The sequence below is a fragment of the Calonectris borealis genome, chromosome 13 (assembly GCF_964195595.1).
Source record: "Calonectris borealis chromosome 13, bCalBor7.hap1.2, whole genome shotgun sequence".
Classification (NCBI taxonomy): domain Eukaryota; kingdom Metazoa; phylum Chordata; class Aves; order Procellariiformes; family Procellariidae; genus Calonectris; species Calonectris borealis.
Genome location: NC_134324.1, coordinates 22374947 through 22649590, shown reverse-complemented (window position 1 = coordinate 22649590; position 274644 = coordinate 22374947). Strand labels below are relative to the sequence as shown.

General features: G+C 41.2%; 3 protein-coding genes across 4 annotated transcripts; all 3 read left to right on the top strand.

Annotated features, from left to right (window-relative positions):
* Positions 1-34392: 34392 nt before the first annotated feature.
* On the top strand, positions 34393-177232 carry LOC142087829 (vascular endothelial growth factor receptor kdr-like). 2 transcript variants are annotated; one of them, XM_075162511.1, is made up of 30 exons: positions 34393-35237; positions 72213-72309; positions 76252-76463; positions 90202-90329; positions 94604-94763; positions 96211-96347; positions 97847-98006; positions 98617-98734; positions 100589-100764; positions 114194-114344; positions 117317-117422; positions 126606-126714; positions 133759-134052; positions 136147-136293; positions 137981-138106; positions 138218-138324; positions 139564-139699; positions 141035-141139; positions 143553-143666; positions 147097-147185; positions 148462-148627; positions 149181-149278; positions 150250-150372; positions 150479-150590; positions 156005-156104; positions 156685-156790; positions 158532-158656; positions 158910-158988; positions 162243-162337; positions 171579-177232. In XM_075162511.1, exons 1-30 carry the CDS (start codon positions 35174-35176, stop codon positions 171787-171789), a joined length of 3951 nt encoding a protein of 1316 aa, XP_075018612.1. In that variant the 5' UTR covers positions 34393-35173; the 3' UTR covers positions 171790-177232. The 2 variants fall into 2 exon arrangements, with proteins under 2 accessions (XP_075018612.1, XP_075018611.1); XM_075162510.1 differs by having other exon boundaries at positions 143550-143666.
* A 57963-nt stretch (positions 177233-235195) lies between these two features.
* LOC142087526 (homeobox protein CDX-1-like) lies at positions 235196-249851 on the top strand. Its single transcript, XM_075161827.1, has 3 exons — positions 235196-235628; positions 245665-245810; positions 249597-249851. Exons 1-3 carry the CDS (start codon positions 235196-235198, stop codon positions 249849-249851), a joined length of 834 nt encoding a protein of 277 aa, XP_075017928.1.
* Positions 249852-259144: 9293 nt separating this feature from the next.
* On the top strand, positions 259145-267794 carry LOC142087525 (homeobox protein CDX-4-like). The gene is made up of 3 exons (XM_075161826.1): positions 259145-259577; positions 264611-264756; positions 267361-267794. The coding sequence occupies exons 1-3, from the start codon at positions 259145-259147 to the stop codon at positions 267565-267567; spliced, it is 786 nt and encodes a 261-aa protein (XP_075017927.1). The 3' UTR covers positions 267568-267794.
* Positions 267795-274644: the final 6850 nt, after the last annotated feature.

Sequence of the window (274644 nt, the reverse complement as noted above, 5' to 3'; positions counted from 1 at the left end):
CAGATTTTGGATGCAGCTTGCAGCGTATGCAGTCACGGGCTCACATATACAGCTCTTACTATCACAGAAGTCTAGGCCTTCTGCAATCAGGCCAGCTTATGGCTTTAGGCTTCCCACTTGAAATTAAGTTAAAAATAGTTGGCCTTTGTTTTACTGAAAGCTTGGGCAGTGGTGACCTTTTGCATCTGTTAAGCATCTCCTGCGACGTGCCCCTTAACATTTAGAAGATGCGGCTCTCGACTCCAACGAGCTGCTCTCACTCTGCTCTCTAGACTCTGACGGTTTTAGCTTGCGGTACTTGTCTTTAGGACCAACCCTGCTGTGAAGCACCAAGTAGTTCGTCCAGACTTTGGCGAGATCAAGCCGTGCAGTCAGTGGGGAAACCCTCCTCCGGCATTTCCAGCACATGCAGGTCTGGGTACGGCACCTGTGCTGCCCCTGCGCTACGATCCACAGCAGAAGCTGAGTTTTGCTCCCACTGCTTTCTTCGTAGAGACTTGGCTTTCCATCTTCTCCTGCAATGCAGAGTTCCCATGCATCCTTGTAGATCCGTTAGGGATAAGCTGAGGCTCACACTATGTGTTTCTTTCCATGCTTTGTACTCAGCAGAGGTGGGTAGCGTACGGCTACCCCCAGGACAGGCACCTAAATAAAGAGCTATAGACTCACTCCCTGCTGTAGGGTTCACCCTGTCCACCCAATACTCATCCCTCAGCAAACCAAAGACCTCCCTAATGGGAATTTTCAGGTCTTTCATTTACTCTCATCTTCAAGAGGTGAGCTGCCATGCAGAGAATATTCCTTATACGGGCTGTTAGTATTTAAAGTTTGGCCAAAGACTGGTGCTAAACTTCCTTTTAAAAGAGCATTGCAGCACATCAGATTTCACTAACAATGTACATACTTTTCTGGCAGCACTGAAACCAGATGAACTATCCCATGGAGGCAGGCAGGAAAAGTTTGTGGTCTCAGACTTTGCAGGGAGCCATTGAGGGAGCCAGCTGGAGAACACAGATATGAACAGGAAGAAGTTGAACCAAAACATAACAATCCTCTATTTTTGTTGACCACAGTAAGTGAAATGCAAAATACAAAGGCACAGCATAGAAAGCGCAGACTAACACCAGCCACAACAGTAGCAGATGCCTTAATTTTGTCACTTTAAAACATCTGTCCGTAAGAAACGTTTTCTCAAAGAATCCAAGTCAGAGCAGCATTTATGAAAGCAAAAAATGCAAGTCAACTTCAACACGTCCACCTACAGTGAAAATTTCCCACCGGCTTGCATCTACTCAAAATAGTAGTCAGCAGTGGAGACTAAGACACGCAGAGGCTTCATGTCCCAGAGCAAGCCAATCTACGGCTAAAGTTGGTCCTGCTTTGAACAGCAGGATAGAAGAGACAAGCTTCAGAGGTCCCTTCCAACCTGACAACACCCAGTTAAAGATCTGGTGAGGCTATTAGAAACTGGGTTTTTTGCTATTTCAAAATGTTGTGCTTGCCCCATGTTTTTCTCTTTCTTCTGTCTCTGCCCTACTGATAAGACCAAGGAGTCTGGAATGCTGTTTCCAAGCGGTTTAGCTCCTTATTCTCCCATTTGCGGGAGGAGGTGTCCCAGCCATCAGAGAGGTGGAAGCGCTGCGTCACTGTCCTCCAGAGATGTTTTAACTGAGTGTCCCAGGACACATGGAAAATGAACGATGCAACCCCCATAGCCAGGCTGCCGAAGGAGGAGCTGAAGCAACCTGCCCCCTGCAGCCCCCGCTGCAGCAGCACCGGCGGTGTCCCCACGCCCCAGGCGGGTCTCAGCTGGGGGTCTGGGACAGAAATAAAAACAGACTCTGGCCTTCAGGAAAGGATCCCCTGAGCACTGCAGCGGAGGGCTGGGAGGGAGCCTTCTCATCCTGAGCCCATGCAATATTCGCCGCTGCAGTACTTGTGAGTCAAAGTAAAGCAGTGAACTGGGAATGACTGGGAGAAGGATTATGGGTGGCTGCAAATGAGCTAAGTTTGCTGAAGATTGTTTAGCTTCTCCGAGCTATCTTATTTGTAATCAAATGCACTACAGAATAGTTCACACAATTTTTACAGCAGGTCAAATCCAAATGATTCTGTATTTTTAAATTGTGTAAAAAAAAAATCACATCCTGTCCTTGAATGTGGTCCTGACAACAACAGTGGTGGAAATATATCAACAATTTAAGATAATTCCTTTCAAAGAAACAAGAGTCATTTCAGTTTCTGGAACAAGCACAGAAATAATTTTCTGAGGAAGAAAACGGACACCAATATTTACCGTCATTAAGACAGAAGAACTTCCTCAGTTACTCATAGTGCTCATCAGGCGTGAGACAGCAAACGGCGTGGATCACAAAAGTATTTCTAGCATAACTTCTCTGAAGAAAGATCTTCAATTTTTTCACTCTTAAGTACTGAGAAAATCTAAAAAATGACAATGTATCTACTAGAGAAAATAAGTGGAACATAATACAAGCGAAAGACACTCAATTGTGAAAACAAAAGATACTCGATTAATTTTGTAATGTACTAGCGCTATTTTCCAAGAATCAGTGACAACTGAAGTGATACGTATTATTAGGACGGTGCTGGTTTTGGCTGGGATAGGGTTAATTTTCTTCATAGTAGCTAGGTTGGGGCTATGGTTTGGATTTGTGCTGAAAACAGTGTTGATAACACAGGGATGCTTTCTGCTGAGCAGAAAAAAGGTGGTGTTCTGACCTTTACTGAGAGGTTGGACCTTGCTTGAAGACTGGTCTGAGGAAAGCTGCACTGACTTCCGAAAAACCAGAAGGGCCGAGAGGTACACAAGCTGCCAGAATGGTCACCTAGTAGCTAGTAGGATTTATCACAGCAAGCTGGACCTGGGGACAACTGAATTTGAGGGCCAAAGCATGAAGAAATGATGTGCAAAGTTGTGTAAAAACACATGGCAATGCCTGCAAAGGGCAATCCCTGGTAGGTCCCATACATGCACCACAGTCTTCGTGGGCCCTCCCTGGGCATTACCTGCTGCTTGCAGCAGAAAGCGGTGGCCCCCAAGACCGAGGGGCCACCCACTCCTGTCCCTCCAAGGGACACATTTTCCTAGGGAGATGAATGTAAAGCCAGGTTTTGGTCTCCAGCCCTTCACGCACATTTGAGGCACACAGCTTCTCTTCAAGCATCAACTACAAAGCACGGAGCCCTTCAGCTCATTGCCCTGTTAGTGAAGATCTCGTTCTCTTTTTTTTAAGCCAACATCATGATTTTTGGAGAGGAGCAAGCAGTGAAACAGCTGGTCTGGGAAAGCTTGGGGTGGACAATACCGCATTAAAAACAAATGCTGATAAAAACCTCAGCGCCCTGACGTGCATCACAAATCTGCCACTGTCCATTAAAATAGCAAGCACTATTAACTATTTTCTTCATCCTTGGTTGCCTACCATAACAGCTAGATTACACAAATCAGTCACTGAAACAATGAATCTCCTGTAGCAAATATATACATAGGACTCAAAAGAAGTGGGGGAAAAAAAATCTCTTTATGCACATCCTCTGAAAAATGTTAAGTTCAGTTTGCCCTACAGTTCCTTAAAGACATAGCACAAAAGATAAATATTTAATTGTGCTCCTAACAAAACCCCTTCTTTCCACCTAATCCTTTTTGTTCTATCCACATCTATTTGCAGTTTACAATGGTTTACTTATCTTATTGCAATACCTGCCTTTCTATAAGCATATATTGCCTATTGCCTTGGGAATTCTCGAGCTCTCAGCACACTTTATTTTCCAGAACAGGACATGAGGATTTTTTCAAACTCATTCACAGACTGGTAAACAGATGATTTTTTCTTTCTTTTATTTCCAAAGGTGACTGGTAAACACCTGCTGTCTTTTGGCGGGATTTGGAAGAATTTCTTAATTCAGAAAAGATCAGAAAATCTTAAACCATTGCTGGCTGAAAGAAATTCTCAGACTTTTTATTCCTGCTGGTTATTTTGCAGGAATAAAAGCTGCGCTCCCTCCTACTCCTGCATGAAATTCTGTGCTGAGCTAACCATGTGAAGAGCAACCACCATGCTGCGGTCAGCGAGGTCGTTTCTGATTCACAGTGTTTTAATCATGAGCTGAAACTGGTCAATTTAAAATGGTAATACTGCATTCTTCTAGGAAGACCTAAGTTCCTAGAAGAATGTCATGCAATCTCTACTAATAGAGACTTTTTTTGGTTGCATGCTGCCTACGTATGTTTATACACAGTCCACTCTGCAGTTTATCTAGTGTAGCAACAGATGGAAACTTTTTTTACTATTGGACACATTCTTTTCTTGGAATATGGCCCTCTTATGTGGATTAACTTAAAATAGAACTTAGAATGATGGCAGGTCTTTTCATTTTTATCATGCCCTCACCTTCCCTCTTCCATGTTCTCAGCAAAGCACGCTAGGAACAAAGCTTTACCAAAAGCTATGCTAAAGGATGGTTTGTTTTGCTCCAAGTGGGTATGCCAGTCATTCAGTTTGTCATTAATAAAGGTGGTTTTACACATCTCACTGCACTTCTTTTCAAAGAGGGGTAGCTATGGTTACAGTTGTATGCTAATAGTCATTTCAGGTTATGACTGCTAGCTGCAATTCCCCTTCCTCCAGAACATCACAGCTTTTTCATTTCAACCGCACCTCTCTCGACTTCGCTGTTTAATGACAGACACAGCAAAGAAAACCGCTTTCTTCTCTTTGGCCTTTGCTGTGATCCACCACTGACAAACGGCATCGCGTTCTGTGCCACTGCATTTTTTCATCATCAACTGTTCTTTTCTAAAAAGCTTGGAAAACAAAGATGGACCAAGCTCTGGATTTGAATCTGAATTGAGCAGAAGCACCTGAAAGCAAGGTTCAGTTCTCCTGTTGAGATCAGGAGCGTTCACGAGATCACGATAGGGATTCTAACGTTTCTGCATTCAACAGCGTGGTTCAGAGGTCAGATCTGGTTATCAGGGTTCTTGAGGTTGCACATCTTGGATTTAGAAATACTCTTGAACAGCAGGCCTGGCCAGTGAGTCGTGACCACTAATTCTCCCACTCATCCTTCAAACCCATCTATTAATCTCAGAGCTGTTAGTTCTTCTTTGAACTCACCTCACCCCTTTTTTACTAAAGGAGATTACTTAGAAAGATTCTTAAGCATATGACCGTGGTCTGTTCTGCTGGTTTCCAGCATCTAAGCATGATAAAAGTAGATGGTCCAGACCAGTTCAACCTACTGATTACCAACAGATTTTGTGATATGCTCTGATATTTGTTCCCATTTCCATGTCTTTTTCTAGTAAGGGCCCAAGAAACTTCCTTGAAAACAGTGACCAACTGAAAACCCAATGACAAATGTCGCAGCCAGGCAGTCCATCAAGCTAAAAACGCTGTTTTGCAGGAACATCCACACAGGTTTTCTGACACAGCCACTGAACAGCACAGCCAGGTTTTTCATAAATCTCTGATTTGGCCTACTAGAGGAAACTACATGAAGGAGTCAAAAATACAAGGAAAGACTAACAGCGTGCCAATGAGCACAGTGTCGACAAATAGCTCTCCAGTGAGCTGGAAACAACCTCCATTTGGATTTTGAGCACATTTCATGAGCACACAGGTAGCAATGAGTCTCAACCCTTTAAGTTGCGTGGCAGAAGCCAGATGAAAATCCACGCTGCAAACTACTAAAACAGCCATCTAAATTATGAATGTAGGTACCCTCCACCCCCACGCTGCCAGTGAAGAGAAGAACCTCAGGAAACAGAACTTCAGTCCATCAAATATCTGAATCCCCTTTGCAGTGCCTGTCTCTCTCAGGTGCTTCAGTTAAGTATCTAAACTTAGGTAGGAGGAACCTGGACCTTAGTAAAACAACCAGCTGCCAACAGTTAAAAAAAGATGTCTGCTCAAAACCATCTTGCAGAAAAAATAGCCATAGGTCATGAAAGTCATTCCTGCAGGAATTACAGCATTACTATACCGGCCTGGCCTATTGCAGCAGAGAGACAACTACCAACCCTGGAGCGAGTTGGATTAAACCCAGCGGACATTTGTCTACATTCCCCTGCTCACACACATCACCACGTACCAAAATGCCTCACCCCTTCAGTGTACACCACCTCCCTACACCCTCCAAGGTAGGGTCCGCCACGTAGCTCTGTTTCGGAGGTGAGGAAACAAGGCTCAGAAGGAAAACCCTCAAGTCACACAGGACAGGAGGTCCTCTCGTGGACCTCCAAACCTCAAGCCAATGTCCACTGGCCCACACACCTCCTTCGTGGTGTCTGTGATGTCTGGGTTTCTGACCCCCCCCAGTAAAGTGACCTGGGGCAGCCTCCAATGGAGCAGAAGCAGGAGCGGACCTCAGCCCTTCTCCTTGCCTAGGCAGATGCCACAGCACCACATCAGCCTGGCTCCTTCTCCAAAAACTTCCTTCAGGTGGAGAATTCAAGGTAAAATTGTAGAATACTTTGTTTTTCACAGCTCAAAGGAGATTTTCTTTTCTAATGCAATGTAGAACTGTACCCTTAGTGCTCGTTATTTGTTGAATTTTGAATCAAACACTTAAGACTTCAATGTTCAGCATCTAAATGGGGTAACAGAAAGTGTATATTCAGAGAAACCCCTGTGGAGACATACAGCAATTGCACGCAGCACCTGACATTTCCAGTGCAGCGGTTGGCGATGTGAATGGATCTGGAATTCCACATGGACCCCTGAATAATATCAGGAAACCTCCTGAGCAGTAATGTCTCCATTTCAAATGATGCATCCCCTAACAGTTTATAGCAAAAAATGGCTTTAAATGGTAGGGGGTAGCAGCATGGAGATACAGCAGTGTTCCTCTTCAGTAGCCTACAGAAAGGAGATGATGCACTGAGGGTCTAATTTGGGTTCATCAGAATATAAACAGATATTTGTGCCTATCAGTCTGACCCATGCTGAAAGAGGAGGAATTGTAGCAAATCTTCTAAGCAAAATTGTAGATTTGAGTGCAGATAAAATATAGAGGGTCGGCATGCATTTGCGGCTATACAAAAGTAGGTACCAGTGATTGATGTGTGTCTGCTAAAATATTTTTTTCTGATAGGAAGCTGTTTCTTCAACAAAATGCTGTCTGAGATTTTTGGGGTACTTTTACTTCAAACAGGATTCAATTCATGTAGATTTGGATATCTAAAAATGAGGTTTTCGATCTATGCTGGCCATCTAAGCTTGCTCTCTAGAGAGGGCAATGGCAAAGAAAAGTCCTAGGTTGACAGGCAGTTTCCAACCACCTCTACGAAATGTTGCTTCAAGTTTTTGTATTCGGTGTTTTTAAAATTAGAACTGGGAAAGTAGTGCATCAAGTATCTGCCACAGCACCTCAAAATGGTGCTGAGGTCAATTAATATTTGTATACTTTCCTTTCAAATTCATTTCTGACCAGTGCTGGGGAGGATGAGTATATTAGCAGAAATTAGAGGACGTTTGAAGTTAAGTCTGGTGCTCAGAACCATATGTATTTGCACTCAGTCAGAGAATAGAAATAGTAATGGGTGACCTAAGCCTCCACTCAATATTAGCCACCGCAGCAGAAAGTCTAAATATAGAACCGAGCAAGGAAAGACGGAGAATTACTCATAAAACTTATCTGATTAATAACTAGTACCTCCCAGAAAAGAATGGGTGTATTTGAGAAAACTGCAAGCTGTTCACAAAACATTTGTAAGCAGAAATAAGGAGGCAAAGTCACTCAGCAAGTTATTCACTCAACTCTGATTGCATTGTTTGAACTGATGCAAAACTGTATCCACGTTTTAAGTAAATGTTAATTGTGTCCCATTTTCTAGCTTCATTTTATATTTTGCTAAGAAATTAAATGTCAGAATGTCCCTGAATGTGCTCTCTGAGAAATGAAGCTCTCTTGTAGTCTTTTAAATTCCTAATCTTATTGCGCTTAAATGTTATTCCTTCAGCTGAAGGAATAGTTTAATGAAATACAGTATATTTCAGGGTGGCACATCAAAAATGCCTATTTCGCCAATCTCTTCTTTCATCACATCAATTTTCTATTCCGCTTTATCTTATTGGAACACTGAAAGTTCATCCCACTAAGCCTCTTGTAACTGTTGTCAGAAATCAGTCCTAAAGTTTCTCAGCTTCTGGTTTACTTGATTTTTTTTCAATCAAGCAACAGCATCTGAAACATTTCTCCCCCGCAAAAACCATTGAGTGCAGAGAAAAAAATGGTTTCTCTTTTTTGCCAGTGTCCATGGATACCATCAAAACGTATTTATCTTCAGGGTGCATGTGCCAAAGGACTGGTACCCGAATCAGATGCACGCTGAGTGTCTGTATGGGGTGTCACACTTATGAACAACACCCCAATTTATTGAAGGGTGGGAAACTGTTGCTCCTACATTAATTGTAGCCATCAACCTGGCTTCAAAGCCCCCAAGTCAGGCTTGCATTTCCATGAACCCTGGAAAAACACAATGTCTGCTTGTTCCGCTGGTGGGACTAGCGGTCCTGTGGTTGATCTCTCTTTCTATATAGATATATATATATGCATTCCCCAGTAAAACCCCTATTAAATTTAAAACGTTCACTGTAAACTGCCCACCTGGAATTACTGGGAATATAATTTCTGTGTCATTCATTCAGTGCCATGTGGCTTATGATCAAGCCTGATTTGATTAACGCTACGAGTATTTAAAATTAAAAAAAAAAGAATAGAGGAAAAAACCATTTTCGCTATCTATCTCATTTTTTACATCTGTTTATTTAAGTTGGAAAAATTAACCAAAGCAGAATGCCAGGGACCTGCCTCCAGCAACTCATTTTTGCACTGCAATTTTTCTTCCCCCTCTCCTCTCTGCTCCTCAGGAAAGATCATTAACATGAAATGCTAGGGGACAGGCCAGCAATCCCACATTACTCACATGGAGAGAGCAATTATTTCCAGTCTGATTTGCTCCTCTCGAGCAGGGCTTGGTTCGCAGGCGGGACCAGATGGTTCAAGGAACCACACGGCACAGGAAGGTGCTGGGATTTATTCACCAGCTGCTCAGCTCCACCCCAGAGTGCTGCGTCCTGCTGGTGGGTGAAGACATTTTTAGTTGGTGCTCAGCAAACCTTAGCTTCCCTGCAGCATTTCCCGTGCCAGGGTACTTCACGGTGTTCCACCCCCACGGGTGAGGCACAGAAGGCTTAAATCATGCAGGGTCTCGCAGCTGCTCAGGCTGTGCTTTCCATGCGCCATGTCCTACTGTCTGGATCTCTTTTGAGGCAACGTGATGGATTATCAATTACCAACATCAGTTAGGAGAAAGCAGGGCAGATGCCGAGGAGTAAAAGATGAGCTAAAAGCAGTTTCCTAATGATCTGTGTCCTCCGTCGCACAGAATATCTGTGTAAGACCGAGATGCAAGTACAGCGAAGTGATCAATTCTGCTACTGCCTGCCATGCTGCAGTCCCAGCTTCTGCAGCAAATTAATGGAGGCAATCTCAGCCAGCGCGTGCAAGTGCATGGGAATCACTTGGAATGGAAAGCACTCTGTCTAGGGAGCTCAGCGTGACTAATAGATTATTACTTATAATTACTTATTATTGCTATTTTACTCAAGTTCCCACGTTATTGTCGTCATCATCTGGGTGAAAATTCACACCACTCTTCAGTCAGAAGAAAACTATTAATAAATGTGATGAAAAAGCACAAAACTGCATTGAAGCCTCTGGTTCTACCTAAGTGCATGATCAGTGGAAACATGATCACGTTGCAACTCCTGTAACCCTCAGGATTTCCACGGGATAAGGGGAACAGACCTGCCCTTTAGCTCCTTTTGCCTGTTCTGGCTGTGGGAAGAGGTGCTGTTTCTTTCGGAAGATGCCAGACCCCAGCAGCTCACCGCAGGCACGGGGTGAGTTACAGCAGTCCCAACTCAGGGGGGAGGCGGCGATGACCTTTCTGTTCCTATTTAAGAGCTCAAGAACTGCATAGCAGGAGTGTTAAAGGCCACAGGAAACTTGGCCTTTCAGAGCTAAGCGCTACACAACCACATCCCTGCCCAGTTATCCCTGCATTTACCCTTCCCCAGGAATGCCAAACACCCCGTAGTGTCAGCCAGGACTGTAGCCTGCTGTCTGCGTGCAGCAGACTCCCCTTCCCGCCCTGCCCTGCCCTTGCTTCCCTCCGCCTTCTCCATAGTTCATCTGTAAAATATTTCATGCGTTTTTTGGGCGAGTCTCCACCCCGTCCTCGTTTCCTTCAGAGCCGCGACGGAGCCGTCCGCGCAGCCCTTGGAAGGAAACTGGCAGCCTCACAATGCAGCTTTATCGGACCCGGACACGTAAATATTTCTCATACAATGTGACCTGCTCTCAGTTCCCAGACCACGCCGCTTGGGACCACACTGCCTCGCTCTCCTTCTCCAAGTCAATCCAGAGGCGATTTTGGGTCCGTCAGCCACCCGAAGGAGCACTTTTCCCTAACAAGCCAAAACTGAGTGTAAGGCACAAGACTGACAAAGCACCCCTGCCTAGTTACTTTCTCCAGCCATGAAGAAACAGGGAGAATGTTGGTTGGTGAAACAAAGATGAGCTAGATCTTAAATTCATACCCAGAGCCTGTGCACAAGCGGATGGGAAGTTTTCTGCTGGCAGCTGTTGGCCGTAGCTTAGCCACCATCACATCCCCCAGCATGTAACGCCAGGTCCATGTGGGACGGAGCCCGTATTGCTGCTGTGAAAAGGAGCAGTGAGGGACTCCAAAGCCGGAGGAGGCTCACGCCAGGCTCCTGCTTCTACCCCTACCTCTCCTCTCTCACAACAGGAGCTGAACCTCAGCACAGATTCAGGTCCCCCCTCCGAAAGCAGCATAGACATTGCCACGTATTCCCATCTCTGATGGCGCTTCACATCATTTCCTCATCTGTTAAATGAAACCCATGGTCCTTAAGCACGCAATTCACTCGGACGAGGCTGTCCCTGGATGTTTCTTCCCGGTAGCGGACAGGGATGCACTAGTTAATGGCAGCACAGTGATGGAAATTGCCAGCCAAATGGGAACGGTTCTCATCATTTTAATAATCTAGCACTACTAACAGCACAGGTATACATATTTTTAAAATATGATTTTATCATGATGGCAACAGTATCAGAGAATGTGTTTTTCCTGAGGCTAGACAGTAGAGAAGGGAAGATACTGGGTTTCCTTGACTACCTTTCATCTGCCTTAAAAATTATGATTTTCTTTTATTAGCTGTTTTCATCGGTTATTGCAAGTAAAATAACACATCCTCAACCCCGTTAATAACTTGTATGTTGGTGGCCTCCCCACCTTCACTCTCTTGTTTCCACAGATGGGGAGAATATTTCCTGCCCTCCATGCTCCTGGTTTCCTCCTCCTCCCCATGCTCCTCTCCCCCAACTACTCCACATTTTGAACCAGGAAATATTTCTTGTTCGTTTACAAAAAGGAGGGAGAAAATATTTTTAAAGCAAACAAACAAACAAACAAACCAAGCCCAACCAGATAGTGCTCGGGTGATGTGCAGCAGAACAGATTTCAGCTAGCTGCCGGAAGAGGACTCGTCAAATTTCCTATTAGAGAAATGATTGCATTTCAGATGGAGCTGGCCTGGCCCTGAGAGGGGGCTGAACCAGACGACCTCCAGCCTAAATTACGCTGTGACGCAATGACCGGTCCCACCCCGTAAAGCCCCTCTGTCTCCGAGGGGCAGACATCACCTGCCGCGGCGCTGGCTGCATCCTGCCTAGCTCCGCTCATCGCCTCCGTCGTGCTCAAGCATCACAGGGTGCTTGGCTGTAACACTTGCCATCATTTTAAAAGCTTTTGGGACAATTTGTTATGATTTTGACATTTCAGGGCTCTCTCAGTTGCATGTGTCAACAGGGACATACATAATTTCAGGCTCTGTCTTACTTCCCATGACTTCCACCTCCCCCAAAGCGAATGATTATTTTGCATTCGGTCTCTCAATACCCAGGATCCTAAAGCACCCGACAAGCCCTGCTTGACTCCTGAAATCTGGTTGCTTTTGACATGAAAAATCATCAACAGCTTAAAAGCAACACTGCTTAAGGATTTGCCTCAAGAAGCAAAGGCAAAGTGTCCTCTGTCATCACTGGTGGGGCTGATAACAGGAAAATAAGGGGAAGATGCAACGAGCTATGTTGACACATATTGAGCTAATTCAACAATATTATTGTCCATATTGGAATATAAAGGTATAATCTATTTTTTGCTGCTATTTTAGTTGCAATAATTTTAAATAAACATTGTTATAGTCCTTAAATAAGCATTATCTCCTTTTTTATGTCTGGTACAAAATAAAGCTACAGAACAGTGCAGGGGCCATTTGGGGATTGAACACAGAGAGCACTGCATTCACCCCTAGCTGCTGGCCAGGCACTTATCTATCCGCTGGCCAGGCCCAGCCAGCTCAGACTTGCTGTGCTCACGGGCCAAAACGGCAGGTAGACCGCAGCTAACTGTCACGTGGGAAAGAATACTTATTTTTGTCCTTCAGCCTGCAGGAAGAGAATCTGAAAATTCTGATTCACTGAAAATTTTTTTTCAGAGGATCAGGTCCTTCGCTGCCAAAATTCTTGATGTTTTGTCCATTTGGAGGGGTGGAAGCAAACATCGGGTTTTGTACGTGCTCTGCTAATGCCAATGCACTCTTTTTCCCTACTGGCAATCCTGTGAAAATCAATTTCTCTCTAAAAAGATCATTCCTGCAGTTTCTATCAGCTCCTGCCGTATTTCAAGTGAATGAGAAGGGACTGTTGTTGCTTTCCACTGGTCGTGCTGGCTCTTCTAGCCCCTGTACACCTCATGGTCCCTCTTCAAGCGTGAATGTTCCAGTTTGTTTCTCTAAATAACTCCTTGGTCCCTCATCCGTTTGGCTCCAGGGACTCCCACACCCTCTTTATTTCTGTAGATAACTAAAAAAAGGTGCTGGTTTTCACACAAAGTCACCAGATTGTCCAGGATCACATCAGTGATTCCCAGCATAATCTTACTCTTGACATGGCATTTAAAAATATGATTATTTATAAACAACACACAAATGTAGCCATTTTTTAAATATTTGTTCCACAACAGTTACTGATGAATCAACGTTTCCATCCTTCCCCTTCCAGTAAGTGTCTTAGATAAGAACATGCTGCCCTTCCTGCTGGAAATCCTGTCGTGTCTTTGGAGACCTCGTCTTCTCCCTTCCTCTCCAAGGATCCACCAAGAAGGAAGGAAAAGTTGTTAGGATAATGAAATCAGGTTTTCATTCATGTGGGGGCTATACTTTAAAATTCAGACAACAGCCTTGAGCCAGATCTGTTGAGGTTTCTGTGCCATGATAATATGCAAAGACAGTGAGATGGATGTTTCCCACCAAAATGAACAGTGGTACCACTTTGAGGAGCGCACATAACCCAGCTGGGCTGCATCACGATGCGCAGATGCACTCGGAGCAGGGGACATCCCCTCGCTGTAGGTCACATCTGGTAACAAGATGAAGCTTGGCTACCATCTAGGGAAACTTTGGGGTCCCCAGGGCCAGCAGTGCTGACTAAAACAACTGCTCCTGCCCATGTATCCCTCGCTTTGCACAACTCGCTTGACAAGATCACGTCACCACACCAGGTACTTTGGCAGTGTTTATGCATGCAAGGAGGAAAACTGCAGAAACACAATCAGTATATTTGGGGGTGGATTTGCTCATCTTCAGTCTAAGAGTGCTTTAGCTGTCAGAGGGCTCTCCTCAAAGGCCTATATGCCACGTTCTATATTGCAGTCAAAAGCACTTCATGCTGATTGCAGTAGCACTGAGATGGTCCCACAGGAATCACAAGATTGAGAAACTTTCCTTCATAAGTCAAAACCTGGTTATTAAAAGCAAATGTGATACAGACACAATTGGAAGTAAATATAAGCGGATTTCAAGCCAAAGGTGAAGGTCGCTGAAGGAACTGCCATGGAGTTATTTTTAGTAAGCAACTTTTCCACTCGGGAAGTCCTCAGGTACTTTGTGACTGAAAATAGGGGTTGCAAAGTGCATCACGGTTTGCGTGGGACTGCATCATCCTTGGATAGGAGGCGGGTATAAATGCAGATTGTTTTTTTTGTAATTCTAAGATGGTGTAGCACAACCATGCATTTGGTTTTCTCTTTTTAAGCTTCCTGAGATACTTTGTTGAGACTTTATTGAAATGCTATTCGGTTTCATTTGACCTACTGTCACTGTATTGTCACATAAATTGGGAATAAATCTGATATACTTAAAATGCTTCAGAACAGCTTCTGCTTTCTAAGCCCGCAATTTCTCTGCAAGGTGATAAAACAACACACCGAAATCCGTGTTAATTTTCTGTCAGGGTGATTTGATGTATATGGCCTGGCATCCAACATTTCAGGCTTGTGTATTCTTTGAGCTGTCACCTAGGCTTTTCTCTGCAACTATGATGGCTGGAAATTTCATTTTACCATTAAATGAAAACTGAGACTCTCATGCAACCTCATCTCTGCAGAAACTGTCACTACCAGAAAAACACAAATTATCATGAGGCCCTACAATAAAAGAGATCATCAAGCGCAATGTACTTTCCAGGGAATTCCACGTTCAGGGTTTGATTAGCAATGAAAGCAAACAGAAACGGAGAGAAGAAATCCTTATTACGTCTCTTGGCTAGCCAGGTTTATTCACGGGTGCTCTGCAGTTTCTTAGCAGTACGTTCACCCATCGGTTGAACACACATGAGCCAGGCCCATTCTCTTCTAAAAGCTCCCTCTAAATCACCCTTCCAGGTTGTTGGAGAGAGAGAAAGCTTAGCTTTGGGCGGCTGATCTTCTTTGGGCTCTCTTTAATTATAATTTTCTAGCTGGCAGCCTCACTGTCAATGATCACAGAGGAAGTAATTTTCACAGAAGGAGGAAATTCATTCCTGTGGTAAGTACAGAGGTAACGGAGCCAAGAGTTTTAGGTACTCTTCTGAATTGCACTATACATACATTTCCTTTTTGCAGGGCAAATCATTTAACCTCTCTACCTGTTTGTCCTCCTCTCTAGAATGAGGAAGGCAGAACTGACCCAGTTCTTATTTCAATGTTGGATGGTTTCAAAGCATTTTGAAGTCATTAAATAAAAGGCATTACAAAAGGACAAGGCGTTGTTCCTGCCACACTGCTATGTAACACATAACAAGAGGTAAAATATGAAGTCAAAGGAAAGCTTAAATCCCTCCTGAAGCTTATAAAGGTTAACGCTCTGCCTTCAGATTCAGATGCGAGAACTGTCCTGAACATGCTACGCATATTTAGGATGAAGAAGCGATCGAGCTGACAAAAAAGCAGTTGCCTGTCTCTTTGCTTGTAGAAGTTTTAACACTGTGATAACAGCTTTTGCCTTAGTGATAAACAGACACACACACACTGGGATACATGCAGGTTCGGTTCCTTTTATGAAGGCTACGTCAGGTGAGGATCTGGCTCGAGTCCTTATTCTACTTTTCCTTTTTCCTTCTCCTGTTACAACTGAAACTATTTCACCATAAAGCTATTAATACTTCAAGAGGGAAGGATGGTGACGAAAAAGCAGTCTCGAGGCACAGAGGATGTAATTCAGCTCTTGGACATCAGAGCAGAGTTCACATGCATTTCCTTTAGAGGGCGAGGAGGCTGCTCCATCATGCAGGCACCACAGCCATGCCGAGAAAAGGGGCACCGAATGCTCTCCTTCAGGTTCAGCCACATCTGCCTCCATCTATCTTAGAATGAGGCATTACCGTTGCCGCTAGAAATTAATTTAGGCATGCATGAGTGCTTCTAAGATCAGGGTCTGGGTGTGACACCAGATCATTGCCTTGTGTGCATGAAACTCCCTTGGAAGAGCTGGTAGGAATTCGTAACTGGAGGAAGATGAGAGAAGCGACCACAAGAGCCAGATTTTAACCTGAGAATGAAATGAAATCTTGTGTGTTCAAATAAAGACCCTGAAATTCAGGATCAGATGCCACACAGAGATTTACCGCAAGCCCTGAAAAGAAATGTAATGCGCAGAGACTTGGTGAAGCTGCTCTGGAAGCATTTCACAGGGGAAAAAAGCCAATCCTAAGATATGGAGTTTGTTCCTGTAGACATCAGTGGGGATTTTGCTGTTATTGCACATAGGAACTATAGCTCTGACACGCAGGTCAGACTTGTAGCTCAGAGTCCAATCCATCAGCATGGAGAGAAATGCCAACCAGAGGAAAGTTTACAGGACTTTTTTTTGTTGACTCTTTAAATACACCTAATATTCAATCCTGATTGTCCTGGTACCACACCTTGCATCTGGCACGAACCAACCTGCTTGGCAAACTCAACCATTGACCCGCTGTTTCAGCTCCCCAGACACAGCACGGTGGGTCAGGGAAGGCTCCCTCACGCCAGGCGGCAGGTTTCGGATGTGTCCTTGCACATGTTCCTACACCAGCCCTGACTGTTCCTGGGGGTCTCTCCCAGTAGGTGGTGCGGGGCTCCTGGCAGTGGTACGCTCACCCTCTTTTGTAACAGAGCAGAGTAATATGAGAACGGGCTTTTATTTGGGGTCTCTCTTCTCACTGCTCCCCTCTCTGCACAACCTCTCCACACTTCCCACCAAATCCCCTGCTTGTTTCTTAAGCCGGGATGGATTCAGGACAAAGAGATTTTTACCTATTTTTGTAGGCTGACTTGAACCAAGTGGCCAGAGAAAGAGACCCAAGACAAGCCTGGGTGCATGAGGATGACATGAAAATTTGGGACGTATGATGGAATGCAGCGGGATCAAGGATACCTCTCTTCAGGGCTCAGAGTTGGCCAAGCTCTGCTCGGCATGGGGCCTGAATGGAGAAGCAAAAGGACCAAACCTCCTCTTCTGAATGCCCCAGAGATAACCTGTAGCCTGAGCACAACTTCCACATGGACACGGGCCCCGCATCTTCAACCTCTGGCCTCTCTAGAGCTGAATTGGTGTTTCTAGGTGGATTTAGTTCAGTGGGATTTACATTTTTCGTTCTGTTCATTGTTCTCCTGCCAGAGTGGGATTTCTAGCAGCTAAAGTGTTCATTGACCCCCAGGAAAACAACTGTCCAGAACAGAGGAAAGAAAATTAAATGCAACGTTGATGTTGCTCATCTACATTTTTCCTGGAGAAATTGTGCCTATTTATTCTGTGAGCATGGGGTGTGTTTTGCATTAATGTCCTAGATTCGAGCCTAGGATTTCATTCTTTCACAAGGTGCTCCCTCCTCTCCCACTTTCCCTCTCCCACTCTCATTTATCAGACAATGTCTTGGGTAGTAAAATACGTTCTGTAGGATTCTGGTTTTTCTTTATGGGAGAGGAAGACAAGACAATTATGGCTGTCTATCCAAGATTAAAAGCTTTTCCTGTGTATCCCTGTATTTAGCTCACAGGAGGCTGTTTTGTTTAGGCTTTTTTCTTTTTTCCAGGATGTTCTGTCTGCCACCAGGGAATCTTGCAGACTGTGGATCTCGCAGTTTGGGTGCTCTGAAAGTTGAGCTGGAGTCACTTGGTTCAAACCAGGGGAGTTGCTTTATCCGTTGCTGAAAGGATGCGGCATGTATTTATAATCGCTCAGTGCAACAGCGATCCCCACCCTGTTCCCATCAGTAAACACAGAACACAGGGCAGTTTACCAGACAGGACCTGCCAAAAAATAACCACAGGGATGAGTAACCTCAAAACATGTTTTTCATGGGAATTTTGCACAGGACTGTTCGTGGTCTGGTGCTACCTCTCCATCACAAGTGCTGGTTAGCCAGGACAGAGAGAGGGCAGGGCCATGTTTGGAGAAGAATGGAGAATAGCTAAGGTGCTTGGATGAGGGTATTTGCAGACTCTGCAGCAAGTAATAGACTCCGTGTCAGGCTGTAGCTAATTAGAGGAGTTCCCTGGACAATTTTAACTTATGTTCAAAATCACTTTGATGGACAACACGTTGGGGCTTTTTCAGCCCAAATGATTATTAAATTGTTGACACAAGGTGAGCCAAGAATCTCAGATTACATTACTGGGAGCTGGGCATCCTATCGGCAGCTGGAAATTTGGCTTCTTCCAGTTAGTGTCAAAGCCTAATATTTATTTAAAGCTAGGCTTTATAGTGCTCTTTATTGTATTCAGAATATTTTCTTTCAGTCTCAGGGAAGCTGCCAACTCATCTTAGCCAAACATGACTCCTGCAACCTAAAATTATTGCCTCGTCACATTAAGCCCATTTCTGGGGGACCGAATTAGGAACATATCAACTGATTTATACATTGCAGATCTATCAGCCAAGGCTGATAAGCTGCTCCATCCAGCGAGCACTAACAGAATCATCTATGCTGAAGCCAAAATTAGGACAGAGCTCTACCAAGGAAACAGAAGTAGTTTCATTACACCCAGGGGAGCTGAAGCCTGAGGCTGGCTGAGACACACAGGATGCCCACCCACAGCTGTGAACCGGAGAGCTTGTCCTATTAACCCCCACCCCATGGGAAAATGTAAGGAGGCGCAGTGAGAAATACAAGTCCCACAGTTCTGCGGAGGAGCTGGATTATTACTGCTCTGCTCACACTGCCTGAACAGCCTTCTCATAGTTTAGTGCATCTGAGTCATCGTTAATTCCAGGAATTGATCTACTGTCAATAAGCAATAGCCAACAACAGGGATGGTGATCATTTGCTCTTGGTGGCTACTGAGGAAAAGACAGAAGACATTAGCTGAGAGGACAATGCCGGATGGACAGTAGAAAACAGATCTCTGTGTGTGGTCAAACAGCAGAGAGGTTGGTGGGTGAGATGTGAGTGATGTCAAAGAACAGATCATTCCTGACAGCTGTCAATCAAATCGCAAACCCTGCCCTAGAACCAGCAACCGAGCTTGATGATTATCTGGATAATTACTTGATCACCAACATTGCATGTTTGTGATTAATGTGGAACGTCATGAAAAAAATCTGTGGGGCAGGAAGGGGAGGATGGAACACATAAGTGGAAATGAATCCTGTCTTATTTTTTGCTCAATACAGGCGTTGGAAATCACATGTGCATGGAGTGAGCATTACAGAAATGTTCCATGTCTACATACAAACAGAAAAAACAAAATACTATAGAAGTATAATAGAAACATAATATAGAAATATAGAGAAATACTAAATAATAAATAAAGTACCACCATACAGTCTCGAGAGCTGTGTCGTAGTTCTGCAGGACCAATCCTATGGCTGTACGGTACTGAAGGGTCTTTCTGTCCACCTTTAGTAACAAAGACACAGCTCAGGGGCATACTTTGAAGCAGTCTCTCTTGCAGCTAGGAGACAGAGTATCACGTGCAACAGATCAAAATCTCATTGTAAGGAAGGCCACAAAGTCTGTGGTTGATATCACAGCCTGAAGAATTAAGTGTTTATTCCTTCTCCTTCTTCCATGTCAGTGATAAAGTTCTAGTATGGTTTTGAAAGAAAAGGAATCACATTCCCCAGATCTCCTTACTTGCCTTCTGGTTTTGCACTCTGTAGTCCCACACAGACATACAGACACACACATACATACACAGGCTAGACTCTACCTTGGAAAAAAACCCAAAAGCCTGGCATCAGCATCTGGCACATCCACTGGACTTTAAGGGAAACGCACTATAGTTGCCAGAGTCACTAACCCCTGAACTTCAGCTCTCACACACCAGTGTGAGTTGCCCAGACAAATCTAGGATACTCGAGGTCTCATAACACAAACGCATCCATCCCTGTTCTTTCCCTCACGCTGGTGTGAAGCCTCACAGCAGCTTCTGTCACGCAATGCATTTTTTCCAGCTGCTTCTAATGCTGTAGGGAGAGAGCGCAATGTGAAAGTTTGAGTTGCAGCCGCTTGCCACCGCTATGCAAAGGAAAGAAATATCTTTACGCCCAGCTAATCTGCAGAATGTCACCCAAGTCAAGAGCTTAGCAGTGCTGTATGCACGCGGGGAGGACCCACGGTTGACCAGAACTATGTAAAAACCTGTAGCGATAAGGGAATGTTATGCTGTGAGGTGTCCACCAATTAGCATTTGGCTCAGGAAGCAAATTGGCTCAGAGAGCAAAGCCCGTTACAGGCAGATGGCTCCACAATTTTTACTTAATGGAGTTGTCCTTTTCCTCCAAAGTATACAATGTAGCGACAGAGGCAGAAAGCTGGATTTTATATTGATCTCAGCCATTACAGAAATTCCTTTGTTTCTGTGTCTCAACAAGAATGGCTGTGTATGTCATTTGAAGGATATCTATTTTATATATTTCCCATCGCCTCGTCCCCGTTCTCCATCTTCATAGATCTATTGGCATAGAAGTCGGATGCTTCAGCAAATGAGGTTAACCTCTGACCATAAATTACTGCTCCCTCAGGAGGAAGTGGTAATAAAAAAGGAAAACTGCCACAACTACGGAGGACAGCAAAGGCAGACAGACCAAGCATTGTACAAATTACAAAACCACCAGCCCCTGAAATCCATACCAGGGCTAGCCATGCAAATAATAAAGTGTAACATAAACACACACAAAACTGGACTCCGTTTGGCCAGAACAATCATTCGTACGCCAAGAAAAATAAGCAGCTTTCCCATTTTCCCTGGAGTTTGCCATATAATGGCTCTCAGGGCCTCTGTCACATCAGAGACAACACGTGGCAGTAGACCACAGGCAGCTGAAAAGAGAAATGATCAAATAATCTGTCGCATTGCTTTTAACTATCATATCATGCAAGAATAGAGGGCAAGATGTCCATCGTGATCTCCCTATCAAGATTGTGGTCTCATCCCAGCCTGTGGCTGGGATTTACCTGTGTGAATTTACATGCTCATCTTGCGACTTTTTAAAAGAATGAGAAAGAGATCAACATCTTCTTTATGATTAACTCCCCTCTAAGGCGTCTCGGGTTGAGCTTCTTAGCATGGAGGGACCCTAAAATCACTGCCATTTGGGGAAAGTTACACAGGTCAGTTGTAAGAAGGGAAAGGAAAGAGAGAATGAAATCTGCAGGGCTGTGGTTAGGGGAGATGGTGTTTCTGAATCAGGGGTTTACGGTCTTCGTTTGGGGGTGTCATGCACAGGAGGCTTCTTAAAGCATTCTGGTGAGAACCCAGCACAAAGTGTGAGCATGGGTGAAACCAAAACCTGAACTAAGCACAGAAATAAACAGACTCAGACACTTCACTTGGGAAATTTGTCTCAGAAAGACTCCCTACGTTTCCCAAATAGTTTCAAGAGTGCTTTCTGCTTTGCTTCTCTTTTTGCTTGGCTGACAGGAAACTCTCTACAGTTCTCCTAGAATATATTATGGGTTTACGGGGGTAAAAACCTTCCCCATCTCAACTGACTCCCATTTCTGCAGACTTGGCCTGCTACATTACTCCTTGGGGCTTTTTGTTCCATAGGTGCAGGGGAAGTTATTGCTTCTTTTATTAGTATCAAGTTAGAGACTGATCTCCATTGGAAAAGGTTAAAAAAAATAAGGTGATACAGAACAACTTCAATGCCAGGGCTGGTTAAACAAACCGGGAGTTTCCAGTCTGAAAAATAGGTAACTGAGGGAGGGAGGGAATGATGTTGGTCTATAAAATGATGGGAGTGGCACAAGGAGGGTGAAGAAGCAACAAAAGCTGCACTGAGAAACTTGGGGAGCAGTAAATGAAACTAGCAGGTGGCATGCTGAAAAGAAGCCAGAGATGTTTCTGCATGCACCTTGCAGACAGGCTGTGGAAAACCTTGCTGTGGATACTAAAAGCCCTCAAGAAGAGAGTTGTTAAGGTCGTAGAAGACAAAGCCACCAAGAGTCATTAAGCAAAAAGTCACCACCTCTCAGTCAGCATGTGCCCAGATGGTTGCAGGCTGGGAAACTAATCCTGGAAAAGACTATTTCCTCGCTGCCTTCTTAAATGCCTCCAATTCGAGGCACGGTCAGACAGGACAATGGAGTAGATGAATCTTTGATACAATGTACTATGGATGGTCTTATGTTCTTAAATGTTTTTGTGCTAAATGGAGAACATTACAGGAAGCTGCTTCTCCCTCACCTATTCCTTCGTGCTGTTCCCAACTGAGTCTTATTTCTTACTAGCACCCTTAGATGTGCACTGCCTCTCTGCAAGCAGCTGCAGGCAAGCATCCCGCAGGTCTTAAACCTGCCTCTCCTCCCCCTCCTGTGCAAAAGCAGAAGGAATGTCAGGGGCCAAAGAAAAGATTTGCTGCCTTGCCGCTCGCAGCAGCACAGTCTCTGCAGCCATGGCAGCAGCCCCACGCTATGGTGTGCGGGCCAGCTGCTGGAGGCGCACAGGGGCTGGCTGCTCCCATGCCGTTGGCTCTCCTCCTGCCTTCCAGCTGGTAAACTGCATTAAAAGAAGCTAGGAGTGTAACTGAATAACATGACTTTTCAGTGTAAGCAACTACCATAGTTGCCAGAGGGATGTGGCCCGTGGAAAGGAGGAAGCCAAGATACTCACCCAGGGGAAGGGTTCAGTGGACACTCACTATTAAAATGAGATCCATGCTTTCTCTCCTTTTCTAGACCATTTTCCCTCTCTTGCTTTTTATTTGGAGGGGGTGGAGGAGTGACATCAACATTGCTATGAGATTGAAGCAGTAAATAATTCTTTATCACCATAACATTGCAAACCATTGCAAAATCTCTATTGCTGTCCAGGCCAACACTTGTAATAAGCTACTGCCAAACAGGATGGCAAAAAGCAAGTATTAGCAGCTGACCCTGGAACATTTTCCTTGTCATTCAGGGGCATTGCTTTCTTGACTCAAGGAAGAGGACAAAGAACAGTCAAATCACACAGAACTGAGTTAATATCAGAGCTGTATGAATGTCATGACATTACTTGTCAAAGGGACATCTAAACTTCAGCTCGGGTTTCCGGGGCTAGGAGAAGGGATTTGAAGAATGCTATTATTCAGCCATCAAGCTGTAGCATTATTTTGATGTTCATGGGACTAAAGGAAAAACTCTTCTAGAAGAATGCTATATGCTTTAACACAGGCTAATAATTTCAGTCTACAGTTCATGACCATACTCCAACAATCTATGGCAGACAACTCATTTGTTACTCAATTATATGGCACCGAAAGACAGATGGTGTGTATTACCATAGCTCTACTGATTTTGCCAATATACACTGACAGAAGATGCAGCTTATATATTTTTAAACAATTTATATAAAAGTGTTAGATTTCTACAGAACCTTGGTGGTTTCATGCCTATTAAATTTTAATACAGTGCATAAAATTGGCAGAAAGTACCTTCTGAAACGCTCTTTGTTACATCTCTGTATCAGTTTCCATCTGCTACCTTTATGCATTTTGAATAGTCCCTTACTCCTGAAATAGATCCACTGAAAGTGATGGGTTTTCTGAAACCGCTGTAATGTACTTCCAATAGAGTAACAAAAAAACACTGAAATGGAGTAATAGAGCCAACGTAGCTGGGGAATAGAAAGATGTGCTGAATCCTACCCCCACAGGTACACCTCCAATACAATCACATGTCTCCTTGGAAAGAGACACGTTGCAATTTTCAAATCCTGCACCTTGCCTCTTTCCACACGAACTATCATCACTACTTCATCAAGGAAAGTGGGAGAGATAGTGTTACCAAAAGAAGTACGTTCCCTCCAGTTGCCCCGGGTCAAACCTGCTACTCCCTGGAGCAGGGTGTTGCAGTACGTCAAACACAGAATAGCGCAGCGGCTTTAGCTTGCTTGTGATGAAATCGAGGAGCACAGAGCGATAGTGGCACTGTGCGGGGACACACAGTGTCTGGGACAGCACAGTGGCTAGGCATGGACGTGGCATAACTGTTCAAACAAGCAAGGAGGGTGAAAGTACAGCACTACTGGTAACACCACGAGAAAGGCTGACGGGGTAGGACAGGCTGTGAAGACAGATTAGGACCATGCTGAAGCAGGAAAGCAGCAGAGGAGCTGGTGGGGTGGGGGATGCACAGGCTGGTGACAAAGGGGGAGCAGAAGGGTCGCTGTGAGAGGCCAGAGTGACTCAGAAAGAGCTGGGAGGACATGAAGGCCTTCATCATGCAAAAGCGGATGAAGGAAGACAAAACGGTATGGCTGAATGAGATGCAGGAGAGCTGAGGGAAGGTCTGAAAACATGTGATGGAGCCATGGGGAGCTGCGGGAGAAACGAGGGTTAGAAAGTCTTTTTGCCTTTGGCTGATGTGAAAGCAACAGTCAAATCTTTCTAAAGAGGCTCCGCTGTCGGTGTTGGTGTTCATGCCTGTTGGCTCCAGCAAGCAGCATTCAGCAGGTGGAAATAGGAAGCTTGGTTATGAATCCTGAAGGAAAGACTGAAAGGACAACTGCTTTCCTTAGGGCTCTGCGATAATGCTGGGAAGGAAGAGGCAGCTCTTGGCCTTGCAACACCCCCATCAACCCATTGGTGCTGGCAGGATATCTCCATGGCTCATTTCCCAAAGCTGCCGCTTCCTTCAAAGAAGCTGCTAGTTTAATCCTTCTGCAGGCTAAAGATGTCACCAGTAAAATCCCCATTTCACCTGCACAGTGCTAGTTTATGGACTGTGAGTAAGTCAGTGAAGTTTGCTCCTTTAAAAGTCATTTATGATCCCGTAGGAATGTTATATGAGTGCACAACGACATGGAGTAAGGGTGACACACTGTGTGGACAGAGAGAAGTGCAATTCCTCCCCTCCTTTCCAACTTTTTTTGAGAAATTTGGTCCTTTTTTTTTAAATCTTGAGTCTGGACTGAGGCAAACCCAAAGCAGTCCCAGTGGCACTCTCCTTTGGTCCTTTCCTGCGGAATGGCCGAAGCCTCCCAGGCCAGCTCCTCTGCGCAGCATTGGTGCGGCTGCAGCAGCACAACCTGCCTCCACGCCAAGCACTCCCATCTTGGATTAAGCCAGTAGCAAGGGGCGATAGATCTGAGGATGTCCCTGGACTCTGGAGAAGAAGAGAAAGTTTTCTACTAACTGTTGCCACAAACCTATGAGTAACAAGAGACACACGGCTTCGGAGCAAATGTGCAGTTAGCTGCAGGTGGCAATTTCTCCAGCAGTCAGTGTGGGCTCTATGCTGCATGGAGAAATGGAAGTCTGGCTCAAGGAGCTTAAAGCTAAGAGAAAAAAGGTTAAGCAGCAGTTCCATGTTTTGGTTGCATTTTTAAAACAGACTGTGAGTTTAACCCTCATCTGAAGAAAGTACTATCTTACACACAACTAAAAAGGTTGCTGTGATTAGAGATCTCAATCCTAATTGCCAAACACACCAGCCAAGAGACTAAGACAAATACTTGTACAAAGAAATGATAAGAGAGAGAAGGAGGGATAAGAAATCCACAAGTTAGTCTTCAGAGCCCACCTTGCTGATTTTTTAAGTCCTTGTTTTTCCTATTGAAAGCCCTTGCTATTCCCACCTCTGTTGTTTAGTGTACGAAATCCCTGCAGTATTTTTCATTCTTCCTGATGCCCAGAAGACAAAGAACCTCTGTACAAAAGAGCCTTGTGGCATTGCTAGGTATATTAAGGCTTTTAAAAAATAACTGCTTTGTTCTTTAAATATTAGTAAACAGGCTGTGAGGTGGCAGGTGCTTGGCCTCCAGAAAACACAAAGTTTTGTTTTATTTAAAAAGGAGGAGCAGCATTTTTTTTTCACTTGTGAGCTTCACCCGTTACTGAACATTACGGGCAGAAGCAAGCAGAAATCACCTGCCATGGGATACAGGCTTTACTGTACCACAGTTTCTGTTCAGCTTGCCAGGACCAGTCAGTCTCATCGCCATGCCATGGTACCACGGGAGGCTCTAGTGACATCCTTCTCCCATTTAACCCTGAAGCACATTCTCACCTTGCTAGTAAATCTGGTACCTTGCCAGGCTGAGACTCCTTATTCAGGATAACTACGGTACTCGATAGCTGGTGTTGCTGCAGAGTCTGAAGCACAACTTTTATGAGACCCCTGTGTCTTTGGGATATATACTTGACCCAGCTTTACGGATGAGGAGCGGAAGGACGGAGAGATCAAGTGACTTTTCCAGGAACATACAGGTGAGCTTTGGTGGAGGAGCAGTTTGAATCACGCTATTGAACCGGAGGCTAATGCCCTGACAACTAGATCATTCCTCCCATCAGATGTCTGACATCCCACTGGGTTTAAGAGACCGCTAATGGAGAAACTTGGAGCAGGAAGAGCACCAAACAGGAAGAACATATCTGACTTCATTTACAGGCAAAATAGCAGAATGCAGCCGCTGGGAACAGCAAGGTCTGGCTTGCTTTTTTTTTTTACAGGAAACGGCATCCAAGAAGTGTATACTTTATCTCTGAAATTCATGGCACGGACTGTGCTGAAACAAGGGCCTGAGCAGGGCTCCCTGGCCGGGGCGGTGACTCCCGGGAGACAAAGGAGCGCCTGTTGTCTCCAGCTCCACACAGCCGCTCAGACGTGCTGGTCCTGAGCGCTATTCCTGGCCTTGCGCTGACTCACTCGGTGACTTTGCTGAGAAAGACTCTTACATCCAAGTCTGCCTGCCTGTAAAAGCCATCATGGTCTCCTAAGGTTGGATTCTATTCGAAGCATAGACGATGAACAAATATGAAATATTCCTTCTGCTTCCCTTCACCACCCACCCCCTGGGGTGAGCAGGAACTGGACAGATAGATGAAACTGTCCTGCTACCCTCCTATAAGCTCTCTCTGCACCTCCTTCCTTGATTTTACAATTAACTGCCAATGAGTCTTGCTTGTGCAGTGCCCCAGGGCTGCACCAAGCCCTTCTATCATAAGAAGGACACACCGCAGCCTTGAGGCAGGTGCTTATTTTCTTGAAGCGCTTTCTGTTTATATTCATGGCTGTTCACAGTTGCCCTCTGTCCTCTTCAGTGTGACACCTCGTCCTTTCCAGGTAGCAGCAGCTGGCCTTGGTGAGAGGACGCCGAAGCTGCTAGCGTGCTGGCTGGTGGAAGGGAGGCTTTCTGCTAGAGGAGCCAGGACAGGTCTGGGTTGTCTGCTTTGAGATTCCAGCCTGACGGCTGCTGCTGCTGACCTATGCAAGGACAACGCGTGAAGCTTGGATTTTTTATTCAATGTGGGACATAGCCACCTTTTGAAAAAAACTGCATCGTAAACAGATTCCCTTTGGTGGTTATTATTTTACTAATACCACTGTGTTCTGTTAAGGGTGAAAGGATTTTTAGAATCTAGTTTATTCATTGCTAGCTACGTTTCTTCATCTAGGTTCAGAGCCAAAACTCATTAAAGGCAGTGGGAATCTTCCCATTCACTTCTGTTGGCTTTAGCTCAAGCTTTTATTCAGTCCCTCTTGGCTTGGACAATGAAGATCAGTGATGGCAGCTTCACTATCAGTGTCTTTGTGCCACCATGTCTCGTTTCTAAAACCTTCAGCACAATGTCCATTTGTCTTTAGCAACTGCTTCCTTTCAGATTTCAAAAATAAGTAAGTCCATGGAAGAAACATTTCTTTTGGCTCTGCATGGGCTGAAAGCTCATTTGCAGACATTTTAATTTTGGTAGACAGTGTCTCTTTGATTCTCTCCATCATCTCAGCACACCAGCCTGCTATTTTTGCCTCACAGGCTTGGCTGCACTGAGTCATGTAGCGCTCTCTGGTTTACTTTGGAGCTAGTGTAACCGGCGATAACCTCAATGCTCGTCCTATGGAGACAAGAAGCAGTTACTTGTGAAATCTAACAGAAAGATGGCAGCTCAATGAAAGGGGTGCTGAGCATATTCTTTTAGCCTATGCAACAGGAAGAAAAAATAGCGTCATGATTGATGACACCCGCATCACTGCAAGATTATCACACGCTCTCCAGCTGACGGCTGGACTGTGTAGCTTTGCTGGACGGCCTTCCTGGCGAGTGGGACGTCTGGGGCTGTCCTGGCCTCTCCCCACCGGCCTTCCAGGTCAGGGCTGAAGGGAACATCTTACATTGCTCCAGATGCTGCTCTGTGGTTACTGCAATCACTAAAAGGTAGCAAACGGGGTGAGAAAATAGGCCAGTACAGGCTGATCCAAAACGCCCACCGCTAGGCAGCACGAGGAGGGGAAGGGTGGAGTGGGGTGGAGCATTTATAACATAGCTTTTAAAAATCTTTGGACTAAGCATCGGTACATGTTAAGACCTGTGACAAATTGGGGCACAGTGCTCCTCTGGTACCAAGTTAAAAAGCTCACAATGTAGGATTCCAGCCTTGTGCTATCGGTTGAATTAACCCTAACACTTCCGCAGTCGATGTGGATAGCGTCTTGATCAATGTGAGTGCTCTGGAATCGCTAGTGTTTTTCTGTCTTGCCACTGTCAAGGTCTATCTGTGCTTTTTCTTCCCCTAAGGCTTCTCTCCCTCCACTCCAGTTACTTGAATCAGACAGTTCTAATTGGTGATCGTGCTTTGGAGACGTGAGCAGAAACCTTCAGCGTAAAGGGAACGTCTGCATAGTACTATGGATGTGAACCATGTTTCTCATTCTCAGTCTTAGTGGTAAGAAAATCCTGCTTTATCCCCAAAGAGAGAGAAAGAGTAAGAGGGAATTAGAATCCAAAGAAAAATAAATAAAACGAGCATTCTTGGTCGCTCACTCCGAGACGTACAGCTGGATGAAACCCATTTTTCTCACACTTTGATGTTCGTATTCTGGCGAAGGAAAACCTTTCACATGAAATCTGGCCTCTGATTGAGGAAGGTCATTGCAGGGAGAAGATCTGGATGAAGGTACCTCAAAGGGATGGAATATTTTTCTTACCTCAAACGCTGCGTACGGATGAAACCTGGCTCATGAATTTCTTCCTCGTTAGGTGGATATCTTTGTCTTTCTGCCACAGACTCTAGCAGAACAAAATAGTGATCAAACCCCATGCCTCTCTCCTTTTGTTGATGGCTATTTATTTTCCTTAACATTTCTCTTGTTTTGTACTCTTGGCTCAGAAGTTTGTCTACTGCTCCAAACCAGTTAATTTTTCCTAAGAGCTGTACGGGCCCAAGGCTTAGATTATATTTATAAGCTGTAAGGATCTCCCCAGGCAGCTTCAGTTATAAAGGATTCGAGTCAAACAGCTACAAGGAGATGCTCAAAAACAACCTCAGAGGGGAAACACAAAGAGATGGAACATCACACATTTCCCCCATGTTGAAGTTTAAAAAAACAGACTAAAGTTCAAAGCACGGCATAATGGGAGGTAAGTAATCTTTATCCTTTAATCTCCCCTGTTTCCAGCAAAAGGATGAAATGTTCTGCTTTCCTCTGGTGTCCGAACACATGTGTTTAAGAAGTTTTTCGGGCAGGTCCCCACGTTTTTGCACCAGTGCAAGTGCAAGAAAGATTGTGCGAGGGAAGGCGGCAGGGCAGGCGGGGACCGGGGCCTGGACGGCAGCGGATGCAAGCAGTGAGCAGCCTCAACGGACAGCGAGGGAAGAGCCTGCCGGGATGCTAGGCAGGGACGGATAAAAGGTCACACCAGAGGAAAACTACTCATTCTTGACAGTTTTAAACAAAAATAAAACTGCTTGCAGTATATTACTTTACTTATACTTTTGCTTTGTTGTTGTTAAAAGTGACGGACAGGCCTCTTCCAGCTTTGCTTTGTGGCTTCAGATGATTCATTAAACCCTTCTTTGTCTTGTCTTCCCTCCTCTATAAAGAAGAAAGTTGCACCGAGACTCTGTTAATGAGTGTGTGCGTCCTGTCCTCCCGTCTGAAGCTGCCATCCCACAGCGGAGCAGCCAGCCATCAGAAACGTGCCCATGGCTCTGCTGGCCCCACATCTCTGGCTATTAAGCTTCTAATCGCCTGTGTACTACTGTGCATTTGAACAAAGCTGTGCAGGAAATGTTTTTCCCAGCTAGAGAAACATTTTGTTCCCATTCTGTGTTTGAGCCAAATGGGGTTTTCTTGAGGCCTTTTTTTCTGTTTTTTTCAAAACAGAGGAATAAGTAAGCAAACATGTCTGCGAGAAGCTGAATGAAACAGCCAAAGGACAGCCAATGCACTTGCTGAACAGAGGACTCCTGCAAGATGTGAGAGCACAGTTTTCTGACCTAATTCAGGCTAGCGTCTTGAAACCAGACCTTGCACACGCAGGAGATCACCAAGTTGCATGCAAGGCTGGGATGGCGCTTTCTCTCCCTAGAAACTGCATCCCTAGCAGAAGTTATTCCCAACTGAGACTTCCCACAGAAGGTTTCTGGTTTGATAACACGCCATTTTCCAATGAAAAATATTTTCATCAGAAAGTTCCCCACCCAGTTTGCTCACAGACTGCCAATGTTAACTTCTGTTTTGATCCCCAAGGGACTACAGGATGTGTGTGCATAAAAGACAGCCTGACCAGATTGTGGAGAGAGGCACGCCCAGCGACGGCCTTGCGGCTCTCCGCAGGATTAAGGCAGCTACCGTCGGCAATGCTACTGTCTGTGTGAGGGAACATGGGACGGGGGATGGACTACGTACCTTAGGAAGTGATGGCTTTACTTCTGTTTACTGGCTTAGGGACCCATACGCAGCCAGCACCTTGCCTGTCTTGGAGGTCAGCATATGCCTCCAAGGCACCCTATACATCAAATAAATAATAACTGAATTCATGGGACATGCACTGTTTTATCCCAGAACAACACAGTAAAGTGCAAGGCACATTTGCAATGTTCTGCCTGTTTCCACCACCTCTTCTTGAATTTACAGGGCATGGAAAGCTGTCCATCCAAAAAGTGCTCTAGGTCCTCTCAGGAAAATGACAAAGAACTCCTTGATACAGCACACCGCAATGGAAATCTGTGGGGCTGCCAACTCGCTGTTCTTAAAGGTAGTCACTACCCTTCTCCTCCCCTACCAAAGATCACTGACAGAAAAATGTCTTTCAATCCATTGTCATGTTCTGCTTGCTTCTTTTTCTGCAGGCAAAGCTCAGCTCTGGAAGCCCAAGCCAGCACTCACTAGCATAGCACCCAGCTGTGAGTATCAGCTCTCCCCTACTGAAGGGGCAAGAGCTGCTTTGCAGAATAACTCCATTTTGCAGAACAGGCCTCTGGTCAGGACTATCTCTGTCAAGCTGATAGAAAAAGCTGCCTTTGCATCGAAGTGCCTCTACCTGAAGACACAGGGCAGAATTAGCCATCTAAAATTTAGGCTTACAGGCTAAACATGTCTCTTCCCTCTGCTATTGTTGAGGGAGGCAAACAGGCACCTGCCAAAGAAGGTTTGTAAAAGAGAGGTTTGCATAGATGGGATGAGTCAGAAGAGCCTGTCTCTGCAGTCACTAAGCAGGGCAGCCTAGATAACTAGCCAGATTACACACCTAACATTGAGACAGCTGTGTTTAGGTTAGATACATTTTACCATAAACACAGCACGCAGCGGAGGATGCAATTCCAGGCCCTGCTCTGATCAACAGCCATTCCCTCTGCCACACTTCCCAGATACATGCTTACTTACGATGAGCACCAACAGAGGAGCAAGACAAAGCAAAGGAGTTCCCAGCTCTGGTATTGTCCCCTGCCAAGTTGATAAAAGGGAATAATTCATGTAATCCTCTATGTCAGGCTAATGCCGTAAAGGACGGGAGATACTCCAAGGGATGGCCAGGCAAGGTGCATGGTCAGTCTCTAGCTAGTGCAGGTCTCATAGGCTACCTTGCCTTGGTCCTGCAAAACTGCCCTGCTTGGTCCTAGCGCTTCATGGTGCACGAGGCCGTAGCCCTGATATTCTTAAGGTTATTGCTTTCCATCGCAGTTGTCCAGTATTTCCACCAGACACAGCAATCTTTACTTCCTTGTTAATATTATTTTATTTAGCTATGGTCATGCTGATAAAACTGCCAGGTGCCTTTGCAAAGCTAAAAGCATTTCATTAGGAAGTGAAATGACCTTTTCTAGCCCTACTTCAATTCCCATGAGTACTCTGAGACTAAGATATTTGTTAATATCAGTAAGGAGCTTTGAGTTCCTCAGATGGAATAATTGTCACGGCAAAACAAGTTGTACTATTATGAAGAGGTTCTAGTCCAGTTAGCAAATCGCTTTTCCCATCTGTACGAACAGAACATGCTGTTGTGTTAGGGAAGTCTGCTATGCTTTGGAAAAGCTCTAGGTTGCTACAGGCATATGAAGATGCTCGAGAGCAAGACTTGCCATTCTTACAACTGTATTTTTGATTTTGCATATTTTGAGGGAGAAAATAAAGAATTAAAAATAATTCCCAGGGCCATTTGGCCAGGTTCTCACACCGAATTCCTTGTGAAACGACACACTGTAGGCATTTGATCTCATTTAAAAGAACAATTAATTTTATCAACAGATAAAAGATTATCTGGGGCACCACACAAATACAACACAATTTGCTAGCAGCTGGTCAGTAACCTCCAATGAATTCTTAAACACCTCCCTGTAAATCAAAAATAAACTACAGTTCTATAATTAAGCTAGAATTTTCATTCTTCAGTTAAGCTTCCTGTAAAATTGGTCTTTGATGTTATCAATAACTATTTAGAAGTCCATTACTGCAACACAGATCTGGGGGGAAGTTGTATGTTCTAAAAATTAATTTTAGTCATAGAAAATGCATTTGCCATCTTAAGAATGATCTGGGCATTGATATGAAAATTAGCATTGACTGGTGGCATCACGTGATGTTGAGAAAAGCATTTCTGATTTAACACTGTGCATGACAAATGACGCTTCTTGTTCATAAAACTGGAAATGTCTGGGACTATTCTGTGTTCAATTTATTGTTTGAATTTGGGACATTTCTACACCAGGTATCAGTTCTGATTTTCTGAAGTGCCCATTTTCGTTGCAGGATAACATATGGATTTGTAACTCACAGAACCCTACCTACGTCTCACTTTGCCCTAGTACATTTTAATGTAGCATACATACTTGTTACGTGTATTAAGAATGTAGAAGCATACTAAAAAGAGGCATGAAAAACTTCATAATACCCTGATCACAATTCAGTTTCACTAGAACCCTTGATATACATACAGTATTAGGTCTAACGCACCTGCTATCTTTCTCTTCTCCTTTTGAACTGAGCAAGAGTAACAAAAATCCAAACAAGCCCCGTCATTCAGCCATGGGGACTAACAGTGCTTTACTGTAAGGCTGTAATAGGTCATTTAACCCCAGTGTCTCATTTGTGGCACTTTTGGGAATGACAATCTGTGTGGGCAGCTGTAGAACTTCCACCACTCCCTCATTATCAGTATAGTGTAGTCGTTTGTGTGCGTTAAAAGCCATATAACTGCTACATGCATTGCAATAGCACAAAACAGCTCCCTCCCCATCACCTGAGTGCTGGCTGCATTTCCAGAAGTGCCCCTTACGTGCACTGGGACACCTCCCAGGACGCCTGGCACTAGCTAAGCACAGTTTCTGACCCTTGCAGCTGAGGCTGCACTGGCCCAGGAGGCACCTGTGGCTGAAGGAGCAGCCCCGAACCAGGAAAAGACTGTGCTCTCCCGGGACGGAGGCGAAAGGGGAAGCATCTGAGTGTCCCCCACCAAAACCACGCTGTCCCCCACCATCACAGAAGCATTCACCCCTGCTGGAATCCTACCTGCCATGGCAAGAGCAAAGGCACACAGACAGGCTGGAAGCCTCGACACGGGGGTGGATCTGTCTACACCCAAGTGCCTGGAGATAATGCTCAGGTGTCACAGAAGCAGCTGCTATGAGAAACCCATGAGCAATCAGGGAGGCAGCTGTGCTATATAAATAATAACACCATTAGGGTTACCCAAAATATCCTATTCAAACAAGAAACTCTGTGCCCCAGGAGCAAGGGATGCACAGCGGTGGCTGCCGCAAGAAGGGAGGCAGCAGGGCGGGGAGGACGGAGGTGGCATTCCAGCAGGATACACTGAGAGGCACAAAGAGAACCTCAAACTGCTAAATAACCAGGGGAAGGGGGGGCAAAGACGGCGCTCCTGCAAGACAGCCTGCTTCTCAGGTGGTGTCCCTCTGCGCTCCCCTTCCCCGTGCCTGAGAGCCCCGGAGCCGGGAGGGGGATGCCGGCACCCCCGGCCACCTTTCTGCCTTTGGGGGAAGCGGGGACAGGTCTGGGGGAAGATGTTGCCACCTGATGCTCACGCAGCTCTGGCTTTGCAGGGACAGGCGATGCTGGGCGGCAGCGGGGGACGACTCGGTTCATTTCTTTGCCCCATCTCAGGCAGCAGCAGTAACAGGAAATCCAGGAGCTCTGTGAAATGACAGGGAGGGAGAGAGAGAGTGAAGTCCCCTTGCCTCGGCTGGTGACGTCTCTCCTTCCTCCTTTTTTTTTTTTTTTTCCTGTCCCTATAAAGAATCTCGGGCTCGCATCAAACTTCCCAGCGAAAGCAAACCAAACCCAGAGAGGTGGGGGAAAAGGGAGAGAGGAACACCTAAAGCGGGATCTGGCCATGCCCAAGCCCCGCTGCCTGCCGGCTGCCTGCCCCGGGCGCTGCGGGGTGCCCCCCGGCAGGTAGCCAGGCTGGGGGACGTGGAAGCTCCCTCTTGTCCTGCCTTGCAAAACTGGCTGAAGTTGAGAGGTTTGTTCTTCCTCCTGATCTCTGCGGCACCTGCACCTCCCTGGATAAATACATCTAAGAGGAGGCTTTTCAGTTCAGCCACCTTATCCCAAACTCCAGGCAAAGGACTGCTCGGAGCAGCGACTCACTGACTGGAGGAAACTTTTTGCCAAACTTTTCTGATGCTTTGCTCTGCTTTTTAACCCCTTGAGTTACTTTGCACCACCCTTCTTTTCTCAGGCAGAGCACCACGCCCCCCCAGGCACCCCATGAATTAGAAAAGCAGGGGGAAATAAGGAATAAAGTTATTGCAAAAAGGCGGGGGAGGAGGCGGGAAGGAAAAGCCTAAAAACTTGCACCTCGAGAAGAAAGGAAGGAAAACAAAATCTGCAGCCCAAGGATGAAGCAGTGAATGGAAAGAACAATTTAACTGGAATCAACAAGTGGGAACTTCTGCACGCCTTGCTCTTCCCCTCCCTTCCCGCTGCAGCCCGCAGGCTTTCAGAAACTTGTTGCTGGAAAGAAAACTTGTCCCCGTCTGCGGACCTCTCCTCCTGCGCCTCACAAGGGATATAGCAGTCACCCGCACCGGTACCGGCGATGGTCCCCAGGCCGACCGCCGCCCTGGCCGTCTATGCCCTTCAGGGGCTGCTCCTGATGCACGGTAAGACCCGTTCACACGTGGGTTCACGTGGCGGTGAAGGGGTGCGGGCGGGCCGCCTGCCGCTGCCCCGAACTGCCGGCGGTACCGGCGGGGCCGTCCCCCGCCGTGCCTCTGGCGCGGCCGCTAGGTGGCGCCCAAGGGCGGCGGGGGCGCGCGGCTGCCTCCCGCAGGCGCGGGGCGACGCCCGGGCCCCCCCCGGTGCAGCCCCGGGAGCGCTGCGGGGCCGCTCGGGACGGGCGGCTCTCCCCGGGCCCCCTCGGCTCTCCGCGCCCCCCCCCCGCCGTCCCGAGCGGCCCCGTGGGGTGCAACCCACCTCTGCCCCCGGTTCCCGGTGGGCAGGTGCCGGTTTTCTGTCTCTAAACCCACCGGCGGTGCGGGCAACTCGGGTTTTACTCCTCAAAAGGGGTCAGGGCTTCATTAAAAGAGATTTGGAAATAATGGATGCCGTATCTCCGGGGGGGGGAAAAAAGAAAAATCGCCTTGAAGTGTGTTGCACTTAAAGGACATTATTTTTTTTTTCCACTCCTGATCCCCTTGAGGTTTCGGCACTTGGTTAAAAATAGCAACTCGCGGGCTCTCGCATCTCTGTGCCTCTCTCAACCCACTTTTGATCATTTGAAGCAGACCTGAGGAAGAAAAGGCTTCAAAAGCAGAGGCTGTGGCGTGTTTGGGAGCGCTCCACGCGGCGCGGGGAGGGCGCGTGGGCTACCTTGCTTTCTTCGGGAGGGATCAGCATTAATGTCGGAGCTGTGTGGGTACAGACATCGCAGGCAAACGCCTACCTTCTCTTTGATATTTCAATTCTTATTCATGTGGTGTTTCTCCACTGCGTTCCCCTTCCCAGTGCAGATGCTAGGTCAGGTTCCCTGTTCCCCAGCACTCATTTTACCCTGCTGCAAACACTCTCCCCCCCTGGAGTTACTCCTGATTTTCACCGATACCAGAAAAGCCAAGAGGCAGGTTAACGAGATTTAGAAGAGCTTTTCCATCTGCCGTATGACTTTTCATTATCTCATTAAGCATAAGGATTTTGCCGGATTACCATGCTATTCATTCATGACACTGCAAATTGCGTAAGGGAGACGGTTTGTTATTTACTGGGGAATTCCTTCTGACAGTAATGATGATTTTTTGTTTTTTTGATAGTGAATGTATTTCATAGCACAAGACTGTTGCTTCTTTAGCATATTATCATCTTTTCATAGTTCAGTATCAAAAGGATAGCTTCTGGAAACACTGTGAGGCATCACTGTCCTTGATTTTCTTGGATTCATTCAGGGATTTAATGTATTCCTTCTGCAGAAAGGAATTGATTGGCAAGCACTAGCCCCAGTGAATTTCACATATCCCCTACAGTACCTTCCCCACAGTTACCTACAGAATAAATACCGAAGCCTGAGATCACGCTCGAAAGGGCTTGTCCAGCTTTTCCCGAAAAAAACTGAAGCAGCAAACCTTTCCACCACAGAAACCCCAGCGACCTGCGGTAACAGTGCCCGAGTTAACCCCAGAGAAGGCAGCCCCGCACCACGCCGGACACCAGTACCCACACCTTGAGCTGCACCTGGCGCGGCATAGGAAGCTCGCGCAGCCCTCAGAGAATTCCCATAATGTGCTCCATCTGGCTGACACGTGCACGAGCAGCCAGCTGCATGCTACGTTAGTTTTAACGTCTGAATAGCCTGGAAAAGTTGCCCATAGAAGGCATATTACCAGAAATCCAGTGTAATTTTCACAAAGGCATAAATCACCACAGACTTTCACGGATCAGAGAGAGCTAATAACAAGTATTTGGCAGAAGGGAGAAAGTGTGTCTTGCCACAAGTGTTCTTGAGGCTCCAGGATGAAGTGGAGCACAGTGCAATTGTTAGTGAGGAGGTGGGTGAAAAGCCTAGCTAGAGATGCTACCCACATTTCAGGGCTGACTTGGGTGCTTACTTTCAAGGTTACTTTCCTAATAATTTTGGTCCTAATAACTCTGGAATTTGGTCCAGATTCATTTTCCCATCAGTGCCAGGCAGAGAGAAGGCAATGTCCGCATCCTGTGGCAAAGAAAGGAAGGCAGGCACATCGCTAACTGTCCCTATAGGCAAAGGCTGATGATGGATTTGGGAGCAGCATTATGGATGTCAGACCTTTGTCCATCATTAGGAAAAGATAATATGTTAGCATAGTCTCTGTGTGCCCTAATTAGGCTGGAAGCCAAACTGAATCAGGGCCAGGAAGTCAGAGCATTCTGGATAGCACTGATGTTATTGAGGTATTAACTCCTCAGTCACCTTTCCCTCAAAGTTCATCTCCAGCAATGAATTCAATGAAACTTTGTCTGACCTCCCAAGGCACAGGAGGCACAGATCCATTCTGCAGGCTGTAGGTTAAACCTTCTCTGGGATCTTTGTGATCAAAATTAGGCAGAGTTGCGCTGAGGAGGCTGACCCTGATTCGAATCCAAACAATTTCATCTGCAATGCAGATAGAAGATTTTACAACTGTGAAAGACATTCAGTACCGGAGGTGCTGAGTGAGGGCAGTGCAGCTGCCCAGCCGAGGGTTCCTCCCCGGTCAGGACTTCGCGGGTGCTCAAGCGCAAGCAGCTCTCCCAGCCTGTACCAAACCTTAGCAGAGGGGTCTGAGTGCCCTCTCCTTCTGTATTAGCAGCTGATGGCAACCGCTGCATCATTACCTTCCGCACGCTGCTCAGCAGTTTGCCAAGGCTGCCTAGGTGTGCCGCGGATGGCAGAGGACAGAAGTTAACCAGAGCCATTAAATTCATCCAGACCAAAGGATGGTCTCCTTTAGAGAACTCCTAACTTGTTTGGCGCTTTCAGTCCTGGCATTTTGGGAGTTTAGCAGGGGGAAGAGACCATGCAAACATCATCCCAATAATTTCTTACCTTATTATAAAACACAGCTTCAAAATATTTTATGCGTCTTTAAATTTCCTAAGACAGTTCTACAAGTATCATTAAATTTCCACTTTCTTTTTGCTTATTACACAGCTTATGTTCAACTCCTTAGAGTACTAGTTAGGGTCTTTCTGCTCAAAACTTTTGATGTAGCAATTATTGTGCAGATGCCAACAGCTGGCACATGTTTTAGGTATGGAGTGGGTTGGTTAAAAACCAGCCCTTTAAAAAACAATTTGCAAAGAATTTTTTACACTAGCAACACCTTGTATCTCGCATGAAAACTTTAGTATCTTTTACCTCCTGACATTACCATCAAAAAGTTTTTAACATATGAGCAATCCAAATAACTTTACAGGTAATGGAATAAATTCAGTAATTTCAGTGATTTGATACTGGAAAACTAACAAGGTTCAAAACAAAACTTAGGTCCTGCCTGATCCCTTTGAAATCAAAGCAAGTTTGGGATTGAAAATTTTTTTGTTTCATCTTGCAACCTCTTCTACAAATAGAATATGCTAGGATGGGCAATTTAGCTTGCTAACATACACATTTCAAATATGCCACCTATCAGTAGCTAAGTCAAAAGCTTCAGGAGCTCAGACTCCTCCTGGTTTGCCGACTAGGATGCTCACTGCGTATAGCCGGGAAGGCTGCGGGCTCAGCGGTGCTCTGTTGCAAAATCAGAGGCATTAAGGGTATGCTTTTGCCTTTCTCTGAGGCAGTCCGTGCTGGAAAGTTGAGGATTGGATAGCTGACAATATGGGCTGTTGATCGGTTCTAGTAAACCAAAAATGTGTCTCTTAATTGGTGTTATTCCTAAACATTTGCTTTACTGTGGGAAAATGTTATAAAAAGCAGAGAACACTTTTTTTAAGATTGTGATATATGAGCCTCCTGCCTGAAGCTGCCACATTCAAAACCAAATCTCTTTACATGAATTCATCTATTTAAGGCAAGGAAAAAAATGTAAAGTATTTCTGAAGACTCCCTGAACTTCTAAAAAACAGCATCGTACCCAAAAGAATACTGAGAATACAAACCAGATTGTTTGTTGAAGGTTTCTGTTACAAGAACTTACCATATTCTCTTTAAGAAATTTGAAAAAATCCTTATCTGCACGCATTTCCCCATTGGTGTGCTAATACATATCAATCCAAGTAAGAGCAACAAGGTACATTTGAGTTATCTCTGTCCTTTCATACATTCTCTGAATTGTTCATTTTATGATGAAGTATTTGTATGAAGCAATAGCTCAGTCATTACTTCAGTTTGAAGTAATGTATCAAGTTGGGCTGAATATATAATATTTATGCTGCTAGTAGGTTTATGCACAAGGGCAAAAAGTTTCCAACCACCACAAGAGATTTCTTAGGTACACTCAGTGGTAGTGATCTGTGTTTTTCGTAAGTTTGTCTTCCAAATTGCCAGCACAGTTTGAAGGAGGGTGAAAACCTGCCCTATGCGGCATACATTCAGCGATGAACCTCGTCTTTTGCTTCCAAAGACATTTGCAAAGTATATGCAGCAAGGGTCACTTGATCATCAGCAAAGGACAGGATGAACAAAGAAGCCGCTTTCAGTTTACATTGCAAAACAGTTTTTGGGGCAGCAACAGCAACCTGCATTTTTTAAAACTACACAGGAAATTTCCAGGAGGCAGCGTTTGACTTTCAAAGTGAGTACGAGAAGGACGCTGAAGCTTCGCCCTACCAAACTTCACTTGCTTGGTTTGATATTTCCTCTGATCAGCCTCGCTCCATCTTTCCTTTTTTCTCTAAACCAGCCTGATGTCACGGGAGTGGGAATTAAGAGTGGAAGTAATTAAAAGATGTTTGGAATACCTAAACAACAGCTAGGAACAAAATAGATCTGTCCCTAGTGTTTTCCTTCAGAAACCAGCTCAGATGACTGACAGGACATGAAGGCTTCTGAGTGCCAATCAAGACATTCCTGTTCCTCCAGTCCTCACCTTCGGGCAGAGCATCTAACTATACTCAGTCACAACGACTAAAAAAATTGGCTACCTAAATAAGCTGGCATAAAATGTGTGTCACAGAGAACTGATCTCCTCACCAAGTTAGGCACTTCTTCAATTTTTCTTTTTAAGGCCACAGAGAAAATAGTAGAAGCTGCCAAAATCAACCAGCCAAGGTTATTATCTGGAAATGGCATTTAATATAAGCGCATGCTTGAAGCTTGCCCCAGGGAGCAGAACTTTAGCAGCAGAGAGCTTGCAATCACCAGAAGCAAGGCAAGATTAGAACAAATCATGTGAAGCAAGGTTTTCTGTATGAGAGGTGTGACCTTAGAGACTTGTCCATGAGCCTTGTCCATGAGCCACTTCCTCAGGTGGGGAAGGAGGATCAGAGAAGGTAGGGAGCCTGATCTCACCAGGCTGTGATGAGCAGAACTGATGGCTGCCCATTTTGTGCAAATTCCTCGCTGCCCGAGTGCTGAACACACTTGTGTGGGGAACCCCAGCTCACCTGAAACCAGGTATTAACATAAATTCGGAACTGAACTAGGCAAATCTTATGACTGCTTTTACAAGCTGATCGTATCTCCTGCATTTGCCAATAACTAGAATACAAACCAGGAAAGAAACTCTTGGATCAAGCCCAGCCCCCACTTCACAGAGCTGAATCTGGTGTGATGGTGCTTTTCTTTGCCGTAGCTGAGACAGGGCTTGCAGCACGTGCAGCCATCGCTGGCATTACACTGTATGTACTGAGGGACTGTCTCAGCTCTATGATTTCAAAGGCTTTGGAAATGTAAGCAGTGAATTCACATACTAAGGGCAGCTGAGCTACTGCCCTGTGCAAATGTTGTTAACTTTTGTATTAGGCTGCTACTAACGGTAACAAAGCTGTTACTAATACAGCTATGCACTCGGATAGTGAGTAAGTCTGTGGACTGCTTTATGAGGCAGTCCAATACCCTCATCTCCGAGTCCTTGGATTAGCCTGTCTTTACAGCACATACTTTTTGTCCTCACTACATCCTACATCCCTCTCCTGCTCTCCCTCCCTTTCCTGGATGTCTCCTAAACACCCCTCAGGGCTCAGGATTCCTTGAATTTTTACATTGGAAAAAGCCAAGAGGAATTTCTCAGCCTTTCCATAACAGGAGTCTGCACAGTCTCTCTTCCCTGTACCAAAATGAATTTTGCCTTTAAAATTGTGCCTGGTGCAGAGATTTTGGCAAGCCAAAGTGGGATTGCCCGAGACCTGCAGCTGAACCTCTTGCTTTCTGCAAGCAGATGCACTAAATCTTCCTGCTGTACTGAATTTTACAAGAAACAATTTTTGCAAGCCTTCCTCCCCAAAGTCTAGAAATGCAGAAGGAGTCACAGCTATTGTGTGCTGTGTGTGTAACCAGTGTTCAGGGCTTTTGTTGTGGCTCTGAGCAGTAAAGCTTTTAGCACTGAGGGGTCCTTGACATTACCGAGCAAGAAGGAACGAACCTCGTCTAACCCTTCGGATGATGAAAGGCTGAACAAGCCAGTTTTCCTTTGTGCCCTGCAGGGAATGGCAAAAGCATATGGTCCCCAAGATTTCAAAATTCAGCCAAAAACTAAACTCAGGCCCAGAATGTAAAGGAAATATAGGGACCAGCCTTCTATTTTCAGATCACTTGCCTTTGTCTTCTGCATTTCCACATAGGTTTCCTTAGATCTTCCTGTGTTTTTCTGAACTGTGGGAACGTGATTGCCAAGGAAGTAGAGAGGGGAGTTTGCAGCCCTGCTGGGATTGTTCTTGATTTGAGGGTCAAGGAAGCTTGACCTAGTCATTACCTGTTCCATTTTTCACAAAATCTCCACAAATCTAAAACACCTCAGCCAAAATGTTTGCTTCCTTAGAGCCCGCAGCTCAGAAGTTGCACACCTTAGATTCTTCCTTACAGATACACTAAGGTCAGTTTGCAGGAAAAGCACCAACCACCATGGGGCTACTTTGCCTGTTCCTCTATAGCTGTGGGTAAATTGGGACTGCTCATAGGGATACTCCACACAAATACACAGAAGCAGCTATTCTGTAAGATATTCATCCTGTTTGCCATTAACTCACATCTCATTAACTGAAATCAGTGCTGAATACAATAATTTAGGAGTTAAAGCAATTTCCTCCCTGTCCCTAGAAGCCTGCAGCGGCTGATGTCAGCACGGGGCCTCCCAGAATCCCTGTTCTCGATTCCCCCCCAGCTACTGAGAAGGGCTCACTTTGGCCCTTTGTAGCCATAGGGATCATCCCTGAAAGCTGATACTGAGCCTGGACTTCCCCAGCTTTTGGGTTGGGTTGCGCAGGGGTCAGTGTTTCAGACCTTTAACGTACAGATGCCTACTACGGCGTGTCCTCCAGGAGTTATAAAACGTGTTTTCCCCCTCTGCTTCTTCACTTGTTCTTCCAGCTGCCTGAAGCCGGCTCCCCGAGGGGCCGTAACACATGCCCACACAGTAGCATTTGGAAACCCTTCTTGTGGGCAATCCTAATTACAATACGCCTTCATACAGGAAATGGCTGTTGGAAGAGATTGCCCAGAACCCTGAACAGGAAGACGTATGCAACTGTGTTTGAAAGGAGGGAAGTAAAACACTGTGGATTATCAGTTGCACACCTCAAGGTCTCTGTCTTTCCTCGCAGAAAAATAAATCCCACAGGTGCTGCGTTGTCCAGTGCTGGGTCACTAGCTACATCCCCCTCTCCACTTAGGGGAGGGTACCCACTCCATTCACTGCTGCTTCGCTCCTGAATTAATACTATCATTGCTAATTTGCAAAGATAAGGGAAAGGACTTCATGAGCATCCACTACTTAAAGCACAAGTATTACTTTGCTCCTTAACCCATGAGGAATATCAGAAGAAGAAATAATGCAGCGCCCAGGTGTGGGGAGAAATGCTTTTCCCAGATCTCTTTCTGGATGTACATGAGGCAAGGAAGTTATATCAGCTCTCGCTGCATGATACAGCAGGGCAGAGCTAAACAGCAAATTTGGCTAGTTAAAAGGGTTTTGTACTGTTACAATTAAAGGATGATTCAAGTGAATTTAAACAATGATGTCACCCTGAGAACCTTTTAAACACAATTTAAGCTATTACATGGTGTGAAGCAGAGAGAATCGGGTAACCTTTTGGCCTGCCACATTCTTTTCTCTACAAATGGATGATGTCTGGATTATTCTCATTTCATGTTCATGCACTTGGGACAAGCTTTGCTCTCAGTTACACAGGTTTAAAGCTGTAGCGTGGCTGAAGACAATAGCCTGTCTTTGAATTTGCCTTTGCGTGACCGAGAACATCTATTTTATTATGGTTGTTTATACATTTTGTGGTAGAATCTGAGTGAGAAAAGAACGGACTGAAAGCTGCTCTCTCACTGCATGTTTTATAAAGGTAGAGATTTTACTGATCTTGCTGGAAAATCCTGATTTGTTTTGGATGTGAAAATTCACTGTGAGAAAGGTAAGTAACCTGCTTACTTTCCTATGATGAAGGAAAGCCAGTGTGTGGCCCCTGCACCGAGACTGCAGCAACATCCAGTTGTGTGAGGCAGCGCAACGCCCCTACTGCTATTCCTGAGCGCTCCGGTGTACGCTCTCACTTCACATTTATTTTGGCTTTAAAGATCCCATTCTGCTAAGCCTCCTGGAGGTTCTCATGCTTAAAACAACTTTCCTTCACTCTTGGCAAATTTTCTATTGAGTAAGGACGGAGCAATAGCTAAGGCAAGAGAACAGGGTTTGGCCCAATAGGAGTTACCAGAGAGAGTAATTAATCCCCAGAATCCTATGTCAGCATGATCCGAGCGGAGCATGCAGTGGGGAGGGATTCCCTGGGGCAGAGCCTCCTCTGGCTGTGATCTCAATGCAGTTGGCCCATCTCACTTTGAAAGAGCGGTGTGTTTCCCACAGCTCATCATCCCACTCAGTAATGACTTTTCCAAATATAATGGTACCATGGGTCTCTGGGAAAGTAAGGCCCAGTTGTTACCGTGAAGCTGCTAATGATCCCGTTAACAGTTTTATTACTTAATCCACTGATACATCAGGTTCTGACTTCCTCCAGAAAGGAGATAAACCAAGTCTTCAGTGTGATGTATTTATAGGTTTGGAATTGCTGCAGGGTTTCCAGGCTGTGCTCACATTTGGACTGTTTTCCCATGGCTTTCCCACCAAGTCAAATAAACATGGGTAGCTTCGTTCTCTGGCCAATTTGGGCAATATCACCCTGCCCTGATAAAAGAGAAGTGCAGGTCAAAACAAAAGGCCCAGTATGACACGGCTCCTGGGATGAAGGAGCTGTCTGGGCAAGGGGAACTCAGGAAGACAGCAGGCTGCTGAGCTGGGTGTGTCGAAGGTTCCCCCCATCTGGCTCCAGACAGTACTGTACACTGCAATCCCCATCAGGAAATTTTGTCATTACATTTGAAGGAGGGTGTATACAAGGCTGATTTCTTCTTCTTAGTATTATGGAGACATGGGATTATTTGGGGATACTGTCTGATCTACAGACTCTTCAACCAGAAAGACCAGTAGAGTTGGTTTATATGCTATGGCTTATATCAGAAGAGCATTGTGAGACTAGAAAGAGGAGCTAGAAAGACCCCTAAAAGAAATTTGGGGTTCCACAATATATTAACTGGACTGTGATCTTTATGCCAAGGATAAAAATATTTGGTATAAATTAACCATGTACTTTGCCTTTTTTATTGTTGTCTACTTTGCATTTGAAATGTAATGTTCAAATCTACATGGTGAAATGCCATTATTAATTTAATTTAATAAATCACGAAGTAGTGTGCCTTCTCCTAATTACTGAAGTTGGTCTTTATTGAATTTTGTGCATAACTGCGGTTGTTATATTGTTATTAACCTTAAATTACTAACCTGCTTTTCCTAATGTACTATCCCACATGTCAGAGCTGGTACACAGAATCATCTAGGGCAGGCAGCCACAACAGGCACTACGACATGACACAAGTCTACAAGCACAGACTAATGCTCCCAAGAGAAAGGCTCTCCTTTTCCCATCCCAAGAATATGTGCACAATTTGTTTTAACATTCTTCATGACAGTATCTTCAGCTTTCTGGAGAGTTTCTGGCAGAAGGACAAAAGAAGAGGAAAGGAGACAGTTTTGTCTGGGTATAAATCTCAGTTTTCATTTGCCAAACCTGTCCTGCAGTTTTGAGAAAATCAGGGCAGTAAAGCTGAAAATTCTGTGCTCAAAGTGGGATTAGTGGAAAAGCTAAAACTGAGCTAGTTTTGATTACCATGGAGTAGAGTTTGCATAGCTGCCAGTCAAGGCCATTTGCTCTTCCACTGTACAATACCACAGTATCACTGTACTTTAAAACATTAATGTAGACTTTTAAATGCTACAGGGATTTGTGTCTGGCATTGAGCAATGCAACTTTGACATTCTGCCTTTCTGTCTACCTATGCTTGGGATGTCCCTCAATCTGACCACTTGACCTAAAAATTTCGGTCTCAATATCTTCCTGATTTAACTGAAATTTTTATATAAAATCTTGCTCTCAAGATAGTTTACATTAAAAAGATAAAGGTGTCTTTCAGAAACAGGCATCTATTGCTTGGGAAAACAGGAATAATCACTGTAAGATAAATGACGGGTAGAATCAGTTTGGCCAGAAGTATGAGACATAAAGCTGACAGCATGAATCTCTTACTAGCATAAATCAGATCCGTTAGTAAACACAACTCGTTGGTCCAGGGTCTGCAAGTGCCTTGGGTAGCTCGCGTTGCCTGTGCAGTACTGCAGAATATCCTTTAGGGGCTGGTTTGCTGCATTAAAAAAGCCACTAAAGATTTTCTTCCTTGTGCAGAGAGGGGATAGAGGGATGCGCATTCAAATAGCAACGGTGCTGTCTCTACCCCTTCTCCTCAGGTGGCTGCTGCTTCTTTCCTGGGTCACACCTAGTGCGACCACACTTTCTAATTGATAAGGTGGAAATCACCTTATCGATGAACTAGCCCTTTTCCTGACAAAAGGCCAAGTGTAATCTTTAGTCCAGAGTCCAGTGCTTGACAACTTGTATGAGGGAAATACTGAAGGCTCTATTCTACGGCTCTGGGATTGCTATTACAGGTTCTGGACATTTCTGATATAGTGCTTAAACTCTTTCTATGCATTTCTTTTGCATCCCTGGAGCAGCAATGTTAGTTAATATTGACATCATTAAAGCCATCACCATTATTCAGGTGTGTTCAGGATAAACACTTCACCTTGGTGAATCAGGTAGTTAATGCTTTGCAGGGCCATTGTTTTGGGCTGCTGGTTCTTTCGTTCTCAGACTGACCAATATATCTGGTCTGGTCTGGTGTCGCCATACACAGTCTCCTTAAATTTAGAGCTAGGCTAACCAGACTTAAAAAGAGAGAGTAAAAGGGGTTAAAGAGCATCATTAGAAGAGCCCAGAACAGCCTAATTCCTTTAGTCATCTTTCCTGTTTTAAAATCTTTCTGCTTATCTTGGTTCTGGTCTTGACATCTGCTCGTAGTGAAAGCAAAGTAGTGACACTTGGGCATGGTGGGATGTAAGGAGCGTGTCTCATACGCTGATCTTCTTGCAGTGTATGCGGTAACGGAATTGAGAGGAATTCTGAGCGTACGTAGGGCAAAGGTCTCTCTCTTGTGCTCTTTCATTTAATGGTCGAAGTGATGTCCTTTAGTGTGTATTGTACTGCTAGCCTTTGAAAGGCTGCCTTTTTGTTTTGATTCTATATTGTTCTAAGTTAAATAGTAGGAAAAGAGAAATCTCTGCCACCACAACATTCTCTTATAGGTCTATTCATTATAGATCCCGAGAGGAAACTGAGAGTTCCCCTGGACAATGGTCTGATATACAAACGAGCATACATTAACTTTCTGTGGTTGTATAGTTCATTTTGGCTGCATTTCCTTCACATTCTTAGGAACATGGATTCAGGCATAATTTGGTTTGATGTCTTCCTCTGCCTTGAACTGCTGTCTTGTTAGACATACTGCACGTCAAGCAGCCTCTCTGCAGCAAGGCCTGAAGTGGAAATGCTCAGGCAGACATGGTGGTGCATTGAAGGGTGCTTTTGGAGTGAGTGGGAGGGCCAGGAGCAGAGGAGACCAGGCCAGGTCTGCGGGGTTTCGGCTCAACTGGGTGGGGGATGCTGGGACGGCTGTTGACCAGATGCCATCTCCAAACCAACAAGGATGTCAGGTGGGTTGGACATAAGCCATGATGTTTAAGTCATGGCTTTGGTCGCCTGTCCTTTAGTCCCCTGTCCTCCACCTTAGGGGAGCTCACTTGGGGAACATCTGCAATGGCTTTGGCAGCACTAGCTCCAGAAGAGGGGCTGCAGCAGGGTATGATACAGGAACAGCCAGAATCTCTGGATGGGAAAAGGCTGGTGCAATTACAGCTGTGTTCACTGCACTAATTAGCGTGGACACTTTGCTCAGGGCCACAGCTCAGTTGCTGCCTGAACTGCACTCTTCAGTTTGTAAGTACCCACTCAGACCTCTAGAGCTTTGGGCACTTTGGCATTGCGTTCCTCTCTGCAGCACAGGTATGTTTTCTGCTTTTGTGCCCCTGCTCTTCTGTAAATCAGGGAGATTAGCACTTCCCTTCCTCCCTGGAGGGCTGGGGCGATACATGCTTTGAAGAGAAAAAGCAGCTCAGGAACTGCAATAGATTTACTTCATCTTTCACTTCCATCACCAGAGGAAAAGCCATTTGAAGCTACAAAGATACTGAGGCATTCAAGGTTGTAAGGATTAGGACTGGGATACCACGATAGGCTTGGCCTGAACTGTCAGAAATGAATCTCTCCCCTGTTCTCCAGACAGACTCCTATAGAAGTTGGGTTTGGCTGTTGCTCTTTTGCACTGACATGCGATGTTCTCACTTACTTTGCATGGGAACAGAGCCAAGCAGATGAAAAAGATTAGAGACTAGATCAGTCATTGTTACCCTGCCTGCTGTAAACAGCTCCGCACAGTCTGAAGAGTGTGACGCCTGCTTCTGAAATGCTGGCTGTCCCGTCCAAAAGGTGTGCCTGACATACCATGCCCTGCTAATGCTGGCTTGCAGAGCCTGCTTACATCTCCTGGGTACCACCAGCTGCATGGCAGTGATGCACAGGGCCTGCAAGGTTACAGTTTTTCTTGAATTTCGTCTAACGTGGTACCTCCCTCCGCCTCTTGGCCCACACATACGGGGTAGGTTGGTAGTTTCCTCGGAGAATTAATGAAGCGCAAACACACACACACACAAATGCATAGGTGCAAATGGATGCAGTGTCACTCCAATTGCAACTATATTCCAAAAAGCCTCTTGGTTTTCATTCTGACTCTGTCTTCTGGCACAGAGAAATTTGCAAAGCTAATTTTCAGCTCCCGTCTAATGGATTCCCCTGCTGAGTGTCTGTTACAGTTAAAGGATTCCAGATTGAGAGTTTGTTCTCATCTCCCCTGTGCACATCTGTGTTGGAGGTGCTTCGTGGAGAGCTGGTTAATGAGCCTGGAGTGCGACTGAGTGTTTGTGCTGACGTTCAGGAGGAGTTTCCCCTCCTCCTTGGAGGAAGGTAGCCCTCGCACCCTTATAGCCCATTTGTTTTCTTACTGCTTTCACCCCAGTAGAAATAAGGTAATTATAGGTATCAGGCTGCGCAAGAGAATATTTATCAAAGTTGAGAAGCAAAAGGAGGAATCCCCCTTGCTAGGAGCTCACTTGTTCTGGAACTTGCACACTTTTTGGGAGGAGGAAAGAGCTGTAGTTAAGCAGCATGCGCAAGGGGCCCTCTATTTCCTCCTTGTCCCGTGTGCTTGCCCCGCTGGCCACCCTCAGAGGAGAGGACACTGCTGTCCACACCAGATATTCACTAGTGCCAGCTCCTTCCAGCTCCTGTGAAAACCGAAGAGAGCCTTTCCCTGGATGATCCTGCAACTCAGCACAGAACTGGGAGCCAATTTACTTGAGCTCTAATTCCTGCCGTGCCGCAGGCTTCCTGTATGACCTTAAATAAGATACTTATCTGTCTTCAGTTTCCAGCAGTATATAATAGCAATTACTTACCAATCTCACAAACATGTTGCAAGGTTAAATCCCTTTGTAAGCCATCTCGCAACTAATCTTAGAAATGCAGACTGTTATGATTATTATTATTATTGTTGCCATTTTGGCACGGTCCTTTCTCAGCCATGGATTTTTTGCTATGACAGCTGCACCTACCCAAACCTCCAACTAAGGATTAAGTATCAGTTTCCAGAAAAGATTTTCTCATTTTTGCACACAGTATATTGGATCTTCACCCCCAAAAGCCCTTAGAAGGTGGGCATAGCCATGCAGAAACCAAAAGATGAATGGGACACACGCATACAAACAAGACAACCCATTTCACGCATCTTCTCTTCTCATACCTGGATACCAAACCTCTAATGCTTATTTTAATATTTGTTAAGATTTTGTCTTGAGGAAGGGTGGGAAGAAGAACAAAAAGAGACATTGTGCCTCTTTGGAAAGCAGCAGACCAGGCGGATCTTTAAGTATTTACTTTAAGTACACATTTCTGTCTCCAGCAGGTACAAAGACATCTCTGCTGGGGCGTCTTGGTAGGAGAGAAGCCAACAGGAGAAAAGGAGCCCGGGTGGGGTTAGCGTTGGGCCTGGGCACTGTGTAGGGTTAGGATTAGGGTCAGGCTTGGGGTTAGGATCAGGGTTAGGAGAGAGAAGCGCGCAGCCTGAGCGTGAGCAGGGTTGCGAAGGGACTGCCAAAGGAAGGAGGGGGCTGCAAGTCTCTGGGAATGAAGTGAGCAGGAGACAGCGGAGACAGAAGCCTACAGTGCAGAAAGATGCCCCAGGAACCAAAACGTCTCACTGAAGCTCTGTGTGGTGGTTTCTGGAGGGTGAGGGAGGTATGAAGGTACGCTGGCCATGCCTAGCTGGTGAGGGAGAACCTGCCTCACAGAATGACTGTCACAGACACAGTGCCGAAAGACTGGGGACCGGATGGGTTTATGAATGATGGTTGTCATGAATTCCTCACTTACCCTGGAACAAAGTGCATTTGTGAAGCCAGCCTGGAAAGGCTACTAAACACTTAGCACTAATTCAGCTACTGCTTTGGATATACATGACCAATAATCTGGCTCTCTTCACGTGTAGTTAAACCATCTAAAAAAGATCAAATTATTGAAGAGGTAGAAAGTTGATCTTTACCTCCAGGCTAAGCTAGAATTACAATAGCTTAATCTCTTACTGAGTGGTTTCTCTCACTTGAAAGGGAACAGCATAAATGAGTTTTCACAGGAATATGCTATCCTGGCATTTTAATTAAGATGAAAATATATAGGTAAAACAAAAAACCTGTGCATTATCAGTTTTCATGGCTATTATTCTATTTGTCAGCTGGGGCAATCCATTTGCTGTGTGAACTGCAGCACTAAGGGTACGGTATCTTTGTGCTCAAGAGCAACATATTCCCAAGCATGTTGTCTTTGGCATGGCCAGTATTTTATCTGCCAGAGCCAATGTTAATGAAAAATTCCTGAAAAATTCCACATTTCAACACAGCAACATTGTGATGGTAATAACAATCTCTTCTGGCCTCGTTCAAAAGCAGATATCGGGCAGGATACAAAATAGGGAGGTATTCCTGAACCCCCCTACCCAGGTCTTTGGGTACTCTGGTGCTAAGTTTGCGATGCTTGCCTGCCTTTATAAGCAATATCAACCCTGCCAGGTTGTGTACTCCCCATAGTACCTGCATCCAAAATCAGCATTTCTTGGAATAGACATGCATGCAGTCAGAAACACTGGGTTGGTGAAACTAAGAACTGCCTTCCAGTTTTGTTGCACAACAGTCTCATCTCTTTGAAACTGTCAGAGTGATGCAGCAACTTTATAATGAGAATATGTCTGTATAGAAGTGGGTTTCCCCTTCTGGGACAATGCTGGTGAAGTCATGAGTCTTTTTGGCATAGGGGGTAGGAATATTTGTCATCCATTACAGTCAACATTAGCCTAGATGATTTGTAATATAGCGGCTCATCTCCTCATTGCATCGGACAGTCTGGAAAACTAAGGCCAAGCAAATAAAGCTATGAAATAAAAGCCCGGCCAAGAGTAAGGTGGCCTTAAATCACTGCCACTGACTGCAAAGTGACAGTGCAAGGAAAGGAAGGGACTAGTTTACTTTGATTTGCATGAATTGAATTCACACAGCTAGTCGATTCCCGTAGGAGTTCAGAGTATCACGTACTTTTGTTGTAAGCAGGATAGTATTAGAGGTTAACTGGCATATGGGCTGTGCCACAATGAAATCACTGACTTGAACAAGAGAAGAGCCACCCTGAATTTCCCCTTCCGTCCCTTCACTTGAGCCTTGCACAGCCAGACCAACCTTCCTGCTCTGAAAAGGCTTCTTGTCAAGGCAGTCCCTGTGGTGTGGGCAGGACAGGCAAGCCGGAGCTGTGGGAATTGTGGAAGATCCCAACATAGGAGAGAGAGGCCATTCTCAGGAGATCTTGCAACAAAGCTCAGAGCAGCGTGCTGGATTTATTCACGTAGTGTAGGTCATTCAGTAAGAGGAGAAATAAGTGAGCTTGTCAACCAGCAAGGAAAAACCCATGTATACAGCCTCTCCACACACTGCCCTACAACTGAAACCTTTGTGTTATATCCACACTTTGTGGACCAGAACACAGAGGGCAAAGGAAAATCAAGACTTACAACTAACAGGTATCCAAAGTCAGCTTATTTCACACACATGCACACCTGACAAAAGGCAGGGCAAGCAGCGTAATTTATTCCCCCCCTGTTGTCAGAGTCCATGATAGCATCTACTATCAACAACTGTGTGTCATGCCCTAGAGACAGGAGAAAGCCTGACAGTACGCAGATAAGAGCAGGTGCTAATTTGATGCTGTGCTCTAGCACATAGACACAATGCTGTGTAAATGCTCCGGTTTCAGCCCCTGGAAGGTCCTCTCTTGCCAAGTTCTCCCCTTCTTTGGAGACTTTTTAAATGGCAGTTGCTCAGTGAGAGCACACTGCGTTCCTCCCGTGCAGACAAGATCTTTGATGTGCTCACGCTCTGAGCTGCTACCTTTATTTCAGTTTTAAAGGGGATGCAAAGGGAGGGACAGGTTCTTGCCAATCACAGACTTGCCTAAATATTTATCTTTGATAAAACCAGTTTAGTTTCTGGATTTAGCCCAGGGTTGATTCTGATGAGAGACATCAAACACAATATATATGAATCAGGGACAGCACATCTGGCATTGCCTGTGTGCTGTAGGAATATAAATAAAAGAGCCAGTAAACTCCAGCTGGTGAGTTATTTGTACTGCAACAAGGCTGTCAGCTTTCTAATATCACCACCCAGTGAGAAGAGGGTGCCATGAATCCCTTGGGGCTGCTCTGTGGTCCCCCGTTGGCATGTGTCTTTCTTTTTGCGTGGAAGACTTAAAAGCGAAGTATCATAAACGCTTTTCTGAAAATTATTTGCAAGAGTGCTGAAAAGAGTAGTGGGCCAAGCCAGCAGTGCAGCCAATATTTAGAACACGATGATATTTTATTTTTGGAAGTATCTGATACAAATGTTCTTTTCCTGGAAAGATTCCTTCTCCTGCCTGCCTCCCCCGCCTCCCTCAGACTGCTGGTGCCAATATTTCTGTTGCAACTTCCTTGCTCTCAGCCGTTTCCTACTATAGATTTCCCTCCCCTCTCTCCTGGAGCTGATGGTCCAGGTTGCACCCTGCATTGTTCTGCTGGCCTGGAAGGAGGCAAATGTCAGCGCCTGATTCAGCTGCCTACGCAGAGGCACCCAGTGCTGCTCGGGATGTCGGCGGGTAACCCTGTAAGCTTCTAGCTCATGCTCTGGAAGGGCACAAGCATTGCAGAGATGCCCTGTATCTGCCAGCCCTGGCAGGATGTCTCAGACAGAGACGTGAGCCCCTGGTCGTCGTCTTTATAGCAGAACACGTTACAGCGCTGCAAGGCCTGGCGGGTGCAGGAAACGGCCAGAGCTCTGGACCCATGTGCATGGGGACACTTAAGTACATGCCGCGCCTCACTCCTCTCCACCCTCTCATCCCTCAGAACTGATAGTGTCCATTAGTGCCTTTTAGTCCATCACTCTACAAACTGATAAGTATGACTATTAGTTGGGCAAAATTTGGCATGGAAACATGAACAGAAGCCTTGGAGCTGAAGGTCAAAAAAATTGCAATGCCCAAAGAGTCATGTTGATCACTTTAAACAAAATCATCATGCAGAGCAGCCATGGAGAAAGACCTATCACGTTACTTCCCTGATTAGCCCAGGGCACCAATTTTAGGTACTGTTAAAACAGTAGAGGTCAAATTTACTATGGAGGGCAAAGACCAGTGATTCATTTTTCCTTATTCTTTATAGTCACTTTTCACCTTGAAGAACAAAAGGGTCTAAAGTCAGAGAACGTTTGTTCTTGAATCTTGCCAAAGCCTTTTTTTTTTTTTTTTTTAATAAACCATCATTAAAATCTGGGCCCATTGCCTTGACAAAAGAATATATTTGTGTATACTTAAGAGACGGGAAAGAGACTGTGTGCCAGGGCTAGTCACAGATAAAGGAATTCCGGACATTATTCCTTGTGCTCCTAGGGGTTGTGACATGGGATTTCCTTTCAAAGTGGTAAATAGCCCTACAGTTGTTGTACGACAGGGTGGGGTGGTCACTGGTTTCTTTAAAACGGGGACAGATGAAAGCACATTATGAGAAGAAAGACAGGCTGGATACATGTGCACAATGAACCCCTGTGAATGGGGGCGAGGGGTGCAAATTCATCCCCACCCAAAGGACCAGCTCAAAGCGTTGCCCTTATAAGCTTCCCATGGTTTAGAGGTGCTGCCAGCTGATCTCTGCTTTGGGAAGAATAGCTCATGTTACAGCAAAATAGGTTTAACTCTTAAGAGGGAGCCAAGATCTCGGGGCTTGTCAGCACCTTACGTGTTCCTCCTAGATCTGCGGGAGATAGATGGAATTTGTGGGGAAATGGGTTTATCTGGGGGTGACTCCTGATGTTTCCTGCCTTCTCTCAAAGCCAGACAGCCTCTCACTGCACACTGTGGGACACTGATTGCCCGTCCTGGCCTGGTATGGAAACAGAGAGGGTGGCGAGGGTGGGATACCATAGCTGTGAGCTTCAGGAGGAGCCTCACCATGTTTTGGAACAAGAATCAGACAGTCGAGGTCTTTTGTAACTGAAAGCACCTTTCTCTCTTCTGCTGAATCCTGCAGGATTGGGGTGAGCAGTCTTTTCTTTTAAGAAAACAGAAGAGCTAAAGCTGCAGATTTTATCCTGTTTGCATTTTAAATAGAAAAACATTCAACGTTGTACTTGGATTACTTTTTCTGTTGGACTTTGCATTAAGGACTCACCAAAGTGCACTGTTTTTGCAGTGCGAAGTTGGAAGGGGGGAGGAACATGAATCGCTTGATGAGGGAGAAAAGAACATCAAGCTGATTTTATATCTGGATCTGAATACAAAACGATTTCCTTTCCTCCCTCTTCCTGCGGCTGTTCTGGAGGGTCAGCAAAGACTGCAGATCTTAAACCTCACAGTTAAAGCAGGGCTTAATGAGAAGGGGAAAGAAGATTTGCATGTAACTGTTCTCCAGATCCTCAGGATTCAGGTCTTCAATAATAAATGTTCATTCAAGGAATCATCAGTGGAACAGATAAATTAGCATATCGCAGAAGTTTGCAAATGGAAGGTTCCTACATGAGCCTTCTTATTGCCTTCTGTTTTATTGCTAGATATCTGAATTACAACTCTATAATCCTTCTACCGTGTAATAACGCACCTGCAGATTTATTTTCCCTTTAAACTACAATGAGATCTCATGTCAGTATAGGGAGGCACATGATAAAATCGTAAAATCCAGCTTGTAAACTTCATGCAAAGTGGCAATGTCTAAGAGGTTGAACTGCTGCTTCCAGTGCAAAAGTCAGTTTGGATCTGCTGCAAAGGATCTTGTTCCACTAGTGAATAAGACACCCAGGAAGGGCTGGAGAGATTGAAGTCATAGCTGCATTCAGTCCCTCCTGCAACTCATTGGCTTGAGAGTTGTCAAAAGGGTCTAAGTCCATAACAAGACACATGGAAGATTCTAACCAAGTTCAGAACTGGAGACTTCAAAGGAAAAATGACAAATTTTCCTTCTTTCTCTTTGACTCCTTCCTAAGATCCCACATTTTTTCTGAAAACCAGGGAAAAGAGAAAGTTCCCTTGTTCATTGCAGCAATAAAATAACACATCTTCTAAAATAACTGTATGGCTGGGCTAAGGAACAACAAAGACAGCTAAATGAATCATACAGAGAATTACTCATCCATACGCATTTTCAAACAGTAAACAGGTCATGCTTAGCATTGCTAACTCGCAAGCATGCCAGGCTGTACAGTCCACATTGCTCCTCGTGTGTATTTGAGGAGATCGGGAGAAAACCAGTTGGTGCACAGCAGTAAACCTGATCTGGATCAGGCCCTGGGGTTGCACTCAAACATTAGCACTTCTACTGCGGGGGGGATGGGGCTGTATGGCACTCACACATCAGGAGAGTACTTGTATGAATTGGATCATGTTTTCTGAGCCCTGTAACAGATTACTGAATCATGCTTTTTTGATATCCTGGTACAATCACATTAAATCTCTTAAGATGAACTATATTTTCATGGCCAAAAGCCAAACAAACAAAACTCTCTGAAAAATAAACAAACAGAATGCTTTTAGCAGGATTTTTAAAAAGCTAAACAGATCTAATACTTGGTTTAGGGACTTGTAATTTTAAAATAGCTCAAATAAATTAAGAATACCAAAATTCATCTGCTGTCCTTCCCTGCGGTGGTGTGAGCACATGAGAGTTTCTGTTTCCTAGCAGTGGAAACTGCCCCTTAATTACAGTGCCATTGCCCAGTGCCATGATGTCTTTATTTTGGACTGCAAGGTGGAGTCAGCCTGGGCTCAGAGGAGTATTCCCACTGGACAGATGTTCATATCAACACAACAGCTCTTGTGAATAAGGTTTGCAGGACTGGTGCTTGACATACAGTTCTTTTTACTCTCAAACAATGTTGTTTTTTTTTTCTCCCAAAGCTGCTTACATCCTGTGATCTTGCACTAAAGCCCAAATGAAATGCCTCACAATTTTCCTAAATACTATCTTTATTCTTATGGCTCCTGTATGAACCACTGCTATGCAGTTAATGCTGTGCAGTTGTTTCTACCCTAGACCTTTTAGCCAAGGGTTTACAATTTGGCATCTGAGGTCTCAGCCTGCAAATTCATTTTTGTTTTTGTAGTCTCCCCAAGAGTCTGTTTTAAATTGATATAAACATTTCAATAGCTTAAGAGTGCACAAAATGGTCAGCCTCCCTTTCCAGCTGGAAAACAAGCGTGTTTCTTTGAGTCAAAGTATTGCATGTCATTGGCTAGACTAGTGGCTGGTCTCATCTTGGCTTGGTCATGCAGATCCAGGCATCTGCGTAACCTTATTGTACATCCAGAAAAAAAATAAAAAACACCTTTACTTGACTGTGCAATACTTGCTTTTTCAATGTATCTGTTTCTCTGTAGTGGGCACTGCTTACCCCTCTTCGCCTGATATATATCATGCACAAATACCACCATATTCAGCAAGAGACTCTAGGAACCTGTTGATTTTCTTCAGCATGTGGAGAAATCCCTCAGTAACATAGTTCACATTTGCCAGACCAAAATTCATATGCCGTACTAAAAATTTTACTGACGAGAGAACAGACCTCTGAAAGAAGCAAGTAAGGACCCCAGCAAATGCTTGCTCTACCTTTATAAGCTGTTTGCTTATTCTGCGGTGTCTCAGATCTGGATTTCATTATTGGGATTAGTTCTCTGAAATCTTAGTGCAGCAAATCAAGGCTGTGTGTGTGGATTCAGGATGGGAAGGAACCTTATTAATTGCCTGCATGCATTTGCATTATTCTTTCATCTCCCACCTTGGTACTTTTCTCATCCTGAATCCAAATGGTGACATTTTTCTTCCTTGGTGACATAAGGTTTTCACTTTGCTTTCATTCAGTGCTCACTTAACTTTCATGATTCCCTTTTCTCTTAGTCATTTTCACATAGTCTGTATTTCTTACCAGGGTTTCTGATACTCTGCAAGAGGTAGTCAGGAGAGAGCTCCAAAAACAGGAGCTGCTTTCCTCATTTAATTACTTTTAGAGTCATATTTGTTGATTTTGTTAACTATCCAGCAGAAGAACTAATTTCATTGTTCAAAGGCCAACTGCACGTTTTGTCTGTCTATAGGAACTGCAATAAACTCTTGGGCTGAAGAGGTGAGAGTTTTAGGAAAAGAAAACAGTGGTGTGCTTGTTTCTGCTCTGTTTGAAATCAATAGTAAAAATAGAACCAGTTAGGGGTTTTATCACAAAACAGCTTTTCATTAGAAAATTACACTGTGGCAAAATCTGTGTAGAAAGTGGCAGGGTTAGATGCAGTTTTCCAGGAAAGGTTCTCCAGCCAGGATAGTGTTCCTGGTCACAACCCAACAGTGCCATGACCTTGTCATTGAGATGCAGGCGTAGGATGCTGGAGACACCACGTTCCTTGGTGGAATCAAGCCTCTGAATCTGTGTCTCCCACTACCGGGGGCTGCCCTGAATATCTGGCTATTTTTAGATGAGTCTTTTTCTGTTGCTGGTTTTCATAATAACAAAAACCTTTGAAGGATTTGTGTTTTATCCCTATGCACAACAGGAATTAAAATAAATAAATAGATCTTGAATATTTAGACATGAAGAGAGAAGAATTTCCTGCCCAGCTTTTGCTAAGCGGCGTAGGTGGCTTTAATGCAAACCGGGTCTGCTCCTGGGTACCTGGCAACATTTTCTTTTCTTGGAAGTGACTGCAGTAAAGGACCTTTAAAAGCAGGATCCCACAAAGCAAATCCGCTGTTTCCAAGGTCACTGTGCAATCATCTCCCCCATAGTTTTTCCAGATGATGAACTGATGGCTGCAACCTAACCAACCTGTTAGAGAAGGAATTGCTAAGCTAAGGGGCTGCAGCAGCATGGAGGATACAGCCAGCACCAGGGCAGCAAGGCGAGGGAGTCCTTTAAATGTCTGACCCTCCGCAAAGCCCCTCAAAGTAAACCCGAAAGTCAGGATCTGGCACTAAAGAAGCAAGTTTAGCTCTGGGCATCACACCTGGTGTATCACCCACCTGCTGACCCTCCTCTGGGCTTGCGGGAGGCTGCGACCAGACACCAGCAATTGCTTTTCCTCCAAACCTTCGCAGGTCAAGTGAGCTAATCTGGAAACCTGCGGGGGATAGAAGAAGGGACTTTTGTCAACAGGCAGCCATGCTATGTAGACTTGATAAATATGTGCAGTGCTAATTCGAAGCAGATTCCTGCTTTGCCACAAGCAGAATTCCTCCAAACGCTGCCATCAAAAACATTATGTCACAGCTGTGGAGAAGCCTAACAAACAGGGGAGAAGTTGGGGTCATGTCAGGGTAACACTGCGGTGGAGGCTGTAAGGAAGTGATTGAAGCCCTGTTCCACGGCCTGATGGAGTTTGTCATTACGAAGGATTTCACAAATGATTTGCAGCCAATTCCCTGGGTCCGATTGGTACTTTCCAGCTTAATGCAAACCAGTGAGGAAACCAGCTTCCAGACCTAGTTAGGCCAAACTGCCCAGGGAGGTTGCAGGCAAGAGATAACATAACATCGCCTGGGGCTGCGGAAACGTAACTGAAACTGCGATTGGTTTTTGAGGAGACCATTAGGTTCTCTCTCCCCATCTTGAGCAAACAGCTTTTATCTTGTCTCCCAAAATAGCAACCTCCCACCCTTCAAAACAAACCAAAAAAAAGGAAAATCTCTTGAGACAGGCACACAGACAAAGCCGACAGAAGTGGAACACAGAGCTGATCGAAAACAGATTCCAGTGTCAAGTCCAAAGTCGTTTCAGCCCATTTCTTCTTAATGGGTAAACTTAAGAAACTGAGAAAACAAAGTAATTACCCACCAAGCAGATTTTACTGACACTAAGCATTTACATGTTTCTGACACATATGATCCCTGTGATTTGATCAAATCCATCCCTGTTTAGTGTGGTGCGTCAATTGAGTTGATCTCGGGAGGCTCTGGCTCAGTTGCTTCTGGATTTATAGCTCAAGGAAAAATGATAAAACAATGCTAACCAGGGTGGGTCTTTGTTCTGCTTCACTCTGACCGTCCACCTTCCCCGTTCTGATTTCAACTCCATCCCTCTCGTGGCCTTCCCTTGGCCTGCTCCTTCTGCAGGTCAGTGATTCATCACACAGGAGGACACAGATGTTCTTTACAAAGAATTATTTCTGTGCAAGCTGATATTTTTCCTAGTAAAGAGGGCTGGGGATGAGGAATGAGATGGGGAGGAGGAATTCACCGCTGTGCAAAAGGCCTGAGAATATGTATTGCTCAGTTTCCACCAGAGTTTGTGTGATGCTGCCTATACGACCCACCGGCATCCCCAGGATGCAGGGCTGACTGCCGGATTCACACTGGGAAGGCTCCAGGTAGGAAACCTTGGGGCATGTGGCCTGAGAAAAGAGGTGGTCACTCTGAGCAGCTAATCCGTAAGCCTTTGGTGGTCAGTGGGCAGTCATCTTGCTTGATGGCAACACTAGGATTTAGCTATGGAGCATGGTCAGAGGTTGTTTTGCAAGCCACCCTCTTATCATGCAGCAGAACCTCATCCAAATTCCTCTGTCAGCTCTTGCATTTCTTAGAAAACAGCCATAGTCCTCTTTTGAGGTCTGGTTTATGGACACTTTTGAGTCCAAAGCTGAGAACGCCCACTCTGCCTTTGAATCTCAGCAGTGCTGAGGTAGCACCAAAGAAGTTTGGAAAGGGAGGAGACCTGTACCCCAGGTCAGGCACCGGTAGGCCGTCTCAGCAGAATAGCATGGCCCTAATACTGCCTAAATGTGGCAGCTACAGCTCTTGGAGATTCCTTCATGTAGGTCACCAGCAAATGTTTTCTGAAGGACATCTCCTTAGTGCTTTATCTTGTCTAATTTTAAATATTCCTAAAGATAGAGCTGGCATCATTGCTTCCTTTGGGAGATGAATTACACAGGCTGATATAACTCAACCTTGGGAAGATTTTATTTTCTCTCCCTAGACTCTTACCAGTTGCAACAGAAAAAGCAGATAAATAGTTGCCCTTGGTATGGGATCTCCCATGATTCCAACCTCTCCTGTTAAGCACTCTGATTTACAAAAGTTTGGTTATTGTAGCATCTAAAGGCCCCATTACAGTGTGCTGTGCAAGAAAGTAGTATCGAATCTATCAAAAGGGCTCTTGTTCTTCAGGTTAAACAATGTGGCAAATAACCAGATTAGCAGCAAAAGGGTTTAAACCATACTGACATTTTGCTTGAGGTATGGAAAACTGGCAGAACACTCATACGATATCGAGGCAAAATTGTCTATATAAGCATCCTTGGCACCTGAGATGTCAGAGTCAAGCTACAAAACTGAGATCTAATTGCTAGTATCTTAACTGTTCCCTTCCTTAGATTTGGGCTGCTGATCCTTGACTGAACATCAAAGAACACAGAGAAAATGATACTCTAAAATAACTTGCAACGTGCAAGTAAACTCATGCTTTCTTGTGGCACTGGAATATTTTTGTCTTCAGTGGAGTTGAGCCACCGGCTTAGATGTAGGGACAAATTTCCTTATTCTTTGGCTTGTGAGCTACTTAGCAGGTTTCCTTACGGATCTCTGTGTGCATTGAAGGCCCATCCTAGTGTGTTTAGGAATGTGTCCATCTCATCTAGACAGTTTTCACCAAACCAAAACAAATGCAGGGCTGTGTTAGTCTCCCTCTTAAGCCTCATCCGGCTCTACTGACTCGAATCACTGCAAACAAATCATTTCCATGTACAAAGATTTCCGGAAGGAAAGACAGGACCAGAGCGGATCCACATGGCATATCCTGACAATTCCCATCAGTTGGGCTTAAAACATCTTTTTTTCAGATCTATAAAGGTCATTCTGTACTGTCTTTTTCTTAGGATGAATTATCATCATATTTTATTGTCAAAGGAGTCAGCTGACATACAGTACAACAATTTAATTGACTCAGTAGTTTGAGATACTGTGTTGCTTGTTAATATTACCTTATGTTACATGCAAAATTTCTGTGTTAATGCATGTTCTGGCTAAGAACTTAAATAGCCAAGCTAGGCGAATTTCAAAGTTATCATCCCTCAACAGCTGTGTAAATATGTGTATATATGGAAGTGGGATTGTATTTTGGTTAATACTGGCCAGTGCTTTAATTTGTGTGGTATGGCCAAGTGAAACTTAATTTACCAACCTCTTTAACTTGAGGAACTTTCATTTTCATCTGTTTGCTTTTGATTTATGTGAGGGTTATTTTGCAAGCCCCCATGGTACCAAAGCTGTCGTTCAGAAACAAGTCTGACTGCTCCAAATTATTATTGAAAGTTGTTTCATGATTATACTTTAAAGATGATGGGGACCAGATTAGGTCTATGGCTCTAGCAGTATGCTCTGTGTTGCCTGTACAACCAGATACTAGAACAGATTTTCAACACATGTGAAACCAGCATTATTTTATTGAATTCTGGCAAAAAATTCATTTCACCACTGATGGTCACTTCTGATAGCAACTTTTATGGAAACCTAAGGGAAATCCCTCCGTAATATTTTATGTTGCCAGCTTTAAGTGACCTCTACTGGCAGTCAGGATGAATTATAAGCTAATGCATGTATGGGTTATTGCATTGCCTCCTAAACAATGAACTAAAGGCAACTTCTTGCTGTCAGAAAAATAAAACCCACTGCATTCTCCCTGTCTCCTGCCTTGTGAACAGACCTGCATGCAGCTTTAATATTGCCTTGGTACGCCATGATCCCTCTACAGGAAGTGCCACCATAGTATAGGAATCACTATATATATTTCCAGTCTGCCAAGAAGTGTGCAATAATGTTGTGATTAACAAGTAAAAAAAAAAAATTACTATATCATATCCACACAGAAAAGAAAATGATTGTTGTTGTTGTTGTTTTTAATCTGATGGCTATTGTCACTTCAATAGAAAAAGATGAGAAATGTATAAAACTCTATAGAAGACCTATAGAAAACTTTTCTACTACTGCTCTAACTTAAAAGTCCATTCTCTTTAACAAAATATCCAGCCTGAAGAGCTTTACTCTTATCCTGAGTATAGGCAGCCCATTTATTCCACGTTAAGAGTCCAGTACAAATGTTAAAACTGGATAGGAACAAGAGAGAAATCACTGCTTGCATCAACAGAGATTTACTACTTGTTTTTTCATGAGAGGTCCTGGCTCATATCAAGATAGATTTCAATAGTGACTGATGCTTTCTGTGCACATGAGCAGGTTGGGGAATAGTTCTTGGAACAGAGTCAGCACAACAATTGCTTTCATTATTTGCAGCTGTACAAAACAAATAAGTTTGAAAGAAATATAGAGAGGTGCCAAATCCAATCCCATTGATGTGTGAGTGAACACAGTGTTTAGTGCTGCGCTGTGACACACGTGAAGCCTGTGAATTATCGCTGTTGACTTTTCAGCCTTACATGTCACCTTTGATAAATTAGCTAATCTGCTGATAGCTACTCAAAATAATAAAGTAATTTAGTTAAAAGAGTTTTAAAACATTCCTTCCTTAGCATCTGAAACTTTCTAAGTAACTACTCGCCGCATAAAAATTACTCTGTATAGAGCAATTCTGATTAGATTAAAGAGAACTGAATGTAGGGTTTTGACAAGCTGGAATCATAGCTTGACCCATGGTTTACTGTCTGTAGCTATGAAGAACTGTTGGGCTGACATGCAACAAAATTATCCAGCTATCTATCCATCAATACACAAATATGCTCCCAGGAGTTCATTCACCTGTGGTGACAATTCTGAGTTGACACAGGGACACAGGGAAGCCTGGAAGGGACCCAGTGGAGATAGATCTAGATGGCCTTCTACCTTCCCATTTTCCTACCCGGTGCTCGGGAGAAAGGCTAGATTCACTTCCAGATAAATGCTATATTATATCTGAAGACTGAGTAGTAAGTCCTCATTTGTTGAGTCCTCTGGAAGGAGGTGAAGGGCAGGCAGAACATGTGCTGTGGTGGACTGCAGAGAGGAGGGTGAACCTGGGGGCCAAAGCCACCAGCAGAGAGGTATGTCAGGCTCTTGCAGGGGCTGCTCCCCATGGTGGTTCATCCTGGAGACCAATGCATGCCCTTGTTCCTTTTCTCACTTGCATCCTTGTCTGAAGAATGTGCCCTCTCCTCAGGATGGTCAAGTCAAGGAAGAATGAAAGCTATGTCTGGAGCGCCTATGAAGTAATCCTGTCTGGGAATCATTGAAAACACTTGCATCTGCAACCCTAAAGCTTTTCTCAGGAGACCACGTTGGGGGAGAGGCAAAGACAGTTTCATACCTCACATTTTTTGTTTTTTTTTTCCCCTAAAGTCTTTAGCACATAGCGTGGTCTCTGTTTTTTGTGTGTCTCGTTCCCACTGGGTCTGCATATTTGCTAATCATGGAGATGTGCCAGGTCTTCTCTTTCCCAGAGGAATTGCCATAATTTGGATCAAGAAATAACAACATTCCCAGCCTTTTTTCCATCGACATGAGATTACTGCATTTCCTAAATACTTTAAACTGTGCTTGAGTGCATGGCAGATGATTGCAGATGTTGCCACCTTCTTTCCCAGATTTCATGTTTATTTTATGGATGTAGATCTAAGTTCTTGACTTGTCATTCAGTTACAAAGAAAGGACATGTGCCCTTGCTACATAACTCAATATAAGCACAGGGTGGTGATATCTCTGTCATTCTTTAGGACTCTACACTCTACAGTGTCAGAGGGAAAACAATGGCTCTGATTAATGAGCTGCTGCCTCCAAAGACCAAACAGTTTTGACCTAGAGTTGCTTTCTGTGACCTCTTTCCATAAATCTGCAACTCATACAGCGATCTGTATCATGGACAGCCAAGAAAGCACATGGCATTGTACGTTCAGGGAGTTGCCTTTGAGCAGGTGTAGTCGAACTCCAAAGGTTATGTTTTGATTACAGAAAAACACAGAAAAGTTCCTGTTAATTGACACAGGGGTCTTTAAGCATCAGCACACAAAGCAATAAGGTGGCCTTGCTGAAGAGTTTCTGCTGATTACAGAAGGAAGCCAGAGTGACCCTGTGCCACTTCATCAGGAAATGCTGATGCATCTATGGGTGAGGAAAAGCCTTGTAGGAACAAATCCCAAGAGCAGGGCCAATGTCTTATCTTATCTTTAAACACTCGCTCTACTTAGCTGTTGTTTTTACTGTGCTGTTGTTGATGTCTCCTCCACTTGAGACTAATGATTTAATTTTTTGTTGTTGTCACTAGGAACATTTACACCCAAACTACTCTCTCTGGCTGAGCTACACAAAACTTCTATTTGCGGCAGGAAGAGAAGAAGAATGGGTGTGAACTGCTCCCCTTTCTCATGAGTCAGCTAAACAAATACTAGCTTCTCTAGCTTGGAAAATCAATGAAAACATGAAGCCTGTTGCTTTGCCAGCAGATATTCTTGGGTTAACACTAGCATTCGAATATCCTGAAAGAATCTTAGCCATCTCTCCTGATGAGTTTGTGATTGCTAATTTAATTTTGGATTAACTTCTTCAGCTTCTGTAGGAATGGAAGCTCTGCGTCTGGCCTACAGGTTGCTAGCTCTGTGCCCACACACAGCATTTCTGTTGCAGGACCACTCTGGGGGATTCCTGGTTATTTCTAGGTGGAAAACAACAGGAAGATATGCTTCTTGTAACCATTCCCCTTAAACAAACAAAGAAAATAGAGAATCTTTAAAAGTTGCTGAACCATTTTCCTTAAAAATAATATTCTGCTTGAATAGCAGCAGTGTAGGCATGGGAGACAATTTTGGCAGAAGATACTGATGGGTATTCAAGGGACCCTGACGCCCACTGTATGTGGGCTCTTTGCTCCTTGCTTTTCTGGCCTAGGTGATGTGTTGGGCTTGCAAGAGCCAGCACAGAGGAGCACGCTCCTGGGTGCTTTAGCACTCTGGAAGCAGTTTCCAGGTGAACCCTGTGCTCTGCTCGTGCCCCTGTTGCTGAGCTTGGGTGGGGGGGACTTGCAGCATCCAGCAGTCCCACGGGTGGGTTTCCCAGCTGTCAGGAAAGAGGGTGGGTTGATCAATGGCCAAGTGAGGGTGAGGTCCTAGTCCCTGGGCAGTGGCATGGAGAAGCAAGCTGTGTACAGAGCATGAGCTGGACTTTCCTGGCGGATCTGCAGCCCATTTCCCATGCACTTTCCAAGGACAGGCTTTTCAGGGAGATTACTTTTTCCTATTACAGTCAAGCCTGCTTCTTGGGTCCATTAATCATCTGCTTTCTTTGTGTTTCATCCTCCAGTTGTGAGAGGATGTCACATGTCTATGGTTTGGATTCCTCAGCAAAGGTGGTGGAGCTGTCTTATTTTAGTTTGCCCACTTCTTTTGGGTAATTTATCTTGATTTTGCAATTATCTTGGAAGTATTATGTAACTGAGATATCCAGTCTGGGCATGTGGAGAATAGCCTGGCTACCAGCCTCCAGCACGCGGACCACTTGTTAAAGTGGCATTCCTACCTCATGTGAGACTAGGACTGAGACAGGGTCTAAACCCCTACTCATCATCTCCTCTAGGAAAAGTAGTTCAGCAGGGAATAAACCAGTAACCTACAGCGGTTTGGCCTGTATCAGCACCTGAGGAGGAAGTCACAGCTCCCCTATATTAAGTGCTGTACAGATGCATAGGAAAAGATGAAGGGTTTAAATCTGTACAGACAAGTTAATTTATTATCTTCGATATACACATGGAGAATTGAGGCTTAGGAGAGCAAATAGCCTGATCAAAACCAACTCCCTGAGCAAATCAGGAGAGAAATGAAATGGGAGAGAAGCAATCAAACCGCATTAGGTCTAGAGGGTAAGTTACCCTATAGCAACCCCTTCTGACCTACACGTTCCCCATCTGCAGCCCATCAAGGGGACCTTTGGCCTCTGTACTGACTTGGTACCCATCAGGTGGCTTGACATAGAACTCACTAGCCGGCAGAAAAGAGGAAAATTGAGAGGTTTGTTCCTGACTTATAGCTAAGATCTTCACGACAAGAGCATCCCTTCTTCTTCACTGGGAAAGTCAATGCTAGCAATAATATTTCATTTAGAAAATTTTGCATTTTGAATAGAGAGCATAAGACATTTTATTAATGTCAATGCATGTGTCTGGCAGAATCAAAAATTGGATGTCCTTCTCCCACCCAAATTCACAACAAAAAGCAAGGAAGGTGGGTCTTTTTAGTTATTTGCTACTGTCTTTTTAAGCCTTTAAAATAATAGAAAATTACTCGATTATAACAAGTGAAAGCTGATTCCAGGAGCTGAAGACTTAATAAACACACCAAATATTGCAAGGCTTGTGATACAACAATGCTGGCAGTACTGTTGCGTCTTCTCTTTTCATAGGGGGTAACCTTGAAATAAATCCTAAAATGATTACAATGATTGGTTTAAACACACACAACTTTTCAATGAATCCTTAAGATTTCTAATTCCAGTGAAAATCGGATTTCCTTGGGGATATAGTCATGAAAATACCCTTTGAAATGGGTACCTGTTCATTTTTCAGATGTGCTCACACTGTGTGCTTGTGATGAGGTACCCTAGCATCCCAGAGGAAAGCACGTTGTCTCTCCTTCATATCATTTACTGCAGACATGAACTTGTTTGGAGAGACTGAGCTCCACCAGTTTTGCCCTGGCAGGCAGCATAGGCAACAGCTCTTCATCTGCACGACCCATATCATTGGTGGTCACCTTATTACTGGTGACCAGGGCCACGCACGCGGTTTGTACGGCCCCCATTGATTCCAAAGTGTTTTCAGAACACAGATTAGCTCCCGATCCAGGCTCTGACTCAGAAATGCTTTGAGGAAAGCATGGCTTACAAAAGTATCCCCAATCTATTGCCAGCAATGAAGAAAACAGTTTCAAAATGTTGTGTCTCTCCTTCCTCCGCTAACATCAGCTCTAAAACTCTGACTTCCAGTCCTTTCTAATGGGACCTGATGTGTCCTAGGGCCCAGATCTATCCACAAGAGTGACTTTACACACATGAATAGTCCCTGGAGTTCAATCATGTGCAAAAAGCTATTTGTGTGCCCAAGTGCTTGTGGAATCAGGGCCTTAGTCTAACCTGCTTCATTTAGCTGTCAACACAGTGGTCTCCGGTTTGCCTAGCAATTATTTCTTTGTCATCTGATGCAGAGGTTAGGTGCTCTTTCATACTGTTCTTTCAGCTTTCCCCTCCTCTGTGCGCCGCAGTGCCCAAAAGGGATATGTGGATCTCTTAATCAGATATCATATTGACGTTAGCTGTCACTATGTACGATACCTAGATACATTCAATCTCACGAGCATTTGTGACTCCTCTTGTGGGGATAGCTGCTGGGTAGTTACAGTGCCTGGAGAATGCTTGAAGGAAGGCCGTTACAATAAGAAACAGAGATTAAAAATAGTTTTTATCCATGCTCACTGATGGTCCTAGCATGAGCAATCAGGCTTAGTGTGGGAGGGATCTCCCTCAGCCAAGTGAGATAGAGTTAGGAATCATCTGACAGAGAGGTGAGGCAGGTCACACATTACCCTCTGCCTGGGGATCCTCCCATGTTTAATGTTGGCTGTGCTGCAAAATTAGATTATCCCAGGAAAAAACAGTTTTCAATATACTTTTCTTCCCTGGATAATATATCAGTCAACCTTTCACATTTCACTCCCAAGGATTTGTGTGGTTGTGCTGTGTTTGGGGTTTTCACCATCAAGAGCAGAACGTTAAAGTCTAAACTGAAGGTAGGAATAAACTCTCAGAATTAGAAATGGTGCAACGAGGCTCTGGACAAGGTCTGTCCTGACTCAGGGCTCTTTCTGGGGGCTGTCTTTAGCCTGGTGATGCTACGCTCTTGAATCTTGCTGTAGTCAACTTGCATTGGAAACAAGTAATTGAGGGCAGGAACCTAACATCAGATGTAACATGTCACTTCCCAGGAGGAGTCTGTCTTTATCCCTTGCTTTACAGAGGGGATGTTGTGCTAAGACCTATTTGTAGCTCTGCAGGAGGCGACAGGCTCTCTGCTAATTTTGCGGTATAATCACTCTAGCATCTTATCCCAAACCATGCCAGAGGATCTAAGGAAGGGTGCTGCACCAGGTTCCTCGCCCCAACCAGGCAGCAGTGTTAGCTTCACAAAGAAAATGGCAGGGACAGCCACGGCACCGATGCTGTTTCCTGGGCCTTTATACATCATTCTGCAGAACAGAGCCTGCCAAGCTGTTTGTTCCTCTGCAGAGCTGTGCTATGGTAATGACGTGGTTGGCGTGAGTACTTGTTTTTAATTTTATGACCCTTGTAGCCCTAGACCAGGACCAAAATTATTTAGCAGAGAAGAGGAGAATGTTATTTTAGGCCTGGACATTGTAATTTGAGCTATGCAATCAGAGCACATTAGCTTCAGCAGGACTTGGTCCAGCAGCATGGGTCTCCCATCCCACTCTGGGCAGGTTGTAGTCCTGGTTTTATAGCGTACCACAGAGTACTACCTTAGAAAGTTGTTCTTCAAGTCTGAGAGTTGTTATATAAAGTGCAGAGTAGCTGTGAAAAACTTTTTTTGAGAAGTGCTACACATGTATTGATTAAATGAACCAAAATGAAATATATTGAAATGGTGAACATTCACATAGCGCACTAAGAAGGAAGAGCACTGCAACTAAGGTACATGGCGTATTTAAACAATGCTTTTCCGTGGGATGCCAACATTGGGTTAACTTTGCCCTTCCCAGAACTAGATTGCACCTGCCTGTGTTCCACAACTCCTGCAATCAAAAGCTTACCAGCAAGTAAGAGACCTGCACACAGTGTCCCAGAAGATTCTGCAACACAGGTTGCCCTGGCACCACTGACCGGTGCGAATGAGAATCCAAAGCTAAACAAATGTCAGGGTGCAGGATTGTGGAAAACGAGGGTACGCGCTGCCAAGCATGATGCAGCCTACATGCCTGCTTCTCTCTGCAGGAAGCTGCTTGCAGCATCCTAACGCCTTCTTAAAGCCACGAGTCTCCTCAAATATATAAAACAAATATGAAAGTGGATTAGATCCCTTTCTTCTCATCCAACATGCCCCGGGGCTGTCCCCAGCTTTGCCTCCAAAAAATGAAGTCTAGCTCTAAAGGGACCATGGGATGTTAAAAATTTTGTGAGGCATCATCCTGCCAGTTTTGGCATTTAGGTGTCCTGATGTAGCACAGCCTAACCTTTTTCCCCCACTACTCTCTGAGTTTTGCCCTCAAACTTTTTTTTCCTGTCCATTCAGCTTTGGCTCTGGTGTGCCAGAAAGGGCACACGCTGTGTTTATATAAACCCTCTGTCACCTGGCAGCAGCGATCAAATGTGTGTGTGGCAGAGGAATTTCTCCTCCTGTCCTCCATGGGGTAGAAAAGCACTGAAATTACACTTTGCTTATTCTTTTTTTCAGCTCCCGAAGCCAAAATAAACTTTGGGAAAGAAGTAGCTCAGAATTATAAACAGAATAATTCAAAAATACTTTTTTTTCTTTTAGCAAAACTAATTATAATAAAATATTATAAAAGCCCAAGGACTGCATTGCTCTCCGGTCACAATAGCAGCTCAGGTCTAATGCCAGCTGCCTGGCACTGCACTCCAGACCCCTCCAACAGTGTCACACTTGCTCATGAGAGGTAAAATTCAGGCCTGTTCAAAAGGCCAGCTCGAGACATCAGCTAAGACCCCCTAAGCCCTAAGAACAACTGAAGGCACAAGAGGAAACAAATAAAGGATTATTTCAAACCCCAGGATTTTCTAAGGCAAAGCAGCACCTGGCTGAAGTCACAGCGTAAACAGCCCAGAGCAGATCACGGTAGTAGCTGTGTCCTGGGAGAGCAACACAGGACCCAAACAACCCTCTGCTAGCAAATATAATGACACTTGATAAAAATATTCAAGGCTGTTGGCCATCTTTTGGATTGTTTTTGCAAAGCTCAGCATGTGGTCTTAAGAGACTGAAATACTTCAGCACCATGAAATAACATATGCCAAAGCTCAGCCCATGCCCAGTGTAGAAACCAGAGGGGACTCGGAGTCAAGTGCAAGGGTGTACTTGCCTGACAGTGTCTCCTCCTCCAGAGTTTGGGGGGTTTTCTGTTGATTCTTTGCTAAATGTGATGCTGCGCCCTGCACATGTCATCCTGAATGTGTTTAGGAATAACGGTACTTCTTAAAAGAAACAAGGGAACTGCAGGGCTGGAACCCACTGGCTATTTTGCTTCCACAGCATTACATGTAATAGTAGTTTTTAGATAGGGCCATGCTAAATAATGTCACACAGATGCATTGGAGGGAGTTTGTGTTGGCCAGACTCCAACTTCTTATTCTGCAAAGGACTTTGGAGATAGAGCTACAGTGTCATCAGTTATGCAAAACTGGGAGAGGGGGAGGCTATCTCTGATGCTGAAGCAATGGCCAGGACTAGTTTGAAGTTTCAGCTAGAGGTCTATAGGGAGGGTCAGTATGCCTTCGAAGGGAGTCCAGCAACATGCTGTCTGGGCAGGATCCCCTTTGGGAAGGATTCTCTGGTGCCGTGAGATTAGCTGGCCTCTGCTGAGTTACTGATGGGAATTTGAATGGCTCATGGAAGAAGCCAGACTCTCCAAAGTGGGAGTGATTCACTCTCCACACTGAGAGAATATGCCAGGCTAAGAGCATTTCACTCAAATCCAGCAAAAGAGAGATGAGAGTTGGGAGGTAGGAGGCAAGAAAATCACTGTTTCATCCAGTTGAAAAGTTAAACCCTAATGTTTCTCTTTTTGCTAGATATGTTATCTTCACTATTCTGCTGAGAATAATGCCTCTGTTATAAGCCCAGCTAAAGATTTCTGGCTTATCAAGTTCAAGGCAAAGGAGAAGATATAGATTTGAAGAGCAGGAGGGGAAAGAAAACATACAGCTTTAATGGCAGAGCTTTGGAAATTGAGATACTTATCTAAGTCTGTTTTCTCCTTTCCTTGATTATGTTACTTTGAATTTGGACAAGGAAACCAGCCTGGCCAACCTCATTTCTGTTTCTTCTCAGTTTCACTTTCTGAAAATTATATTGTCGTAGATGTACACTCAGATATGCGTCTCACTGAGGACAGTTTCACATTCAGAAGACATTTCCTGAGCCAGGAGATGATGATGAGAGAGACCTTTATCACTACTGTCATTAAAGACCATTGTCATCGAGACCTGACAAACCTTGTCACACTAGCACTGAAGATGGTGTCGCAGGCACCACTGCAAATTTGCCTTGGAACATTACACCGGTATACAGCCACAATGCCCACAAAGCAAAAAGCTTGCTATTTAGTTCAAATGAAGTATTTGTGAACGGTGCTTTGGAAAACAGCAGGCTTTTGATTTGCTTTTAATGTAGCAGATGCTTCACAGTTGTGAATCAGAGTGCTCCCCAGAATTATTGTTTTCTCTTCTCCCAGTAACGTATGAGCTCACACATCAAATTATTTCCCAAAGACTGGACTCCTTCCACTTTTATATGTGTGTAACATCCTTTTGAAACGAATCTGTTCTCCTACAACTGCAATAATTCAGTAGTAAAGCTAGCTCTAAATAAAAGGAGAGAAAGACTACTAGCAGAAATGCAGGTGCTCAATGTTAGAAAAGAAGGAGATGAATAAAGGAAGCTAAAAACAAACTAAGGGAATCTCACAACTAACTCCACGCTCAACTGAATTGCATCAGTATAAATGCAAGCACTGTGTGGGCCCCCAAATTAGGAAGTATTTACAAAACAAAAAGCTTGCCTCAACTGTATTGTGCCTGTTCTCACCATACTGAATAGCCTGTCTAATGATGATTTCTTCTTTATTTGGGTCAGGTCTTGCTGAGGAAGAATTTTTTGAGAAACCAACGCTAAGCATTGCAAAAGACCACATTGTCATCTTACCAGGAGACACCCTAAAAATAAAATGCAGGTAAGGATTGCTCCAGCAATGCTGGATTTCCTTGGTTGTATTGATTACCTTGGCACAGTACAGCTTCTGGGTAGGGTAGAGCAAAGACTGCTGCACAGCCAGCTGGGAACCGGTGCTGTTTACCCTCACGTGCATTTCTACGTGGAGGAGAATTTGATGGGCTGTAATACAGCAGGGAGGAAAGTCTCAGGTCAGCATTCAGTTTGGCCAGATTCTTTATGTTGTAAAGGGGCCCAAGCAAAATCCTGAGTCAGCACATGGGAAAGCTTACGGGAGGGGAATGTACCATGCTTAAGGACATGGCTGGAAAATCCTCATCTGAAAATGGGTTCAGATACAGCTAAAACCACTCTTCCCCATCCATAAGTAAATGACAAACAAGATTACCAGGGGATGTCATTAGCTCTTTACGTATATATATATGAGCTTAAACTTCCTAACTTCAAATACCATCTAGCCTATAAGATGACAGTTAAATAAACAGCAGTTAGTATGTGTACATTCAAAGACCTGACCTGTTTAAACATACCATATTCTTTAAATCAAAGATAACCAGGACTCGTAAAAAACCAGACTGCTGATATTGTAAATTATGGCAGCTCTTCACTTCTTGGCACAATGTGTAAAAACTAGCCATGCAAGAACCAAGCAAAATTTTAGTAACGAAGCGTGTTTACAGGGAGATGATCCTCTGGAAATGGGGGATATAGTGTTTGGTCACAGCTGACTGGCACACAACTATATATAATACAAAGGTTCAGAGCACTTTCTGTTGTATCAAACATACATTAGCTTGCTCGGTCACACCAAAGGCCTCAGACTGAGATGTACATAGGTGTTGCTTATTCTGAGTGTGATTTATACGCCAAGCTACTGTGAGAAGTTGTTTTTTAATTTCTTCCAAGAGCATTGTAGGAGAGAAGGTTTAAGGTAATACAGACTATCACAGTTTCTCTCTCTCTCTCTCACACACACGTTATTTTTACACCTTCTTGCAAAGTCCCCTTGACTGACAAAGTCCCCCCTGGCCACTAAAGGGATGGTTTCTTGCAACAGAAGTTACTGGAACCAGTAAGAAAAAGCAGTGGAAAGGTGACTCTAAGCTGTAGTTTATGGTGACACATATGTCCCTTCTGATTTTTGTCCTAGTCTATTTAATTCATTGTTATACTGAAAGATAAATTGACTCATACTGTGTAAATTTGTGATGTCTTCTGGAGGCAGTTTTTTCCAAATACCTCCAACTAGCCGTGTGGCTTATGAGGTCAAAACAACCTTACAGTGCTATTTTTAGCTCGGCAAGCAGCAAGTATGATGGCAATAAAGTTTAAACAGTCCTTTAAAATGTAGGTGAAGTGCTTCATAAAACATGTTATAGGGACATGAGTTCGGTGTAGTGCTCCAGGCCAATTAAATCAATACTTTTCAGCAGTTCTCCACCCACTGCCTTTTAAATCTGTAGGAACACCCTATTTTTCTCATCTCACCAGATGAATAAATAGATGAACAAATTATTAGCACTTCAGTCCCAAATTGCTTTATGGATGCAAAGCAATAAATCCACACGACAGGTCTGAGAAACAGAAAAGTATGCTAGCATGCTTCCGTGCTAGCATGGGAAGAGAGGCCCGGAGCACTTCAGTTCCTTGACTCAGGTCAGGCAAGAGCTGGGAGTAGAAGCTAGAAGTGTGATTTCTGCACAGCGAGTGCAAGATTCCCTGTATCAGGTCCCTTGCGGATGTCTGTCATCCTGCCTCCTCTGAAACACCAGCATCTGCACACTCGCAGATGAGCTCCGGACTGGCCCAAAGGGAGCTCTGAAGTCCTTCCAGGGCAGGTAGTACCAAGCAGGTAGCTGCTGAAGACTGTGGTAACTCTGTGTGAACATCCCTTCTCCCTTAAACTCCATTCATTTGAGGTTCTTGGCCAGGATTTCCTGATTTTTGGCAGTCTGGCCAAAGCTACTGCTGCGACTCCGCTCTGCCAGATGTGTGAAAATCCCAAAGCAATAGCCAAAGTCTTCATCTTCCACCAGGATAAAATATGCAGGAGGAAAAACTGGGCACGTGTAAAGAAGCACATGTGTGTAAAATCCCTGACCTGCTCTGCAGAGCCACTGTTGCAGATTTCCAGCCCTGATGGACACCAGACTGGGTGACGGTAGAGGGGCAGGGACATGATGACATGCTGGGAGTTGAGTGTCTGAATGTGAAGTGGCATTGTTCCATATTCCAGGTCAGGAGTCCCATTTCTTGACAGAAGTGGTCATTACGTCATTAATGGCGTTAGTAAGGTAGGGAAAGAGCACTGGGTAGGGACCTCCGCGTCAAAAAATAATTCATCGCTCTGAAGGACAGGAAGCTGGTATGACGGATGAGGTGGGGTTGTCCAAGTCAAAATGCATCCAAAAACGAGGGTGAGGCTGTTCACCAGAGAGGATATTCACACTTTTCCCAGTGCTCTTATTCAGCTACGTGCTGGGAATAACCTCAAGAGTTCAGCCCCATGTCCGCATCATCTTCAGGAAGGCGACAAAAGGACGGGCAGAAACGGGGGCCAAGAGGATGTTTGTTTAAGTGTCACTGAATTTGCTGGCAAACGTGTTCCCTTATTGCACCTACTGCACCACTACAAAGCCACTGGCCCAGAAAGAGTAGTTAGAGTTATTAGCTAACTGGAAACTTTACACGGCTTGCTTGTTACATATGGTTGGTATTAGCATCTCTGTACTGAGTCAATGTGTCTAGACCGGATTTTTCCCTGGCAACACTCAGTTGGGGAAATCCAGAGGTTGGTTCTTACTCCTTCCTCAGCTCAGCAAATGCCAGTAGGTCAATGGGAATTCACTGAGTGAGAAGGGGTGTCCTTCTGAAGAGTGGCTTCTCTCTGAAAACACAGACAGACATAACTGCTTCCGTCTAATATTAACTTATTCCCCAGAAAAGTCCATGGACGATTACTCCCATACCCCACCAGTTTCTACATCGACCACCAAAACCCAGTCTGCTACAAAAAGACCATAATCTTAATCTCATAAGCACGTATAGCATGTACTAGTACATCACCAGAGCCCTCAAAGTGCAGCCCAAGCAGAAGAGAGCTCCAAGAGCTCCTGCTGCATGGTGTGGCCTGATGTTTCCAGCACACAGGACTGGCGCAACCAGTACCTGTTACCAAGCTAACTTAGATCAGTTGAAAGCTCTCTCAGTCCTGCAACGGGTTATAAAAAGGCCTTGCTTTTTGTCGGTGAACTACGTAGAACTGCATTTGACATTAGCTGTGATCATAGAAAAAGACAACCAATGGGTCGGGTGGGTGAAATGGTGTATCATCTGCCCTGCTAGCTTTATGTTCTGACTGCTGTGACAAGGTGAATTGAAAAAAAAAGTGTCTTGAGCAGATATTCTAAGATTTGTAATTTGATTAGTTCCAGACCCTTCACAAAAATCAAGATTGAGTCACTGCTGATTAAGCAAGAAAGGTGATGCGAAGTTACATAAACGTTCTCCTCGCCCCATGCAGCCTTAGTATAGCAAAATATAAGTTAATTTAGCTGGTAAAATATGCAAAGTCCTCAACTTGGAAGAAACATATAATCTTATCTGGTGCTTTCTAATGTTTGAAGTGGCTAAAATATAATATTATAAAAACAAACTCATGTTCAGGAAGTCTGTTAAAATAAAAATTAAGCTTTCCTCCAGGAGCTAGCTTGCTACAGTTCCCACAGACTATTTCAGGAATCTCCCCTGCTCTGGGGAAGAGTGTGGGGTGATCCACCTTAACTCCTTATGGGTGGAAATGCAAACACCCAACAACATTTATCATTCATTTTGAAATGACAAGAGTAAGGAACACTGGGAACATCGATAACGGCCAGAATTCAGCCCAAATTTTGTCTGAAGTCATGACTCTATCTTTAATTTTGGTGTGTTGTGTTGACAGGGGAGCACCTTCTGTAAACTGGCTTTTGAGGGAGGACCAGAAGGAAGACCCCCGGGTGCACATAAGTAATTGTCGCAATAACACAAGGCAAAGCTGCAGCATGCTTGTCATCAGGAAAGTCATAGCTAATGACACCGGTTACTTCACCTGCATTCATGATGACTCCCCATCTAATGAGGATCTCCTGGCCAAGATTTATGTGTTCGTTAAAGGTAAGAATTTCACTTTGGTTTTTTGTTACGGCTTTTTGGTAATACAAGCTGTGTTCAGCTGTGGGATCTGTGCTAGGTAGAACAAGCAATCCAATTCAGATGCTTTTACAAATCTCACCTCCCCACTGGCCCAGCGCTGGAGCAAGCACCAGCTTTGACATTTTGAAGAGGCTGGATATATTTGGATTTTCATGCCAGCTCAATTTACAGGGACATAGATGTGAGAAACAGAAATTACCTATCTTGTTTAATTCCGAGACTTGAAAACTAGATTGTCCCATCTAGTTTTGTGTTCCAAACAACTGATACACTGATTTCTTTAAACCTCTTTTCCTTTTCTTTTCCTTTTAAGACTAAATTCTTTTATCTTAAAGGGTTTTGCTATCACAGTGCTTTTCCTAAGATTCATCATGAGTAACCAAGTCCTCTCTCTTTCCCTTCCTCCACAGGGATGAAACTCCCCAACAACATTCTTTGTAATTCCTCTCTCTCCTACACATTTGTACACTGCTTTGTCCTTCACATCTGTGACACATACTTAGCAAAGCTGGATGACTGCATTATACATATTTTATTGTAAAAAATGGCCCATTGCTCATTTTTGTTCTCTTTGAGCTGCCTCTCCCCCATATGTCAGAATCATTGAGTTCCGATCCAATAATAAATGGAAGCAGAAACTTCAGAGGAGCGTGGTCCTCTATGATTAAGTGAATATAACATACTGAACAACCATTTCAATAATATGAATTTTTGTTAGAAGAATATTCCCCAAAAATGCTGATTTTTTTTTTTCAAATCTACTTGACAAATGTGTTACTAAATCACTGAATCATCTTGGATCTTCCAAGCTGAGACTGTGAGTAATCAGATAAAGGAGCTGACTTTTAGTGTCTTGAATAGGGGATGACATGAACTCCATTGGTGCTGAATAGGCTTACTATTCAGTTCCCCACAAATACTCATGAAAATGACTTAATTTCATTTTTCTAGTAAATGCTAAAAAGGGATTCTTTGAATCCTCTTACTAAAGCAAATGCTAGAAAGGCAATGAGTTTGTCTGATATTATTTGAATAGGTCAGCAAACTTATACTTACAGGAAACATGTATTTGCTGGGCAGCTCTGATAGTCTCATGGTATTGCTAATGCTGGTGAAACCATCATGAGGCGTGATTTCCATCCCAGGGGGATTGTGATATACCCACACAGCTAAATTCAACTTCTGCGCTACTAGGTGAACACACCTGTTTGATTCTTGTGGATGACATTTTCCTGTTTCTTTATGTCTGTTGAAAATAGTCCCTTTCTACCCTTATCCTGCTTTCCCAACAAGTCTTCCTCTTATCGGAAAGTAGCTTTTTGGTGTTACTTGTTAGTTCCTGCAGTCATTTTTTTCTCCCTTTCTATTTCCTTTTTTTAATTTTTCTCTGTTACTCTAAGCCCTGCTTGCTTTATCCAGCCTAGTTCTTGTGCTGAGCTGTTTCCTTTTCTCATTACACACTGCTCAGATGCCCCACATCTAATATTGTTAACCCAGCCCAATGCCTACACTTCAGGAAACAGTGCATTGAAAACTCAATTCTCTATCCTGATTCAGCGCCCTGGCTGGCTACCCAGGCCTTCATTAGTCTATGGCAGGAGCACGTGCAGGAAATGTTATGGATCTTTTGGGACCTCCTGAGCATTTTCCTTAAGAAAATATCTCAAGTTATGAAATGCTTGCCGGCGATGCACTTGGAACAGTGCTAATCTAAAAAAATCGCAGGATGTCCTCTTGCTTGCCTGCGACTGCTGTGCCAAGGTTCCCCTGAAAAACAGCACTGGATGGCTGTTTTCTCTAAATCACCCTCCTCTCTCAGATGCAATTTAATTGTGCCATATGCCCTCCCTGCTCTGAAAGCTCTTACTCAGACTCCTGTGCTTTAAAAGTTATTGAAGGAAAAGTGGGTAGAAAATGAACCAGGTTGTGCTATGCGCTCCACGGGTGAAGTAGTGAGAAAGGCAAGTCAGCGGGGATCCCTCTGGTCCATGTCCTAGCGAGCCAGCTGCTCATCCACCCCAAAGCAGAGCTCTGCCACAGCAGTTCAGTTTACAAGCTTGCAAGTGCCTGCTGGGATCTGGCCTGCCAGTCTGAGGAGGGTGCTTGGCCCCAGTGAAATGAAGCTATTTATACCTCAGCCTGGATGCTGTCCTCAGGGCATGCTCTTCCTCCCATTCAATTCCTGTGTACATTTGCTGAAAGCCAGCAGGCTGTTTTGGGGACAAGAAAGCTGTTCTTCAGTGAGGGCTCTGCGAATTCTGGAGTTAAGCAAGGCCTTCAGAACGTACCTACGATTTTCTTCAATATTTAAACATGCCTTTTTAAGGAAATTGGTCTGACAGTGTCTGGACATCACTGAGAAACCCATCAGTTGTCTCCAAGTGAAGAAACTCACAGTTCCCTGTGAGTGCCAGAGAAGGGAGGGCTCCAAAAGACATCTCTCTGGACGTTTTGTGGAGAGAGCAAGTGCTCAGCAGGGTGTTTATGAGACTGAGCCAGGTGGAGTGAGAAAATGTTGAGCCAGACCCTGAAGGCTGGAGATTCCTCTGAGGTTACAAGCCATTATTGCCAAAAAAGGAAGGGGAATGGTATTTTTTCCCTTCGTTCCTGGCCTGCTGCTTGACACCGAAATGAGAACATGATTGTATCGGAAGCCCTGCTTATTGGCTATTATTTCCTGTGCTTGCTTCTGTTTTTACAGCCTCCCTGGTGGAGTTTCTAAGCTCTGTCAGAATCTGGCATTCAGCAGCTCTCCCCCCCGGTGCAATTGAGCCGTGACCCCTGCACATCAGTCAGATCATAAGGGACCCGAAGGCGGCAGGGTCAGCCACCATGCCTCAGCTGTGCATTGACAGTCTGGAGGGAGGGAGAACTCAGGATTTGAATCCTGAATAATTGTTCTCGAGGCCTTATCTGCTTTCCACTGCAGCTGCAAGTCCCAAGGATCATAATTAAAAAGCAAGACAACCCCGTTCTCCTGTTGCCCATCTCCTGGTTGAAAATACAACGTAACTTAGGGTTGGAACTGAAATATTTGGGCATTTTTTAACTGCGTTGTGTAGCTTCATTGCAACTCTGAGGGATAACCTCTGCAGCGAAACGCAGCGTCTGGTCGAACGCAGCGCTGCAGTGCTGAACGGGAAAAGCAGCCAAGCAACTCTCTCATGGCTGCTGTCAGAGAACAGGGTGAATGGGGGAAGCCCACCTGCAGTCCACAGAATATGCTGTCTTTGCTGAGCCAATTCTGGACCCGTAGCAGTCTTCACTGCAAATTAGCTGCCCACGTAGGAGCCCACGTCAGAAAGACTCATGTGGATGGCATTTCCACTGCAAATGCTGCCAAAGCCAGCTAGCCAATGTCATTTGCTTCTATCTATCTTCTGCAATTACCCTTCCCAACCAAATGGGTACCTCCCTGTGAGGAACATACTCATTTATTTCAACCTTTGGGATTCCTGTGCCAAAGGAAAGGGCAGGCTGTCTATTTTGTGTTAAAATATAGAGAGCCCTCTCCACAATGCTTCCTAGGGCACATATAAATTTTAACATGGCTTAGAGAAGGAGGAAAAAAAGACAAATCAAGCAAAGATTCGCTCCACCTTCCCAAAGGGCTATCCTAGGCCTCAGCCTAGATAGAAGTCAGGACTTGCAGCTCTCAGCTATTTGAAATACTGTTACTGTCAGCAAAGCAACTGCCTCAAAGTAAGATAGTCCTCAGGGCGTCAGCTGGAAGAGCTCTCTGTACCAGCTGAAATGCTGCCTCAGCTTTTGCAGTGATTTCCCCTTGCAGCCCTTAGCTCTATGTGGCAGTAAGGGATTTGCTACACCTTTTTGTACCGCTCGGTCAATGCATCGGTAGGAAGGAGCATCAGCTCAATTCTGTTTTGCTTCCCTCCATCAGCAACTTGTCTGACATTATTACTGTGGTAACTGGAATTGGTTACGTCTTGCCAAATAGCGTCTAGAAAAGCTCATCCAAGTTTCCAAGATGTGCTTTGATTAGTGGTCCGCACACACCAATAGTACTGTTTTATTAGAAGAGCAGGGCTAAAGGAGGCAACCTCCTCATTGCAGCCATGGGACAAGCAGGCCAGCAACAGACATCCTCTATTATTTTTTACGCAAAGCAGGGCTGTTATTCTGTTTCTTGAAATAATTATGGCCGTGATAGGGCTCGTTCTCAAATAACTACTTCAGAAACACACGAGTCCCACCTCCTCTCACCAAGATACTGTAATTGGCACAAAATGAGGTATGTGAGCCCAATACACCAGTGTTGGCTGCCGCACAAGGGTCCAAGTACAATTGGAATCACCAATTCCTGTTTGTGCCTAGTGTGATTCACTCTTTGAACACATAGATTGGTGAACATTTTAACAGTGTCTTCCCACCCAGAGCAATTCAGCTGCTGGTGTTCCACCATCTCGGTGTTACTGTGAGTTAGAAACACAGCAGGATTGAGGGAGTAATTTGTTTCCATACATTTGGTTTTCATCACTGATGTTCGCAGGAACACAGTGTAACTAGAAGATACCCCTGCAGAGAATTTGAGTTCTGGCTCCTTTTCAAGTTCATATGGACACCATGAAGCACCACCACTGCAGGCTTGAGCCATAGTGCAGTCCTGCCAGGAGTCCAGAACACAAGAACTGGAAATCAAATTTGAAGCAAGGCAGACTTATATGGGAGCACAAGTCCTGTTAACGCCATTCTGAAGGAAAAAGGGGGATGCATCCAAGCAGCTTGTCCTGTCAGAGCATGCATCTCACTGCTTGTCAGCTCCAGCAGCAAGGCATCCCCAAGGAAGGGTACGAGTTCTCCCTTGCTATTGCAAAGAATCAGGAGGAGAGATGGTACAAGTACTGCATCAGGGTAGAGTGTAACATCAACCATATTCTCTTCTTTATCAAATGGTACAACCCAGAGATGTGAAGCCCCATCTTCTTCATCCCTTCCCCACGAAGAGAAATCTAAAGAGGATGGAAGTGCATGAAAGCACCCCTCACATGAGATCATATTTTGGTTCTGATATTCTTTGAAGCTGATTTCTGCCTCCTTAATTCTCTTGACAGTTCACAGAGATAATCTGAATGTGAGAAGCAGAAATGCAGGGCCAGGGTGACAGCCCTGACTTGGGCTTTGGCTTGCTTTCCAGAAGATATTACCAGTGAGAACAGAGTTGGAGCTGCATTTCTTCTTTCCTTCACGCTGGAGACACTGAGACAGCTACACGTGCTGCCAGACACTCAGCAAGCTGAGACAGGCAAATGCTGTCCTGTCTGCTCAGCGTGGAGCCCAGCAGATAAGCTGGCTGTCTCGCTCAGACTGGTGGAAGGGTTTGGCACCATATCCTAGTTAACAGTGTTTAGGGCCGTATGACATGGGAATGTAGCCTATGTCACTGTGCAGGACCCTCTCTCTTGTTCTTCAAGTATTAAGGGCTGGATCCAAGGGAAAAGTAAGATGCTTTCAATTCTGAATCAAGACATTCAGTATCTTCAGATCATATCCTAAAAGGTCACTTTTAAGTGGAGGAGCCTTGTAAGATACGATGTTGAGTGAGCAGCATAAGTTCCTGGCACTAAGTCAGTGACAGCACTTGACATCCAGGCAGGAAGGGGTAATGATCCCCTCCTTCTCGCTGATAAAGAATTTCTAAATGAAAGCCTGACAGCCAAAATCACACACACATTTCACCCACTTCTTCCTTCCCATTTCTTATCCACTCAGTAATTGCTAATTGCTGAGCCTTACCCTTAGGTGCTGGCAGCACCTAATATAGGAGACCTGTTCTTAATGATGGGATTTCAGGTAAATCTGGTGAATATTCTCTACAAAGTCCACGCCTGCCTAAAATCTAGTGTTGTGGAGAGTCAGAATTTATGAATTCTTCTGATGCTTGAAACATAATTCCAGCCAAAGTATGGAGACTTTGTTTTTTTAAAAAAAATAAATCTTTGCATGTTGGCTTTTATTTGTTTAGCATTGAGAAGCATTTTGCTTCCACAATTTTTGAAGTAATACTTTTTAAAGTAATATTTTTCTCTACAAATATTCCTGTGTTTCTTACAGTAATCTCTAGGGGAAGAATGTATTTCATTTGACCAAAACAGAAAGCTTCATGTTGACTCAGAATGGCTTCTGGGGGTTTTGCAGTCACTTTTCTTTTGCCTAAAGAGAAAATATTCTGCTTTCTGTTTAATCTAAACATTCCACCACCAATTCTTTTCATTGGCCTGCCAAACTGAGAAGTTCTTTATTTTCAAAGATCCATTTTCAAAACAAGTGACTTTATAGAAGTTACTCCTGTACCAAGAAGAAGCTTTGATGGGTTACCAGGAATATGGCAAACTTCCTTGTAAAGCTTTCCAAAATACACTGACCAAAGTGTCACGTAACTGCTAATGATCCTATTAACATAAAGAAGAGATTTATAAACCTCCTCTCAGTGTTTTTGACCTTGATGAAGACAAACTTCAATGGGGATTACGTCAAAATATGAACTTAAAGAACCTGTGAAACTCTGCCCAGGCTTCCTAGCTAACGTATGACTGAATGAAGAAAATAAATAGTGAGGGTGAGAGAATTATCTTTAGCAGGAACAAAGTCAGAAGCAAAATGAGAATTTTCAGGAATTTCACAGACATGAACAGCCGTGGATGACTGTCCTCAAAGGCCATTTAGCGCTTATCATTTCTGTGGGCTGACGGATAGTGTCTGAAAGGAGATGTGATGTTATTTTCACAGCTTTAGATACGATACAAATATCACGAGACAAATTGCCGTCACAGTGTATGAAACATGAGCAGAAATGAAAAGCTTCCAAAATCCTGTACAAAATCATGTGTGTGTGTCTCAGGAGGATGTTTCAAACACACAGGCAGGTGATACAATGCTGAAAAGTAGAGTTGTAGGAGAGAGCCTGAGTCTACAACATGCTGAGTTCCTGGGGTGCAATGCTGAAGGCTTTTAAGTCCCTCAGCTTCATTAGCCGGCAGGACGGGGCCCGTGAGCCCTCTGGAGAGTGGGATTCAAATGACAAGCGAGCATGACATAATTACAGACCTCCACCACTTCCTGGTAGATAGTCACCTATATTACAGGTAACACTAAACAAAAGAACAGATGTCACCATGAGGCGAAGGAGTCCCATATCTGTGTTCGCATATTGTCACTGCGGAGGCTTGAAGAGAGAACTGCACGTTCCCCAGGCAATTGCTATTACACCGCTGAGTTAAAAGGGACCCTCCCTAAGCTCATCTCAAGCAGCAATTAATCTCCTCCTAGACAGAACGAGAATTTAAACATGAAGGGCTTCACTGCCTGAAGGTAGACAATGTTCTCGTAGGCACTTGACCTCTGAGTTGCTTTTGTGCGCGGCATGCTTGATTTTTCTGCCTGGCTCTGTGCGTGTGGCTGGACAGCAGGCCCCCTTCCCCTCCGCTGTCCCGCTGCCTCTGCTTCCTTCGCTTTGCTGTTTGTGTTCTCTCTTGAGCCGTGCTGGGTAAACAGTAACACCCTGCCCTGGCTGCAGTTTCCTGCAAACTTCCACTGACCTGGAGAGCCAGACAGCCAGTCTGAGAGCGAGGGGAAGGGGCCTTTCCCTCGCCTTGGAGCTGGTGCTGCAGCTGATAAGTCCCTAACGTGCTACAGCTCTTGTCTTTCTTCACATATAATGAGCTTTGCAGCCCACGGTAAATTATTCTTTTTAATTGTCTATGGGAATTGATAGGTGTTTATGGGTAAGATTCATAGGGCATATTACCTTCCCAACTCAGGAAGAAGAGATGTGCCAAGCTACAGGGAAATACCCTATTTTCATAAAGTGTTTCTTAGCTGAGAATTTTTTCCCTTGGAGTTCAGTGCTGGTAACTGCAGAGAGGACAACACCTGCATCTCCCATGCCACAGCTCTCCAAATTGCAACAGTTGAGTGCAATTGATTTACACCACCTGGAATTAGAGATCTTCCTTGAGGCTAAGGTTATCATTTTTAAAGAGAAGTAACCCTGTCCCTTTTGTTTCAAGAATTTCTGTCTCTGAGAGACTTTTTTACAAGGAGTTAACTGATTGCTGATTAGCTTAAGGTGGTGAACGTGTTTGTAAAGCTGGCAGTGACACTCCCGATGTTCCAGCAGATCATTTTTCCATGCCACAGTCAGTCTGAACTACTTAGGAGTTTCATGAAGAACTCAGTTTTTTGTCTGCACAAACCATAACAAAGGTATCAGCTGGCAGTTGATTAGTTCCCTATTCAGTATTTATTCTTTGTCATTTTGTTAAGGTCCAAAGCTGAGCCACTTTATATTTGCTTATCTGTTAAGTGAACAGTCCACTGCCTGGAAAGCGCTCTTGCTCAGAGCGTCTCCTTCCCAATGCAAGTGGGGTTGGCTTGCTCCTGCTTACGTGGGTTTTAGAGCAGCTGGAGTGAAGCACAAGCAGGCTGCAGGATGCACGGAGGTTTGCTCTGTTGCTCTGTGTGCTGGTACTCTTTAGTGATGATATTATTTTTCTTTTGCACAGATTTTCACAGTTAGGGAGAAGAAAAGCTTCCCTGGCCTCACTGACATACCCAGGGTTACTTATCGAGTGCTTGACCTTCACCTGCAACTGCCTTTTCCTTTCTTTCCAGGATCACTTCCCACTGACGGCCAAAGTGTAGCCCTACCCTCATGTTTAAGCTCTCATGTCAAAACTGTAGTAGTTTAGCTCTGCAAGTAGCTGCCACATTAGCGTCTTCACTTCAGTGAAGTTTCTCCACTAACTCACACAGATATCCCACCCTGTTTAAGAGCTCCAATATTACAGATTGAAATAGGGAGGGGAGGAGGCCTTTGGTAGACAGAGAACTCTCTTTAGGCTAAGGCTATAAACTGGATAAAGCACTGAGATAACACAAATTATAGCCATCTGCTTACTGCACAGGGCTCTAGGAAACCTCACTTACTGTAGGAAAGAGAAGGACCCATAAAATATAAAACCTTTTTCTCTTTTTTTCAAAACAGTGAGAATAATGCCCAGGAGACCTCACATCCGCTAGAGATTTAACAATCAATTGCAGCTCAAGCCATCCTCTCCTTTCCCAACCCAATCTTTATAACCCAGAAACGGCCTTTTGCTGTTGTTAATTGCACAGTGATTTTAAAACACTATCTAGATTTCAAATACCGATGGTAGAAGGGTAGATTTATATATTTTGGCTTCCAGTTCCGATTGTAGCTTATGATTTGGGATAGTGTAATTCGAGCTACTGGCTAGACATATGGCAATTCAGGTGCAGGCTGCTATTAAAAATCAATTAGGAATGAAATATAGCTTCTGTTATATATACTGTAAATTCATGCTTCCCGTTTAAGTATTCTTCAGTAGTTTAGTACCACCATGATGAGTATCTGTCCTGTTTACAGCTGAAAAAAGTAGATTATTTTTAGGTCTGTAGTGAATCTGAAAATTTGGTAGAGGTCAGTCTTGGAGGTAGGGAGAGATGATGGAGGAGAATGGGGTTAAATAAATTTTTTTTCCCTGAATAGGAAATATTTTTGAGAAATTTTATTCTGTTTGACTAAGATATTTCAATCATTGCATAATTCAATATTTTCTTACATTTTAGGATTATTTAACTTTTGCTTAGCTGCCTTCTTTTGATTTATGTTACTTTTTAAACAAACAGTGCTATTCTGAAATTCCCTCTAAAAATACTGGCACAAATATTTTTAAATTCATTCCCATCTTTTCAGTCAAAACAATTAGTCAAAATTTGATCCAGATTTGTGAATAGTTTTGTATCAAGAAGCTCCTTTTTTCACAGCAAGTTTCCTCTTCGCCTATATTCTTGTCCTATCCTGCTGTCACGTGGCACATTAGTTGTTCTCTCTTTTTCTCCAGAGGACTAGAAATAAATATGAATACACTTCCCTTGACACTTTTTTGCACTCCCAGTGTTTGTTGCAAATACACAAAAATCTACTTTCTCTGCTTTTTCCTATAACAAATAATCCAAGAATCTTCTTTTAATAATCCAGGGTTTTCTTTTTAGCAGAAAGGCTTTTCACCATTTGCACAAGTTTTAAAATTGGCTGTAAAAGTATCAACACATTTGATACCTCCAAGTATGGTTTAGCTGGAGAGCAAGACTGCAGAGGTATTAAGCAGCACTAATGCTCAAGGACAAACACTAAACACATTTTCGTAATGTGACTCAGTAGAAGAATTTAGCAGACCTGTTTGTGAAAGTGCATAAGACACTGGATTGAGTATAAATATTTCCTATTAGTTTTAGGGATTGGAACAAGCTACAAAGTTGTGGTCTGGAGATCAGGTTTCTCAGCTCAAGGCTTGATTAGATCCAGTGCCTGCCTAACCAGAAAGTTCAGATATGTATCTGAAACTTCCTAAATGTGGGGAGATTACAGGTCTAATTTTTAAATTTTCTCTCTCACATAACGTTTCTTGCAATGCCCTTACTCGAAAGTACATGCTTTTTTATAGACCAATCCTGTCAAAATAAACCAATGGCATGGAATAAAAGCTGACATGAAAAGACATTACTAGAAATGATAGACATCATCCAGATTTCTGGACTTTATCTTCTGTTTTACTGCCTTGTGTTCAGTGCTACTGATCAGCTCCTTGTCACAGCTCCCCACATTAATCACACATCTCTTGTACTCGCACAGTGACCCAAGTGCCTTTTGTAAAACATCATCATAACACGTGTGACCTTTCTGATACACACAAGGAGCTCCAATCAACATTTGCTCTCATCGTGATGAAGCACGCGGTACATTTTGTCCACTAAGAATTCCATTTCCAGTTCTCATATCTAAAATGAAGCTATCAAAAATACAAAAGGCAACAGTCCCACTCTCCTGTCTCAACCCCTGCCTTTCATCCTTCATGTTTTTGTGAGTGAAACTGGTGTGGGTTGTGGAGTGAAGGAACTCCAGCTCTGCACCGAGCTAATTCTTTGAAGATTAATTCCAAGTGACAGCACTTACGTATTTCCATGACGTTCCTTAAGCAAAGGCTGTTGTCATTAGCCAGGAAATGAACATTGATATGCCCAGATGAATGACCTGTTCCCAGATGAGTTACCAGTCGTGGGGAAATAAAGACAAAGCGAGTGAGATAAAGCAACTCTGTTTTCCTTTGCCAGTGGATCTGTGGAAGAGCAAATGCAAATCTCACAGTCCATGTTCAAACTGTTCTGCAGGTCACCAAGAAGCATAGGTACATCACTTACATGTAGACCACTTGTCACCCAGAAAAATTCAACATAAATAAGCACTTCACCTACTGTTTAATTACAGATCCTCCAGCATGGAATGCACAGCTCCCTGCTAGGGTCCAAAGGGTGAACATTTGTTTTAAATTGAAAAATGTATCCCCACTGATTTGAAGCAAAAGACTGGAGGATGCCAAGGATGGAGTACTGGAAAAGGAGAAATTCTGGAGGGTTTCACAATTTTAGACTCTTTGTTGAGAGTAGCCAAAATGGCCAACACCCAGAAAGGGATACTCGGAATTTTTAAAACTCCATGTCGAGGGTTTTTTTCCTCACTAGCTAAAAAAGTTAGAGAAATATTTTGCCATCTTTTCATGGAGATTTTAGAACATATTCCCAGTTTTGCCAACAGATGAAGGAGGGAGAGTGGCCTGATACAGTAATGCAAGGATTAACGGGATGAATAGATAGCGTTGCTCCAACACACTTCAGCTGGGGCTTTCTTCAGTCACAGAGCAGCTGCCGCAACAGCCTGAGGTGTAAAATGACAGCATGCATTTAGGTGAAAGGATCGGGGCCAGCTGGCCTGGCACATTGGTGCTAAACTAAGACAATCACACCGTTCAGGCTCTTAAACACAGCCTGTGGCTCTGATTTTTGTGTTTGAGAGACGTCTGAACACAGATGAGGGTATACGCAGCCTTTACTGGAGATACTCCCCCACCGTGCTGCAGAGTCAGACCAACACATCCTGAACAGGGGGGCCGCAAGCCAGGCAAGGCGCTGGCTGCCGCTGCGACAGGGTCTTGCCCCGGCAGCCGGACGGGTCGGGCGCTGCCCCGCCGGGGAACTGTCCAGCAGCGCCCGCCTGAAGCGGCTGCTCCTCCGCCTCCGTGGGGAGCGGGAGGGCTCCCCGAGACCTGGGAGTGGCATTGTCCTCTTGATTTGGCAGTGTGGGGGCTTTTTCGTGTATTTGCACAGAGACCTGCCATTCTGGGCAACTCCTGGATGGACAGTGGGGCTACATCCACCAAGCAATAAGTAATTGGGTTTTTTTTTTTTCTATTAAAAATCCCTTAATATTACATCAAGAATTAGAGAAGAAACATGATATGAGGTTACAAGGGTAGTTCAGGAAGCACATTAATGATCTTCATCAAGGACGCTTTTCCTTATTATTCAACATCGGAGAACAGGTCGCCTACACTATAGGTGTTTTCCTTTTCCAAAGCGATAAAGTGTTTGGCCATTGTTGAAGACCTCCTACCAATCCATAGCGATGGATGTGTCAGCCCTGGACGACTGCATTCATTACCAATTTAGCCCATTTGGGAGTAGTTAAGCATTCTTTGAAAACTTAATTTGCTCATAGCACATCCTTTTTTAAAGTACTGTCAGAATACTTCCGAGCACATTTTTGCAACCTAGATTGTTCACAAACCTGTCATGTCAGCTATTTCCCATGCTTTAGGTGAAGCCATTTCCAAAATACAATTAAGTGTGTGGAGGCAGGTCCCAAGCCAAGGATAAGCAGGTTGGGGATATTGTACAGGGTGCACATCCTTTCCTGTCAATAGTATAATCCAAACCAAAAGTGGTTGACTGCGTACACTGTGTGGTGTAGTTTGTATTGCATTAGCTGAATAGTATTTGAAACTTTATACCATAAAAATATCAAGTCAAAGAATGCTTTTTGGAAAAATCATGAAGGTTTTAGGATTTCACAAACATTTTAATTTTCTGATGACCATCACTGTATTTGTACAATGAAAAATCAGTGAATGAGACTCAGAAGCTTTATTAACTTAAACTACCTCAGATTTTTATTTATTTCTATTGTATATGTATATTCAGTCTGATCTATTGTGGCAGATCTGTAGAAAATCCCACCGTTCCCCAAGAGTGTGACCAAGTTACTTCACTGTTAGGTTAAACAGATTATTCTTGCCTAGCTTTGAATATCGTGGGTCTACATTCCCTTTTTGCATGCTTTCTTCAGTATTCTAGAGATTCTCATTTACAGAAAGGAGCTTTTTTCTTTCAGTAGATTTACCTCAACTGCTGTAAACCATTGTAACACTTAACTGCTGTGGAATTCAGGAGTGCTGCGGTATAATATCACCTATGAAAGAAATTCAGAGCACTGGGGAAAGAACTAACTCCAGTGCCATGAAGACCTGTGGAGCTGATTTATTAACTTCATTTTTACAGATGAAGAACAGATAAGAAAAGGAGTTTTTACAAGATTACACTGCAAACTGGTAAAATAGGGTTAGAAATGGGGTATTCTAATTCTTGGTCATTGGCTATAATCCCTAGATGACACTGGCATTTGCAAACAAGCAAGATGTAACTGGATGTCTTGTCACACGCTTGTCACACTTCTATGGGCAGTTAGCCGCTCAGATTACAGTGCCCTTCTGGTCACTGATCAGTAAAGGAGCAGTTTTGCAAATCAATGTTCTTTTCCCTGCAGACTACAGAAATCCATTTGTGGAGATTCACCCGGAACATCCTGAACTAATCTACATTTTAGATGCTAAGAAAACGTTTGTTGTCCCTTGCCGAGTTACCTCGCCAGATATCAAACCCAAGCTTACCCAGGTAAGTGAGTGTTTCAGAGAAACTCAAACAATTCAGAAATCTGGGCTGCCAACACAATGGGTAAAAATACAAAATAAAATCCATGAAGCTAGGTAAGTTTCAGAAAAAAAATAGCAAAGACACTGAAAATCCAGAAGCACAGTCCTGCTCTTGCAGTGTATTACTATTGAACTGCGTTTGGGGGATTAGGCTGAGTTTATCACATATTTTTCTCATCCTGTGGCTTGATGTTCCTCCATAAATTGGCAAAGATAAATAACAAGGTGCTATTTTTCTTCAAAAGTCTTTGTATAACAAATGGCCATTAGCTATCCTCATGAAAGCTTATCTCTTCTATACCTTGAACCTCCACAGAACAGTTGCCCATTTCTGCTTGATTTCATAAATTTAAACCAAGTTTCAGCCTCGGAAATAAATGGCTACAGCATCCATTCCTTCGGCAGCAATTACCTCTGAATGTCAAGGTTACAGAATGGTCTGTGGAGGCCAAGGCCATTTAGTGCAATAAAAATGGAAATTTAAGGTCTGGGACTTCCTCAATCGATGGAGATCTAGTCACTCATTTGAAGGGCTTTAGAATTGCTCTACAGAGAAGCCTATGACAGAGTGAGGAACAGAACATAGGTCTCCTGGCTCCAATCCTGCCTTTTACCTAATAGGTTATGTGCCTTTCCATTCCTCTGCTAGGCTGATTGCTTGAGCTGTCCTACTGGGAACAAGAGCTCATCCTCTGCCTCTGCCCCTTTTCCACAGCCTGTTCTGGAGGGGCTGTGAGAGATGAGGTTGTTCTGCTGGATGTGGTGTGATAGCGGAGCACACGCAGACAGGCTGATGCCGTGCTGGTAGAGGGGTCTGAGGACCTCTTCTCCTCTTAGCAGTTAGATGTCGTAGTTGTTAGATGTCTCCTTCTCCTGGGAGACAGCACATGAAATCACGGAAGCCTGAGACAGTGCTCGGGCTCCTGCTGAGACCAATGGCAAATTTCCAGTAGACGTGCAGAGGGACAGCACTAGCCTTATTGCTTTAGCAGATCTCTATTTTTAAATTTTGTCAGTAGGGATTAAAAGGCGGGGAACAAGGCTCCTCTCCAGTTATAGCTTATCACTTTAGCCTGGATAAGTGTTATCACCTTCTCGTCCTTGGCTATAAAAATGAAACATCCCCATCTTATTTTAGCCTACTTCAACCAAATTCATTGCTGGAGTACTGCTGCTGTCTTCGGCACAGTCACATGAGCCTAAATGTGGCCTTGGAACCTCGACCAAGCAGACCTCCACGTTTATTCCCTTATTTATAGGCAGCCCTGCTCTCCCTGCTTGCCAGCTAAATTCTCTCCCAGTAATTTCTTCAAACACAGACTGAAGTCCTTTACCTTGCTGGAAGCTGCTGCTGGAATGAAATCTCCACTGAAATCTCCCTTTTGAATTGCAAAGAAAAATGTCCCCAAAAAGATTTTTCCCTTTCAAGGGAGAGCAGCTGGACTGCAGGGCAGGGATGTAGATGTTGAGTGCCACTCCCCAAAGGAACCCTCCTGAGGCTGTGAGCTACTCAAGGAGATGCGCTTTGGGAGGCATGTGTCGGCTTCGGGAGCTGCCAGCCCTGGGCTCCATCTACGGAAAGTCAGCGCTTGTTTTGCCCTGTCTGGGAAATCCATAGCGCCGTGTGGAGCCAAGGTGGCGGCTTCCCGTGCGAAGAGGAAGCAGGGCGGGAGAGGGGTGGAGGTAAGGATGGGGGAGGAGAGGTGAATAAAGCAATCAGACAAAGTTAGAACATCCTCTTCTTCCAAATTTAATCTCCAATAGACAACGAACTTCAAAGGGAGGAAAGCCACTGTGATTTCCTTCAAGCAGCATTGACGCTTTTTGTTTGTTTAAATATATATTTTTGAATATTTTATGAAGACGTTTAATTTGTGTGTAGTGTTGAAAAGGGTCTCCTGAGTAGGGTTATTTTTTCTTTCCCCTTCCCCTAGCCATCAGGGAGTGGAGCTGCCAAACCATGAAGTTCGGCTTTATCACATTTTATTATTCTTGTAGAAAATGTACTTTTTTCCACCGTAAATTAAGTTCCTTATGTTACCATTATACTTTAAAATCATTGCACTCTCTGGCCTTTAAATATGTATGGGGAAAGGTACCTCTTGCTAATACTAAACAGATCCCAGCTAACTCTACATATCATCTTTGTTATTAATAAAGCCATGCTAAGACACACAATTCAAACTTTTAATTTTGCTTAACATGATTTTAATTGTGGGCAAAAAAACATTTTCAGTCTTGTCAGATCTGTTTCGTCACTGATCTGGTTCAGTGTGCATTTGCCACCTACAGCTTTGATCTTCATGGGTGTTAAAGCATGATTAAGCCTCAGGTCTCAGATCTCATTCTGTAATTTTCCTGAATTTTCCTAATGGTTCTGAACAGAGATGTTACAGCTTGATTGCTTCAAAAGTATTTACATGAAATCCATGTTTCCTACTACTGTCAGCAGACAACTGCTGTTCCAAAAGAAAGCAACTGTCTTGCTGTGCCTCCTTCTCCACAGCAACATCACCAGTCACTGCCCCACAGTCATAATTCCTTTGTCTTTGGTCTGTGCTGAAAATGTAATAACAAGTGACCTAAAACAATGCCAACCTGATCAATTGTGTATTCATATGAGAGGTATGAGCATCAGCTCTCAAAGCTTGAAGCTGAAATTACTTTGGAACAGGAGTATTATTTAAACTGAATCCTATTTGAACTGCACTGCCATACAAGACTACTGTTTGTCTGGAGACAGAAAAATAAATTGCATGCTGCATAACAACAAGAATAAGAGCAAAGCTATTACATCATTGGGGAATTCCCACTTGAGTCCCTAGTGCAGCTTTTCCCTTGGTTAGCTCCAAAAGCTAAAACAAGGTAGCTCTGAAAAGGAAAACATTAACTTGCCTCATCTTTGAGAAGCCAGTATATGACAAGAAGGAGGGAGAAGCACTGTGCAAATAAAGTTAGTTATTATGTGGCAACTGTAGGCACACTGAGGTTTCCCCAAACCCTTCATTTTTCAGCCAAAAGTGGTCTCAACACTCCTACAGTGCATCCTCAGTCCTGAAGAGCCTTCCTGTGTCCTGCTGGAAAAGTCAGGCTTACAGTCTGTGCTTCCATTCTCCTGCCTGCAGATAGGCTGAAATGGGTGAATTTCAGTGATCTGCCCTTTTACAGACTGCTGAGCTATTTGTCTGCATTTAATTTCACGTATTTCTTTTCTACTTTATAATCCAGGATTTTCAAAACCATTGGAAAGTAAATTGCATTTTCTCTAGCAAATAGAGGATTTCCCCATGTGTTAATAATAATAATAAACTAATTATTCCCACCAACAAAAGCTAACCTCCTTGACATTGGTGCTGTCCAAGGGTACACGGAGGGTTCATTCTTACTAAATGGATTTTTGCTCTAGTTTGTTTTCCACATTTGCCTTTCGTATCCTCACTTCTTCCTCATAAGCAGAACTTATAGATACTGTTTTTTCAAGAATCTCAGAACAGTACAAGTATTTATGAATTTAGGACAAAAAATGTCTATGTTACTAAGTCCCCTTATTTCTGCCATCCTATGATTTACCATCTTCAGTCATCCAGGCTGCTTTGTTCCTAGCGAAAATCCATAGGCTGCTTTGAAAGTGCCTCATCCCTTTCTGTGATATAGAGAGAATCTGATGACTAGCCATAGACCATAGCTTATAGATGACTGCCATCAGGTGAGTTAGTGACATGAATAATTCTGATTTTTTGGGGTCTAACTTCACACATATTTTTAAAGTACTGTGAGACTCCAGGAAAACATGTGGTAGCTACATGTAGTATTAGGAGAAGCTAATTTTGTCCTTAAACACTTCCAAAAATATTACCCTACAAAAAATATTACCCTACAAAATTCATATAAGATAGGCATAATTATTTCCAGTAAAGAGATGAGGGAAATGGGACCCACAATGGTATCTTACATGGTATCTTGCCTAAGATCTGAGAGGAGTGGGGCTACTGAGTCAAAAGCCCCAGTTATGATGTCCAAGTTGTGGATTTCAAAGACAGTCATACCTTAGGGAGGGCTTTTCTATTTGCTTCTGTTGATGTTGCTTAAGATATGTGTTGAATGAGACCACCAACCACCCTGAAAGGTCAAATATCTACCCTGCCTCTAAAGCAGAACAGCCTTGGCTGGTTGCCTCTATGGTCTGAGAGGAAAGGGAAGGTCTCACAAGCCTCCTATCTGTCTGTTCTCTTTCAGTATCCTCATTCTGTAGAGATGAACTTCAAGGGGATGGTGTGGGACCCAAGAAGAGGATTTGTCATCCCGTCTCATTCTTTTGTTTACTCTGGAATGCTCACATGCACTGCAAATGTCAATGGAAGTGTGTTCACCTCCTATTACCTAGCGCAGAGATTGGGTGAGTGACTACTGTGCGCCAAGGAATGACCACAATGTTTCTATTTCATAGCTAAGCTCCTGGGTATTATTTCTTGGTTAGCCTCAATTATACTTGATATATCTCATTGGTATGTATCTGTAGCAAGTCCAAGCTGGAACGCTAAAAGCAAACTCATTCTTCTCCTTTTTTCCTATTCAATAGATCTTGGATTGGATCCACTCCTGGTTTTGAAAAATTACCAAGTGTTGAGGTGGTACAAAATAGGAGTATTTTATTCAAACCCCACCAAGGCTTTATTTGCTTGGATTGAGCTATATTTACATTAAAACAACTGCTGGTTTAGGATAAACAAAACAGTAGCTTTCTTTTTGCTTCTGGTCATTAAACACACAAGATCATGGTATAAAAATCTCATTAAACTGCTAATTCAAATCTTTGCTTTTTTATATAGTTTCACTTGGTGACTTACTATGTATTTACAGTTGAGCTTCAGCTCAGAATTAAAATCTGAATTTAAAGCACTTAAAAATTAAATTTTTGAGTGCTGGGGATTTATATGAAGCCAATTAGAATTTCTTTTGCCTTTGTTTTCAATGAACGTGTGTTGTTTCTCTCCTCATATATTATATTTTTGACAGAGGAAAGTTTATTGTGACTTCATTCCCATTAGATCATGGCATCCTTCTATACAATTAGCACTCAGCTTTAAACAACAGGCTTGTAAATTTGTATGGCAGCCAAATAAAAGTCCCATAAATCTCTCTCTTTCTCTTTTTCTTCATTGTTGGAGTAATTATTTTTTACTAGAATCATGAATGCAAAGCTAAAAAACCCATTAGGTCATCCCTCTCTAGTCCAAAAGGACACAGGCAATACCTTACTCTATAATGTGTTACTGTACAGCGGTCAGATGTGTGTTTGGTATGGGGCACCATAAACATGATGCAGGCTTATTTCAGAGTTGATGTATTTAAGGCATCAATAAATATATAAGACCAAGATTTGGGGATCCCATTGAGAAGGGAAAGGTAAGCTGGTCATCAGAGGGCAGGAGAAACATGTTTCATGTTTTACAGAAATTAATCCTCTCGCAGATATGCAAAGGTTGAGGCACTCAAAAGGATGAGTCACTTTTGAAAACTTTTTCTAAGAATGGCTATGGAGCTGATGAGTGTGGGTTGAGCCAAACATGGCAAATGCAAGAAAAGTAATTCATAAAGTATTGTGTCCACGTGTGATCAGTTAGTTTGATCAGCTGATGTTCAGGCATTTATACAACTGACCTAATGTTTCCATTATGTGGGCATTTCCAACAATTTCCATGGAAATGACAGAAGAAGGTGAGGTGTTTTGGAAACTGTGAAAAGAGCGGATGTTGGAGAGGCAGTCGGAGTGCGGATTCCATCTCAAATGTCATTGATTTAGAGAGTGCTGCGTGGTTATACCTTTGCTTTTTTCATTTCAGAGGGCAGAGTACAGAACCTGGCTCTGAAAGCAACTCCCAAAAAACTGCTGGTTGGAGAAACTCTCTATTTGGAATGCACAGCAGAAACCTTCATCAACGGGCGCATTGAGTTCATATGGACGTGTCCTAGTGGGAGAGTGAGTTGATGAAAATTCAGTATTCTGCTTTCATGCAGTCTCCCCCTACTCAAAAGAAAGATCTCTTCACAGGGCTGAGTAAACCCTAACTACTACTTATTCTGAAATATAGCCAACCATTTGTAAGCCTACAATTGATTGTATTTTTAGTTTGGATGACTCTAAAACTTATCTGACCATCCTGAACCTGCAAATTAAACTGCAAATCTCAGGCTAAATATACGCTTGCAAGAAAAGCCAGGAGTGTGTGTTTCTTGCTGAGAAGAATAGCTGTCTCATTTCTTCTGGCCTGTTTGTTGATCCCAGCTCACAGTGGCAAGTCTCAAAGGCAGCCATGAAGTTTGCAAGTTGTCAATCTGCTCATCCATCTTGGCATTTATTAAATAGGAAAAAGTGAAACAAAAGCCAATTGTATCTGCTGAAATCTCCACCAAAGAATGAAATTCAAATTCTGAGTGTAGGTTCCTGAGCTTTTTGTGGAATGCAATACAAAAATGCCAAATTTGAAGTAGAAACATGTAAGAGACTGAGCATTTGCTTTGATGTACTAAAACCTTTCAGTTCTCCTAAGGAAAAGCAGAGGGAAGAAGGGATATTTTCCAAATCAGTTCATTTATCTGAGATACTACTCATGGTTCTATTTGATGCTCGGAATTAAAATGATTGCTTTTTTTTCTTTTTAGTTCAGCAAAATATACATTTCAAAGAAGCTTCTAAGCCTCTAGGAAAAGTTTAAAATGTGATTCCTAAAAATTGATTATTTTTTGACTTATTTTGTTTACTTAAAGAAAGAATGTCTAATTTTGTTTTGATGAAGAAACAGAAAATATAACATAGAACTTATAGAAGTACAAGCAATGTGGTGTACTGAATTTTGTTTCTTGAACCCCATATGATGGGAGTTGTTTTTCTATGAACCCTCCTTAGATTTCTAACATGACAAATGTAAAATTTCTTGGCCAAATCTCTGGGATCAAAAATCCTATCAGAAGCAATAATTTTCTTCAGGAATTTGCATTGGCACTTGGCTGTCATAATATATTATATTTCTGTCATAATATATTTCTTTTAGAAAGTAGTATTTTTTTAAGACAGAAAAATACTGACTGTGACCAAAAAAAAAAAAACAAACCCAACAGAAAACCCAAAGCACGACTCTGACCCCAGGGATGGCAGTGGCAGTTTTGCACTGAGATCCCTGGGGTTTGGTGCCTGAGAAGGGCTGATCTGTGATGCATCCCCTTACTGCCCTGCCTGCCCAGATTTCAGTACAGAAGTGCCACAGTTCCACTGTTTCTCTCTCTTATTAGACTTGATAATGAAACCTCACACAAGAGGTCGTCCTGCTGATTTGTCTTTTATATTATTTATTTCTGTGATGGGGAGATATGATAATTTTTATATGAATCACTGCTTTTCTTTACTGGCAGACTTTGAAAGGATGAACAAAAAGATCCAGTTTATGCTGCTTTTTGACTCCCTTTTTTTCTGACTTCCAGCACCCTTATCCTAGAAGAACAATAGACCAGAGTGGCATGGTGTATAAAGTTGGCAGTAGCCTGAAAATTGAAAATGTCACCATGCAAGACGGGGGCCTGTACGTATGCAAAACATTCAACGTAACAAGGCTGGAGGCCAATGTCACAGTCACAGTGTATGGTACGTTCTGCAGCTAAACTAGAATACCCAAGAACCAAGGTTGTTAAGCTTAAAGGATAATGCCACATTATTAAATCCATTGATATACCAATGGCATTAGGAAAAATGCCAAATAGTTAAAACAACCATTAATCATCTATAATCTCTAATCAATCTATGAGAGAGTCAGCACCCAGCACTGTGTTTTCAAAGAAACTTTAGAGAACTCAAGACTGAGACATGGCTGAGGACATGGATTAACTGGGAGCTGAACTGTTATGAAAGAGCTGGCACTAAGTGTGGTTGCCGATGCCCTGGAAAATCTGGCCTGCTGGCATTCACACGGACAAGAGATACCTCAGGCATTTTTACACACTGCTCCAGGGGCAATGCAGATGCATATTCTCTGCTTTAAATATGAAGTCCTTCATTTGGAGATAGACCTTCCTGACGGTGACTGAGCTTTGCAGGGGAACTGCGGTAACAGCTTGTCATTCCATTTGGTGGTCTGCAGCTTCTACAGATCTGTATTGCAAAAAATCCAGGGTAGACACAACGCAATTCAAAGATGTGAGCACTGTACTGTGGCAGATCTGCCATTACTTGTCCTCCTATTCATTTCTCTTTCCAGACAAACCTTTCCTTATGGTTTCACATAAGAAAGGGCCTTACTACGAGATTACATCAGGACACAAGTCACTGAAACTAGCTGCAAAGGTGGATGCCTTTCCTCGTCCAAACGTCACCTGGTGAGTACCATCATCTTGAGCAAAATCAGGAATACGTGACCTTCTTTTGGGCTCCTGTCTAGAATAGATTTTCACTATTCCTTACCACACAGATGAAAGATGAGAGCTGGGAATGCTCATAGCTGGGGTCTCTCAGTTCCGCTAAGGAGATGTGACTCCTTTCTGTGCTGACATATGCTCTGAAGCTGGGCAAGCCATACCTCTTTCTCATGCTATTTTTCTCTCCTAGTCATGCAGAAAAGGTCCCTGCAGGAAAAATGGGGCTTTCATTCACCCTGGACACAGAACTGTTTGGAAGATTCAGGTAGAAAGCTATTGGGGAAGAGCTGCCAGTTTACCACCATTAGTGGTGGTCAGTCTGCAAGGAGGCAGTGCATAATAGAAAGCTGCAGCACACATTCGCAACATGAGAAATTGTTTCTCTTCATAACTTCAAAATAATTTTGTCCAATCCTGTACCACCAGCAACGTCAGATCCTGCAGACAATGCAGTGAATCCTCCCGAGCAAACTAAAGGCTCCACCAGGACTGTAATGGATCAGTTTAATAGGAGGGGCAACATGCCAGCAACTCCAGGAGACATTCATTTCCCTCTTTACCCTTTCATCGCTTGTCCTCTCTCTTGCTACATCTTCTGTGCTTCATTCTACAGGGGGTCTTTAACACCCCATCCAACACCTTATACATCTTTAAGTGTATGAAATCCTGTACAACAGCTGGCATGGGTTTGCCTTCCTGGCAGAGAAGGTGGCTTGGGTGAGTTAGCACCTGCACAGCGCACTTCTCCTTGGCCAGCTGAGTGCCACTCAGGGGGGCCTGCCAGTCAGCAAAAGGTATTGGTCAGGGATGGGTTTGTTGCATTTTTTTTAGCAATGAAATAACATGAAATTCTCTAATATTCAGTCAGACTGGTGAAATCAGTGCTGCCAGGAGATATTCTTAATTGTTGCTGTTATTTAGGAGATGGAAATGTTTTTGTGAGTTGAAGTGGGGACCGTCCCCCTTTTCTCTGCCAAGGCTTTGTTCTCGGGGCTCAGCATGGAGCTGCTTCTTAACGGCCTGGGACCACCAGAGCTGCCTTCCCTGCATGTTCGAAGCTACAGCTGTTGATGTTGGAGGTCTCTCGGTACAGTTGTTTAAACGACTGTAAAGGAGGTTTCCAGCATTCTCAGGCAGTAGGACACATGCCCCAGCTTCCCCTTCCACCAAGCCTAAAGCTCTGTGTGTGGCAAAGTCTGGCCTATTTCATATTCATAACCCAAATCTGCATATCAGATTAGCAGTGAAAAGGAGTCTGCCCATGCAGACTCTGCTATCCTACTCTTAGCTAGTGAAGATTTAAGATTGTGGATTCCTCACTGACCTTCCTATCGACTGTAAATTCTCCAGGTCACAGACTTTAGCTTTTTCAGTAACAGTAAAGGGTCATATGGACATATTGAAAAAAAATTCTGCTTAGTTAATACCTTGTTTTAAAACTGATGACATAAATTTTGGCTAACCCATGATTTCCTGCGCTTAGTATTGCACATCCAGCATAATTTGGGGGCATCTAGATGTACATTTCTGATCGTAGTTGAGCATGCGAGAGGCATTGTTCATTCAGATCCATTAAAATATCTTTTTTCTGTTTGTTGGATGAAGCCATCCCATAGCACTGCAGATGCTACTCAGTTTTAGTGGAAGGATAAAAGAAATAGATGTCCAATTCAAGCAGTGATTATAGATCCGTGTTTCCCTTGCTGTTTCTGAAGGAGGACTCTTTACCCACCCTAATTTGGGTAACAGTTAGATTTTCTGAGGGCTAACATGCGTGCATGCACATGATGAGCCTTGATGGGACTTTCAAAACAGGTACAAAGATGGCAAACTGATCAAGGATAACCACACCTGCTATGAGCCAGATCCAATGAAGTACAAACTGGGCATAAGAGATGTGAGACCAAAGCATGCTGGAAACTACACCATCGTCTTGAGCAATGCAAAACATGGCCTGTATAAGAACCTCACCATGCAACTGGTAGTGACAGGTAAGGATCTGATGTCTACCGGGTTCTTTCTCATTTTTTGTGTGATCCTACTTTACCCATCAGCAGGAACGGGTGACATTTCCCATGTTTAACTGATGTGAGCTGATATAGCACTGTGCATAGATTACCACCCTACTTGGGAACCACTGAAGATCCACCTCATTTCACCACATGTTAAATCGAAGGAACAGAATGGAAAGCTGGTATGAGGAGTTAGTCTGAAACTAGGTCATCTAAAGTCACTTCCCACTGAGATATTGCACCTTTGTGTCCGGACAGTGTCTCCACAGAGGGAAGCAGAAATGGCTTGAAAGTGAACAAATTTAACAGGACTTAAACTTTAATAGGAGTTTGGGAGGATATCTAGTAGAGAGGTCTTAGAGCTAGGGGCACAGTTTCCCAAGAGAAGTGATGGAAGTTTTATTTTTTAAAAACTTGCTTGGGCAAAGCACTGGAGAACATCTGTTGGGACAGGAAAAGTCCCAATAGGGCTGACGGAAAGAACTAGATAACCTACCCTGTCTTTTATGTCTCTCCATCATCCTGCTACAGAAATACTTTCTAAGTCTGTATTTTATGTATTGTCATTTATCTGCTGAGAGCACTTGAGAGACAGGTTCATTTTCAGGGGAGTCTGGAGAAAACTGAAGTAAACTGTGGTGTGCAAGTTCACTTGACAATAAGGGAAAATAGATACTGGAATCACATTTATTAATCTCCCTTGCTGGGATAATGGAAGACAGAGCCACATTGTCTCTTTGCACATCCACTGCCTCTTTTAATCCATTGAATTTGGCAACAGAGATTGAATCATGAGGCCAAGTAGGAGTTCAGCAAAAGTTAGCTCTGCTTCCCTTTGTATTTCCCGAGGTTCACTCAGGCAGTGAGATAGATAAAGTTATTGAGATAGGTTTGCTTTCTTTTCTGTGGTGAATTCTTTTCTCCTTGTCCTCTTTACACCTAAAAATATTCTCAATTGCCCTGTTTTGTATACTTATGTGCTGTTGCACCATGTAACTTCCAGCATTCATGTTTTTCTCATTTCATCTTTCACCTTTCAGAAAGGAATAATGCCTAACAAATGGAGAACTTGTCACTTAGGCACATTTGGTCTATTAAAAATGCTAAATAAGATATAATATCTTAAACCACCTTAAACATTACATAAACTAATGTGTGATTTAGGAGTGGAGAATGCTAAGAACATGCTTATGGTCAGGTGCTGCAGCTCAGCTGATGAGCAGGAATGTGTTAAGCTGTGGTAATTTGTTCGCTCGAGGTTGTTTATGCATACAATGGTTTTGCCATCTTGTTAAGAAAACGGAAACATTCAAAGGAAGAGAAAATTAAGAATGATAATAAACTATCTTGTCAAGGTAAATATTGGTGTTTGCATGCAAAAGAGAATGTTTACTTGAAGAGCAGCCATTCCCCAAATAGGCATATAAAAAACAAACAGACCTTGTTTTACATCAGCAAATGCTATTTCAGGATTAAACCATCCCATGCTCTTAACTACAGTACAAGCCTTTCATCTTTATTGTATGTACAAGTGTGTGGTATTCTGTCTCTCACACACAGTGCATGCCTAGCATGGTGCTCATTGTTAGCCTTTCTGAGAGATCAGCCCAACAAAGACTTCAATCAGGAATAATTATTTCATTGCAAAAACACCATTTCTCAAGAGTCTGCAAAGTCCAGCAGCTGCAGGAATGTTACCGACTGGGGAAGGTGCTGCATGGTGAAGCGCAGGAAAAATGAACAGCAAGTGTTTCTTTTCTGGTAAAAGAAGGTCATCCCAGAAATGAGAGCAAGCAAAGGAAAACATCTGCCGAAGAGCGCCATTGTTTTTAAGCTAAAGGCTGCAAACAATGAGGATATTTGCCTTGACTGTAGATAGGACTGACACAAAACACTAGGAAATCTCTTTTGCCTTTGCCAGGCTCTTCTCTGAAGATGTATGAAGAACCTGACATGGTGTATGTGAAACAGCCCAAGGAGAGGGTCATTTTGCTGGGATGCATGTGGGTAGAGACCATAAAAGGCAAATTTTGCTGTTGAAGCTTATCCAACAGCACCAAACTGTCTTTTTTCCTGTCCTTTCAGCTAGAGTAAAGGGACTGCTTCTTTTTCAGATCTGGGTATCATTTGCTTTATTTTCCAAAAAAATTCTGAAGCTCCAAACTGAACACAGATTTGAATTTTTCCCTTAACTCCTCAACAAATAACCTGATAATATATCTCCAGTCATCATGATTGATATCCTGGTATCGTACCTGAATAGATTAAATTGCTTGGAGTTTCAGCCGACACTTAGACATGCAGAAGGAGACCAAAACACTTTCTAGCTGGTTTATGCAGGGATTACCTTGCCCACCACTGAAACAACCACCTCTGAGCTGGGAGGGGTGATTAATGTCTCTGCTTAGAACCATAGGCAGTCTGCAATTACTGAAGGTGGAATTTGAACACAGGGATTAGCAGACTTGATGGAAAAATCCTCTTGGGCTTGCAAGTAAAGTGGTAGGAGTATCAGTTTTGCATCATATCTAAAAGGTGGAGCCTGCAGCAATTCAGCACCCGATAATCCTCATGCTGAGTACATAACCATGTACCAGCTCTCTATTACTGAGGAGTAACATTTCTTTTTGAATAACAGCATTGCTCCCCAAAAGCCAGGGCCAGTCTTTTAAATTTCAGAGCTGCATCTGTGAAAGTGAGTGAGTTCTGGTCTATACTATTAAAGAGAAGATGGAAAATTATTTAAATAGACTTTTGAATGAGAAGATAAATGTCATTTGAATATATTTTCTTTTGTTGCAAGGGGATACTGCATTGTAGAAATTATAAGCAAGCATACAGCCCCCGCTCCTGCGAGTCTCTTCAAAATAAGACATCGTTAACATTCCTGAGCATCACAGATAGAATAACTGGCAGCCAGCATGCTGTGACAAACCCATCAACTGCAAATTTGAACTAGGTGTAGAGGAAGTTTAAAGTTAATAGTGTTGTGAATTGTTGTTCACGAACAAAGTATAAATAGCAGCAGGACTCATTCATCAAGTTGCACTATATTAATTTTTGCAGTATTTTATTCAATAATAATGGCAGCAGAAAAGAACCCTTTAAGCAGGATGAGAACAAGATAAGAAGTCTTCTGCTTGAGCCCTGCAAGACAGGAGCTTGTATGCAGTGTATCTCCTGACCTGCTGGAAGACCAGCACTGCTGCAGGCTTTCCTTGGAGTCACCTCCCGTGTACTTAATTGGTAGCAATCACAGTAATTCTGACATAAAGCACACACTGTATGTGCAAGGTATTTCACTCTATGGTAATGAGTAAAATATTAGGAGCTATTTCTCCCCAAAGTTTGATAGGGCCATAAAACCTATGAGTATCTGCAGAGTGCAGAGGTATCAATCGTCTCAGCTTCACAGAGGCGAGAAGGAGCAAAATGGACAAATAACTCCCAGAGCTGCAGGGTGGGAACTGATAGCAATGCTGGCCCGAGGGAAGGACCTGGTGGACAATATGCAGGAAGGAGCATGCTGCCTGGCCTGGAGGAGAATCATGCTGCTATTCAAAAAATGTCTCTTTAAGAAGTGGCTTAGCTGTGCCTCTGGTCACCCGTGCTCCCACTGCAGCTGGAATTTAATCTTGCAGGAGCACATATCTCCCTTGTGGAGTCACCTTGGCTTATTGTAGGACTCAAGTCCCCTGGAGGTAGCTGACTGCATTTTCAAAACACTCCTTCTTTACATATTTACACATCAAACACTGTTCCAGAAGCGGCGGGTTGCTGTGTTTTTGTTTTGTTTGATTAAATTCTTATTGAGAAAAGCTTCAAGAAAATAATGTCCTGAAGAATTTGGAGGGGAGGGAGCAAGGAGAAGGAACAATCCTAGCCAACAGCTGGTGGCTGCACATCTGATCCAGCCAAGAAGGAGAAATGTGGGAGAAAAGAGTTATTCCAGGCTGGAGTACAAAGCAGTTTCAGAACAAAATATAAACAAAAACCTCAAATCTATTTATGGGCAAGCAGGCTGCATTTCATTCTCACCCTTGTACAAGTCATCTGCATGTATCAGGGTTCTTGCTGAGCTCTTATAGAGCAGTCAGCATGCTCTGACTCCCACGTTGTGAGTGAAGATTGTATTGAAGCATAAGTTAATTCAAAAATGGGATGAATAACCTCCTTCACCACTTTGCCTTTCTTCTTTGTCCCAAAGTTTCTCTCCTGTGCTCCCTCAAGGCTCTTCCAGCAAATATTGCTTTGTGTTCCAGCTGCTCTAGTCAATTGAAATTACATTCCCTCATAGAGTACTTGATCCCCCAAGCTTTTGTGTTGTATCTATGAGAAATGCAGGATTAAGTGCTAGAAATAGCCTCTACCATAAGCAGTAGTAATTCACAGGCTCCTTATGAATTCCCTCTCTCCTGGGCAAGGACTGGAATAAAAGGGGTGCATGGAGAATTCACATGTGCATTGCCATCTGCGAGGTGTTATCTCAGCAAGGTGACCGGCTATACCTCGATTTGTTACTAGGGAGAATTCGTTTGTCATGGTTTTGGACATCGTTCCAGAGCACTTAATGATGCAAATGTTGCCCTACTCTGTAGTCAGGCCAGCTCTTCATATTTGGTTTAAAATCAAAGGCAAAGGGAGTTCTGCACCTGACCTACTTTGGTTTGCAAGGGATGAGTTGTCATCAAAGGAGTCCCCAGTGATCTCCATGAAAGTTAATAAATATGCGGTGATCCACGTGAACAATACCCCATCACCTCAACCAGACCCAGAAATAGTCTGAAGAGGGAAATGAGCCTCCAGGATGAGGTTAATACATTTGGGCTATGCCAGTTCAGAGAAAAACAGCTCTTAGAGTGATGGACCTCAATTAAAGCCAGTTGAAAACAAAGGGGAGACTCCCACAGTCTTTTGTGCATGGAAGGGCCACTGAAATCTCTAAGTTGGATGCTGTTGCGCTGTGAGAAAAATTAATTTCTTTGGATTATTAGGGCAACCCAACTGATGTTTAGGTTAAAAACGGAGCCAGATACGAGAAGCAGGGCTACATAAAATGATCTACCTTCATGCTTCAGTATTCTGCCAGGACTGGTTTTCCTTTGTATATCACATCCATCTCCTGCGTAGTTCCTTGGAGAATGACCCATTCAGGAAAAGTCAAAATAGAAAATCTAATTTTCCACCTCCTGAGCCAGCCAAGCAAACTAGAAACCCCAAAATAAAACACAGCCTGTCTCCATCCAACTGCTGTTCCAATGTGTTCCTCCCCAAGCCCATTGCTTTGCTTTCCTCCTGGGTACTGGCAGCAATGGCTGTGGCCAATGCTTTGGGTGGGCAGGACACTCAGCTGAGAAGAGCAAGGGCAAAGAGATACAGTGCTCCAGTCTATCCTTCAAGTCTCGTTTATCAGACATAGGCAGGAGAGAAACAACTGACTTTTTCTGGGAGATATATGAAAGAAAAGAAAAAATTTGTAGAAAAAATTTGTTTGTAGCAGCACAAACAGACTGCAGTGGGCCTTTCCAGCACACTAATTATTAGCAAATTATAAAGAATTTTCTCACTGACATCATGCAAACCCTGCACACTTGCAGCTCCACAGTCCGGCCTCCACTCAGCCTCTGTGCACTCCCAGGAGAGTCCCTAATGAAAAAGTCAGATGAGCTATTTTCGTTTTGTGGAAGTAGCCAAAGCAATTTTAGGAAGAGGAAGGTGGGGGCCTGCTGGAGTTTGCCAGAAAAATTTGAGGCATTCAACTCACGTCTTTGCAGCAGCAATCTCTCTCTGACAGCCCTTAAAAACCAGAGTGGTGGGGGAAAGTTGGAAAGTGGCAGCATGTGGTTTCCATGCTGTCTCTCAGCCAAGCCTGCAGGTATATCAACTGTTGTTTTTCTCTTTTGAAAAGCAGGCAAAGGGGGCAGAGACAAAAATCCTAGAAAACTGCCTGCTCTGCTAAAAATTAAGCAGTTCATCATTACGCATTTGCTTTTGAACTCTGTTTAGCCACAAAAAATAAGATGGGGAGAGACAGACAAGAGAAAACCCTTTTTTTCCCCAAAGCTTGGCTGCATCAGGGTTGAATGACAGATCTGGGAAAGGTGGTACAGGACTAGAAAAGACAGCTTTCTTCCTACGAGGTGAGGATAGATACATGCAAAAGTGACAGTACGTACTAAGGTCAGAAAAAAACAAAACCAAGCTGCACGGCCATTTTAACAACAAAATTCCCTGTAGGGTAGGTCAAGTGCCCTGTGATTTTTCTTAATATCTATTCATACAGTATCCAACTGCATGGTTTCTCTTCCATTTGCTTCCACCCTGCTGGCATTCCCAGCCCATAACAGCAGGTTACAATGGAGCAGCAGGGTGTGTGTGCTAGAGATTAGGCAGGCGACCGATAATCAGTGACCCTAATTCTATTCCTGGCCATGGTATTGACTCATGGAGAGATTTTGGCCACTCATTTCATCTTGGCATCTGCTTCCTCAGAGGTACCGTGGGGACAATGCTGTGCACCCACCTCACGGCAGCCTTGTATGTAGTGCTGCGCAAAGTAAAACAAAAAAGCAAACAGAACGAAACAAAGAAAACCACCCAGACAAAATCAGCTGGGGTCAAACACAATGTTCTGTTCAGCCTGAAAAAAAGTTTTGTTTTCAGGTCATTTAACTAATTTTTTCTTTCTTTCCTTTTAATAAAAAAGAAAAAAATGAAAAAAACCCACAGAGATCACTTGTAAGCTGAACACAGACAAAGTGTTTTTACTTTGGGGGAAAGAGCTTTAAACTAGATTTAAAGGGGGAAAGGGCTAAAACCAGTCTGGTTGAACAGAGAGCTTTGGCTGGAACTCAGGAAAAAAAGGAGAGTTTATGACCTTTGGAAGAAGGGGCAGGCAACTCAGGAGGATACAAGGATGTCGTGAGGTTATACAGGGAGAAAATTAGAAGGGCCAAAGCCCAATAGAACTTAATCTGGCTACTGCCGCAAAAGACAACAAAAATGTTGCTATAAATACATTAGCAACAAAAGGAGGGCTAAGGAGAATCTCCATCCTTTTTTGGATGGGGGGGGAAACATAGTGACAAAGGATGAGGAAAAGGCTGAGGTACTTCATGCCTTCTTTGCCTCAGTCTTTAATAGTATGACCAGTTGTTCTCGGGGTACCCAGCCCCCTGAGCTGGAAGACAGGGATGGGGAGCAGAATGAAGCCCCCATAATCCAAAGGGAAATGGTTAGTGACCTGCTACACCACTTAGACACACACAAGTCCATGGGGCTGGATGGGATCCACCGAAGGGTACTGAGGGAGCTTGCAGAAGTGCTCACCAAGCCACTTTCAATCTTTTATCAGCAGTCCTGGCTAACTGGGGAGGTCCCAGTTGACTGGAAGTTAGTAAATGTGACGCCCATCTACAAGAAGGGCCAGAAGGAGGATCTGGGGAACTACAGGCTGGTCAGTCTGACCTCGGTGCTGGGGAAGGTTATGGAGCAGATCATCCTGAGTGCCATCACACGGCACGTACAGGACAACCAGGTGATCAGGCCCAGTCAGCATGGGTTTATGAGAGGCAGGTCCTGCTTGACTAACCTGATCTTCTTCTATGACAAGGTGACCCGCTTAGTGGATGAGGGAAAGGCTGTGGATGTTGCCTACCTAGACTTTACTAAAGCCTTTGACACTGTTTCCCACAGCATTCTCCTGCAGAAACTGGCTGCTCATGGCTTGGATGGGTGTATTCTTTGCCGGGTAAAAAACGGGCTGGATGGCCAGTCACCAGTAAATCTAGCTGGTGGCCCATCACAAGTGGTGTTCCCTGGGGCTCAGTATTGGGACCAGTTCTGTTTAATACCTTTACCAATTATCTGGATGAGGGGATCAAGTAAGCTCCCTCAGTAAGTTTGCAGACAACACCACGTTGGGCGGGAGTGTTGATCTGCTTGAAGGTAGGAAGGCTCTGCAGAGGGATCTGGACAGGCTGGATTGATGGACCCAAGGTCAATTGTATGAGGTTCAGGCTAAGTTTCAGGTCCTGCACTTGGGTCACAACAACCCCCAGCAACGCTACAGGCTTGGGGAAGAGTGGCTGGAAAGCTGCCCGGGGGAAAAGGACCTGGGGGTGTTGGTCAACAGCCGGCTGAACATGAGCCGGCTGTGTGCCCAGCTGGCCAAGAAAGGCATCCTGGCTTGTATCAGAAATAGTGTGGCCAGCAGGACTAGGGAAGTGATTGTCCCCTGGCACTGTGTTCAGTTTTGGGCCCCTCACTACAAGAAAGACATTGAGGTGCTGGAGTGTGTCCAGAGAAGGGCAACCAAGCTGGTGAAGGGTCTGGAGCACAAGTCTTATGAGGACTGAGGGAACTGGGGTTGTTTAGCCTCAAGAAAAGGAGGCTGAGGGGAGACCTCATCGCGCTCTACAACTACCTGAAAGGAGGTTGTAGCGAGGTGGGGGTCTGTCTCTTCTCCCAAGTAACAAGCGATAGGATGAGAGGAAATGGCCTCAAGTTGTGCCAAGAGAGGTTTAGACTGGACATTAGGAAAAATTTCTTCACCGAAAGGGTTGTCAAGCATTGGCACAGGCTGCCCGGGGAAGCGGTTGAGTCACCACCCCTGGAGGTATTCAAAAGACTGTAGATGTCGTGCTTAGGGACATGGTTTAGTGGTGGGCTTGGCAGTGCTAGGTTAATAGTTGGACTTGATGTTCTTAAAGGTCTTTTCCAACCTAAACAATTCTATGATTCTATGAAATTTCATCCTCTTTTTCCCATATTGTTTGACCAGTCCAAACTTTAGTGAGTTTCCTATCTACCATAAAGAATATTCACCTAGCTCAACTTGCAGAGCTTATCTTTCCATTAAGTACCATAAAAACATCCGATGAAAGATTCTAAAGTGCAAACTATTTTTGGTTTTGGGAAACAGAAAGGATAAATAGAAAACAAGTTGCCTCTCTTTCAATAGTTTTAATGAAGCCCCATGTCCAGCGAAGTACATAAGGTTGAGACTAAATGCTTCACTGGACCACTCTATGTTATTTTAATGATGTGCTTAATGTGAAAAGATTTTTTGAAATCCAGTTTAAATGGTAGTGGGGAAGGTACATAAACAGCAGTTCAGTCAGGAGTCACTGAAAGTAAAGCAAAGTTTCTCTAAAAAAGGCAGGGAAACTTTCTATGTGCTGTCCTCTATATTTGGATGCTCCTTTGGGTGACAAGTGTACAACCCCATAATAACATCTGCAATGAATTTAGAGATATATGAGTCTCTTGCAAAAGGGATAATGCCAGACGATTAATGTCCTAATTCTTGTACATATTATTTGCTCCTAATGCCACAAACTAAAGATAACACTAGAAAGTAAGGTGAGGTTTACATAATGCTGATGAATTTGAAATTTACAGTAAGCAGAACTGCTTTTTGATTGCATTTCACAGTGCAGCAGCAGCAAAGCCTTTAGTTATTCAGGTCAGCTCTCACACCAGCAATTGCACCTCTGCAAAGCGAGTTGGGGATACAATTGCACTTTAAGCCAGAGAGGACAAAAACCCATTTATTTCGATACATTTAAAGCCATCTGAACATTGCGTGTTCCAAATGCAGCCAGAGATGAGAAAGCTTTTAAGGTTTGTTTGGCTTCTGCTTGAGAAAACTCAGCCTGGGGAGAGCAATGGCCAAGGGATGGGAGGTGGAGGCTGAAAGTAAGCGGGCAGTTCTCAGTGCGGGGGGATAGGGGGAACCAAGAAGTGGGATAGTGAAGGACACTTCACATCAGGAATGAAGTGTATTTAAAAATCTCCTCTTGCAGTTCAGCACTGCTGTAGCAGGCAGGACTGCTGGTTGGGGGCAAGGCTCTGTAGGAAGGTGTTCAGTGAGCCCAAGGTTAGGATAGCAGAAGGTGCTGTAGGTCAGGCTCTCGGCACAGCCGCAGAGCTTCAAAGAGAAAGGAGGACTCTGCGCTGCATTTGCCGGAGGAGGCAAGGCGCACTGCAGGGTCTGTGCAGAGGCAGCTTGCTTGTTTACTCAACTTTTGTACTGCCGTTAGTCCAATGCCTGCTAAAGCTCTCCATTCCCAACAGCTTTTTTTTTGCATGTTTAAAAAACAGCAATACACATGCAAATGTTGTGTGTTGATAAAATCCACACTTCAGATGCATAATTTAAGGTGCAACCAAAAATATACTTGGATTTTGGCAGTGCTTACAAATGGATTCGTACCCCGAGCCTTACCTCACACCTAAACATGAGTGAAGATAAAAAAGAGTTTGTGCATAATCCACCATGCTGCTTAGTAAGCAAACATGAAAGAGAAAGCAAAGCATTGTTTGGAGGAGGGAGAGAGTTATCTGAGAAATACGCTACTAGGCGTACCTTAGATAATCACTGGCTTTAGGCTAAAAACTCCTCATCACGCTTATGTGAAGAGCCTTTTCGCAGGTGAAACTGCTGCAGATGCCAGCCCACTGAGCCAACTATCTAGTCCGAGCAAATCTAAAAGGCCAGTACCCACCACAGAAGCCAGTTAACTTGTTTCCATCACTGGTGGAGGCAACTTCTGTAAATAGGATTTGGCCCAGCAGCAAGCAAAGTGAATGGGGGCACGGTAAGAGGTAAAATGGCCATGACAGTGTGCAGAGGCTTGAAAAGTTTTCAGCCCAGGAAACATCCCCTATATGAGTACACCACATTCCATATCACAAACCTGCAGTGCGGTGGGGCTGATGAAAACACCCTAACAAGCACAAAGAAGGCACATTCAAAATTGTGGAAGGGCCCCATCCCCACTGTGGTAGCACTGCAGAAGAGTCATTTGCAGAATGACAACTACCACCATTACAACCTTTGCAGGGAAAAAGAGAGAGACGCTTTCTAAAATTGCTTCAATTTCTGAGTGTCATGCCCATAATTAGCTATGACCCCACACTGTGTTATAAGGCCCTGGAAAGAAATGATGGGGAGGCATTTTTAGCCAGCCCCTCAAGTTTTAAGAAAATAATTGCTTAAGCCTCATAAATAATAATTATTTCAATTGATGAATAATTTTGACTCATTTTAGGTTTCAAGTAATATTTAATAGTGCCATGCAGTATAGTAATTGTGGAATTAAGAATTCATTCGTCACTCATGTATATTCTTATTTGAATTAGATCAAGTTAAAATTATTATTTCTTTTTTAGAAAGGTAATTTAAATGACAGTCAATATGTTCATGATTCCATCAAGAGTTTAGAAAAATCTCCTAATATTAAAAGATTGTAGTCAAACCTTGTCCCCCCATACGCTTTCACACACACAAAACCACACAAACATACGGTCTCCCTCCCCAAGTGTGTTAAGCTTTGTTCTTACAGCCCAGAAAGCACAACACTTGAGTAACCTTTCACGCTGAACTTAGAGTCTCTTTCTCCAAGTGAAAATCATGCTTTTGATGTCAGTCCAGACATGCCGAACACAGGATCTGACACTGAAAAGAAAAATGTCCGAGATAATGAAAAATGTGCTTCTCTCTCCAGGGAGTTTTACAAAATTATTTTTATGATCAGAAATAATTTACTGATGGGAAATGAGATGCCACTTACAAGGAAATTCAACATTAGTCCTAATAATTTTTCCGGTGAATTACTCACGAATCTCAAAGCACTTGATCAGTGATAAGTTGCATAACCCAGAGCGATGTGGTGCAGGAAAACCTGTGTCCATCTTACAGATGAGGATGTGAGTTTGAGAGACCCTAACCACAGCCTGAAGCACTCTCCCATCTGCTGCCTTCTTCATCGTCTCCTTCACAAAAAACCAATCCCTCTCCCTGTCTGAAGGGACAAAGGAGTGAAGAATGGATTTTTGGAGCCTGATAGAACATCATCTGCAGGCAGATGGGGAAACAAGGCTCAACCAAAGGGGATCAAAAAAGCAAAAGAGAACGCAAGAGCAAACCCAAACAAGGCCTGTCATTTGGGATTTTCAAGTGAAATGTTAATCAGGACCTAACGAAGGTTCTTTAAAGCAGCTAATGTTTTACTACAGCATGGGAGCTAGGATATGGCTGAACCAACTACAGTCAATAGTCCTTTCATGTGGTGAAGAAGGAAATGCTGATGCATTTTTAGGCAATGATGAGGTCAGAAGATCTTTCAGAGTCTGGCCTGGCAGCCATGAGAAATGGAAAGCGAAGATCCCACCAAGACACGAATCAGCCTGGTCAGTCCTCTCGTAAGAGTAGAGGGCTGGAAGGGAAAAAAAGCTATTAAAAAAAAGAGGGAAAGGGCTCAAGATTGATGAGGTGGGCAGTAGCTCATATTTACATATCTGGGGCCTCCTTGACAGCAGAAAAAATAAGTTAACCCAAAAAACAGAAATCTAATCTACATTCACTTCCCAACTTGTCAAAAGCCCTCAGTGTAAAGCAGCCACACTTGGCTGCACAGAGGTGTTCCACAGAGGGACCCCGACCAATAAATCTGTTTGATTTCCTGTTATGAGAAGCAGACAAAGAGATATGGCTAGGGATGGGCAGAGCTGTCTGCATAAGGGAAGAGCCTGTGCTTTCACCCCAAACTCAAATCCACCCTCTCCGAGGTTAGGAAAAGTTCAGTTCACTTTGGGGATTTTTTAGCATTATTTCTCATCTTCGCATGTTCCCGTGGGAGCTGGAAGTAGATGGGACAAAGCATTTCTTTCCTGCTGGCAACAAGCAGCCCTGAAAGTGTCACACAAAAGTTTGTTCTTGAGAGACTTCCAGTCCAAGGGTGTGATCTTGCAACCCCTCCAGCTGTGAATAATGCAGTGACATTTTTAATGGTTTTGCTGTTGGTGAGAGTTTCTTGGCATTACTCTACAAGTGTTTTCTCCCCACCACTTCTTCCTTGCTTTCTTCGCCCCTTCATCCAGTGCACTTTACACATAAACAGAAAAGGAAAGCAAAGTTTTCAGATCAAAAAGACTTTTTTTCCAAGACCCTGGGAAGAACCTGCACAATGCTAACAATATTGCAGAACAGCAGCTGTTTGATAAGGTTCCTTTCAGGAGGTGACATCAGAAGTCGAATGCTATTTTGCCCACAGTACATAGACTAACAGCCTGACCCTGCAGTCCCCGACCAATAGACGTTTCATGGCATAAATTTTCTAGAAGTATAGTAGGTCCACAACAACATTTGAAAGCAGTTAGGATGAATGTGGCAGCATTTCAATGTATTTTCTGAAACATCACAACTAATACCCATGTTCCTGTAAATGTATACTTTCAGTATTGCTGGTAATTGACCTACAACTTCAGCAACCCTCACTAAATTATCTCTCAGTGACGACAGCGAAAGGTTTCAAAACCTTTGAGGGAAACGAGACCATGACTATGGATGTAAATTTGCTCTTTTGAGTTTATTTTGTTGGTGGTGTGGTTTTTTTCTCTTTAGAGAGACCCAAAATCTATGAAAAGGAAACTGATTTTGATAAGATTGAGCGGGTGGAATTAAGAAGCAAACACAAAATCCAGTGCACCGTAAGCGGGAATCCTGACCCGAAGATCGAGTGGAAGTGGCAGCCCTGCAGCCTCACAGACACACTGTAAGTGGACATTCCTACAGGTGAACATGTTGCAAAATAGTTTGGTAGTTTCAAGTCAGTCTTTCTTTCCAGTACCTCTTATTTATCTTAGTTAAAAATCACAAGCAGTGATTCCTCACCTCAAGGGTTATGAACCCAGCAGACATCTAGTTGTGTATGATCTTCTTGGAGTTACAAGCACCTTCTATATTATCAGAATTGTGTCAAATAAGTTTAAAGTGACTAAAGATCAGGCTTGAATTTTCTTTAACTTGACCAGCAATGCCCCTTTGACTTACCAACATCTTTTCTTACACCTCTCAGATGTAGCCTACATAGTTGACAAAGAAAAAACAGATAGGTGCTTTCTGCTGGGTGGTAACACACTTTTTTCCTTAGTAAGAGCTATTGTCAGACAAACTTGCTAAAGGTTTGGCTTCATTTAGTTGCCATATGGAATTCATGCTACTTCCTAAGGGCTGTCTTCACTAGTGCACACTGAGCATGGGCTCCTGTGGCAGCATCTGTGTTGCAGAAGCTGGAAGAGGTAACCAGGCCTTCACGCCTTACTGAGGACGCTTCTTTGCTAAAGTCTGGAGGCAGCCTGAGGTGTGAAGGCACAGAAGAAAGTCACTGGGTCAAAACTGTCAGAGAGGAATGAGGCAAGTTAAAACACAAGATGCTTTTCGAGATTTGCCTTATACAAGAAGACATTTTCTTTGCTCCTGCTGTTATATGAGCAGAGTGATTTATAGAGAGAGGTCTTGGCTGAGGTCTGAATACTTCCCCTGGTAGCCCCAGGGGACATACAGGAGCCATGTATAACATTTCTGACTGCACTTCAACTCTTCCCTGCAATGAGAGGGCTGAAGTCAGGTTTTCCATCCATTAAAAAAATGAAGGCAGGTCTAGGAAGAAAGAGAGAAATTTGCTGCATGGTTCCTTATTTTCTCACCATTTCAATGCTTTTCCAAATGCTGTGAATGGCAAGTCATGAGACAGGGAAAAATCACAGAGAAGCTCATTTCCCAGGTTCTCTGCTGCAGCAGTTGCAGTGATGTTGGGTAATCTAGTCTCAGGTTGGGTCTAAAAAGTGACCTTGTGTCCCTCCACAAGGGAAGTAGCCCATTACCTCATTTAGGTAGTTACACTGCTCCTGCAGGAATAAAACGACAGAGATTTGTAGGCTTAGGTAGGGCTGTTGGCATCGCAGGTCAGCAGAAGGCATACAAACTGCTGCTTCGGAGGTGTTCAACAAGAGCAGAATGGAAACACCATAAGGAAACAGGTTATGTATTCTGTAGGAAAGCCACAGTGATGACCTGAAATCTTTTCCAGACCTTTCTGTCTAGGGAGAGAGAATTGGTCATGAATTATGCCAAATTAAGCCAGATTTGAACCAGTGACCTGGTAGCAAAAGACCTCGTATAACCCTTGTTCCAGCTCTCTGACTCTCTGATCTTATCAATTTAAATACAATTGCAGAGTGGTGTCTACCTCTTCTGGCCTCCGGGGCAGCCTTATCTTTTTCCAGCAGAAGCTGTAGGAGGATTCCTGTGGGAAATGACACAGACCCCATTTCCTTCTGTTGTCTCACTTCCTCTCTCTCTCTCTCTCTCTCCCCCCTCCTCACTAGTGCACTTTGAATCCCAAAACACTATCATTGTTCCTTATAGCTGTGATGTGATTTGCTTCCTTTGAGTTTTTTCCCTTCATCCTCAAGACAGAATTGTGCCTTGCAGGAAGTCACTCAAGACATCTTCTAATTAGGCTCTTTTGAGAGCTATAAACCCTCCCTTGACCCAGGGTGTTACCCACGCATCTTGTGTGGGTTTGGCAAAGGCATGGCTGATTTATGGATTAGTTTTCTGCAGCATCGGGCCTTGGTCATCATCTGTAGAAGTCCATACTCATTTTACCTCCTATAATCCTAATCTGCTATGGTGGGCTCAGAGGCCGCTGGGACCGGCCATGGGAAGTGCGGTGCCTCTGCTGAGGCAGAGGAGGCCATAAGGACACTTCCTTGTCCTCCATTGTGATGACTTGCGCAAGGTGCAATTGCAGCTAGTTGTGGAACTGAACTGACTTCACTAACTTGCCGTCACGGACTCACAGTTAGTAACAGCCAGCCGTGCTGGACTGGAGCTGAACTGGCAATTTTAAAATGAAAGGCCTCCTCGAGTTGCACAGCTGGCAGCACCCTCAGCCAGGATGCCTGGAGCTCTAGCCTTGCTGAAGCCTTTGCACTCCTAAGCATGAGAAGGCCTTTGTCTCTGGTTATTTATTCCAAGGGCTGTAGTTATAGAAGACAGAAAAGCCTTTGCCTTGGATGGTGCAGGTATACCTTTCTGAATGATGTGCTACATACACTGCTCTTTGCCCATAATTCAAACTGAAGATTGATAACTGACTGAGATATGGTTATCTTCTGGGGAATATGCAATATTAAAGGAGCCTTCCGCTATTGTTATCCCAGTATTTATCCATTCTACTCCCTCAGCCTGCACTTCATGTTGGAAAGCTGAGCAGATAGACAGACACGCTCAGCAACATTCATCTCCCCACAGTTTTGAATGACTGGCATTTTGAATTTTGAAATGCACTGCAAGTGCTAACAGAGCACTTAAAAAGCCACAGCTGCATTGAGTTGGAGTATAACTCATATTAGCCAGATTAAACTCACATGATTTAATTAGTTGTCCAGTATTTTCTATTTTCAATCTTCAGAAAGTTTAGGGGGTTTCCTTGCTGGTCATATACTGATCTTTGTCTACCTCTGTCAAGATGCTTTGTAAATTACTTTGAAATGTTGCAATGAAGGAATACAGTAGTTTCATGAAGAGGTAACAATCTCCAGCAGGAATAGCTTTTAGGAGTTTTTAAGACCTAAGGCTACTGTCTAAGAATGACATTCTCTCTCTTTAATAATGCCTCCCTGGGTTATCTGCAGTGAGTCGGGTTCTTGAACACCACCTTTGCTTTTCTACCTCCAGATGCAACCCCGATGGGCAAAAAATTGTGGTTCAGGAGAACATGTTCATAGGCAACAAGATCAGAAGCATTGAAAACATAACCATGAAGCATGGGGATAAAAGAAAGGTATGTGTCTGATGAAAATCTGAGCAATGATGTCATGGAATAGCAGTGGGCTTTACGGAGAGGACGCTGCGCTCACACGGAGCTCTCTGCCCGCAGTTCCCAAGCTGCTGCGGGTTGTTAGCATGCTTTAAATTCCACAGCCCTGGGATCATTTTCAGATCTCTGCTGTTTATAAATACCGGGATTCTGACAATGATGTCACATACCCTGTTTAAAACTCTCCAAAGACTTTTGGGTCAAAAACCTCTCTGTCTGCCTCAGTCTTGAGAAAGTGTAAGACCGGTTCAGTGCAAGAGGGGTCCTGTGAAGCGCACACAACTGATAAGAACTCTGAGTTCATTAAAATGCTTAGCACTTAGAGAGCACTTTGTACTGCCCAACCTTGCCTACTCTCCCAGTAGCAGGAGTTAAACAGCTGTGCAATTTAAGAGGCCTATGGTGGCCAGAGGTAGCTGGCCTGATTTTCAAGGTGTGTAAATGACTGCAATACCTGCCTGTTTCAGCAGGAGTTGTCAACGTTTCTTTACCCATTTGGGTTGCCAACCATGTTACCAAGCCAATGAAAGTGGGAAGACCTTCTTCCTTCCACACTTCCCTGCCTCCTTCCCCTTCCAAACAGCACCAGGAGCACACTTCCTGCATGAACTGCAAAGAACCCAGCCATGAATTATCTGTGTTAAATGCCTCCCAGGTACCTGTGGTGATACTGAGTGATATTGTTTACACACGTCCATGCTAATCCTTGAGAAATTGCTGCAGCTGTTCTGCTCTAGATTCACAGACTTCTGGCTATGCCTTGGAGAAGATACTGTGGTCTGGCTCAGACCGTTGTTTTACCCCTGTTGGACTGACAGAGGTTTGTGGCTGTAGGAGTGGTTTTGCAGCTACAGGTTTCGAGATGGATGCTCCAGATAGTTTACTGCCTAATCCTGCAAGGTGCTGAACGCTGCAGTTCATATCCTGGTATACCTTTAAGCATATGATAATTCTTGGGCTACTCCCATGCTTAAAGTTAAGCACAAAGCTAAAGTGCTCTTCTGGATTGGGTCCAGACTAAATCAGCATCTGGCAGGATCAGTGCCTTAGCCATCTGCTCTTTCTCATGGAGACTTTCCAGCTCTAAACATAATCTAAAACAGAGCTCTGAAAACATGGAAGTTGGGCTGGGAAGGAGAAAATCAGTGTTCGCATTTCATTCCTGAGTTTTCCCCTTGCTGGAAGATATTTATAAATCAGATTTATTTAGATGGCATAGTGCTCCTTGAGCTTTGTTTTTAATGTATTCTCTAAGAATTTTACATCTTAGGTAAAAGCAACTACCTACAAAGTGCTAATTACTTCTAAAAAATGGAGGTTGGTGACATGTACCTACAAAGTTTCTTCCTTTTCTAAAACTTTCTGGTTGCTGCATGGACTGACAAGAGTTCTCCAGCTCTCATGGCTACTGTTTCTCTCCATATATACAGTCTGTCTAAATATATGATCTGGTGTCCAAGAGCTTAGTTTATATCTGATGATCAGTCTTAAAGTTATGTTAGTCCCCATATAAAAGTGAAGGGTTTCACAATTGCTGTGACTCAAAAAACATCTGTTTGCTGAATTATCCCACATGCTGGCATAGTGAGACACCTCAACAACACAAAATCAGAAACATTTTTCTTTGTTTTATGCATACATACACCACTCCCATTTCTTCTTTTACCAACTTTGCTGAGGCAAATATGCAACTGGGTGAAATTTTAGTCTGCTAGTGGACTTAAGATGGGATTTGGCTGCAGTCTCTGAATGAGGTGTTTTAGGAGTGCCACAGAGCTCCTGGATCCAGTGGGGCACTCCAAACATCCTCAGTCTATCTTGGTTCATGATTAGGGACTTCCAGCTTTCCCCTATCACCTAATTTCCCTAGAAAGAAAAGGTGCAGCAATCTCCAGGTACAGCAGTCAGAGGAGAAATAGTGCTCCGCTCCCGCAGAGGACACCATAGCACCTACCCACAGGTCAGTCCCGACATCACCATGTGCCTGAGTTTCCTGCCTGTAAAACACGGTGGACACTAGAGTGCTAGGAGAAGGGAGGCACAACTGCTTAGTGGAAATGAGGACCATGAGAGAACCTCAGTACAAGGACCCCATGCAGTCCTCAGGACTCCTCTTGTTCCCTAAGAGCTTTGCTGCTGCTCACACCTTGAGTACCACAAACAGCCCCGAAGCTGCTCCTCGCTCTGCCCTGCACAGCCATCTCTGCTCTTTCTATAAACTCCAGGCATCCTAAAGTATTCATTTTTTAGATATGTTTAAAAGCTCAGCCTACAACCCTTTAGCTTAAGCTTTTACATATTTCATTATTAAAGTTTCATAAAAATACTTCTTTACAAGTTACATAATTTTACAATTTATAGTATATTCATTATTTTCATCTCCCGCTGATCCACTGGTTGAAAACACATTCTGAGATGTTTCCTAATAATTTTTACGTCCTGATTAAGATTTACTCAAATTAATAAAACTAGATTTTATGAATCTCAGGTTTCAGCACTTTGTCTCCCTGCTTACATTAGCAGACAATTCCTCTCCTTCCCCCTTTCTGAAGTCCAAGGCTATCTGTGTTAAGTAGAGTCTTTAGATAATAGAATATAATTCAAAAAAAGACACTGATGAAAACTCATAGCCTTCAGACTTTTCCTTGTGTTTTATCAGTCATTATTCCCACCAGAAATGGAATAGACAGGAAACAGCCCAATCCATTCCCACCATGTCCTAGCAAGTAATTCATCTGCATTGACTAGCCAGATGAAATAATAAAGATGTTGGAGTCTGACTGAGTATGGCTTTTATTGACTGTGTTATGAAGCTGGGATTAGCTGAGATTGGTTATTTTTCCTGTGTGATTTGAGCCTGTCCAATGATAGCTGGAGTCTCAGAGCAGAAGGTGGAATTTACCTAGTCTCTAAGATTTCTCAGCATCCCTAGAGTTCACCCTTGAAGAACTGTAGCAATGCATGCTGGTTCAGCAACATATGAAAAAATGCATTAATGTTTTAGAGCTGCTAAAAATATGGGAACAAACCCCCAGAAATTACCAGCTCCAGAATCTTGCTCAAAAGCTAGCTTGCAGGGCAGCAAGCAAGGATTTTTCCAGCAGACCACTGATGCTTGATGTGATCTTTGATCTTTGATCTTTGATCACATCAAGATCTTTAGACATCTATTTAACAAAAGTGGCATGTAAAATTGAGGTCTCTTGTCATCTTCGTCATAATGATTATTCCATTACAATTCCACAAATGGAGAAGTGAATTTCACCCCCTCCTGTCTTCTAAAGGCTGAGTCTCATTCCTAAAGAAAAGCATGTTATCATTAATGTTATGATGTACTGCACTGAAGTTTGGGTCAAATAGCGGTTGAGGCAATTGCATCGTGCTAGTTTAATTTTTCCAGTGGTTTTGAGTCAATATTGAACTTTTCACTTTGTGATTTAAACTACAGTGTAGCTACCTCTGAAAACTGCTTTTTAACACCAGGTAAAACACCCATGATTGCATGAATTGCCTGAATTTCCTCTTCAAGTTGCAAGGAACTAGATCACTACTTTATTTTCTTTCCTTTTAGTAAACTGCACATACTGGTCTGAGTTTGGGAGAACAGGACATAGCAGAAAAGAACAGCAAGATCCATACATAATTCAGTCTCATTGGGGGTTTCTATTCATCTCTTTTCTCCCTTTAATGTATATATGAGAAAGTGGCCTGACCATGTGGATGTTTCTGCAATGAAACTCATACACCTCTTCTGCTAGTGAAATTCATAACCACTCAAGAAAATTGACCCAAAAATGCCAGGTTTAAACCTCCTGAAGGAACAAAAAGACTACATTAGAGTAGTGGGATACATTTGGTGAAAAGTATGTGAGCAACTCGGGCGGGCTGTTTAATCTGTCACCCTGTGTGGGTGCCCGTTTCAGTGAGCTCCCGCAAGCCTTGTCACATTAGTCTCTGGCAGGGGAAGGTGAACAGTCATGCGGCTGGGTTTTTGAACAAAGCATCCACTCTCTGGGAGACTAGCCCATATCTTTCAGGCACTACCCAAGCACAGGAGCACATGAACTACTACACTGTCCTTGGCAGGTCTTCTTGAGAGAGCCTGGCTAGCAGCAGGGACATAACAAATGGCCCTCTGTCTTCCCTGCCCTCTTAAATTCATTAGCTGCAATCGCTGGGTGTGAGGAAGAAGCATGGGGGTGGTAATTGCTCATGACTAGCCAGCACCTACCCACCTGTCCTAAGGCCAGAGAGTGATCAGTCCATCCATACTAGAAATGTATACCGGTTCCTCCAGAGGCACCTCAAACCTCTGTTTTTCCCCAGTTTCCTGCCCTGTCCAGCACCTTTGCTGGTGACATGGTACTACCATCAGCTCTGCCACACTCTGTGAGGAAGGCAATGATAGTTCTCATTTACAGGGGGAGAAACGCCCACTGCCAGAGATGAGAGCAAACCCTAGAAGTTCTCAGTCAATTCACAGACTTCTCTTATCACTTGTCCTCAGTCCATGTTTTGAATGAATGAACTAAGATCATGGATCAGAATTGTCAGGCTATAAAAAGAAGTGTTATTCTGTGCCATTCAAGTAGATGGATCGGGAGCTAGCTGAATATTTTCTTTATGGGGTCTCTGGTGAAGTTCCTATAATTTCATCTCCCTCTAGCCACCTCCACCCCAGCTCTGCCAGAGTTAGACAGCTGAGAAGTTTTCCACCCACTTTTTCTATTCCTCATCCTCGCCCACATATAGCTAACGAAGTGAAAGAGAGAAGAATTGTTAACTAAAACCGTTGGAGGGAGGGATTAGACAAAGGAAAGAGAAAGCAAGGAATAACAAGATATATTAATTCATGCTGGCTCCAGCTTAAAAAAAGGTCTTGCTGCTCTGTCCTTACTACAAGATGTCTTAAAACACTCATGGTATATGACTGTGGAATGTTATTTGGCTGCTTCTAAAATAGCTTGTTTTTATCAGTTCGGGAACATTACAATGCAAGACATATGGACTTTATTGAACTATTCCATTATGAGTTTTCCCAGCAGCAATGTCTATTTACTTGTCATAGCTGTTCTTCAGAGATCAGTCATTTTATTTCTTTTTTTATTGAGTTTTAAACTTAGCTTATTCTTTTATAGTAATTATTTATTAGCTAATAATCCCTTCTTTGGGCTCACAGTATTGGGTGGCCTTTAGGTTAAGTAATAGGAAACGGAGCCCTTTACTTCCAAATTCAACACAGGCAATCAAAACTGGTCCAAAGGATGTTTGGTGTTTGGTATGCAGTGAACTCACAGGATCTCAGTCCAGCTCCCGCTAGGAAGATGTCTAGACAATACATGCCAATAATTTGTTATTAATTACCATTGGTTCCAGCGCAGTCTGCACAGAAGCTAAGGACTGAACAGCCACATAGTTTGTGCTACCACTTGTGGCTGGAGTACACTGACAAGGATTAACTGTCGTTTAGTCAGAACTGCTCTTGACTAGGACATGGAGTGGAAGGTAAACTAAAAAGTGTGAACTTCCAGGCTGTAAATAGTTCATGAATAGTAATTTCACTGAAGAGATACAATGTTTCAAGGCAATTGCAGATTTCACATCAGGATCATTATTTAGGCTTAGCAGAAAGTGCTGTGCTCTGTCTGGGATCAGAGTTTTCTGAGTAGAAGGCATGAGAAACAGCTTTGATGTGAGCCCTGCTTTGAGTAAGAGGTCGGACAGGAGACCACCAGCGGTCCCGTGCAGCTAAGGTCCTTCTGCGATTTCACGAGTCTAGATGTGGCAACATGTCTCAAACTTTTCTATCCTGGCTCTGATTCCAGGAATGGAAAATCCTTCGCCAGGTGCATGAACTAAGTGCACAAAGTAGATTATCCCCTCAGAATTTTTTCCACTCCATACTAATGGTCCCCAAATGCTGGGACTGTGCCACTCCACTGAGAGAAGTCTGCTAACAGTTTTCATGGTTAATAATGGGAAAAGATTCCTATGTTTGGTTACTCGAGTTCAAACCATTTTCTCATTCAACTTCTTTTTGCAGACTTTCCTTGAAATGGTTGCATTGAAAGTATAGCATTGTATACCCTAAATGCAATACGGCATTTAGAAGAACAAAATCCTTACCCCTACCTGCCACTATGACCAAATACAGACAAATTTCAAATTTTCAAATTTTCAAGTTTGTTCAGCTTGGGTTGCCTACTGGTGATGAACCACTGCCAAAACATCGGCATTGTGAATACTATGGGGTTTAACATCTGGGTTAATAGGGGTTACTTTTCGATGGGATCTCCTTGGTTGATTTCAATGGGATATCCTTGACATACAGATACTTCAAAAAGCAGATACCACTGCTGGCTTCCTAAGTGTTTCTTTCAGGTTCCTTTTGGTAAAAGACAAAACTGTGTGGTCTTATAGAAGGAGAGAGGATTTGGATGCCCTTTGGTATAGCATGTGTGTGTTCCAAAGCATCACTCTGTTGCAGACTAAACCAGGATTAGGTTAGTTTGGCAACTGAGAACTTTATTTAAGATGCTGGAAAGATAACTGGACTCCCAATCTCAGGGATTCACCCGGGAACACACAGCTAGAGTGAAAAGCTGATGCATAATGATTTCAATGGATTCATCTTATTACAAGAAAATCACTTAAAATCCTTCATTTCCTGCTCTGAAATCACATATATTTTTCTGCTGGATGCTGCTGGTTTAAAAGTCAGATTTTGGAGGTCGCTGGGAGGTGCTAGTTCTAAGACAAGACAGTAAAGTACGTTATCTCTTGTGCTCAGGTGTGTAGCATATCCAAGTGCATTACAGCGATTTTGAGCATATGAACAAGCAAATTACTTTTTCTCTTTTCCTCAGTAAATTTTTCCCAAAAATTTGTCCCCAGATTGTTTCCTGCCATCATTTTAACATCTTTTTCACCTTCACATCTAGACACCATTGAGATTAGCTAAGATGAGGTCTCAGTATACCTATTTGCTCTTTTTTTTTTTTCCCACTACCATGTCAGGCTTTTCTTTCAGGCTTTTCATGTAGTTAGAGACATTAGCATCTGTGGGTGTTCATGAGCATATGTGTGCGTTTACCTCTGGGCCACCAAACGCAGCTTGAGGCATTGCATCAGTTTTCAGAAGAGTCACAGTGTCACCCCTAACACTTTGGACATATTCAAAAAAGGATAATTACACTCCCCTTTACAACTTTAACTGGCTCTACAGTATTATTCTCGACTTCCCATCTAGAGCTGTCACTTAGCAAGACTAATAGCTGTTAAATAGCTGTCCAAATTTATCCCCTTCTGTCCTCAGCACGTACATTTATATTGGCCTTTTCTATTCCCAAATATAAAATTCTAAGATCCAGTAATCATGAGAAGAAAGATCTTGGTCCTGATTCAGCAGTAATTCAAAAGGCAGTGTCTACTGCTTAATGTCAGGGGTAGTGCTCTGAACATGTGCTTGTTAATAACCTGTGGCATTAGGCCCACTGCTACAGGAATAGAAAAAGGAGGAGGAGCAGACTGCTGCTCTGGGTGATTTTATATCCAAGTTAGAGCTATTTTCACATCATAAATAAATCAGAACTGCACAGCTCTTTCTTCAGTGGACACCAGAGGGAGCTGGGTTTACTGGTCTCCTGTTTTCACCCCTAAATTTGGTTTGTCCCTATTCTTGGTTAGTTTCTGTGTTTGGTGCCCATGAAAAGTAGATACTTTTCCTCTTGCCCGTTATTCTGCTGAAAATGTTCCCCATTAAAATGTAAAATGCACATGGGATCAAAACCTTTGAAACTCATTTCCCTACAGGATTTAAAGTGCCAAAGCTCAGAAAATCTTAAATAACTCTCTGAAAATACATCCTGCACAGCTATAGACACATTCATGGTGCAGCTTTATGAGGAGTAAAAGAATGTCTTGTGTGAGTTTAGTTTAGGATATTAAAAAGAAAGTCCAGAGATGCTTTTGTGCACTTCAAAGCGCTCTCTGGAGATAAGGACAAAGGGCCAGAGGGTGTTATAAGTTTTGATTCTCAAAGTCCTTAGAGAGGACGGCAAAGAAAGTAATATTTGTTCCAAATGTGAGGGCTCAGAGTTCCTCAGGTGCATGGCTGCAGGGGAAGCAAAGTAATCTTGCAAGAACATCTCTGTCTTGGTGGGTTAGACCCTGCTTTCTTGCTAGCAGCCCAAAGGAAGTACTAGAAATAATTAAAGCAATGACCTGTGGATAGTGCTCCATGAGCTTGTGATGTTGCATCATGACAGGTACAGGGGAGTGCCATACGGCTGGCTCCTCATTAAGAAGGTCCTATACAGAAGCAGGGGCTTAGGATGTTTAAGGAACACACGTTCTTAAGGATGTGTTTGAGTTCAGCCCCATGAGTAACTGAACCACTTCCTTTTTCTACGTGGTGAAGCTCAGGACAAGTGTTCCTTCCTTCTCCTTCACAATCCTCCCTTTCCTTCTGCATTTGCGAAGTGTCTTAGCACAGGCAGCTTCTCCAGAGCTTCCTTACTTATCACACAAGTTCTGGTAAGGCTCTGAGGAAGGTTTATGGAATCAAGGGGCTTCCAAGAACAATTTATAAGAGTGAGCTGGGGCCCAAAGGGGCCACATCCCTCCCTCCCTTCTCTGGGGTTACAGCAAAGCAAAGCAAAGCAAAATCTTGCAATATTCTTTATACCACATCCATGTGAATGACATTGCAAATGTGGGTGTCCTGTTACCCACGGAAACCATAACTGAAAAGCAGAAAAGAAAATAGGTGGATATGGGGCTTCATTTCCAGTGTCTTAGATGAATCTTCCAGGTCCTTCACTTTAGCTTTTTGCTGCTGTTGTCACACAAAGACCGTGGCAGTGTGTCAAAGGGGAACCCTGTTTTTCATGGGGGAGACAGAAAGAAAAGAAGGGGAAGGTTTAGGAGTGAGGAGGGAAGAGAATTAACTGGGCTGAGGTGATGGGAGATGAGAGACCAAAAACCTAATAGAAGCACTTGCCTGTTTGTGAGCTTCACTCATTACTAGAAACTCATTTGTTAACTGTTTTTCTACCATAAAACATATACTTATCCACTACTTTCAAGCCTCTCTGCTAAGCCTACACTACACTCAAAGCCTTTACTTTTTCTCTCTTTGCTTGGCAGATTGTGAGCACACTAACTATGGAGAACAGCAGTGCATCAGGAATCTATTACTGTGTGGCTTCAAACAAGATCGGCGAAGAAGAGAGGAGCATTGAGTTCTACGTCTCAGGTAAACAACACAAGAGACACTACACAGAAACTAGATGTTGATGATCTGATTTACCTTAAAGTTTTATATGGCTGGTGAGAGCCTGTTAAAACTTCTGGGAATCTCTGCATGTTGTGTTTTCAAAGTACTCCCAATCGCACCCCCCCAGGTTCTTCACCATATGCAAGGTTGGGTCCTGCGTCACTGCACAGCTGAGTTTGACACGTCCAGCATCAGACCTGATGCCCCTTTTGCCCTTTTCAAGCTGCAGATGCAGGCCCTGAGTCTAGCTGCCTGTGTCTTAAAGCATCACTCATGACATTTGAGCGCTGTCCTCATGAAACCTCTAGCAAAAGCTAAGTCCTTTGTAGTCTTCCAAAGGTCTGAAGCCTCTCCCTGACTCAGGAGAACGGTTGGTCTCCAATTAAGTCAGCAGACATAGCAAAGGTGAGCAAGGCCAATATTCAGACCTAATCCAGGGCTGATATCACTGGGAGTTGTTGTGACATTGGATCCCTGCCTGAGCAATTAGCCTTTCCAGTGCCCTTTAAGGAGGGAGGAGGTGGACATGCTATTTCTCCAAAGAACACAAATCCAAACAAATATCTGCTTAACCTTTCAACACAGAAATTCTTTAGTAGTGAGATCAAGACCTACATAATGCTTTTAGGAGAGATGGGAGTTTAAAAAAAAAAGAAGAGTCCAGGGACAGCCTTGTTCAAGTGCTTAACCAGAACAAACTGAATCATTTCTATGCTCACTTTCTGGATGAGTGGATGTTGGCTGGTAGAATTTGCATCAAAATAACAATTTTTAGAACAAAAAGTGCAGAAGTGTCCTGGAAGGTAAATGTTCGATTCTTAGTACTTGGTTTCTTCCCCATGAAGCAACTTCTGAAGGCAAAGCTCGCTCGTGGCAGTGCTCTGCACTCCTCTGCCTCTCTTGCATCCTGTGTTGTTTTACTCCATTGCTCTAAAGTAATTCAGCACATTTCAAATCGGGCTAACCAAAAAAGGGGTCACTAAACATTGTTACCATTCTTACTATACAGAAGTGCTAATACGAAAAATGTCATCCAACGATAATGAAGCGCGGGAAAGATTTCACCTCCATTTACAGCTTCTTTGTACTACCCCAATGCCTTATGGAGACAGAAGAAGGTTTAAGCCTCCAAAAGATATTTTCCAAAGCCCCAACTCTTATTTACTTAGGAAAAAGCCCTTCAAGTTGCACTTTTGGGAGATACAGCTCAGACATAAGAGGTCCTCAAGATGTCCAAGGCAGGCTGAAGACTAGCTATTAATTTTACACTTCACCACTTCCAAGTGTTGAGTCTTCACGTAGGTTTGTTTCTGCTCTGAATTCTGCCAGCTATTATGTTTGGATGGGTTACTCAAAGCCGCATGTTCCCAAGCTATTCACAGTACTTTGTAATACTTGGTGAGTAAAACCAATGCTGCAGCAACTAAACAAGCAACTAGCATAAGGTCAGATTCAAAGGGTTAGATCAATCCACGCACCTTTCACAACTATGTTTTATTTTAATAATAGAGTTATGTAGGGTTTTTTTCCCCCACAGTGAGCTAATATTTCAGATTTTTTATTTTAAGATCAATCTAGCCATGTTTTGAGACACAAATATTTTAATCATGAATTTTAATTATGAAGGAAATGAATCACTGGACAAAATTACTGACAGCAGTTATGGTGAAATGTTTCCACCAAAACAGACCAGGAGGTGAACAGGGCTTGGCAAGACAGATATATTCTTGCCTGTGAAGAAAAGACGGTGAGTTTGTGCCATTCTGGGGAAGAGGCAGATGCTGAACGAGCATGACTGACTTTTATAAGTGCTGTGTTTAAAAATAGTGGTGTTTATGGATTAGAAAGAAATGAAATCTTTCTAAATGTGGCCATCCTGATCCTAAAGTAGGTCATGTTGCAGTGGTAAAATAGCAGCAGGGTGACCTGCTGCTGGGTTTCTTTACATGATGGTCCTCTGCTGAGTAATGCATATTATCCACCAAGTGGCCAGGCTGCTATAAGAGCTGCTGCTGAAGGTCTACCTCACAGATGAAAAGAAAGCACTGTCTTCTACTGGGTGCACTTGGAGGAGGCTAAGCAACTGCCAGGTTACTCTCACCAGAAGTTGTCTCTAGTCTCAGTGTTGGAGGGACATTCAGGGACAGTTTGTGAGGTACCAAACGGGGGGAAGTCCAAAAGCATAAGGCTCTAAGCAGGCCACTTTACAATTGCTAGGCTGATTAATTTTATGCGGCTTGAACCTAAAAGCTGAGATAAAGGCTGAGTTAGAGTCTGAGAGCACACAAGCAATGTGTGGGCCTTTAGGACAACGTCTAGCAAATGTTTGTAGCACTTCACAGTGCTCTCTTCTCTGCAAAACAGCTGCTAGTTGTGCGACTCCACAGTTAATTCAGCAATTTGTTGCTTTTAAAGACCTGATCTCCCATTATCTCCTACCGACAAGCAAGCTGGTGGATCCTGAGCTGCTTTCAAACATTTTGCCTGAATTGAGCTTAATTAACTTCTTCCTGGTAAGAAATCTGAAGATGATACAGAGGCTAAACTCTCTTCTTCCCTCAAAAACTTGTTCCACTAGGTCAGGGTTGAAATGTTTTGTCAGGACATGGCAGAGTGTTATAGGGAAACTTCATCAGGTGTTGTCCGGGCTGCACCTGCTTTCTGGGGACATGCCTTACTTCAGTCTGGTGTTTTCATCACCACCACATTCATTTCAGAAAAATGTATTTATCCCAATGGAATAATGTCAGCAGCCATTTTGTTCTTCCACTGCAGAGCCCCCACAAAAACTCCCACGGACACTAGAAATAGCACTGGTATCTATTTTTAAATCATTTCTTTGCCAGCAGAATTCATTTCAGTGAAGGGTCAACAGGGTTTGGAGATCACACTGAAACCAAACCATATAAGGGGTCCAACGTGATGAGAAATCTAATCATTCAGCGACAGCCCTGAAGGCTCTCTGAGCTCTTCCTGCACATGTCCTGACTGTCAGTGTCCCACTGAAGCTCTCCTAAAGCTGTTCATGGCAGCAGAAACTCCCATAGCAATGCAGTAGCAGTGTTATCCATCACGTCCTGGCCTAACTCTACTCCAGTGTTTTTCTTTTGTGAAATCCTTTTTACTGTTTCTTGCGGAAAAAATCTCTCTCCTGCCTATCTTGCCTACCACAGTTTTGACACCAGTGTTCCCATTTAAGTCAGATGACTATTTTGTCATTGGCAGAGGCAATGTGGGCGAGCCATCAGAACTGCCTCATGTCATTGCCCACCACCGGTTACGCACCACAGGACACTTAAGGCAGACTGCAACCTTCCTAGTGCAGTGAAAAGCTGGCCTGATGTCTCCTGGAGGTACTCTCTGCCATGAACAAGTATTATTTACCTTCTAATCTCTGGTCTGCACCTTGGAAAGGGCAACTATATATTACTGTAGGTCCACAGTAAACCAAATTCTAGCCTTTATATGATTGTACTACATACAACAAAATGGGATCCCACCCATATGAAACCTCTGAACGTTCTTGGAATATAAATGAATTATGATAAGAATAACAAATAATAACAAAAGCCCTTTTTCAAGGGCTTATCTGATTGCAAAAACAACTCAAAAAAATGGAGTTAAAGATTTATACCAGAAAGAAAATATTATATTTCAAACATGAGATAAAAATCCTCTATCAGATACTAGAACAATGTATGAACTGGGCTGTTCTACAACTGCTTGCCACTCTCAGTTTGCTTATTCCTGACATGTTTGCAGGATTTATGAAAAGCTCTGCGCTGTTTCAGATGGTAGGGCTCACCCTTTCTTTTTCTCACTCTCCCTACATGCATATGCCTGATGGCAACCCCCCCACCTTGACAGGCACAGGGACGGAATTTGGGAAAGAGCAGAAGTTTTGAATTACACAGATTATTGTGCAAAGCACAGGAAATTAAAACCAATTAATTCCTTGTAAATACAAATGGAGCCAGACTTTCTTTTGATTTATGCTGACTTTTTACCTTCCCCCAACGGCTTATTTCCCTATTTTGCCATGGAATCCCTCACAGTCAAGAGTGAAATTCGCGGCTACTACACTGTAATACAATACGAAAGACAAATGTTTGGTGACTGCTGATAAAAGAGAAAAGGCCCCATGGTGCATTCTTTTAGCCAACTTATTAGGAGTCTTATAAAATACTGTATCTGTTCAGAGGGAGGAAGTTAATCACTGCTCAGGTTCAAGATTGTGTAAGCAAAGTAGTCTAAGAAAGAGATGAACTGACTTATAATGTGCTCTCAAAGCTGCAGTTACTCCCCAGATAATCCAGGTAGGAGGAGAAAAGAGAGAGGAGAGCAAGAGAGACTTTTTTTTTTCTCTCTTTTTCCTTCCACTGTAATGAAAATCAATGAATATTCTATTGGAGCTGAAAGAGCTTCTTGAAAGGCTAACAAGATGGAAGAGAACAGCACAGGTTCCAGCTAAAAATATTCAAAATGCTAAATAAAGAATGTCAGTAGAAGAAATGATAAGAAAAACAAGCCAGCCCTCTGCTCCCAGAATGTTAAGTTGATAGAAAAAACCCTGCACTGCTGAAGTCCAGCAGCAAGGCAAAACTATCGAGCATCCTTCACGATTTAGGGCTTGGAAATTAACACGTCAAATTCATTGGGAATTTGCCCCAAAATGTCCGAGATCTCTGGGCTCTCCAGCCCCTGCTGTCACTGCCATACACAAGCAAATGTCTTATTCCAAGAGATGCAGTATTTCCCCTGGGATGGGCTTTCTCCCACAGCCATTCAGAGAAACTCACCCTGCAAAACAAACAGGGCTGCAAGTTGTAAGAAGAAATTCTCCTGAAAAAAACGCTCCCTGAGAGGCAGAAGCAAGGGCAAATGGGGCTGCCAGCCTAACCGCTTAAGGCCAAAGTTTAGCTTGCCCTGCACTGTGTTTTACCCCGGGTAATGTGACCAAACTCCTACCTCATCACTTTACCTGGAATCCCTTTATACTTTCACTGAGACCCAGCACTTAGCATCACAGGATAATTCAGGGTGGAGGGGATTTCAGGAGGTCTCCCAGACCCTTGAGCTTACTAAAGAACTGAGTCTAACCAAAGATCCATCTACCTTAGTACTATAACTCTTGCTGGAGCAAATAGCAAATGCTTAGAAGAGAAACTAAGAAAAAGGCAAGTTAAGAGGGCACTTTTTCCCTATTTTGGTTTGACAGATTCAGGAGAGATGCCGAGATGCTGCTCATGCCACATCCCAGTGTTTTCACTGGACCTTAATTCCTCCTGTTTAGAGAAGTTCTGCTGGCCTCAGACTTTTCCCCCTTTTTGATAAGCATCATCTTGACATGTTGGAACCACAGGACATCAGATATGAAGAATGGATGTATTACACAAGTCAGTTTGAGTGTGCAGCTAGCACTAAGCAAGAAAGAGAGCAACTGAGCCTAACAAAACACTGCACAAAGTAAACTGAAATTTCATGAAAAGGAAAGAAAAGAAAAATAACAATTTCCACAGCTGTGGCCTGAGGGGCGTCTTCTCTTTTTGGATCTTTTGTAAAACATTTCTGGTGCCAGTCTTTAAAAACCATGAAGCAAAGCTTATTGGTTCTATTCCAGATGACTTGTGAAGAAGAGAGACTTTTAATCATATCTGAAAGCTCCTCCAGGGCTCTGTATTTTATATAATATATGGTTTATTATAAGGAAGATTGGGTTATTTCAACAGCTTTACTGTTTATGCTCATCTATAGCTTCGGCAGAACTTTTTGCAAGAGTTTGCAGTGTGAGCCCCTGGCCAAATTCCAGCTCCCATGTGGAATTTGTCAGATTGCAAGTGCAATGCATACTTGTTCCCCTTTAACTTCTGTCCTTCTCAAAGTACCATCCATTTCATCCTAGCTTGAGAAAGCATCTTACTAATAGCTTAGTACTGAAGCTAAGTAATCTATCAGATTTATTGCAAACACTGTTCATGTTCAGAAGGTAATCGAGAGCAAGTCCTCCCAAAGTGTCCCATCCCCATACTATACCTGGTAAAATTTATAAGGGATTCCTCATAACTCTCAGCTGCTTGAAAATCCTGACCTAGCAGACAGAAGAATAATTCCAGGTCACTGTGCTTATCAATGCACTTTCATTCAAGTATGCTGGGTGGATAGATCACTGAAACTAACAGAATAAAAAGGGAAAAGAGTATCTTTCAGACACAATTTAATTGTAGGTCTCTGGCGGCTAATGCAGTAATAGGAATGTGTCTGTAGGCCAGACTCTGGCATTCTACTCAGAAACTTTTTTCTTGTCTTCAGATGGATTCAGTTCACCACTTCATGAAAACTGATTTTTTTTCTGGAGTGAAAAGTTACTAAAAATATAGCAAGAAACAGCTTACTCTTTTGTGGATACATTGGACTCATGCCTCAAAGTATTTCTCTGATAAATATAAAGGCCTCAAGGACTTATACTTCATTAGATCAGTTAATCCATTCAGTGATCAAGTAAATATCCACCAAGGCACATGTGATGAAAATAAATATTGGCATAGTTGAAATAAGAGAGAATTGGGAAGATTGTTCAGTGGTGAAGAAAGAGAGTGTTACTTCTGAGAAATGGGAATAGGTGTCTCTATTCTTATGCAATTAGACTTTCAAGCACTGATTGCAGATAGAAAGAGAAGAGCTCATGAACACATTTGTCTACCTGGATAGAAATCTCTCTTGATTAAACTCTCTTAGTCCATTAACTACTTCTATTTACAAACTTTCAATTCATTACCTGAAAATGTAATGATTAGAATACTGAGGGCCAGACTACCACTGGTCAGCACTGGGACGTGAGAGGTACATTCACTTACCTAACTCACAAGCACCAGTGCCTGTTTGCACATGCAAATGTGGGTCTCATTAAAATTGGCTCATTCCATTACAGCTGGTCTTTGAAATTTGACCATCAACTTGCAACCAGGCAGCCAAAGATCTTCTCAGTTGTGACTTAATTGTAAACATGTTTTCTCTTCCTCCTAGATGTGCCGTTTGGGTTGCAAACAGACCCACAAGTCACAACCATTGTGGGGAATGACGTCCGGCTGACCTGCCGGGCCTCCAAGTACATCTACAGTCACCTGTCCTGGTATTACCCCTCCTCAGAGGCGGCTCTCAGTGACTCAGTGATCAAGAAAACTGACAACTATTCCATTTCTTTGACACTGGTCATTACTAACGTCACGAAGGAACAGAGCGGCCTCTACAAGTGCAGAGCCCAGAACCAGCACAACAGCACCGACACGCTAGAACAGCACACTCAGCTCCTCGTCAGAGGTAGGTCCTGCCACCGGAAAATATCGTGCTATTGAAGCCTTTCAAAGCAGAAGGTGCCCAGCATTTCTTAGGGACTGTCCTAATATAGACTTTGTGCTCTGGTTTGGGGGTTTTTTTTGCATTACTATATGTGGATTGACATCTAGCCATACATATTACTCATCCAGCCACTGCTGGTTTTGTATAAAATATTTGCCTTACACATAAAGGTGATTTCAGCTGCATTTTATCTTCCGAACTCCATGCTGGGTGCAGATATAGTGTTGACTGAGGAGAAAAGGCCTCACCCACCATGTTACTAACAGCACAACTCTATCATTTGGGACTGTCACCCCAGATCTATATGACTTTGGTAGAAGACGCCACCCACTTAGAGCTGCCAAGATGATCTAGATACCTAAATAGATTTGGACCCAGCAGATGTAATCACAAATGTCACTGGTCAAGTGTATAATCAAGTGTACCATTTATTCTGGGTAAGTGGGATGCACTTAGTTGTAATAACAGTATTTTCTTACTTATACCCAACCCCCCAACTCTTTTCTTTTCTTAAAAATAGTAACACTACTGATCCTGAAGCCTGGTTTCTTTGGCTATGTGAATATAAAGGGGAGGACACTTCTTCCGGTAGAACCTCACTGAAAATGAGTAAAGTTTCTTCTGCTTCATAGTGAAGAAAGTGAGTGATCGGCCCTAAGCCTTCTCAGAAGAAAAAGTGCTGCTGGGATGGATGAATTTATTAGCTCTCTTCCAACGGTGAAGAAAAACCCAAAGCATGGAGTAGAATTGAAATAAACAGCAGCAGGCCAGGGTGCAGAAGACAGAGTCTTTCAGAAGCCGAATTAGACAGTGATTTTCAAATTGGCTTCTCCACTTACATTAATGGCTAATGAGACACTGAAGGGACAGCTATGCTGCCATAAGCACTTGTCACTTAGGTAAAAACCAGGCCGTGCAGTGCTGGCTTCATCCCTGTTTAAATGAACGAGCACATTTCCCATGCAGTCTCCTACCCTGTGCAGCCAACAACACTCTCACAGTCCTTTTCCCCTCCATGCAGGCACACACACAAGGAGAAAATGCTCACCCACGCCACAGCTGTGGCTAGCACAGCTCTACCTGAGTGGGAGGTGATTTATTTTAAGAAATGGCATGAGCACCTGCCTCTTCCTGAAGCGTGGAGGAAGGGAAAGAATCTTACCCTGGTATTACAGAGTGCTAGCGGTTTGGCTTGTCCCCACAGCCGGTACCGGAGCCACCTGTCAGCATCATCTGACATGGAGGCACTGGGCTTTCTCTGCACTCTGCTTTCAGGCAATTCACTTTTCTCTCCCCGGCAGATATTTTTATTCATTTAGTCAAATTTCCACCTACACAGACACCTACACACGATGGCTATGGGAAAAACACAGCTAAACTGGGAATACATCCATGGGAGAAGTAGAACCTTGATCACAGTCTTCTGAGAATTACTGGGGTCTGTTAGTTGTCTGGCACGTGTCAGAGAGGCAATTCTTCTGGAGAACATGCGTGGAAATGCCCCTCCAAACCAGCCCTCCTTCCCCTATACAAACAAGGTCTTTTAAATGTACTAACACCCATCAGCTACCGTCCTTATTGCAGTTTTATGTATTTTTTATACTGTGCTTGTGATTTTATTCATTCATTTCCTGTACCTTTTATAAATGAACATAAAGTGGAGGTTAACATGCTTTGTAGTAAGTAGATAATTGCACTCATGATGGAGAACACAAGAACTTAGAACTGTTTCCTCTTTGCCTCCTCCTTTCTTCTTTGCATTCACTGTGCATTTGCTCTACCCACTCGCTGTCTTCTGTTTTTGTCAGAAGATGAAAAACTCAAGGATGTTCGAGCTGAAGCTGAATCTAAGCTTAGTCAGTTTGGAAATAAGCCAAATGAACTCATGCACTTCTCCCATAATCTTTTGGGGGATTTTTGCTACCACTCCTCGACCAAATCTTTGCCACTTCCAGCCCAGAGAGACCATGCAAGTGGCCAAAGGAGAGAAGATGGCAGAGCTGTGGGGGTGCCTTCTGAAATCTTACTGTGTACTGTTTTCCTTTGTGACTGTAGCAAAGGCAGCACCGTATGTGATACAAAACCTCACGGATCTGGAGGTTAACATCAGCGGCAAGATCATTCTGGAGTGCAAAGTCAGTGGAACGCCAGAACCTCAGATTACGTGGAGGAAGAACGGCTACCCCATTTCAGCAGCATCAGGTGAGTGTACTTTCTTCCCGAGCGTGCTGCGGTTTTGTATGTAACACAGGATAATGGACTTGCAGGTTCGCCACAGACATAGGACCTACAACTCCACGGCTACTGCAAGCATGGCTGAGTCAGGATGGTATCGCAACCTCAGAAAACACACACACAAATCCAAATATATCAGACCACTGCAGTAGTCTCCAGCTTGGACTTTCAGGTCAAAGCTGCCAACCAGTTGCAATCCAATGCCTGCTTATGCAGCTTGTCTTCCGCATGTGGCAGTGTTCGTGTCTGCAGAGTCAGCCAGGTAGTCTGCATACGTTAGCATAGCATTAGTAAACCAAGGAATACAGAGTGCTGCTGTTCAGTCTGCTTGTGCGAGACAACAGTTTGCATACAAAACTGAGACAGAGTGTACCTGCTTGTCAGGTGGGTCTGAAAACACAAGCCTCAACCGTCAGATATCCCTGGGGCCTGATCAGAATATATTGCAGCAAATTGTGGGCAGTCACCTAACAGTCAGGTCCAGGGCATGCCACGGCATATTACATAACTTTACCTCCCACAACATAGTAATGAGAATGTGCTCAACTGCTACAGGTACAGTGCTACCATGGGCAGGGAGCGTGGGCTCCCTTACCTGAGCCTGGAAGTCCTTCTCACTCTCTGTCCTGAGATCTCCTATAAGTCATGGAGAATCCCATGTCAGCAGCTGGTCTTGTGACTTTAATTTTGCATCTTGGACTAGGTAGGAAATCTAGGATCATCCATAATTCAGATCAGACTGTTCTGAGAGAAACTCTTTATAGCTACTGAAATTTTATAAATAATTCTAGAGGGACAAGCATATGTAACTCATCCAACCAATGGAAACATAAATAAAACATTTGGAAAAAACACCTCAGGGTAAATATTTCAGCACAGTGCATGGCAAGTTATGTGCAGTACTCTTGTTAACAACAACAGGATTAATAGGCAGAACAGCCAGAAACTCAGAATGTTCTTCCCTTTTGGATTCAAAGCCTGACCTGTTTACCTATTTTTGCTCCAAACATATTATTAGTGAAACAGAGGAACTCTCAGTTTTGTGCCACAAATCAGGAAAAATTAAATGTGGAAAATTAATCAGGAAAATTAAATGTAGAAAAGCCTGACGTAGGTCACATCTAGGCAACCTCCCTCTTCCCACTCCACCTCTAGCCCCCAGCTGCCTGTGAATCCAGGACTGCTCCACACAGTGATTTTTTCAGGGATGTGCATAACCTGATTTCCATGTTCCACGTGTTAGAACTCCCATCACTTCCCACAGCCTGCAAGACATCGGCTTTCTCCAATAATTTCACCGAGTTCCCTTTCTTCCCAGTGTATCTCATTGCTATCAGAAAACCTATCTTCCCATCACTTCACTAACTTTCATAGAAGTTTTCTCAGGCTCTGTCTGCTCATAATAAATTAACAGCCACATCTGCTGTTGGTTAAATGATCCCCAAGCAATTTACACAGGTATTGAGGAGAAAAATAATGTCAGGGAAAGGTTGTTGCCAGACCACAATGAGGAGCATAGTATTAAACTGCCTCCTAACAACAGTGGGTACCAGGCCTGCATGGATGGGAACTGATTTTCAGTTCTCTGTCTCCTAAAAGTGTTTGTAGGCAGGTAGGTTATTGTGATAATATTAACCGAAATCCCTTACAACAGGAATTTCCATGGAAAATAATACCCTGGTCATTGAGCGAGTGAAAAAGGATGATGAAGGGCTCTATGAATGCAAGGCATCCAATGACATGGGCCAAGACAGCACATCAGCCTTCATTAAAATACAAGGTGAGTTCCAAGCTAAGGTGAAACGCATATATTGTGTTGAACTGATGAGAACTGTTGTTCAATCATGGACTTCGGCTACATTTAAAATTTGGTTGTACATTTAACCTACAGGTTCTGAGGAGAAATCCAACATTGAAGTTATCATTTTGGTCTGCACTGGTCTAGCCGCTACCCTCTTCTGGCTTCTTCTGACCCTATTCATTCGGAAACTGAGAAAAGTAAGAGAGCTTCCATACTGCACAAAGGGTCTGGGTTTGGGCCCAGTTTACGCACAGCATCAGAGTTTAGGGCTGAATGTTTGGGACAGATGGTAGAAAAACTGTGCAAAATGTTCCTATAAAATTTCAGTCCAAGGTTTCTGCTGATAGTCCTTTGACTTCTCAAAAGATCACTTGCACTTGTGAGATTTCTACCCACTTCCATGGCACCATAAAATCAGGCTCCTCCCTCTTTATGAGTCAAACTTGCTTGCAAGATCAGGAAACCAAAAAAAAATCCTAAATCCCCTAAAAGGAGGGGTTGATTTCAGCACTTGTCCAGTAAGATTTCTCTGAAACATAGGTATTAAAGGCGGCCCTGTTTTAAGAAAGATCCTAGGATGTTAGCTCTAGAAATGAGCTCAAATCACACAGCTTATTTTGTCTCCAAGTCTTGCTATTCTTTCATCTCCCTTTTGTGACCCAAAAAAAGTAAAATTTCAGTAAAGTTCCAAGGAATTTAGGTCTGTTTTTCCTAAAACAAACAGTAAACAGAAAGGCAACCACAGCTCTGCTCTGAAGCTCACCAAACTACAGTTCCAGTGCTGATCCCTAATACTTGAGTAAAATTTCCCCTCCTATTGCAAATACAGTGACTAAATTAATGTTTTCCTCCTTGACCTCAGTTTAACAGAGTTGTGGACAACAGTGAATTTCCTATAACATTTTACACCCATGCAAGTCTGCTCATGGGTCCCACCAAATCACGTTTTCTCACTGAGCAGCATTAGAAGTAGCAGTTTTCACCAGCTTTCAATTTTAAATTGTAATAAGCAATAGCCATGCAGTGGATAACTTTGGAGAATCAAGTCTGCAAAACGAAACACCTTAAAAATGCCAATATGCTCCGTAGTGCACCAGGAAGTGCAACGCGGAGTTTCCATAGAAAAGCATGGACTTCCTTTAATAGATACAGGTAGAAGACAGTGGTAGATTTTGTGTCCTCAGAGTGTTTACCAACACTAATCAGTGACTCTTCCCAACACCCATGAGTGGCAGGCATACATAAACATTTATTTCCCAGATATTAAAAAAAGAGAGGCACGAAGCTGAAGTGATGCATTCATGGTTCAGAATAAATTTCAGGGCTAAGTCTGAATTCAGGGAACTCCCCAGCCAGCTCAGTCTTGTAGACGACAGCTCTCCCATTAGAATTGCAGGGTAAATACTGTGAATAATTTCTCCACACCCTGTTTTTAGCCTGATGCCACAGATATTAAAACAGGATACCTGTCAATTATAATGGATCCAGAGGAAATGCCTCTTGACGAGCAGTGTGACCGTCTTCCCTATGACAGCAGTAAATGGGAGTTCCCAAGAGACAGACTGCGGCTGGGTGAGTGGTTTGGGTATTACTACTGTACAGAATGATGATTTCTAACGCTCCTCAATTTCAGTGGATCTGTTGTATAACTCAAGAAGCAGCCTATCATTTAGTGCTAGTGTACTACCATTCTTGAGGAGAATTGGCAATGAATCACAGAAATCAGGATCATCCTTAATGGGGGGTGAAACAAGAGATTTGGTAAGAAAAGCAAAGGTGTTGTCTCTCTCAAAATAGCTACCACCTCTTTTTCTTGCTTGGAGAAGTGAATCCAAAACCTGGACAGGGAAGAAAGGTATCTCCAGGTACTGTCCCTACCAAAAATATGGTTTCACACCCATAGAGGAAAAGGGAAAGAGAAGTCAATCTGAAAGGTGACAATCTTTCAGTGAATTTTATTTTGAAGAAATCTATCAATTAATCAAATAATCAATTCCTTATCAATCATTTGAACTTGGCTTTGAGTTATAAAGAGCTATCATGAAAAAATGAACCAAATTTCATTTAACAGTTCAGTTCACTGGATGATGGAGCAAGAAAAGTAAAAAGCAGGTTGTGTTTGTATAGAGAAACAGTCACAGCTGTGTGCAATGATGAGTGTAGGGAATATATCTGTATTTGTGTGTGCTCTTGGTGCTTTAGCTGGAAAACATGGAAGAAGGAGGAAGACAGACAGAAATAACAAAAAATGAGATGATGATGGGACACAGGTTCAAACTAGCAGAACCAAAAAGCCAGACCATGATGCCCAGTGTACTCTGCTGCATTGTGGGTCAGAGCCCTCAGAGCACACTAGGTAATACAGGCATGAAAACTCAAATGAAAGGGAAAATAAAGAAAGATTATCATTCTAAATTCCATTTAGTATAGCTTTTACGTCAAATAAATGTCAATAACAGAAGGGTTAAAGGGTTCTGACTGCCTGAGTGTGCCTTAGCTGGCTATCTCCATGACTGTGATTCATGAGAGATCAGGGTTCCACAATTCTATGTTTAACCCAAACTCTAACTTTCCTGGGCTTCAGGATGACTATACGTAATGTTTTTACCCTTAAGCCATATATGTGTATTCAGCCTTGTCTTCAGCTGAATGCAGATTTATTTATTCTACTCTGTTCTGTCACATACTGTATTGCATTAAAGTCATATGGATATAAGTCATAACGTTTATATCCATATACTGCAAAGATGTGATACAGGCTTCTATTGACTATCGGTCTACGCCTACGTTGTGCCTGGGCACTGGAGTCTTGTATTTCTTGCATAGCTGAGAATGCATGTTTCCCTCTTATCTGATGCAGACTGTCATAAGTCCCCTTTGGCTCATTCTTGACTCTTGCTTCTCTAGGTAAAACACTGGGTCATGGTGCTTTTGGGAAGGTGGTGGAGGCGTCTGCTTTTGGCATTGATAAATCTTCAACCTGCAAAACAGTTGCCGTAAAAATGCTTAAAGGTACATATCCCTCTGAGATTCTCACAAGACTCCTCAGGGAACCTGTGGGCAATGAGGTTTCCAGTTCTCAGCTCCAAACCAGTCCCAAGTTCATTGTGTTCAGAAGGGAGTGGGTTTGTCATATGGGAGCAATTAGTCATTATACAGTGGATGTTAACGTGTAGGAAATGACAAGCAGCTCCATGCTGTGCTGCTGATTAAGTCTTGTATTCCTAGAGGAGGAAAACAGCAGCTTCCAGGTCTGTGGGGTTAGGAGGGAAAAAGATTACAGAATGTAATTACATTAGATAGTCTGAAATTGGATCTAAGCCTTCGATCACAGCCTTTCCAGATGTAGAACAGTTCAAGGAGTTGAAAAAAAAAAGCAATGCCAAGGGAGTGAATTAGAAACAACTTGCTTGCAATTATTGAAATTAAGGAAAGCTTTTACCATTCAGTGGTAGGGAAGGGGGGAACTTGGAGACTATTCGTTCATATTATATTTACATACAAAACCTCTGCAGACAGCTTATGAATAAATGTATCAGCCAGTACATTGACTACGTGGGTTGGAGGTTTTTAACTGTTCGCTTAGGATTTCTTCCAAGGTACAATCGATGCTCACTGGATGGCTTTTCATAGCCCACATTGCTCTGCATTGCTGCTGCATGACAATATTAACCCCTGCAATGCCATGATTCAGGAACTTCTATCACCGTATTTGGCTTCTGTTGCTAGCTGCCTCTCCTGATGCTCTGCTACTTCCCATCTCTCTGAAATTTCAAAAACATCAGTTTATCACCTGTCTGGACTTCCTCCGAATCTGGTCTCCCTTCTCTGCATTAGTCAGTATATCTTCAGATCATCTTCTCTCCTGCTGTTGTTTCTTCTGTTCCACGCCCATCTCCAGATCCCTGAAATATCCTAGAAGCCCCTGATCCAGACACACTGCCTTCTCCATCCAAAACTTACTGCCCTGGATACCCAACGTGGGGTTTTCATTCACTTCCACGCTGTGCTTCCCAACTGATCCTCATGTCAACTCTACCCTGCCTGCACATATTCAGCAAACTATTTGACAGTTCCTCCATCATTTTACACCTTCCTCCCCAGTGGAGGCAGCAGCCTCCTGCTCTAACCTGTCCCTCCCCAACTAACATGCCCATAATTCATCACTTTCCTGAATAAAGCAGATTCTCTAGTGTGAGTCAATCCATTTTAGAGGAAAAAAAAAAGGCTCTGGAGATGTCTGCATTTCTGTAATTCTAGCATTATCTGTCATTTCCATGGAGTAGGCTGGTATCAGTTCTGGGCTGAAGGCTAAAGCTTAATGTGCAAGGTTATCTGAAACACTTCTGAGGCTGTTCTGTTTAGATTTTGCCAGGCATGTGTTCCAGCTCATGTCAGGGTAAATCAGGAGTGATACCGCCCATGTAGACACCCATCTACAAACACCGTTGACTGAAGAAATCTTGGGCTTGCAATAGCTCCTTCTTTATGACACAGTTTGGTGAAAGATTTATTTATGGAGAATTCTACAAACGGATAAAGAGGTTACATTTGTCACACCAAATGATCTGTTATGTAACTGTTTCTTCATATGTAAATCTTACATGATGCAAAGGCAAAACCAGAGAAAAAAGGACACAGCCCCTTTTGTTAAACTACATCATGAAAGTTTTGGAAAGAAGGCAGAGGAAAAAAGCCAGCATCTGAACAACGTTCTGGTCTGAGAGTGCCTGCCTTAGCTTTGGCAGTAAAAGAGAATGAAACTACAGTATAATTGGCTAGCCAGTACTTCATCAAGTGTCAAGTTCATGGTTCAGACACAAATATGGCCCCTTCTCCTTTGCTGGAAAATGTATTTTTTGGGTCAATGAGATCACACAGGGCTGAGATTTAGTAATGCTGTACATTCTCCAGTACATTTTGGGACCCAACTTACAGATGTGTTGGATTCCTCCATCACCTGCAGTGGGGAGTTGTTCAGTACTGAGGAAAATATATTCTGAGGTATTGTAAAGAAGTACTACTAAACTGCACATCACCATTATAGATGGAGGAATATGTTCTTCTGTGTGCTATTGTTGCTTGGAGTAGTTGGTTTTTCCTTTGCTAAGCTTGCAAAATTCAGCCCTTGCAAAGGCTCTCTGGTATCTGATTTGGAGGGAGGGTTCTCCTACGGGACAGTAACCCTCCATAACCCATGCTAGAGAAAGGAAGAGTCACCCAAAAGATAAAGTGTTATTCCACTTCATAAAGGTCAACAGACAATGAAACGGATGAATTATTATCTGTTTAAGAGTCTGAAAAGCAAAGATACTGCAAGTAACCTGGGTGGGTTTTGTTTCCAAGTATAAACAGGATCTTGCTGTGTCCTGTTAAAAATATCCTGTTGTGTAAAGATGATTTTCTTCCTGTTTATCTTAAGCAGAATGTGCAACTACTAATGAATGCAAGGCTTTAATGTCTGAACTGAAGATCCTCATCCATATAGGACATCATCTGAATGTAGTCAACCTGCTGGGAGCCTGTACCAAAGCTGGAGGTGAGAAGTCCTCAGTAAATAAGGAGCAAAGAAGAAAGACTTTTCAGATACAATGGTGTTTGGATGTATCTGTGGTGGAGTCCAAGTCTCATGCACATGCAGTTAATGCAAGCACAAACATTTCTACCTCTCTGATCATAGGAGAGCTTCTGCTACTGCAGAATATGGCCACATCTCATCAATGGTTTCTGAACATCTTCTCCCAGACAGTGGTGTCACCTCTCTATTTTCTTTTTCTCTGTCCTTTGTGAGCTTGTTTACAAAAGGGATTATGGACTGAAAGGAGGCAGGATCCTTAATTGCAATTGGGTGCCCAATTCCTCCATATAGGCACTACTGATCATTTCAAAGGTTCTTCTCCCTCTTCTTCCCTGCCTTATCAGGAGGATGCACCAGGCTGAGCACTTAGCTACTTGAGGCCTCCTCCCTTTCCAAGCACTTCACTCTTGCTGGACAAATGCAGGCATTTTTTGCATAGTATAGAGGAAGTATGAGGCAGTCCAAAGTTGAACGGAGCAACAGCATGGACTTCCAAGGGGCTGAGCTGACACAACTGGCTGTACATCATACAAAGAATCTGTTGCAAAGTGCAGACTTAAACAAAGGACTCCATAAATCTTAGACCTTTGTCACTAAAACATCCCTTCCCATACTACCATACAAAGCACCCCTGTCTGTTACTATACTGTGCTGTAATTTCAGGGTAACAACTCTCAAAGATGCCTCTTTACTGCTTACAATCAACCTGCAAAACAATCCCCAAAGGACAGATTTAGGAGAGCTGAGGACAAAAAAAACAGAGTAAAATAAATGAAGGGGAAAGAGCAAGGGAGATGGTGCGCACATCTGTTGTCATATGAGACTCTGAAGCTATCATCTTCCCAAAGAACATGTAGTTGTCCAGTCACGGGGGAAAAAAGAAAACTTCAGTGAGGTAGTTCTGGTAGGATGCCAGGAAAGAAATCTTCCCTCCAGCAAGATATTCCCAGTTCCTCAAGAAGCAGTGCGCACAGATACTGCTGTAACCTGGGAGCCATGAACAGGGAATTTGTAGGAATTGTTGTAGCACTGCAGACCCCAAAAGCTTGTACGGGAGGATGGCCAGCTTTAGCTGGAGGGTTTTAAGATTCAGACGCATAAGCAAGAAGCCTTTGCTTGGGACTGTGAGTAGAGGGGAAGTAACATTATGAATGCTGGTGACTCTCCTCTCCTGTCAAGTCAATGAGGTGGCTTAATACAAACAGGTGCCTAAAACATGGCAGCATTCCTAAGAGGACAATAGTTTTTAACCAAAGCACTAATTCAGCCACAGAGTTCTAGTTGCATAGTAAAACACATCTCAGTAACTGATCAAATACTGTGATTGTCCAATCTCTGAGGAACTTCTTCTCCTGGGAGTCCCTCAGTTTCCCATCCTCCAGCCTGCTTCATCCTGATTGCTTTCCTGGGTGAAGAGGTAGCCCTCACTCTTCCCTGCTAGCTGCCTAGGAAACCACTGATTACTCTGGGGAGCAGTGGATGGAGCAGAGCGGTGCTGCACGGCCTTGCAGGGCACTGAGGCAGGCGCTGGTTTGTTTACCTTTGAGCAATGCAACTGCAGACTAAAGAAAAATAGCCTTGAGCTCTCAAAACACTGGGATAAGAGTTACTATTAAATTGCCATTGCAGAATACAGTGCTTTCTCTTTCCTTGTTAGATTTTATGTAACCATATAACGCTATTCCTGATGAAGACTGATATTAAGTATACACATATATTATTTTAACAATATAACAAATAACAAGTTTTAACACCTTGGCTGAGTGTCTGATATTAAGCAGTTAGAACTAATGCATAGTATAAGTTTTACAATGAGGAAATAAAATATGGAGAGGCCATGTCTAGGAAGTATTTCAAAAACATTAATAAATCACTAACTGGAGCTTTAAAGCTATACTGGAATCTGCATTTCCTCAGGGATCCATGAGGGACATTCAACTTTAAGTTCTTCAGAACAATGTCCCTCAGAGATCTCTTGTGCACTGCCAGATCCCAGCACTGCTGCCTTTAAGCCTAAGTGAGCAGTGTTGTGTCGTCAGCAGTAGAACCACTGACAGCTCTGATTTTGGGCCAGGTTTTGTGTTTTGCAATCACCAGTATAGTGTAATCAGGTGCTGAACATGTTACAGCTGTAGTCAATAGGAACTGGAAGTCCTGAAGAGCCCAAAGGTGTGTATTCAACCCAGCAGTGCTATAGGACTTGTACAAATAAAAAGCCTGGCAGAAATACGCAATGTTATTATCGGCCAGCTATTGGTTATTATTACTAGAATTCACCATCTCCCTTTTAATAGGACGATCTGCTGCCAAACAGTACACGTCACCCAGTCTCAGCCAGGATGCAGCAACCAGAATCTCTAAGGTTCACTTTTCCCCCCTCGACCCTCCCTTGCAGCTGCTCTCAGCCTTTCCAGTCAATATTGAAGGCGTCAGACTGGACCAAGGGGGCAGGCTGCAGTGCAAGTCTGTAAGCGCATTTCTGATATGGTCAGATAGAAGCGCTGCCTAGAGCTGCCTCCTTCCCGAATGGCCAAGTGCAGCTCTCAGCATTTTTCCTTTGAAGTTCAAACTCCTAAGTCTGAACTACAGACCTTCTAGACAGAAAAAGGTTTCTGGACATGAAAGTCTGGCTGCTTAGGATTGATAATAATACACGTTTATATGCATTCTAGTCCCATGATTTCACCATGTCTTACATTTGATGATTACAAAAAGCAGTGATTATGCTAAAGGCAGAGAATGTAGCTTTCCCCTTTCCTAATCACTCACACTGAAACATAAATGCATTTTCAAGCAGATGTTAAAAATATGCATAGTTGTATAAAAGCAGCAATTGCACTGACCTCTACAGTAGTTTGCACAGAAATAAGAAAGGAAGGTATTGATAGGACTTTCCAGGCTTTCAAAAACTTCAAACTAAATATTTTTGCAACTTTTGATTTAGATCTGTCGATGATCCTGCGTACTTTTATTGCCTCTAGTGGCATCAGGTCCACCCAAAACAAACAATTGTGAAGGCAGCAGAGAAAAATGAAGACTGCTCCATGCTATGGATCTATGTATAGAATAAAACAACCTTAACAGCATATGGGATATATTCTTATTTATTCTATATTCTTATTTATCATTCTGAATTTTCCTTTGTTTGTAAATAAGGAATAAATACCAACTGTTACCATCTAATGGGGAAAACTAAGAATCAGTACCGTATTCCTTTCTCTCCATATCCACTACTGATTGTGTGCTTCTGGAGTATCACTTCTCTGTTTCCTAATTTCCTCATAATAGGAATGACAGTATTTACTTATTTTGAAGAGGATTTATGAGGATAAGTTAGTATTAAGTGCTTTGCAGTGCTTCAAAACTGATTTGACTTTCACTGTCTTTTTAGGTCCTTTAATGGTCATAGTAGAATACTGCAAGTACGGAAATCTGTCCAACTATCTAAGAGGAAAACGAGGAGATTTCATTGCATACAAGGTAAAAAAATGACAGGCTTCTCGTAGTCACAAGGCAGAGAATTAGCAACCACTGACCTCAAGCTGGATTTTTTTTCTTCATTGGCACTGAGACAGTTTGGTATTTATATAGGCACTTTATTTTCTCACCACATTTCAATCTGTATGAGCAAGAAAAGGAAACTTTTTTCCCTGTAGGATGTCTCTCCCATCCTCTTCTTTTCTAGCACCTAGTAAAGAATTAGTTGCAAATACCCAAGCACTCTAATGAGAGAGAGAGGGAATTATTTGTGAGATACCACCCAGCACAAAGGGGGCAACAAAGTAGTAGAGAAAAACTGGTATTAACTGAACTAGCAGAAGGTGAACCCTCCCAAAATACAAGCCCAATTTGTGGATTTTTGTTTCTAGGCCCACCCCCCGCAGCTACCAAAAGCAGCTCATCCTTCCATCATCTGCTCATTCCCATCTTCTGTGTTCTCCCTTCCCCTGTGCCCACCTAAAAGTCTGTGTTGTATGCAGCGAACTGGATCATGAACATGGTCTGCGTTAAAACTAACCAAATGGTTTTGGTTTCCAAATGGTTGTCTGCATCCACACAAACATTTGTGCTAGCACAAATCGGGCTAGGACATGGGGAAGACACAGCAGGCCAGAAATCAGCGATGGGGAGAGGATGGGACTGCCTCTCATTTTGAAAATACAGCATCAAAAGGGCTCTCTGATCCAAGCCCTGCCAGAAACCGGAGCCTCCCCAAGATTATTTTCCCGGATGATTCTATTATTATTATTATTATACCTATTGTGTACAGGCACAAAAGTACATAAGGTACTTTGTGCAAGAGAAGATTTTCCTGGTACAGTCACTCAAAATTTCTTTTCTCACCATTGTTTTCATGAATTGCAGGGACTGGTTATGTCTCACTCCCCAGGAGAGGGTGAGACAGATGCATTTCAGTGCACATCATGCCATACCTTGAACTGTGATTTTTAGCATGGTTTCCTAAGAAAGCAAGAGGTACAGAATTATAATATCTCTCTGCTCATCTATCAGTCTCACCTGGCCAGCTTTCAGCTGACTTTTATGGTGGAATATTGCTATCAGTAAAATGGGAGGTTCTGTATTAATAAATAGGAAACCAGGCTTCATTAGTTCTGCTATTCAGGAACATCACGCTCAAACATGTTTTAAGCTCATCTCTAGAGGACACTTTCTCCATATGCCATTCTTTTACATATTTTGAATGCCCAGGCATTGCATCATCCAAAGCAAAAAATCAGTTTTCTACCATTTCTAGTCCCAGGAAAACTCTGACCAAGCAGAGAAAAGTCTGGATGAGTCCAACAGTGATTTGACCGAACTGATCAAGAGGCGCCTTGAGAGTGTAGCCAGCACAGGAAGCTCTGCCAGCTCAGGATTTATTGAAGATAAGAGTTACAGTGATTCAGAAGATGATGAAGAAGGTAAAAGAAACCTACCTAATCCCAGTTCTTTTCTTGTAAAGATTTCTGTTACTCGGCTAGTGTCACACACACTGTCACACACTTTACAAGCCCTTACACAGCTTGACTTGTTCCTGCAATTGCAAATTTTTTCTCTCGCCCGTGCTTCACTCCAACTTTCTCACAAAAAGAGATTTGCAATAATGTATGCATATAAAAGCTGCTCTTGCTGTGTAAGAGGAGTAATAGCAATATTTTACCAGAAGATTTGTGGGGCCAGTCTGTCCCCAGTCTCGTCACTCACTCACTATAAATAGTTTCCCTCACTTTTATTCCCAGATGTTGTTTTCCCCATAGCTAAATGACATGATTAATGTTGGATGGAACTTTTTTAATCATCTGATCTTCTGCCTCTAGGTCAGTGGTTCCTAAACCAGAGTTGTAATCCTAGTAGAGAACTCATGTAACAATACTCAGATGCAGGGCTGGGGTCATCAGCATGCAAGTGGCACCAGTGCCAAAGAAGTTTGTAGCTGTTGCTCTAGTGTTTTGCTGTGTCTGTGATCTCTCCTAGATGCTGAGGATCTGTACAAGCGGCCCCTGACTTTGGAGGATCTGATTTGCTATAGCTTCCAAGTGGCAAAAGGCATGGAGTTTCTCGCCTCCCGAAAAGTGAGTTCATTAAAACATCAGGGCTGAACTTCTTCCACAGAATCATGAGTATCTGATATGAAGAAATCCAAATACACTTTTGAGCCTGAGCAATCTGCTTTTTGCTCTTATATTAAAGTGTTGGAGATCACATTAGCTCTGGTGGTTAAGCAATAAGTAGCACTGAAGGAGTTGTGAAGGAATATCCATCATGTTCTTGGCTACAAGGCTGGTATCTGTAACATGAGAGTTTAGATAGAAGGAGTGAATAGAGATTGTAAGACAATTCTCATAAATAAATGCAGAAAAGGCTTCTCATAGAGAAAGATCCTTCTAGTATGGTCAACAAAAGTACTACTGAAAAATGAAGAGGAAGTATACAGCTATTAATTTAGCTTGTTGGTAATGTTGGAGACTATCAGCAAAGTTAGCACCTCTTTTCGACACAAAAAAAAGAAGTATCTTTGTAGCCTGTGGAACACCTGGTTTTGAAATAAATTGAATGTAATACACAGGCCAAAGTATGCACAAAACTGAGAGCTTGCACTTACCACACAGCTACCAGGCTAGCACACACAGAAATCACGAGCACAGTAATTGCCTGTGTGCAATTACCCCAGTCTCACACATGCTCATGGGACTGCATTTGCAAATGTGGCTGCAGCTGCTTTTTGACCTCTCCCAAATTTGCTGCAGAACAATTAACTGGAAAATGGCACTCCCTCCATCTTGCCATAACTGTGAAAGTTATTTCACATAGAAAAGTCAGAAAAATAACTGTAATACTTGGCTTGTTCCCTGAGTTATTTTCTCTTTTGCATATAACAGTATATTTGCAGCAGAATCCCACACACACTTCCCCTCTCTAACCTGCTCACAACAAAAGTTCATTTATCTTTCCATTCCCAAAGAAGGTCTCATGCTTTCAACTCTAGCAGTGGCTCGTTGTCCAGGCAGACCCTCTGATCTTGCTTGTCCTCATTTCTTCACAGTGCATTCATCGGGATTTGGCAGCAAGGAACATCCTTCTTTCAGAGAACAACGTGGTTAAGATCTGTGACTTTGGACTAGCCAGGGATATTTATAAAGACCCTGACTATGTGCGGAAAGGAGATGTAAGTGGAAGAAACTTGAAATGCTAATCTCAAGTTTTTATTCCCCTAGGGCTTGGGCAGATTAGTAACAACAGTTCTAGCAAGATGTTGTGTCTTTTGCACTTAGGCAAGACTTCCACTCAAATGGATGGCTCCAGAAGCTATTTTCGACAAAATTTACACAACGCAGAGTGACGTATGGTCTTTTGGAGTGCTGCTATGGGAAATATTTTCTCTAGGTAAGAATGGTTTAAAACCCTTTTTTCCCCTAATTTATGGCTCTATTGCTAAGAAAAGCTTTTAACAAAAGGTGATAAAGTGGTGCCATGTTTCTATTTCAGTTAGTACCAGTGCACAGTGCAGATCAGGTATAAAATAAAGTCACTAGACTGAAGTTAATGAGAACTCCACCTGGCAAAGTACAGGAAAACAGTGAATATTGGGGAGGGGGGAACAAAACAAAATCCAAAACCCTGGACCTAACATTTGTAACGGAAACCAAAAGAGCACAGAGATAATGCAAGCCTCTGCTGCTCGGGAGTGAAATATTTCTTTGAGAGCAATGAAGAAGTTTCCCTGTCAAACCATATTTTCCTCTAAGCAGTCTGCTTCAGGAAACCACACAGCTCAAAGGTTGCAGAGGATTACACTGCTGTTGACATAGTGGTCTGATGTTGCTAGTGGCAGTCCATGGAACACAAGGGAGTTTGCCCACATGACATTTTATCCCAGCTTGATTATCTTCCCCACAAAATCTAAGATTTTCTAAGTAAGAAAAATGTATTGGCAACAGCTGACATCGGGTTGATATGAGAACCAGTGCTGGACTCTGCGTAATTCATTTTGGCAGCGAACAGGTAGAATGCATACTCTTCTGGCCATATCATTTGCAAGCCACAACATTTTTGAAAGAATAGTAATGGTGTTCTTTATGTACTATAGATTTCATCTTATAGTGCTGTTAGAAATCTCAGCCTCACTGAGATCTGGTTACTGTCCAGCAGATAAAGCCCTGAAATTTAGACAAGCAGTCTTCAGACAGTTGGACTTCGCTGCTCTCAAATTCTCCTTGCAGAGTGGCAAGTTTTGTTTTCCTGAGGGAATTTAGGAATGTCAGCTCTGGCTTTTTAATCAGCACTCGCAGACAAAAGAAAACAAGAAGCATTGTCGACTTAAGCTGCTGAATTTTAAAGCAAACTCTGTAATCTCCTACTATCTTTGGTTCATGGATCAGTTGAAATGAATGATCGGGCTCCAGATGCCAAGTCCAGATCTGCAAGCAAAGTCTGGAGCTGTTTCTATCCTTATCTTTATTTAGGGCTGGCTGCAAAGATCACAACCTGATTTCAGTCCAAGTCTTTGATTTGGACTGTTCTCTAGTTTGTATCAGCATGCAAAACAGAAAGTTCATACACAAATGGTTAAAACAAGTGGCAATTATTGCTTTCTCCGGAGCTCAGTCCTATTTATTTTGAGTTTCGTTACTTCGGTGTAACACCGCCATGCCCTGTAACAGCATCACCTGCTGCATGTGTTTTGAACCACCACAGAAAGACAAAGCTCCAGAAGCACGGGTAATTCCCCAGTTCTAATAGATTACTCAAGAAGATGTATTAGCATTAGCATGCTAATGCTGAGACACACTCAGAGGGGACAGTCTTTCCGTTGGGCATCTCCAAGGAACAAAATGAACTGAATACTGATGAATGGCAAGGACCACTGCAGAAGGCAAACTGTTTATACCATTCCCAAAGGTCCTGACAGAGTTTAACAGATGTGAACTTCGGGTCATTTGGCCTTTAATAGTGAAGACTAATAAAAATTAAAATATAGTCACTGAAATTCATCTCTATTTTTAACTATTTTAAAAAATAATTTATCTGGTTTCTTTTAATTTTACATAGCCTCTTTACTTAATGAAGGTGCTTACTTGGAACAATAGACTGTTCTCTTCTGAATTCAGAGGAATCTACTAAATTACCCCAAGGGCTGCCATCCGTAGAGCAGCCTCTGCCCTCATTATGACGTAGATCACAAACTACTTTCTTCAATCCGTGGCACAGATTCAAAAGCAGTCATTTTCTCTAAGAGGGTTTTTCATACAGATCATCCAGGCATGTCTGTGGTTTGGCGCTACTCACATCTGCAGCTCACACGATAAATATTTAATTAAGGATTTGTGTCACTGATTGAACTCTCTTATATAAAAGTTTTACAGATCATTGAGAGCCAGGGGATGGAAGTTATTTGTCGTTGCTACAGGGCATATTTTGGCTCCCGTTTACAACTGCTGCTTTTTACTGGGTCCCACAGACTTTACACCCTCTAAAAAAGGAAAAGATACTGATTAGCAAAATGCACAGTTTGGTTTGGACATAGGCCCTTTCAGGGTCAGAAGTTGAATGAAGCACGACAGGCTTCCTCCAGAAAGGCTGGCAGACTGGATCCATTTTGGTGATACACAGAGAAATCAGGACTTGAGAGACTGCTAATTTTCATTTGGGACTGAGTTTGCATTAAGCTTTGCATTATTTAATGGGGTCAGCACTCCTCATGTCAGGTAATGCCAGCAATGTTTAATACATCTTGAAATTACTTACATGGTGCATTACAGAATGTTGGTGTCTCCTGGAATTTAAATGTGCACTGTTCAAAAAGCAATCAAAGGTAATTATGTAAACAAGCAGTGCCTGGTAGTATAACATCAGCATCTTATTATCCTACTAAAATAAAACCAAGATCAAAAGAGTGCTACCATATCCAATGCATGCCACATCTTCGAGCATTTTGGAAGAGATTTCCCCTAAGGAAAATATCATGTGTAGACCTTACACCATATGTTTCACCCTACATTTCTCCAAAGCTGTCTCAGCATCCCAAATCCAAGTTATCAGGGTTATCACACAGTCCAGATGAAGTACGATGGTGAATGGAGATGGAAAAGGGAGAGTGCCTTGCTTTTGAGATCTGAGCTGCCTCCAGCTGGTAGGAGGCCAGCAGCGCTCAAAAGATAAACTACCAAAAGATCTTGCAATCAAAAATTATACTTCTTTGCCTTCCCTGTACTTGCTGTCACAACATATTGATATGATCAATGATGTAATCAAAGAAAGGTAACTCAGATTGTGAGATCAAGTGGAACTCTCCATCCCTCCTCATCCAATTCTACCATGTTGCCCTCAAGGTCTCAGTCCCAATCAATGTATTTGTAAGACTAATTCTTATCAATAACCTCTGCTGTGCTCATGAGCTGGATCCAGCCAGTAATACTCAGCAAACCAAGGGGTTTCTTTTGCACATCAGAATGGTCAGTGTAAAACAGCCATTCATCAATGGCATGACTCCATTCAGCTCCTCTAATGGAAATCGGTTGGCCACGATGGCACAACAATCACATAATGCAGTCGGAAATGAATGAAAAAGGCCATGCAGCCCATCTCTTCTCTAATGGGAGGTGTTTTCAGTGTTGCCCTAGTACACTGACAATCTAGGGCTAACTAGATCAAGTGAGGCTTATGTTCACTTCTCTTGAGAGGCTATGCCACTGTTAAATAGATACAGAATCAACTGGGCAAGTCACAGATGTAATTCATGAAGCCTCAGTACCTTGTAAAGATTTGTAAAGATAAACCTGTACCAATGAAAAAACAAGCTAGTGGGAATTCAGGAGATGTACACAGACAGCAGTTTAGTAGCTTGGACAACAGTCACTGCCTCCAGACCCTGTTCCTACTCTTACCCTTTGTCACAGTGGGAAAGTGACATTATAGTTTCTATCCATCTATTTATTCAGAGAGATCCTGTGAGTTGATAGAAGCCTGTTTTGAGATCTTTGGCTAAAGGGTGATGCCATGTGAGCTGAACAGTTAATTACCAGGTTATTATGATCATAATGACAGAGACAAAACTAGGAAGGAAAATATAAAGCACAAATGATGCTACTTACGATTTCCAATGCACATAACTCCAGGGAATACACTTAATACTGTGATCTGATAATTGCACATCAAGGGAATTCAGATGTGCTGTGGCTAAGATCCCTGAGCTTTGAATGTCATCGGAGCCTATTTGCTGTGTTGAGATGCCCTCTTAGGAAGTTGCCAGGATCTTTGCTCCCCAGTGCATAGTTTTGCAGATTGAGCAGTCAGATTCACCGAGTAGAATAATTCTGGGAACGGCCACATTTTGGCACCCTCTTCACTGCTTTTATCCAAAAGATTTCTGCTGCGCTTGTTGTGCCCCCAAGTGCACAGCACGTGATGGTGTTTCCAAATGGGGAAAAAAAAAATGCAGGAAATAGGCAGGAATGTTATAGACGGTAAATCATATAGAGATTCCTCGAGGGCTGGATACAGATCCAGATTCCATTCAATCCCCTACGTTAAGACTTGATTAGATTTTTTCCAAATTCACCATCCAGCCTCAAGGACGCCAAAATGTGGAAGACAAGGGTTGCACTGCATGTGAAGCCTTTGCTGAGAAGGAAAGGAGGAAAGCTTGCAGACCTTTTAGGTCTATCTACAATAGGTTCAGTAACCTTTCAAATTTCAGTGTGGACGTCTCTTGAATTTCACCTATGATGTTTGGATTACTCAGATGCCAGAGCAGTTTCTCAAATTATATATTTGTTCCCCTTATTTATGGTGCATCATAAAGTGCAGATGTCACACAACAAAGATCACAACCTCTGAAAAGCCCCCACTTGCTCATCAGTTGAAGAGAAGAGCGCATTCAATGCATACATACATTTATACTACTCATTCCTCTGAAGATAACCATTTATACGGGAAATGAAATAAGTCTCACTCCTTCATTTTGATGACTGCTAGGCCACCTTTTGTGCAAGTTAATATAATACTACCAGTCCCTTTACAGAAGCCTACCTCTCAAAAGCAATTACAGTTGCCATGAACTGTCTTCCCAGGTTTCACACTGACAATTGAGTGGCCCTGAAAATAAGCAGCATTGAACTCACACTCAGAAAAGAAAACAAGGCTAAAAATTTTGGGAGGTCATTTTTCAAGAACATTTTACCTATAGGGTTGCATAATACATATACAATACTGAATTGGTGAACCAGGAGAGAAGGACTGAAATTCCACACCTGAGGTTGAACTGCAAGCTTCTCTCAGTCTTCTGCAGGAGCCAGATGCCTACAGCTTTCTCTGCACTTACTCACAGAGGCCAGTGAGGCCAGAGATTCTAAGGCAAAGAAAGATGAGCAGGACTTATTTACTTCATGTGTATTCACCTAGTGCAGGATATTGGCAGACTGAGAGTTTGGAAATGTAACCAACTGAATGAGCTGGAACTTTTCCACCACTGACCAAGAGGTTATTTAAAGTCTCAAACTAATAAAATTTATTTATCTTCTGCCATATTTTACCTTGGAGTGGTCCTGGCTATATCACGAATGCAGAGGAGACAGCATGGTTGAAATCTCTAAAGAGACAGAGTGAGTCTGTAATGGGTTTCCAAACAAAACGTTTAGATAGTAAGTGATTGCAACCTCTTTTTTGCTCTAGCTTCTTTTACTGTCAGACTCTAGGTAATCTCAAATGCTCAACAGATATCACCGATATGTATTTAATTCACTGGACTGGGAAATAAGGATTGTGCCATTCTGGAGCCTCCTGCTTATTTCTCCCATCAGGTGCCTCACCATACCCTGGAGTGCAGATAGATGAGGACTTTTGCAGACGGCTCAAAGAAGGAACCCGGATGAGATCTCCAGAGTACTCTACTCCAGAAGTGTAAGAGCTCCTGGTTTTGTATTGAGAGCTGATACATGTCATTGAAGTATTACAAAAGAGATTGTATTTAAGTGTGGAGGAGGAAGGAGACCTCATCAGATGACAGCTATGTATTTTGTATTTTGTTTTCAGTAAACATTGTAGCTGTGCATATCTTGGGTGTCCTGATATCACAGATGAATGCTAAAGACAGACCAAGTCAGCTTGACCATTGCCAACAACAAGATTAACAGATCTCCCCGTGTCAGTTGGAGTTCACAAATCTCAGTTCAGGAGACTGCTGTGTCTGCCTTGATTTCCAATTCTGTGACAGAGACTAGGCATCCGTAACTATGACTTGTTGCAGCAAATTTTAAGTTAGGTGAAAATAAAAATCCTACAGGCTCAGTTGAGGCAGGAATATAGAAGGAAAAAGCATCCCATGTGGAAACTAGAATAGAATTTCAGCACATGGAGATTTGAACCTGTCTTAATCCAAAACTATCCAAACAATGACCAAAACAAGCAGCAGCAGAAAGAAGCAGTTTGGAAGCAAAGCTCCTATCCTTTTCCTTTCTTAATACCTGTGCTTTTTATCTAGCTACCAGACAATGCTGGATTGTTGGCATGGAGTACCCACAGAGAGGCCTACTTTCACTGAGCTTGTGGAGCGCTTAGGAGATCTTCTTCAAGCCAATGTACAGCAGGTACAGCAATACAAATGTTTCTTCAACAAATGTGTACATATAGATGTATGTCTATGTAGATATGTGTATGTGTGTGCACAGGTAAAGACTATGTTGAGCAGTAATATTAGATTTGACTTAATAACAGTGGTCACAAGGAAAATGTCTGCTGGGATGGGTAAAGAAAATGTTAACTATTCAAAGGGGATTATATTTCAAAACTAGATGTTTATCCATCCATAATAAGCAGAAACTTACATTAATTAAAAAAAGGCTCAGTTGCCCCTTAGAGGAACAATAGTGCTTTATCGCACAAACAATTTTAATTAGATTCCAACATAGTAAACTGCCAGTAGTTGGTCTGAACTTTCTCTCTCATTTTCTGAGCTTATGTTTATCAGTACTCTTAGGAGCTTTAAAATGATGCAGTGTAAAGCTCAGAAAGTCAATTACATAATTATTAATTTCATAATAGTTAAATCAGTTGTTTTCTTCTTCAGTAAAAACAACCAGACCAGTTATGTAACTGTCAATTTAATTTAAGAAGAAATCAAACACTCTCCTCCAGCTCCTTCTTGTTTGTAAACAAATTTAGTGAAGCTAAGTTGAAGAGGGCCCGGTTTGCAATATGAAGAGCTTGTGAGTTTTATCCTATAACCAAAGTAGATTAAGGAGACATAAAAATTATGATAAGGGAATAGGACACTTAACTGCTTCTCAAAATTAAAAAAAAAAAAAAAAATCAAGCAAAGGGAAATTTGGACAAATAGTTTTAGGACTTAAAGAAAGAGTAATTTCTGAAGATTACTGCAGGGGTGTAATGACAATGCAGAGCTTATTAAGATGTGTACTGAATTCCATTAAACTCACAGCATCAATTTCTTGTAAGGACAAGAAATAAAATCCTTTAAGGCTACCATTTTAAGGACTGTCTCTTGCTAAGCTGCAACTCCTTCCTCCTATAGCAAAAAGTCTATACATAGGCAATATTCTTTTACCAATTCCAAAATCTGATAAAGTTGTATTGGCCACAGGGGTTTGGTGATTTCATGCCGCTCCCTCCCTTCTCCCAAACACATGGCTTAAACTTGGATTTAGGTGTCCCTGAGACTGGTCCCTTGGAAATCCCAAAGAGGCCAACGCAATGACAACATAGAGGACTGCTTTCCTGAAGTGCAGATCAGTGAAATTCTGTTCACTTTCACTGAGGCAGAACAGCCACACATCTGGAAGGTAGTAATGATCACAAAGAAATTGCTGCAAACTCATCAAAGATGCTGCTGTGAAAGTCAGCAAAGCCAGCTACTTTTAAACTTGATGCACATATATTGACACCCTCAACACAACCGTCGCACTGCTGTGCCGTATGTGAGGGACATTTAGAAGTGTTGTAACTGCTATAAAGACCAGTGAAGCAATAGCTCAGACTGAGATGCCTGGAAGAGAAAACACGCTAACCACAGATGAGTACTGGAATGTAAGAGACCATTTTCAGCCATGCTACATCATAGGTTTCCCAGAGTGAACCATTTTCCTCATACAAAGCCGCCTACACAGTAAATGTTGGATAAAGCTATACATTCTAACTTCCACATGTTGTGAAGAACGTCCTAATCACTTTGAAGAAACATCATAAAGTTAAAATAAAACCTAGTCCTTTCTCAGTGTAAAGCTCTGTAGAATACAATAACCTTTTACATCTGAGATGCAGTACAAAGTGATCTTTACCAGCTTTGTGTTCTTTTGTGTTATTAATTAATAGGACGGTAAAGACTATATTCCACTGAACATCACCTTGTGTCCTGATGGAGAATCTAACTCCAAAACTTGCCCTGCGGAAGAAAATTTGAACAAGTGTGTTAATCGCTGGAGTGCGGTGGAAACTGGGTAAGAAAAATATATACGAGGGGCAGGAGGGAAAGAAAGATTTTATATATCTGGGCACTGTTTGTTGTCCTCTCTCAATATGGCTGTTTTAAAGGAGTTGGACAAATTTGTCAGGGCATTGTTTATTAGTTACAAGAAATGAAAAAAGAAGACTGGTCCAGGAAACTGAGCTGTCAGGGATGTTGATTGAGCTACCAACTTGTGCAGCATCTGCTTGGGTTTTATGCTGACCCCTCAACTTTCTTGCTTTCAGTAACAACAGCAAGAAGCGACCACTGAGTGTGAAGACATTTGATGAGGTGCCAGTGGAAAAGGAGAAAGTGATGCATGAGGTAAGTGAGGTGACTGCATCCTTCTCTACCGGGTTCACAGATCACTTGTCACCAGCACCAGAAACAGTTATTAGAGCTTTTGAAATCTGTTTGGTAAGAAAAGGCTTTAAATCAAGCGAAGATTTGGCCCTAGCATCTCACACATAGGTCTGTGTGACAACAAAGAGGGACCTGCATTTAGTTTAACAAATAATTTAAAGAGAAGCTCATGCATGATTATCCAGGCTTTGATCAGGCTAAGGGGCTTTACATTACATATTTCAATATGTTTTTTCCCCCATAAGAAAATGGCACCTCATTGAAATGGAGCCTTTTGAAGGAAATGCGTCCAGAACACATTCTGGCTGGCTGAGACAGCCAATAACTTGGTGGTGGTGAGGGTATTCAGTTCTGGATGAACAAGACCAAGATTTAAGTTCCTGCTCTACTTGATTCACACAAAGGGCTTTAATCCTGGATTTTCCCCACCCTAAGTGAACATATTTATTGCTAGTTTAATGGCACTGCAGGGTGGGAGGGTGTTGAACAGTTTCATTTTCACTCCAGTGGAAAACAAAAGCTTGTTTTGTTACAGAATGATGGTTCTGCTTGTTGGCTTCCTCTGAAATTACAGGTTCCAAGGGTAGAGGGGTTTTTTTTTTTCAATTTATTCTTCCTTATTAAAAAAAAAAAAACACCAAACAAAAAAACCCACCAGTACTTCAAACAACCCAACTCCTCTATGGTTCAGGTACTCACTGGCTGCAGTGCCATATGCAGTCCACACCACTTGCCTCAATGACAGATTCTGTGCCACTAAGGAGGGATCTTTGTAACGCACGCATGTTTGAAGCGGATCGAAGTTTAGGAAGGAAGCATGAAGCCCTCAGGAAACCTTCTAACAGAGGAAGAGGGCAAGCATCAGATGGCTAGATCAGCAAAAGAAAAGAAAGATGTGTACAGTTTTATAGAAACATGCCTGTCTACTATGCTAGTTAGGGAACTGTCCCCAGCTAAGACTCCCTCTTGGACAGAGCCATTCCTCAGACCAACTCTCTTGGGAAGGGTCAAGTCTCTAGCTACAACTTGTCCTGGACATATTTCATGTCCTTGACAAATATAGCATATTTCTCATCTGTTCTCTTGTTAGCACAAATTGATGGCCATTACTCCCTAGTATTTTGCCAGATGTAATTTCTGTGCCTTTATCAGTGCATCTTAGGAATGAGAAAGCTTAGACTTTTCTCTGGCTCCTGTATCTTTCCTCTTGCAGGATAAAAATCTGTCCCTCTGAAGCACCCAAAGACATTTACTAGATAGTTCCAGTATCAGTAAGATTACTGCTGCCAGCATGAGCATTACTTTCCTAAACGCTCCCTGTTCATGGCATTTTAAAGTAAGTCCTTACATGAAAGGGGAAAAGTTTCAAAAAAGGGTAATAATGCATTAACAGATCAGAAATAAATGTGATATTTCAGTGAGGATCTTTTAAAGCAAAATTGAGGTGTGATCTACTTTTGGACAAAGTAAGTGCACTTGGGTTACTAAAATTATCTTAAATACCAAGACATTAATACTGATTAGGTCATTATTTCAAGTAGCCCAGGAACTCTAAAAGTGCTCTACCACACCTTCTGCAATTGTACTACTTATCTGTAGTCTCTGTTGATATTCTTTTAACAATTTTTCTGTAAGCAAAATGCAAAACAGCACTCGGATAAATTGTTTGTAGACCACAGATCTGAAGGGAAAATAGTAAAGACAAAAGACAGAGAGAAAAGATGGGTTCTACTGAGTTTTTGACAGACTTAATTAATTTTGGATTTTACTTTATACTTTGAAAACCGGTTTCCAGACTGATCTTATTAACAGCTGATATATTACCAAAGCATTTATAAAAAAGCTTTTGCTTTTTATTTATTGTTCGCTGTGATTATTTTTTCTCTTTCAATTACTTTGAATGGTAAAATAAGACTAAGTAGAGTTTCACTTCCCGTCTTGAAGTCTTTTGTTTTCTTAGTTTTGACAGACAGGCATGCAACTTTCCAGCATCACAAAATATTTCAAATGCAAAGGAACCCCCCCAAACATTTAATATTTTTTAAATTACTTAAAACAAGGACTGTATATGTCTGAACTTGTGTAGCACTTAGCACAACAGCTTGATCTTAATTGCAACCTCGAGACTCAACTTTAAGAGCAGTGGAATCACAACCTCAACTTTAAAACTAATGAAGACAGTTCTGTTAGATGGCTCATAAAAAAAATCCATAACCAAAGTACAATGAGCCTTTTAGGCTCTGTATCTTTGCAAAGCACTTGGATTTGCCAAAATGATACTGAACTTACACTTCCTTAAAATTTCAATGTTTCTAGTAGTGTATTTCTAGTAAGTATTTGGGGTACTTTTTCTCTGAGGATTCTAGCCAGTATTATTGGATATATTCTTTATGAATTTCTGTCCATTCATATCTCAGCTATCCTGCCTAGATGGTATCCATACGTCATGCTTAATATCCATTTCAGGTTTGAAAATATCAAATTATTTTTTAATATGTTCACTTTAAGGGTCCTCTTTCAAAATACAGCTCAAAAATTTTAACATCACAAAACCAAGGCAAATATTATCAGGCTAAATAGCAGCATTATGAGGAACAATTGGATAAAAGCTGATAATATAGGCCCTGACAAGAGAATATTCTGAAGAATGGGCTTAATTTCATATACCAGCTGGAACATATCTATGTGTTAAGCACTTCACTAAATAGCTGACAATTGAGAGGTTTGATGCAAACATTTGCCCTCCAGGTTGTTGGTTGGAATCTTGTCATTACATAGAATAGCTGGTAGCTCCTACACTAGTTCCAGTACACCAGTATCAGTATATAACACTACAATGTAACATCTACAGATGGCCACCTTGTTGGCAGCCTCTCCGTGATAACTGCATAGACGGGGATCCCCAGCCTCTACAGGCCACAGTGAAGGAGAAATTGCGTTCTCCTGCCCTTGCTTTGTCTGCTCTGTAGCTGGAGACGGTTTTATAAGGTGAAGTTCTATCAACTTGCCTAAAAGCAGTATCATCACAAAATAAGATAGATGGAATTTGCTATTCTAACTAGCTCCTTGGCTTTCCTTCTCTACTGACTTCAGTAGTGGTTTCGTCTGACTCTTCTCCACGCTCTCCCTGTGGCAAGCCATCTTTAATTTAAAAGTGCTCCATGCTGTGATGATTTTTGGCACTCTGCTGATGTTCTCTTCCTTTTGCTACTCAGGAGTCGGACAGTGGGATGGTGTTGACATCAGATGAGATAAAAAGCCCGAAGAGGCTGGAAATCCGTTCTTGGCCTTATGGAATCATGGCTCTAGCGTGAGTACTTTTGGATATTTCTTTTGAAGACCGTGTCCCATTCAGAAAAATGCCTCCAAAATTTGCAATTTTGTTTCTGATTCCAAAAGGAAAACTGTTAGACTATCTAAACAAGCTAGAAGGAGCATCAACTCTGTATGTCAGTACTATAACTGAAAGACCATGGTTGATGTATTTTAAGATCAAGAAAGTTTTAATGTAAACTTTGCTTCCAGAAAGAAGCTGAAAATAAAACAGTTGCAGGTCTCTGAAAGGAATGCTGCACTGTTGCATTTAAGTTACAGGAAGGTTAATTAACATGAAAAATGTTGATACATGTGATAAAAATGAAAACTCATTTCATCAGCTTTGAGCACATAATGTCTTGTCAACCGATTTAACTCTTCTTCTAAAATGCCAAGTTGCCTTGTGATTCTGAATCACATTCAAAAAAACAAGAGAGTGCTCTCTAGTGAAGCTGGTGTCTGCTGTTCATGAGCTGGTCTCCTGGGGCAGAATATTCTGCACATGGCAAATGATAGGAGCAAAAGAGCTGAGAATATACATATCTACTTTAGCTGTTTCTTGACTGCCTCTCCAGTGTTCCCCTTTACTGATGGAACAAAGTTTGAAGAACTTGATTCATTAATCCCGAAAATAACATTTATAATTATACCAGTATCTAACAAAGCTATGTTTAACTTTAGATATACAGATGGACTGACACCTTTGCAATTGATGAGATGTAAGAAAGTTAAGAAGGCATGGGTAGTAAAGAATAGAATAAGCACTGCAAAGCAAGTACATTTACCAGAACCGTGATTTCTATATTTGCTTTATCATAGCTATGAAGACAGTCCTACAGAGAAGTCCTTTAATCCTACCACCCTGATCCTATGAATTATATTGTTCATACTTGGTTTACAAATAGAGACCATGCCAGTGTTTCCTATATGTTTATCCATTCATAGTACAGACAATCACAGAAGAAGAAAAGCAGATATTTAGCTTTTAGCTAACAGTTAGCTCACAGTTCTTTATATTTCTGTAACAATCAGGCACAGGCAGAGAGTTGACCTAATAGTGAAATAGGTCTTCTCTACCTTCCTAAAAAGTATAATAACAATAGTAACCCATTTTAGTGATTCAAATGTCAAATTGTAAAATTTCAAAGAATAGCTACCCAAAATATTAAAAAAGAAACAATTCTGTAGCAAGGAATTCCACGTCTATTCAGTTAATTAAGCTAATTAGACTTTTACTGAATTGCCTGGAGTTTTCTCTGAAATCTATTGATAAAATTTCTATTAGTTTCCTCTGTATTAAACTCAATGATCTTTCCCACCAAAGCAATTGCTTGTTCTACATCAAGTCACCATTTTTCAGCATTAAAGAGAAATGCTAGATGAGAAAAAACTAGTGCAATTTCTGCATAGTATGGGAGAGTTCACCTGAGAGTGCATAGTCTGAATCTAACAGTATTTCAGAGGGGCTAACTGCCTCCCTCAGAGAGAAAAGCAAGACGGAAGGAGCTTGCCTTGTCTTTTCAGGCCTTAAAACCATAAATTCCTGCATGTTTGAAGGCAGGAGAGAAGGAGAAAGAGGAAAAGGGAAAAGGTTACGCAAGGAAGGCTAGAGCATTCAAATACTACAGATAATGCTGGATAGGAGGATGACTTTAGGAATAATGTTGTTCAGCAGTATTTCCCCTGTAGTAGCATCCCAGTGTTGTTCCTGTTGGGGGATTAGCAGAGATCTAGATACGGTTCCATGTTTTTATCTTATGCACATGCTGAGAGGGTTTCTGCACAGCACAGTGCATTGCTATGGAGACCAAATGGCACCAGCTCTAAAAAAAGAAGCTCTAATGTCAGGAACTGCATTACTATGATGCTTTACCTGGGCTGATTTACCTCTCTTTTCTGCATGATGTCATGTTGACACAAATCCAAGCCATACACACACACAAACAGCCTCCCTGATAGGATTTATCCTTCTAAAGATTTGTCAATCACCTCTGACTGCTGTTTCCCTTACTGCATTTCCCCCGTTTGGATAAATAGTTGGCAGAGGAAGGTTCTCTCTCTCCCCCTTCCAGGCTTTCTGCTGAAAATCAGAAAAATCAACATCCAGCCAGATGTAGAAACACAAAAATTCCATAACAGCCTGTTCTTTTGAGATTTCCAGGAAAACCTTCTGAACTGCTATCAGGCTCACTGGGAGTGAGCGTGAAGTAACACGGCTCTGCTGGGTTCAGTGAATCTCTCCCTGACCCACACCATCTGGTGCCCTCCCCATTTACAGTCAACACTTCCATAGGGATTCCATTCATTGTGAGATACCTGATACTTCTGTGCCAGCCAGACCGCGAACGACCATCTTAACACATGTCTGCTATAAAAGCAAACCCTGCAGCAAGCTGTTTGTCATCTCCTTATTCCCAGGACCCTAGCTACCATTGAATGGACAGAGGTGCCTTTTTTCTTGGCCACATCCTTCATTGAGTTTTTGAGGTCCAGCTGAGAAAGCTATTTTGTCAGCTTCTTTTTTTTTTTTTTAATCTTGCAGACTATCATTGGCACAAATAACACTTTTTACATACTTGCAGAGCATCCTGATGCCCTTTCATTTGAGGACATGACACCCCTTGGCGCTCCTTGAAAAACAAGCCTCAAAAGCATATAGAATAGTCTAGGAGAGGTCAGAAGAGAGTGCTGGTTTAATAGGGGAGATAAAGTCACCCTTGTTAATTGTGTATCTCTCTCTACCAAAAACATTTATCCTGGATCCTTTTCAAACAGTCTTCCTTTTCTAAAACAAAACTGTTCAAAGGCTTAGCATGTTTTCTAAGCCAGGGTGGCTGTATTTATTATTTTTTGCCAAAATCTTGCTGTTTATTTATCTTGCATTCATTTCTCTGTTGAGTTTAAAATTTGGCAACACTACACACCATGGAGTGTCAGTGTCAAGAGTTTATTGAAAATGAATCTGATACTCTGGGCCTGGGACCACTGTTAGACTGGACTAATAATCTCTGAGCTCTAAGCATTTTATACTGCTGAAGTATAAAGCCACAACAGTAGCTCTAGTGAGGGACAGAAAGATTGACGGGGATAATGACACTGGAGTTAGCATTCAAGGAAGCGCATTTGACATAGAGGGTATTTAATGATGGGATGACTCTGGTGTCAGGTTTCAGCTCGTAATATTAACAGGCTAATGCCAAGCATTGCTTTAAAATTCTCCCAGAGACTTTATAATCAAGTTATTGTTTAAAATTATAATAGGTTTGATATCTGCTCAGTTGTCCTCCCTCCATCCCTTTCCCTTCTCCCCCTGCAACCCAATTATCCTCAGTTGCTCTGAAATTACTTATCTGGTTCTGGCCAAGTCCCATGACACCAGCTGACTGAGGCTCAGCTGATATGCTCTGGGCTCTGGATGCTGCATCCAGATCACATCACTGAGGGCTCTGCCTTTGCCAAAGCCAAGCTGGGCCTAAGGCAAGTCAATAATATTGAAACAAACTGATTTTGCTTAGGAGCATCAGGCATTCATGTCCAAATGCAAGGTGCCCATCAAAAATGCAACCCAGCTGATTGGGCTAGAATCCTTTTGCACCATCTCAGAAACATGAGGCATGGAAATATGTTTTCTCCATAGCAGAAGTTTGTTTCAGAAGATTTTTTCTTCTGTGATGAGCACGCTGAGATAGCACATGTACTTACTGTTGTGTCATGCAGCACCTTGCACTATGACCTGACTTGAGTTCTCCAAAATATAAGTAACTTTGAATGAGCAGCTACTCAGGAGTTATGTAAGCCACTTTTTTCTAGGATTATACTATATGCCTACAGTGGCAAGGACTAAAAGGAGAATTGTCAGAGGCTGTGGTCCCCAGCTTGGTTTTGACTGCAGTGCTTTTCATCTCACTGTATTCTGAGTGCTGGAGCTAGCATCAGGGACCGCTGACCAACTTTGCCACATATGCAAGGGGACACATGCTTAATGAGTGGGTGACTTTGGCTTGTTAAAATTTTATGCTAGCTGTACTCTGTACTTAGAAGTGTTTCAAAACAATGAATTCTTGATCCTAACCGCTTGAGTTCTCTGTGCCAGTAGACTACTGATGCACTGATACTGCCAGAGGGGAACCCAGGATTAAATTCTTACTGCACAGCACCCCATCTAAAATGTATTAAAGCAAACTGTGAATCAGTCATAACTATCAGAAGAAAAAATAACCCTTTTATTTCTTTCATTGCAGAAAAGTTTTAAAAAATTAATCACTCTTACTCTGTGCCTCATTAAACACCTATGAAAGCTGTTAGAAAGCCCTGAAGCTCCTACATGTTATTATGAGATAAGGTCATGAGACAAACTGCTCTACTTGGCAATGCTCAGCCCAATTTCTCATCTTTCCCTAAATGCAGCTTCTGAACAAGGCCAGGATTTCTACATGGACGCAATAGTCTATTAGTTTTTCCTATTGAGGGCAAGATACTTGGGCGTCTTATTGCAAAGCAATAAGAGCTGCTCCACAGCACTGGGAATAAGTACTACACTTGCTACTGTATCCTTCACCGGATAGGGTGATTTTCTTACAGTCACCTCTCTTGCTCCATGCTCCTCTTCAAGTCATTGACCCTGAGATTTAGGCTAATAGAAATTGGCTCCCTCTCACATAAAATAAACAGCTCCAGTAATGATTTCCCAGCTCTTTGATGATTTCAGTATTTTTCTACCTCTGACCAAAATCTGGTTCATATGGTAGGATAAAAAGTCTCATTAGGTCATTTAGGTCATTCTAGCTATTACAGGATTATCCTCTGTGGTATCTTCTAAACAACTTTGACACGTCTCCAGAAAACTTAAAAAAGATTGTGAAAGATTACTTAATATTCAGGCTAACTTTTCCTTCATCTATTTTAATTCCTAGACTTTTCAGCTTCCTCTGTACCAGGAAATCTGACATAGCACAGTAAAAATGGGAACTATTGACAGCTCTCACTACCTGCAGTCCCACACTAAAATGCACTTGTCCAAGCTTGCATCTGGGTCGTGAGACCTGCTATGTAGATTGTGGCCCCACACAGACACACTACATGTGCATGCAATAGCATAGACCCCAAGCTCTGTGATAATCAGGCTCCTTGATACAGTCCTATTTACAAACCTGGCAGGATTTCAGTTATCAACACTGGGTCCACACCAGTAGGTTCCTCCATCTCATTTGGTTTTACATCTAACAGACTCAACACTGGCACCAGGCTCAGGGACACTACAGAAATACAGCCTGAAGCGTAGCAGGATTTGCTGGTAATTATGAATGTCACTCTTAGTTGATTTGCTGCTACCGATTTGCATTCTTCCAGTCTTCTAGTATTGGTTCCTCCAGTGCTTTCACCGCATCTGTACTTCCCCCCGTAAACCTCGCTAGCTCGTAGGTATCTTTCTGAAAGAGAAGAGTCCAGTGCTGTGCCTTGGCTAACTCTAGTCTCAGCCTATGAAACAAGTCTGAGGCCAGCTCACCACATTCTGTGAAACATGTTTCCCCAACCAGCACTCCACAGAAACATGCATGTTATGAAAGAGGGTCCTTTAGGTTACAAAATCTGTTTGAGGTCAGGAAATGGCGGTGTTCAGATCCTCATCTTTCCCCTTGTCTTGCCCCAAACAGTACACATTCTTGCAAGGACCAACAAGTTTTCAGGTTGGTCTTTGTGTAAAATGTGACAAGCTTGGGTCAGTGAGCAAATGTGTTTCAGTTGATTGTCACAGTATTCACGCGCCTAATCTTCAGTATTGTGCCGTGGTGAGAATACTAACAGTCAAGTGGGACTGGGCTGAGACATTCACAGTTATGAGCAGATTTATCAAAACTGAACATCTCTTTTATCGCCTCCAGCAGCTGCAGCACTCAGAAGTCAGGCAGAGGCAAAATCAGTAAGGAAATACCTTTTGGGGCAGTGTAATGCCAACCCAGGAGAAGCACTGAACCAATTAATGACTAGCTTTTAATGAAATTATTTAATTACATAGCCATTATTAACTTCTGTAGCTGCATAATTGTGTGATTAATCAAATCTAATGCCTTCAGTCAGAAAATGTTTATCGGTGGGGCTCAGGGAGAATTTTTCTATCTTATACAGGGTAGTACAATTGGCTCAGAGCATAAAGGGGTTTTTGCTTTCCTCTGAAGCATCAAGTACTGACCACTGCTGGAGGCAAGACTGATGTCTGACTCAGTGTGGCAGTTTCTATGTAGCAAATGAGATTTCAAGGACAGACAGAAAAGGGATGCTGCAGTCTCATTTTCCAATATACAGTCCAAGCATATGTACATTTCCCTGTTGCTGAGCATTAACAGAGTAGATTGAAGTGTCAGTAATATAGAGCATTAAAAGGAAAAATGCAAAGACCCTTGGATAGCTTTAATTTAGGAAACGCATTTAGATGAAAGGAATAGTTTTGAAAGTTAATTGCATTTTGGTCTGCCATAAGACAGCTAATGACAAAACTTGCTTCTGACCTAACTCATCAGCTTTCTGTCTTTGGAGCAAATATTAGATGTCTGCATTTAAGAGACCTTCTTCAAACACCAGCATGATTTCAGCGATAGGCAGAGTTATTCCCAGATAGCCAGTCTCCTGACCTACAGCGGCAGAAACCTAACAAGAACACTTGCTGGGAGTCTACGTGGGTCTGAAAATTTCCCATTGTGTGGCCAAACTAAACCCTAATAACATTTCTTTTTCTCCAGCACTCTGAGATATGCAGGCTGGCGGCCAAGTTAAACAGATACTTTCAAGCTTCTCTCTGTCTCCACTGACAACTTTAATACCTGGCAAATTAGAAGCCAGAGCATCCATGGAATTGTCTGATACGAGTCAATAGAACGGAGCAACAAAAAGAAAAATACATAAATAAACAGTGACGCAAAGTTGCGGTTCCATTGCTCATGCCAGGGAAGAATTTATCTAGAAAGTGTGTGTATATAGAAAGGGAGACCTGCCAAATGTATAGTATACAGAAGAAGTTTCCACTCACGTTTTTCTCTGGACAAAGAGGAAAGACTTAGATTGTGAAAGCAGAGTGTGCTACATTTTTGTTGAAGTTCTCAGGGCTACTATTTATTTTAGAATTTCTGCTTTGCCACTCAACAGGTTTGGTTTCAATGCCTTGTGCAGGTCTAAAAGCACAGTAACATTAGCTTTAATCTATAATCTCTGCCTTTACATGTTAGAAGTCACAGAACCCAACTTTATTCTAGACGTGCAAGACATGGTGGGCTGGCTCTTAGAACTCAGGGGTCCTGGGTTCACTTCCTAGAGACAAAGCTGGAGATGCAAACATGCTGTGGAAAGCCACCACAGCACGGTAAAATCAGGCCAACTACGAAGCAGCCAATCTCCCATTGCAGCTGATTAGAGTTGCAGCTGTTTGTTATGTCTGAATTTGCCTGAACATCTCAGCTGCTGGCTTAGAATGACTGGCTTTACGGACTATGACATACAGAGTACCACCTACTCCACACAATTGCCCAAGAAGAAAACTACAGGGATAGATAATTTACAGATGGACCCTACAGGCTGTTCAGTGTGGTTGTGCACAGATCATAAACCAACGTTCTACTCTAGCCAATGCACTGCACACTCATGACCTTTCCAGAATCAGCAACAGTTTTAAGTGAAGATACTGACACTAGTTCTGTCAGCCAGACTGAGAATATCAGCAGCTTATGGGAAAACTGAAGCTTTTGACAGGTTCCAGATTCAGAGGCAAGATAACACAACTTCTAAAGTCATAGTAGCATAATCTAGCAGGACATACTTACCCTTTCATAGTTGAAAGGAGCTGGGCCTACTGTATATAAAAATTCTGTCATGCCAAGCATCAACCTGCTCTTAAGCCTGCAACATGACAGTGCACACAGTTGGTGTCTTGGATCTGCTCCTTTTCCTAATCATGATTTCTGTTCCCCTTGCTCCAATTACTGTATCTGTCTCTTAGCTGTTGTTTTGTTTCCTGGAGCAGGAATGGGCTTTGCTTTCTTTCTAAAGCACCACACTCTGACTCCCTGATCAACTTTTGGGGACTGTAAGTACTGCAGCAGTACAAATGAAATAAGTGAAATAAGGGTAATGAATTATATAATTATTTGATGAATAGTTGATTATTCGGATTTGGTTTAGGGTCATTAGAATGTAGCTTTATGATCCTTTAAACACATATGAAATATACACGAAGTGCTTGAGCGCTGCCTGATTTTAAATTCTCCCAGGCACATTCATAAGTCATTATGAACTGAGACATGAGCAATGCCATAATCAGTCTGTGAATGAGGCTTATTCCAGAGAGGTGCATGTTAAACAGTCCCTAAGCAAAGTGGAGAAGTTCAAAAGCCATTCTCACATTGGGACCCTTCTGAGAACCAACCCTAAGTTATCCAGACTTCTTCCAATGAATTCCTCAGATGGAAGAAACCAGGCTTAACAAAACATTATTTTTAAGGCAGTCTATGACAGAAAGTACCTTTTTTTCCTCCACAACGCTTGCTGTTCCTCAAGGTCACCTTGTGATACAAATCCTCTCCAGGGTTCTCCTACTTTTAACATTGAGGTTGCTCCGTGTGATCTAAGTTGCTTCTCTCCCACTGCCTTCATCACCTATAATAAGAGAAGACAGCAGAAAATGAAAGCTGGCTGTCTTTAATAGCATCAGTTACAGGCCAGCAGTTGTAATGTTGAAAAGCATACTGCTCAGTAATTTTAAAGGGCTAGAGAATATAAGAAAGATTTTGCCCTACACTGCAGTATCATTTTAAATTAGAGTCTGTCATAGATTATTCATTATTTCATCTTTTATTATACTTAAAGAAAAGTCATAGTCTTCAGTTCTGCTTTCAAAAAAGTCAAATTTTTATTGACCTGTGTCAGAACAATGAGAGAATATTATTGTATGTATAGGACGCATTTATAACATATATATATAGTGCACTGAAATGTGGTAAGCTAAAAAGACAGGGCGACAGGACTCTTTGGTTTACTCCTACATCGCCTTTTAAAACACCGAATTATTTGAAATACCTAATTCAGTTCCCTCACCCAATCTGTAAAATGTCACTGTCTTACAGGATGCTGCAAAGGTAAATTGAAATGCCTTTTTTTTTTTTTTTTAAATAATTTTGACCATTAATTACACATAGAGAATAAACCTTATGGAGACAGGGTCAATATGTTATACTGTTTGTTCTCAACAGGCGGAGAGCTGTTAACAAGAGCAAAGAATCCATATTATCTGATCACGAGCGTGAGGCTGTCAAATACCAGCCAGCAGTACAGGTAGAAGAGGACACCATGGACTTCACACTGGAAGACTCTGTTCTCCTTCCTATGGATCCAAACCTGGAATGCCACAGCCCACCTCCAGATTACAACTCCGTCATTCACTACTCAGCCCCTCCAGTGTAATCAGCCCAACCTGACACAGGGCATCTTGCACCTCTCTTAACCATGCTAGATTCTTATGTGCCTCCATGCCTGGATAGAGGCTGTGTAAAAACAGAAGGGAAATCTGACAGGACAATGGTTCATATGTTTCTTCTGGCACATCTCTGATGTGAATAGAAACATTTAAAGAGCATCTTTTTTGCTATCTTTAAATGCCTATTGCAACATATGCAGTAAATTAAAATTCTGTCTATCAGAATTGTAAGTAGGAGCTGTAACCCAGAACTGCTTCCACTGCTTCCTCCCCTAGCTGGGACTGTTCATTGGCATTTGCAGATTTACAAGTTCCTTCATTCACATTTTACTCCATAAAAGTCACCAAGAGTCATGTCAAGCTAGTTGTGAAAACCAGATTCATTCTACTGGTCCTGCACACATCCTGCAGGGATTGTTTAGTACGATGCTGTAAGGGATCAGTTGAAAACAACAGCTATACACAATAATGTTTTGCTTTTGGAGAAAATCCAAAATTGAAACATCATTCTTCGCTTGGGATCTCACCTTCTGTAAATATTTCTGAAATATTCTGAAATCCAAAATATTTTGGGTACAATTTGTGATTTCGTAATTTCCACTGCCTATAGGATACACTCCTAAAAATGATATGGCACAGAGAAAGCAGATAGTACTCATGTATCAAGAGGCGGGCTGGTCTTTTGGGCCATCAGGGCATACAATGTGGTTAAATCTGTTTCCCTGTGTTTTCTCCTTGTCCAAATAGCAATTTATTTAGCATACATGCAATAGGGAACCTTTATAGAGATGCATCTGTAATGATTGCAAGGCAAAATCACTGCCTTAAATAAGAACCTTCTTAAGCTTAAATAGACAGAATTTCCCAGCGCACATGCACATGTTTGTGAGAATGCATAAAATACTCATTAACAACATGAGAGCTACACATAAACGCACATACACCCTTGAGACACCAGCAGGCACTGTTTCCTTTCCGCACACAGGCTATTTACTAAAAAGGAAAAAAAAAAACCAAACCCAAACATTTCCTTAGGATTCTGTAGCAGATGCCCAACAGTTTGATCCTGGGAATACTAGCCCATGCTAAACTGTAAGCATACGTGACACATACTTGTCTCTGACTGTCTTGCCAAGGTAAATATTGGTATGATATGCAATGCCCTCTGCATCTAAACACTTTATGGATTCATGGTAATTCAAAGCTTTTTTTGCAGCCAGGATTGAATGGATCATAAATTCTCACATTTGAGAAATTCAAAGGGTGTTCCCCCCCCGCAAAAGCTGTGTGTGGCAGGGACTACTGGTCTGCAAGTATGTATACCCAGGTCCCACGCATACCCCATGTATACTTACACCAACTCCAAAAATAAGCAAATAATCCTTGTCATTTAACGTGCTATGTAACAATCAGAGTTGACTTCAGAAATCTAGGAAGGGAAAAAGTATCTAGGTTGCAAGTATAAAAAGCAAGGCTGAGAAAGATGTTCATTCACAGTCAAGGCTATAACCTCCTAAGTTATAAACCTAGATCTATAAATGACTCTGTGCAGTTTCTTCCAAGGTCTGCACAACCCTTTCGTTTTCTTCTTAGACTTGACACTGATTTGACTTCTTCAGAGAAAAAGAATTTTTCTTCATTATTACAAACTAAAGGAAAAAAAAAATCTAACACTTGCAAAACAATTATTTTACCTTGGCGAAGACAGCCAGTGAAGAAAACATTTCTGGATGATCAGTTACAATTGATTACGTTGAAGTAAACACAAACAAGCCTCAGGTATTATCAAAGGGGAAAACAAATCTCCAAACCCCATACCATGTTAACTGTGAATGCTAAAGCATCTGAAGTACAGGCTCTTGGGAACTGCGCTTCTCATTCTCCTTGACTTCAGATATGATGTATTAAGGAAATCACCTGCAGTAACTCACGAGCCCCTTGTTCATAGTGGATCTGCTAGATAGCTGTGATCTGTAGTTGCTTTACGGTCATTTTTGCACTTCTTTGTATTTTAGTACCTATGTATTAAGCAGAGCTGGTCATATAACAGAAGAAACTACTGGGAAAGGATCAATCTGATGAGCCGCAGAAAGCTCATTGGATCAGTTTTTCATCAAACAGTAAATTAACTATCTATTATCTGATCAAATAATCAATCTCTTCTTTTGGAAATAATTTATTCACATGGCAAAAAGAAAAAAAGGTGCAGACAGTTTGTCTGGCTCTACTGTTAATGGCATCAGTGAGATGGTTTGTTATTGCGCCTTGTTCTGTAGGGTAAGAAAATGACAATGTTTAAAAACCTTTGCTTATAAACTTTAAAATAATTACATACAGGGAAAAAACCTGCAAGTATGCTCTCTACTTTGAGAAAGAATGGGAAACACTGCTGTGGGAACTGTCTGCTTCTAAGAGAGCTGAGTATATCATCTTTCCACTTTATCAAGGATGAACTGTTGAGGTTTGTCTGAGGCCAGAAGAACATGAAGCATGTTTCCCAAGTGGGACCCAAGCGAACACTCTCATGGAGCACTGGTAGCCAGGTCCCTTTCTGGCTCGCAGTAACATATATCAGCCTTTCTGCATTGCGTGAGATGATGTGAAAACAGAGTACAGGCTCAAGTGCTCAAGACACATTTTAAAACACTGGTTGCATTGATGGCCCCCTGAACACTGGGAGCACCTCTGCAGTGGCAAAATCAACAGCTGTCTTGAGCAGTATCGATGGTCATTTCTTCAGAGAGCAAAGATACCTTCCGAACCCGCAATAATGGCCTTCAAGTGTTTTGGAAATGGCAAGTGACTGATGTTTGGGCAGCTGTGTTTCCGCTGTTTATTTTGAGTGGAAGATTTTTCCTTCTTATAGTAAATGTAACAAGCAAAAGTATTGCCTGAAAGTATTATTGAATATGTCTTCTATTTTATTTACTAATATTTTGTTTGTCCTTTTCTATCCTCCCTTAATTTAATTATTGTTCTTTTCTTACAGTGATGTATATAGTTTACCTAGTAGAAACAAATATAGTGATTCATTTATATGGTAAAATTTGTAACATTTTAGGCAAAAGAGAAAGAGATACCCAGACATAACAGAGTTAAGTACTGTTACTAAACATTTCACTAATGCTTGCAGGCCAGGCTCCAGTTTACAGTACCCTCCTAGTGCCATTTCATAGCAGTTCTCCTCTTGGCTGCGAGTATCTCTGGCTCTCACTTACTCTCCACATTATTTAGTTTCAGTTAGGAAACAGGGATCTGGAGGAATCTGGCAGGTTTATCTCATTCCTGGAAGTGTCACCAGGCAGCCCAAGGTAAAGGCAAGGAATTTTCACTGCCTCTGTTTTAACTCAAGGCTGGTGTGTTGGCTAGAGGACCAGAAGGCACCAAATTGTTTAAATGATGTGATGTTTATTATTTTTTCAGACTTCTCAGGGATTCTTATTCGACTCCTGTCAGCCACCTGCTTTATCTAACCTGACTGAGCTCAATGGTATCTGGTATTAACACGTACCTTTGTTTTCTTTAATGGTGCTTACTCCTACTGTTTTTGTCCTCTTGTAACCCCAGAGAATTAGGGCAAAGGAACTCAGAGCTCAGCATAGAAATGTGTTGTCTTCTCTCCAACAATCACCTGCCACATAAATGTCCAAGGATAAGTGCCTTCACCTGCATGTTATTGTTCAGGCTGGTGTTTTTAACAATCTGGTTTCTTATCTCCTCTTTTCTCTACTTTTCATCTATTTCTTGGTATTTGTTCTTCACAGTCCCTTTGGATTACTTTTCTCTGCCTTTTGAATAAAATCAGGTATAGGACTCCTGTATATTCTACTCTTGCAGAGGCTGAACTAGGTAATCTAAAACAAGCTTTTTTCACATTAAAAATTTTCCATTACAGGCAAGGGAAACTAGTTTATACCGGTTTGTCTGGAAGCCTTTCTGTATCCTTCCCTGAATGAGAGAAGCTTCTTAATCTATTGATTTTTCAATATTTGATAGCTGGAGCAAAACAAAGGTTGGTGACTATCTATGTGAATCTTATCTTTCTCCTAGTTCTTTCTCAAACAATGAGGTTTCTCTTAGGTTCTTCCAAGTTATCCTCACAAGAAGGGGGCCCTAACCAGGATGCTGGGCCCACACCATCTACTCAGGATATCAAAGAAGGTCAGATAAAAACCTAAAGTCTGAGTAATAGTCTCAAACAAAACCACTGAAATTTGAACACACTGAACGCTAAAGACGTATACATTTAAGGCTGCCTGCAGGCATAAACTGCTCTGCTTAAGCCATCCCACTAATACAAACACTACTCTCCAGTTAGCCTGCTTGGTAATTCCCCAGGATAACCTAGAGCGTCCAGGCACTTCTCTCTTTGTATTTATGCTCTTGTATACTGTAGAAATGTTAGTCGGCATGTAAGCCTGTAACTGGCCAATCAACAGTTTGTGACATATCTTCTCAAGGATCCTTCACGCTGAACGTTGGCACTGCCTTGTCATGTCCTATCTTGCTTTACAAATTTGATCTGGCCCTATTCCAGCTGTAAGGGTGTGGTCTTGGGTCAATGGTCTCTAGGTCCCATCAGCACCAACTGGACAACACCGGGAAATGTTTGCAGGGAACATCACTAGCAAATAGCTACATAACAAGATAAAGCATTATTGGGTTTTCCTGAACACAGGAGTTAGCCAGGATCAGTATCATACTCAGAGATCAGCCTATAATTTTTTTCTTATCATAAAGTGAATAGAAAATACAGAAGGTAGCAATAATTCTTTTGTCCTTCCCTGCAAATAGTAATGGCCAAACCCTGAGATCCATTTTCCTGTTTTTATACTACACCACAAAAAAAAAAAACAACAAACAGAAAGAATTTTGCCAAAGTAATGACACCAGCACCATCTTACGCAAGTAAAATTCAGGGAGGATTTATGGATTTGACCCTATCAAGAGTCAGTCACTGTGTAGGATGTAAGTGTTGAGCCCAAGTTTGTTTGACACGTGTTGTTTTCATATTGTGTTAACATAGAAAAGAAAACTTGCTGGACTGGGTCATTTGGGACCCCAAGCAAATATGATGCCATAAGGGCTGTGGTTACAGGAAGACTAGTGTGGTATGCACTGAGCAGCATCCCATTGTCCTGCCTAATAATCCTGTGCTACAAGAGCCAGCACATCCTTATTACTCAATTCATTTTTCCTTAGACCTTGAGTTGTCAAAGCAGCTAATGAAAACGGGGAAAACTCCGTAACTTGGGACTTAAAGAAAACAAACTAAGTGCCATGTAATACTCAAAACACTAAGGAATGTTTGTCTGCCATGTTCCTGTCTGTCTGAAGAATGTATGCACTGAAAACAACGCTTTCTTATGTAGTCAAAAATTGTACTGTATCTATTAACCAAAAAAATAAAAAGATTCTATATTTATACAGCCCAGGGCTCCTTTGTGTCATCTCTTGGCTTGAAAAATGTTGTCCTTGAAGCAGAATACAAATAAATAATGCAACAGTTTTGAGAGATTTTTACAAGGCATAGATCTCTCATTAATTTCTACAGGGGGTTCAAAACTTAGGACTTAAGCCTGCCACATTGTCATTGCTCAGAGGTATCTAACCACTACATTTGCTTAAAAGATTCACAGGTCTCAGAAAATGCTGGCCCAATTTGCTGGAGAAATACACAAATCTAGCTGCCGCCAAGAATAGTCCATGAAACATAGAGACTGCTGTCTTGTTAAATTTAAAATAAATAAATAAATGGGACTGAGACAGTAGACAGAATCAGAACTCTGCATTCTAAATAAGACCCATGTTCACCAAAGCATGTAAGTACGTAAGTCTGTGAAGATAATTTGCAGAACATGGTAGCATTTGGGGGTTGTTCAGATTCAAAATTCCAGAAATTGTGTTTCATTTAGCTTACCATAATATTCTAAAAAGAACACAATTAAACAATTATTTCCCAATACACAGCCACAATGTTGTTATTGAATTCTCACTTGAATAAACTCTGCACTGTTGAAATATAGAATATTCCATGCTCTTATTTTGTAGTTAAGGTCTAACATTTAGAAGGCTGAGGGAAAAAACCTCCCAACAATAATCAAGTGCAGCAGGCATGCTATTTTCCTTACCAGCTGGCTAATCTTTCTGAAATACTATTTCCCATTCCTCTTTCCGTTTTGGTGGCACAGCAGGTAACTACTGGCAGAAAAAATATGACATCTTTGCAGATTCTTACAGATTGACAAATACAAGTTTCTACTTATGTCTTAAAATAAATACTGTTACTAGAAAAAAAAAGTATGTTAGAGTTTCAGAGCCATTCTCCCGTTAGTCTTAAAAGTTATTGGTCTGTGTATTTTGCTAGTCACATTAAAAACTATGAAGCACTCAAGTCACTTCAAACATTTTAGTTTCTCTTCATTCCCTGTTCCAAACAGTCCTGGAAATAAATGTCTAAATTATACATGTCATTTGAAATGCAGCAATCTCCTTTCATCCACATAATGAGCAAGAACATTCTTCTCTGTAAACTATAAAATGATTCAGTTACTTATATAACGCATGAGTCATTGCATGCTAGGCAATATAGAGTCTCCTTTATAGGGAAATTAATGTATTAAAGGGTGGAAGGAAAATATACAAAATTAATTCTGATTTGCTTTTAGCACAAAATGTGAATTATTAATCACATACAGCTTGAGTTACACTTGTGGAAGGTACTCTGTTATGGCATGCCTTGGAAAAGAATCTTGGGAAAAAAAGTACAACACTAGGAATCAAGAAATGTGAGCTTTTCTCTTAGGTCTTGGCCAGGCTACATAACTTTTGTCCCTACTTTTGGCATACCTGATGTAAAAAATTTTTGTTTTTACAGCAGCAGCACGTAGAGATGCAAGACCAGAAAATCTCAGTCTAAAGTATTGAAACTTGGTGGTTCGAGGTGATAAAAATCCAAGAAGAAAATAGGGACTAGCAAGAGAAAGATTTAGGAGTAAGATAAACAGATTTTGTGGTGGTCACATTAGAAAGCTGAGAATCCAGCTGATTTCCAGTCAGGTCCTTTTTCCTTCCTCCCATAATGAGACTTAATTTATAAGGGTTTGTAAAGTGCAAAGGCTCTGCAAGAGTGGAAAATACTGTTATTTTACATGCTTTTTACACAGTGAGTCCCATAAGCAGTAGATAATAACTTTGCCTCAAAACCTAGAAGTAGCCCACGACTTTCATAGGATCTCAGTCAGTATACATTTTATCGCTGGCTATTGCCTGGTTGAAGTGGCACACTGAATGCCCCCTACTGACTGTACTGTAATGAACTTGCTCTGCATAAAGAGGAGAGGAAGCCCTACAACGGCCATAAATATAATTATTATTTTTAACAGTACTGAAGTCAGTTATGACGAGTCGCAATTGTTATTATAGCCTGATGAGTTAGTATTCATTAAAACTTAGAGAGCAGAAACTATTCTGTTTAAACCGCTTCCTTCTACAGGGATTAGGAAACAGAATGCAGGAAATCTTAGTTCTGGCGGTTCACTTCATCCTTCCTAATCCACACAGATGCACAAAGTGAGACCTCTCTGTTCCTTTCCTCACTGCAGAGTCAGTGAATACTTACTCCATATCTGCACAAACCACACGGGCAGACTAACATGGCTTCTAAATACACCTACTCCATATTTCTTTAAGTGGCCTTTAAGATAGGGTTGGTGCTCCCAGGAAGTAATAGGACTGAAGGGTGTTTCAAAATATAAGCTGTCATAATATCAAATGCCAAATGTCAAGGTAATGAAATTAATGAGGAGAGCCTCCCATATTTTTCCTATGCATTTGTCACTGGTGGTACTTAGTCTGAACACATGATCTAGACAGAATCCCTTGGGTCTGAATCTAGACTATTCTTCACGGAGAAGAAATAATACCCAGTAAAGCAAAATATTTCCTCTGTGGTTTAAGCTGTACACCTTCTAGGTCCAGAGATTTTTCTCCAGAGTATGGGTTGACCACAGAGGAGACAAAGAGGTGGAGTTAGTCTGTCAGTCCTTTGCTGGCCAGTGAGCATACATAAGTTATCTTTAGTTGAAATGAGAACTTACAACATGCTGTGGAAAATAAGTAATGCGTGTAACCCAATGTAGGCAAACGCAACTGTGTCTTCCTTTAATAGCAGGTGATTAAAGCGTGATTCTACCTGTCCTAGCAAAGGTAGGAATACATGTCTACTGAATGCTTTTGTCTAAATCCATGGTAATGATACTAAAGGATTAAATCTATCATCACCTGCATACTTTCTAGGGCAAACTGTAGACACACAGGTTGTTTACTCGGTTCAGTGATTTCACTCAGAGTAGGATTTGACCCATCTAAAAGAAGGAGAAAAAAAACCAAACCTATTTCAAATATTAAGAGTGACATTAGGAACCTTATGAAATTCAACAAGGACAAAACCTGCACTTGGGAAGGACTAAACCCCTGAAGTAATACACGCTGGGGACTGACTGGCTGGGGAACCGCTCTGTTGAAAGGGCCCTGTGGGTCTTGGTAGATATAAGCTGAATACGAGCCAGCCGTGTGCCCTGGCAGCAAGGAAGGCCAGCAGCATCCTGGGCTGCATTAATGGCAGCACAGCCGGAAGAAGTGATTATTCCTCTCTACTTAGCACTCATTAGACCACATCTAGAATACTGCATCCCCCACCGGCACAAACAAGACACTGATAACTGGACTGACTTCAGCAGAGGGCCACCAAGATGGTCAGGACTCGGAAGACTTGCTCTGTGAGTAGAGGCTGAGGCAGCTGGCCTTGTCCAACCTGGACAAAGGACAGCTTCAGGGGGACCTGACAGCAGCCCCCACATGCCTATGATGAGGCTGTCAAGAAGGAGGAGCCAGATTCTTCACAGTGGTTGGTACATGGCAGGAGGAAGAGAAATGAGAGACAATTGAAACAAGAGACGGGCAGATATGGACACACAGAGGAACTTTTTTCTCCACAACACAGTCAAGAAGTGGAGTAGGTTGCCCAGAGAGGCCCAGACCCTGCTCTGTGCAGGAGGGTTGACTACAGATGTCTTGAGGTCCTTTCCAACCTGAATTATCCTGCGATCAAGTCTGACTCATTGTTTCATTCTAATATAGCCTCTCTGCATGTAAATTATATTTGTCTATGCAGCCAAGTTACCAGCATAAAACCTCCATGCCACACAGGTCTAGCCTTTCAAAATATTAGTGATTAGTTAGCAATTAGGTTAGTAATTCACCTTGAGCCGCAACAGAGCTCTGGGAATCATATGTAAAGTGGCATCTGCTAATAGTTAATGACTTTTTTGTCTGCATCAAAACAAAAGATGTGGCAACACTGATCTCACATACAGAAGTGAAAAAAATGGCATTCTTCTTGTGTAAAAGTAAGCATAAGGTGACTACTCTAAGAAAACTTACAGGCAGCTTTATCTTATGGCTTCATATACACACTTCTGCCTTTTATTTTTTCTTAATGCTACTCTACTTCACTTGTCAAATAACAAATAGTACTCAGCGTTCTCTCATACCATAATTTATCCATTTATCACACCTAAATAGTGATACTAGTCATTAGCTAATCATGACCACTATATTAATCGTGAACTGTCCATTTCCCTGAACTTCTTTCAGGGTCACATTCTTACTATAATCCTCTGGAAGGGCAAGTCTCCCAAATCAAATCAAATTTCTAAAATCATTATAGAAAGCTTTTAAAAACCTAAGGCAGCAGTCATCTTTGCAAATGAAGCAGGAATTTTATTTCCTCCAGGTCATGTGGGGGAAAGAGGACCACGCATCTGTCAATAGCACACTGTTCCTTGACTGATTCAGATAAGTGTGTTTCTCCTTTTTCCACAAATTTTTCTTTTCACAGTTGTTCCTGTGAAAACTTTGTAATTTACAGTTTCTCTTTTTTGTCTTTCTTTCTTCCACTGTAACATTGTTAAAGAAAAATTCAAATCTGACAGCAAGTAAGATCAAAGAGACCAATAGCATAATGTCGTCTTTGTTCTCCCGCTGAACTAAAAAAAATTAGCCCCGCAACTCCCATATATAGGCCTGTGCCTTCTGCCCTACCAGGCTACTGTGGATGAGCAATACTAGCATGACTTTTTAAAGCTAAGACTACACACTTGGTGATCCTCAGGGCCAACAGAATAAACCTGGGCATCTTTGGACACTCTACTTGGAGTAGCAGTTGTTTATTTTTAAGCTGGACCATTGTCACAGTGAATTCCTCAAAAACTCAAAGGTTCATTTGCTTTTCATAACTATGCATTTAGAAAAAAACAAACAAAAAAACCAACAAACAAAAACAACGAGAACTTTATTATTTCCTGGGAGAGTTTTGACCTTTTATTCATGTATATTTTTCAAATCCTGTCTTCCATTGTTTACGCCCCAAGCTAGAATGTCACAAGCTATCTTAGCACAGAGCAGAACTACAAAGACAACCAGGGGTAAGGCAAGGAGAGCAGGTGGAAGGGGTGAGAATCATGAATGTGGTGGATCAAGGTAATGGGCTTCCTTAATCATGTCTACTAAAACATCTGGGATGTACAGAATTACTTTCCTCTCTTTCCCCAAAGTTTCTGAAACAAGCAACAAACCACCCTCATGAAAGGATGTCACGATAGAAGCGTAACATGACTTTACAACCCCATGAAAGAAGGATAGGATGGTGGACTGAAGCCAAAACATTATCTCCCCAAGCACTAAAATAGCTAGATCAAAATCTGAACATCACAAACGACTTTTTGTCCATCTGATGGATTGTTTCTGAACTCCAAGCTGCACTGGAGGTTACATCAGTAATTCCTCCTACTGTCGAAATGACTCATAAATGGATCAGACCATTGCACCGACACCTACTGACTCAGCATCCCTCCACTGCTGAATGATATTTTTGTCTGTGCTGATGCAGCACTGTTTTGCCTTGATGCTAATCTTTGAATTTGTGAGATCCCAGATGCCCTCAGGATTTTGTAATAAGTGGGACATGCCAACAGACTGCAAAGAAAAACTGAAGTCATCTTCATCTTCATTCCTTCCCTTCCTACCATTATTTACTTTCAGAAAGGAAAAGCTAGGAATTGAGAAGAAAATATGTGCTCTTCTTCAAATGATGCCAAGGACAGTTTTGGAGCTGGCCACAATGCATTGCTTCTCTCTGTTTTGTGAGTAAAGTACCCGCTTCTTACTGGTGCCAGGTCCTGCGCTGCTGCATCGAACTTCTTTAAAGGAACTTCCACTCAAACACAGAGAAGCACTGATTTTGCAGTTCTCTACTCTATGCCTCTGATAGCCTACATACATTTGAGTCAAGGGAAGAAAAAATATCCCCAGTTGATAAAGACAGAAAATTAGATTCCAGATGTACCCAGGAACAAATTTTACTTTTTCAAAATTTTCTCTGGACTTGAGCAAACCACAGCTCTTTAAGCAAAAATTGTGATGTAATACTGCCCTAAATCATGCTAAGTAGTTCCCTCCTCCTAACATTATCCCAAGAGTGGTACAATTAACAATATTCTATTTCCTAAGACTTCAGCTAGTATTTAGGTGTCAGGGAGTTTTTTATTTAAGCAAGACTAACACCCATCTTTTTTTCTTTTTTAACCCCATTCAGTAAAAAGCAGTATTTTTAATAGGCATAAATATTAACTACTAACCGAGTAGCACGTAAGTAAAAAGAGAAATGGAACAGAGTATGCAAACCCTGTTCATACCACCCTATTCCAATCTGATATAATGGGAAAAGACCTGAAAAGAGAAAGTAAGTACTCATGGTAGCTTGAAAAATCTACGCAAAGACAGAATCTTGGTACTGTGAATTTTGCTTGCATCAAGGATTTAGTTAAGTCCCCCTAACACCTAACAGTTCGAGCTGCACTGATATCTGGATTAGTGTATAGTCAGACCACTTGATTCTCTCAGATATAGTCCACAATTTGCCCTTCAGAGAATTCGCTCCATTTCTGTTTCTATGCAAAGTGCTCAGCAACAGTGTACAGAAGAAAGGATGTCATCTAAAATGAAAAACAGAAACATCTCCCAACTATCTCCTCAGCTGAGTATTCCCTTCCATTTTGGTCCTCCTTTTCCAATAGCAGGGCCTTCAACTTAAACTGATGGCGGAAGTTTCTCAGTGCTTGCTAAAGATAGTGAGAAGTACTTAAAGAGTGGTTCAGAAGAGAGTACACATAATCAGTACCAGAGCAATGTTCCTGTTGGACTGTGGGAAAGTAAGAGACCAGCAACTAAACTACAAAAACAACTAAAAAAAAACACCACCCAAAAAATCCCCAACAACCAAAAACCACATTCATGCGAACATATTTATGAGCAAGTGGTGACTAAAGCCTTTTAGTTGTGGGGATGTCTATGGAAAATTCTGTAGTAGACTTGTGCATGTATCCGAATGTATAGCCCAATAGATGTTTAAGGGACATTGTACAAAACCAGAACAGTATAGGGTATTCAATATCAAGACAACATTAAAAAGATGAGAATGTTTAGTCTGTCATACAACAAGAAAAGAAGCCCATTAGGTTGTAAAGGGCCTTGAAATTTTCTCTAGAGACCCTGTTTCATTTTCAATCCAAGTCCTCCCATGCCCATCTCCGCAAGCTTAGGGATGGTCGGTGAAATCCCTACTAAGGAATACTTGCTGGTGCATCATTATATGTTGCAGTTTGTCATAGACTGTATCAAGTTTCCATAGGATTTTGTTGTTCATTTTTTTTTAAACGACATTTAAACACTTGACAGTGTTCTCATGCATGTGCCAATTCAGACTGAGTGCAACAAGACACATGGGGAAGACTATACAGTCCTTTACAAGGTAATGACTATTTTTTCTGTTTTCCAACATGTAACATAAATATTCTTGTCTTGATAATTAATAACTAAGTCTTGTTTTGTTCTGTAGAATATTCTCCTAACAAGTGAAATATACCACCACAGCATGCCACTCCCAAGACAAAACAACAAAGAAAGGTTTAAGTGAGATTTATAAAGCTCTGATAGGGATGGACCCTATTATCCCCAAAGTAAATAGTATCCCTGTTATGTTATCCCTTTGTTAATAACAGAGAAGCTTAAACTCCATCTCTGCCTGTCTGTATTTCATAAATTCAAATAATGGAAGACCAAGTACCTGATGGCAAGCATCTGATCAGCACCCATTGAGTAGATCTCTACCTCCAAAAAGTGAATACAAAACTATCTCTGCAGTTATTTTTGTCTTCGAAATCACCAGCGTAAACATGGAAAATGCAAGCTGAGGCTAGTGTGTAAATCAGTTCCTATCTTGCTAGCGTTGTTACTGGTTCTGGGGATGTTACCGCTTTCTCTAAAGTATATGGCAAAGATCACAACTGGAGGAAGACTGAAGACATCAAAACAAAGCAGACCATTAGACCATTTCATTACTCTAGTTCCCTGCCATGTATTTGGGGGTTTAGGAAATTCAAACCAAATGACTATGTAGGGAGCATACTTGATTTGCTTTAAAGGCAGACAAAGGCTGCAAATCATTTTGTAAGCACAGTACAAGTAATGTCAAAATATGTGAAAAATGTCCAGCAAAGGACAGCGTAAATCCCAAGACAGATTCAAGACCCTCCATTTGTTTTTGAAGACTCTTCAATGGGAGCCTGAAATCTGGGAAGAAATACTGTATAGGCTGCATTTCATGGGAGTGTATTTGCTGGTGTTGATGTTCCCACACTTCAGATATCATCTCACCATTCCCAGTTACTCCATTTGGGTTGGGTTAGGTCTAAGCTGTTGCTCTGCAGGGATCAGGCATAATTTTGGTTATTACTAATAGCTAAAAGATTCGCTCCTGATCTGTGCTGACATTTCAGGCAAGTAAACTATGTTTAATACATAATTTGTATTCACCAAAAAAAACCAAACCAAAACAAAAAACCAACCAACAAAAAAAAAAAAACAGGCACAGAAAAGTTTGGGAGGTTAGGGAAGACCTAGACCAAGGACAGTCCATCCATGGCACAGGTGGCCTTTGGAACAGGTACAAACCAAGCTTTCAAAATACTGTCACTTCTGATGTGCAAGAAAGTTAAAATGCCTGAGGGCTATCGCAAAAGCAATGAACCACCAAAAAACCTTTTAGTCCAAAAAGAGCCCCAAGTTGAAGAGACAGAAGGTGAAATCACACTTGAGCAGTGCTACTGTTCCAAAGCAAGACAAGCAGGACAAAGAACCATAGCAGAGCCCATCCAAGTCCTAATCTGCCTCCATTTTTTTCCTGAGGCCATAATAGGCTATTAGCAGGCTTCTAGCAAAGTCTCAGGGATTTTTGCAGCTGGTTAATTCTTTTCACCATCATCAACATGTCATTAGGAAGTCGTACCAGAATGAAATTATGAAAATGATATTGCAAGACAACAATTGTAATCAGGTTGGCAAAACCAATTCTTATATATAGAAAGTAAAAGCTCTAAACTAGAATTTTTGTCATGGGATGACAAAGCCATAAAGGAAAGTGTTCTTTTTCCAGCATGGTTATATACTTATGAGGAAATGAGCATAAGATGTATTCCAGATAAAGAAAAACTCCCATAAAAGGAAGAACTCCTTAGTATTGTATTTTTATTTTAAAATCTAAGTCCCAAAAAGTGACATGAAGCATCATATAAAATATTTCTAGTATGAAAAAACATTTCCCAGACAACTAAAAGAAGTTTGTCACATATGCCTGCAAAGAATGCTTATTAGGACTCTATTTTAATGAGGGATGAAAGGATTGCAAAGATAGTCAATGAAATTTTAACATAGCTTCAATATTTACATTTACTGCTGAACATAATTTGCTCACAGAAAGATTGAAAATGTAATAATGACATTTCATATTTCAATATTTTTGTTTGCCACACAGATAAAAATGTGTATACATTTGCAAAATCATTTCAATCTATCATCTCTAGTTCACGTGTCTTACAGAGCTGAGAAAATGTGTAGAAACTATGAAAATTAGTAAAACATCAAATTTGATCAATTCAGAGTAGACACTACTTGTAAAGATGAGGCACTCCTCTTCAGACAGAAAAATAACATAGTTCTTTACTGGAAAAGTTTTTGGTTATGGATTTATTAAATTGCTAAGACTTTTGTAGTTTTTCAGATGAAAGAGTTTGTGGATGGGATAGTTTGATTTTAGTTGTGTTAGTTGACGTCTGTAAGAGAAAAAGTCCCTTAAAAAAGACTTGCAGAAGGCAAATGAATATGTGCTGATTTTTTTGAGAAAAAGATGTTAAAATCTTGAAGTCTGTAAGATTGAAAATCCATAAAGAGAACCGAATAACTGACTTGTCTTTTTTTTTTTTTTTTAATATGTCTAAGGTTTCATCTCAACCACTTCAATGCACATCTAAGGGGAAAGATAGTCCCTTTGTATACACTTCAGTTGAACTATCTGCTTTCTGACAAGACCGACTCAAAAATCTGCCACACAATAGCTTGGGCCACTTCATTTAAAACAGCTGAGAAATTATACTAACAGAGATGTAAACTATGAGAAATGCTGAAATACAATTCCCTTTCTGTTAGACTCATTTGAGTGTTGATGTAAAGAATTTAAGGCATTAAAGAACCCTATGATCTTGTGTTAGTCTTCTTCCCCACAGCTTCTGCCACAGATGTTGACAATTACTCCCCGGATTTACAGTTGGAGCTAAAGGAGTCAATTCAGACTGGGGTAAATTCACTCAACTCTATATATAATGTTATTGATCCAGGACACATCACCATTCTGGAAGTTCCTCCCTTAAAACAGATTTTCCTCAGATCTATTATCTTGCTTTTTAGTATTTGAACAGATTTTGGTCATTTATAAACACTTATGGCTGACTGATCTTCTTTGCAACAAGGCCATGGCAAAGATGAATCCAAGAGCCAACTATAGTGTAAAAGAATATTTCAAAACTCCACTAATCTATCATGATAATACCCTGATTACAATTATTTTCTGTTAATTATAGTCAAGAACTATGTGTAACTGTAGTTTTAGACATTTTACTAGTAATAGCTGTTCTGATAATGAATGGGACACTCATCCCATTTAAATTTACTTCTATTCTTCTAGGCAAAGATTGCTGAATGCTTATATAACTAGGAAACAGAATTAAACTGACCTCCTCTGCAAAACAATACAAATTTATTCTCAAGCAAATACATCTTTCTAGTTCCTACACACAGGGAGCTACAGATTTTGCACTGGATTTCATTCACTTCCCTACGTGTGACATGTAAAGATCTGACATACAAACCCTGCTAACATGAGCCTACAGAACACTGTAGCTCAGCAGCTGAACCACACAGGGTGTGTTGACGAACAGGGAAATATGGCATTAGGTCTCAGTGTGCATTTGTTCACCTCCAAGAATTTCCTGATAGTATGAACAGGGTGTGCTGAATAGGTATTTTGAGAAATAGCCATGATTTCAACAGTCGGTTTGATTGAACCAGGCCTAAACACCTTTCATGGCCTGAATCTATTGCTGCTACCTCACTAGTCAAATGGAAAATTGAACAGAAATATGAGACACTCCTGCAAAGAGGAAGCATGTTTACCAGCACAGCACTGTCACTCTCAGCTGACCCTATGGCAAGGGGTTTTATTCAGATTTCCTGTATCAGCTTATTTTATTTTGGTGCCAATATGTAAGCCGCTGCACCTATAGGGATCTTTGCCCAGGCTGATTCTCAATGTATTATTAACAAAAAAGACCCACAACAAACAAAGAAAACACCCACACACTTGAGGAATAAAAGGAAACACAATATCATTGTTCTCATTGTCACTGCCTTAAGAAAAAGGATGGATGGACTATCCTAAATATTCATAAGTAGACATGCCAAAATTCATTCCCTATTTACAACATGCAAAAGCCAAAGAAGAAATTTACCCTCCAACAAATAATTATTCCTAGTTCTCACACTATTAAAACAAGATGCTGGAAGTTTGACCAGTGTTGCACCGTATCCCTGTTGTACAAACACAGATAATATGGCTTAGAAATATGTACTGCACTGTAAAAGTTTAGGGCTCTAATTTAAGGAGCTTTCAGTAATCTGTGACATATCAAGAGTAAGAATGTACTTTCAGATCTTGCATCGTGAATACATGAGTGACATAGACCTCAAAGAAGGAGCTGATCCAAAGCTTTCAGGGTGATTTATTTAAAGGGCATTAAATACTGTTTAAGAATGCAAGATAGCACAGTAGACACCGCAGCCTAGAAAGTGCAACCTCAGCCCCAAATTGCGGGACAGCATAGAACAAAGATCTTGGCAGATACCACAGGTCCAGTGGTTCACTGACAGCTCTTAATTCCCTGATCCCAGATATGAAAGTATTGGCAGAAACAGCTGAGAAGCAGCGTATCATTGATTCTGCATTAAGACGCTGCAACATCCTCCAGGATACAACCCAGTCAACGCTAAGGTTCATTTTAGTCTCCCTCCAAGAAGCCCCACAACTTGATGTCTGTGCATCTAGCACAACTGCCAAGGAAACCAGAAAGCGATACAGCCAACTGTGGGAACACACTGACTTTGTGCCAAAAGTCAATACAGAAGTGATTGTTGAATGTTTCAGTGATTTATGAAGTGGAAAAAGGTGATCAGGATGCAAAAAGAGAAACAAGAACTCTCCATTTCCTACTTATGTGCACAGGGCACTGTACAAAAGAACACATGACACCAGGTTGGTATATATGTCTGAAGTACTATGTCCCTGAAAGGAGCAATGCAAATGATACCAGACAGATAAAGAGTGACTGTGAACACAAACAACAGTCACTATCAACTCAGACACAGCTTACACACAAGAGTGAACACAAGAACCAGACAAGATTCTGGGGGATAGTCTGTAGGTTTTGGGGGTTTCTGAGTTTATTGAGGGTGGGGGGTACAAAGAACTCTTTTTTCACCCAACACTACAGAAAGTACCCTTTGACTGTGCTTTATTCCTAAGGCAGGGGTTAATCCAAAAAGATAAACCTTTTCCATATCCTTTCCATAAAAGAATCTTTACATCTCAACTCCCCAATGTCTAAGAAGAAAGCACTCTCTGAAGTTCTTACACTGATACTGTAGAAATCACTGGTGACATCAGCACATGGTATATGTTGATATTTCCACCAACCACTGTACAAGGCAAATTCTGTTACCAATCAACTATAACAAAAAAAGTTTTACGCAAAATGCAAACTTTGCTATCAAACGATTAAGCAATCAGCTTGGCTAGGCAGTCAGACTGCTCTAGAAAGCCAAGAGGGATGTGTAGATGAAACTGGAGGTAAGATTGTACTACGCTAAATGAGTGAACAAAACCCTAATTAGTCTACAGATAGGACAATATATATTCTAAAAGTGCAAAGTATCTTAAAACTATTTATTTCTTTTAAGCATTTGGAAGCAGGAGGAACTTGAGTGAAAATTTGCAGTATTTTGTTAAGTTAAGTTAATTATGTCATCATTTCTGATCTTCTGTTGAAATGTGCAGTCCTCTGCCAGGTGTCTTAGGATACCACCCACAGCACAAAAATATCAAACCAAAAATATTTTTATAAAATGTTCAGCTGAGTATTCTCTGAAAAACTTTGACAAAAAGCACTCATCAGCTCAAGATCGCAGTTAGAATGGGGAAAGCAAAGGCAAAAACAGCTGTAAGCCACTATTGCATTGTCCATCAAATCAGACAAAACTATGACTTCTGATTTACTTGGGAGCCAGCAGTGCCGGGGGATTCCTGGTTTTTATAAGGACCTTTGTGCAATGGAAAAATACCTTTTATTCATAAACTCAGAAGGCTGGTCTACACTGAGCAAAAATGTGTGTATGGGAATTCTGTTATTTTTCTTTGCTTCCACAGTATAGAGACTCAAAAGCACAATGTCCTTGCTTGCAATCTTATTGCTGGCAATGCTTTTGTTAGGGTGCCTAGAGGCTTTTGTGCAGGCAACAGCAGTATGCCATTTTAGTATCAACTCCTGCCCTTAGAAATTAATAAAATCCAGCACATCTTTTGAATGAGAAATGAAATGTGTTCTCCAGCAAACCCTAAAACTGCTCATGTTGCTGGCAGCTATGTTAAAACAAGGGTGTTCAAATAAAATTCCTATTAAAAAAAATTGAATTGAACTTTTCAGTAGAATTAGATTTTCCTGAAACTTTATTAGCTGGCAGGTTCATAAACTACAACAGAAACAAAGGAGGAAAACCAAATCATTCTTTATGAGCTATAAAAAAGTAGCAAAGGGGACCAAAAAAAGCACTTTTTTGAAATATTAAGTCTACAAATGATGATTTTATCTCTTTCTGACAGTAAATGGCTCCTACAGATTTGTTAAGGTTATAAGCTCATAAAATGCAGAGTAAAATGAGCTCTCTACTAAATTTCAAACAGCACTCCCAGCTACATTCCCGTCACAATGGTGGAGGGGATTAAAAAGCCCCACCAAACCATCAACACCCAGGTGGCATTTGCTTTTACCAAGATTCACAGCAACTACACAGAATGGCAGTGTGTTCTCAGCAAACTTCATTGTCATTGACTGGGACCAAGACGGAAAGATGGGTATTCAGCGTCGCACAGCAAATCTTCTGTTGAGGAACAACAGTGACTGGATCTGCCTTGGGCAATGGCTTTGCACGCTCCTTACCTAAATACCATAACTCATCTTGGGTCCTGGCCATTTCTTCTCTGAAGCCCAGCTTGTCCAATTAACTTCACATGGCAAATTACTGCACCTGCATATTCTAGGGTCTGTAACACACCAAGTCAGTCTAGATGATCTAATAGTCCCTCCTGGCCTTGTAGATCTACGAATGAGCAAGTAGTCCTCGAGTGACTTCAAAGAGCTTCCTTCTGCCTCTTACAGGATTAAATCATAGGGGATTATTTTGCCTTCCCTCCTTCTGCATTTCTAGTTAGAACTATTTTCTTCACCTACTCTCCTCAAACAACTGCCATGTAGTAATTCAAGCCACATTGCACTGTAGAATAGGCTACATTCCAGAGCAGGGCAAATTACCCTTTTTACTATAAGGAATTTTGTAGAGAAGAGTGCTTCAGTCTGAAAAGCACTGGAAAAATACATTGTTTTCAAAGACTTAATTGAAACTACTCTTGAAAGGCAATACCTGATTCACTGTCACCTTCATTCCACATACTTCTAATACCTACAAGACCACAGCTTAGAAACACTTTCCATTGCAGCTCAGCAAGTGAATCTATTTGACTGAAACCTTACAGCAACATACTAAATATATACAGCTACTTCTGGTATATCAGTGTGATTATGTGTCTCCTAGAACTACTCACAAAATAATACAAACAATGGCTTTGCCTTTGGGAATTGGTTGTCATAAACAAAAGAAAGAGAAATTAAACAATCTGAGGTCAGGCAGTCCTTTGACCAGGTCACAGGATCCAAACTTGTCCAAAAAACCTCTATGTCCCTAAATAACCAAGAGCACCTCTTAATCAGTGTTTTAAATGTTTGAAATTAAGTAAGAAGCTTCTAATGGAAGCTATGAATTACGAAACAGTGTAACTGGTCATTCAGCAAGGTTTACATCCTCTATCCATAGATCTATATAAGATAGATAATATTATAAGCTTCTTACTGTCCCATCACTAATAATATAATTAATGCTAATACAGATTAATACTTTTACTACGCACCTGAGCAGAACATTCTTCCAGAACACTCTGATCACATTTGAGGAGTAATCTCAAGACAACCCCTCCTTTTTACAGATCCTGTGAAAGGTAATGACTCTGCATTAGCTACACCTGCAGCTTTAAAGGAGCTCCCTTGGGGAAAGGAAAACCAGCAGGGCAATAAAAGATAGAGATGCATCGCTTGTTGCTGATCCTACTGAGCAAGCCTGTTCTGTGGATAGCATTTCTGTTGCTCCAAGAGTAAACCCACTGCTTCACCAAACCATTTTTGAAAGGTAAATACATTTATAATTTCAAATAATGACAAAACTGCATGGGATATCCAAGGGAAAGGGTTTCTTTGAAGTCATCTCTTAAAAGAGTGATTGGAATATTGTTGTGCTGGAAGCTAAGGGTCAGGCTGTCCTAAGTACCAATATTTGTGCATATTCAGCAGTGAGTCATGAAATTATGAGCCAGAGCTGATGACCTGCAGGAATTCAGTAAGAGCCAAAAAAGAACTGAACGTTTGTGTGGATAATTAGAACATCCACATTTAGAAGGGGTCAAAGAAATACAGTATTAGAGGAGAAATAGAAACTCTTTGGGATTCAAAGTCAGAATACATGACAGAAACTTTCCCAAAAGTTGCTTATTATGTTTTCATCCTCTCTGCAACTTTTTGCACCTTTCTCCAAAACCTCTGATACTACAAAATGCTGGATACTAAATGTAGCAGCAGCTGGGTATGAGATTGCACCCTGTGTTCTCGTGTAACAAGTGATTTAATTGTGAAATGAGAACTAAGAGTTCCTCATGTCTACACACTGATTTTGAAGAAATAACTTTCTCACAAGTAATTGTGAGTGTCACAGTACAGTATCTGGGAAGTATCTGTAAAGCTTATACATAAATCCAGATACATTCCCAGTCCTATTGATCTGTAACACTGAAAGTACATTTTCAGAAGTCCAGCATTATGCACTCTATTTTCCCTGTTACCACACAGAGATATACACAATTTCTTAAGTATGCTGCCTCAAAGTCACTTTGCTAACAGTTCTTAAAACTGGAGGCCATGTTTTTGATCATGGAAGAAGTAGAGCATAGGGTATGATGGATATGCATCCTTGATGATATGTATCCCACCTCTAATGACAGTGTGTTTCTGTGATTCACTTCTTTCTTCCCTTCCGTTGAAATCAGGCATACAAATGGAAGAGCTACACTGTGATGAGAAAATCTCATAGTAAAAAAACTCAGCTTCACAAAGCCATTTTAATATAATCTACTCTGTGCCACTTCTAGGGCTTGGTTCCAAATCGGGAATATTTCTTCAGTGTACAGCTCAGATTTGCTCTGAAAATACAGGTAGGCAACCCAGACAAACAGTCCTGCTCTTTCAATATTTGCATGCCTCTCCTAGAACCCAGGGCTTCCTCATGAGGGATTTGCCTAGTAAAAGTTGTTTTCCGCATCCAAAGGTCAGCAAAGAAGGCAGTACCTCGAGACATTTGACTATAGTAGCCATTTTGTTAGTTCTTCCAAGAAATTGAGTATTAATTTTGGCAGCTTTCCACGAACACTTGATGCAGTAACTACCATAATTGTGCCTGATATAACTGCAATGTCGTGATGCTCAGGAGCTGCACTACAAATCATCTTCTTGATGGGTTTCAAGTTTTAATTTTTTTCCAGGGGACAAGAAACCGTTAAGGAAATTGCTGTATCTATAATGTCTTGTACACAGCATTTTGAGGAAGGGGTCAATAAATGTCATTCCACAAATCTCTATACCACAAATGGGAATGTGGGTGCTTTTCAGATAGTTGTCTGTTAACATAGCACACATAATATGGTAAATCAGTCTCCAAAAATTCTCATCTGCCTGCATTAAAGAGCAATCCCCTGGGTTTTTTTCTATTTCTAAAACTGACTTAAAATACTATTAAATAGAACAAATTTACTGAGCTAAAATAGAGTCAATAGACTGTCTTAAGTCTGCAAAAAGTGTAGACCTGATTTCCTCTTACATCACTGTAAATCACAGTGTAACTCAACTTGATAGTATGCTCACACAAGCAAAGAGGAATCAGACCTTCATTTTAGGTTCTCCTGACCATTTGTCCAATGTGAGCACTTTTTGCAAGACTAACAATATATTACCTGGTTTCAGACATACGGGTTGGTTTTTTTCTGCTAATTTATTCAGTCATATAGTCTTCCTGTGGTTAATTAGAGAACTCACTCAAGCTTGTCTAAAGATTATATAAATATGAACACATTATCTCTTATTGTATCTCCTTTTCCTGCCTATTAATCTCACAACAATTAAACTAAATGCTTCTTTTTTTAAAAAAAAAGGCAATAATTATCTCCAAGTTCATTCTTAAAGGAAACAACACCACAAAATGATACAAAACCAATCAACAAGTGGTAGAAAGAGAATGCCTTTGAAAACAAGGTGCTCATTTTACATCAATATAAACTTCACTGGGGGATGTGGCATTACACCAGTATGAACATTAACCCATATCTGGAAAGAAATGTAATCCCATCTTGAATAAGTTACTTGACAGTCACACTATACCAAGGACTTCCTTTAACTTTGCTCTTTGCATACCCAAGGCCTAGGTAAGCAGAACAGGTCCTGGAAAAACTGGAACAAAAGTAATCTATGGCTTTTTGTTGACATGAATTTGATTCTCCAATAACTCAGCTCTACTGAGAAAAAGTTGAAGTTCACACCTCAAAACAGAATAAAATAATCAAGGGAATTTTTGGTTAGGCAAAAAACTCTGCTTATCCTGCATTGTTAGTGAGACCTCCTTCAAAGACATCTGACTAAGGAAATGCTCTGCAAAACAAATTAATACCTGGTGGTCCAAATCAATCCTGGTTAAAGCTCAACCTGGGTGCAGGGATGATACCATGCATCTGCTATGACCCAGCACATAACAGTGTGAAATACTTCTGAAACAGCATGCTCCAAAAATTAGCACAGGAAATTCTGAAGGATGGTTCTTTATCGGCACATTTTATTAAAGTACACTGCATGGTTTAAGGAGTTGTATGAGATGGGACAGGATATTAGTTGTATTAGTAAAGATAAAGAGAAAAGATAACTAAACATTCAATCTCTAGGACATAATCACAGACAGTTGGTGGCTGATTTGATAAAACAACCTCTGGTCAATTACGATTTTGTGGTTCAAAGGATTTCTTGCATGGTTTTCTGAGGTATCTCGTTCTGATCTGTCAGAGACACTTTAATGGAAGTGAGACCCAGAGGTCTCGCACAGCATGGCAATTCTTATGTTCCATGCAGCCTGTAATGTCCCAGTATCATATAACAGAGTGCTGAGTGTATACAATCTTTCAGATTAAGCCTAAATAGTGTTCTGACCAACTGCATTTAAAAAAATTCCATAGACAAGTCAAATGTATTAAAGAGAAATGGCACTAAAAATTGCTACTTGCGTAATTATACATTACTTTTGCAAAATTTCCCTTGTGATTTTACATGGAGACAGAATCTTTCATCACTCCCTCATCTAAATTGCTGAATAGTGTCATTGTGAGATTTTTTCACACACTACTGTGCTCCACTTTATCATCACCATCATAATGCACAATTCTTGCATAACCCCGTTCATCCACAGAAGAGTTCACCTCACTGGTAAAGTAAGTTATTCTTCTAGGTAAAATCAGCACATTTAGAACAAGGCTCTATGAAAACGCATCAAAAAAAAAGAAAATCCACTTCTCTTCTTGATTTTTGTGTTGTATTTTATTTGTCTGATTAGTATAAAGCATGCAGTTAGCTGGCAACTTGGTCAAGATCATTTTTCCCCAGTGTATAATGAAGATTTCTAACAACACAAACAGTCCTGTTACTTTCTGGGAGCTCTGCTATATTAGATTTAAAGTCTTGGAAAAGAAAATGAGCTTCAGACACAGTCTTGACAGCAAAATAACAATGTCTAAGTTTATGTCAGCTATTCAGAGCCCACAAAATAAACATAGGCCTAATAATCTCATTAGGAACTAATTTCATGAGGTGGCCATTCTGGTGATGACTTCACTGATAAACAATTCCAAGTATCTATAGCCTACTTGGACTGTAAATTAGAAATATTAGATGAAAAAGGAAAAGAATAGGTTCGAATTACTGTGGCGTAAGTTTAAGTTCTACCACAGTAATCCTACTTCTCTGCTATTTTTATAATCACAAGAGCATTCTATTTCATTTTCCCCAAGGTGAATGCACAAAGGCATAAGGAATAAAATGAATTTGCCTTCTTTAGGACTATTTTATCATCTTATTTTAACAGATGAGTAATAGCAAATCCCTTATCTTCTGCACAGCAAATCCTTCTACCCTTTATTCTACATTACTATGTATGTAGCCATATACATGGTCTCATACATACAAATTTAAAAAGTGAGAACAATATTTGAAAAACCAAAGAGCAAAAAAAATGAAGTGGGTTATATAAAAATAGTCCTGATTACAAAGGCAAACAGCAACATTAACATAAGGGCAACATTTACTCAGAATGTGCATTTATGTTAACTCTTTTTAATAGATATTTCCTCCCATTTTCTTTTATTTAAAAAGCTGAATGTGTTCTCTGTGTTTGCTCATAGAATAAAAATTTTTCAAAATTGTCACTCACTCTATTAGCCCTCTAGAAAATAACTGAGGCCATTAATGAAACAAATGCTGACCTGTAACCAATGGCTCGTTAATAATATGTATACCACTACACAGCTAATAGATCATTACAGAAACAAATGCAAACAGATTCATAACATACATATAAACAGTTAAACCAGAATTGTTTCAGTGAGAAGACAATGAATGCAATTCAGGCACGTGAAGCTGTATTCCAAAATCTGCCACTGGAGTATAGTATTTACCTTACAGGACTCTGTTAGGGATTAAGTAATTTTGACAAACCACAGTCTCACCAGTGAGAGGTAAATGTTCACATGATTACATGTGTAAAGAGAATACCTCATTTTGTCAAAAGTTCTTTGCATGTACAGTCATCCAGAATGGCATCCAGCAGCCTTCAACTAGCAAACAGCAAGAATAACCAGAGGCCTCATCCCTCAACAACAATGATGTCTCCCCCAGAGGCATGAGGCATGGAAGAGGCAGCCCTACATTAGCTCCCATCTCTAGATAACAAAGCAAATCTCTGCAAAATGTAAAAATCTGTAATCCTGCCCAGAACCCTTTTTTTTTAAATCCCTGATAAGCAAGTTCTGCTTCTTCCTGCACTCAGGGCAATCACTATATGCAGTAAACTTAATCCAGGCTTACTCAAACTCATACTCAAAAGGTGGTTGGGTAACTATTTTAAAAATAATCACACTTAGCACTTCGTATGTTCAGGGCATTAAGTAGACAAACACGTATTAGCATTAAGCAAAGCAGCATTTATTAAACAGAGGACTAAATGCTATACACCTAGGATAATATTTTGGTAACATTTGGGACTGGCAAACAAGTTTGCTGCTTTCCTGAACTGCCTCTTTTGCTTCCCATCTGCACAGCAGGGAAGGAAATCAGCAACGCTCTTTGTCTTGGTCACCTCTCCAAAGCCCCACCTAAGCTCCCAGAAGTTTTCCAGAGCTGCCATCGTGACACTGAATGCAGGTATGACGCAGTGCTGCCTGCTCGATGAAGGCAGGACTGGCTGGAGTAATGATGATCGGTCAGAGACATCTAATGGTGAAATTAGTGAAGTGAAAGTATTTCTGCATCCCTAGCAGAGCTCTCACTTGAAGACAAAAGGAGTATGATTCATTCAGAGCATGAATCTTTAGATAAAGGACTCGCTTTGCTATTTTGGGATGGCAGACAGAGTACTGGTACAGTTTATGGGAGCATCACATGGGCCCAAAAAAGCAAAATAAAAAACACAGAAGCATTTTTGATAATAGGCTTCCAGGTGCTTTGCTCAGCCTGAACAAACACACAGGAATGTCCTGTACACACCAGAATGTCTACTGCCCAAATGTTGGAGCTAGATTTGCGTGTTTAATTTAACTTATGCTGTTTGCATCACCCCATGTAGTCGTCTTAACAACCGGTACTTCAGCACCCTTTTAGAGTTGTATTCCTATTTCACTAGGTCACTGCTCAGTCAAGTGATTCAAAGGTGATAATTTTATCTCTCTTCATGAGTCAGTGTGATCCAGACTTGAGATTACTGTCTGGCAGTTCAAAAGAAAGAGCTGACAAATGATAGCCCTTCTTGATAGACAGAAATGTTTTAAATGAGCAAAGAAAAAAAGTTGAGAAATCGGAGAAAGACAAGAAGCCTAACAGGTTATCCATTTTACTTCTCTTACTAGTACTGATCTAGTCAAGATACCAACTTCTAAATGGAAAAAGTAAAAATAAAATTAAAAAAGAAAGAAAGAAAGGTAGAATTAAGAATTTTAGCCTGATATGAAGCAGCCCAAGCTTCAGCCCTGTCCTTTCTGTTCCTTAGCCCTCATTCAAACAAATTCCACCCACCTGGTAGAGAAGATTTATAGCCTGCTCCTCCCACAGTTCTGCACAACACAGGCAAACTGGCACCGGAGATTTAATTGCTGAAGGATCTTTGTGCCTGCTTCTTTTAAAACTTTTGTGAAAACAAGTAGGAATGAAATTACAGGTCTAGAAATACCTTCTTTGCCATTTTTTGCTGAATCAGTTAGAAAGTCCAGCTCCCTTCCTTTATGAGCATGCTCCAGTAAGATGGCTTTATGAGGAGGAAAAGTCAATAACCCAGTTTCCCCAGGGTCAGGGGCTTTGCTTTGCCTTTCTTCTACAGAATTAGCCTGTGGGTGTAGTGTTCTGAGTGTAACAAAATGTTGTACTACTCACGTCAGTAACTTTAATAATTCCTTTCTATCTATGACTAAATGTCCTTCTTCAAGATTGCGGGTGTTTATGTTACTATGGACAAAAAATTTTAAAAGGCTTCCCTATGGAGGGATAGAGAGGAAGGAAAGGTTTGAGCTTGTAGGAAATAATTTTTTAATTCAGAAGATCTTTATGTTTGGGAGTCTGTTTTTTGTCATAAAGTATTATAAAATGCCTAACTCAAAACAGTGATTATATTTTATGAAAACCAGGTCACTGTGATCTGGACCTACCTCAATATCTAATAATTGAGGAAATCATTTTTACTAGCTAATTTTAAAACATTAGGTCAAAATAAAAGAAATCTGCAGCTTTAAAGAGAAATTATAAGTTGATGAGATAGCTGTTGGAGCTGCATCACCACTGTAAACTGTGAGGTCCAAAATGGGCTGAATGCAAAAATTTACCTGAAATGACAAATAAATAATTTTTGAGGCCCTGAATTCACAGGGGACTTAAGTTTGTTGGGTTTGTTGGTTGGGTTGGTTACTGGTTTTTTTCTTTTCAAAATTGCCTTCTGAATTGCAGAAAACTGATGTATAAGATTTTATTTTCATGTTCTGGGGTGGAATTTAAAAGTGCACTTTTAACTTAAACTAACTAATACAGTTTAATACAAGCATAGTCAAAGTAATGAAAATTACATCTTAGCACCTGCTAAACTGGCCGAGTTAAAGTTCAGGTGGAAACTGCAGCTTTCTGTAGTTTACAATGGGCTGCTTTACTTAAGTTTCTAAACTACTCTGTCCAGGACTTTGAAGTCCAAGTCTTGACAAAGCCTGTTAATTGAGTTCTAGAGTTTTTGAAAAAAACATTAAAAAGTCTCTAAATTTACTTCATCAAAATGTTAGCCAGTAAAATGAAATGGAATTAAACTAAAATGGCCTGAAGAATATGGCGAATAATCAGTGTCTCTCTTCATAGCATAGCTGTTACTTTTTTAGCTGTTATTCTAGCATTTTCTCCAGTGATCATCATCTAGCCTAGATAGGACCTGCATTGGTAGTATGTATGATATCTCTTTGTATTTTGTGTCCTTGTAATAAGTTACAAGATTTTAAAATCCTAGGGAATCCACTCATGCAACAGGTAGAGTTGTTCTAATGGAAGTTCATGGGGCCTAAACTCTGTGAAACTCTGTGAATTTCCTTTGAGGAAACTTTTCCTCAAAGATGGAATGACTTAAAATAGACTTTGAGCAAAGCAGAGAAACTGAAGTTGACTGCGATAAATACAGGCCATCTGGAATTTTGAGCTATAATGGGCCTCAGAGGCTGGAAATTAACTTCCCCTCTCTAGAGAGGACAATGTGTATTGTAGCCTCATCCATTCCTGACTTAGAGTGTTAAAGCTATCTGCTGGAGTGACTCTTTACTGAAGTTGCAGAAATTTCTTTTAATCTCTGGGACAAGCCAATGCAGTGTAAGATGTGTTAAATTACTTCTGCAAACAATCAGGTTTTCCATTCCTTTCTGGAACAGTTAATTACATTAAGCCCCATTGAATAGATGAAAGCTGATGCTATCTGATTTCCTCTGGGTGTAGAATTGGACGCTGTAGTTTTTAGCCTGTGTTCCTTCAGACATGTCTGCATGCTGATTGAGCACAGTTTTTACTCTGGCATGGAACTGAATGCTGTAATTTCCATCCCAACCTTATATTGCATACACCTGCAGCATCCAGATGGCAGGTGCTATTTTAATATTGCGTGTACTTCTTCTACTTCCATAGTAGATCCCAGATTTGATGCTCTTCAAAGATAAGATTTATATGAAGTACCATAAGCCATTAGAAAAGGAGTTTTTAAAACTGTTGGAGAATATGGACTTAGTGTTAAGGGCACATATCTTAAGTCATGGGAAATGGACAGGTGCCATCTCAGCCCTCTTCCCTTTGCCCTCCCCTCCCATTAGAGTTCAAAAATACTTTAATCTCTAGGTGGAAATATTCCTGGCTTTGTCATTTGGCTTTCTTGAGCACGAACTAGAGAATGCTTGTCAAGTTTATCCCTAATCTACTTAGAAAAGCTGCCATGATCACCTTAGAGTAACTTTTACAGTAGTGTGATGTGGAGTTACATCTGAGCCAAGTTCTTAGAGGTAAAAAAAGAGTTGGGTTCATTGTACTATCTAGACTGTTAAATCACTGGTTAGCCTTTCATCTCTAGGTATGCAATTATATTACCTGTCCCTAAGAGAGAAGGCAAAGGGTTTAAGTATGCACAAAGGCAGTATAGCATGTGTGGCACCAGTGCTTTAATACTTTGATGCTGACACTCTTCTGACGGTTTCAAGTCAAGAGATCTCCACATGGTAATCACGAATAAACATGAATAGACAGACCAAAATACACTAGTGCTTCTGCAGACCTTACCTGTCAGATACTAAACTTGGAAATGCTCTGGTATACACAGTTTAAATGGTCACTGTTTGATTACTTGACCACCTATCAGTACTTGCTTATTTATTTTTTAAAAATAATCTGGATCATTTTTTTAAGTTGCCTTATTGGGAAAATTTTGCATTCTAGCCATGTTGCAACCCATTCCCTAATTGGGACCTCATGTTTCTCACTGCTTCATGCTGTGCCCTCCCCGGACTTGATATAATCTCACTCCAATAGTTAAGATGAACAAGAATTTTTGTGAACTTTGCTATATAGAATCTGGAAACACTGATTCTCATCTCTTTTGGTAAAGAGCAGAAATGCATTTACAAATGCATACAAACCAGTCCACAAAGCATTTTTTGGTACCTTGGCAGTTCATGAAAAATTGCAACTTGGCTGTGAGAATTCCAATTATGTTCATTGGCTAGCAAAAAAATGAAAAAATAAGATCGTCCACAGTATCTTTCAGTACTGAGTAACTTTAAAAAGATTCTGAAGGTTTTTTGTTGATCTGTTTCTTCTCTACAATTTGTAACTGGTATTAGAATAATTACATTCTTTCAACAAAGCAGGGATGAAAATAAGAAGAAATCACTTCTTTCATCAAAATACCTCCGACTATATCAATGCCTTTCGGTGAAAGTGGCGGATGATTGCCTGCACTTAAACTCTCTGTGGCTCTGAACAAATTAGTTTCATGAAAGCTTTGAGATGATGAAGATTTTCTGTGTGAAATTGGCCTCCTGTCATTTAACAATTAACAAAATTAAGAAGGGGAGCTTAAAATTTTGTTGCTTGAGTAGGAAGGCAAGGTCTCTTGTATAGGAATCGAGTTGTATTTTGAGGATCTATGGATTACAGTTCAAGTAATAAGATGGCATAGCTCTTACAGGTGAATATTCCAGATGTGGCTGTAGAATTGGGTAGGCATTGCTGTTTTCTCTTTTCAGTGATTAATGCTGTCTTTGTACTTTGGAACCACTGCTGCACTGCAACGTGTCTGACTTCCTCATTTAAATGCAAATGCTGCCATTGAAAAAGCAGTTCCACTAGTATGCAATAAGTTCAGCAGTAGTTCCAGCTGCTCCCATTGTGATGCCTGTTAATCAGGACAACTTCTGTACAAAGGTGACTGACTAGGCAGCTACTTCATCCTCTGGTGAAATCAAAATAGGTCAGTAGCGTAATTCCCGAATGTTTCCAGGCACTGAGTTCAACAAGGTCTTTGTGAATGATATAATTCATCCAATTCTACAGCTTCCCTATTTAAAGATAAATGTGTTCCTGAGAAAAGTTGCTTTATCTTTAGATTTTTTACTATTACTCCCCTTAATGATCTAAATTACTTCCCCAGTTAAAAAGATTTAACATCCTGGCAGATTTAACATCCTACCAGTTCTTTCTTTGGATCATTTTTACTTCAGATTGAGCAAGGTGCAAAAGCAGTTGTTATATACTGGGTACAGATACTGTTCTCTTCTTGGTTATGTCCACAAAGAAAGAATGGTCTGATACCAGGGAGAAAAACTTAAATTTGGGGTATCAATTTCTAGCTATGATCCCAGAATACTTAAACTAATTGACTTGACTAGCATCACTTAGCTGTACTGTTAATTTTGTTTCCCCTTCTGTCCACATTTCCTTTTATTTATCAGCACTTCAGAGTAGTGACTGTCCTTTGTAAGTACAAAGGAGTCCTGACCCTACTATATAGTTCAAAATTAAATAAATGCTGCCATATAAGGTAAAACTTAATAAGAATCAAAAAGGTCCTCTTCTCCACTGAATATCCTTAAGATCCCCATTAGAAGATGCAGTGCCAGATAACAGATCAAATTCCTTCTTGGAGACAGCAAGCAACAGTTATTTCACCTGCTTATACAATTACTGTGTTTAAGTCCTAAATGCCTTCTCAAAAGGCCCCAGCCTTCATATACTAACAAATTACCAATGTATTTATCTTGGTTTTGTTCCCTCTGTATTACTGGCCTAAGCAGGTGTGGTACTTTGAATCCTGGAGAGAAAGAGGCCTGATTCATGAGAGGTATCGTTTATCTGAGGCTGAAGAATGCGAATAGGAGAGAATATATCAGAGGTCTAATGTTAAGGGTGTAATTTTAAAAGGTAACTTAACTTTGGTTTGCCAATGCCAGCTCATGGCACAAAAAATTAATATATGGATGTTTGTGCGTGGCCAGTACAATCACATGTAGTACCTTCTGTGCAAAGAGGCACATCATTGCTTGCAGTATTTTCAATTATAGAGTGGTTTTGTTGCCTTTTTGTTTACTATTTCAGACTCAGTAAGAGTGAATTCTTTCTGGATAACACATTTACATCCTTTTTACATTAGCTATTTATGTGTTCATGAAACATTTATTCAAAGTGATCAGGAGAGCTATTTCCTTATCCCTGCAAGCACCACAAATACAGAGTTAAATCTTTGAGAAACAAGCTGTTGCTGTCACTGAATTGTTCCCTAGCTACTGGTACTCAAGCCTTCCCAGAGGCAAACTAAACCAATTCTGGAACGCTCCCAGACTCTATCAGCTTCTGAAATGAACCTCCTTCTAAGATATAGTTTGTTTTCCATAGGTTAGCTTGAGGCTCTAATGTATTAGAGACTTTAGCAATGCACTGAGTCATGCTGGGCTACGAAAACATCTTTGGGGTGCTTTCTTTGTGCCTCATGTTGCTAAGCTGATAAGCAAGGATGATTGTTTATCAAGTCTCTGAATTGAGCTCTACGAGTTTTGGATTCAAGTCTCATAAAGAGAGATGGAAGGACAAAAGCAATCTTCTCAAGTGCAGATACCCAGAAAGGATCTAGGAGATACTGAAGTGGAGGACACAGGGATAATTTCTACCAAAACAGAGATTTAAATCACTCTAGTTTGGCCCCACTGATTATGCCAGTACAAGGTTTATTTTGAAACATAGGATGAAGGGATGCCCCATGAAAATAAGAGGCTTTACAAATAATACTGACCAAAGGAACATGACAGAGCTGCTTGAACGTTAACTTGATTCACAAATGCCTTTTGAAGTTTGGAAATATATTTTTGTTCTGTATTGGGACATAAAGAAACTCTGTGACTATAACTGTGCTTACCTTCCTACTGCTCCAACTCCAGTCTCCTAAAAGGGACGACTCTCCCTCAAGTAAGAGAAAATGTGTTTTTAAATATTTATCCATGGAATGAACTGCATCAGTTTAAACTTAAGACATCTGCTAACTCATTACAATCCTGTTTATTAACAACACAACTTTAATACCTAAATCCTGTGTCTTTGACCACAATGTATGATGTAAAAACTAAACTGATTTTAAAGGAGACTATTTTGTGTCATTCTTATTTTCGTAGTCTTTCACTTTCTGACAGTCCCAGCAGAGTACCACACTGTAATACTTGGGAAGATTGGCAACAGTTCCTTAAAGTTTTTAACATTAAAAAAAAAAAGGTAAATTGTTTTATGAACTTCTAAAACTATTTTGGATCTTAAATTACCAGAAATCACCACTTACTTGACAATTCTAAGCCAGCCCTTGCCTTCCCCTTTAAAATGATAGGGGAGAATCTATTCATCTGGACGATTAAACTTTTGGAAGTAAGAAACAATTCTAAAAATTTATGAAATTGACAGCCTCTGAGACCAAAATCACATTAACTATCAAACCAGTTCAGTGGATACAATAAACTCTTCAAAGTGTGTCAACACATACCCGTATGTACCTATCCCTTTAGGCATGTCCCTCTTCTCTCTTCAGCTCTAACAATTCTGCCTTTCCCTGCCCACCCATTTTCCCTGCCTCCACAAACTAGGAGGGAGGAAAATGAGAGGACATAGAGATGAGCTTCTTGGGGCTAAGCAAACTCAATGCTTCACATTTCCCTTTCAGGGCCAGATTTGGAATAGTTGAAGCTTCACTTCTCTGCTACCACTCAGAAACTGCACAGCGCTGTGCAAGTTAAAGGTCATCTGGGGCTAGACTGCTGAAGTATTTCCAAATGGCACCTAAAGACCCCTCAGGATTAGTAGGATTTGTCCTTGCATCATCTAAACCCTGAAGGCATAACAGGAAAAGGGAAAGTTATTTAAAGGTTCTCTCTAGCAAAGGTTGCAGGAATTTCCTCCCTCATGGCATCCAGCTGGCTCACCTGCACAGCAGCCCTGGAGGTGGGAGATGACATGCACTGTAGCAGGCTTCTTTGGCTGACCTGCCAAGAAGGGAACTGCTCCACCCACCACTGCGCCGCTGCCTTTTGCTAACAGCAACCTCTAGAAACCTAGGGAGGCCAAAATTAGACACAGCAGTTTAGATAACCCTGGGAGATATTACAGTCTTCTCCTTTGTTCATTTAGCATCACTAGTACAGCAGGCCAGCTCCTGAAGCACTATGTTTAGTTCAAGTTAACATCATTTGGTCACACATGTGGATGCATTTTACCTATGTGGTATGTTTGGGAGTCAGATAAGCTTTGCCTTCACACCCTTCATTTTGTATTTGTAAACAGTTGTCTTCATTCACCTTCATTCCTCATTCGGCTATAGAGGTATGATAGAGGATTTCAAGCTGAGGAATGAAACATGAGTTTAAAAAATGCCTGTAGCCCCTTATTTCTTCCTTCCTCATCAACAGGAGTCCTAACTGTCTTCAGCAGCTGTTTGGCCAGCAACTTGTTTTATTGGAGCAGTGCAGTCTCAGCTCAATAGTGACTAAGTCGTAAGTATGGATGGCTGTTTAGCCTGCGTACAATAAGTTAGTGGTTTTGAGGCTAGGTCTTCACATCGCAGGAATACAGCTGCCAGGACCTCTGTCCCAGGAAAGGCTGACTTTAAGTCCTTTAACCTCAGTGCTTCATTTCTTTCTTAAACACAGAAAAAGGTAAACAAGTGATCCTTATTACAAACAGCCTTTTCTCCTAACTTGTCTTGTAAGGTCTGTGCCCTGCTGCAGTGCCAATTGTGTGTAATCACTTGTTTCCTAGAGTCTTTGATTCAGAGTTTTCCTGCCATCTCAATCAGAGCAGCCTGCTGGCTTTTGTATTGCCTGATTATTCTCAACCAGGAGGCAGCTGATAAAACAGAGGCGAGGCAGGGCCCATGCCTGCTGAAACAGACAGTATGTAGTTCGACAGTACACAACTACCCAGGATTGTACATTCTGTCAAAGCAAAAGAAAAATAGTTATCAAATGAATGTACTAGTAAGCAAGCAATATCCAGGTAACAGGCTGTAAATTGCTCTAAAGGAAAGGTTTATTTTTTTAATATGCTTAAAAAATGTTGGCATTCTATAGCAATTAAAAGGGAAGTGGGGGCAGACAAGGGAGCGTTAGATCAATAGACACAAATTTGACTGTGGTAAGGTTGTTAGATGAAATTTAAGAATTGAGGATGGAAGAAAGAAGAAATGTCAATAATTTAACAGAATTCATGCAGATACCCTCAGGAAGCAGATAAAAAAGAAAAGTCATGCAAACATTCAGTCCTCTCACCCCTAAAATAATCCAGTGTACTGCCTAGTGTTTTTGTTTACTCTTCTACTGAGAGGAGTAAGCACTATTCTAGACCTCTGCAAACCGCGTTCTGCTAAGGCGATTTGCTGGCTGGGCCAATGGATTAGGATTTCGTGCTTTGGGAATTCTGTTCTCTATTGTATTCCTGTTCTTGCTATGTTCCTAAATGAAGGTCACTAATGAAGTTCTTAGTCTGGAGAAGTACATAGATTATCTTCCTTAGAAAGGGTAGCAACGCTCCAAACAACTCCAGCTACAACGTATCTGGCAGTTACTATTGTCAGCCTTAACAAATGTTTCTCCAAAAGACATAATGTATCATGCTGCATCATGCATAGAGATGCATAAATTAGTGACCAAAATTAGCTTCAAAATGCTCAAGTAGCTGATAGAGAAAAATATTTCATAGAATCATAGAATCATAGAATCATAGAATCATACAGGTTGGAAAAGACCTCTAAGATCATCGTGTCCAACCGTCAACCCAACACCACCATGCCCACTACACCATGTCCCTAAGGGCCTCATCTAAACGTCTTTTAAATACCTCCAGGGATGGTGACTCCACCACTTCCCTGGGCAGCCTGTTCCAAGGCCTGACCACTCTTTCAGTAAAAAAATTTTTCCTAATGTTCAATCTAAACCTCCCTTGGCACAACTTGAGGCCATTTCCTCTTGTCCTATCGCTAGTTACTTGGGAGAAGAGACCAACACCCACCTCGCTACACCCTCCTTTCAGGTAGTTGTAGAGTGCGATGAGGTCTCCCCTCAGCCTCCTCTTCTCCAGGCTAAACAACCCCAGTTCCCTCAGCCGCTCCTCATAAGACTTGTGCTCCAGGCCCTTCACCAGCTTCGTTGCCCTCCTCTGGACGCGCTCCAGCACCTCCATGTCCTTCTTGTAGTGAGGGGCCCAAAACTGAACACAGTATTCGAGGTGCGGCCTCACCAGTGCCGAGTACAGGGGCACGATCACCTCCCTATTCCTGCTGGCCACACTATTTCTGATACAGGCCAGGATGCCGTTGGCCTTCTTGGCCACCTGGGCACACTGCCGGCTCATGTTCAGCTGGCTGTCAACCAGTACCCCCAGGTCCTTTTCCTCTGGGCAGCTTTCCAGCCACTCTTCCCCAAGCCTGTAGCGTTGCCTGGGGTTGTTGTGGCCGAAGTGCAGGACCCGGCACTTGGCCTTGTTGAATCTCATACAGTTGGCCTCGGCCCATCGATCCAGCCTGTCCAGGTCCCTCTGCAGAGCCTTCCTACCCTCCAGCAGATCAACACTCCCGCCCAACTTGGTGTCGTCTGCAAACTTACTGAGGGAGCACTCGATCCCCTCGTCCAGATCATTGATGAAGATATTGAACAGGACCGGCCCCAAAACTGAGCCCTGGGGAACACCGCTCGTGACCGGCCGCCAACTGGATTTAACTCCGTTCACCACAACTCTCTGGGCTCGGCCGTCCAGCCAGTTTTTTACCCAGCGAAGAGTGTACCTGTCTAGGCCGTGAGCCGCCAGCTTCTCTAGGAGAATGCTGTGGGAGACAGTGTCAAAGGCCTTACTGAAGTCCAAGTAGACCACATCCACTGCCTTTCCCTCATCCACTAGGCGGGTCACCTGGTCATAGAAGGAGATCAGGTTGGTCAAGCAGGACCTGCCTTCCATGAACCCGTGCTGGCTGGGCCTGATCCCCTGGTTGTCCCGCACATGGCTCGTGAGCACCCTCAAAACCAACCGCTCCATGATCTTCCCCGGCACCGAGGTCAGGCTGACCGGCCTGTAGTTCCCCGGATCCTCCTTCCGGCCCTTCTTGTAGATGGGAGTCACATTGGCGAGCCTCCAGTCGTCCGGGACTTCCCCAGTTAACCAGGACTGCTGGTAAATGATGGAGAGCGGCTCGGCAAGCTCCTCCGCCAGCTCCCTCAGAACCCTCGGGTGGATCCCATCCGGCCCCATAGACTTGTGAACATCCAGGTGGCATAGCAGGTCATGAACTTCATCCTCTTGAATTATGGGGGGTTTATCCTGCTCGTCGTCCCTGTCTTCCAGCTCAGGGGGCTGAGTACCCTGAGGATAACCATTCTGACTACTAAAGACTGAGGCAAAGAAGGCGTTGAGTACCTCAGCCTTTTCCTCGTCCTTGGTGGCAACGTTCCCCCCCGCATCCAATAGAGGATGGAGATTCTCCTTGGCTCTCCTTTTGTCATTAACATACTTATAAAAGCATTTTTTGTTGTCTCTCACGACAGTGGCCAGGTGGAGTTCTAGCTGGGCTTTTGCCTTTCTAATTTCCTCTCTGCACGACCTAACGCGATCCCTGTACTCTTCCTTACTCTTTCTTGCAGGCAGAGTCAGCATTCGACTAGGACTAGTTCAAAATAAGCTTAAGCAATTCATTTTACTAGGCATAAGTAAACACTGGAAAATAAACTAGCTTAGAGCTTTTGTTGTGTTGCACAGATACATCTAGCAATATTTTTGCCCTGTACTTCCCACAATAGATCTGCTGTTTCTCATACAATGATTATGTCCATCTGCCAGAGGCATTCACTCAGGGAAGCAGGCAGGTACAGACTTGACTGGAAAATGCTACCTGTCAGTCACCATAAGAAAAACTTCTCCAGATCTAAGTTGTCTGTTTTAGTCTTGTAATGAAAGTGTATTGAAATGCTGAAATAGAACACCTTTCTTTTTGTCTCAGATGTTAGTGTGACTTTCAGAGTTGTGGTTGTCTTTAGTGGGACTTCCTCAGAATTGTGTGTTTAAGCATGGTTCAGGCTGTGCATGAGTTCTGAATTCTGTAATGCCCAAACAATTTAGTAACTGGAATTACCACACTAAGACTTTGAAGTGCAGAAAGGAAATAGATGGTTTTACCAAAGGACTTGAATGCATGGACCTCTGCACTATCAATCACTGGGGCTCCTCATGTACTAAAGCCGAACACAGAACAGAAGCAAGTAGGTGGCTGTTTTCTGTGCTGTGTATGAAGAGCAGCTCTATCTTTTGAATGGTCAAGAGAAACTATGAAACAAGGAATATGAAAAAGAGCTTCCCTGAAAGGAACACAATGTCTTAAGTCTAGTATGCTGTCTCATCTCTGCAGCAGCATAGCTACAGGTTGGAAGAAGCACAAAGGCTTCTTGGCCAAGATAGCTTAGGGTTGGCAAACTACACAGAAGTAGAAGTCTTTAGAAAGAACATGACTCGAGTTCTGCAGAGAAAAGCATGAAAGGAAGATTATGTGGAACAAAATTATGCTGGGAAGATGGATTGGACAATCAGGGTAGAACAGGAGTCTACACTGTAACCGCCAGCTGACATGCACTTATGCAGGACAAATAATGAACCAAAAAACTAGTTAAAATATCAGAAGTCTCCACTGTAATTTAATTACTGCACTGTTTATTGATAGGAGTTCAAACCAAAACACTAGCAAGTCGGTGATACTTCCTGTATACTCGTCTCAGGCTGTCCATGTGCTTCAGAGGACAGAATCTGTCTAATGTCACTGTTCTATGATTTCTATGATTTTAATTTGCTGTCTCCCTCCACAAATACATGCTGACAAAATGAAGCAAGCCGTAAGTTGAATAATGGAAAATAATGTAATTTTGAAAATCTGTATCTTATTTTCTCCCTGATCTTTAATATCCAGCTAACGTAGAGAAAATTTACTCAAAATGTACTCTTATGTACTTTATGTTCCCAGAAGTTAGTTGGTTTTGTGTGTGTGGTTTTTGTGGGGTTGTGGTTTTTTTGGTTGGTCGGGGTTTTTTACCAAGGAAGTAGTAAAGAAGCTTCTTCCACAGAGCTACTGGAATTCCTCACAAATATAAAGCCTTTCTCCTGTCACAGAACTCAGTCAACATTCATAACCCATAGTAATGGCACAATGATCCACTGTAAACATGACTATAAGTAAATGCTTAATGATGGTATATCTACATACCACTGTTGAAAACAGATTTTAATGGTCAGACTTCTCCTCTACTCAGCTGATAGTTACTCAGCCATCTGTAAGTGGTACCAGTAGAGTGTCACCTGATTTTAAATACAGGTATTCTGATTTGCTTCTTCTAATCTTGATCTTGAAATTTAAATGTCAAGTGGAGGAGGAGCTGTGAGTCAAGTGGTTTTTTAACAGGTTTAGCATTTGCATATTGTTTTGAAAGTATGAGGCAAGACAGTATGCCAGTCCTGGAAAGCCTCTGGCACTTCTGTAGCACTGTAAAGTATATGCACTCAACAAGGCCCAATCCTTGTTGGAGGACTTTACCTTTGTTTCCTAAATGCCTTCATTTCCTTTCACAGGTATCAAAATTAACTAAGTATCACTGTCTGAACCAAGCTTTTCCATCAAGCAGTCTATCGCGACACATGAGCACTGAGTTTGTGGCTTATACATCTGTATCCTGGAGGTATACCTGACATCTACTGTAAGTCACAGATGCACCAAGAGAGGCTTTCATATGTTCCCAATTGCAGAGATCCTATGCACCAATGTAGTACTGGGGAACAAATCAGGTATGAAAATTTCTAATGTGTTCTTCTGTGTATGATGTGCCATCGGCATGTCTCCTGCAGTCTGAAGATACCAATCTGACATACACCCACTGTGATGTTCCTCAAGCCACAGTATTCCTCTCGGGAGCCTTTCAGCAGCTTTGCTGCCACATTAGGTCAGCTCCACTGCCAGAAAGTAGCTGCATCACAGTCAGAATTTCCCCATTCACTCCTCTCAAAACATCTTCCTAGACTTGTAATGAATGCCTTGTGAATGTGGCAAGGGCTGTGGGAAGTCGGGTTCTCGCTTTCAATACTACACAAGGGAGAAGAAAGGCAACTCACTGGGGAAAACCCCCAAAAAGGGAGTCTGGGCCTTGTCAAACCGTGTAAAGATATAAACTGTGAATTCTTCAGGCACAATGCTCTTGGCAATTCCCGTTTCCTCTCTCCCAGAGCCTCTCTAAGTGCTGTTATATTGCTATGACATCTGACTTTGAAGCAGCAGAGTCATGAGTGACACAGGTCTTTACAGCTCCTGACATGGACATTGTCATTATGTAATCTGTGTGCCGTCACAAGTTTATTTTTACAAGCATTTTTGTGCCCTCTGTAAGCACTTGGCAATTACTGGTGACACATGCTCCATGATCTGGGGACACAGGATTGAAAAGGACATCACTGGTTCACTGAGTGTAGTCCCCTGTATATAATCCTGTTAACAAGTTAATCAAGCTTTAATTTAAGACTAGGTACTAGTGTTTGCCTCTGCTGCTCCTACGGAATGCCTGTTCTGGAGCCTCATTCCTGAGATGTATCTCATTGTCCACCTCTGTGAATAGATGAATACTGAGGCTGTTCTGCACAGGAAACAAGTCCTATGAGCAATGCAGGGAAATGGTATTGCCTCCTAAGAAAACATTTGCCTAAATGGAAAAAAAAACCCTGCAGGTCTTCTTTCCTGATCCTCTTTATCTCCATCTCCATCATTTCAGCTGAACAGATCTCTGCACTGAATAGTCAAAGCGTATCTGTATGCTGAGTAGATATCACACAGCTATACTACACCGTTTCTTGCTGTTCTCTGCAGAGCCTTGCAAGCTTCCTAAGAGGGGATGTATGAGAGAAGATGATTTTGGGGAATGACATCAGATCGTTGGTGGGTAATGGTGCCAAAAGGTAACAAACATGAAGCATCTACTTCATAACTTTTCTTTTTGTCCTGAAGACTCAGAATTGATCAGAATAATTTTGCATGAAAAATTGTTTTTCATGCATGTTCTTTATTACTTTATATCAATTTAATCAAATACTTATTTAGAGATTTTAAAACATGACTTTTGAATTATTTCAAGTCTGAAAATTGAGGGGTTTTTAAATCATGATTATTTTTACATTATTTTTTATATCGACAGTACTGGTGTTAAGAATAACAGATGCAAAGTGGGAAGGTGTTTCAGTATGCAAGAAGAATCTTGCTCTAGAGAAAAGGAAGATATTCATCAAAACAAGTAATCATTGTTTCTTTGTTACAGATCATCTCAATTATAGTGCTATCCAAAAAAAGTAAAATTAAAAAATACCTAGCCAGACCTTCAGTTTTAGTTGTATGTTTATAAAATCTCCAAATAAACTTACTTTGTACTTGAAATCAATGTTTAAGTACAGTCCTTTCTACAGTTTGATTTCTCTTCACCTGAACTCTAAGGCAGCCTGATGTAGGCAAGCATCAGCCTAAAGACTGTTTTCAGATTCGGTGATTCCTCCTGATCACAACACTTTGGGATCAGTGCTTACTTATGTTCACCAAATTCAGACCACATGAAGAACATATCAGACTGTGCAGAAGATTGTGCAAAACCGAAGATTCCCTGTATTGACACCAGAATTTGTTTTTCTAGAAACTGAAAATATTTTATGACCACATCTATTCTGCTAGAAAGAAGATGACTGCAACTATGCTCCCATACTATTTGGGAATGGAACATAATATTCCTCATGTAGATGAACATCCATCTCATCACATACAAACTTAGAGGACTCAGTGGGGCTATTATCTACTGCCCTGGTGGAAAAAAAACCTTTTAATCCAAAGGAAGGTTAAGTATAAGCATTTATAGGAGTGCTACCAGTATTTTATAAGGTTTATGGCACAGGTAGGCCACAGAGGAAAGAAGCCACACAAAACAGCTCACAGCACTCAATAACCATTTAGGAATAACTTTCCCTCTCAAGGTTGAAATAGGTAAATAAAAGCCTATGTTATCTACTTTTGAATTTAGGCCAGGACTTCAAATATAAGTAAGAAAACAAGCTCCACTCACGAAAAAATATCACAGTGTCACAAGTCACCACAAGAGGTCAGAAAATCAGCAGTCCATCTTATTCCAAAGGGAGGCTGGTTATATTTGATTTTCTATTGAAAAGGCTGAGTGTCCTTAACCTTAAACAAAAGATTGTTTTTCTTTGGAGATATGAGAGGGTTTAATTTAAAAGCTTTGAAGGCCTGAGTTCTGCCCTGGGCTGGCATATTTTCTGTATACCCTCAAGCTGGTGATGTCCTTCCCACCCAACTCTTAGGTGATGCTCCTGTTCTAGCACTACTGCTTCCTGATAAGTGATGCTTAGTAAATAATGTTCTCTCCCTTTTTTTGCCTCCCACTTTTTGGCTGCATTATCTATTTGACTGTAAGCAATTTGGCAAAAGGAATGAAAGTTACATCTGCCTGTGCAGTGAGCAGCACTCTAAGATACAAAAAAAAAAAAAATGCTTATGATAGCTACATCAAAGGTAAAAGATCAACTAATGTTAAGACAGAAAACACTGAAGTCAGGGATTCCCAAACTTGTCCCAGCTTTAAATTCTACTTTTATCAGACAAATACTATAAAAACCCCTCTGAATTACTGGGGACCTTGCTTGAAACTACCAACTGTTTGAGCTGCAACTGCAAATGCGTTAACCTCTCACTGTAATGGCTAAGCACTGTGGGAGAAGCTGTTTCTTCTGTGGAAAGGCTGAGGGAGACAAACACAAAGGTACAATTGAGAAACATCACTTGAATCATTGTAGTCAATTACCTCCATAATTACATAATAAATGTTTAGCAGAACCTCTACTCCATACAACAAAAGCTACAAACACTTCTCAGCAATCTACAGCAAGCTTAAGCCATATAATTTGTAACTCCAAAGCCACAAACCACAAATGTAAAAGTTCCAGTTACACAAGAGCACTGGATAAAATATTAAAAGCTGTAATATATAATACAAGCTGTCTCCTGCTGTCTGTCAGTGTAAGGGTGTTACTAAGCATTTCTGCACACCATTAGTACAGAATAAGACATCTTGCTACCAATAAATTGCTGCAGAGATTCAGATGGTAGGCAATCAGTTTATGCTTTATTGCATATCCCAAACTAACAAGTTATTGGAACAGAAAATGATGGTAATAATACAGATTAACTATTATTTTTCTGAGCTCAGTCCAGGGGTCAGGAGCAGGGGGTACTGGTCACAACATGGTTTGTACATTATTCCTTAACAATCTGCAATTAGAAAGTCAAATATGTTTTTGAAATAATGATGGCAGTTGCTCAAAGATATATCTCTTTGTTTTGATAAAATAGCAATCCCCTTCAGCTAAGACACGTACTGTCCATATAGGTGAAATGAGAGAGGGAAGGAACAGCAGCATCTTAATACTTTCCTTTCAAAGAAACCTCAGCTAGAATTAGCACCGTTCCCATCTAGCTGTGTAACCAGGCAGTGAAATCTTGTGGATTCAGAGCAGGCCTGCAAGATTATAGTTCTTAAATTCTGAAAGAAGCAATTAGCTTTTCTGTGCCTAAATTTCTACTACTTAAAAAATAGGAATAAAACCTGATTGGTAAGGAACAGGTGAAGATCAGAAAAGTTGACTTGCTGTAAAGACTAGCAAACAAGTACTCAGTACATAAACAATAGGCTAGATTAATATATTTGCTCTATAAACGAGCGTCTAGAAACTACTCCTGCAAGTCAAATGATCACCCCACAGTCACAAGTTCTTCTTTAAAAATTAACACACTCCCAGTCCACTTGGTTATGGAGACACAGTTGATAAACAGAGAAGAAAACAGAGTGATACAGTCCCAAATCTACCAGGAGAAACTGCTGCATTCATTTACCCATCAGGACAACTTCAGGTATCCTTATTTCCTAGAAGAGGAGGATCTAGTAGGATGACGATTAAAATGACATGGTGTTATCCAAGGATAAAATTTCCAGATGTTAGATAAGTATTGCTGCCACTTCTGTCTGCCTGATGATCAGCAGGATCCCTGCTGGCTACTCTTGACACTTAATGACAAGAATGGGAGACCACGCTTCCACACAAGGGGAGCAATAAGTCCCATAAAACTGCCCATGACTGTCAGTTCCACCTGGGTAGTAACAGAGGTGACACTGCAAAGGGATCTGATGTCACAGCAATGTGTGGTGGTCTGGAGCACTTTTATTTTCCACTAAATTGATGCTACTGTGGAATTCTGCTCTGTCATGTTCCAGTATAGGGGCCCTCTGTTCTTGCATTGTTGCTTGCTTTCTGGTGCGTTCTTCAGTGGGTGAAGCATGGTACCTGCTGAGCCCAGGGGAGGGAACCCTGTTCCTCAGAGATACTACGTAGTGCAATACAGCATGAAAGAATTCTCTAGCCCTTCCTCCCCCTCATTTGTGAAAAGATGGCTGCAAAGATAACGAACATACAGAAACCTGCAGCAGGTGGTAGAGTGCCTGGCTAATTCCAGCAACAACCATCTGCCCTCTAGTTGCAGCAAAACAAGGGGGTGGATGTGGAGGTGACTCGGCTGAGAAAAGCAAATAGCTCAGCTGAAGTTGAAATCCTACTGAGCCTAGAACAGTCTAATTATGTTTTTTAAAGGACCATTCCCATAACATGAAAATACAACCCAAAAAACTTGTGTTGGCAAGTCTTTGTTACAGATAACACCAGCCTTCAACCCCATTTCTTGGGCTTTGCTGGCTACTCCTTTAAATCGAGCTTTCCCAAACACTGCTCTGAACTCTAGCCCTCATTATTGACTTGGAAAATGTCATGACTCAAACCAGATAACAAGCCTTCCTCTGACCTGGAAAGGTACCAGATCTCCTTGTACACATTTCTTACTGCTTACCCTGTTACTGCAAAGCAATAATGTGAAATTAGCGTGCTCCCTCCCACCACATGGTGCTACGTATCAGGACCTGACCTCAACAGCAGTCCAATGGGAGCTGCAACAAGAACCTCTGAGGCTTAGACTTACACTTAAAATTTTTCTGAACTACCTAATTGTCAGGAGAGTGACCCCCAAAAAACCCCACACAAACATAGCGTGACTTGAAATATAATAGCAAATGATTTTTTGCCAGTACAGCAGAACTATTTTGAGCACTGGTTTAGATTACACCAGAAAAATAACTCTTTTATAAGCTGCATTTCCAGTAGGCTACTAGTAGCTTGGTGCACACTATAGCTATCTTGACAAACCTTTTAAGGATTACTAAGCTCCGAGTTAGAAGCTGTATTTTCTACATACTGTGTTGCAATATGGGACCTGCAAGAACCACTCTACTTCTGTTAGTTTCTTTACAGTATCACCAGAAGGGAGCAAAAATAGCTCCCATCTCCTCTATGATATAGCAAATGTGCAAGGAAAGCAATTCTGTTCTCTCTTCATCCTACTGTTGAGCTCCTCTAATCACACAGAATGGAAGGGTTTTTTCCCAAAAGGGCATTAATTAATGCTAATTAATGTCAAACGAAGATCAGTTCAAAATAATGTGCCTTTTTTTTCTTTGCTAATATTTACACCATCGCTGAAAAAAAAAAAGAGAGTAGAAAGAAAAAAGGAAAAAAAAGGGGGAGGAACCAAACAAAAAAGCAGTCTGCAAAGGTTTCGTTTTCTCTCTCATATACCCTAAACAGCATTTGTATTAGCTGAAATAAGAAAGGAACATCTTGAAATAGTTCTCCCCCCCCCAGTCTGTTCTTGAGCAGCTACACTGTGTAGGTGAGTCTGGGCTACAGATGCTACAGAGAGGCATCTTTTTAAAAAGCTCTCCTTGTCACAGACTTGCTTATTTACGATAGCATTTCTGTTGATATTGTAAAATCTATATATGTATAGGCTGAAAATAATCAAATTATTACATTAAATCAGTCAAGCTTTTCTATATTTGAATTTCAATTTGACTACAAACAGAGAAGCAGAAGGGAGCCATTTCCTGAGTTGTGCACTCAAGTTGTGTTTCAAAGCTATAAAATATCTTCATTTGACATGAACACCAGCCAGTAACTCTTTGTGCAGAATACCTATCTCATCACATTTATACACAACATTATTTTATTATTTCAGCATACAAAGTCATGGCCAAAGAGGCATATGAAGAAGCTCACACTGATTATTCTAGAATAAAGATTCAACAGTTCTAAAATCCTATATTACAAGCTCAGAGACCCTGTCACAAAACAGTGTTTGCTTAGACCTTCAATTGATTCAACTGGAAATAGCAGGAAGAAGTACTTTAGTTCTATTGACACTAACAAAACTACAATACATTCTCATCTTCCTCATTTAAAGACATCGTGGCTTGATATATATGCTGTTTTTATAATTATCTTCAAAGCATTTAGTGTTAACCAGAGATTCAAAGAGTACACTGGACTCCTAGACTGTTACACTGTTCTCTGGCCTAATGCCTACAAATGGAGGCAAACAGAGTGTCTCCTTTATCTCTTCTTATTGCACACTGACATTTTATAGAATTATTTATAAATAAAAGCTTCTCCCTTCGGTATTTCACTAGATCTTTGTACAGATCTGCAGGTGTTTGTGCATAAGTTTCTCTTCCCTGATCCGTGAGGTATGCAGGATATGCAAAACCTCAGGGATTCTATCCCATCTGTAAGCTTCTCATTTAAAATGCAATCCTTAATTTGCCATTATTCTTTGGAAATCTACGTCACAAATAAGTCTGGTTCTTTCTATTCCTGGTGACATCCCTACAGAAGAAATATTATATTAACAAGTCTTCAGCAGATCCTGTAAATACTCAAACTCACTTAAGACTGCATCATCTGGCAAGAACAAACCTTCTGTATTGGGTTTGGATCAAACCACACCACTGCAGCTAGCTGAGATTCCCTGTTGTCTCATAGCAACAGGATCATTTGCTGAAAAAGCAGCATTGATCACCAGCTGGAGCATTTTTTGTTGTCGCTTATTCATTAGGCAAAATCAGATGCATTCAGTGGATCTGGAATATCACTTTGACATGCCCTGAAACCAAATTACATCCTCTATAGTTAATGTGTTCATAAATCAGTTAGCAGTTACAAACAGGAGAAAGATGCAACTCTTTTCTTGGTTACAATAGTAATGTTAGTAATATAATTAGCAATATTCATTACACTGTCCAGAAGTAGGAGCTGCAGTTCTTTGTTAGTCTTTCTCAGGACTACCTAAACCTATCAAAGCATCTTTACTGTTTCCTTCTCAACAACCTCTAAAGCAAGGAAGACCTCACCATACTGGACTTGTGTTGTATTCTGTCCAGCAAGGCAAAACTGGCAAGTTTTTTCCTGAAACGTACTTTAAGAACTACATATATCTAAAAGTGAGAAACAAAGAAACAAACAAAAAAAAGAGTAATCAGAAGCAGAGTCAGGCTTGCAGAGATATTTCTATACCAGACCCTGTTTATTTGGTTGGGAGGGGAAGGTTGTATTAGTGGATCAGTCAGCAGAGGCAGTACCTAAGCCCAGATTTTATAAAATGAAACTTTTTGGATGAGATAGGAGAAAATCCTAGTTGTAGTAAACTTTTAAAGATTTTTACATGCAAGAATTGTTCACAGGATGAGGTTTGGGATTACAAACAGTAACCCAAATGGAGGCACTCTGATAAGTAGCAATATCCTCATCATAAATTCCTGAGAAACAAGGCTGCTGATAAAGACTATCATTACTGCAAGGCAAGAAAACACCTAAATGTAGGCAACTGATGATATATCAAGATCCATACAGCTGTACTGAGATATATTTCTATGCAGACTATGAGAGAAGAATGTTTCCAACTCAGTTGGCAGATATGGCATGAGCATAATATATCTATGCTAATGAAAAAGTGACTAACTGTTATCAAATGTCATCCTTTGCCTCTGATATGATTTGATGAGACTGGTAACATTTGACAATGGAGGAATCTCTAAAATCTCATAAAAGACTTTGAAAATATGCTCCTGTAACGCCACACCTAGCATTCTGTCGTAGAAAAATCCCTACCAATTACATATAATCAAACAAGGGCTTAACCTAAGACTGATATTTTCAGTTGCTTTAAATGTTAAAATTGTTGCTATATTATGAAAAGTGATTTTATTAAAATGTCATTAAACAAAATCAGCATTAACATTTGAGCACCACGACTACCACAAACTTCCTCTGAGAAATCTGCAGAGCAATAGGCTGTTTTGCACAGGAGCCGGCCAGATACATAATCTTGACAGGGTTTCTCACAGGTATGACTGAAGACAAAATTTGTCTGTGTAACAGGATGCTTAACAGTTTCATTTGTAAAGAATACAGATGGTTCAAGAGCTGTTTCTCAGGCTCTATGAATGTAAAAGGAATTAAAAAAAGAAAAGGTTTGTCACTAAAATGAGAAGGTATCACTCTGAACACGTTTAAGGAATAGCTCTTCTGAGAAAGAGGCTGCTATTTTTCCCTGTTGATTTACAGCGCAAAACTGTATTTCAGCAGATGGTTCATTAAATTTTTGCACCATGACTGTAGTAGGAGACGAAGGGGAAAAAAAAAAACAAACCCACAAACCAAAAAAACCACCACATACATGGGAATAAGATGCATTGGCTGCTTGCTGTGTAATAAAAACTTTTTTTTAGTTTTTATTCATGCACTCAGCAGCAGACTTAATATCTAAACCTAGTTTACAAAAGAATTCTCCTCATGTTTACAAGCTAGTCTCTATTCAAAATGGCATTGTTTGCAGATAAGATATATCTTTAGACAAAAGACTGAAAACAGATTCCCTCTAACATTTCCTGCTAGGATTTCTTTTCGTTAAAAATCTTCAAAAGGGGAGATTCATGTTTTTGGTCTGTCCACCTTCTGCTAAAATTTCAGATCCAAGTTTGGAAATCTCAGCAACAATCTTTATTGCCATCCATTCCGTGGCCTGCCCTTCCTGTTTTCCAAAAACAAAATGCTGTATTTATTTTAAAAATGGGATATCCTGTTGGAAGGCTTTGAGAAAAAAAGAAAGAACATACTGAGCCTGGGACCCCAAGTATTCCTTCCTGTACCTTAAGAGAAATAAAGAAATAGTTCTAGTCAAAAAAGGAAATATGGCAGGAAAAAACACTTGGGAGTTACAGTCAGAGCAATACTTGAGGAATAAATAGTACAGAAATAATTATAATTATATAAATGGTTATTTTTTCATGGAAGTTCCTACATACTGTGTATAAAGCCCCCTTTCAGTATTGTAAACTTGGAGTAAAACACTTTGACAGGAACACGTACGAGCCCCATTCATGGACTACACTCTATTGTATTATTCTTCAGCAGGAGCAGAACAGAGGGTCCTTTCACTAAATCAGTTAGAAAATTTTTGAATCTTCATTAAATATAAGCAGGCTTGCTCCAGATAGCCATCTGTGTAGTCATCTCCTACACAGGGTCCTTAATTTTTATTTCAGTAGTATTTTTCCATGCTTTTGATAGTCAAAGCAACTTCCACATTAGCCTTATACAGCAAGACAGTGGTTGAAATAATGACAGTAAAAATGAAATTGTGAGGTTTTGCTCATGTCTTTCTGAGTGAGACCCAACTGCCTGAACACGGGCCGCTACTGCCATCTCAGACACTGTGGGGCACCCTCTTCAGCCTCCAGCTACCACTCTAGAGGAATGTAGGTCTTTTACAGATTCTGTGTCATACCTGCCAGCCCTGTAGAGATCTTTTGGATAGCCTTAAGGGTACATCTACAGCATCAGATACTTAGTTTCCGGCTTCACCCTGTGTTTTTGTACCCTGATTATACACCACCTTCTACGGATGCTAGTTTATCCCAAGCTCCTTTGGAGTGAAGCGATCTGGTCACCCTGAAATGCATCCTAATGCAGCTCTAGGGACAGTTTACTCTACTGTCTTCTTTCTGTGGGCAGTAGGGATGAGACTAGGTCAAGTCTAGCTGCCTCCACACTGCACAAGTCTGCCATGATTACGCTGCAGGTGTTGCACCTTCAGATCACTCCATATGTACTCATAATACACACAGAGCATGAAGCACACACTCTCAGCTTTAGGTCATAAAATCTCACTCCGGCAAACCACAACACACTCCATACATTGTTTCAGGCAGTTTGAACTGAAAAGGAAAGAAAATAAGCTCACTGCTCCCTAATGCCATTTGAGAGGGATGGGTTGGTTTGTTCCCTTTTCAGTACACCCACAGTTCCATCCAGCTAACTGCAAGGAAGGCAGAAATCTCCTTCAGTGGGATAGAGCAGGTAGTTAGAAGGCAGCTAGAAGGTAACTATATCTTACCTGCCACAGCTGGGCTCATCAGAACTTAGTATCAGGATTTATCTCCATTTTTCAGAGTGGAAATTACATTACAGTAGTTTGCCAAGTTCCTGGTCAGACTTAGGAGTCCACAAATGCTAAGTGCTAAGTAAACCCATTTAAAATAGGAAGCAATCTCTACTCAGAAAGCTTGAAGTCAAAAATGAGACATGACATGACAGTTAGGAAGGGATATTCACATAGCAAAGATAGAAGCAGAAGATAAAAATTATTGTCATTGAAACAATCAACATCATTATAGAATTCTATGAATAGGAGCTTCTAACATTATGTTTAATTAAATCAATGCATTACAATTGCTAAGATTGCACCTTAATATCTCACTCTGTTTAAAAAGTTGGTGGAGTCATATTAGGATTGCAGCTTAAAAATTCAAGAATGCCCAGTATATCAGAATATGGGAATTAAGACTGTAAGACAGAACCCTTGATGTTAATGAAAGAGCTTTTTTAATTTAACCAATTAAAAAAAAAAAAGACATTTAAATCAAAGAGACCAGCTGAATTTTAACACAAAGCTAGGATAATCATTATCCATTTGTCCTAAGGTTCTTTTGAGCAATCACTTTTTGCAAAGGCTTATGTGGGACTAGAAGAAATTCTCATCCCCATAGGAAAAGAAAATCACAATTTTTTTTTCAATAATCAGAATGCCCCCTGAAATCTTTACAGTAACTGAAAACACACAGATTGCTTGCAAAAGATGAGAACGTGAGAACACTAACACTGTTATTCTTTATTACCTGTACCCTGAGATATAAAGAAAATAAAAAACTCCACAGTTATTTATAATGTGAAAACAAAAAGAATTTTGTAAGCATGACCCATGGCACAGGGTCAATCTATCCAGGCTATTTAAATCATAAACATGCACTAAGTAGTTCTCTAGTCCAGTCTGACTAGCTGCGAAGACTCAGAGTGCTACTACAAGAATGAGAATGACATTTTGACCTACTGTATGCAACAAAGACTATTCTAGCTACAATATACTAGCTTTCTGAGAAATGCAAAATAAGCCTACCGGGTGATATTCCAGCTAGGTCCTGAGAAATTCTAAAGAGAAGAACAACTAGGACATGACTCAAAGGGAGATGGGTGAACGTTTCAGAATTGTGTAAATCTGAAAAATTGCAGAAAGCAAACGATATAGAAACGATATAGAAAAAATTATAGTCAAACAGTTTACAGAGCAGAGTCAAAACTTCTGGGAAACTTCTCGGTTCTGTTCCAAAGTCACGGTGCGACCATAGACAAATCTGAGCGCCCCATTTTCTCATATGAAAAATGAAGCTAGCACTTATGTCATATTAGACTTATGATGCTTATTCAAAAGCTCCTTGGAAGCTCTTGGATCCAACACCGTGTGTATTTAACACTTTGGAGACAAGTATCACCCCTTACATACCCATAAGGGGTCAGAGATACTTGGACTTACAGCACGACTTGAGCAGTTCTCTAAATCAGTTAACAGAATTATTACCTGTGTGGATAAGGTTTTTTTAATCTCCAAAGATAGCACATATTCTTTGGCAGGCAGACTACTGATGTCTTATTCTACAAAAATATGGGAAGGGATCTATTTATTTGCGTAGCAACCATACAGCAATTACCTGCATGCATCACTGCACTGATCTTTCCATCACTGTCACCAAAAGATAAGAACAATAAGCACCTAAGAATGAGTGGAAAATAAGTCAGTGGGATACTCAGAGATCTTCATTGTGGCCTCCAAGCTTAATTTTGGAAAAGCTTTGCTAGAGTAGTGATAATCACCTTTAAACAACACCTCGATTTTAAACCCTACTGCATCCCTCCTCTCCAACCCCAACAGGATTTTTCATTCCACTCCTTTGTGGATCCCCATATATCAATCACTGCTCAGAGGACTCAATTAAGGACAATCAGAGAACTAAGACAGTCAGGCACTTCCAATGACTTTTTCAGTCCTAACGCCTGTGTAGAACTAAAGGTGCTGGTACAATAATCCTGTTTACTCTGTATTTGTGAGATTTCCTCTGTATGACTGGTGGCTATTGAGAAATGTCTGCCACAGCAACATCAAGCACTGTTTAGTCACGCAGTACCTTTTGATCTCCTGCCACATTGGCAACAGTCCTATTGTGCTGGTTTCAAAACTGAAAGGTATCTCTGGCCTTACTCGGCCCAGGACCTTGCCTGGTTGGAGTTGTAATGATTCATCTTAAAGCCTTTTGTGGCAGTGAAGAATTACTTCAGACAGACACACTAGAAAAGCAAGAACCTACTACAAAGTTATTTTACGCTGTCTCGTTAATACACAAGCAGCATCTTCCAAAACCTAAACTCAGGTGTCAGTCAACAACTACAGAGATTGAAATAAGAGAATAAACTGATGTAATTTTCACCTTCATTTAGCATTTCTGCACGTAAACTATGCCAGCCGAGACTCTCTCATCAACTTTCAAGTTCAGTCCAGTGAGCCGAATGGAATACTGCCTTCCTCTGCACAACTCTGCATGTAAGTGTTGAAAGACCTGAACAGGCCCAAAGGAAGATTTATGCCGCTTTAGATTTGCTTCTAATTTTACTGCCTGTATCTTTTGGAGACTCACCACTTGTGTAATCCAAGGAGTAATAAAAAAAAAATATCAAAAGGGTATTCTTTAGTTATTTTTCCAGAATCCATATACCAGGACCGTGTGTAGTCTCTTCAAAAGATTATTTGCTAAATGAAGTCGGACTACAATGGAAGAGTTCTGACATGCCTTTTTTTTTTCCTCCCAGTTTTGACATTGCCACTGACTTCATAATCACAGTTGCACTGCTTCAACACATCATACACATTGGGTCATATGCTCAGTGATAATTTAACAAGTATAAAGGAGGAGAAGGAATGGCACAGTAGGTAAGACATTAGGTTGTGCTTTAAGAAATATATTCCAGTTGTACTTAAAGTTCTTGCTCTACTGTTGACTTCTTGCCAGATGAATTCTCTCTGCCTCATTTCTCAATCTATAGAAAGTGAGTATTATTTTTGTACCTACAAGTAGTATTATGAGGCTAATCTAGTTAATGGTTGTGAGATGATCCTATGTTCCACTAGCAGTAGCTACGTAAATAGCTAGATATTCAGGAGAAGTGTATGTAGGATATTAAGCTCAGCAAACATGTAAATAGACATTGTTAGCTATCACTCTTTATTCTCAAGATGCCTTTACTCCGTATAATTATGCCAAGTGATTTATAAATAGTTCATAGAAATATCCATGCAGATAATCATCTACCCCCAAACTATCTCATGCTCAGTTTAGCAGCCATAGAAGTGGCAGCGTAACAGATCAGATTTGAGCAAAAAGACTTATCTCGCTGCTAGAAGTATAAAGATAGAAAATATCTGCAAAACACTTTGATCTTCATTAATATAAGGCACTATAAAATATATTAAATACTATTATACAGCTGTAATAGTGGAAAAAAGAATTGTTATGCAAAAGGAATGCAATGATGCATTTATTCAAGTATACTGTCTTTCAAATAATCAGAACCTAAACTCAGGTACTTTAGAAAAAAATTCAGTAAACCACACACTAGACATTTCTGGAAAACTATCCCTGACAATTTGTATCTTGAAGCACAAGGACTGAGATTCTTTAAACATTGTATTTCCTATGACTCATGTAATTATCACATCTTTATCCAAATCTAAGCTCCTTGTTCTGAATAATATCTTGCAGCAGTAAATTGCACATGCCATTTGTCCTTGTATAAAACCTAGAGCCACTCCCACTTAGCACCTTTTAAAGAAAAGCAGAGGAGCATCTATGCATTTTCCCTTTCAGAAAATGTTTGCCACTCTATCTGTTTGCTGGCATAACTCCCCTCAAGTTCTGAGGTACAGATGTGAGTTACTGAGTAACAGCCTCCCAGCTACAGATTCTTTAGCACATTAAGGCTACAATCAAAAAGGTCACTCACTGGGCAATGAGAGGTATGGTACCTTCCCAAATAGGCAGATTCAGTGCCCACACATTTCTATTCTTAAACCCATCTTTTGCTTCAATGTTGCAGATGCTGTGCACTTTAAGCAACAGCTGTACAGTTACAAAACTCCCACATAAGACACTTCAGAGCTTCTTTCAGGGTGACATTGGAAGTTTTGCTTTTAACACCAAACTCGAATGTTTCCAACTCATGAGTTTATACTGGGATTTGCAGAAATACATTCAGCTAATCAGAACAAGTGAACCAAAAACATTTGATTTATTTTTAATAATCTCATCTGGTTCATAATGAATTTTTAACGATGCTAATTGCAAGCCTACTACTTAGAGTAGCTTCCCTCAAAAGGGCACAGTCAACATAAATAGCTTAAAGGCTCTTTTTGAGTCTACTGAATAATTTTGAACCCTATAAACCACTCAGTTAGAAGACCATGTGCAAGCTTAATACTGAAAAACACTTACATATCTCAGCTGCTGAGAATGTATTTGCATCCTTAACAAGAGCCATTGGAAGAGATGCAATTCAATTCAGTTCTCTCAGTGACTTGAGCTCATCTGTTTATAACTCATGGTGAAGAACAGGATTTCATCATTGTACCCCTGAACAGTTCAAGATTCATTGTACTGCCATAAATTAAATAGACTAAACGGTGTGCCAACAGCAAAACTTAACTTGGTGATCTGAGCTGAAAACTGAATCTAAGCTTCCTCAGCGGCTGTTCGGTATCTTTGTCATTTCTGCTCTCACCAAACAGCTGTACACTCAAAAATTTAGGATAATAAGCATGATCAGTAGCAGTGAGTAGTGTATTTATTGGTAGTAAACTGATGTGTGATGACCACTGAGCCCGTATCAGTCAATATGACTCTGTTACGGACATGTATGTTTCAAGCCTTTTCAATGCCTCTTTCCATTCCCCAATAGCTTTCAGTTTGGGCAGTGAACATTACGTCACTTTACTGAGGATCTTCTCATTCTTAGGTCTTGCCTATATTCCATCCCGAATAGATTACAACTCGCTCATCTCAAAACAAACAGAGCAAGAATTCCTTCAATTTTTTTCTTGAAGCTCCTGGGTAGTTCCAACAGCGCTGGCAACTACAAGAGCTGGAGAACAAAGCTTTAGTGTAACTAAATTCTACACAGCGTGATTTTTCAGTCACCTGTCTCATGTATAGAAAGGGCATTAGGTAGACCCATTTTTGTAAAGTGCTCCAAAACCAGAAATGAAACATTAGGAAAGTTCAAACAACTATTCTCTAAATATAAAAACTAATACGACTCAGGTCTCTATCCGTTTTCCCTTTGCAACTCCCATTTTTCTCCAAGTCATTTATTTCTTTGCCCTTTACTTCCAATGTCATTTATGTCCTTGCTTATTGGCCTATTTTATTTGTGCATACTCCAACCTCCTGCACCACTCTGAGTAGAGCCTTGAACAGCAATGTGTATGGAGCTTGCTGTGTTGGGTAGGAAGAAGCACAGAGCAAAGCAATGATGTTCGATGCCCACTCATATTTATTAGCAGTGGGAAAATATAACAGGACTGCATTTTGGTTGTAACTGGCAACTTAAAATAAAACTTGGTTTTTTAGACAACACTATTACATTTAATTTTCAGGGAGAGAAAAGATTAGTTGGGTTGTTGGAGGGGGGAAGGGATTGGTGGGGCAGTGGAGAAGGCTGGATGCAGGGATTTGGAGAGGGGATAATTTCTGAGCTAATTCTCTTTTACACCGAGTTGGGGGTGGAGATTTAATCAATGTTAGTATTAAAAGGAGCTGTGAAACTTGCTGCAGGCAGCACTACGTTGATCCTTTTTTAGCTTGGTCAATTACTAACTGCAAATTTGAATAGCAGTTAATAGGAGTACTTAATCAGCCATGTAGGCTTTGTCTATGCTATGTATTGAAAGTGCCACCTAGTGGAAAATATCACTTTAATGAGAGGCTATTTCTGTGACTATTTTTAATTCATGAGTGACTATACAGCTATATGAAATGTAGCTGTAGATCACTCAGTCACCTATACTGAGACACTCTGTCATATCCAGGAATATTTTCCCTACTAAAGGAGAGGCAGGGGGGTGGGAAAGCATGCTAGTTACAGCAGCAACACCCAAAAAAAAAAAAAAATCTTTTATTCTAGTTCAGAATTAGATTAAAATAATCCACATACAGTCTGTGGTCAGCAGCTAACTGCCTAATACTACCTATGGTGCAGAGAACAGAACGTGCTCCTAAAGACATGTGTTCATAGAGTTCTCAAAACCATTATCTAAGATAAAAGAATTTCACCAGACAGGATTTAGCAGCTCTAATTTAGTTTTGCTATGTATTAAAAAATAACACAGTTGTCTTCTAATTTTCAAAGAGCTGCAGACATGTGAGTTTCCACCAGCAGAAGTGTTAAACATCAATACACAAACACACAAAAAACAGGGTACTGGAATGCCAGATTGCATTTTACTTAACTCAGCTGGCCACTCAGTTCATACCAAGCATTCATCTCACCGCTTGTGGGGTTCTTGGCAGGGACTGAAAACCTTCTGTTATGCATCAGGTCTGCTGCTGTGTCAGGTATGAGCTGACCAAAGTGGGCTTCTTGTCTATGGGACAAGTTTTCCCTCCCATTCCTGTGGGCAGTCAAATGAGGTGAAGTCCTGCAGCAGCGACAATGTGCAAGCAGACTGAGGCAGTGAACAGGGACTTCGTACTCTGGTCTGGAAAGCTTACTGAGCAGACCCCTTTGATTAATTCCTACATTTGGTAGTGAATTATCAGATTAGGCTGCAAGAATTTCACCACTTGCAACCACATTGCGTAAGTGGCATGACTCACACAGCCCAAGGAGATTCAGCACATTGCAAGGTGTTAAAAATTCAAAGCACAGAGCATCCTGAAAACAACAGTTGGGAAAAGAGATATTCTTTTCAGAACTAGCAATATTTTCAGTGTTCTTACGAGACAGCCATTTACTTTAGCCATCCTAAGGGCTAAACATATGTCAACATATGATAGCTAATTCATTTCACAAGTGATGAAATAAAGAATTCATGTTTTGCACTCCTCATACAGGATCTCTTTTGTGGCATTTATTAAATACTATCATGTCACATAAGGACATGAGTGTTACTTTTATTTTACAAATTAATATGGAACACACATTATCTGGTTAGCCCAAGGTAACTGAACAAACTAGTGGCACTGAGAACCATCTATCTCAGTGTCCATTCTACCTCACTTCTACATCTTACTATCTGCTCAGATACACAACAGAGAGCTAAGCAGTGCCATCCTGGAAGTTGGTATCATTCTTTTAAGAGCATATATATCGATTAACAAAGAAAATACATTAGAAACACAGCTACTCCTTAAAGAATACAAGATTAAGATACTACAGTCCTGCTCTTCCTTCTTCACTGTCATCACCTCATAAGATATTTCTGCTAGTGTGAAGTGGGTGTGAAATACCAGCATTCTGACTAGATGCCATATTAGATTACATGAGAGGCAATGTATCAGTGTGACAGAGACCAGCCCTGTATACTCAAACGCCGAGTTGCATGTGGCAGCTCAGTACTCCAACTCTACACTGCAGCACATTTTAGACCTTTGAGCACTCTGTTAAACAGAAAATTACTTGTAAAAGTTAACTTTAAGAAGCCTGGCATATTCCATAATAGCATTACTTCAGGTTTCAAAAGAGAGATGTTACAATTAATTAAATAGCATAGCAAAAATCCGTGCAACATAACCAAAATTCTAAGCCAGGACTCTTCCTAGCTTTGCGGCTTCCTGCATCTAGTGACATATATGATTCACGTCACTTATAGCACTCCTATTCCGTATAGAACAGAACAGACCAAGAACTTTGAAATCTGAATAAGGACATAGTCACGGAAACATTTATTTGAAACATCTCCTTGCCATTCAGCCAGCTGACCACTAGCTGTCCCCATTGCTTCACAGGAGCAAAGGATCAGTGTCAGAACTGGAACGAAACATGCCTCCAAAAATGAGTGCTGCTACTCTTGGCGGGGGTGGAAGAGAGTTCAGAAAAATTAAAACGAGCTACTACAGTTCTGTAAGTCTGTAGATAAGAAAATGGATATGTAGGAGAAGGCCTACATCCCAGGACAGTAGTGTGATTACAATCTGAGACAGATCAGCATGGTAAGCTTGGGATACAATCTTAGCAGATCTATGGCTAAGAAGAGATGTTTTCCCAACCAGTATAGAACTGGAAAAATGTATATCAGAGAGGCCACCACCAAGGTGAAGGTGTTTTAGGCTCATCTCAAAACCATAAAATTCTTTCCTCTCTTGAGAATTCAGGACAATTTCTCATTTCCATTCATCTTTTGGCTTCTCAACATGAGCCCAGAACCCAGAATTGTCACTATATTTGTTAGATCTACAAGATTTTGGATTTGGTCTCTTCACAAATCAACTTGGAGAAATCTTGTTTCTTATTGATAAGGGTTGGGATTTATTATCGCATAATAGACGCTATTAAGAAGGCAGAATAATATTTTACAAGGCAATTAATTCCACCTTAATTGCTTTTTTAGCCTTAATGCTGCTACTCACAAAAGAATGATGAAAGACTGCATATGCTTAATAAAATTTATGTTACAAATTTGGATGCTATTTATCGCTTTTTGTTCAGCCTTTGTAAATCAGACCCATTATCTGCTCTATAAGATTTGCTCATAAAAAATCAAAGATAAGGCAATGTCATTTCTAATGTGCCAGGCCTCCAGGACACTCCTCTAGCCAGTGAAACTGAGACAGATCAGCATGGTAAGCTTGGGATACAATCTTAGCAGATCTATGGCTAAGAAGAGATGTTTTCCCAACCAGTGAAACTGCTAATATGTCATACAAGGGCAGTTGTCACTCAAGTCAGCTATTTAGATGAGAATCTACTCTTTTTCTTTGCTACATTACAGTCAAGCAAAGACGAGAAGCATAGTAAAGGTTGAGATTACTATATCCTTCAAAATATAGTTATAGGGAAAACATACTCAGGAAAGAGAGACAGATTCCTGCTTTGTTACTTCAAGCTTCTGCTCTGGAAGGATGTCTCTTCTACTTGGCAACTACCATTCCTGCACGTCAAAGCATAATGCACTAAACCAAAACGTCTGCAGAGAGTTTTATTCAGAACACCAAAATGAAATTCAGAATTGTCAGTGCAGGATTATTAGCAAAATAATATAAGAAGTAAAATGTGAGTTCTAAATTTCACCAAGTTGGAGAGGAAGAGTTCAGAATTCAAAATATATTGACAATTTTCTTTAAAATTAGCTAAAATCCTGAACCAAAACTCCTGTCAGTTTGAAATCTACAATTTAGTTCCAAATTCCGAACTTTGCTGTATGTAGTATCAATGTACACAAAAATGTTGGGCATCTGATGTGCCACTAGCTACCTACTGAATGCCTGTGTGAACTGTAATTTTTTTCACATATGAATGCACTGTTTTAGTGCATTCTAACAGACTTTAAGCTTTATTCACCAAAATAAGTAGCTCCAAATACTGTACATATATAGTACTGTGTACAAACACTTTACAGATGTAACAACTGACTGGAGAAACTTCTGAATTTTTTTCCAGAAAAAGCGTTGACTGAAGAATGGCATATTTATAAAGAACTGGGTATACACGTAGACTGATCTCCTCAAGACGACACCTGTTACTAATATGTGTTCTTGTTAGAAAGTATGTAAATCACTTTATGCTTTGTGTTTGAGAACCTATGAAAATGTTTAGTTTTAAATGAACTACATAAGCATGTGATTATTCACATACCCCCAGCAGTTAAAAAACATCTAAGTCTAAAGACTGTGGTTCAACTAATAGGTTAGATTCAAACGATATAAATTAAAAAAACTTAGACTAACTGAAAACAAAATACAGCTTGCTAAAATCAGACCAACTTAGGGTACTTGGGAATCCAAAGGAAGCAGTTTCCTACTTAGTGGTCCCAGCATGTGGCCAGAGGAGTAAAGTATTGTCAATTTAACAAGCATATATTGTAAAGTACTTTCTTTAAGCAGTATGGAACAAGGAAAACAGTCTCCATCCATGTCAATATATACACATATTAGTTGAAAGCATCAAAAGATATTTTTATGTCATAATTACTAATTTTTTCTAATAAACAGGAATAAACACTATTTTACTACTTTCAGTAGCTTCATGATCCAAATTATACCATTATAAAAAAATGTTTCTCATGTAACAATGTTGCACTAGGATAAAGAATGAAAGCATGACTGTACTCTGGTGTATCCAACATTCCTGAACACGGAAGAAGGGCAGATCAAGATCCAAACTATGCAATGAGACCCAAGCCTTCTGCAGTGTTTTGTGTTGTTGGTATATTAGGCAGCTAAGGCCTGCAGGAAAAGTTTTGTCGAATGAACATAATTAGAATGTTTTCCAAACAGCTGGAGGGCTACAACTAATGCTACTGTAAATGACTATATGCTGCTTCTTCCTCTGGCTGATTTATTGGTACACCTGCATTCAGGAGAGGTATAGAAATGTTTAAAAGGACATGTCTTTAACAGTTTTGAAGAGGAGGAAAGGAAATAGAAATCAAGTTACAACAAAAAATTGTAAAGAATCTTTTTCTTTGTAACTATTTCAATATGGTTTGAACTTGAGAGCTACCAAGCAATCACACTGCTCCAGGTGATTGAGAAAGGGAGTGAAACACTCCACTAAAATAAAAAAAAGGTATATACAGATCATGCTACATTTAAATCCCATTGCATTGGTAACTACAGACACAGGCTGTCTACAGACACCTAATTCTTTATTAGACAAATATGATTTATTTTGCTGTTATACGAGAATTAAGCTGTTCAGATATATGATGTACTGATTATTGACTTCCCTAGATTTGAGAGTTTATACCAGCAGCTATACTTGGTCATTTTGAATGGCCAGATGTCACAGATGTGTAAATTGCAACTGAATAAGCTCACATATGCAAGCAGAAGAAGCAGTTTCTGCCAGCTTCCCTCCACCCAATGATTTTTAAAATACCTTTCAACAATTATGCCAGCAAAACATCATCCTCCAAAAACTCACAAGATGTAAAAGAGTGCAAGTTTTACCAAAGTGCACAGTAGGAAAATCTTAAATACTCAGAGAAGGCAGCCTGTGCTTCTCTACATAGCCCTGAAATTAACAGTCAAAAAAGGCTTTTCAGCAACTACAGCTACAAACCATCTTGTGAATACAGCCTAAGGACACCATTCTCTCACAAAAGGAAACAACGGTGTTGTCAGGTGTGCAAAGTGATTCTTTCCTCCTGAGAACCAGGAGGAACCTGTAAGCTTAAATGGCATTTAAGTGTAAAAGACACTCAAAGAAAAAATACACCTCTGAACAAAGAAAAAACTCATTATACTTTGCACCTGTTTAAGAAAAAAAAATCCTTTTAACAAGTTGGTTCATTAATAAAGGTGCAATTAAGTATCACATCATTAAAGGAACAGGAATGAAAACAGAGTAAATTCTCATTAAGAGACAATGCTAAGGTATCTATCTCATTAAAAAAAAAAGAAATCAACACTTTCTCTCCTCGCTTCTGCTTATAGATAATCTCATAGGAATTTGTTACTTAACAAACATAGGATTGCTCCTGAAAGTTAGGAAACTGCTTTTTTGAGCTAAAAAGCTAGAATTTGTTCCCATATTTCTAAGAAAAGGTGTTTCTTATTGTGAACAAGCACAGCAATAAGAACAGAAAAACCTTTAGGGAAAACTACCACTCATTTCAATATCACAAACAAGACATAAGCATAGGGAAAGTGACAAATTTTGCATTCTCTCAATAACAGATTCTCTTTCTGTTAACATTGTAAGTTAGAATAGAGAAACTTCAATCACTGTGGCAAGCAGCCAGCTCATGAATAGGCTTGCTAACATCAACAAGACTATTCGTATGAACAAATGCTCAAAATGACTATGAGACTTCTTGTATATCCTTTGTAATGTTAAAATCAGCAGGATTACTGTGGTTTCTAAGTGCTCTCCCACATGGACTAAGAGCTGAAGTCAAGAAGCTCATGTGAGAAACTATGTAAGAGCTGCAGTTAAAGACTGAACTGGACCTTTGTTTTCAGTTTAAAAAAAAAATATAGCACATTCTAACAAAAGAACGACAAGACTAGCAAATACCAGGCTTTAACTATAACCTAGTGCCTGAAGTTAGATTCTGACATGTATTGATCAAGAAAAGTACTACTGTTACTGTGTGAACAGTTATTGGTTAACTACGTATACAACTTTGCTTGAAGACCACGAGATTTCAAACTACATTCAAAAAGTATAGAACAGGGATGGTAATACATAAAGGATCTGTGAGAAAGGAAGCACTAGAACTAGCAGCAAGGTGGGGTTGCCTGCATGATCAGCCCTTCATTTGAATGCAAATGTAATTTTGGGGCAGGCAGTTATCTGTGACATCAGGCAGGACCTTAGTAAACTGTTACCACCAGCACCTGGTAAAACCATTGTTAATCATGTGTAGTAAAGGGACATCAGGGCTAGCATGAGTCATTTATAGAGCCAGTCAGGACTAGAAAAGAGAGAGAAAGAAAGAGGAGGGGAAGAGAGATCAAACAAACACTGTGAGGAGCAGGATGTCCCAGCAAGACAAAGCCAGGCTGTGAGCATCATGTATGTGAGTTATCTTTTGGATAAAGAAACCAGCATGTATCCAGGATCTGCAAGGTGCAGCAGCAACAACCTGCCAGTGCAAAACTTTGTGTCTACTCCACCCTATTCAGATTACATGGGATATCATCATGTGCCGACCCTGGACACCCATGGACAGCCTGCGGGAACCTGGGGATCTCACTATGGCCCACAGAGGGAGGACTGGAACGCTTACGGCCCAGGACCTTCCAGCACGGTTGCTGCTGCACAGATCAATGGCTCGCCTCCTGGACAGGTCTCCTACAGTTCTGCTGATTACAGCTCCCTCCATCCTGCTGGATCTGGGGGGTTACCTCCTGTAGATACAATTAATACACAGCAAATCTCTCCCAACAGCCAAAGGCACAGCTCTTATGAATGGATGAGGAAAACAGTGCAATCCACTTCTACAGGTATGAGGGCACTGAGTTTTTATGCTGAGAAGAGATTTCACTTTTTTTTCAATTGGTGGGGAGTTTTTTGCCAGGTTCCCTGTTTAGAGGGAACTGTACAATTTAACAAAGAAAGATCCTAATTACTCTAAAAGATTCTCTTGCTAGCAGTGAAATATTGGTTCGATTACTGGATGCTGGTTTTGATCAGCTGACTATTTCTTATATTTCTTCCTTGACCTTTAATGCTGAGGCAAATGAAAAGCAATGTCCTTTGACAGTGAAGTATTTTCACTTCAGATACGTTAAAAAAAATTGTGATATCAAATAATTGCTTTTAATAGGAGTACTTCAGAATGGAATGAAGCAGCAGGTCTGCAGAAAGAAATCATGATGAAAGTATTGTAGTTCACCACCTCCTATACTTTGCTTATTTTCCTCAAGTTTTAGGGTACATATGAAAAATTCAAGTAAATTATATACAGTAGAGGGGCTGGAAATAAGGCTTTGTATTTGAAACAACCTCTCTAAACCTCAGAACACTGAAATGAAATGAGACCTGCAAGATCAAACAATAAGTCAATGCTTTAAAACAGGAATGATAAGGAAAGGCTTGTTCCACTTTGTAGTAGTAGCTCTCAGAATATGCAGGAATACAAAGATCCATGGTAACACAATCAGTTAATACAGCGACAGATCAGTCTCTGAAGCATAATAGTCAATGAGCACAAAACAATTCTTCAATCATATTTACAGTAAAATAAGTCATGAAGCATGAGGAAAAGATTCTGTTTGACTGTGAGGAGGAACAATAGAAAAAAATATAAATATTGAGCATCCCTAAAACAAAAACCTTTTATGAATAGAAAAAAAAAAATGAAACAAGAAAGGGGAGAAGGAAAAGAAAAAGAAGGAAAACTGCCTGCAAAGAACAGAGGCACAATCTGCTATATAAAAGTATTTGATCCTCTGAGGTGCTAGGCAGCTTTGACATGCACAGAGATCAGTAGAAATTAAGGATGCTCAATTCCTCCCCTAAAGAGATGCTCACAGTATTTCAATGTTACATCCCAGGAAGGTTCCTTTCCTTTCAGCCCTTTCTCCTGCCCCAGCTTTGTTCCACACATGCCCGTAATAATATTTTTTCAAAGCAAGTACTGAATCAATCTCTGATGGGAAAGCAATTACTTAAAACATACTTTAGAAAAATGAAAGCAACTATATAGAAAAATTGCCTTTATTAAAATAATTCATCTAATTACATGGACAGATCCGAGTCATCCTCACTCCTGCTGAACACAACTTTACTTCATAGAGAGTCCACAGAAGTCAACAGGACAATCAGAGTAGGTTGTGACTCTGGGTGAATAAGAATTTGGGGGGGAAAAAAAAAAAAAAAAAGAGTAGTTGGGTTTTTAAAAACCATATTTGTTCTTCACTGAATACTACCCAAGAAAAAACAAAAGAGGGCCAGTCTTGCAAAAACTTACAGCTTACTTTTGAGTAGTCCTTACAAGGGCAATGAAATTGCTCACAAACTATATGATCTACAGATGGCAGAATACTTGCTCAAAATAACACTACTACTCATCTCTTCTTTACCTACTGGCCTCTTGCTCCTGTGGATTTAAATTGCAGCCTCTCTGAGAGAAAGACCTGATTTAATCTGTCTGTGCTGTCCCTTTTATAGTGGGGACACTGTGAGAGAGAGAGGGATATAATAGACAATAACATTCTAACTGCCAGCCTAAGGAGCATGGTTAGGGCTTTCTAACCTTCCAAATTTCAAGCCCGCAAGGGTCAGATCATTCACAGGAGGAGTTGGGAGTCTCTCTATTCTGGAATGGTCCAACAACACATTGAGCATCTTCATCTCAAGAAGAATTGAAGAAATCAGCATGTCATAGGAGCATATCCTCCCAAATGCCCATGGGCCAGCATAAGGCCCTCTGAAGTTAGTGGGAGCCTATCCATTCATTTAATAGGTACTGGGTTGTGCTTTAGGGAAAAATCCAGACAAGTAATTCTCCTGCTGCTTCTTTCCCTTCTATTTTTTTGCTAGGCCAGGAATGCTCAGTGCCAATAGATCTGATTCACTGGAGTTGGTTCCTTTTTCTTCATTCACTCCTTTTCCTCTGTTTAAAAGTATGGGCAGCTCTGGTTTCCCCCATTTTCCAAAACATAAAATAATTTTTTAAAATTTGCCCTAGCAGCAATGTCATATAATCTAGCAATGCACTTAATGAGTTTGGTTCTGAGCATGCAAGTGTTGCAATTGACTTCAAATGCGTGACTAGGCTAACTGCAAGCACCAATGCTGCTTGCTGGATCATGATCAAAATCCTCAGCATTTTCTTACACAGAATTCATTGCTTTTTACATCCCTAAATCTGTATGCATACATTGAGCATTACCTATCTGTCTCTTTGCAAAACCTTTAGGAACTTCAGTAGAGGTTTTGTATAGGCAAGAGTGAAGGAATCAACCTATTATCTATTAGCTTTCCTTATTCCCTGTGAAATAGATACGAGCCACCATTCTTATAGATGGAAAAACTGAGGCTCAGACTTACCTGAAGTAATCAGAACAGAAATTAATTAGACAAATTAATTTTATTTGTTCATTACTTGTTGAAAAATACTAGTTATCAATAATAATATTATTTCACTATGGAAACAATAATCATTAAGGGAAGTGATTTTTGCAAGATGTTCTTGAAAGCATGCAAGAAATATTCCTGTAATCTTATCTCTTCAAGATGAGGAGAAATTCTTTCTAAAGATTTACTTACATTGAGCAGTCTGACTTGTAACAGCTACAGAAACAAGGCCCAGAATCAATGACATTTCCATCTCCAGAGATTTCATGGTTAGCTTCTCTTATTGGTCCTTTGTGGCTTCATGACAGATAACAAACAAAACACTTTATTGAAATTTCTACCACTGCCTCATGCCCTACAGGTCTTTTGATACTCTGTTATCTACACAACTAACCTGGAACAAAAGAAGAAATTATTTCAAGTCTTACTCTGTAACTTTAAAAACAACATCCAACATCCACCATGTCTTCAACTGGTGTTAAGTGAAGTTTATGAGGTTATGCTACTTGAAACCACTGGCAGATCTCAGTATTTAATGCGAGACTATATCATCCTGGTCTAGTGTTACTGGAATGCACTTCCTGCAGAAAAGACCTAATAAGGCTTTTCATTCATCATTCTCTCTCTGGTTGAAGGATGCCTGAATGTCTCCCCCTGCAGCTTTGGCACTGGAGGGATTGGGACTTGATCCTAAATGCAGCGCGCGTAGGATCCAATGCCTAGTCATTGCATTCTTGAGGGTGTTCAGGATACAGGAGAAAGCAAATGTGTTTTGACTCAGAACCTTGAAGGAGGAAACACTGACTACTTAGTATTTTCAACGAAGAACACTAATTGAAAAAGATCCCTCTCTAACCCTTAAACTGCTCCTGTTCCCTCTCCTAAACCCATTTCGAAAGGGCGAGCAAAGTCAAGGCAACTAGCAATTGTAATAGAACAAAGCCGCGACAACTAAAGATTTGAGATGGCAATTCCACACACACACAAAGCATAATTACAGGCAAATTCTTTGATGAAAAGTAGAATAAAACCACCTTAGAACAAGTTACAAATCTCCTCCTGTTGATTTCAATATATTTATTGAGGTATGCAATCACTCACACAGGAGTTGACTTTACTTTTTGCCTTCGTGAGAAAACAACATACATCTGTGGTAAAACTGTGCCCAAAACAATGAGTTTGAACAGTTAACTACCAGGCAGTTCCAGCAGCGATGAGAATTTGCTCACAAAGCTGAAAGTACATCTTAAGATCTGCACTTACATTACCATAAAACAGGGAGGGAACAAGTTTTGAAACAGAGGTAAACTAATTATGAGCAGAGACTTTTCCTGAGGATGACAACTCTCCTATCATTCTGGTTCAATAAGAATTTACTCTGAAGACGTAAAGACAGTTTTTCTGATGATGATGACGACAGGTGCTGACAGCATCATTACCAAATGCACTGTAAACATATAGCATCTAGTCTTTGAAGGAAGAAGTTATATTCCCTCAAATCTAAGGAAGAGAAATAAGCCTCTTCTCTTAAGAAGCCATTCCTGTAAAATGCTGAATGCCTAAAGAACATATAACACTTGGAAAAAAATTCAGTTAATCACTTGCTGTTTAGTCTATACAGTCATTGGCAATGGGATTTCCCCTGATCTTGCCACTTAGAAATCCACCTACATTTCCTGCAGGCTGGGTCCTTCTGCCAAACAAAATCCATACAGGGCAGTCTGTCCAATCATTGTTTAAAGGTGATAAAAATGACTCTGCTTTGGATTCAATTATTTCTGTATGATGAAGATGAATAGAAAAGTTTACACTAGCAAAGTGAAGGACAGAATTTGGCCAATGAGCCAAATACAAAATAGCAGAACAAATCCAAATTTGAAAACATTAGCATTTTAAATAGAAGTCAACAGAACAGAAGGGAAAATTCTTCAAGTCTGTTGAAAGGTTCCAATTCTATGATCCTATTGTGTTCTTTTCAGCATGAGTCATCTGAACATGTATAACAAGAACAAATGATCAAGACCCAGCAGAAAATACAAACACAGAATTTCATCACGTTTCACAAACCCTTATGCATCCAACTTTGCAATAATGAGTGGTCCCACTCATCGCACTAAGACTTCTGGCAGGAATATTTATACTCACATTATACAGATTGGATCCATGTAACATTTTCTAATACAATGGCAGTGTGTGGGGTTTTTTTTTTATTTAACTTTACAGAACATCATGTGCAGCACAATGTCCATCTTCAAGACTTATTTAAAATTACTTTTGTTTCACAGCTTCAATTAAGTCAGCGAAATTACATTAGGGAGAATTTGCCCCTTTCTTTTCCTACACTTTTAAAGTGCATAAGCATTTAGAGATAGTCCCAAAACAAAACTCTGGGGTCTGATCTCTGACAGTCCATATCTTTATAAACTCAAAAACTAACATTAATCTCTCTCTTAATACTGAGCTAACATAAAGATGCAGATTTGAACTGAGCATATCTTCAGGCCACAAAGCTGTTCCACATTTCGAGCTGACTTAAGCTAACTTCCAATCATCGAGTACGGACATTAACTCCCTCTGAAACAATGTTTAACTATGGAATCCAGGTTACGATGCTTTGTAAGTAATCCGACAGTAATCCGACATTATTCTATACTATGACATCTTCTGTCTAAATTAGGTAGCTTCTGGATTTTATGAACGATGCCAATTTCAGTAGATGAAGAGTACTCCTGAAAAGTTAAGAGAGGAGGCACTGAAAAAGGGGCCAGGGCTAGTTCTAATGCTAATTTATTTTGCTTTGTAAACTAGTTGTGAGGTCTGATGGTGGGGTTTTTTTTCCCTTTCCTGGGCTACATTGTCTGAGGTTTTGAGGCCTATCTGTCATATTGAGGCAACAGACCCTTTTAACACTTCTCTTCGCTTTGATATGCAGTCTTGTCTCTTCCTTCTCCCTCCTTTCTTCAGGAGTTATATTGCCGGAAAGGGTGATGATTTTCACAGCAAATAAAGAGGCCTTCTCCTAGCTTTATTGTCTTCAGAAGAAATGCTCTGTGAATTTTATGACCAATGGGAAAGCTGTTCCCTTCCCCCAACTCAAAACTTGGCCAGTCAAAAAAATTGCTAAAGTGGGTGTGATAGAACAGGATTGTTAAACTAAAGCTCATGAGAAGTTTTCTAAGTCTGAAATGTCTTATTTCTTGTTACTCCAAAGGCACTCTTCAATAGTCACTATTTGCAAAATAGGTTTTTGACAAAACTCGCTGTTCTTAAATAGCTCATTAAAACCAGGAAATCCACTCCCCCAACACAAAGGCAGTCATACTGCAAAGGTAGTCACTTCAAAGCTCTTTTGTTTCATTTTTCTTCCACCCAGCTACTAATAACCTCTCCAATCACTTGCAATTCTGTAGTATAACTGTCTGCGACAGAACACAGTTCCAATAAAACTGTCACTATATTGCTGATTAAAATGATAATCTGTCACTAACAAAAGATTAAGATTATAGAAAGTTAAATGTTGGTAATTTCACTCACCTAAGTGAGTAAAATATGCAGAATTTGACTAAAGAATTGGATTAAAATATTAACTTTTATCATTGCATCAAATTCTGCTATTATCTCCTAAAGAAGTCTGAGAAGTGAAGAACATCCTTCTGCTGTCTCTGGGGTGAATCCATTAGTCCTACCTCAAATTTTACTCAGGTAATACTTCTTCTTGAAAAACAATGCATCACTGTAAATAAAACCAGTAGAATGTCTGCAAGAATTCACTCAGGATGCAGTAGAGTGGATCTATTCCATCTAACAGATGGAATTTAGAGGCTAAAGTCCCAAACTGTTTAGCGATAGGTTTTGTTGCTGCTGTTTGTTAACTTTGGCAAATAAGAGAAAAGTGTACTTTGCTTTTGAAAGGAAATGCCATGTGCAGACTAATTCCAACCCAGCATCCAACAAAGGCATTAGGAAGACTCTCACTGACATCAATGAGAATCTGGGTAAAGGCCTAACAGATAAAACATGACTCTGCCAGAACTAAAAGAATCCTCTCAGAAGACCCTGGCAGATCTCAACTCCCACTGTCTGTTATGTCTCACAGAGGGTATTACTCTACACAAAAAATCAAATTATTAAAGACAAGACTTATGTGACAAATCATAGAGATTGTTGTTGACTTTGGGGAAGGAAATGTTCTCCTTTTGCTTTTCTACTTTTTAAATTATTCTCTTAACTTAAAGACAGAAATTAGATGTGAAAGCTCCCAATCTTCCTGCAAAAAGAAACCAGATATTATCATTCTTACTAAAAATAAACTGAAAGCTACTCATATGAAAGTAAAAGATTTTATGGGCGAAAGTTCTGTTTTCCACATACATTTAATTTCTTCTTCAGTTTAAAAAGCAAAAAACCCAACCCTCTCCTACTCAGATAATAAGGGTTTAAGCACTTAAAACCAGAAACTGGAAGGTTTATCTTGAAGTTTACCACCTTGTTTTGGCAATAGAAGAACATTGGATATTTGTCTATGGCTTCTGAATGAGAATAGCGTTCAAGATAAGATCACCTTGTTGCTCTTTTGTGTACTCCATCTTAACAACACAAAGGAGACTAAGGAAATATTTTAAACATTTTGTCCCATAGAATGACCCCAAATTCTCATTTAAAGAGGAAAAAAACCTAACCAAACCACCGGCTAGAGAGATCAAAAGTTAAAAAATATCAAGTGAGGCATTAAAGCACCACAGGTGACCATATGTTAAACAAACAATTTACACTTCGAATGAATGAAAACAAATGTCCTAGTATTTATGTGGACTGAACTCAGTAACTGCTGTTCTTTAGAGACTCTAAAATTCTTACCATAATGTTTTAAAATTAACAGCACTTTTCACTTGATTATCAGTGTAAACATAATTGGGCTAATTCTGCTTTCACTACAGTTTCACAATGACAAAAATGACTGAAATGAGAATGTCCTATATGTCTACCCCAGCCAAGAACAGCACAGCAGAACCTTCACAGGGAAGTTACAGATTTGAATCAAAGTGGTTTTGGCTGCATGGACTGAGCAGAAACCCCAGCGTAAGGAACAAACAAAAACATGCACAAATCTATTTTCCCTATTGAAATATCCCAAGTGAACAGGCTGATGGCCTCAAGACAGTTGGAAAATGCCCATAGCATTGTAAACTCACTATTAATGCATAGTGCTTTCCCAGGGTTGAACACCATGGAGCATGGAAGCTGAAGGATCAAATTCTGATGTAGACCTTGTTCTACAAGCCTGGGAAGAGTCCTAGAGAAACCCTCTCACATAGGGCAAACAAGTTATTATCCACAACCAGAGGTGTAACAATGTTTGTTTACAGCATTCACTGACCAGGACTTCCAGTGCTAAACAACTCTGTATCTGGGATCTATACAAACAGTACAAAAAGGATCAGAGCCTGAAGAACCATCTAATGCAAACAATACCTTGGTGAGCCAAAAACTCTTACAAGTAGCAAAGTACTGACTGTCAAATGCTGGAAGAGAAAAAAGTGATATGGCTCTCAAGCCATTACCATACAGCGTACGCAGCAAGTGGAAGGCAATGTTAACTTTAAGTATGTTCAGCTATTAAAATAAAGAGACATTACATCTCCCTCCACAGATGGGGAAAAAAATATTAACCTGTGAAACTAAATCATTAATTAAGGGATAAAGATCTTCAAGATTCTGCTATAGTTCTGTACCCTGAATTCTGATCTTTGGGTGCTACTTAAACTTCAAAAGCAAGGGGAGTTGGAAGGAGGGGCTCGGGAGAAATCAGGTCTTTGATACCACTGATACATGAAACCTCCAGCTATTCTCTCCCGCAGGGGGGAATCTAGTTGCTATGGGGCGGTGTGCCATGGAGACCTACTCGGGGACTGAAATTTTACCAACTCAATGCCTGAAAATGTTTTTCAGTCCTCTCCATTCAAAATTAACTGCTCTTATTAGGAGTGCAATTACGATGAGTTTGAGGAACCTGTTTTTTGAAGAGTTAGGCATCCACACAATCTTGTTCTGAAAAGATCTGTAAGCAAACATGACCTGTTGCATGAAGCTAAGCTACATCTGCAGTAATAGCAGACTGTTACAGGCAGCAAGCCACAATATGCCTCGAGTTTTATGCATCATCTGAGAGCACCTGAATCTAAGGGGGCTGTTCTACTGTAGTGACCACTAAGGACACAAAGATTCACGACCTACAGTACCACAGTGGAAGACAATGCAAAAAAAATACCAACTAAAAAGTGATCTCAGTGTCCCAGACAATTTACAGTCTAAATAGATACATCTGAAGAAGTGTCCATATAAACACAGACAGACAAGGAAGCACAAAAAAATGCTAAGACTGTGGTTAGGGAACATGGTAACACTGGTCTTAACACAACAATGATCCAATCTTTCAAAAATGTAGGAAGACCTTAGGCTAGGGCTCAGGGGCCTTGGTTTTAAGCAGGTGTTGATCTGTGATATATTGATTGCCTAATATGAACATTAACAACAGAGGAAAGGTGGGTGAGAAAGGAAGCATCAGTAGCCTTTCCCATTCTCAGTTCTCTTTCACTACCGCCAACACATTCTCAGAAATTATCCTGTATGGAATCCATAAAATCTCAGCTACTTGCATCTGTGTTCACTGGCTCATGTCATTTGCCATTACGTTTTAACAACGCAGATACTGCTAAGCCATGTCTGCTTCAGTCAGCTGTACCCACAGCTGAAAGAATGCAACAGTGCTGCTTGCAAAAGAACAGATGCTGCAGTTCTAGAATTGTTCAACATCCTTTGTTAAGTATTATAGCTTTCTTCTTCTCTTTTTTATTAACTGTCATCTGAAAATCTATGTCACTATTCCCTATGCTATTATCAAGTCGTGCATAGAGTGTGCCAGACTTGAAGGAAAAACACAGCCTCCAAGTTGCAGTAACAATCACAATATTGTATTAATTTTTCTAGCAACAGGAAGTCAGGAACTTTGGAAGCTCTCGGTATTTTCTACACAGTAACACAATTTCCCTCTGAAACAGGTAGTAGTGTATCAAGCTTTAGGGACAGAGAAACAGAGCAATTCAACACCAGGCAGGAAGCCTGCATCAGAGTTGGGAACAGAACCCAGGTTTCCTGGCTCCTTGTTCTTAACAAGAACGCCTTCCCTCTCCCAAATTATAACACAAGGGTGATAAACAATATGAGGACCAGTTTATCATCTATTTATTAAGGAGCAAACCCAAAATCTGATGGTATGAACCTCTTGTGTTGTAAATCAAGACCAAGTCCACTGCAGTCAAGGGAGTTACTCTGGGTAAGTGCATAGAGAATTAGGCCTAAAATACCCACAAACATATTTTCAAATGTAAAGCCAGATATTTTGTGTTACTAAAGTTAAAAAATTCTAGCTTGAAGCAATGTGTTCTTCTTTCAAAACAGGTAAAACAAGAACAAGAGAGAAGTACCGAGTGGTTTACACAGATCATCAGAGATTAGAATTAGAGAAGGAATTTCATTACAACAGATACATTACAATCAGGAGGAAGTCTGAACTTGCTGCAAACCTAAGACTTTCCGAGAGACAGGTAGAGTATGGATCACCCATTCAGGATTTCCTTTGAATTTATTATTGCTGATGAGGACATAACCGTACTGGTTAAGAACACAAAAATGTTAATGCCTCTAATAACCAAACAATGCGACTGGATTCCCTTTGCAGTGTAGAAACTCAAACTATCCAGCTGAATAGCCTGAAAGGCCTGTTTGCACTCATTTCTAAATATCCCATCAGCACTACTTCAGCTCTCATAATGACATCAGAGAGCTCTGCAACAACACAGAAAAAGCAAACACCAGTCTTACATACAGTCCTGTTCTGAGAAACAAGAGTTTAAAAATATCAACAAAATCCTGCCCAGATTTCTCTCTGTTTTATTGGGGTAGTGGTAGCAGGGAGAAATTTTTGCCAAAATTCCTAAAGCCGAAGTTCTGGTTTTGCTGAAGTCAATGGGAATTCCATAACCAATTTCAACAAGGTCAGTCTTAGCAGAGAATGGAAGTGATGAGCTCAATATGTTCAGGACACTTGAAGGTATTTGTTCCTTTGACTGCCTTTTACCTTTTGTTAAAGATTTCCTACATACTTGCTAATCCTCTCTCCTGCCCCTGTTTCTTCCCACCCCCTCCAAATTCCACTTCTATTCCCACAACGTTAATCAAAACACAATCCTTTCTGGCTAAAAGATCTACACAATTTGCTCTGGAACCACTCTGTGCCACATTCTTCAACGATGCGATTGCAATGCCTGTGCCACCCCCTACACCAAAGCATGGCCTCTGGCTCTCAAGCACCTCAGCTGGCTCATGCAAACGACCGAGATAAGATGCCAGGCTAGATCTCCCACAAAGACACTCACAACGTGGGCTGAGCATATGTTCGGTCCCATTTTACTTGGGAGTTTCTTGATGCAGTACACTGAAGTAAGCAGCGAAACAGAAAATTAAAATCTTTACTGAAGGATCTCCCCAAATAGATTTCAGGACACAATATGCTCATTTGCTGCCTTTTCTATTTGCAAACCATCACAGCACTGTTTTCTCAGTCAGTTATTATTCATATTCATTGAAGATTATGCCTAATTCACCATTGGTTTATGGGCTCTACTGAGCAGGGATCGTCCAAAACCCACCTAGTTGTAGCACTGTTCATCCAACTTGAACTTGTCTTACACAGCACACACTGAAAGAGCTTACAGAAATGGAGAAGCAAATACCCATTTTGCAAATATGTCTCAATCTGCTGCTGAATGCGAGTAATTAATTATTGAAAACTAAAATTATTTCAACCAGATATAGAAAAATACACTATGTGTCTTTTTGCTGGCTGTTAAAACCTTAATAACTTGACTTCATTATGCTTATTTAAGAATTATGATCCTGCTTCTGTAAATGACCAACAATATTTACTTGAAACTTTCTAGTTCAGTGATAATTCCTGATAAACCTTTTTGCTAGTATATTTGAAGTGGTGACAAAAAAAAGACTTGATACATTTCTTTGACATATATTGGGGAAACATGGTAACAGTTTTTGCATTATTTGCTCTTCTTCATCATCAATATATGTCATGAAGGAAATTAATTCCAGTGCATAAAGCCTACATCTCTGAAGTCACTTTTGAAAATGTAAGATTAGGAAAGAAATACCTGATCTATGCTCCCACTGCTACCCTTTCATACAAATTAAACAACCCCATCATATGTATATGACTGAACACACTGTCCTATCCTAAGTTCCACTGCACTCAGCCTGAAGTCAGAAATGATTTTCTGGAAAAGCTTTTTTCCTGGCTATGCCAAAATCCCATCCAGGACACTGGAAGGAATATCTCAAGACAAAAGGACAAAGAACAATTGTTTAAACAAGGCAGGAAAGATGTAATATCTAGTGAAGAAAAAAAAAGGCAAAACAAAGCATTGCTAATATAGGAAGGATACAGAAATAAAGGAGATGACAAGGACAAGAAAGAAGAGAGAAGACTTCAGGGGAAGAGTTACTCGCACAACAACTGAACAGTGGAAAAAAAAATAGTGAAAGGAAGGAGGGCAACAAGTGAAGAACAAGTCAGACAGATGCAACCGCACATGTTGGCTTTTAGTCTAACATTACAGATCTGCATTTACTTGTAGTTATTTGATAATTGGCTTATGACCTTGAAGTGCCTACTAAAATTCTCACTGGATCACTGCTGCAGATCTGCATCCCTAGTTTAATAACAAACTAGAACAAAAACCTAAATTCAAAGGCAGGTAAGAACTGAAGCCAGAAGGTAATTCTGAAACTGATGTTAGTTTGGTTTTTAGACTGTTTCATCTTTTCATGCATTTTGGCAAATGCATGGGTGAAACTAGACTACCTCAGCACAATCTGAATGCAAGAGATCTGAGAGTATTTGAGACTGGTTTAATGGAACATAATTTGGTACTGAAATGATATTCCAGAAACTAAGACAACAAAATGAACTGCCAAATGTCTCAGATGATAGCCTGCGACTTAAGAGACCTAGTTCGAACTTCCACAAGCTTTGTGTGTTATCTGAATTCTTCAACTGTAAAATGGGAATAATAATGCCTCAAGGATAAGTACACCAAGAATGTCACAGAGACTCCTTAAGATGTTTTGTGGGACTTCACCACTGGTTTTCTTTTGAAACACAACGTAGTAGCCACAGATGTTATTACCTCTTACTGTCTTACCTCCTTTCTGATCATCATTCTCTTTCCCTTTCTAGCTTCTAGCAAAGAATAACTAAACAAATCAGTATTTCGCAGCAAACCATTGATTTTTCTTTGGGTTACAGAAAATGGTGGCAGAAGTATGTCCTTTGCTATCTGAACACCAACAATAAAACACAACATATCAATGAGGTAGCTTGACTCATTACACTGACTAGACATAATACAGAGCCACTTCCAAGGGTGAATAGCTGGCATGCACTGCTTTAAATCCAACATTGGGGATTCACATCCAAAGACTTTTCAGTTGCCATAGAACATTCACCCTTTCACACCTGAATAAGTTCTGCTGTATTTTCAATTGACCATTACTCATCAACTTCATCTCATGTCCTCACTTGTTCCACCCTAATCAAAAACCGTATACTCTTCCTTAGTTGCTTCACTTTTTCCCAAAGATGACTGCACTTCTGTGACAGAGCAATGACTATGGTATAAAGCAGTGGACTGTGCATGAAGCAGCACAGATTCTGGGTCCATCTACGAATGCAATAAAAGGCACTTAGCTATTAAGGCAACACTTATAAATATTTTGAAGCAATGTTGTGTACCAAGAGTAGTGCACTGGTGAAATTCTGCTCAGAAGGGTATTTCCATTGGCTTACACACTGGAGCTAAGCAATAAATGTGCAGCATCCAAACAGGAAAGCTTTTGTGCCTCAGTTTATAGGCCAGTAACAGGTTTTGGCTTGCTCTGACTAGGGCATATAGTTTTCAATGTAAAGATACTCTCAGATTCTTTTGGCCATCACTAAGACACATGAGATTCTGTTCTGTTAGATTTTGTACCAAAAAAAAAAAAAAAAAATTAAAGCTCATTCCATAAAGAAATATCTCTTAAAAATAAAAATAACACTGAAAAACTCTTTTTATCAAACTATTAATAAATATTTTATTACCAGATAGGAAAGACTACCTGTATGAAAAACAAGCAAACAGCTCTGTTGTCTGTTTGCCACTGCCTTTCTCACTGGTCCTCATGCAGTTGATTTTACCTATGACCCTTGACTGTATACATAAAGGACCACACTGCATTCTATTAGCAACTGACAGAAACTTTCCTCTGCTCCTCTGCAGGTGAAAATCTGGTTCCAGAATCGCAGAGCCAAAGAAAGAAAATTAATGAAGAAGAAAATGACTCATTTTGATGGCAGCAATCTTGGCTCTATGCAGAGTGACTCTGGCTCAGTGAGCCCGATGCCAGTTCCTGACCAACAGACTCATTCAGAAATGTCCAGTTCTTTATTCCCACCTCCACCTCCTCCACCTCCGCTTCCCATGAATGGTTTGCAGCACAATGGGAACCTGCAGCAGGTAGTGGCCTCTCAGTAAGGCTGCCTGAAGAGCTACTGCATAACGAACACTATAAACTACCAGTACATGGAGCACTACAATATGAAAGAGAGAGGACAGCTGTAGCTGTTTTGCAGGAGTCCCCAGCATGACACAGTTCTGTGCGCATAAGCTTCAAGTACAGTAAACCAAGAGCCACTTGCCAGGTCTGCAGGATAGCGCAAGTTCCCAAGGGCAATGGGACTGCTGTGTGCCAGGAGTCCTAGTTGCAGGGAGCCTCTGCAAGAGGATGCCGTGCCGAGTCTGTGCCACAAGGCAAGCATCCCTCCAGCCATGCAGCAGGTGGGTAGGCACTGGGAGGGAGGAGAGCTGAGGACCAGATATGGCCACTTGTCACAGTACACTGCAGACAAAAAAAAAAAGCACAAAATGGGCCACAGGCAATACAACATTGCCGAGGCAGTAACGGCAGCTGTATGCAAGTACTTTGTCTGTCCCTCGTCCCTAGGTAAAGAGTGTATTCCTTCTCCTTTGATCTCCACACAGGTTCCATGGACTAATCTCACTTTCATGGACTTTATACATGAATCTTGATAAATTAAAACCTGGCTTATATGTTTTGACCCACTTGATGGAAAGCCTGGGTCATGGTGGTTGCACTCACGACATGTTAAGGGCAAAGGTCAGAGATGAGCTTTTTGGAATTTTTTTGGTTTTGACAGGTATGATTTCCAATGCTCCATACACTGGTATAAACATGCACTCTTCAATTTTACCATAAATGTTTTTAAAGCATTCTGGAATTGTGAATCTTGGCCCAAGTTCATTTTTGATAGAAGAAAAATCATGTCAGACTCATTTTGTATCCTAAAAGAAAGACCAAAAGGGGGAAATCCTCTTAAGAAGTGTAGGTATTTTTAAAAGGGACTGCATTTCATGAGACAGCATAGCCCATGGATAAAGATGCAACAATTGCGTTCAACTAATTTTATATTTGGTCCAGCTTCCAGAGCTACTGTGACACTAAAAAAATCTGAGAAATCAAATTAATGGAAGACAAAGCAAACAAATATTTCACTTAAATATAAGCTCTCAGCATTTTTTAAGTGGGTCTCAATTCCCAAAGTGCTGACCCCTTCCATACTAAGCAGAATTTGGTAGGTAATCAGTACTTAAGAATAATCTGGATACTTACCTAAGATGACTAACAATTGCATGTGCATAAATTGTCTGCAAAGGGAAAACTTTCAAAACACATAAGTGATTTGGGCATTTTTACCTTCATTGTCAAAAGCAATTTAGAAATTTAGGATGCCTATCCTCACTGATTTTCATCAAGGTGTCCTCCTAAATATCTCTGTCACTGTTGCAAATAAGACTTAGGAGCATTAAGTCATTTAGGCACTACATTCTTGGTTTTTTCCTTAATTATAACAAATAGTACTATTAGGTCATCAAAATGTTGGTAATGTAAAATTACTTTGTATATAAAGAACATTAAAATAAATGACTTTTTTCATAATCATTTTCCAATGTGGTATCAGCTACTGTAGCAAGTGAACATGCAGATTTTCATGATTAGTCTGTTATTGAACTGTAATATCAAATTTAAAAGCAGGGTGATGGTAAAAAAGCTTACAAAAAGTAGAGGAGAATGGTAAGACTAGGACGGTTCAGGGAGCTGACAGATTTCACGACTTCTTCATTTTATTTACCATTTTATGGTTGCAAGAAGGACTCTTACTAAGTAAGATTAAAATTCCAACTTTAAATAGACACATATCTACATTGTAAAATTCCCACTCTTTCACAATGCTGCTCCATTTGCTGGCAACAGCAGTTTGAATCTTCGCATAGGTAATACAAATGAGATGAAGAAACTGCAATTCAAAGTTCAGCAACAGACAGACTCATACTGATTTCCACATATTATGAAAAGCGGAACATGACAAACAGCACGTGGGAACAAAAGTGATTTACCGTCCATATTGATGAGCATGGCAACCAAACCAAAACTCTGGTCTTCCAAAAGAGATATCCATTGGATGTGTCCAAAAGAGGAATCCATTGGAAATACACAGAACAACCATTCTGTCTACAGAGGGAAATGCTAGAGATATTTTACCTAGAGTTAACACACACACACGCACATATATTTAACTTAATAGAGACTGAAAAAGGTTCAAGGAGAAAAGCATCCTCACATTGGCCAATTAAACAAAATTATGCTTGCATACTAGAGGGAAAAAAAACAACACACCAATAAAAATTTCCAGATTTAGACTTCCAAAAGGTAAGAATACAGAGGGAAACTTTGTCTTATGTACTGATATACAATAATTTAGGACCTAGTTCTAGCTAAGTGCACAGAACCCTGGCCCTAGGGTTTTGTAGGATCAAGTTCCTAGCTACCTATTTTAATCACACTTCTATGAGATAGTTTAATTTTGTATTGAAATTTTTAAAAGGAAAAAGAAAAGGAAGTTCAATAAAGAACTTTAAGAAAAGAAATATATCTGAACACAACTTCTTTCACTTTAAAATTATTTAAACATCATTCAAAGAGAGAGGGATCTGGCAAAACGACCTGTTTTATCTTGTTTACATGTAGAAGAGTTATGGAGGAAGATAAGTGACCACTTTGAAGATCTGCCTCATTTCTGCTCCAGTTTGCTGAAAGCATGCTTGCTATAGGTTGCTATGTGTTTCCAATCAGAAGTTGTTAAGTACACAAAATAAGGCTGGATTTTATTTGCAGAAGCACATGTTCAAAGGTTAAAATTTATTGCTCCGAAAGCAGTATCTATAAACCAGGGCAATACCTTAGAGATTATTAACCTTCTAGTTATGCCAGTGATTGTTTTAAGCAGTACAATTTTTTTGTAAAACTTACCAGCAATCTATTCAACTAAATATTTTCAGTGTGCTTTAATCCTTTAAACAGTTGCCCACCAAAAACAGAAGAAAGCTATTTTTCTCTAAGAAGCTTGTATAGTGCTTTTGCTTAGATGCTGTATTGGGTATAATTAAAAATAAGAGAGACATAAAATTGGTCCCAAATCAACTGAAAGTATTTTGGTCCAACATTGTGAGTCATGAAATACTGGTGCTAGTCCTCAGAATAATACTTACTTTCTTCCTGACTTTGGGTATATCATATAACTTACCACTTTTAAGTAGGGACACTAAAGCAGAGTTGCTGTGAAGATTGATTGGTTGTTAGCAAAGTGCCTTGAAGAAGAAAAGCATACCTTAGACTACATCACAAGAATATCTAAGCCCTTAATCCTAATTATGATTAAAAGAATGATCAAGGTATGTCCAATTTTCAGAGGAATTCACTAATCTTTAGGCCCCAGCGAGAATTGTGATCTATATGGTACAAAAAGACCAAGAAGAGCATACCAAACAAGACCTTCTACAAAAACTTCATGCAACTAAGCAAGATATACAATCCAAAATGACATTTCTAAAACAAAAAACTTCAAATATGCAGTATTTGCAATTGCTTAGGGGTTATGCAATCATTAGAGAGCATTAAGTATGTGCTACCTTCTACCCAAGGAGCAGATTGAAAAATATATTCATTCTGGATCTTACCATAAAAAAATTAAAAAGCATACGCCTACTTTAGCACCCTTATTCAGTTTGCTGGTGCAGTACAGGCTTACTCCAACCCAAGCTTTTACAGCCAGAACGTGTAAATGATGCGTCCCTGCAAATGACTTACACAGCCAGTCACATTTTGGAACGGCACTGGATGTTACTAGTTGGACACGATATTGTGCAAACCTCACTATGTAAAAGAATAGGCACAGGTTTTATGATTAAAATGTTTGCCAGTTGTTTTCATATTCAAAGAGCACAAATACTTTCTTGTACATTTTGTAACTCTGTTCTAAGAGATATCACAATAAATGGAAAGGCTTAATTAAGATACACCCTGAGTGTTCTTGGTCTTCTAAGCCACAATAAAATACAGTCACTCTAAGGCAGGACAGACTTTATATAGACAATAATCTCTCTTACCTGGGAGTATGAAAGAAGAGTTAAATTTGTGTAACAGAAATGCCAGGCTGCCAGGAATATAAACCATGTGTATAGCAAGAATGGCAAACAGTAAAGGCCATCAATTCCTTTGTTACCTCATGAAAGAAAGACCACACCAAAGAACCTCCTAAGGACTCAACAGTGAGCACCCAATAACCCCATCTAGCTATACTCCGGTCAGCATGAATTAGTTACAGTAGGTGGGAGCCCTATACTACATGACTCAGTAAGGAAACCAAATAAATATCAATAGAGGATTTGCTGTTCATTTTCACGGTTCTGTGAAAAAGAATCAATTTAACCTGGAGTTCACATGCAGGCTCTGTAACTCCTGCCATATTATGTCTGCTTCTTGAGCAGGAAGACATACTCTTATTACTGTCAGTATTGATTCTGTAGCAGATTTTAAATTATTTAAATTTCAGAATAGTAAGACCTTCCTTTAGCTCCAGACCATTCTTGCCTGGCAAATACAACACTGATGCAGATGAAACACATGAAATATATTGTTGCTGCTTTTAATAAAATGCAAAAGTTAACATTAAGAAATGAAAGATAAGTCACTGGTAGCAGCAGTTAGAAAACCAGTAGTTAGAAGGGTAAATACAATCACCATCCTCCCAACAAGTCACTTTTCATCATTTTTCAAAAGGATTTGTTAACAAGCAAAATTTCAGAGCATGGAATTAAAAATGAAACCACTAAGGAAGGCTTCAGGAACAACTGACATTTTTATTCCTACTGTTGGTCTCTTATGAAAAAGAAATACACATTAGGGATGAGAGAGACACACAGTACGGAACTGAAACTTGTGATGTATCTCTTTTTCTTTTTCCCCAGAAGAGCTCAGTTCAGCAAGTGAAAATAGTTCAGCTACCATTGCTTGTTCAGCTCTCTAGGCTGGGCCACATCTGTCAATACAGAGATACAATTTGGCATGTGCTTTCATTTCAAGCCCTGAAAATGAGACCTAACTAGGTTGTTGCATATTAAACCAGCACAATTAAAAAGGGTAAATAAAATTTTCAGAAGCTTTGTGTTTGTAGAAGATTCAGTGAAAGCAAGAGCTAAAGTCTCTTTAGCTGTGTTTTAAAATTTTAAAACCATCTGCCTTCCTTCATGACTAGTCAGATTTTTTTCCAATAGAGCTGACCTCAGTTGACAGCATGTCACATACTGACTGACCTTTCCTCAAGATTTATACAGCTGACTATTAATTTTAGGAGGAATGGGTATGCGCACGAAGCCCAGCTTGGATAAAGGGTCAATAACACCTCCAAAATACTGCATTAAAACTATCAGCAATACATAGTTCACTAACAAAGTCATTAGCCATTCCATTGAAATTCCAAGCATGCAATTATAAAGATACGGGCAAGAAGCATTCCTAAGCCTGATGTTACTGATGTGTTATTAGAGTGGTCATCTGAAGGCAAGAAAACAAACATCTGTTCCTACCACCTTAGCCAGAATGGGACACGCTAAGCTCACCTGCTTTTTTCACCTCAGAAACAAAACCCCAGATAGATTTCATATAATTTTCAAGCTTCAAAGATGGACAGATTTGTTTCTTCTTATCTCCATATAAAAGGAAGAGTAACTTTATGAGTAAGGGTTCCTAATAAAAACTATCACAGGTATAAACACTTTTAATGTAAGTTATTGTTATACAGGCCACTTTTAATCTACCAGTAGTCCCTGAAATTGCAGTTATAATAGCTGTCATTAAAACATTTAATTGCATGTTTGTGATTATATTATTACTACCCGGTTTGGAAATGCTCTTTAGAACAGCACATATACCATAGTATACCATCTACATTGCCTGTACAAACAAAACTTTAATAGTTCCAATGGTTATCACCATGCTTGTTATTATTGCTAGATTTTCATCAACCACTTGTTAGAAAACTAGAAAAATTTCTTCCCCAAAGATCTCAAAGTACATTTAATTTTACACACATACAACTTTACTTCAACAAACACTGAGGCAACTCCTGTGGACACTGGCTAAATAAATAAATTATATATAGCAATTTAACAGGTGGAGAAAAAAAATGGAAAATTATAACCTTGGAGTTCAGTTATTCTGGCAATCTCTCTCTCTGAAGTATGTCAAAGAGCATAGCACTCTTGCTGCCAATACTACACAGATCTTTCCTGTCCTGTCTTTATCACCCGCTGCAGAAAATGGTATAAATACAAACCTCCATATGGGTGAGATTTCTGGATGTCTAGTCCGCTACCTCAGAACTGCTTTCATTTTCCCACCACCCCAGAAAGTCAGGAGAGGGCCCATAGTAACATGACAATTCCACAAGCACTTTAAACAGGCATAGACAGCACATTAGCCCTTCGTCTACCACCAGCAACTCATTGCCATCCCCTCACAGTGCAAATACGGAAAAGGCAAGGGCAGTTCACCGTTTTTTCCTTTTTTTTTTCTGGACAGCAATGCCCACTAAAAGTGTTCTTGGAGCTACAGTAAATTACTACTATACACTGAAGATGCAGTGGTTCTGTGGCTCTGAAGCTACTGACATGCTGGATCTGAGCAGGAGGACATGCACATGGCCAAGAAATGACTCTAGGGAAGGCAGACTCAGATTAACAGTCCATAAGCTCTCAAAAAACATCAACCCCAAAATTTTGGTAGCCTCAAACTACCAGACTACATGCAAAGGTATGGTTCCTTTTTAATACATCCACGTGGTTCTGTTACACAAAATGGGAGGCATAAGAGTCAGGGTGCAGAAGATCATTTGAATGTTGCCATTTTAGTTATCTTATTCTCACTTTGGTGTTAAAAATCTGCAGTCCTACCCAGCAATCTTATCCTGCTATGTAAATCTTTTTAAACAAAATGCCTTATTCAAAGCTTACTATTGTTAGCCGATATCAACTCAGTGTAGCAATTCGCCATTGGCATATCTTGATCTAATTACGTTCTGGAAAGAATCGAAATAGATCTAAAGAAAATTCAGATAATGGAACAGGCAAAACAAGAAAGGGAAAGGAGGAGCATAAACAAAAGATAAAAGAAGAACAGAGAATAAAGGATAAAGCTCTGAGACACAAAAAAATAGGATTAGGTGATAGTGCAATCGTGGAGGGTACGCACGGAGGCATCCCATAAAGAAAGAGGAAAACCAGGGATTAAAAATGTTATCATCATCTAACGCATTCTATGAAATTAAATGTCATTCCCTGAGATGTGAAAATGGTGTGCTTAGGAGTAGAAGTCAAACAATGCATCTGATCTGAAATCTATGAGCAACCAATGTTCATTTGTACTATGTCAATGGATTTCAGATACAGCCAATGGAGACAAAACTTCACCTCCTATGGATCTGCCTACGACTGACAGCTCTGCATAACATTTAGCAATACATCAGAATTTAATGCTCACAAATAGGCCAAAGATGCCAAGGATACTTCCAGTATAGGAAACATACCTTGTTTAATTTGGATGATGCTCAGTGGAGTTCTTTGTTCTTTTTAATACATATCAGTACTAAAAAGTCTGTGGGCTCTCAAAAATTGTATTACAATTCCTTTTCTTTCAAGATTAAGGGAGTAAGAGTCCATTCCAATTTTTTCTAATGTCTATTTTTATAAGGGTATGCCAATTACAGAAGGCCTTACTTTTTCCATGTCCTATCCCATGATACAACTTTCCTCAACATTCTCAGGATCCCAAGGATTGATAAATCTGTAAATATAGCAAAATGAATTATAAAGATTTTGCTACACTTGTCAGTAAAAATTCTTTCCTCAAAAAAAAAAAAAAACCACAAACCAGAAGAGGAATATCCTTTCTCTCTTTAAGTACACACTTAGAATCCTTTAGTGCTGGAATTAGAAGGGATGTGTGAATACGACTAGTGTCAAAATACAAAGGATACTGAATGAAAAACCACACCTTTGTAAAGGGAAACAACTCATTGTAATTTGCACCTCTTTTGCAAGCATACCCCTTGACAAATAGCTCATTGCAAAGAAATCCATCGAAATGAAAAATATATCAAATTCACTCTACAAATTGTAGCTAGACAGCCATATAAAGGCAATTCTCAAGTCATAAGGTATGGTTTAGTTCTCCCATGTTAATATCAAGCTCTTACTAACGACATATAAAACCACCTTCAGAATAATTTTTCTCAGCGGGAACACTTACATTGACCTATAGAGCACCCATGTGTCAGGCGCTTTACGGAAAAGCTTCAAGGCAGTTCTGATCCACTAACTTGATAACCCAGATGTTTCTCACTGCTGATTGCACTTACCTAAGCTGCCCTCACTGCAAACAAACTACTATACAGCAGTTTCAGAGGAAGGAACCCAGCCTTTCAGGCAGATAAAGGTTGTCTTCAGATTGAAACAGAAGCCAACAATATTACTGGGCCTAATCAAAGACTTTTTTCAATACTTTTTACAGTCATTTTCTTTGTACTTCTGGCACCACCTTCATTAGGAAGATTTATTGTCTGCTTTTTAAGATTTATCAGTTTGCAATGGCCACCAGATGAAGGATCTCTTTAAACCAGTCTGTATGGGGAGAGTATGAACATGTGCATTACAGTTAGAGCCTTAATTTCTCCCATGCTGGAAATCCACTTACAAACATCAATAATGAGGGGAAAAATTTTGAGACAGTTTTATTCAAGACATGCTTTTTACAAGGTGCTCTGTATTCTGAAGTTATTGCCTTGCAAGTATTCAAATTGACTGTGTCCCTTAATTTAAGAAGTAAAAATGAGATTTTTTTGAGTAGCTGAGAAATTAAGAGAGTAACAGATTTACTTGTTGATTGATAACACATCACAAAAATAAAGGTTTCGGACAAGAATCATTTGAACATTGCTATTATAGTTATCACTGTTTTTCTTAAAAAACTTATTTTCTAAGTTACAAATACAAACAGCTGTTGCATCATCTTACAGCACCGGAATTGCTGTTGAATATCAGGGAAGGGTAATAGGATAGATAAAAGTTCTCTAAAAGAGAAAGCACCAGAACTAGCAGAAAGGTGGGTTGGTCAGCCCTTCATTTGAATGTAAATGTAATTATGAGGCAGGCAGTTAGGCTGACGTCAGACAAGATCTTGGTAAACCATTACCACCAGCACCTGGTAACACAGTTGATAATAAAAGAGGATGAAGTAGAAGATTCCAAGCAGAGTGGCATTATTAAAGAAAATCAAACACAATTCTTTTTAAGCAGCGAAAGAAAATGCGGAAGAACAAGATGTTGTGACAACATATTTACAATCTGTGACAATCATGTATGTGAGCTCTCTCTTGGATAAAGAAACCAGCATGTATCCAGGATCTGCAAGGTGCAGCAGCAACAACCTGCCAGTGCAAAACTTTGTGTCTACTCCACCCTATTCAGATTACATGGGATATCATCATGTGCCGACCCTGGACACCCATGGACAGCCTGCGGGAACCTGGGGATCTCACTATGGCCCACAGAGGGAGGACTGGAACGCTTACGGCCCAGGACCTTCCAGCACGGTTGCTGCTGCACAGATCAATGGCTCGCCTCCTGGACAGGTCTCCTACAGTTCTGCTGATTACAGCTCCCTCCATCCTGCTGGATCTGGGGGGTTACCTCCTGTAGATACAATTAATACACAGCAAATCTCTCCCAACAGCCAAAGGCACAGCTCTTATGAATGGATGAGGAAAACAGTGCAAGCTAACACTACTGGTAAGTATATATTCAACTTTCAACCCGAGAAAGCATCTTCTGCTATCACTGATCTTATAAATAATTAACTTTACTTGAAGCACACAGGTTGGTGGGTCATTTATGACATTTATTTAACCTACTGCTGTTTAATGCAGTTTTAACTAAATTTGCACTAGTTTCACTTTCATCCCATAAAGGCTTTATGGGGTTACTATAGTGGAATGGCTGTTGTGTTTAGATATGGCTGCATCTCACTCTAGTCCAGGAACCTTTGTTGTAACATTACGTAAAGCATTTTGGATGAAAAACGCGAGAACGTTATGGAACAACGAATGCAGCAACGTTTAACAGTTACAGGCAAAAATGCTACATAATTATTTTGTGCCGCAAGGTAAATATCAATACAAAATCAGGTTGATCTTTTTAAATCTTTACAGACTTTTCAATACTTTTAAAGAAAAGTATGTGCTCAAAATTATGTGCTCTGATCCAACTGTAGTGATTATGCAATTTTCTGCTGTTGTTCCTGTGTCTTTTATTTTTCTACCTAGATTTATTAGGTGAGAAGAAATATTCCTAGAGAAGTAATCTGACTCAAATGATCAGCGTAGGCTATTTTGTTTGCAGACCACATATCTCATCAGTTAAGCTTCCTTTTCATTTAGTTTTAAATCGGTTTTATACCATTTTTCTCGCGTACCAGAATTTTGCAGCTTGCCACAATTACACAAATAAAAATCACTTTCTTGCAAGTGTCACTCATTGATGCGCCTGGTTTTGTCACAAGCTGCATGCCAGATGAACCTTTCGGTGTATATTCCCAAGGTGTAAATTGGGTGTACCAAGCTTTGCTAAATCTATTGTTAAGGTTAAAAGTAGTAAGTGTGTGTTACAGAGCATCAAAGAAAATGGTCTAGAGAAAGAAGAGCAATTACAATTGGAGCAATCTTAGAAGACACAGAAAATCAGCACTGCCGCTTGAGACACAATCCTCCTTCAAATGGTTATTACTCAAGAGCAAAATTAGTCTGGTAATTGTTTCTTAGTAATAAAGCAGATACACATTGTTTTCCCACTGTTACTAAATATAAAACGTCTAGTGAACATTAAGATATCACAATGCCATCCTTCCACTTGGAGCCTCTACAAAGGTCTTCAAAGCCAAGCAGATTTATAGTCTGTTTTTTCCCCCTTATGTATACTCATGTAAATCAGCAGTAACTTCATTAACATCATTGGAGATTTGCAGGTGTAGAAGTGATGCAAGAGCTGAGTGTAGACCAAATTCAATTGAGACTACTGAATGTCAATGAGGCAACCCTGCCTCTGTCATGTTGTCACTGAATTTTAAATGTGTTAGCATTCTTAAAGAATAAAACTAAAAATATCTAAATCCTAGTTTTACACTTATTACACAGACATGGAAGACCCTGAAAGGTTTTCCACACACTTGCTCAACTTCATAAAATATATATGCAATTCAGAAAAGCAGTTATGTGCTTAAATTAATCTCTAGTCTGAAAAGCACTTACACAGAATTTACACACATGCCAAAATACTTTATGAACAATTCTGGACAGGTGAATCCGGGCCTGTCAATAGATACATGTCCTGAGGCTGTACATTCCTAAAGCCCAATCTTCTGAAGTGTTAAAAACAGCTCAGGACTTCACAGAATTGGGCTCAAGACATCAACCCAGCTTAAAAAAAGGGTTTGGGAGAATAAAGCACGAATGTGGTATTTTGTAAAATAAGAAAAGTACTGAACAGATCTGGCTTTTCATTGGTGTTTTTAAAATAACGTTAACTGTAAATACTGGAAAATTTTCATACCAACACATAAAAAGTTGTGAAAAATGAAAGGAAATTAAAACAAATAACGACAAGGCTAAAATTATGCATGTAACAGCTACATATTAATTTATCAATGCTTTCTCTAGAAGATAATGTAAGAAAACTTACTTGATGCCATTATAACCACTCTTTGAAACAGATGTGCTCTCTGTTTTTCCTTATTGCCATAATATCATTCACGCTATCAAAGGAGCTACTGGCTCCTCCCCTTCAATATTATCGCTGCTTAATACAGTTCATTGCTCTAAAATTTCAGAATTACAGCCCTAAACGTCACAAATATATTTATATACATAAATATGTGTATGTCCTTAACTTCACTAGTGGCGTGTACTCACGTCGATGTATGTGAGCAGCACTGAATAACAGAAATCAAAACACATCTAACTAAATGAGGGAGCCTACTGAAATACTGTCCTAAAGACAATGGGAATTATTGTTGAGGAGGGAATGTTAATGGCATTTTTTCCCCTCTATTTAGACTCTATTAAATACACTCCATTCTGATTCAATATTTGTATTTACCATTTTATACAAAAAATTAAATTGCAGGAAAAGTGAAATGAAAATTTACCTGACCAAGTCAATTCTCAGGATGAAACAACATCACGAAGACAGAAGTACTATGTCCTTTCAACAGACAAAATTTGATTCGAAATTATATATCCTCTTACTAAAAGACTGTAACTGTATATTCAGAACCAAACCTTTTTTTATTTCAAATGCACAAACATTGCAAACATATGAGGCAATAAGAAATTTTAAAAAACAAACATCGAAAGTGGGCTTGGTAAAGATATCTTCCCAGACAGGCTATCAGAATGAGAAAAAGAACATGTACAAAATTCCTTACAGTCCGATCCTGTTTTTACTAAAAATCAATGACAAAATGCCCTATCAACTTCAGTTAGGTAAGAGCAGAACTTCAGAGCAATTAATTTCTAAAGCCTGTGTAATCAACAGTGTAAAATGTGTATTTTATGAGAGCGCGTAAGCCTTCAAGGCATGAAACTTACTGAAAAGAAGGTATCCAAACAAGGGCCTAGAAAATAGATTTTATATCTTCTAAAACTTTATATGAAATTTCACCTGGGAGTGACCCTTCTCAGAAAGAGAATGGACTTTAAGGGGACGGAACAAAAGGACAACATTATTTTTATATTTTGCAAGATCAGCCTCAGCTTTTTTTTTTGAACTACAGTCAACACATTTTATGTCTTTGTTTAAACAAGCAGTGATGTACAAGCAATTCAGATTACATCACAGCAGAAACACAGCCAGAAAGCAAAACAGAAAAGCAGGAAAAAAGGCCAGGCCTCTCCTCTAATGCTAATTTATTTTGCTTTGTAAACTAGTTGTGACATCTATTTTCCACTGGCCTACATTGTCTGAGGTTTTGAGGCCTATCTGTCATATTGAGGCAACAGACCCTTTCAACACTTCTCTTTGCTTTGATATGCAGCCTTGTCTCTTCCTTCTCCCTCCTTTCTTCAGGAGTTATATTGCCGGAAAGGGTGATGATTTTCACAGCAAATAAAGAGGCCTTCTCCTAGCTTTATTGTCTTCAGAAGAAATGCTCTGTGAATTTTATGACCAACGGGAATGGGGAGAACTACTCCTTTTCTCCACCCCCTCAAATCATGGTTATATTTGCTGATTATAGTGAAGCCGGAATAACCCTGTTGAATTTTAACTTGTTTTCAAAGACTACCTTCTAAGCCTTCAGTTTACAAGGAACCTGAATATCTATACTATTGTTAACATTATAACTATCACTTAGAGCAAATATTTCAAAGCCAACAATTTGTACCTTGAAAAAAAAGTAAACTCAGTTTGATGATTGTTTTAGTCCTGCAAATTTAGGCAGGAAAATCTTGCACACGTGAAGTCAAAGTGGCATAGGATTTGCAAAAACATCCTTAGTTATGCGTATTTCAAAATGTCTTAAGCTATGTCTACCTCTAGCCTTCAGATAAAAATATCTCAGTCTATCCTCAATGTTGGTCCAAAAATTAGAGAGAACTGAGGACAAAAATATTCCTTCATCTATTTCTGTCCTTTTTTCCTCTGCGAGGATGAAAGAGTCTGACATTTGTTTAGGGCTTGTAAATTCCAAACCAATTGGCTTGTGTTTCTGAATGTGAAAGGGGTTCTGATAAGATCTCCTTGTCGCTCCTTTGTGTGGCGTGTGCTTCATCTTAACACCTCAATGGATTTTAGGGAACCACTTTAAAGGAGTCTTTGTCCTACAGTTTGTCCCAGAAAACTCACTTCAAAAAAAACCTGGGAAGATCAGAAGAAAAAGGAAAACTATCTAGTTGGCTGTTGAAAGTGCAAAGGAGAACAAATAAGTTGAAAAGTGATCTCTCTGTATTATTATTATATGAAGAATTGTTTTTAAAAGTCTATGAAATGAGAGAGATCTTCTAAACATCAAGTAATGCTTCTCTTAACAGTATTCATCCAATATATCTAAGAATATTTCTTTTACACATTAGAGGATGATACCGAAATCCTTTTACAAGTATTTTATTGCCTCGTCTTACAAATTGCCAAGTGCCTTCAACTCGAAAGGGAAGCTCAGCACACAGAGTACCCCCAGTAATAGCTCTACAGGCACTCAGCATCTTGCAAGACTGGACCTTTCTGAAAAAATAAATTCAAATTATTATTGAACTTATAAGCATGTCCTATGGCCACACAAGAGAGTGAAAGCACTTCTAGTAGGACATTTCTTTGCGTTAGAGAGGTGATCTTCAAAAACTCAAATAAAGAATTAGGTCACGGTACAATTAAACAAATTGTGACTGAACTTCAGTCTCGAAATCCTGTGTATTTATGCCCACATATACACGGAAGTAATTTCAATGAACACTGAAATGAAACCCCTGTGAGATCAAATATTGCCAGCACCAATTATGTACTGCTATGAATTATTTAAGATGCTTCACTTGAGCTTTACATATAAATGTATGTTTACAGAGAGAGGGAGATAAAGAGGAAAAGACAGTTATGATAACCAATACTCACTCACTTATTCACTCTGAACCTCATATTCCTTCTCTGTAACACAGAAAACAATCCCATGCAAGTCCTCTGTAGTTTAATGGATGTCTGTAAAATGTTTGAGATGTTTGAAAGAAAGATGCTATAGAAAATCAAATTCAACATATTAATAATATTTCTTTCTTAAACAGGTAAAACAAGAACAAAAGAAAAGTACCGAGTTGTTTACACAGATCATCAGAGACTAGAATTAGAGAAGGAATTTCACTGCAACAGATATATTACAATAAGGAGAAAGTCAGAACTTGCAGCTAACCTGGGACTATCTGAAAGACAGGTACACAGAGACTATCATTCATACACACCCATTCATCAGACACTGTTACTGCCAGAGGACATGAGCAGCATTCACGTTCTGTATCCAAAGGTAGTGCGAAGGCAACCATGATAAAGTTTGTGAGTATACTTGACACACAGAGAATATACTATGCAAATACAAATTATTAAATAGGCTATTTTGACAGAAACCTCCAATTACGGGTAACTAAACATTAGGAATTCATTTATACTGGAAAAAGTACTTATTCTTACGTACATAACAGCTTGCTAGTCAGCTAGAATTTAAACAGTTCAGCTTAACATTACCTTAGCTATGTTCTCAACAGTTATGACATTCACCATGTTATTTCTTCTTGCAATCACACAAAATGGTGGCTGGAAAAAATCCAAGGCATTGGATATATTTCAGCTGTAAGCCAGGAAAATGAAAACTCAGCATTCAAAGAGCAATCAAACGAGATATCTATGTATTTTATGTTACAAATTTACTGTCACTATTTCCACAGGTCACATTTTTCCTCAGTCAGTTAGATTTCAGCACATTTTAAGAAGTTTTTACAGCCTTTGATTTTCAAGTCAGGATTTCTTTTTGCTATCATATTCACAGGTACTTCACCTGTAGTAGTAGTTCACACCCACTATATACAGGATGCTTTAGGCTATAAAATTTGGTGCCAAATGTTTATGCCTATTATACACATACATGTAGCCAAGACTATCCATTCAGGAAATTTTCAAGTGCATACTTACATCCATTGCTTCTCTGGAAAGCAGCTCTGCATTCATTCATATCAAGTACATATTTAGGCTCTGTCCTGAATAAATATAGTCTCCTAAGCAGGGGCCCAGGGATCTTAGCTGTGTCCATACAAAGACTAGAGGAATTCAGGATAAAGAATTTCCTAAAATCACTGTGTTGGACAGCACGCTTACGAGGCACAGCTCTGCAGTCTGCAAATATGGTAACTGTTGAATCCAACCCTCCTTACACAACAGAATTGCAATGATTCTGCTACAGTTGGAGGATAAGGGAAGATTTGGCAATACTGAATAAGGCATCTCATACCTTAGCAACCAGATTTATTGCCCCAGGTAAATTTAAACAAAAGATCTTTCTTTTTAGAATTCTACAAACTTTTGTTCTTTCTGAAGATACATATTCAGTTCTCTAAAATATTCTCCTCTTTCAGTGGCCTCCTCTGCTGCTGCATTCAGTCTGTGCAAGAAAATGGAATAGAGAGGGACCAATTGAGGCTGGAAGAGTAAGGATACACAGATAAGCAACGATATTTTAGGATCAAGCACTGGATGCAGTGATGTTCAATCTCAGACCTAAATAGTACATAGATTACACTCCGCAGACTATAAGTGGCCCCAGAAAGTAACTACAAAAAACAAGTCTATCATTGATGGACTGAAGTTTGTTATACAGTAGGATGTAGCTCCATCAGAAATTTTCAGAGAACTGCAATTATAAAAGATCCAAAACCTCTGCTTTAATGTTATGCAAGCTGCCTGATTTAAAACACAGACATGCCTGGAGTAACCAGTGATACCGCATAAAATCAATAGTTTCCTTTTACATAGTTGTTGCTCTTGAAGCCATCCAATTTTTGACTGGTAAATTTCCTTCAAGTATAATGAAGACAAAATACATAATCTATCTGCATTTCTACAGGACTCACGTCAAAGCTAAATGCTTCTTACTGTCATTACCAGTAAGGCAATAAAATAATAACTATTTGGAAAATAATAAAAGATATTTTTAATATAAAGCAATGGTACAACTTTCCATATAATATTGTATTAAACACACCTTAAAGGATATAAGAGAAACTGTAAAGTGAGAACACAGAAAATTAACGATAAAGAAAACACAAACGGGGTTTTCTACCCATTCACACTTTCACATAAGGAAAGAAAATATAGATACTTAAACTAAAAGTAGATTTCAAACAGATAAGAGTCTTTTCATATGCACAATTAGCCTGGGAAATTCATTGAGTAGAGCTGATAGATCTATTTATACATGACATAGTATATATATATGTATTTTACATATATAAATATATAGCCCAGTAACAAAAAAATGTGAAACACTTAAAACACATAATAAGAATATACATACACACACAAATCACTCACAATATAAATGAAGAAAAAGGACCCTCACTACTTGTGTTTGAATTAATCTGTAACGCAGATGAAGAAGTAATCTTCAAAATTATTCCGTAACAACACATGGCACTGTCAAAGCTTAGATGATGAACTAGGTGGACCCTGAGTCTAAACAACTAAGCTGACTCCTCTGTTCCTAAATATTACAGAGCAAGTTCACTTTACACCAGGTCTAAGAAAAGAAAGTAATTTTCTATTGATTATGACATAGAAAATGAATACAGAGTAACTAAAAAAATTTTCAGTGCACAAAGCCAGTGTTGGTTTTTTTGGTTTAGGGTTTATGGGGTTTTGTGGGGTGGGGGGTTTTTTGTTGGTTTTGTTCATTTGTTTTTTTTAACATATCTATATTTTCATTGCTACTATTACTGTAAAAAGTTGACCACTGCTTTGAATCAATCAGATATCATTTATAACACCACAGGTGAAAATCTGGTTCCAGAATCGCCGAGCCAAAGAAAGAAAAATCATCAAGAAGAAAATATCTCAGTTTGATGGCAGCGGGGGCTCAGTTCAGAGTGACTCTGGTTCACTCAGTCCAAACGAAATATCTAGTTCTCTGTTCCCACCACCACATGGAATAAATGGATTACAGCCTAATGACATTCATCAAGTCATAGTTTCAGAATGAACAGAGGGAAAAAAAAAAAAAAGAAAAAAAGAAAAAGCAAGAATGGATTTCCCTGCCTCCTCCCGTGCCCCTGAAAACTCAACTTTGCAAAGGACCATTCTCATTTAACTGTCTTCAGAGTGCTGATTTCTAAGTACAGGATCTGGGACTATTATCAAAATATTTTAATTATTGCAGAAATCTCAGGGAACTTGCGCTACTAAGATTCATCACGCAAAATCTTTGAGTAGGAAGTAATTTGCTTCAGACACTGACACAAAGAATGATACAAGTGAAGATTCAAGTAAACGTAGTTCTAGTCTGATCATATATATACACAGAAAACTAAGTGAACTGATTATAGAGTATTATTGCATAAAATATAAGATGCTGGGTGTATTTGGTTTGTTACATGTTATATAATTAGAGTAAACCGTAGATGTTAATAAATATTCACACTTAAGTGTACTGAAAAGAATGCTACTTTTTAAAAACAACAAAACATTTAAAACACTTTTAAACATTCAAGAAACATAACAATGTTGCTATGCCAACATATTGCATTTAATTAAATAAAACAAATCATCTTTGCCCCATGTAATTCAAGCATGCCAATCTCCTAAGCAATAGTTACAGATATATCATGTCATACCAAACCTGCCAAGATTTGTTCAATTGTAAGAAATGCAGCAATTTGTCATGCACGTTAGTAAATGCCAAATAGTTTGGAAGATACCGGTATTACTTCAATCTTCAATGAATGCACAGATTATTGCTCAAAAGTATGAGCACAAATGTAATGGAAAAAGAACTGCTACTACCAGCAAACCACCAAAAAGCAAATAAAGAATTTGTTTAATATCCGTAAACCTTTTAAGTGAAATAGTAGCAGTCTTGGGCCACTGATTTTATACATGACACTTATTTCAGGCTAAAGTCAAAGTAGCTGACACTGTATTTCGAAGCTGTCATCAAGCAGCTTGGCATTCACAAAGTCACAGCAAGCACGTAACAAAAGAAGTGTTCACTCCATGAGCACCCCTGAAAGAGCACGAATTAAGGATAAACATGTTCACAGTGTGATTAGCTTTAATTATTGGTCCATGTTGGCAGGTGAGAAGGTAGCAATGGTATATAGAAGACAACTGATGAGTCTGGGAAAAGTAGAAAGAAAACCCAAAGCACTAAAAAAATCCCCAAACCCTTCAGTAGTACTATTCATTGGAATTTCATAATATGAGCTTTTTGATAGCATACAAGTAAGTGCTCTATTGGAAAAATTTAATTTTACTGAAAATGTCATCAGGAGCAAAGGTAATAAAAAGGGAAAACAGAAGAAAACAAACAGAAAACACTGTTATCTGGCATATGAAAAGTCACACATCACTTATTTTAACAACATAAAACTCTTGGTCTCAGAAACAGCAGATCAAATTCTGCTTTTCTTAGTGTCAACAAGCATTGATAATGCACTGAGTAACATGGACAGAACTTGTCAAATCCAATTTATTGGATTCAATAAATTAGATCACTTACATTGGAAAATGTGCCTCACTGTTTCCCAATTATTTAAAAATAACTCTGTTAGAGTAACTCCATGAAAGTAATTCTATTAGGAGTTATGATAATAACTCTCTTCAAAAATAAATACTAAGTTATAAAATTGTAGACATAAATGTCTCAAGCTAAGCTAGGAAGAAAATCTGTAACAGAATAAAATCTTACTGATTGTAAGCATTTTGTGGGTGGTTCTCCAATATATTGCTAATAATTTCTTATTCATATGGTTAAAATAAATGGACATATCTTAATGCAAACAAATTGCAAACAAAAAATCTTACGTATATAAATATTTATGAAACTCAACCCTATGAGAAATTGAGACTACATCTGCATGGCTTTAATTCAGCATCTTCTAAAACTGCTCACTGATATTATAGCATTATGTGATCGCATGGACATTTTAGAAGACAGAGCAGCATGTTATAGAACATGCACACAACAGATCTATTTTTGTTTATATTAAGAGAAGTACACATGCTAGCAGACAGCAAGTCACACACATGCTGCTCTGCTCTGCTTTTTACTCAAAGAAATCCATACATTTGCCCTGTAACAGATTTGGGAGAGCAGGTTTTCCCAGTTCCACCAGCTCCCCTACCTGTGTTGTCCTTTTATACATGAAGGATGTAGAAGATAAAATAATTTCCCAAGAAACTCATGAAGAAAGAAGCTGTAATACTTCAGACATACAAGAAAAAAGGGAAGAGGACCTTTACCTTGCTACTCAAAATATCAAAAGGCCTACCTTTTAGAAGGCCTACCTCTATAGAAGAGCAGGTGATGGCTTTTGTGAAGGTATCAGTAACAGAGAAATGGAGAGTGAAAGAAAACTTTTTTCCTAGTTTCTAGATTTTTTTTCTGTGATCAGTTTTCAAATTAACAAGGAAGAATGGCAAGTAAAGAGCTATAAACATACAACATGTCATTCATTATACTTGTATACCAGAAATGCATAGTTTAACTTAAAATTTCTTTCTTTCTAATTTATGTCAAAATTGAAATAAAAAATTTACATAGTTATTTACGAGGTTCACATTCAACATATTCAAAATTATCATCTTGCAGTTTCTAAACAAGCTCCAGTCAGGAGCCAGGCAGTCAGGAAACGCCATGCTGTTCTGACAAACTGGGCAGAAGAGCCACTGAAGCCATTGATTGTACTTCAGAACAATCACTGTTCATAAAGGAAACATTTTAAATGAGACTACTCCTACAAATGGGAGTTTGAATGGGATACAAAGCACCTCCTATGAGATGTTTAAAATCAGTCTTGTCAATAAAAAGTGTTTTCCTTTTTCACGATCTTCACCCTGAATTTTTTCCATCAGGTCTATTTTAAATGCATTCAAAGCATATATTAATAAATAGCTGGGGGAGATCTCTTTCATGCACTTTTATCTCTTTCATGCACTAGATAATGATCTCTAAGCCTAAAAACTGTATCAGTTTATCTTCTCTGGCTACAGCTAAGTCAAATAAAAGCTATTCTCCCTATCTTGCACTGTGCATAACTACCCTCCATCTAGATCATAACGACCCTTTAAATTTAAGTGTAGTGCCACAGCTGTTTCTCAAAATAATCCAAGGGAAAAAAACATTATTAAATCCTTTTAGAATAACATGGATCATTCTTAGTACACCAAATCAGAGAGCGATTAAATGTGCAGTCATATTACCAGATCAGGAGGATGGGAAGCCATAAAGAGGGGAAAATGGCAAGCAGCTGAAAGAAGAAAATTCTTACTCTGTCTCTGACAGGGTTTGGACAGTGTATCTGACTCTTGACTTGCCTTACTTCAACAAATGAACATATCCAAATTTGCCTAATGAGTTACACATTTCTATTTCTAAACAAAAGAATGTGGACCTGCAATGAGATGATGCATGCACCTGGAAAGGGAAAAAGAATTCTGGTAAATGCAACAACCAAACCCACAGAAACTACCAGGGTCTTTTTCTCATAATAAATTCCACATCATTAAAAAAAAGCCTATGCCTTTCTTTTTTGCCAGAAAACATTATCCCAAATCAAAACACAATTCAGAACTACATGCTGGCACATTTTAATGACCCATTAAAGACTACATGACAGCCTGACAGGAGTCCATCCTATACTCCAGTTCTGCCAAGATCAGCATGAGAACACCAGGATCAGGATATGCAGTTGGGTGGAGGCAACACAGCCATTACAAAGTCCCTACATCACTATTATTTTCTGGGCAGCTATGTTTGACTCTTCTACATTGCGTATGTAAAGGAAAAGCTTCAGAAGATGTGATCAAGCCCTTGTATTTAATTTTTGTATTTATGTGGGTGAGAAGAAACACTAAAGGCTATAAATAACATTTTACAATATTTATCTTTCCTCCTTTGAAGACTTCTCCAGGGATTTTAATTAGACTCTCCCTTAGCACCATTAGGCAATTAAAATAATAATAAATCAAACACAATCCTTCTCACCCAGTGGGTATTTTCCCCAAGCTCTCTCAGTTTCCTGTCTTTTTCACTTTATGTAAATAGAAAACCATCACACTGTTTAAATTCAGCTGTTTGATTGGTATTTTGAGTTTGCAAAGTAGTGAGCCACTTTAACACCATGCTGATATCAAAAGAAAATTCTGCATCACACAACGGTCTAATTCCAGCAGCCAGCAAATCCCTTCTGACATTTATTTGAATCATCTTTATTCTTATGAGAATACTGTAGAGGTGCCAAAGATTTGGGAACAATTGCCTTTCTCAGTTCCACTATCTATAAATACTTAATCAAGAAGGAACACTTTACCGCTATTCACGCTGAGACTCAATGTAGCAGCACAGCGATTTTGCTTCATTAACTAACTTCTAAATATTGATCTGTGGGAGAAAATAAAGAAAATTAGAGATTTATCTGTAGTTACAGTAATGACAGATAGTTTAGACTAGAAATTGGAAAGGACCCTATTACAAGATAGGTTACCTAAAAAATCATAATTTAGATTATGAAGAGAAGAGAAAGTAACTTAAACCCCTAATTGGCTGCTTGAAGTAGTAATACAGGTCAAGTAAAAACCTGGATCAGAAACTTGACAACCTCTTGAAACTAAGATTACTTTTGAAAATGGATCTACCTCTACATTACGCATTTTCAGTATAAGCAGCACAGAACTGCACACCCCTACAAAGCCAAAAACCTTCTAGACATTACAAAGTATTTGTATCACAAAAATAGTTTCGTTAAACCTCTCACAATACTCTTGACTTGCCTTACTTCAACAAATGAACATATCCAAATTTGCCTAATGAGTTACACATTTCTATTTCTAAACAAAAGAATGTGGACCTGCAATGAGATGATGCATGCACCTGGAAAGGGAAAAAGAATTCTGGTAAATGCAACAACCAAACCCACAGAAATTACCAGGGTCTTTTTCTCATAATAAATTCCACAGCATTACAGAGGATCACCTATACATTGGTTACAGTTCCCAGTCAAAAGTTACGCTTTTATTTCCCGAAGAGGAAACTAGTAGATAATGCTAACATTTTGGGACTTATTTCAAAAAAGTCTCAGGTACTTATCAAATAATCTTAAAATGTGTGGTTAATATTTTTAAACGAAAATATTATTTGCATTGAAGGAACAATTTTTACTATTCCATGGATGCGCTAAACACTAATGATCCTACTGAAATTATCTGCAGCATATGGTATCATGCCGTTTGGGTAAAGGTTTCATAATTTGAGAATGAAAAACACTACCACAACTGAATGGCTCAACAGAGGGCTGAATGCTAGATGGTCACGTTGTAATCATGGATCCAAATCCCATTATTAGCTGCTGCTTCTCACGTGCAATTGAGGTTAAAAATGTTTGAAATGCCTATCAACTCTCATCAACTTAATACTTTGATCCATTAACTGCCACTCCCTAGAGCCTGATATTAATCCTATGGCCCCAGATATCAAAAGTAGAGCACATAAAATATGAAACGTTAAGATTAGTGAAAACTTAGAACACTGCCTATGGATACCTCAAAAAGAGACGGGATATAGAACAGCAGGCCAGTAAAAATCTCAACATTTCACATGGTTGTTTCCTACAGGTTGCAGGATTCCTCTCTGAAACCCCTTATCAATACCAGTTTTCAGGCAGCCAGTGCAACTTTCTCCGAATGAGGCATAGTTCTGCCTCAAGACATTGGCAAGAACATGCACGATTTTAGCAGCATGCATTTGGCATTCTGCCACCTGACAGCTGTAGCTCTGAAAGCCAAACACTGCAGCATCTAACGAGGCTGGCTACAGTAACCAGAGCAGCAACAAACACATCTTCCCCATCTCACTGTATGGCTGAACTAAGAAGCAACAAGAACAGTGAGGATGAGAAGGACGAAAACAAATTCAGACGCATACCTCAAAAAAGGGTCTTGAATTTTCAGTCTGACATAATTCCAGCCTGAATCATGCAGCCATGCAGGCCTCCCAAATTTCATTATGCATCAGATGCTACTAAAGGGAACAGTCCAGCTTCTTAGATTTCTCCCCACTAAACCCTTATCTGTTTTTCATGGAATAACGTCAATCACATTCATTTCTTGACTTGGGAAACGAACTTGTATTAGTGGGAAATTAATACTTCAGCAGTATTTTGGAATTCCAAAATGGCTAAAAACATTTTCATTAAGATCTGGGAAGAGCTTTCCAGTACTGCAGAGCTGGTTCATCAACATGAGTATTAGTTTATCAGTTCAGAAGCACAGGTCTCCCAATTGCATCAGTGAAAGTCATGGAATCATATCCCTCCTGCAACAAGGCTCAGCATCGATAAATAAAAAGAAATTCAACCTCTGATATGAGCTATCATGTTGTTTAAAAGCTGTTTAAAAATGTTACTGGAAAAATGTTATGAGGTTTTCAATGATAAAGATCATAAAAACATACTTGCAATCACTTTCTATGCCTCAAAATTCAGTATGTAATTAGAACCATCCTAAGCTCAGTTATTGGTAAACTCATTTCCACGTTAAAAAACTCAGTGGTTAAGCATACATCACTATGTTCAGGAATAAACCTGCCCTAGGTCTCAAGTAAAAGGGTGACCTAGAAAAATTGTGGTTCATAGTGAGGTTTATATACTGTGCACTGGCAGAGGAGTTAGAAGCAGTTGGATATGAAACTGGCTATGCAAGGAAAAGCTGAAATATAGAAGAAAGCAGTTCAGAACTCGATTACAAGTACCTAGATAGAAGTGTTCTGGACAGAGAAATGCACCACTGCCACTGGGCAGGCATTCAGTAGTGATTCTTTGTACTGAAGGCAAGAACAAGACCACATATTCCCAGGGCAGCTGGCAGCTTGAAGGCTCTAAGGGGCAGACCATTTTCAAGCTTTGTCTTCATGCAGTTCTGTATGCATTCTGCTAAAGAATTATTGCTTACTGCCAGGCCAAATTCTTCAAATGTGATGTGAATTCTGTGCTCAGATAGGACCATTTACTGCATCTTCCTCTCTTGGAAGAAGAGAAAGGGCAAAAATCAACTTGGAAGGCAATAT

Bases quoted from the DNA above. Each gene is read 5' to 3' on its own strand.
- LOC142087829 (XM_075162510.1), top strand. From the start codon at position 35,174: ATGGTCCCCAGGCCGACCGCCGCCCTGGCCGTCTATGCCCTTCAGGGG. The intron at 98,007-98,616 runs GTACGTTCTGCA...TTCTCTTTCCAG, and splicing joins TGTCACAGTCACAGTGTATG to ACAAACCTTTCCTTATGGTT. The intron at 126,715-133,758 runs GTAAACAACACA...TCTTCCTCCTAG, and splicing joins CATTGAGTTCTACGTCTCAG to ATGTGCCGTTTGGGTTGCAA.
- LOC142087526 (XM_075161827.1), top strand. From the start codon at position 235,196: ATGTATGTGAGTTATCTTTTGGATAAAGAAACCAGCATGTATCCAGGA. The intron at 235,629-245,664 runs GTATGAGGGCAC...CTTTCAAAACAG, and splicing joins AGTGCAATCCACTTCTACAG to GTAAAACAAGAACAAGAGAG. The intron at 245,811-249,596 runs GTAGAGTATGGA...GCTCCTCTGCAG, and splicing joins TAAGACTTTCCGAGAGACAG to GTGAAAATCTGGTTCCAGAA.
- LOC142087525 (XM_075161826.1), top strand. From the start codon at position 259,145: ATGTATGTGAGCTCTCTCTTGGATAAAGAAACCAGCATGTATCCAGGA. The intron at 259,578-264,610 runs GTAAGTATATAT...TTTCTTAAACAG, and splicing joins AGTGCAAGCTAACACTACTG to GTAAAACAAGAACAAAAGAA. The intron at 264,757-267,360 runs GTACACAGAGAC...ATAACACCACAG, and splicing joins TGGGACTATCTGAAAGACAG to GTGAAAATCTGGTTCCAGAA.